A 243,467-nucleotide genomic window follows, 5' to 3' on the forward strand; every position below is an offset into this window, starting at 1 on the left:
TAATAAATCAAAGTGTTTCACATAATCCATCTGTCTTCCTCCTGACTTTATTAGGAAAGGGATGGTGAATAAGACCAAAAATACTATAATGACTTTGTATCCCTCCATGGTGCATCCACACCTTGAGTACTGCGTTCAGTTCTGGTCGCCGTATCTCAAAAAAGATATAGCAGAATTAGAAAAGGCTCAAAGAAGAGTGACCAAAATGATAAAGGGGATGAAACTCCTCTTATATGAGGAAAGGCTAAAGAGGTTAGGGCTCTTCAGCTTGGAAAAGAGATGGATGAGGGGAGATATGATTGAGATCTACAAAATCCTGAGTGGTGTAGAATGAATAGAAGTAAATCGATTTTTTATTCATTCCAAAAGTACAAAGACTAGGGGAGACTCAAGGAAGTTACATGGAAATACTTTAAAAACAAATAGGAGGAAATATTTTTTCACTCAACAAATAGTTAAGCTATTGCCAGAGGATGCGGTAACATTGGTTAGCGTATCTGGGTTTACAAAAGGTTTGGACGAATTCCTGGAGGAAAATTCCATAGTCTGCTATTGAGAGAGACATGGGAAGCAACTGTTTGCCCTTGGATTTGTAGTATGGAGTGTTGCCACTATTTGGGTTTCTGCGAGGTACTTGTGACCTGGTTTGGTCACTGTTTGGAAAACAGGATACTAGGCTAGATGGACCATTGGTCTGACCCAGTATGGATACTCTTATGCTTTTATGTTCTTACGTTCACCTATCTTTGTATGCAAATTTATAGAATTGCCCTTATAGTACCTACTTTTATGGCAACATACTTATAGATGTTCCCGGGGTAGACAGTGGATAGTGTGGGGGTAGGATTGACACACATATTTTACAAATATGCATATAGGTGCTGATTCTAACTGGCAGATATATACATGAAATTAAACCTACACCAGAACAGATATAATTTTGTGAGAGAGATTTTTGGGAGGCAATTTTGCATAGGCACATAAGCATATATAGTACTTTTATGAAATAGGTGCAACATGTGCCTGGATCACTTACCTGCTTATTTTCGAATGAGAAGGCTGGCATCTTCCGACACAAATCAGTGATCTCTAACGCCGGCAAACTCTAAGGCCGGTCCAAATGTTGAGATTTGGCTGGCCCCAACCATATTATCGAAATGAAAGATGGCCGCCATCTTGTTTCGATTATACGGTTGGGTATGCCGCTTTCCGGGGCCGGCCTTAAAGATGGCTGCCCATATAGATGACCGTCCCCGTTCGATTATGGCCCTCTTAGACACCCTGATATAAAATTACCCTCATGGAGGTAATTTTATGACAACTTCTCTAGATTGGGAGGCTAAGTAGGCACCTACTTTGTGAATAATTAATACATTCTATAAACTTATTACGCATGCAAATATCAGCATAATCAAAGAGAACTCAGAACTGGAGACCCCACACAGCTGTGTTTCAGCATCAAAGCAAATGTCAGGAGTCAAACATTCTGATTGTGAATTTCAACACATTAATAGCAAAAATGTATATGCTAATGCCTTAAAAAGTCCAACAGCATTTACACTTGCTATTTATGTGTTGAAACACAGAAAATAGGAATGCATAACTCCTGACACAGGCTTTGATGCTGAAAAACGGCCATGTTGAGTCTGTCTTCTCTAGCTGTGTGTTCTCTTTTGATGCATAGACTGTTTCCTTTTTACACTTGTTGACAAAATAAATTGAAGTCTTGACATTCAGCGAACTCTTTGGTCTTGTTTTGACCTCGCTTACCATTGACAGATTTCCACTTGTGAGGATCTTGTTCTCTTTTTTACCTCCAAAGGTTAGAATAATGGCATATACATAAATATGTGGGCAAATATACTTACAAATGCCAAAAGTCCACCTAAGTAGGCATTCAAATGGTTGGAGCCTGGGTGGCACTCTCACTTACACACATATAATAAGGTTTACTATGACAAAATAAGGAAAATGGTTAAATGGAGAAAGGATCAGCCACAAAGTTAGGACTTTAAATCAGGAATGGATGTTGTTTAAGAATATCATCTTGGAAGCCCAGATCAGATGTATTCCACATGTTAACAAATGTGGTAAGAAGAGCAAACGACAGCCAGCATGGTTAAAAGATGAAGTGAAAGAGGTTATTAGGGCCAAAAGAATATCCTTCAAAGAATGGAAAAAGGATCCAAATGAAAAAATAAGAAGCAACATAAGCACTGTCAAGCTAGATGCAAAGCACTGATAAAGAAGGCTAAAAGAAAATATGAAAAAAAAAAAACTGTGGAGACAAAACTGATAGTAATATCTTGTCCAGGTACATCTGAAGCAGAAAACATGTGAGGGAATATGGTATCATTAGATCATGAAGGAGCAAAAGGGGCACTCAAGGAGGACAAGGCCATAGCGGAAAGATTGAATGAATTCTTTGCTTCGGTCTTTATGAAAGAAGATGTAAGAGATCTACCTGTACCAGAAATGGTTCAAGGGCACTGATGCGTAAGAACGGAAAGAAATCTCGGTGAACCTGGAAGAAAAACTGACCCAAATTGATATGTTAAAGAATGATAAATCACCAGGACTGGATGGCTTACATCCCTGGGTATTTAAAAAACTCAAACATTAAATTTCACCCAAATGGCAGATGAAATTTAATCTGGACAAATGCAAAGTGATGCACATTGGAAAGAATAATCTGAATCATAGTTACCTGATGATAGTGTCCACCTTAGAAGTCAGCACTCAAGAAAAAGATCTAGGTGTCATTGTAGACAATACACTGAAATCTTATGCCCAGTGTGCACCGGTGCCCAAAAAAACAAACAGGATTCTAGGAATTATTAGCAAAAGGTTGCAAATTAAGACCAAGAATATTATAATGCTTCTGTATTGCACCATGGTGTGACCTCACCTTGAGTATTGCGTTCAATTCTGGTCACCGTATCTAAAAAAAGATATAGCAGGATTAGAAAAGGTTCAAAGAAGAGCGACCAAAATGATAAAGGTGATGGAAGTCCTCCCATATGAAGAAAGGCTAAATAGGTTAGGGCTCTTCAGCTTGGAAAAGAGACAGCTGAGGGGCGATATGATTGAGGTCTACAAAATCCTGAGTGATGTAGAATGGGTAAAAGTGAATAAATTTTTCACTCTTTAAAAGACCAAAGGACATGCTATGAAATTACATGGAAATATTTTTAAATCAAATAGGAGGAAATATTTTTTGTCTCTCAAAGAATAACTAAGGTCTAGAGCTCATTGCAGGAGGATGTGGTAATAGTGGTTAGCATATCTGGGTTTTAAAAAGTTTGGGACAAGTTCCTAGCTACAGAAATGCTAAATAGTAGTAGTAGTAGTAGTAGAGGAAAGGTCTATAGTCTGTTATTGAGATGGACATGGGGGAAGCCACTGCTTGCCCTGGGATTGGTAGAATGGAATGTTGCTACTATTTGGGTTTCTGCCAGGTACTTGTGACCTGGATTAGCCGCTACTGGAAGCAGGATACTGGGCTAGAGGGACCACTGGTCTGACCTAGTATGGCTATTCTTATGTTCTTATGTTTTTCTTGTATCTCGGCCATTTAGGGAAAGGCATTTATACCACTCTATGAATGGCAGAGCTGCCTAGTTACCCATTCCAGGAGGGAGACTTTTTGGCTGGTCCTGGTTTTAAACTTACATGCCAAAGCATTGTAGTATTTGTAGTCCATGATTCGATCCATTGAAATCAGAGCTGCAGGTCCCATAATGCACCAGGATGAGGTTGGCAGAAATCCAGGCTCGGCCAAAAAGTCTCTCTCTCTCCTGGAATGGGTAACTTGGCAGCTCTGGACTGGGTAGTGCTCGTTGCTAAGTTATATCCATATATCTAATCTATTGCTCTAGTATTCTTTAAAGGAAAGTAGGCACTGACTTTCCTTTGTAGAATAGGTATCACATACTTCATTGCTCTGCTCATGCTATACCTTCTGACCTGCATTGGCCACTGTTAGAAACAGAATACTGGGCTAGATGGACCATCGGTCTGAGCCAGTATGGCTATTCTTATGTTGTACCTACATCCTGCTCAAGTACAGGTATACACTTTCTTGTCATACCATGGATTTTACATATGACCTCCTTGGTGTGATTTTATGAATCCTTTTATTCATATAAAACAGCTTTATGCAGAAAAAAATCCTTTATAAAATTACCACCCTAAAAGGATATCTGTCACATATTTATATTGGTTACATTTGTACCCCATGCTCTTCCCACTCATGGCCAGCTCAATGCGGCTTACATGAGGCAATGGAGGGTTAAGTGACTTGCCCAGAGTCACAAGGAGCTGCCTTTGCCTGAAGTGGGAATTGAACTCAGTTCCTCAGGACCAAAGTCCACCACTCTAACCACTAGGCCACTCCTCCACTCCACAGCTGGTAAGAAACAGCAAAAATCAATTAGCTTAGAGAAACAACTGCACATTTTTATAATTCATTATCACCACAACAAGAAATGCATTGTTTTCTTGTACCATTCTCTTTGATGTGGTGTATGATGCCATGGAGCATCTTTACCAGCTCTGTGTCTAGCCATAACACTGTAGAACATCAATAAGGTGTTGGCCTGAAGTGTATTGTAGTTTTCTTAAAATATTTGGATTGGTATTCTGCAGAACGAATGACAGAAAGCTGTGGTGTTTCTTTTATAAACGACTCATGTATAAAAATTGTTCTATGTTGTTCTATAGCCAAGGTTCAAAAAGTACAATTGTACAAAATGAAGTATATGTAATAGGAGGTCCACATTTAAAGGGGTTGGCCAACTTCCCTAGTAGCCTGAAGAAACACTGGCAGCTGAAATTTTCCCTATTTAGTAGGATATATTTTGTGTGAGCAACCGTGGTAATTATGTCCATTTAACTTTAGACCAGATATTCAGGCAAACAAGATTTTGGGCTGATTATCTGGATAAAATTAACTGCCCTACATTATGCTCTTCACTTTACCCAGATATGGTGGACTGGATGTTGGCCTTTAGGTAGTTTATTTTTGCCAGGTGGTGAATTTCATGGAATGTCATTCCTAAAACTGGACATGTGTGGTTTAACAACAGGAAAACCTTGCTAACAGTATAAGGGAGAAACGGAGTGCATGAGGTGGGGACTTTTATTTTAATAAAGTCATTTTCATGCATACGTGGTATGTTACAAAAGTAAACGTTTGGGCATGATGGCATGCTGCCAGTAAGCATGCAGAGGTGCAGAGTTTAGGCAAAGTGCAAGCAGAGCTCAGAAGTACATGCATAGATTATATAAATGTGTGTGTAAATGAGTATATTTCATAATCTAGGTGCAGACATTGAAACCTGCTTTCAAGCAGCTAAATATATCTGAGCTTGTAATGTAGTTGTGTTTTCTGCTGCTTACACTAGTATTTTATACAGACATACGGGTACTTGTGGGGCTCATTTTCAAAGCATGTAGACGTCTCAAAATAGACAAAAAAAAAAAGTCCATCTGCCAAAAACATCTAGATTGTGATGTTGGAAAGGCAAAATTTGGATGCCCTACACTGCAGTTTGTCCAAATAGCAAGGATGTATGTTGTGGGCATATGTTGGGCGGGACTAGGGAGGTCCCAAAATTAGGACGTCCAACAGTGATAATCGAATGGGAAGAAATGGCCAAGTCTAAAAGAAGAATGTTTTTATTTAGACCTGTTCAGTCACACCCAGGGTACAATAGAGGGCTCTGATTGAGCAGCTGACCCCTGGAGGAATTAAGGCAAGACCACTCATGAATCCCCCAGTGGTTGCTGTCCCCTCCCTCTCCCCTGAAAGTGAAACCAAAAGGAATACCAGGGTCTATCATAGCATCAGGTATTATGGGCGTTCTGAAGAAAGCCAAAAAGCAAGTCTGAGGAGTAGCCTAGTGGTCAGTGCAGTGAACTATAAACCAAGTTCAATTCCCACTTCAATATTTTTCTCCTTTATATTGTGAGTCCTCCAGAAATAGACATATGCCTACTGTACCCAGGGGCATAGCCAGACAACAGATTTTGGGTGAGCCTAGGCAAGAAGTGGGTGGGCACCAAGTGTTCTCCCCCACCACCACCACCACAAAAATATATCAGCTGGCAAGAAAACACTTCTTTCCACCTTGGCTTACCATCAGGGGAAGTCTTCAGCTGATAGAGCTTGGGATCTCCACCAGCTACCACTAAACGTGTGCTACTGTTGGGTGGGCCTGAGCCCTACGTGGGTGGGCCCTGGCCCATCCAGGCCCACCTGTGGCTACGCCACTGACTGTACCTAAATATTTATGACACCTGCAAGCCTGAAGGCTATTGAGGTGGTGTTCAGTCAGGTACAGCAGGTATTTCACTGTTCATGGAGGGCTCAGTATTTAAAATAAAAGAATTGTAGGGGGATATGAATCTGGGAGCCCTGGTTTACAGTCCACTGCACTGATCACTTGGTTATCCCTCTGCTCTGCAAGGATGTCTACGTGACCATTTTTGGAAAAATGCTGCCAAACAGTTGTTTGGCATTCATAATTTGGATGTTTCAGTTTGTAAAATGGCTGTTCATTTTGGACGTTCTCATGTATTTTTGAACGGGGAATCTCCAAAGTATTTCCTGTTCAAAAATGGCTATGAGATGAATGGGTTTTTTGGATGTTATGAACAGGATGTCCCAATTCTGACTGGAATGTCCTTTCGAAAATGCCATTCCATGTGTCTTTATAAAATAGCACCTAAGCAAGCCTTCTTAAGGGGCTCTTTGGCCCTTTTACAAAGGGTTTGGTGCCAGGCAAACCCAATGGCACACAGACATTTGGAAAGCTTGACCCCTGGCCAGGAAAGATTTGGAAAGCTTGACTACCACAGGAACCCGGCAGTTCCTACCCCCAGCGCACACTATTTCTGTTACTACAAAAATAGTTTTAAAAAGGCAGAGCTGCCATGATTTGGGTTTCTGCCAGGTACAGATCCATCAAGACCATTTGTCAATGAGTGTCTATCCCTGAAGCTATGGCTTTGTTTCTTTGAAAATGAATGTGAGCAGGTTGATGTAAGGTGTAAGCGTCTTGCCCCCTGCGCCAGTCTTCGGCCTGTTTTAGTTTGAGAGCCTTTTATTTTCTAGAGGTATTGAGCAGAAGCGTGATGCCTCTTAAACTCCCAACCACCTCCAGATCAAAGTAGATTCTGCTTAGGATATTTTCATACATGGCTTCATAGGGTGGTGCACATTTCAACACTAACACTGTGTTGTAAAAAGAGGTTGTTTTTTTTTTTTAAGTCTTCGGTGCTGTGGGTGGGGCTGACTATGTAAGGGGTATGGGGAGGAGACATATGGATAGTTATATGCTGCATCTCTCTATGTACAAGAGCTTTGGAGTTTACCAGCTTTTCCTTTCTGTCGTCAGGGATGGAGAGGGGGAGGGGCTGCCGTTGCACAAAACTTCTTAGGTTAACACTGTTAGAACACAGCAATCCCTGTATAAAGCATTGTTCTGTTACTATTTTTGGTTGTAAAAAGAAAAAAATGTTCCCAGTCAATTAAAAAAAAAACCCTAAAGCTGCTATACATTAAATTCATGGGATGGAGAAGGAGGGATGCTGGGGTAGTTTGCAGGTCTAATGCCCAATGTTGATCTCATAGATGTGGGGAATATATGTCTCTGTTTCTGTCCTGCTATAGTCTGCCCAAATCATGCTCCCTTGCCAGATAGACACATTGGCAATTTACACATTTATATCCTGCCTGGTAATAAATGTTTTTTATAGCTAGACATTTATGTGCCAGATTTCAAAATCTAAGACATCCTTTTACTAAGCTGCATAAGCGTCTATGCGCGCCCAACATGCGCCAAAATAGAGTTACCACCCAACTACCGTGTGGCTCTTGCGGAAATTTCATTTTTGGCATGTGTCCGATACATGCGTCTGAAAAATATCTTTTATTTTCGGGCGCATAGCTCATTACCGCCCGGTTACCATGTGAGTCTTTACCGCTAGGTCATTTTGTCGCATGTCCATTTTCGGCAGAAATTTTAAAAAGGCCTTTTTACAGGTGTGCTAAAAATGGATCGGCGTGCACCCAAAACCTGTGCCTACACTACCGCAAGCCATTTTTCAGTGCGCCTTTGTAAAAGGACCCCTAAATCGCAAATGGGGTTTCTAAAACAAGCACCATAGTCCTTGTTCCTTAAACAATCTTTTCTCATCACTGAATTAGTAGGTGCCCAAATTTATGTTTGACAGAGAAGCCAGTGCAAGCACCACCCACCATCTATTAGGTTTAGAAGTATCTAGCTAGCTTGTTCCATTTCCCCTGAGGCAGATGCAGTGGCGTAGGAAGGGGGGGGGGGCGGTGGGGCGGTCCGCCCCGGGTGCACGCCGCTGGGGGGTGTCGGCGCCTCGCTGGTTCCTTGCTCTCTCTGCCCCAGAACAGGTTACTTCCTGTTCCGGGGCAGAGCGAGCAGGGAACCAGCGAGGCGCCGACACCCCCCCAGCGGCATGCTCTCGGCGGATTGGCCCGCACACCCGCCCCTCACCGCCTTCCAGGTATGTTCTCGCGGGCGGGCGGGGGGGTGTTGCGCTACGGAGGGGGGAGGGTGCGTCGTGCTGCACCTGGGGGGGGGGTGCGCAGCGGCGACCCGCCCCGGGTGTCAGCTGCCCTCGTGACGCCACTGGGCAGATGCAAATCTTTTTGACCACAGTTCTGTATTGAGTCACACCAATAATCAAGTATCAGGGACAGATTTTTCCCCTTTATATCATAAAATAAAAAGTTATTTAGACTAGTCTGGACAATATTCATCTCTCTCCCACCTTCAAATTTCACAGAATAGAGAGCTTATTTCTAGGAAGGGGAACGGAAAAGGGGACATCACGTACCAAACATATTTTGGGGGAAGGCAAACTTATTTTGTGGTAACTTCTCTCTGACAGTAATGCAATAACTCACTGTACTTCAGGAAAATATACCGACTATTTTATATTTAGTAAACCATTAGTGTAAGAAGAAGGGCTTCCAAATACACCAAGTGAATTTCATTGCATGCATGTTTAGGGCAAAGATGAAATTGAATGTGTTTCCAGCTTTTGCTTGAGGGTCAGCCAAAATCAGCCCACTGTATAACAACATTTAAAAAGGCTTTTATTTAAATTCTTCTCATATAAAGAGTTGCCAGAGTAAACAATGCCTTAGACTAGGGAAAATCTAAAGCACATGCTTCTTTGACATCTTTTGTTTAACTTGCCTTATGTACCAAAATGGAGGTCATGATTTTACAAGCACATCTGCTATAAGAAGATGTTAATGAATAAACTAAATAAAATGTAATTCTATTAAGATAGTGTCTATGATGATTGCCATGGAAGTCCAGAAATGTTATGAAACAAAAAAGTGAGGAGAATGAATGGGGATACCAAGAAAATTGTTTATTCCCATAAAAAAATGACCCGACACGGCCGTGTTTCGGCCCAAAGGCCTGCCTCAGGGGTCTTTATAACCTCAGGTAGTCTGATGTGAAACGTGCACTCTGAGAAAAATAGTGTAGCAGAACCCTCTTGGGTCTCCTCTCCTCTGAAAATTTTTTTTAATATTAACCAGGAACTAGCCTGTTATACTCCTCTCGTAAGAGCCGTTTGCGATTACAAAAATGTTTTCACCTTTTCCTTAGCTTCTTCATATCGCCTGACAATGAGCAGGTTAAGAATTATTGAAGGTAGGAGCTGGTTCAATGACCCACTTGCAGAGCTTTGTGTTGCTAATAAGATCTAGGTTTGATTCCCAAGCCCAGCTTCTACCAACCAAGGGTAAAGATGATGCAAAGCCACTGTGCACAGCCCCTGGAGTAGGGCATCTGAGCCACTACCCAACTGTGACTCTATTGGGCTCATTTTCAAAAGAGGACACCCATATTTCGACATAAATCGGAAGATGGACGTCCTTCTCCCAGGGTCGTCCAAATCAGTATAATCGAAAGCCGATTTTGGACGTCCCCAACTGCTCTCCGTTGCAGGGACTGCCAAAGTTCAAGGGGGTGTGTCAGAGGCGTAGCGAAGGCGGAACTTGGGCGTGCCTAACAATTGAACATCCTTGACCCATAATGAATTCTCTGTAAACCTAGAGGATGTAATGGGGCAGTTCTACAAAAGGAAGAATTTGCGGTGCTGTAGAAAGCAAGGTCCCACGTGTCTCCCATGGTAGTTTATGAGCGAGGGCCTAGCAGAGGTGTACAGGAGGGAGGGTGCAAGACTGTGCTGCAGAGCTATAGTGGATGGGAGAGGAGAGATGGAGAGAGAGAGAGAGAAAGAGAGAGAGAGAAAAAGAGAGAGAGAGAGAGAGAGAAAGAAATTAGGCAAGACTGGATGGGTGAGAAGGGAGAGAGAGAGAGAGAGAGAGAGATGGGGCAGTACTGGATAAAAGGGAGAGAGACAGAGACTATGGGCTAGGGGGAGAGAGAAATTGGGCAAGGCTGGATAAGTGGGGATGGAGAGAGAAACGAGGAAAGACTGGATGGGAGAGGAGGGAGAGAGAGTGACCAAGATGGGGTGATATTAGATAAAGGTGGGGGGACAGAGACTAGGGGCTGGGGAGAATGAGTGAAATTGGGCAAGACTGGATGGGTGGTGACATAGGAGTTAACTTTTCAAAATGATTGGGGATGCTAAACCCAATAGAAATTACCCCTCCCTGGACACAAATGATTTGCTCAATATTAGGGGTACTCAAGCACCCACAGAGCTAGAATAGATCAGTGTTGGAGTTGGAAATAGTGGAAGACATAAAGAAGACAGAAGAAAAAAATGACACAAGGACAGAAGACTCTTGGAAAGAGAATTAAAAGAAGACAGGAAAGCAGTAACCAGAGACTGGGACCAACACAATTAGAAAAATTAAATGGCCAGACAGCAACGGTAGAAAAATAATTTTATTTTTAATTTAGGATGAAGTAATTTGGTAGCTGTGTTAGTCCACTTAAAATGTTAATAAAGAAAAGAAAAAAAATAAGGTGATACCTTTATATTTGACTATATACTACTACTACTACTACTACTACTTAACATTTCTAAAGCGCTACTAGGGTTACGCAGCGCTGTACAATTTAACATGGAAAGACAGTCCCTGCTCGAAGAGCTTACAATCTAAAAGACAAATGTACAGTTAATCTGAAAGGTCAGACAGATTGGGGCAACCTATATGTTCGAAAGGTTAGGTTCCGAAAGCAGCATTGAAGAGGTGAGCTTTAAGCAAGGATTTGAAGATGGGTAGAGAGGGGGCTTGGCGTAGGGATTCAGGAAGACTGTTCCAGGCATAGGGTGAGGCAAGGCAAAATGAGCGGAGCCTGGAATTGGCAGTGGTGGAGAAGGGTACTGAGAGGAGCGATTTGTCGTGTGAGCGGAGGTTACGGGCAGGAACGTAGGGGGAGATGAGGGTAGAGAGGTAGTGAGGAGCAGCAGACCGGGTGCATTTGTAAGTAAGGAGGAGAAGCTTGAATTGGATGCGGTATCTGATCGGAAGCCAGTGAAGTGACTTGAGGAGAGGGGTGATATGAGTATATCGGTTCTGGTGGAATATAAGACATGCGGCAGAGTTCTGAATGGATTGAAGGGGGGATAGATGGCTGAGTGGGAGGCCAGTGAGGAGCAAGTTGCAGTAGTCGAGGCGAGAGGTAATGAGAGCGTGGACGAGAGTTCGGGTGGTGTGCTCAGTGAGGAAAGGGCGAATTTTGTTGATGTTGAAAAGGAAGAAGCGACAGGTTTTGGCAGTCTGCTGGATATGAGCAGAGAAGGAGAGGGAGGAGTCGAAGATGACCCCGAGGTTGCGGGCAGATGAGACGGGGAGGATGAGGGTGCCATCAACTGAGATAGAGAGTGGGGGAAGAGGAGAAGTGGGCTTAGGTGGAAAGATGAGGAGCTCGGTCTTGGACATGTTCAGCTTCAGGTGGCGGTTGGACATCCAGGCTGCAATGTCAGATAGGCAGGCAGATACCTTGGCCTGGGTCTCTGAGGTGATGTCTGGTGTGGAGAGATAGAGCTGGGTGTCATCAGCGTAGAGATGATACTGGAAGCCATGAGATGAGATCAGTGAGCCTAGGGAAGAGGTGTAGATAGAGAAGAGAAGGGGTCCAAGGACAGATCCCTGGGGAACACCAACAGATAGCGGGATGGGAGTGAAGGAAGATCCATGAGAGCGCACCCTGAATGTGCGGTGGGAGAGATAGGAGGAGAACCAGGAGAGGACAGAGCCCTGGAACCCAAATGAGGCCAGAGTGGCGAGAAGTAGATCGTGATTGACAGTGTCAAAAGCGGCAGAGAGATCGAGGAGGATGAGGATGGAGTAGTGGCCTCTAGATTTGGCCAGGAGCAGGTCATTGCAGACTTTAGAGAGTGCTGTTTCTGTCGAGTGGAGAGGGCGGAAGCTGGATTGGAGTAGGTCGAGGATGGCATGAGAGGAGAGAAAATCAAGACAGCGGCTATGAACGGCGCGTTCAAGTATTTTGGAGAGGAAGGGTAGGAGAGAGATGGGGCGATAGTTGGAGGGGCAGGTAGGGTCAAGTGATGGTTTTTTGAGGAGAGGTGTGACTAGGGCGTGCTTGAAGGTATCAGGGACAGTTGCAGTGGAGAGAGAGAGGTTAAGGATGCGACAGATGGAGGGGTTGACAGTATGGGCGATGGTGTTAAGTAGGTTGGTGGAGATGGGATCAGAAGAACAGGTGGTGCATTTCGAGGAGGAAAGAAGGCGGGAGGTTTCATCCTCAGTGATCTCTGGAAAGGAGAAGGAGGCCTGGGTTGGTTGGTTGAGGGAGAGGGTTAATGGGTGAAGAGGGGGGGTGGGGGTGATGGCTTGGTAGTGAACTCAAGGTTGATCTTTTGCACTTTGTCGTGGAAGTAATCAGCCAGTGATTGAGGAGAGAGTGAGGGGGAGTGGGAGCGGGGGGTACCTTGAGGAGAGAGTTAAAAGTGGCGAAGAGACGACGGGGGTTGGAGCTGAGAGAATTGGTCAATTGGGTGTAATAGTCCTGTTTTGCAAGGAATAGGGAGGAGTGGAAGGAGGATAGCATGAATTTATAGTGAAGGAAGTCTGGATGAGTACGAGATTTCCTCCAGAGGCGTTCAGCAGATCGTGTGCAGGAGCGAAGGTAGCGGATGCAAGGGGTCAGCCAAGGCTGGGGATTAGTACGCTTTGTGGGACGGGTGGTGGAAGGTGCGAGGGTGTCAAGGGCAGAGGAGAGAGCGGCATTGTAAGCGGAGCCGCTTTGTCGACAGTCTCGGAGGACATGATGGATGGGAGGAGATTAGAGATACTAGCAGATAAGGTGAGGGGGTCAATGGCCTGGAGATTCCTGGATGTGGTGGTTAAGGTTGGGCGGGGCGGAGGAGGGGGGTGGAGAAGTGTGAATGTGATCAGGTGGTGGTCGGAGAGAGGAAGAGCTGAAGCTTGGAAATTGGAGGGTGAGCCGGATGAGGAGAGGACGAGGTCAAGACAATGGCCGTCACGGTGAGTAGGGGTGGTAGAGCACAGCTGGAGGTTGAAGGAGGATGTTAGGGTGAGGAACTTAGAAGCGAGAGGGTCAGATGGGTCATCAGCATGTATATTGAAGTCTCCGAGAATGAGAGACGGAGATGAGGGTTCAAGAAAAACAGAGAGCCAAGCATCGAAGTCGGTAAGGAAGGAAGAGAAGGATTTATTAGGGGGGCGGTAGATGACTGCCACTCTGAGTGGTAGCGGGTAGAATAGCCGTATGGAGTGGGCTTCAAAGGATGAGAAACAGTGAGACTGCGGTAGGAGGAGGGGTTGGAAACTACAGGAGGGCGAGAGTAGTAACCCAACACCTCCACCGCGGCCAACTGGGCGGGGAGTGTGAGAGAAGAGGTAACCACCATGGCAAAGGGCTGCGGCTGAGGTAGAGTCGTCCGGGGAGATCCAGGTTTCGGTTAGGGCGAGCAGTTGAAGGGAGTGGGAGATGAAGAGATCATGGGTGAAGGGCAGTTTGTTGCAAACTGAGTGGGCATTCCACAAGGTGCAAGAGAAGGGGAGGGAGGAAGGGGGGAGTAGGGGAATAGAGACGAGATTGGAGACGTCTCGGGATCGTCCGCATGGATAGTATGGGGACAGATGAGGGGGGCCTGGATTAGGGTTAATGTCTCCCACGGATAGCAGGAGGAGGAGCAAGAGAGAGCGGAGGAGGGAGGGGGAGGACGGGCGACGAAGGCGACGAAGACGGGTGCACTTAGGAGGAATGGGGATGGGTTAATAGCAGGAAGAAAGTGTTGAAGGTTGAGAGCTAGGATGGAAGAGGGGGACAAGAGGGATGGTGAGGTGGTGAGGGATGGGGGTGAGAAGGGTATTGCCGTGGTGGGCCAGGCGGGAGGGCAACGAGTTCCAATGGTGGACAGTGGGGGTGGGGAGGAGAAGAGATTAGGAAGGGACAGGGCAAGGAAGAGAATGTGGATAGAAGCCATACGTAGTGACTGAGGTGTAGCAGGTGACTGTGTGGTGACTAAGGTGTTAAGCAGATAGAGTGGAGAGCTGGATTGGGGGTTTGGAATTGATGGTGAGTAGTTAACAAGCTAGCAGCAGGCAGGCAGGTAGGTCAATGGATGAGAGGCTCGCAGGCAGGCAGGCTCACAGGTAAGTCAATGGTTGACAAGGTAGCAGCAGGCAGGCAGGCAGGTAACAGCAGGTAAGTCAATGGTTGACAAGGTAGCAGCAGGCAGGCAGGTTGACAAGGTAGCAGCAGGCAGGCAGGTAACAGCAGGCAGGCAGATGAGAGGCTTGCAGCGGGTCAGGCGGACTGGAGCACACTGGAGCAGATGAGATGGAGCAGGCAGGCAGGGCAGGTGTACCGGAGCAAGTAGGCCGGAGCAGATGGAATGGAGCAAACAGGGAGGAGCTGGAACAGGTGGACTGGAACACTGCAGCAAGCATGGGAGGATGGATCGGTGGACTGGGACGAGCTTGGAGCAGTCGGATCAGGCGGACTGGAACACACTAGAGCATGTGGTCTGGAACAGCAGGCTGGAGCAGATGGACTGGAACGAGCAGGGGGAAGCCGGATCATGCAGACTGGAACGAGCTTAGAGCAGGCGGATCAGGCAGATTGGAGCACACAAGAGCATTTGGATCGGAACAAGCAGGCTGGCGCTGATGGACTGGAACGAGCAGGGGGGAAGCTGGATCGGCGGACTGGAACAAGCTGGGATCAGGCGGACCGGAACACGCCGGGATCAGGTGGACAGGAACACGCTAGGACCATGCGGACTGGAACAAGCAGACTGGAACACGCTGGGATCAGGCGGACTGGACTGGAGAGGCTGTGACCAGGCGGACAGGAACGCGCTGGGACCAGGCGGGCTGGAACACGCTGGGATCAGACGGACTGGAACACGCTGGGGCATCTGGACTGGAACAAGCAGACTAGAACACGCCGGGGCATCTGGACTGGAACAAGCAGGCTGGAGCAGACGAACCGGAACAGGCAGGGGGGTAAGCTGGAGCCGCCGGTCTGGAGCGAGCAGGCAAGCAGGCAGAGAGAAGCTGGCACGGGAAAGCTGGAGCAGCTGGGCTGGTCTCAGAGTGACCGAGCAGGGTTTCCCTCAACGCAGCAGAGCAACCAGGCCGCCTGGGGAAGATCGCCTCGCTGTGCGCTACCGCCAACTGCCCCAGGCCGTGCCACGGGGCGGAAGGGGCAGCGAGGGCGTTGGACTGGTGGGCCCGGGACCACAGGCCGCAGGCGAACTCCTTCTGATTCTACCTGGGTCACCCGGAACTCCCAGCCGACACGGTCCCGGGCAATTCCTGCTGGGGAGCGCGACGGCCGAGGGCGGGCTCTCAGACCAGGGGAATTGGGCTTGTGGGCTGCTGACAATGTGAGAGACCGTCTCACCTGGGCCCTCACACTCTGCCTCTCTCCTCCCGCTCAGTTGCAGCGATCGGCACTCACCCTGGGTGAGCGAGTCAGTGCTGGAGCAGTCAGCGGGTCCGCGGATGTGCCGCGCTGCTCTGCCCTCCGCTCTCGCTCCTGCACGGCTGCCGGCTCCGCTCCTCAGCGAATCCGCTCCAGTGCAGTCGGCGGGTCTGTGGATGTGTCACGCCGCTCCGCTCTGGCTTGGTCGCCGGCTCCGCTCCCCAGCGGCTGGGCCAGAGCCACCAGGGTCCACGTGGCTGCAGACTCGCCCCCCGGGCCACCCTGGGCCTCCGGGCTCGTTCGGATCGGCCCAGGTAAGCTGCGGCTTGAATCCAGCTCGCCACAGACCATTTCGCAGCGCAGGATGGTCCAGGCAGATCGAACTCAGGAGCTCTCAATCAGAGCTCCTTACCTGTCGGCCATCTTGGCTTTCATATACACTTTTTTACTAACTTTCAGAAACCAAAACCTACTTCTTCAGGTTGGGACAGTATACTGCTAGAATAGCAGGGGCAGCAAAATGCTTTTTTGTTTAGGGGTTGCCCAAGCTCTGCCCCCATCCCTTGCATGCTATCCTAGTTCCCTTCTATAGCATCTGACATATCTCTCCTTCCCTCTTCCTTTTCAATCTCCTCTCCCCCCCCCCCCCCCCCCCCCCCCCCATGGTGTCAAGCATTTCTCTCCTTCCCTACTCCCTTCCTCCAGCTTATCCAGCATCTCTCTCCTTCCCTCCCTATGAACTCCTCATAGTCTACAGCATCTCTCCTTCTCCCATGGTCTCTATCACCTCTCCCCTTCTCCTTCAGCATATCTCCTTCCATTCTCCTGCCCCCTGCCTGTACATTCCAACATTCCACCCCCAGGGTCTCCAGCATCTTTCTTCCTCCCTCCCTCTCAATCCTCCCCATGTTCTATAGCATCTCTACCCCTTCCCATGGTCTCTAGCATCTTTCTCCTTCCCTCCCCTCCTCTCTTCAGCATCTCTCTCCTTCCCTTACCTTCAGCATCTCTCTTCTTCCCTTCTCACCTTGTCTGTGGTGTCCAGCATCCCATGCTCTCCATAGTCTTCAGCTTCTCTCTCCTTCCCTCTCTCTCAACCTTCCATGGTTTCCTACATCGCTCTCCTTCCCTACCCTTCTACTCCCCTCCTGTCTTCACCATCTTTCCTTCCCTCCCCCTTCAGCATCTATCTTCTTCACTTCCCCCTCCACCTGTGATGTCCAAATTCCACCCTCTTTCCCTTCTCCCCCCTTTGCCTGTACTGACCAACATTCCACCCCTAAGATCTCCAACATCTCTCTCCTTCCCTCCCTCCCTCTCAACCCCCATGGTGTCCAGAATCTCTCTGCTTCCCTGCCCTCCCCCTCCTCTGTTCAGCATCTGTCCCTTTTTCCTGCTCTCCCCCTCCTCTCTTCAGAATCTGTTTCCTTCCCTCCCCCCCCCTCTGCCTTTGTCCATTATTCAACCCCCTATGGTGTTCAACATTTCACCACCTCCATGGTCTCCAGCATCTCTCTCCTTTCCTCCATATAAACCCCTCATGGTGTTCAGCATCTCTCCCTTCTCTTCTCCTCCCCTCCCTCCCTGTCCTCTTCTCATCATATCTCTCCTTCACTTCTCACCCCTCTGCCTACTGTGTCCATCATTCAAACACCTCCCCTCATCTTCAGCATTTCTCCTCCCTGCTGTGTGCATGAGGTATTTATTCTCTCACCATCCTCCCCTGGGATGGCAACTCTATAAGCTATGTTGGAGATTCACATGGCCAGCCCAATGCAGGGTCCTCAGATGCTCAAGGCCTGTCAGATCCCACCCCCTCTGAACTTCCTATTTTGGAGGGAATGAAAGCCAGCCAGCCAGGCTTCAGTATGTGCAGATGCAAGGTTAAAGAAGCAAGATAAGAGAAGAAAGGCCTCATGCGGAAAGAGGAAGGGTAGCAAACTTTTAGGGGTGCCCTGGCACCTGTGGCTCCCCCTTTTCTGAGGCTTATGTGTAACAGTAAGCTTGTCCTGACTTAAGGAAGGAGGGTTTTGCCTCCAAAAACTAGTCAAAAATGTAATATTAGTCCAGTAAAAATGTATCACTTATTTTCTGGTTTTGTTTTCTTAATTTTTAATGTAACAATTGGAATATGTAAATGTTTGCTGTCTTTATATTTTGCATAGTACAAAGGGACATGCTACTGTTTCTTTGGTTTTGCACTTGTAATCACTGCTGCTTCAGTTTTGTATTGGTGACTTTACCATATACCATTAGTTGAAGTCTAATCGGCCGCTCACCTCAAGTCACTAACAGTTCTAAATAACAGTGTACATTAAATGAACCACATTCTCTTGATTAAAAAAACAAGAGAAGGAAGAAACTAAAAGGATTATGAGTGAAGAACCAGACAGATGTTACAACATTAAATGGGTGTTCAGATGTTACAACATTAAATGGGAATTTCAAATTAAACAAATCGATAAGTTCCTTGAACAACTTCACTTTCAGTTCTTCAAAAATCATTTGTTTCTTTTACAGGTGCACCTAAATATTCCTGACAACAATTAAGTGATGAACCAGCATATCAGATAAATATTACTTTCCAAACAATTTCTCTTAAATTAGTAACTTTCTCTTAAAGAAATGCCTTTTCCCTAGAGACTCTTTGTGTCCAATTTTTGTCTTTCAAACCCCTTACCAAGTAAGTGAGTATGTCACTATTATATGTCTGTGTCCTTTCTTTCTTTCTCAGGTGTACGTGTGCACTTACCTGTAGAAACTTTAGTCTCTCTTTTTCTTGCTTGGACGGTCCAAGCTTCACGCCTGCTCCGGTGTAGACTCTGGAATCATGACCTAGTAAACTTTAATAAATCAAAAAGAGTCTATCTTCCTGAGTTAATTCAGTTTACCCTGGCTGTGAGGAATGAGAATACTAGGGACGGCTAACTGTTAAAAGATAATTAATTAAGGTCTTGAACTCAGACACCTAACTGGTCACTTTGTCCCTGGGCTAAGTATGGCACCGGTATTTTTTGGTTCACTTTCTCATACATATAACATCCTATATCTACTCATGCCTTGCCTTATTACTAGGCCAGCACATGCATTGTAGGCTCAACACTCAGGCCCTATAGGTCCAACTTCAAAGCTATTATACTAGGGAAAATCACTTTTAAAATAAATCCCTTTTTCCTGGGACCTCACTCCCAACCTCTAAATAGAGCTTCTGTCACTATTCCAATCATTCTCACACTCTCATGCATCACTTCCCCAAAGTGTCAATGCAGAAAACTATTTTTCTTAGAACAAAAATCACTTCTAGGGTAAAAGGGCAGGGAAGGGAAATGGGACTTGATATACTGCCTTTCTTAGGTTTTTGCAACTATATTCAAAGCAGTTTACATATATTCAGATACTTATTTTGTACCAGGGGCAATATAGGTTTAAGTGACTTGCCCAGAGTCACAAGAAGCTACAGTGGGAATCAAACTCAGTTCCCCAGGATCAAAGTACACTGCACTAACCACTAGGCTACTCCTCCACTCGCAGATCTCCCTTAACTCCCAGGGTCAAAAATAATAACTTTGGAATCAGCTAACAGCTTTCCAGCCTAAAAACTTTCTCTGACTCACAGAGCTCTCTTACATGCATCCAGCTTCTCTGAAAACTTAAAGCCCTTCTGACTCTGAGTACAGTCTGTGCAGCTGTTGCTAGGGGTGACAGTGACTCTGAGTCACCAGCTGACCTCTGGTGGCCAATCAAATCCCAGTATACAAAACTTTACAGTGAGACAGGTAAGTTTCCTGGAGACCTGCAGAGCAAAGTTGCCAGGTGGGCGATTTTCCCGCCCAATTGGGCGGTTTTCCGCGACCCGCTGCGGAAAATGTTTGTCCGCTGCGGGTCGCGGTTTTTTGGGCTATTTTGGGGGGTTTTGTGCTGTTTTTGTGTGGTTTTTTGGGCCATGGGGCGGGGGAGGGGCTAATGACATTTTGGGCGGGGTTTGATGATGTTTTGGGAGGGGTTGATGACGGAGGAGGCGGGGTTGATGGCAGAGGAGGCAGGGTTGATGATGGCAGGGGTGGAGCTGATGATGGTGGGGGTGGAGCTGATGACGGTGGGGGTGGGGGTGATGACGGCGGGGGCGGGGTTGATGACGGCGGGGGCGGGGGTGTGAACTTTTTGGGCGGGTTTGGGGACTGGGTAATTGGCAACACTGCTGCAGAGCTTGCCTATCCCTCTCTATTGAAAATGTGATAGTGAGTCACCCCCCAAACACACACACACATACACACTGGCAGAACAGTAGGTAGAGGACTCCCGCTGAGCTCAGGGGGGGGGCACAGTGCCTCAAGGCATCAAAAAACAAGTTAAGCAAAGATAGGAATCTAACAATCTTTGTTTATAAACTGGTCCCAACTGTGGGCATGTTAACAGACCAAAAAATTGGGTACAAATATATATGTCTTAAAGAAGTATAAAAATGTAACACAGCCACCTACTTACTCAGGCCTAGGAGAGGCAGAGCTACCTACCCCCAGTCACTGTACTGTATAACACACAGCTCTGCCCTCAGTCCCTCAGGCCCATCAAGTTCAAGACATCCTGGAATCCCTGTGTTATTTCCTGATATATGATTTTTGGGTTGCTGAACTTGATGGGTACCTAGGTACCCATTTGGTCCAATAAGGAGACAGAGTACTCAGGTTGGGTCACCAAGCACTGTAGGGGTTCCCCAGCCTGCCAATCTACTTCCTTCTCCTCCACAAAAACAAAAGCTAGGACCTCCTCCCTGTTCTCGGCCGCTCTTCCGCTTCCTTCTGCTCCTGCCCAGTTAAATAGCACTCTGTGCAGGTCATGAGCAAATATTCAGTGGCAGTTTTTCAGCAGCACTATCCAGTTATCTGCTCTGACCACTGTGACATTCTTCATATAGTGTCAGGGCAGTCTGTGGATGGAGTTGGGACAGACCCAGAAGTTATCCATTCATCGCTAATATTCAGTGCTGGTGTCTGTATAACTATCTGGGCAAACAGGACCACAGAAATAACAATCTTAACTTGCCTGAATAGTTATAGGAGAACAGGCATGGGTGTAGTTTGACTGTTTCATTTGGGGGGTGTGGCTTGGTACATTAGCATATTCATTTGCATACATACATCTCATAAACATTCATTATGGTTATTTAAAAAACCAACACACACACATGCACTAGACTAACATAGACAGACCCTCACATGATACAAAATAAGGGCCCACAAAAGCTAAAATAGAGATTCCCTCAAGAAAGTCAGATGCTTTAAGCAGTGCAAACACTGGTAAAAGAGAAACAGAAATGTATTTTTCCTGCACTCTGCAAAATACATAAATAGACAAAAATGTACCGTTCACAAACCAGGCACATCTTAGTTCTTAAAAAGCATTACATTAAAATGTTTTCTTTTCTACGTTTGTTGACTGAGCATTTTATTTTTCCACTTTTCCATGTGTCAGTCATCTCCTAAATTCTTTTCCAGGTTAGCTTTTCCATTTCTTCTCTCTCCTCTTGTTGTCTTTCTTTCCTTCTCTACATATCTTACATTTTATGTTTTTTTTCACACTTTTCTTTCACCCTTTAGTCTTTAGTCTCCATTTCACTTCTCATCTACCTCATCCCCTTCTCCCATATCCCTTCCCCAGTACTCCCATCCCTTTTCAATGCCTCTCATCCTCTCTCCAGTCTTCCAGGTCATTGGCATTATGTCTCAACCTTTCCTCACATCATCCACTTTTTTTGTCCTTCTTCTCTTATCCCTCATTTCACATCCTCATTGATTATCCCAACCCATTAATATACCCCCAACATATGTAAACCTGCCAAGTATTCACTAGCCCTCAAATTCCCACTCCATCTCTCTGATCCATAATTCTCTGCTCTGTTCCTCTTCCTCTCCCCATCATCCTCACCTCCTAGCCCCTTCCATCTTTTGCTCTGTTCCCCTCCCCTCTACCCATGCCCCCCAGTCCCATCCATCTCCTGCTCCTCCCCCTAGCCTCATCTATCTCCTGCTTCTTCCCCCCACACCCCCTAGCCTCATCCATCTCCTGCTTCTACCCCCCCCCCACACACACACACTCAGTATGTTCTAGTGTTCCCCTCCCCCCTCTCCTCCCCCTCTCCTCCCCCCTCCCAGTGTGATCCAGTGTCGGCCTCCCGCCCTCTCCTCTCCCCTACCCCTCCTCCGGTCTGCAGTCTTCAAGTTGTCCGGACCAGTTCAGGGCCACATGCAGCATTAGTGATGTAAGCACGCTGTCTTCAGCCTGCCCGGAAGCTCTCTCCTGTTCCCACGTAGGCAGGATGTTGCAGAGAGAAGGCTTCCTGGGCAGGCTGAAGGCAGCGTGCTTACATCACTAATGCTGCCGCAGGGGCGTATCTGCGTGGGGCCTCAGGGGCCTGGGCCCCCGCAGATTTCGCCCTGGACCCCCCTACCGCTGCCAACCCTCCCCCTCCGTTGCTCGCCTACCTTCGCTGGCGGGGGACCCCAACCCCCGCCAGCCGAGGTCCGCGTCCTCCTGCCCCTGCCGGCTGCCTTTAAAGAATTCCGTCAGCTGGCAGGGGACCCCCAACCCCCGCCAGCCAAGCAGAGGTCCTTTCATTTTTCCACCGAAGCTGGCGCTGACGAAAGTTTCTTTTGAGTCTGACGTCGCTGCACGTTGTACGTGCAGGACGTCAGAATCAGAAACAGCTTCATTCTGTTTCTGAGTCTGACGTCCTGCACGTACAACATGCAGCGACGTCAGACTCAAAAGAAACTTTCGTCGGCGCCAGCTTCGGTGGAAAAATGAAAGGACCTCGGCTTGGCTGGCGGGGGTTGGGGGTCCCCCGCCAGCTGACGGAATTCTTTAAAGGCAGCCGGCAGGGGCAGGAGGACGCGGACCTCGGCTGGCGGGGGTTGGGGTCCCCCGCCAGCGAAGGTAGGCGAGCAACGGAGGGGGAGGGTTGGCAATGGCAGCGGCGGGGGGAGGGGGATCGGCAATGGCGGCGGCGGCGGGGGGGGGGGGCTATAATGTGCCTCCTCACTCTGGCCCTGGCCCCCCCTACCGCCGCAGTTCAGATACGCCCCTGTAAGCAGCTGCCGGTGGCCCTGTACCAGTCCGGACACCTTGAAGACTGCAGACCGGAGGAGGGTATGGGAGAGGAGGAGAGGAGAGGATGGAAAAGGGAGTGCTATTAGGTTCTGGGCATGGAAGGGGGTGGAAGGAGAGAGGGAGATACAGCACCACTCAGGTCAGGAGATGGCAAGCTGTTTGGGGGGGGGGCACTGCCCCCTTCCCCCCCCCCCAAACTATGTCCATGAGAACAGGGACTATATGGATTGCTTCCAGCATTTGCAAAAGTCCCAGATAGTGTCAGTACCTGGATTAGAACCAGCACAGAATATCAGGGACCAGTTCAGCCTGCAGCACTCAGCAGTTTAAAAAAAAAAACAAAAAAACCTCTGCCTGCCAAAGACTGAATATTGACAAGTCAGTGCATTTTCTTTCTTAGATTTATGTCCATCCTGCTTTAGGTGCAAATCTGTCAGTGTTTTTCTCATGCCAAGCTTGGGAAGGGAGAAAATAGCATACTCAAAATCACTTGTAGTTTTAAATTTATTCCAAGGGAAATACTTTGTTTTGAGAATGCGTCACCAGAAGTAGAAATGTCAGAAATAAAGATTCCATAAGAAATACATTGTTTGACATCTTTCTTTCTCTTCCACACTCCCCATGGACGACAACAGCATTGTTTTTTCCTAATCATGAAATGTGGATTCTCTCAGTAATGACACACGCAACCCACTTATATTTGATACTGATTCTTTACAACAGCTTCCAATTCCCACTGTACCTTTCATTTGACTTTCATCCACCTCTATAAATCAGTGACATGGCTCTGTATCTCTCGTCATTACTTATATTTTCACACAGGGTTAAATTGTAAAACTCCAACAATACAAAGCATTGCCATAGCTTGCCTAATAAGCCTATTTTTGCTTTGCCAAAACCACTTGGCCTTGGCACCTCTTCTTAAAAGATTGTCTCTTATTCAGCAATTCAGAGAATCATTTGTAATCTCAACCATTCTGAATAGCCCTACTGGGCTTCGTTCCTCAAGTCTGTGTTTTGAATTTACACCACAATTATTTTTTTTTTCAAATTTTGTTTAATACATCTATGTGGCAGAGATGGGGAAACCAATTGCACTTTCAACAAACAACACATGGGCAAAGGAAAACAGAGACACATAAGCCATTGGCAGAGGTTGTAATAATAATAATAGTTTATTTAAATTACACACTATGTTATTCCACCTGTGTTCAAAACATGGTAAGGCATAAAAACAAAGAGCATAATTTATATTGTTGTATGTATTAAGGGATTTGCTATACCACTCTTTTTGGAATACAAGTGAAAGAAGTGTATACCAGCTAAAGCAATCTAGGGAATGAATTGTATCCACGGAAGGAGGAGAAAAACAAGGAAGAAATTGAGAACAGAAAGAAAAGGGAGTTGGCAGGAAGAAGGAAAAAAGGAACCAGAGCTAATAGACCATATAGCAGCAGCATCATTCAGCTGTGACTTAACCCCACTGGAACTTTTCCTCGGGATCAGCTAAAGTGAAACAAATGTGTCTTCTGGGCCCTCTTAAACATTATAAAATTGGACTTTTGAGGTAGGAATAGTGGGAGCACATTCCACAGGCTTGGTGGTCATGGGTGATGACTTTGCTATACTACCTTTCTGTGGTACAACCAAGATGGTTTTACATATTGGGTGGAATTCAGTAAGTGGCATCCAAAGTTAGGCACCGGGAAGATCTGCGCTAAGCCAGGATTCTATAGGGTGCACTCCATGCAGAGCTCCTTAATAGAACACTAGCTTAGCGGGGATTTCGCACCTAACTTTGGGTGCCAGCATTTACTCGTGCTGAAACCTGGTGTAAATGCTGGTGACTAATTTATGTCAATTGGACACATATTTTATAGTGTTCTATAACAAGACGCATAACTTCTGGGAACGCCCACCGATCCACCCATGTACCTCCCATAGCCACGCCTCTTTGGCGTTGCATGCTATAAAATTTAGGTGCGGATGTTATAGAATAGCACCTAGGACAGATGAAAGTGTAACTCTAAATTGCTCCAATTAATGATGTCTCATTAGCTACTTACTCTGCCCTAGGTCCCAAATTTAGGCTCCCTATATAGAATCTGAGGGATTATGAACAGGCACTTTCTCTGTCCCTAGGTAGCTCACAAGTTCTGTTTTTTTTTCTTAATACTTGGAGTAATTAAGGGTTAGGTGATTTACCCAGGGATCACAAGGAAGCTGCAATGGGAATTGAACCCAACTCTGCTGGATTTCAGCCTACTGCACTAGCCATTATGCTACTCCTCCACACTGAGAGAGGAAAAAAAGGCTCAGTGGAAAGTAATATCTAGTCTAGCTGTGACCAACGGCCCTATAAAGTAATTTTACTTCTGTAACTGTAAGGATCTGCTAGGGACATATGGAATCATGAGATCATTAAAATAGTGCAAGAAACCCACATAGAAGGCTCTATGACCTGGAATTAATATTTTAAAATTTACCCAATAGTTGACTGGGAACCAATGTGCATTTTTAAGAAATGGTATGACAAGAGTCATATTTACATGAACAGAAAACCAATTTCACTGCTGTGTTCTGGACTAGTTGAAGACAAAGAGACATGAGGGGTAGACCACTGCAGAGTGAATTATAGAGCATCAATTATAGAGAGAATTATAGAGAGACATGAGGGTTAGACCAGTATAGAATGCTAAATCACAAATATAAAAAGCAGTGAAAGTGGTGATAGAAGGGCGGATGGCTCAGATAAATCACAGAGCCACAAAGCAAGACTTCACCGCAGCCTAATTTGAGATGTAATTGATAGCTGATGGGTAAAAATGCAGCCCAAGATTTTTAATGAGGATTCTAGGGGTAGAATATGGCTCAAAATCATCAGAGAAAGAGATGGGTCCAGTGCCTGAAATGTGATCCACATCACCTTGGATTTTAATGGGTTTAATTTTAGATACAGTGTCTCAAGCCAAGAAGAAATCGCTGGTAAGATGCATTGAAAGAAGTAAGATCTACATGTAAAATATCATGAACAGAACATACGGGTGCACTAAAAGAAACTGAGCCACCAATAAAAAGACTTAAGCTAAATCTAAATAATACAAACAAAACAACATATACTAGTATTTAAATATTTTCAGTCCTGTTTGTAGTAAAAGGTCATCTTTACATAAAAATTAAGGGGTAGATATTTAGCCGGCGGCGCTCAGTATTTTGTGCACCGTCACTGGCTTTATCCCTGGAAATTTGATGCCGGTGCATGTTCATGCTCTACCATTGAATTTCTGGGTATATGCAGGCAGTGAAAACATGGCCGGTTAAGTGCAATATTAATCACTTAAGCAGCTATAGTGAACCACATAAAGATAGGACTGTGTTTTATGTGATCCTATTTATGCAGTTACAGTAGGCGCTACTTTTCCGTTTTAAAGCTGTTGCAGGAAAGATTACTTTCTCTTTTCCAATTTAGCCTTGAGAAAAGGGGAACATGCAGTACCATTGGCCAGATGCTTTCAAAGGTTGGTGTTCCGAGCTCTGATTGAGTCCGGACTTCAAATCTAGCCTGGAAGTTCTGGATCTTTCTTTAATCTCAGAGTGGGGGTACAAAGGAGAAACATCTCTGTCCTGAGATCCTGTTCAAGGTTTGTGAACAGTTAAGCTCCTGAATTCCCCAGTTGCTACCCAGGTAGTAACAAGTGTTAGATATTTTTAATTTTGGTCCTTGTTTTGGTTATCTGTTATTGCTTGCTGTACTTTTGCATCTGGGTTTTTCAAATGTTCGACTTTTACATGATAATAAACCTAGAGTTTATTAGTTCTGCTGTCCTGGACTGACTAAGAATCCTGGTTTGTGTTTTTTTGGGGTCTGTGTGTGCTTTCTAGGAACTGTGGGACCATCTGGAGTGTGGCCCCCAGTGTCCTAGAAATCACCAGAGAATAACCTCACAGTGGGAGACTAGCCCATAGGCAAGCGGGAACCAGTCAGTGGGGAGAAAGTTCTAGTATAGAGCATGTGCCCAGGTACAGGCAGGTCTGAGCAGTGTTGGGGACAGACCATTCAGGTAGCTGCAAGGTTAACCCCAGGCAGGTGCTAGGTATTTTGTGACACTATCAGGCTTATTTTCGAAAGAGAAGGGCACCCATCTTTCGACACAAACCGGGAGATGGGCGTCGTTCTCCCAGGGTCGCCCAAATTGGCATAATCAAAAGCTGATTTTGGGCGTCCTCAACTGCTTTCCGTCGAGGGGATGACCAAAGTTCATGGGGGCGTGTCGGGAGTGCAGCAAAGACAGGACTGGGACGTGCCTAACACATGGGCATCCTCGACCGATAATGGAAAAAAGAAGGGTGTCCCTGACGAGCACTTAGGCGACTATACTTGGTCCTTTTTTTGTTATGACCAAGCCTCAAAAAGGTGCCAAACTGACCAGATGACCACCGGAGGGAATCGGGGATGACCTCCCCTCACTCCCCCAGTGGTCACTAACTCCCTCCCACCCTCAAATAAACCTTTTAAAAATATTTTTGCCAGCCTCTATGCCAACCTCAAATGTCATACCCAGCTCCATCACAGCAGTATGCAGGTCCCTGGAGCAGTTTTAGTGGGTACTGCAGTGCACTTCAGGCAGGTGGACCCAGGCCCACCCCCCCTATCTGTTACACTTGTGGTGGTAAATGTGAGCCCTCCAAAACCCCCCACAAACCCACTGTACCCACATGTAGGTGCCCCCCTTCACCCCTTAGGGCTATGGTAGTGGTGTACAGTTGTGGGTAGTGGGTTTCGGGGGGGTTGGGGAGCTCAGCTTACAAGGTAAGGGAGCTATTCCCCTGGGAGCAATTTATGAAGTCCACTGCAGTGCCCCCTAGGGTGCCCAGTTGGTGTCTTGGCACGTCAGGGGGACCAGTGCACTACAACTGCTGGCTCCTCCCATGACCAAATAGCTTGCATTTGGTCATTTCTGAGATGGGCGTCCTTGGTTTCCATTATCGCCGAAAATCGGGGACAACCATCTCTAAGGATGACCATCTCTAAGGTTGACCTAAATTGCGTGATTTGGGCATCCCCGACCGTATTATCGAAACGAAAGATGGACGCTCATCTTGTTTCGATAATATGGGTTTCCCCGCCCCTTCACAGGGATGTCCTATGAGGACGTCCTCAGGAAAACTTGAACGCCCCTTTCGATTATACCCCTCCACGTTACTATGTTTCAGAAAAGCCTTGGATTACCATACTAAAAAGAGACGTTTTTACTTTTCAAGCCTCCATCCAAGAGAAACCATATACACGCAGAGGTGTCTTGACCACAGTTATTAGTCTATGCAATCCACTGGGATTTGGGGCTCCAGATAGCATTTAAGGAAGATCCTTTCCCAAATTACTGATCAGTGGGATATCCCACTGCCACCAGAAATGCGACAAGAATGGGAGAAATGGAAATATTCTCTAAAGACTCTTGAATAACTGCACAGCCAGTGGTGTACTAGAGCAAGCTTGCACCGCCGGTGCTCATGAGAGCTGTTTGTTAAGTTTCTAAGAATTTTGGGAGCTGGTTGTTAAAGTAGGCCCCTATAGCTACTTTAACTGGCTCCCAAAATTTGGACTTGGGCACCTTCCTGAACTCCCTTTTACTTTGAGGGCAAGGATGCCAAGCCCTGCCAACCAAATAAATAGATTGCTGCTGCTCCCTGCTAATTGTTTCCAGCTCTGAGCAGCATGCCGGGACTTTCCTATAGAACATAACTGCAAGGGGAGTGTACACCTAGGAGGTGCATGGGCAGGACATGTGTGTATCTCCCACTTTCATGCATAACATACTACTGTAAGTTACCCCCATTCTTGTCATAATTACAAACCTACATTTATAAAAGACCTAGGTGTCATTGTAGACAATAGGCTAAAATCTTCTGCCCAGTGTGCAACGGCTAAAAAAGAAAATAGGATGCTAGAGATTATTAGGAAAGAGATGCAAAATAAGACCAAAAATATTATAATGCCTCTGTGTTATTCCATGGTGCGACCTCACCTTGAGTATTGTGCTCAGTTCTGGTCACCGTATCTCAAAAAAGATATAGCGGAATTAGAAAAGGTTCAAGGACGAGCAACCACAATCATAGAGGGGATGGAACTGCTCCCATATGAGGAAAGGCTAAAGAAGTTAGGACTCTTCAGCTTGCAAAAGAGACAGCTGAGTGGGCATATGATTGAGATCTACAGAATCCTGAGTGGAGTGGAACAGGTGGAGGTAAAACGGTTTTTCTCTCATTCAAAAAGTACAAAGACCAGGGGCCACTCAATGACATTGCATGGAAATATTTTTAAAACAAATAGGAGGAAATATTTTTTCACTCAAATAGTTAAGCTCTGGAACTCGTTGCCAGTGGATGTGGTATCGGTAGTTAATGTATCTGGGTTTAAAGAAGGTTTAGACAAGTTCCTGGAGGAAAAGTCCATAGCCTGTTATTGAGATGGACATTGGGGATGCCACTGCTTGCCCTGGGATTGGTTGCATGGAATGGTGCTACTAATTGTATTTCTGCCAGTTACTTTTGACCTGGATTGGCCACTGCTGGAAGCAGAATACTGGGCTGGATGGATCATTGGTCTGATCCAGTACGGTTGTTCTTAAATATACAGGTCTATGTCTGGTATAATTATAGATATTTAAATTTAAGGTGCGCTGATGCTAATGTGAAACCCCTTTGCCTGGGGTCTGAGTGGGCTAGAGCCCCCGCGAAGGGCAGACTCCGTCGGACCCTCACTCATTTGGCATGCGGTGCCTCCACCTGGGGAAAGAAGTGTTAGTAGGTGGGATGATCCTCTTCTCCCCCAGGAACTTGAAAGTTTAAGGTCCAATTCTCTGTGAAAAACAAGGCTGATAGTTAAGATAGGCTGCCTGTGGGGAGACAGGTTACACCTTTTAATCCAAATGACCACTCCACAGTCAGCAGCTTAAAATGAAGTTTATTCTTCAGCTTGAAATTGCAGGAACATTTCAACTGCATAAACTATCAATTAGTGCAATCTTTAAATAAGTTGTTCTTCGGATATTCCCTTCCCTGGGGGAACTCCTGTATTCTCCTTCCTTAAGATATATTTTACAAGGTACTTTGACTCCTTTCTGTATCCCACATCCACACCCTTGTGGTCTGACCTCCACCTAGGCCTAGGGTGACCTTTGCGTTGGCTCACCCTGACTATGAGATGGGCCCTCCCTGGCTCCTATCCCGCACTCTTGGGCTGGGTCTCTCCACTGCCCACCCAGAGCTCTCCTTGATAGTTACTGTTTTTTCTTAGCAGCAACTTTCCTTGTCCTTAGCCAATGGATTCACTTCTTTTCAATGGAATCCCTTCTGTCCTTCTTTGAGTCACCTGGCAGGGGTTTGCAGACAACCAAAGACCAGTGACCAAACTGAACTGTCCCTCCAAAAAGGGCAACAACTCTTTTTTATTAACACTAACTCCACCTCCCCTGTCACTCTTCCTTTCAGTGCACTTTCTTTCTACATTTTATTTCAAAACTACTCCCCTTAGGCCTTTAAGCTTCCTTCCACCCGGGGACCTCACAGTCACTCCCCCAGTGACTATTTACAGGGACTTACTCTGCTAGTAATCCTACTACTACTACTACAACTAATTATCATTTCTATAGCACTACCAGACGTATGCAGCACTGTACACTTGAACATAAAGAGACAGTCCCTGCCTGAAAGAACTTACAATATAATCAGGACAGACAAACAGGACAAATAAGAGATAAGAGAATTACTAAGGTGGGAATGATAAAACAGACATGGGTACTGAACAAGTGAAAAAGGGTTAGGAGTTAAAAGCAGAATCAAAAAGGTGGGCTTTTAGCCTAGATTTGAAGACAGCCAGAGATAGAGCTTGACATACTGGCTCAGGAAGTCTATACCAGGCATATGGTACAGCAAGATAACAGGAATGGAGTCTGGAGTTAGCAGTGGAGAAGGGTACAGATAAGAGAGATTTACCCAATGAATGGAGTTCCCGGGGAGGAGTGTAGGAAGAGATAAGAGTGGAGAGGTAATGATGAGCTGCAGAGTGAATGCACTTGTAAGTCAATAAGAGGAATTTGAACAGTATGCGGAAAAGGATAAGGAGCTAATGAAGTGACTTCAGGAGAAGGCTAATATGAGCATAGCGACACTGGCAGAAAATAAGTTGTGCAACAGAATTTTGAACAGATTGAAGAGGAGAAAGATGGCTTCATGGGAGACCTGTGAGAAGCAAGTTGCAATAGTCTAAATGAGAGAGAGGTGATAAGAGTATGGATAAGGGTTTTGGTAGTGTGGTCTGAAAGGAAAGGGCAAATTTTGGTGAAATTATAGAGAAAGAAATGACATGTTTTAGCAGTTGAATATGTGCAGAGAAGGAGAGAGAAGAATCAAAGATGACCTCAAGGTTACGAGCTGATGAGACAGGGAGGATGATAGTGTTATCCACAGTTATAGGGAGTTATAGGGAATGGGGGAAGAGGAGAGGTTGGTTTAGAGGAAAGATAAGAAGCTCAGTCTTGGTCTTGTTTAGTTGCAGATGGTGGTGAGACATCCAGGCAGCAATGTCAGACAGGCAGGCTGATACCTGGGCCTGGGTTCCTGCTGGGAGTCATCAGCATAAAGATGATATTAAAAACCATGGGATGAGATCAGAGCACCAAGGGAGGAAGTATAGATGGAGAAAAGAAAAGGTCCCAAGACAGAGCCCTGAGGTACACCAATGGATAGTGGAACAGAAATGGAGGAGGATCCACCAGAGTGTGATGGGAGAGAGAAGAAGAAAACCAGGAAAGAACAGAGCCCTGAAGAACAGTGAATCAAGGAGTAGGCAGTGATCAACAGTGTCAAAAGCAGCAGATAGATCGAGAAGGAGAGGATAGAATAGAGACCTTTGGATCTGGCCAGGTACAGGTCATTGGAGACTTTGCAAATGCTCTTTCAGTTGAATGAAGAGGGCAAAAGCCAGACTGAAGTGGATCAAGAATAGCTTGAGATGAAAGAAAGTCAAGACAATGGCAGTGAACAGCACATTCAAGTGTCTTGAACAGGAAAGGGAGGAGGGAGATGGGGTGATAGTTGGAAGTACTGGTAAGGTCCAAAGAAGGTTTTTTTGAGGAGTGGTGCAACTAAAGCATGTTTGAAGGCATCAGGAACAGTCACAGTGGAAAAAGAAATATTAAGCACATAACAAATAGAAGGGATGACAGTAGAAGAGATAGTGCAAAGTAGATGGGTGGGAATAGGATCAGAGAAACAGGTAGTTAGTTTTGAGGAGGAAAGAAAATGTGCAGTTTCCTCTTCAGTGATTTTAGAAAAGGAAGAAAAGGAGGCTGGGGTTGAAGGAGGTTTGAGAGAATGAACTGAAGGAAGGAGAGGTGGAGGTGACTTTGATACCTTGTGAACCTTATCATGAAAGTACTCAGCTAGAGTTTGGGAAGAAAGTGAAGGGAGAGTTGGAGGTGAAGGTACTTTGAGGAGAGAGTTCATGTGGCAAAGAGACGTTGAGGGTTTGAGCCAAGAGAGTTTGTCAACTGGATGTAGTAACCCCATTTGGCAAGTGAAAGAGCAGACTGGAAGGAAGTCAGCTAGAATATGAAATGTATGAAGTCAGCATGGGCATGGGATTTCAGCCACAGGCGTTTCCAACTTTATAGGGGATTACACTAATTTACACTAGTATTCTGTAATACAGGCCTGACTAATCTCTTTTTATTGGGGGTCACAGTCTATATTTTGTTACATTTGGAGGGTAAACCATATGTCTGCATGTGTGTTTGTACACACTCATGCTCTCTATTTCTATCTCTCTTATGTGAACCCCCCCCCCCCCCAGGCTTCACCCAGTCTCTTTCTCTCTCTCCCATGTACCCCCTCACAGCCTTCATCCAATTTCTCTCTCATGTTCCCCCCAGCCTTCATCTAGTCTCTTTCTCTCTCTCCCATATACTCCCCCCACAATCTTCACCAAGTTTTTTCCCTCACCTGGCTTCAGCAAAAGAAGAAACCGCAGAATTCCTGCATCCCTGGCATGACTCAGCTCCCTGCAAGCTTGAGCTGTTCGGTGCCAGAAGTTCAGGTCCATCTTGTGGTTTCAAGTCTTGTGAGACATGAAACCAAGAGCCAGCCTGAACATCTGGCACTGCGTGGCTCAAGCTTTCAGAGAGAGAAGTTGCAAAAGGGAAGATTCTGAGAATTGCTGAACTTCTGTGGGCCAGAAAGAATCACTTTGGCAGGCGGGGTTCTGGTCCGCCGGCCATAGGTTGGACAAACCTGTTGTAAAAAAAATCTGAGTGACCAGATGCTGTCATAGATTAGGTGCTCCCCACTTTGCATTAACATAACTAAAAGAAGGCACCCACTTGTGGAAGTGCCACTTTGGTACCTGCAGTCTGGATTTCAATGGGTAGAATCAGGTCTATAAATCACACACTGATTTGGGTTGTAAATTCAAAACCAAGATTGAACAAATAGTCTCCTATTTGTGCAGACAGGTTGCATTCTATAACAACAAGCAAAGAGTCTAGACCCAAGACCCATCCATTTCATGTCCATAGCCACACCTACTTTTCAACTATGTGACTTAGAATTTACACGCAGCATGTTATAGAATACATTTAGACAGTTCTTTGTGTAAATTCTAATTAATGACAATTAGTGTAAATAATTGCTTGTTAATTGACAATTATCAGCAATGATTGGCTTGTTAACCAGTTAGGTTAGGTTCATTGTTATGGAATATGCTTCGATTTCTATGCAGAAATCTCAGCACGATATATAGAATCTGGGGATTTACCCATTGTGACTTTTGCACAAATCTTATGGTCTTTAATTTGTCTAACTTTTAATATTATGTGTAGTTCATCACAACTTTTTAGAAGCCCTTTGCATATGCATGAATATATTTGCATGTTTAGTGGAAGTTAAAGAAGGCCTCAGGTTATCAAAGCAGTAATTTTAACATTAGTTCTTCAACTAGCTTTTTGCATGCACATCTTGTAGTCAAATCCATTAGTAAGTTATACTGATAAACACCTGGAGTCCATCAAAAACAAAGAGATTCTTATTCTGTGGGCACAAAAAGCTTGCTGAACTCTCCAAATAGAAAAAAAAACTGTAGAAAATAGAATTTGAACAGGAATACTTTCTTATGATGTGCCAGCATAAGTGTGATCAAAGGCTAATTCAAATAAACAGCAATTGGGTACCAGCACAGAAAGGATTTTTAGACCTTTAAATAATCAGAAACAAACCAGAGAAATGCTAACACCACCTTTGGAATTCCAAGTAGCGTTTTTCTCTCTTTTAAATGTGCTTCAATTTTAGGAAAAAATGTGAAAACCCACTGCATTACGTTTATATTCCTAAAGGTAATTTATCTCATGCAGTAGACCTTGCACGTTCTCGCAAGCAATGTGCCATTTGGAGCCAAAACCCCCATCCAATTTCCTAACCTCAGGATTTGAAGAGCTAGACCACTTACTGGCCTATTATTCAATTTTACTTGGCTGCACTACAGCGTTTACTAGAGCAGATTAACCATTTCCAGGACTTGGCTTCTTCTTATTGGAAACATCCCGCAGTAAACTCAGTCGGTTTGATACTATGTCAATGTCTGTTCCCACCCCCCCCAAAAATTGTAAGTTCCTAAATTTTTCATCATAACCCTGTTTTGTTAAAGAAGCTAAGCAGAAAGCAGAGGTCCCACTATCTGATGTTTACTGTTATGTTCAGTTCTTCCAATGTATTTATTTCAGTGTATTTAAATCATGATTAGAACTGAGGCATACAAAGGCACAAGTTTGAAAAGAGTACAATGAGTTGACAGAATAAACCCAGTGATCAAAATCCTGCATCTGTGCTTGAGTTATCAGTTATTTGCAGTACTGTAGCTGGATTTTAATTCAGCATACAGTATGCTGAGGGGTACATTATTAAATTACCTGTGGTCTGTCATACCCCTCACATTATTTTTAGCAATGGTGCCTACCGTACTAATGAAAGCAAAATATGCAGATGGTATTGCCCCTCCCCCATGTGCTCCCACAAATTTGTAGCTGCTTTTTGTTTAGATAATTTTAAGGCAAAATAATTTGCATAGTCGCCTCCCTGTTATAACTCCATCCCATGAATACCAACAAATTTACTTTGTTAAAAGTGTACAATTTCTTGGCACAGATGTTTACTTTTACCCATGTAGATGATGGACAGTATACAAACACTGATCTCTGCAGGTCAAATAACATTTTTCCCATGGAAATGCCTTTAATTATTGAGTTCTGCAAGAAGTTTGTGCATGTATACAAAAGGTATGGTCAATAAATAAAGAGAATTGAAGTATAGCATCAAAGCAGTAACAATTCATCTTATTTATTGACTCCAACTCGTATCGATTACAGGGTACACAAGGAATGCAAATACAGTGGAATTTTTTACACTTCACTCTTTCTGAAACATCTGGCAAATTGGGCAACATTATAATAATGGATGATTTCAGGGAGCACTAAGGAGGTAAAATTCTTCGATGAAATAAATGACAACTTCTTGGAGCAACTGGTCCAAGAACCAACAAGAGGGGAAACTATTTTAAATCTAGTCATTAGTGGAATGCAGGGCGTGGTACGAGAGGTAACAATGTTGGATCCTCTGGGAAACGGTGATCATAAACATGATCAAATATGAGATGGTATCTGGAGTGAAGTCACTAAGGAAATCTACTGTAGCAACATTTCATTTTCGAAAGGGCAAATATGACAAAATGAAACCTTCTGCCCAGTGTGTGGCAGCAATCAAAAAAGTAAACAGGTTGCTAGGAATTATTAGGAAAAAATGCAAAATAAAACCAAGAATATTATAATGCCTCTGTGTCGCTCCATGATACAACCTCGCCTTGAGTAGTATGTTCATTTCTGGTCGCCATATCTCAAAAAAGTTACAGCAGAATTAGAAAAGGTTCACAGAAAAGTGACCAAAATAATAAAGGGAATGGAACTTCTCCCAAATGAGGAAAGGCTAAAGAAGGTAGGGCTCTTCAGCTTGGAAAATAGCTGAAGGGGGGGGGGGGATATGATTGAGGTCTATAAAATCCTGAGTGGTGTAGAGCGGGTAGAAGTGAATCGATTTTTCTCTCTTTCAAAAAGTACAAAGACCATGGGACATGCCATAAAAGTACATGGAAATACTTTTAAAACATATAGGAGGAAATATGTTTTCACTCAAAGAATAGTTAAGCTCTGGAACTCGCTGCTGGAGGATGTGGTAACAGTAGTTAGTGTATCTGGGTTTAAAAAAAGGTTTGGACAAGTTCTTAGAGGAATGTTACTGAGAATGATATGGGGGAAGCCACTGCTTGCCCTGGGATTGGTAGCATGGAAGGTTGCTACTAATTGAGTTTCTACCAGGTACTTGTGATCTGGATTGGCCACTGTTGGAAACAGGATACTGGGTTAGATGGACCATTGATCTGGCCCAATATGGCTATTCTTTATTCTTATGTTAAAAAGCTAAAAGGGTTGGCCGCAAACGTTAGGACTTTAAATCAGGCATGGAAGCACAGACCAGATGTATTCCACGTATTAACAAAGTTGGAAAGAAGAGCAAACGACAGCCAACATAGTTAAAAAGTGAAGTGAAAGAAGCTATTAGAGCCAAAAGAGCATCCTTCAAATAATGGAAACAGAATCTGAATGAAGAAAATAAGAAGCAACATAAGCACTGTAAAGTTAGATGCAAAGCATTGATTAAAAAAAAAAGGCTACAAGAGAATATGAAGAGAAATTTGCCGCAGAGTGATCATTTTAGATCTAGTCCTTGGTGGAATACAGGGCATAGTATGAGAGGTAATTGTCTTGGATCCGCTGGGAAACAGTGATCATAACATGATCAAGTTTGAGGTACTATCTAGAGTGAAGCCAAAAAGGATATCTACTGTAGCAACATTAAATATTTGAAAGGGTGACTATGATAAAATATGGAAAGCTAGTAAAAAAGGCCCGTTTCTGTTTGAAAGGTTTTCCTCTGAGTGTGTATGTTTGAGAGAGTGTATGTGAGAGTAACTGTGTGAGAGAGGCTTCTGTTCCTGCTGCTGTGCATTCCCAGTGTTTTGCTGATTCACTGCTCCCTGTAACGTGGGTCCGCCCCTCTCCCTTCTACTGGCCAATCTGGTGTGGGTTGTGTGACATCACTATTATCTACTACATGAGGGACACCACCTCCAGCAGAAACAATTGTTCCAGGCAGACTCAGAATGTTGGAGATGAGAATTATTATATAGGATGGTTGGAAAGAAACTAAAAGGTTTGGCTGCAAAGGTTAGGACATTAAATCAGGCATGGAGTTGTTTAAAAATACCATCTTGGAAGCCAAGACCAGGTGCATTCAACGCATTTACAAAGGTGGAAAGAAGGCTAAAAGAGAATATGAAGAGAAACTTGTCGCAGAGGCAAAAACTTACAGAAACAACTTTTTCAGTTACATCAGAGGTCAAAAGCCTGCATGAAACCATTAGATCATGAAGGAGCAAATGGGCACTCAGAGAGGGCAAGGTTATAGTGGAAAGACTGAATAAATTGCTTTGGTCTTTACAGAGGAAGATGTAATAGATCTACCTGTACCGGAAATGGTTTTCAAGGGTGATGATATGAAGGAACTGAAATAAATCTCGGTGAACCTGGAAGACGTACTGAGCCAAATCAAAAAATTAAAGAGTAGTAAATCACCTGGACTGGATGGCATGCATCCATGAGTACTGAAAGAACTCAAACATGAAATTGCTGATCTAGTAATCTGTAACCTGTTGTTAAAATCGTCCATAGTATCTAAAGATTGGAGAGTGGCTAATATAATATCAATTTAAAAAGGATTCCAGGGATGATCTAAAATTTATAGACTATAAACCTGATGTCAGTGCTGGGTAAAATAGTGGAAATTATTATAAGGAATAAAATTAACGAACACTTAGATAAACATGATTTCAATAAAGAGAAGCATTGCCTCACCAATTTGCTTAATTTCTTTGAAGATGTGAATAAACATGTGGATAAAGTTGTACCAGTTGATGTAGTGTATATAAATTTTCAGAAAGCTTTTAACAAAGTTCCTCATGAGAGACTCCTGAGAAAATGGGATAGGTGGCAATGTTCTCTTGTGGATTAGGAATTGGTTATTGGACAGAAAACAGAAGGTAGGGTTAAATGGCCATTTCTCTCAATGGAGGAGGGTGAATAGTGGAGTGCCGCAAGGATCTGTACTGGGACCGGTGCTATTTAACATATTTATAAACCATATGGAAATCGGAACAACAAGTGAGGTGATTAAATTTGCAGATGATACATAACTATTTAAGGTTGTTAAAACACATGCGGACTGAAAAATTTAGCCTTGTAATAACAACCCTGGGCCTGGTACTTTTGGCAGAGGTTGTAGGGGATTATATATATGTTTTTGTAAGAGGCCAATTTCCTACCTATGTACTCGCTTATGTCTAGGGGGCGTGGCCTCTGCCCAACATTAGCTGCATGGAAAATAACGGACAGACCAATGGAATATATTAGTTTATTTATACAGTGTTATATACAAAAATATAGAAAACTCTTATCAGCTTATAGCATCAGCAATTCCTGATTGCACACACAATGATACCCAAAAATATAGAGAATAACTATGATTATCCTATGGCTAAAATCTGTAATGACAGATAAACACAATACCAAGATCCTAATGATTACCACACAAATCTTATACTAGGCTAACAGCAACTAGAGATCATAAATCCTGACGTCACACATCTGATGGGTCCGAGCACAGACTAATTATCTAACCCAGCCTGAAGGAAGTAAACTATGATCTCACCGTCCCGGTTTCCAGATCAGATTCCTTCCAATGCCTCAGCCGAAGGTCTCAGCGAGGTCCCACAAGCTCAGGTGATGCACTTGTCTTGATCAGCCACATATGATACAGACTCAGTATAGATCCTGTAGACAGCTGTAACCTGGGGAGAAGCTTTGCCAGGTATTATCAGTAAGTCTCTTAGGAAAATCAGGTGCTTGCAGAAATGCAAGTGTTATCTTCTTCTTTGCTTCTGTTCTTCTTCTTAGTTCTTCAGCCACTAACTCTTGTCTGTTTCTGTTCCCGCTTCTCAGACCACTCATGTTTCAGGGAGCCAATCAGAAATAATCCCATCATGTACTCCCAACATCTGTATGAAGCCTCCTTTGTCCGTCTTATCTCGTACTCTCTCTCCCTCTCTCCCAAGGACATGCATTCTCTCCCGATACAGAGTGACCTTGGAGGTGGTGCAGGCTTCAGTAAATCTACAAGCTGGAATGCTGACTTCTGCACAGTTGGTAGTCAGACATATAGGTGAAAGGTTGCAGCGTCCATTTTGGCTGTAAAGGTGCTCTCATGTGCACACAGGGTGGGTGAGATCACAGCAAATACTCCTACAGATTCCCCCCCTTGGAGATGGAAATTACTACAAAGGAGTAAAGGCCTTCTCCAACCTAACTACAAAAATAAGCCAGACAGTTCAGTCAGGATTCAGGTACAAACTTCATGGTCAAAACTACAAAAAGTTTCAAAGTAAATCTCAACTAATGCAAACTAACACTCTTCAAACAGTTCAATTAAGCAAAATAATGTTCACAAGGAAATTAAAAATGCTAATACAGCAAAATACTGAATAATAGAACCTGCATGTGCAGTTAGTTAAAAAGTCTTAACACATGAAATTAATCAAACAAATCATGAACCATAATCACATAGATCATGAAAATCACATCATGCAAAGCAAAGCATAATAGTACAGAAAAGTGAAACGGAATAAATTGTTGGCAAAACTCTGGTTAGAGGTAACTACATAAAGTCTTGCAATCTCATCGCCGTAGGTGACAAAGTGTTTACGCGATAGCGTAAATGACGAAGGTCTCTCCAAAACACTACAGCACACAGGAGCATGATGACCCACGAGATGGTCAAAAGTGGGATGACAACGTGAGTGGACATGTGGAACTGGGTGACATCAGATGAACGACGTTTGTAATCTGCAACCTCGAGAGTCTCATGGTCAACAGATAATTCAACAGTGTGAGAGTCTTTGGACTGTAAAAATGGTATAAGGTCCATAGCAAAGTCAATAGGATGTCCACGAAATACATCAAGCACTTCCAATTCAGAAACAACCGGGTCTGTGTCAAGATAAAACAGGGAAACTCCTCCTACATGGGCAACAGCATACTTGGGTACAGCGATCACACAAACATTGCAAGGAAGAGTGTAACGGTTGATTACATCATGCTTCTGAAAGGTGACAGTAAGTTCAGTACTAGGTGTGCTAACTAACCATACCGTATCCAGTACAGCTACAGTGGTATCAGAAAAATCGTCATATTTTGATACGGTAACCTTACACTTCTCTTGGACATTCTCTGTGGACAATCCACAAAGAGCTTCTGTTGTGTCTTTCAGGAAAGGTTTACCAGGGCATAGCCAATTAACATCTTTAGTTTTGTGGCAAAGGTCTAAGTTAGGGACCAAATAATGTTGCGGAGCATCCTGTTGGTAAGCAACATACTTAGGTGTATCAACATTAAGGTACAAATTCTCATGCCAGGTACCTACATTTACAACTTGTTTAAGCTGGTATACATTCTCAGGCATAATAAATGGCAAATTAAGGATGAAGGCAATTTCCATACGCTCCATATCCAAATAAAGGGGAAGGGCAGTACCTAAATGAAATGCAATTTGAATTTGAACCGGTTCAATAGACAAACGGGTAACTTTGGCAAAGGCATCTTTAACAACCTCAGATGGTATTAGGTACGTAGGTATCTGTCCCTGCATTAGCTTACTAACACTAGTATCTACTTCCCTAAATAAATCCTGAATAAGGTCCTTAACAGGTTGTATAAACACACGGTCTTCATTCATGGTACCTTTAATTGTCAACAAATCAGCTGTGTTAGCACTAATTTTATGTGTATGTAAATTCACAAGAGTGACCGTATCAGCAATAGTTTTACCCTGGGCAACAAGTTGGCTCTGTTGGACTACCAACTTGGTCTCAATGGCTTTCAAGTCTGCTTGGATGGCATGTATATTGGCCTGCAGCTTTTGGACAGAAACTACGTTGGCAACAGACATGGAAATACCAAAAAGTGAACCAATGGCCGAAAAAATCAAACCACCGGCAAGACCCAGAAAACGCTTAGATCTGGACCTGGAATTATAAGGTTGCATAGGTTGTACCATGACTTTGTCCAGTTGATGCAAAATGTTCTTCACTTGTGCACGGGCATTTTGCATATAATTGAAAAACCAGGCATGGGTAACAGCAGGCAGAGATAAGTTACTCATATTGAAATGTTTCAGTAGTACATGCATTGGGTCAAGGGACACAACTACTTTCTGTGGAACAATCTGGGACTGGGTAATCAGGAAGCCAGGGGTATCTTGCAGAACAACTCCAGACATGGGACCAGGTTCGATCATCTTGGACCACGATCCCAGCAGCACGGAGATCAAGAACACGATCATCAGGGTTCTTTTCTGCATCTGCAAGGTACAAAGAAAACAGACTATGCTGTTGGGGTGTTAGTACAGTTCGTTTCATCAACACATACGTCTGGAACCAAATGACTGGGATGACGTGGTCTCAACTGATTGATGTGGACCCATTTAAGGGTGTCTTCACCCTTAGTATTTTTCTTGAGGCAAATTTGGTAAGCCACAGGGGAAGCTTTTTCCACTATTGGGAATGGACCACGCCAACTAGGCAGAAACTTCCTTTCTTTAACCTTGTTTCTGGCAAAATTGAAGTAGAATACCTTGTCGCCAATTTGGTATTCTTTAGAGGTAGTCCCTTGATCATAATAGGCTTTTCTACCTCTAGCGCTACTTTCCAAGTTTTTCTGAGCAAAGGCAAAGGCACTTTGCAAATGCTTACGCAAATGGGTGACATATTCGTGAGTGGAGGTAGCACTGGACAAGTTCACATCATTAGTCCTGTACAACAAATGAATTGGTAATGTCATTTCCCTACCTGTCATCATCTCAAAAGGAGACACTCCGGTGGAACGGTGGGGTGTGGAACGAATCGCCATAAGGACCAATGGTAGGACAATGTCCCAATTCTTACCTGAGGATGACACATACTTCTTCAGAATGGTCACGATGGTGCGATTAGCTCTTTCCACCTGTCCCGAAGATTGAGGTCGGTAAGCTATGTGCAACTTACTCTTTACTCCAAGCATCTTCCACATCTGTTGAATCACCTCTGCCGTGAACTGAGAACCTTGGTCTGAATCCACTCGCATAGGCAAACCCCACCGGCTGAACACATGATTCAGTAGTAAGGTAGCCGTGGTTTCTGCCGTGCAGTTGGGTGCAGGCAGACACTCCACCCACTTGGTGAACATGCAGGTGACAGTAAGCAAGTACTTGTTACCACGAGTGGATCGAACTACAGGACCAACCCAATCAATCTGGATATCCGACCAGGGCATGGTGATACCCTTCTTCCTAAGTGGTGCTCGGTGAGATGGTGAAGATGGCTGGAAACGACAACAGGTCAAACACCCTCGCGTGTACAACTGTACATCCTGTCGCATGTGAGGCCAATAAGCTACTTGCTTTAGGGTCTCATAGGTGATATTCTCCCCTCGATGTCCAGCACATGGTTCGTCATGGGCATGTTGCAACATAATGCCTCGATATTCTTTAGGCACCACCCATTGCTCAATGCCATGCTTACTCGTCCGAATAAGCAGGTCTTTGTGAAGTTTGAACTTCTCTCGGGAGGCATAGAGGATCCTCATTTCCTCATCTTGCTTGTCTTTTTCCGTCAGGGGACAGTCTTGCGGATTCCATATGGACTCATAAAATCTACCGATCACCGGGTCGGTTTTCTGTGCCATGACAAGATCAAAGGATGGGACTTCCCTGCACCACTGGACCACCGGCGTGTCGTTGGACTGCTTCGCCTGTCGTCGGGTGACTGCATGGACAGCCGCAGTCTCCACATCTGGGGGTCGCCATAATTCTCCTGTAAGCGCACCCTCCTTGGCCAGGTGATCGGCCAAGTCGTTTCCCAGCTTGTCGGGACTGTCAACTTTTGCATGACCCTTGACCTTCTTCCAATAGATGGTCATGTCATGGTCCTTTACCAGTTGATCTAAAATCTGGATCAAGTTTCCATGATGTACTGGTTTTCCTTTGGAATTTAACATATTTTTCTGCTTCCAGATGGGCAAATGGGACACAAAATTCTGTCTCACATAGTCCGAATCCGTACATATGACCAACTGTCGGACTCCTTTCTGAATTGCAGACTGTACCGCCACCAGAGCTGCCACAATCTCAGCGTACTGATTAGTTCGCGAGCCCAAGCTGTGCTTCAGGGTCTCTTCAAGATTGGTTGGATCCCATACCACTCCTACTCCTGCAACCAATTCCTTGACTGTATCACGACGGTAAGCACAACCATCTACATAGACCTTAGGCATGGTAGCACAAGTCTGTTCATCATACAGATGGTGTCGATGAGGTTCTTTCTCTAGCGGGGGAACATCTGCTTCGGGAATACCTGCAATGGAATTCTGTTCGGCACAATCATGTAGGTCAGCCATACCTTGGGCTACTGCGTTACGATGTTTCTGAGCATACCTTACCTCCAGAGGCCAGCCTTGAAGAGCCAATGTCCAGGAGACTATTTTGCTGTTTGACACTCGACCGGTCTTAATTCGGTCACTACCCAAGAAACTGATGGGCTGGTGGCAAGTCTCCACGATTAGCTTCTCACCTTGGATGTAACTTCTGAAGTGTTGCAAAGCCCAAACGGTAGACAGGAGTGCTTTCTCACAGTCGGAATACTTCCTCTCCACATCCGTTAGTCCTTTACTGGCATACGCCACTACCCTCTTATCCGTGTCATACTTCTGATATAGGACAGCACTCATAGAGTGTTGGGAATATCCCAAGTCCACGTAGAACTCACGACCTCCCTCGGGGTATGCGAGGCATGGGAAGCAGCTAAGCTTATCTTTCAGCTCCTGCATAGCAGATTTCTGTTCTGGCCCCCAGACCCAAGGTGTATCTTTCTTCAACAACTTGACCAATGGTCGGGTGATCTCCGCATACTCATCTATGAACTGTCTGGAGTAGTTGCAAATTCCTAGAAAGGAACGAAGTTCAGTGATATTGGTGGGCTGTTTCAACTGTTGTAAAGACTGCACTCGCTTCTTCTGGGGTCGCAGACCCTCAGCAGAAATTTCATACCCTAAGTAATTCAGTGATTTCCTGCACCATTGTCCTTTGGCAAGAGTCAGTTTAGCTCCAGCATCTGCCAACTGCGTGAAGACATGCTCAATCTCCTCCAGGTGTTCCTGAAAGGTAGGACTCTTGATCAGAATGTCATCCACATAGACCACTGTTCCTCGAGCTTCAGCATCTGGTAGGGCTTTGTGTAGGAAAATGTTGAATTCAGCAGGTGAATTGAGAAACCCAAAGGGTGTCCTGTTCCACGTATACTGCTTCTTCCCAAACGTAAAAGCCAGTTTATGCTGATCGTGGGGATGGACTGGTACTGTCCAAAACCCTGATGCCAAATCCAGGCTGGTGAAATACTTAGCCCCCCTGATGGTTGCAAGGTTCTGATCCAGTGGAGCCATAGGCCACCGGGACAAGGGTACTCGCTTGTTCAACTGACGGTAATCCAGAGCGATTCTCCAGCTGTTATTCTTTTTCAAGATGGGCCACAGAGGGGAGTTGTACGTGCTGTTGCATTGTCTGATGATACCCCTGGTCTCCAAAGTGTTGAGAATCTCTTGTACAGACTCATAGGAAGCCAATGGAATCTTATACTGACGCACAAAGACAGGCTTGCTACCAGGTTCCGTAGGCACTCTGGTGACATGTAGGTTCGTAAGTCCACAGTCATACGAATCTACAGCAAAAAGGTCCTTGTAATTGTACAACAACTGAGTCAACTTCCTCTTCTCTGTGTGAGTAGTACAAGCATCAGCCTGTTCCACTTGCTCTTTCACCATAGCATCAAACTCTGAGAAAGGTTGGTTGGATGAAATTTCCACCTGTTCTTCAATGTCCTCCTGCAAGGTTGAGGTTTCCACAGAATTCACCCGTCGAGGCTTCTGAGGTACAGACATTTCCCTGGACAGAAATAAGAAGTCATCTTCCACCTGTACCTGAGCACACGTCGCATCATAGGGCCAAACAAACTCGAGAGATATGAGGCCCCTGGGAGAGGTAAACCAACTGTCAGTCTCCCCCCCCTGGCAGGTGTCCCAAGAAGAAGGCAGCCTGCCAAGGATAGGCAAACTTACCTCGACATCATGGAAGGACTGGCCAACCAGAAAGCCAAAAGAATCTCCAGCCGATAGCTCAACTTCAGCAGACTGTGGATTGGTGACCAACAGGTATAAGGTGGTACCGGTGATCTCCAAACATGGCAGAACACCAATTGTCAATCCAAGGTCTCGAAAGTGGGCATGTGGGTTAAAGAACACTACATCATCCAGCAGACGTTGTCCTTGAGCGAGGCGAAGCTTGAGGGAAAAATCCCGAACTCTTCCTGGAATGGTTACATCCTTGTCACAGACTACCTCACAGACCTGGGGAATGGTCTGTCCAGACTTCAAACAAACAGCCGTAGGTTCAAGTTCCACTGGGTTGTTCTGCATTCTACTCCACAGGACAAGATTCACCAGGTCCACATAAACTCCCAGTCGTACAAGGCAATCTGACCCCAAACATAAGGGTTCCCTCAAGCCCCGGACAATAGAGAAGTGGTGAGTGAATGTCTTCTTTCCCACAGTCAAGGGAAGGCCACATATTCCGTCAAGCGGCTTGGAGCCTTGTCCCGGTACCTGTACCGAAGTAGAGGAACATCTGCTGAAGGGAAGTTGTACAGACTTACGAATTTGGCTGTACAAAGAGTCACTGATGTAGGAGAGATCACTAGTGAACAGTAAAGTAGCTTGAAGCAATTGGGTGTTAGCCACTTGAACTGGTATGGTGAATTCATCGCCTTTCTGGGTGATGACAGTCACCTTGCAAGGATGAGCAAAATCAGGAGCAGAGATAGGAGATGAGATTTCAAGTGATGCTGAGTCCTGTGAAACAATCTCTAGTTGGTCCGCTTGTTGCACCAGCTCTTCATGCTTCTGACCCCCTTTTGGTGCATCTGTCAAAGGAGGCTCCCGCATGGGCGGATCCGCGGAACACCGGAGATCAGTCCGCAGGGGAGTGTCATGTAGCTCCACAGAGTTGGCATCACTGACTGTACGCCAGTATCTCCCTCGCACATATTTAAGGGGTCGAGTGACTTTAGACCAGATCGTTTCCTCGTCATAATCCAAAACAGGCCGAAATCTCTTCAAAAGGTCATTTCCAATCAGAAATTCTTCACCCTCACTGGTAGTGATGATGGCTGGGTGCCTGACGGTCATCTGTCCAAGCTGTAAAGATAGCCAAACCTGTCCCACAGTTCCAATACTTTGATTGCCATAGGCCACCAGTGACAAGTCGCACGGTGTGACATGCAGCACATCCTGACCCCCCCCTAGAGATGCCTCTAGTTTCTGAAACAGGTCCTGGGTGACCAAAGTCACCTCTGAGGCTGTATCCAGGAGACCTTCACAGGAAAGTACTTGTTGAATTAACAACTCCACGGTATATCTGTAACCTTTAGATATAAGCTTACCTAGAAAATACCTGACTTCCTGGGATGAGTCTTTTGAAAGAGGCCCTTCCGGGTTCGAGGGCTGAGACGCAGCATGGTTCACGGGGGACTCCTCACTGATGGGCGACAACGCATCCACGTGGACAGTGGGGACGCTTGCGGTAACAGGTTTTGTGGCCACGTCTAGTCATGCTTGTTCTTCCTCCGAAGAGGATGGCTGTTCCACCTCAACAGATTTAACACTCAGCCCCGGAGGGGTCGGCGGTCTAGAAGACTGGTCCTTCTGCTTCTGGAATTTGACCTTTTTATGAGATGGAGGTGTCTTAGGTACATTGCTAGACTCCGCGATTGAACATCTTGCCATCAATTGGTCCAGCTGAGCTTGCATAGCGCGGATCTTCTCTGCATTCCACTTCTTCTGATTAAACCGCTTCTTTTTAGGTTGTTGCTGTCCCTCCTGTGCAATAGGGGGCGCTGCATCCCGCGGCAGGGCCTGAGAGCCCGGCGGCGTAGTTGGTCTCGGCGCTTTGTTTTCCAGAGAAAGCGTGGAAGTGACCGCACAAACGGCGGGTGGTATCACCCTGTTGCGACTCTTGGACGCCGGTTTCAGAGTCTCTGCGATGGGCTTGGCGCGGCAGATTTCAAAAATTCCTTCAGCCTGCTTGAGAAGGCTGGAATAGGGTTCTGCGTTTTTTCCTGCCAAGGGAATCTTTATCGGATCAGGCAGACCCTGTATAAAAAGTTCCCTGAAATCACCAAATTCAAGATCTTTAGAATCGGGCGGGACCCCCCCTTGGTAAAATGCACGCTTCAAGCGATGGGCCCACTCCCGCGGACTCTCCTCCGGCTTACAACTAATAGTATACGCTGCACGCTTAGCTTCCAGAGAGTTGGCAAAGAGACCGTAGCGCTTCGCTAAGGCTTGCTCCACTGACCGTAAATCAGGGTTATCGGACATGATCAAATCTAGAACTTCATGGCACTCGGTACTAAAGGTCCATTTGAGGAGGGCTCTGATATCATTCTCAGAAGAGACGTGCATGGTTTGCAGGAGTTCATGCACTGCCTTAAGATGGGTTTCTATGGATACCAAGGCAGACTCTTTAAAAGGCGCTATTACGGTGCGTAGCATCTTTATAACATATGCCTGCCTCTCCATAGACATTCCTTTCTTGGGTTCCGGCTTGACATGCCGCTGATCACTACCAGGTGTAGAGAACCTCGGGGCAGGTGCGTTGCTAAAACTGGGTGTATCTGCCGAAGGCTGAGGCCCTGAGCTAGGCACCTGACCAAGTGAGCTGATGATTTCAGCAGGCAGTCCCTGGGCCCGTGCCTCCAATGGGTGTGGCACTGTCTCGGGTCTGCTGCTTCGGTCACCAGCCACTATGGGGCTGAATTGTACAGAGGGGCGGGAAAGAGCCGGAGCCATGCCCCCAGTGGGTGTGTTTAACTCGGGTCCCTCCCGGCTCACGTAACGGTTCATTTCGGGAGCTGGGCTTGGGTGACCCACAGCAAAACTGTCGGGGAATTCTAAGGTATACGGCACTTCTTCCTGCGCCATGTGCGTAAGCTCTTGCTGCATTGTGGAAATCTTTACAGTGCACTCATCTAATGCTTTAGACAATGAATCTCTGTCCTTCACTGCACATTCTAATTGTAGTGAGACTGTCTCCTGCTTTTCTTTTACCTCCGCTAACTCTAGCTTGGCTGCGTGCCAATCTTGAAACACAGACACAGATTGTTCTTGAGTGGCCACTAGCTCCCTGCGCAACTCACTCTGAACACCTTCTGAGACCTGTTTTAGCTCCCGATTTAATGTCTGCAACTTATCTGTTTCCCTAATCTGGTTGTGTAATGCATCAGTCAAACGAGAAAATTTCTCCTGCAACGAATCAAAAGACTCGAGGTACTGGGCAATTTCTTGCTTTAATGTGGAATTAAGTGCTTCACAATCAGTTAGGTCACACTGCAAAGTTTTACACTTATCGTACAGTGTCTGGCACTCCGTACAAATCTCTTCAGAGGAGTCAGGTGGGGCGGGGCTTACATTGGTCCCTGCTAAAGCAGATCTGGCAGTGTCTAAATCAACTCGTAATGCAGCTAACTCACTGTCTCGCTCCTGGACAGTTTCCCTAGTCTGGGACAAATCTAACTGCAACTCTGCTATGCGATCTGTTAGAGGTACAGATATCTGTCTTATCTCATTCATCAAAGAGTCCTTGACTGCCAAAAGAGACACGCCCAGTTCACAAAGCATCCATTGTGACAAATGCTGTTTCTCTTTTATAATTGTATTTAAAACCGTAGCATATGCTTCTGAGCTATTCGGTGACCTGCTACCAAATAAAGCACGTACAGACTCTATTGTAGGAGGAGCTGGTTTCGCCTTACTATGAGAGAGCGGCAGTAATATCTTAAGCACGCCCCTCTCCTGTTCACTCAGAAGAATTTCAGGCAATGTGCCAACAGTGCCGGTCGCCATGTTAAAGACTAAACACACCCTGTTCCTTCCTTACAGAGTTAGAGAAACCGTTTTTTCTTTTGGAGCTCAGAGTAATAAATCTGTCAACCAATTACAGCAATAAAACACAGCTGTATAAACAAAAGTCTGTCGTTTTAGCTAGGGTGGAACTGCAGTTCGTGCAAAAAAAAAACAGAGAGTTAAAACAGCTTTCTGAAAAGCCCCAGAAACAGTTTTAAATTCTGCTCCCTTCCTGCACTAACCATCCCGGACGAGCCCCCAATTTGTAGGGGATTATATATATGTTTTTGTAAGAGGCCAATTTCCTACCTATGTACTCGCTTATGTCTAGGGGGTGTGGCCTCTGCCCAACATTAGCTGCATGGAAAATAACGGACAGACCAATGGAATATATTAGTTTATTTATACAGCGTTATATACAAAAATATAGAAAACTCTTATCAGCTTATAGCATCAGCAATTCCTGATTGCACACACAATGATACCCAAAAATATAGAGAATAACTATGATTATCCTATGGCTAAAATCTGTAATGACAGATAAACACAATACCAAGATCCTAATGATTACCACACAAATCTTATACTAGGCTAACAGCAACTAGAGATCATAAATCCTGACGTCACACATCTGATGGGTCCGAGCACAGACTAATTATCTAACCCAGCCTGAAGGAAGTAAACTATGATCTCACCGTCCCGGTTTCCAGATCAGATTCCTTCCAATGCCTCAGCCGAAGGTCTCAGCGAGGTCCCACAAGCTCAGGTGATGCACTTGTCTTGATCAGCCACATATGATACAGACTCAGTATAGATCCTGTAGACAGCTGTAACCTGGGGAGAAGCTTTGCCAGGTATTATCAGTAAGTCTCTTAGGAAAATCAGGTGCTTGCAGAAATGCAAGTGTTATCTTCTTCTTTGCTTCTGTTCTTCTTCTTAGTTCTTCAGCCACTAACTCTTGTCTGTTTCTGTTCCCGCTTCTCAGACCACTCATGTTTCAGGGAGCCAATCAGAAATAATCCCATCATGTACTCCCAACATCTGTATGAAGCCTCCTTTGTCCGTCTTATCTCGTACTCTCTCTCCCTCTCTCCCAAGGACATGCATTCTCTCCCGATACAGAGTGACCTTGGAGGTGGTGCAGGCTTCAGTAAATCTATTACAAGCTGGAATGCTGACTTCTGCACAGTTGGTAGTCAGACATATAGGTGAAAGGTTGCAGCGTCCATTTTGGCTGTAAAGGTGCTCTCATGTGCACACAGGGTGGGTGAGATCACAGCAAATACTCCTACAAGGTTCCTCCAAGCCTATGTACTCTTTCAATTCTAAGAGTGCCCAAATGATTGTTCTACAGAAACTCCGTTGTGAGCCATTTCTCTAGAAATCCAATGATCCTTCCTTCACAGACTCAGGCAAGTCTACAAACCAGAAATTGTTTCATCTTCATCTGTTTTCTAGATCATCTAGTTTAGAATCATAGGTAGCAATCATCTTTTGCAATCTTTCCAGCTCCTCCTGTTCAGCCTTCATGGAGCCTTCTGTCCCATACCCTGGATTACAGTTCTGTCACCCGCTTGAGTCAGAAACGGACTGAGCAAGATTGCCAAGTTGCTGTTTCGGAGGGATCAATCTGGCACCCAACACATCTACCGCAATATCTTTTATTTGGAAGAGTAACTCAGCATTCACCTCTCTGGTCTCCGAGTCACTGACCGCCATCTTTGCATCAGCAGAAGAATTTATAAGCCACACTTTATCCTTCTCCTTGTTTCCAGCTTTGGCAGGGATCTCCTTCACCATTCTGCTCAAGAATATGTCTATAAAGCACAATATGTCTAGACAGATGTCATACGGGGCAAGAATCACTCTGATGCTAGTCCTTAAGAATGGTAGTGTATGGGAGTGGGAGCTGAGCAAAAATGCTGCTTTCATTGCAACATAACCTCCAAAATTATATCTTTTTTTGACCAGATGGTTTCTTCCTGTTTCTTTGTACCCAAGTCAATCACTGTTAGGCTGGGATCTGGCTCTATGAGCCTTCACTTGCAATTATATGGAACTTTTCACCTATTTTATGTCCCCACCTCCAACAAAGCTAATCTAAATTGATAGTCTTGGGTTGAGAATCATGCATAAGAAAAAAAATTCTATAACATGGTGCCAAAATGCAGGTACCACAATGAGGTGTGCTTAGTGCCAATTCTATAATGGCTTCAAAGTTTGCCTATGCCTTTAAAAAATACCAGTCAAAACTGTGTGGGTTCGGTGTGTTGAAATTTAGGCATGCCTATATTTAAAAGGGGAATGGCTGGCATAAATTGGTGTGCCTAATTTTGTAAGTACTCTATAAGTTGTTTGTGTTGCTTGGTGGCATGTCCTTGGCCTGTCCATGCTCTGCCCCCTTGTAGTTATGTGCTATGGGACTTGGCATGTGTGTTTTAGAATAGTGCCTACCACATGTGTGTAACTAACAATTATTGGTGCCTCTGATGTGTGTAAGTGCCATTATTCTATAGATTATGTGTGTACTTGGCATCTAGCACTAGACACCAAGTTAGTGAATCAGTGAGTAGGTCTCCATCTAGGGCCACATAATCATGGGCTACCAAGTATCAAGCAATGGCCATGACTCCTTCCCCCTATGTGGGAGAGAGGGCATGACTTGGCCTTCTACATGCCAGTGTCAGTACTTGCCATCTGGGTCAATGGACATGCCCTACATGTGTACAGCACCCAACAGGCACAGTACACTTGCTATTATAATATATAGTGATTTGTTATTATAATATACAGTGATTTTCAGAGGATAGAAACCTTCAAATACTTTGAAATGTAACTGCCAAGTCTATAATTATTTGTATTCAAAGCAGGTCAAAAAGATCCAGACCAGATAAATATAGTGAACTGTCTAGCCAAAAATTATCTGGATTTAACCTAGTATAGCCATAAATGGCTCAAATGTATCTGATCCCAGTTTGACTGTGATTATCCATAATCCTCCCTTTTATGTTCCTTTGATTGAATAAATTGTTGGAAATGGTATGTATCCTGAGTTCTGTCTTCTAACTCTTTTCAAGCAACAGACACTGAGTGATTACAGATTAGAGCAGAGCAGACTTTACGCAAGATGCAAGCTTCTACCACCAGAGCAATTAATCTGTAGCTACAGCTCAGCATTAAGCACAGTGCTTTCAAAGCTTTCAGGTACCATCGTATCAGGAATAGTTGTGTATTTTGCATGAGTTTGTTTTTTTTTTTTTTTTAATGAAAGTGTACTAACATAAAACAAAAAATGTCTTTACTCCAGGTTGCTCCCATCTGGAAAGTGAATGTTCTCAAGCACAGAATTCACACATGGCAGCACATATAATCACATTAGTTCTCTTTCCCCTTTCAAGAGACATTTATCAGCAGTGACAGTACTAGAAAGAATTAAGCAGCAATGTCCAGTGTGCGATTCACAACCATGCACATCTGTGTGTGTTTCTGCATAGGGGGGAGGTTGGGTATCAATTTCCATTTGCACAAGATAATACAGATTAGTCCCATGGCATTATTATCTCAGGTAGGAGATCCCACTACAGTGAAGTGGATGAGCTCAATATGTTTTCCTCTTCTTCTACCTCTTTTTCTACAGAAATCAACAGGATATTTTTAGAGGCTTTCTAGTATTGATTTTTAGTTACCCATAATTATGTGTTTGACTAACTGAATACAGAACCTGAACCTGAATATTTTTCTCTCACTGTTTCTTGTGAGCCTGACAGGCCTATTTTCAAAAGAGAAGGGCGCCCAAATTTCGACACAAATCACAAGATGGGCATCCTTCTCACAGGGTCGCCCAAATTGGCATAATCAAAAGCCGATTTTGGGCGTCCTCAACTGCTTTCCGTCACAGGGATGACCAAAGTTCACAGGGGCGTGTCGGAAGCGTAGCAAAGGCGGGACTGGGGCGTACCTAACACAAGGGCATCCTCGACTCATAATGGAAAAAAGAAGGGCGTCCCTGACGAAGACTTGGACGACTTTACCTGGTCCTTTTTTTCTTACGACCAAGCCACAAAAATGTGACCTAAATGACCAGATGACCACCAGAGGGAATCAGGTATGACCTCCCCTCACTCCCCCAGTGGTCACTAACCCCCTCCCACCCTCAAAACAAATTAAAAAATATTTTTTCCAGCCTCTATGCCAGCCTCAAATATCATACCCAGCTCCATGACAGCAGTATGCAGGTCCCTGGAAAAATTTTAGTGGGTGCAGTGCACTTCAGGCAGGCGGACCTAGGCCCATACCCCCTCCCCCATCTGTTACACTTGTGGTGGTAAATGTGAGACCTTCAAAACCCACCAGAAACCTACTGTACCCACATGTAGGTGCCCCCCTTCACTCATAAGGGCTATGGTAGTGGTGTACAGTTGTGGGGAGTGGGTTTTGAGGGGCTCAGCACACAAGGTAAGGGAGCTATGCACCTGGGAGCAATTTCTGAAGTCCACTGTGATGCCCCCTAGAGTGCCCGGTTGGTGTCTTGGCATGTCAGGGGGACCAGTGCACTACGAATGCTGGTTTGTCCCATGACCAAATGGCTTGCATTTGGTCGTTTCTGAGATGGGTGTCCTCGGTTTCCATTATTGCCAAAAATCGGGGACGACCATTTCTAAGGACGGCCATCTCTAGGGTCGGCCTAAATTTCACGATTTGGGCATCCCCAACTGTATTATCAAAACAAAAGATGGACGCCCATCTGTTTCAATAATACGGGTTTCCCCGCCCCTTCGCTGGGACGTCCTGCGAGGACGTCCTCAGGAAAACCTGGGCGCCCCTTTCGATTATGCCCCTCTTGGCGTCTCTTTCCTATTAATACATGGAGTTCCTTTCCATTTTTTTAGTTTGCTTTTATGTTTATGTTTTTAATTATGTAAATCACTTTGACTTGCACTGCAAATTAAGTGGTATATCAAGTATAATAAACAATAAACAAAAAAAAATGAACTGATTTCCACAATGATAGCTCAACTGAACAATTCAAAATAGTGGACAACATAAGCCAGCCCAATATAACTCGTTAAGAAAATATTTAATTGTCAAAAGTGTCTCAAAAACAAATGTTTTTGAAATTTTTTATTGTCACTTTAATGCTAATAGGATGAAAAAAGGCCTCAGCAGTCAAAGATTATTGCTATGGAATGAGGTTATATTTGATGTGACACTCCCAATTTCATTTCTAGAATTCACAGCACCTCATAACTAGGACCAATCATTGGCCAAAAACCTCCAAATGTTTTGTAAGAATATCCACTTCAATGCTTTACTCAAAGATAAACAGTCTATGATGTTCATGACATTTCTGCCTCTAAAAACTTGAATCACACAGCAAAAAAAGAAGGACTTAATTTAGCTTCTTCAGGGGAAACTTTAATATTTCATATGCACGAATAAATACTATGTTAGTGGCAGACAAGACCAGTGTAAACTAAAAAGAATAATAAACAGACTTACTTAAGTGCTTCAAACCAAACACACAGCTTGCTGGCTGGAAAAAATGTCTTAAATTTTTTTTTTTAGAGTGGGAGGGGGTTGGTGACCATTGGGGGAATAAGGGGAGGTCATCCTCGATTCCCTCCGGTGGTCATCTGGTCAGTTTGGGCACCTTTTTGAGGCTTGGTCGTGTAAATAAATGGACCAAGTAAAGTCGACCAAATGCTCATCAGAGACGCCCTTCTTTTTTCCATTATCAGCCGAGGACGCCCATCTTTTAAGCACGCCCCAGTCCTGGCTTCGCTACACCTCCGACATGCCCCCAAGAACTTTGGTCGTCCCCACGATGGACTGCAGTTGAGGACGCCCAAAATCGCCTTTTGATTATGCCGATTTGGGCGACCCTGAGAGAAGGACACCCATCTCCCGATTTGCGTCGAAAGCTGGGCGCCCTTCTCTTTCGAAAATAAGCCTGATAGTGACCATTTTCCTCCATTGAACCCCACCTAATCACCCACAACAGCTCATATAACCCAATCTTGCCTTAAAACATTTCCAGAACCCAAGTGTCATGCTTAATAATACTCAATTAAAAGTTGCCCTACCTCACTTTAATCCCACCTACCTTGAATCTTTTCAGTCATTGCCTTGCTGCCTTAACAGAAAACCTCCTGTCCTGTTGTTTGTTTTGTTTTGTTTCGGGTTTTTTTAATCTGTGGCTTATCTGGCTTGATTGGATTGCAAGCGCCAAGGAGTAGTGTTTATGCTGTGTCTTATACAAATCTGTGTATGGCTAGTATGCACTAGACAAACAACAATTAATCTAGTCCATGAATAATTCAAGTATAACTTTACTCTCTTTTTTAGGCTTGGTGTGGCTATGAATATTCAGACACATGCTAAATACTTCACAATGTATGTTTGCACTGTTACACGGTAGGATGGAAGAGAAATGTTGCATGTTGGAGAAGAGAGGAAAACTTCATAAAGACTACAAACAGTTACTATGGTGTAGGGATTGTTTTGATCCACTAGATAGGGTTTTAAAAAAGTGTGGGCTAGAGAATGATACTTGAACAACAGCAAGCATTAGTACATGTAGGGTTTTACACTTGAGTGTTTCACAGTCTTGCATATTACAAGCAAAATAGCTTGGTTTGGTTTGACACCATTAATCATTACGAATAGAGTTGTCAGATTTGTTATAGTATTTGTAACACAGATCCCAATTGTCTGCAATGAAACTCTCACTAAGGGGCCCTTTTACCAAGCTGCGAGTAAAAGGGCCCTTCGCTGGCAGCGGGGGCCATTTTTCCTGCATGTCAGGGCCCTTTTTACTGCAGCGGGTAAAAAAGCCCCAGCACACATGGCCATGCGGTAAGATGGCGGTGAGGTGGCGATAAGGGCTCCCACATTAACCAGGCGGTAACCAGGCAGCTTGCGGTGATGCCTGATTACTGCTGGGTTACCACCTCGTAAGCCAATTCTGGGGGTTTTCTTTTTCCCCCGGAAATGGTACGTGCTCGGAGTGGGACTACTGCCAGCAGCCACATTGGGCCAGCAGTAGTCCCAAACGACCCCTAAACATTTTCGCATGTGCCTCCATAAAATTCATACATGCATACTAAAATGCCACTTAATAATCAATGCAATAAATTTTACCAAGTACATGCCACAAACCACCCTCAAACATGTATGCACAAATTCAGTATTAGCGTGGATGTTGCCCTACCCCCCAAAAAAAGCACAAAATCTCCCATACTAACTAGCCCAAAGTGAAAGGACCAGCTAGTGTTAGCACAGGGAATTTCTTCTACCCCTCACTCCTCCATCAAGGTTGTTCTCCTGAAAGGTCTAACCCTGCACATGCATAACCCCTGCCACATATCAAAATCATCCTCAGGTCCCCACCACACATCAAAGCATGACTTTCCTCCAATTTTTTCCTGTACATCAAAATAAACCCCTCCTATCCCTCCAAACTGTCTTGTTACCATTCTGAAGGGTCCTATATCCAGATTGTCATTTGTATAAGGGCTGTGTGATAAACACAGGACTACCCTAGCCTGAGGAGGCCGCCAGAGGGTGCTGTCCCAGGGAAAAGTCTGGAAAATGCCCTGATCTGGTCATTAGAGGGAGCCAAAAGGGGTATGTCCAAGTAATGACCTGAAGGGACAGCTAGGAGGTGCTCATGGTATAGGACCTGCCTTTCCCTGAAGAAGCCACCAGGGGGAGCTCTCAGAGTAGGTGAGGGAAAGGTGGAGAGAGTTCTGGGCCTGGACCTTTCTGGAGCCAGGGAGAGGAGCCTAAAGAGGTAGGGAGGATTATTAGCTACCCTATAAAGAGCACCCTCCAAAAAGAGAAAGGAGGAGAGGAGATGGGGACTGGGAAAGCCTGCTGAAGGAGATCACATGGAAGCTGTGAGAGAAGGATACCTCTAAAAACCAAGAAGGTACTTACCTGGCTATGGATATGGTAGTAATGGAACTGTGTATTATTGGAAGTTGAATGATATGCTGGAAAGAAGTTGTTCCCTACAAGACTGGAGCAGGGTGCTAATAAAGTGGATTTGCATCTGGTGTATCCAATTTGCATATTTGTGAAAGCTGAGAAACCAGGATTCTATTCCCAGGGAAGGTGTCAAGGGGCACATCAGGTGTACCAGAAAGGTGATCTGTTCCCTGAGGATATATCTGAGAAGGATTCTAAGAAGGGATGATAAAGAAGGCATAGTCACCCTGAGTGAAAGAGGAGCCCCAAACATTGAGACTAGGATTATAGGGTGCCATAGAAGAGACTTGTCTCTGGGCCTCTCTCAGAGGCAAAGCACTAGTGAGCTCTGGTTGTGGGCTTGTGATGCTAGACAGGAGCCACAAGAGGGACCTCAGCACATGAGAGTATTTTCTAGGGGATTACAGCTGTGAGAGTCTTCCTCATGACACTGCTGATGAACTTTAAAGTACAGAAGTCTCATAAGGTGGCCAGAGAGAAAGATGTGAGCCCAGATCAACACTCAAACCTTTATTTTGCAAACTGACTTGACAAAGCTGTGTTTCAGCACTGTGCCTCTATCAGGGGTCCTCAGAAACTATGAAAACTTGGCATGAAACAGCTATATGTGGTGATTATGTATAAAGCCAGTATGTCACATATGGAGGATCCAAACATTTAAAAATGTTTCAAAAGCAAATGCTTCATGTCAAATACTGCTGTGCCTGAGACATCAAACAAAGAACTCTGAAGGACACCACTAGGTCTCACTGAAGGGATAGATGGGGAACATCTGAGGGATAGATGGGGAAAATCTGGCCTACAGTGGGGGAAATAAGTATTTGATCCCTTGCTGATTTTGTAAGTTTGCCCACTGACAAAGACATGAGCAGCCCATAATTGAAGGGTAGGTTATTGGTAACAGTGAGAGATAGCACATCACAAATTAAATCCGGAAAATCACATTGTGGAAAGTATATGAATTTATTTGCATTCTGCAGAGGGAAATAAGTATTTAATCCCTCTGGCAAACAAGACCTAATACTTGGTGGCAAAACCCTTGTTGGCAAGCACAGCGGTCAGACGTCTTCTGTAGTTGATGATGAGGTTTGCACACATGACAGGAGGAATTTTGGTCCACTCCTCTTTGCAGATCATCTCTAAATCATTAAGAGTTCTGGGCTGTCGCTTGGCAACTCGCAGCTTCAGCTCCCTCCATAAGTTTTCAATGGGATTAAGGTCTGGTGACTGGCTAGGCCACTCCATGACCCTAATGTGCTTCTTCCTGAGCCACTCCTTTGTTGCCTTGGCTGTATGTTTTGGGTCATTGTCGTGCTGGAAGACCCAGCCACGACCCATTTTTAAGGCCCTGGCGGAGGGAAGGAGGTTGTCACTCAGAATTGTACGGTACATGGCCCCATCCATTCTCCCATTGATGCGGAAGTAGTCCTGTGCCCTTAGCAGAGAAACACCCCCAAAACATAACATTTCCACCTCCATGCTTGACAGTGGGGACAGTGTTCTTTGGGTCATAGGCAGCATTTCTCTTCCTCCAAACACGGCGAGTTGAGTTCATGCCAAAGAGCTCAATTTTTGTCTCATCTGACCACAGCACCTTCTCCCAATCACTCTCGGCATCATCCAGGTGTTCACTGGCAAACTTCAGACGGGCCGTCACATGTGCCTTCCGGAGCAGGGGGACCTTGCGGGCACTGCAGGATTGCAATCCGTTATGTCGTAATGTGTTACCAATGGTTTTCGTGGTGACAGTGGTCCCAGCTGCCTTGAGATCATTGACAAGTTCCCCCCTTGTAGTTGTAGGCTGATTTCTAACCTTCCTCATGATCAAGGATACCCCACGAGGTGAGATTTTGCGTGGAGCCCCAGATCTTTGTCGATTGACAGTCATTTTGTACTTCTTCCATTTTCTTACTATGGCACCAACAGTTGTCTCCTTCTCGCCCAGCGTCTTACTGATGGTTTTGTAGCCCATTCCAGCCTTGTGCAGGTGTATGATCTTGTCCCTGACATCCTTAGACAGCTCCTTGCTCTTGGCCATTTTGTAGAGGTTAGAGTCTGACTGATTCACTGAGTCTGTGGACAGGTGTCTTTCATACAGGTGACCATTGCCGACAGCTGTCTGTCATGCAGGTAACGAGTTGATTTGGAGCATCTACCTGGTCTGTAGGGGCCAGATCTCTTACTGGTTGGTGGGGGATCAAATACTTATTTCCCTCTGCAGAATGCAAATAAATTCATATACTTTCCACAATGTGATTTTCCGGATTTAATTTGTGATGTGCTATCTCTCACTGTTACCAATAACCTACCCTTCAATTATGGGCTGCTCATGTCTTTGTCAGTGGGCAAACTTACAAAATCAGCAAGGGATCAAATACTTATTTCCCCCCACTGTACATGAGGGTGCTTTGATGTACTGAAAAATGCTTGGAGTGCTCATTGATTTTTGATGGAACATTTTGAATATAAATAGATTGATGATAGAGGTGGAGGAGCAAGCTTGATGGAGAATTTGTGAAGGAAAATATTTCTTATGCTAGTTGACTCACTCCAGATGAGTTAACATGCGGTTCTTCTATTTGGCTCCATTCCTATATAATTCACTTCCTGTTCACCTTCGTGCTGAACTTTCTTACCCTACATTTTAAAATAGGACGCAAAACTCACCTGTTTTCTCACGCTTTCCAAGTTAGGTTGATTCTTGGGGCTTTCTTTGGCAGCGAGAAGACTCCTTTCTACTCTACTCTTATCTTCTTGACTCCTTTTCTCTTTCCTATTTTATAATTTTTTAGTTCCTTTCAAAATTTTCTTTTGCTTATTGTGTAAACCAGTTTGTTCCCTATTTGAAAGGCAGTATGTTAAGTGCCAAAATAAACATAAACATAAAAATTAAACAATTCATTCGTTAATGATATATTGATGTGACATGGTGTATGAACTGGAGTGGAGGAGACTTATCCTTGATACAGTCTATGATGAAATATGAATTGGATGTTAGCCTCCACACTTGCTTGGAATGAGAATGATCTCCTACAATCTGAGATGAATACAATTTGTTTATGTTTTATATATTTCAAGAATTAAAAGAAGTTAGAAAATGTTTGTGTTATAAATTTGGACTGATGTTGAAGTTGGTGCTGGATGCCTAGTTAAAAGTTACCCTAACCAAGGGGTGCAAGATGGTGTCCTAGAGAAAGACTTTGGTATCATTGCTCAGTTTACCTGTGTCATGCCCAAGAAACACCATGGGAAAGTCAGTGCCCCAGCTGCATCTCGGGCTCTTATCTTTACACCCAGGTTGTTGCACACCACTATGGAGTTGTTTAGGGTCTAGCCATTGACCTGGGGTCCATTTAGAGCATGGGAAATCAAAGCATTGCCTTCACTGCTCCAGGACAGCAGCATTTCACTGTCCCCCCTCCCCCTCCCAAGGTGTGAAAGCCATCAGGAAACCCAGGCGGACAATGGGAGATGAATACTGCAGCAATTGCGGTGCATATGGATGACATCAAGCTCACTGCTGTGCAGGGCTTGGCTGGTTCTGCTGCAGAAGCAGCAGCAACAGCAGCTGAGGTACAGTGTGGCAAGCAAACGAGACACTAGAATGGTGACTAAGGCTTCAAGAATTGTACAGGGTATAATGGTTTCTCAGACCATTTCATCAACTATTTTTTTCTCTCATAAGGCCTGCCGTTTTCACTCTTGAAGAGATATGGAAAGTTATTGTTGCATTGGATCAATCCATAACTACACGTATGGCTGCAGATAATATTAGGTTTAATAATCTGGAGTGATGAATGGATGCACAAGAGTCTCAATTGACTGTAGTGCAAAATTCTATTCAAACTTTGGAATCTGGCAGTAAATCCCTTGAAAATTTGCCAGACTCTCTGGTTAAGAGAAATACTCACCTTAAAGGTAAATATGAAAATTTGGAAAATATAATTTGTAGAAGAAATCTTCATTTGATAAACTTTCCAACTATATCTGGGATTTCTGCCCAAGAGGTGTTCAAGCATTGTATGTTGGAAATTCTAGAGTTTTTTATTTGCTCTCTCTTAAGAAAAAATCTGGTGGAAAGGGGGGTGGATGTTTTGTCCCCTTTCTTGCAGGATAGCTTATGACTTTGACTTTGGACTATGATAGGGATTGATTACTTAAAATTTGCTTCAGATATTGTAATTCTACATTTAATACTTTAAAGAATCAAGTTTCACCCACCGGAAGTTCGTTCCCTCCCTCCCTCCTCCCATCAAGTTCCAGGCTCCCTCCCTCTGAATTTTAAAAGTCATCTATTTTACCTCGTCGGGGTTAGGGCAGCAGCAGCGGTAAAAAGCATATAGGCTCGGCTCCATGCTTAGTTGTATTCCCTCCTCCCTCATTTCCTGTTTCCGCAAGGGCGGGACCAGAGCTGAGAGGCAGAGAAGGGAAAACAACTAAGCACCAAGCAGAGCCTATATGCTTTTAACCGCTGCTGCCGCCCTAACCCCGACGAGGTAAGATAGATGACTTTTAAAATTCGGAGGGAGGGGGCCTGGAACTCGAAGGGAGGGGGGACCCTGGAACTGGGAGGGACGGGGGAGACCCTGGAACTGGGAGGGGGACCCTGGAACTCGGAAGGGGGACTCTGGAACTCAGAGGGAAGGGGGAGGGGAGGGAGGGAGGGGGGCCTGGAACTCGAAGGGAGGGAGAGGGGCCTGGAACTCGGAGGGAGGTGGAGGGGGGACAAGGGAGGGGGGAGGGAATGCACCACCTGTAAAAAAATAAAATTCAGCACCCCCAATCATTTTGAAAAGTTGGCTCCTATACCTTTCATTTGATTATGGCAACTGGTCACAGATCACCTGTTTGGTCAGCAGAGTCTCAGCCATTGTTTTCTTATTGTAATTATGGAGGTTTCTTAAGTAGTTTGTATTCTCTCTGTGGTATTTGCTATTCTAAACAAGTTGCTTTGCTTGAAATATATGTTCGATTTCAATTTTTGAAAATTACCCTAACCTAAGCTGCACCTCTGAAAGTCTAACATAATAAAAATTAGTTTTTGGAGGGACAGTAATTATATGTATATATATATATATATATATATATATATATATATATATATAATCTCCCAGTTATAATTAAATATTTTGATTAGAGTTTTTGAGTCATGTTCAGGTCCACTCAATGCCCTATATGCCTACTGACTCACTCTGGGATGGGTGATAGTAGGTGACATCTGCCTTAACAGACTGAGGAGACTAACCAGCTTATTTTCGAAAGAGAAAGACGCCCATATTTCGACCCAAATCGGGAGATGGGCGCCTTTCTTTCATGGGCGCCCAAATCGATATAATTGAAAGCCGATTTTGGGCGTCTCCAACTGCAGTCTGTCGCGGGAACGGACAAAGTTGACGGGGCATGTCGGAGGTGTGGTGAAAATGGGACTGGGGCATTTTTATTGGCCGAGGACAGATGGGTGCACTTGACCGATAATGGAAAAAAGAAGGGCGCCAAAAACGAGAATTTGGGTCACTTTTTTTGGACCCTTTTTTTTCATGAACAAATCCCCCAAAAGTGCCCCAACTGCCCAGATGACCACCGGAGGGAATCAGGGATGACCTCCACTGACTCCCAGTGGTCACTAACCCCCTCCCACCAAAAAAAAAGAACTTTAAAAACTTTTTTTCCAGCCTGTATGCCAGCCTCAAATGTCATACCCAGCTCCATCACAGCAGTATGCAGGTCCCTGGAGCAGTTGTTAGTGGGTGCAGTGGACTTCAGGCAGGTGGACCCAGGCCCATCCCCCCTACCCGTTACACTTGTGCTGCTAAATGGGAGCGCTCCAAACCGCCCCCAAAACCCACTGTACCCACATCTAGGTGCCCCCTTCATCCATAAGTGCTATGGTAATGGTGTAGAGTTGTGGGGAGTGGGTTTTGGGGGGATTTGGGGGGCTCAGCACCCAAGGTAAGAGAGCTATGGACTTGGGAGGTATTTTAATTTTTTTTAATTGTTACAAGTGCTCCCTAGGGTGCCCGGTTGGAGTCCTGGCATGTGAGGGCGACCAGTGCACTATGAATCTTGGCCCCTCCCATGACCAAATGCCTTGGATTTGTTCGTTTTTGAGCTGGGTGCCTTCAGTTTCCATTATCGCTGAAAACCGATACCGCCCAGTTCAAATCCGTCCAAATGCGATGCATTTACCCAGCACAAACTGTATTATCGAAACAAAAGATGGACGCCCATCTTTTTCAAAAATACGGTCTGGCCCGCCCCTTCGAGGACCCATCCTCGGAAATAAACGCCCATGGAGATGGGCGTTTGCGTTCGATTATGCCCCTCCACGTGTAGATGTCTACAAAATGTACATCTTGGAAAATGGGCATACTACCTTATTCAAGCCTTATCATAACCATCTGCATTTGAAAGAGGTTTACAGATTAGGAAAACTTGACCCCAGACCATCTATCAGAACAGCTCTCCACCAGATTTAGGAGAACATCAGGGGAATTCAGTGTTCCATGTCAGCAAGGATGATGACAAAATGACTTTCAGTGGAAGACACCAGGGGCGTAGCCAGACCTCGCCGGGAGGGGGGTCCAGAGCCTGAGGTGGGGGGGCACTGTTTAGCTGCCCCCCAAGCCACTGCCGCCACATTGGATCCCCCTGCTGGCCTGCCGACGATCCCCTTGAACCCCCCTCCCGCCACCAACCCTCCCCCGCCTTCGCTGCCCACCCCGCCGCCGCATCAGATACCTTGTTTGCTGGCGGGGGTCCCCGAACCCCGCCAGCCGAAGAGAGTGTTCTTCAGCGCCGGAGTAGCGCCTTCATTCAACTAAGTTCCTGGTGTGATCAGCTGTTTCTGATGCCTTATGTCCTGCACGGGGCTACATGCACAGTGCAGGACGTAAGGCATCAGAAACAGCTGATCATACCAGGAACTTAGTTGAACGAAGGCGCTACTCTGGCGCTGAAGAAGACTCTCTTCAGCTGGCGGGGTTCGGGACCCCTGCCAGCAAACAAGGTATCTGATGCGGCAGCGGGGTGGGCGGCGACAGTGGGGGAGGGTTGGTGGCGGGAGGGGGGTTCAAGGGGATTGTCGGAAGGGGGCCAGGGCCTAATCTACGGGGACCCAGGCCCCCTTGGGCCCCATGTAGCTACACCACTGGAAGACACAGAGTTCTTGATAATTATGGATAGGGAATTTTACAAAGATGAGTCAAACAGCTGGGTGGCTTCTCTACCACTTCGGATGCCCAGATCACGAATACCTAACAGAGAGCCTCACCCCACCCCCATCCACTCACTCACTCAGCCCATCTGCTACTTGTCATCCTCATCCACTCATTCATCTCTTCTGCCTCTGATAAATCCCCATCAACTCACTCCAGCACTCATAACTCCTGCTCACTCAGTCTGCTCCTCCTCTATTCATAACTTCTCATACACTCAGCCAGTGGCGTTCCTAGCATGGATGGCACCCGGGGCGGATTGCCGATGCGCCCCCCCCCCCCCCCCCGGGTGCAGCGCGCCCTCCCCCCCCCCCTGTGAAATGACACCTTCCCCCCTCCCCGGCAAAATGACACCCTCCCCCTGGTGCACACCGCTGGGGGGGGGGGTGCCACGGCGTGTGCCTGTGGGCTCCAACTTCGCGAACTTCGCTCGTTCGCTGCAGCTCCCTCTGCCCCGGAACAGGAAGTAACCTGTTCCGGGGCAGAGGGAGCATGGAAATGAACGACACTGACCGGCGCGTGGCACCCCCCAGCGGCATGCACCCGAGGGGGGGTTCTTTAGCCGGGGTGGGGGGGTGTCCCTTCGCCGGGGGGCGCTGCATCCGGGGGCAAGGCGCATCAGCGATCCGCCCCGGGTGTCAGCGCCCCTCGGAACGCCACTGGTGAGCCCCCATCTATTCAGTCTCTCACACATACACCCCAACTACACACTCTTGAGCAGTGCTTAAAGCATGCCCTTTGCAACTAGTTTAAACTGAAAAACTCCATATTTTTCTTTCTCCCTTAGCATAAGTATGAAATGTGATATTTAACATAACTTCATCTCCATGACTATATAAATCAGTGGCGTAGCCAAGGGTGGGCCCAGGTGGGCCCAGGCCCACCCACTTTGAGCTCAGGCCCACTCAGTAGCAGCGCACCTATGATGTGGCTGGCAGGAATCCCAAGCCCCACCAGCCGAAAACTCTCAACAACTGCATACCTTGTAAATAGCAGATCTTCACCTGCAGCGAGCAGCAACTGATACATGCTGTGGGGCCAACATGAGCAGTGTATACTAGTTGCTGCTCACTGCTAATGAAAATCTACTATTTAAAAGGTATGCAGGGGGAGGGGGATGTTTCAGAGACCATATGGCATGCAGGTGAGAGAGGGCGAAACCATATCACTTGTGGGACAAGGCGGAGTTCTTTGGCCCACCCATCTTGGGCCCAGGCCCACCCAAAATTGGGTGTCTGGCTACGCCCCCGATATAAATGCAGTGAAAATATAAATAAAAATACTATCTGTGGAGTGTAACTAATCTTCATCATGCAATAATACTTCTTACACTCTTTCCTTTATTTCCATCTCTCAGGGGCCTTTTACTAACAATTACTGCATGTGGATCTGCCACGGGACTCATTTTGTTCCTATGAGCCCTGCTGCAAATAACATGCACTAATTGTTAAAGGCCTCCTCAGGTTCTCAATCTGTCTCATTCTTCTTCCAGTTGTAAAGCTCTGCTTATATTCATCCTTCTGGGCATCTGCAGTTATCTCCTTTTTCTTTTTTTTTTTTTCTCTGCAGGTCTCAAGCACGTTTTTTCTCTTTTGAACCATCTTTGCAACAAAAATAGTTGAGGGATTTCTCATACTGCAAACTTAAAAGATATATGTTCTCCTTTTTTTTGCAACATAAATGGATGTCATTCGTGGAACTGGTTTGTTCTTGGGCACAATTTTTACATTATACAGTACAAAATGTCAAATTCTGCTTAATTGTTTAAAGTTCTTACATTGCTTGCAATTTTTGTGGTAAACATCTGAATGGATCCATGCTCTGTTTTCAAAGACTAATTTGTTGGATTTTACCAGTCTTCTGTAGCATAAGTACTGATTGCATAGGAAAACTCTGTTGTTACTTTGTAGGGTTTACTCAAACAAAGCTATGCATGGAATGCTGACCAGACTTACAGAAGAATGATTTTGCCCATTCTTTGTTGATATATAGCTAAAAATGAATATGTAGTAAGTGGACTATTTGTTCTTCCTTGTTTGACCAAGGTAAGAAGTGTGTGATATAGCTCAGCAGTTTTCCCAATGGTATCACAGGTCCTGGGGTCTCTTGCACTGATAATGGTGGCATCTGCTCCCCACCACCATATCCACCACCACCACTTGCCTTTGTTTAAAATGAGCACCAACAATGTTTTTTTTTTAATTTATTTTTTTATTGATTTTGAATGAATAATACAGAAAAACAATAACAGAACAGATATGTATCAAAGATGTATTAAGGTACTAAACAACATTTAAAACAATGAAGGTGTTAAGTGTCAAATAATCATCTAATAATTTCCACTTATGTAATCGAGATGTTATACCTGAGGAATTAAAAGTTATGGATTGTTTATATTTTTTATACAATAAAGTCCAATTCCACCACATGTATATGTTGATTACTGAGTTGTCTTTCCAATGAGATATTATCAGTTTTAATACTACTGTGAGGAGAAAATCCAGCAGTGATTTAGCATGATAAGTACATAAGCATTGCCATACTGTGACAGAATGAAGGTCCATCAAGCCCAGCATCCTGTTTCTAACAGTGGCCAATCCAGGTCACAAATACCTGGCAAGGTCCCCCCAAAAAATACAAAACATTTTATGCTGCTTATCCCAGAAATAGTGGATTTTCCCCAAGTCCAATTTAATAATGGTCTATGGACTTTTCCTTTAGGAAGCCATCCAAACCTTTTTTTAAACTCTGCTAACCTAACTGCCTTTACCATATTTTCTGGCAACGAATTCCAGAGTTTAATTACACGTTGAGTGAAGAAACATTTTCTCTGATTCATTTTAAATTTACTACTTTGTAGCTTCATCGCATGCCCCCTAGTCCTATTTTTGGAAAGCATAAACAGATGCTTCATGTCTACCCGTTCCACTCCACTCATTATTTTATAGACCTATATCATATCTCCCTTCAGCTGCCTTTTCTCCAAGCTGAAGAGCCCCAGCCGCTTTAGCCTTTCCTCATAGGAAAGTCATTCCATCCCCTTTATCATTTTTCGTCGCCCTTCTCTGCACCTTTTCTAATTCCATTATATCTTTTTTGAGATGCGGCAACCATAATTGAACACAATATTCGAGATGTGGTTGCACCATTGAGCGATACAAAGGCATTATAATGTCCTCATTTTTGTTTTCCATTCCTTTCCTAATAATACCTAACATTCCATTTGCTTTCTTAGCCGCCACAGCACACTGAGCAGAAGGTTTCAACGTATCATCAATGACAACACCTAGATCCCTTTGTCAGTCGGTGACTCCTAACGTGGAACCTTGCATGATGTAGCTATAATTCGGGTTCCTCTTTCCCACATGCATCACTTTGCACTTGCTCACATTAAATGTCATCTGCCATTTACACGCCCAGTCTCGTAAGGTCCTCTTGTAATTTTTCACAATCATCCTGCAATTTAACTACTTTGAATAACTTTGTGTTGTCAGCAAATTTAATTACCTCACTAGTTACTCCCATCTCTAGGTCATTTATTAATATGTTTAAAAGCAGCGGTCCCAGCACAGACCACTATCTACCCTTCTCCATTGAGAATACTGACCATTTAACCCTACACTCTGTTTTCTATCTTTTAACCAGTTTTTAATCCACAATAGGTCACTACCTCCTATCCCATGACTTTCCAATTTCCTCTGGAGTCTTTCATGAGGTACTTTGTCAAACACCTTCTGAAAATCCAGATACACAATATCAACTGGCTCACCTTATCCACATGTTTGTTCTCTCCTTCAAAGAAATGTAATAGATTGGTGAGGCAAGATTTCCCTTCACTAAATCCATGTTTGCTTTGTCTCATTAATCCATGCTTTTGAATATGCTCTATAATTTTGTTCTTTATAATAGTCTCTACCATTTGTCCGGCACCGACGTAAGACTCACCAGTCTATAATTTCTCGGATCTCCCCTGGAACCTTTTTTAAAAATTGGCGTTACATTGGCCACCCTACAATCTTCCGGTACCATACTCAATTTTAAGGATAAATTACATATTACTAACAATAGTTCCACAAGTTCATTTTTCAATTTTATCAGTACTCTGGGATGAATGCCATCCGGTCCAGGAGATTTGCTACTCTTCAATTTGTCAAATTGCCCCATTACATCCTCTAGGTCTATAGAGATTTCAATCAGTTTCTCAGATTTGTCAGCTTTGAATACCAAATCTGGCACCGGAATCTCTCCCAAATCTTCCTCAGTGAAGACTGAAGTAAAGAATTCATTTAATCTCTCCGCTATGGCTTTGTCTTCCCCGATCACCCCTTTTACCCCTCAGTCATCTAGCAGTCCAACCGATTCTTTTGCTGGTTTCCCGATTTTAATATACGTAAAAATTTTACCATGTCTTTTTGCCTCCAACGCAATCTTTTTTTCAAAGTCCCTCTTTGTCTTCCTTATCAGCGCTTTGCATTTGGCTTGACATTCCTTATGCTGTTTCTTATATTATTTTCAGTCGGTTCCTTCTTCCATTTTCTGAAGGATTTTCTTTTAGCTCTAATAGCTTCCTTCACCTCACTTTTTAACCATGCCGGCTGTCATTTGGTCTTCCATCCTCCTTTTTTAATATGCGGAATATATTTGGCCTGGGCTTCCAGGATGGTGTTTTAGAACAACATCCATGCCTGATCTAAATTTGTGACCCTCGAAGCTGCTCCTCTAAGTTTTTTTCTCACTGTCTTTCTCATTTTATCATAGTCTCCTTTTTTAAAGTTAAATGCTAACATATTGGATTTCCTGTATATACTTACTTCAATACTAATATCAAATTTGATCATATTATGATCAAGTGGCCCCAGCACCATTACCTCCCACACCAGATCATGTGCTCCACTAAGGATTAGTTGTAGAATTTTTCCTTCTCTCGCCGGCTCCTTAAAGCATTCCTTGATTTCATCAAAGGAATTTTAACTCCCTAGCATGCCCCAATGTTACATTTACCCAGTCAATATCGGGGTAATTGAAATCACCCATTATTATTGTTTTTCCCAGTTTGTTAGCCTCCCTAATTTCTACATTTCTACATCCATCTGTTCATCCTGGCCAAGCGGACGGTAGTACACTCCTATCACTATCCTTTTCCCCTTTACACATGGAATTTCAATCAAAAAGGTTAGAAGAGATGTCCACAATATATGTTTCAGGAAGAGTGGTGTTTGAAAGTGAAGTATGTCTTGAATCTTGGACCATAAATCAGACCAAAAAATTTGTAAATTGAGGCATTCAGAAATGAGATGCATTAAAGTGCCCAAATGAGCTTTACGGGACCACCATAAATCTGATTTGCTAGAGCCAGCTAATTTGCATTTTCTCAGAGTCCACATAACTCTATGATGTAGAAAATACATTGATTGAATTAAGAAAGCAGATGGAGGCTCTCTTCCATATCCCTTTCCTAAACATGTTGGGTACTGAGACAAGAATGAGTGAAAGAGACCTGAAGGTTTTATAAAAACTTTAAAAAAAAAAAAGTAATAACAGAGGCATGATAGGAAATAGCACAATGACCATGAATGAAACATTTACATTTTTTGTGAGATTAGAATAAGGTGAAGTGACTTAGATTTGATAGCAAGCTGTAGTTGCAACCAGTGTAAAAATTGAGATCCTAGAAGATTGTAATCATTTTGGAGTTGTGCAAATGTTTTAAAATGCCCATTAATTAATAGTTGACTGGATACCAGATGCTGCAGTTTTGCCAAATGATCCAGTAGTGAATTGATTTCTGGAGAATTTGTGATAGTTCTATTGTTCCATAAAACTACATCCTCTTTAGTATTAGAGGATTTTGGTAAGGACTTGGATAAGCATTAAAAGGCCCTTCTGGTTGCTATAACAGATGTTGAGGAGATATTTATAATGAAGTCCTTAGGAGGAGTATTGGCTAATATTGTCAATGAGTACGGTTTGTTCAAACTATTTTCAATTTTGAGCCAAGTGGGAGTATCTAATTTGTGTTCGGTATTGTATCAATGATATCCTTTAAGGAGAATGTAGGAGTTGTGATAAAGAGCAAAATAGAGGAAATTGATTCCTCCGTTAATGTTTGGTAGTTTAAGACTTCTACATATACCAGGGGAACAATTCTTATGCACAGAGTGCTATATCTTTAAATATCCAATAAAATTGCACTCTGACAGCTCAAACAATGTTCTCACTTTATTGTTACGAAACACTTATCCCCACATTAGTCCCCGGGATTGTCTCAAGATCGCATTAATGAATTATTAGGGGGAGATAGATTGTTCACGGATGCACAGCAGTCGAATGCTTGTGGTTGGGATGAGGTGATGAGAACACTTAAAACGCTGGTTAGGACTGAGTTGCATTCGGCTGCTTTAATTGAATATCTTCATGTTCAACGAGTCCCACGGGGACTCCGAATGAATAAGGAACCCAGGTTTCTGGGTAACGACAATTATGTGGCCAAATGGAATTCAGTCATTACCCAATGCTCGTTGGACCTCATGTTGCTCACTATTGACGCATGCACAACGAAATTAAAACACACCAGGATGATTTGCAGCAGAAACTTGACAGCATTAGAGTAGTTCAGGACAAACAAATATTTGAAAAGGAATATAATGAGCATAAAAGGAAAATTGATCAATATCGCACAGAACAGAGAGCTCTTAAAGTGGCTAAATACAAAAGGGACGAATATGATTACACCAAAGGGTATGTTTTTAATTGGATGGATAAGCATGGGAGGGGAAGAAGGATGAGACCAGGGGGTTGTAAGGTTAATTTTAAAATGTCTTCGAGTGAGTCCTCGGGGAAAGATGAAGGTAGAAGGGATAAGACGCATTATAGAAATAATGAAACAGTGGTCAACAAAACCCAGGAGTGAGATAGTATATTGCCCAGATCTCTTTTACGGATCACCGAGGAGGGGGCATCAGAAGCCAAAGCGGAGACAATCAAGTCAATTGTCAAATCAAAGAAAACGAAAAAAAAAAACGGTAATGTAATAAATATTTCCTTGATTCGATTAACATCTGAACAAGATGAGGTATTGAACAAGGGGCTTTCGTTTATCCCGTTCAATCATTATGACCCTTTTGCTACACATCAAGGTCTATTTAGATTTTTCCGTGAGCTTAAACTTTGCTTATTTTTTGGCAGTATAGAATCTGGCAATAATGATGAGCTTAAGTGGCCTCGCACAGGATATAGGATATAAATCTAAATGGGTTCCCCCCGGTCCCACTGATCCCTCCATAGCAGCTTCCAAAAATTAGTCTTGTGCGAATTGCAAGGTATTGAAAGGCATAATACATCGACTGGCAATAATTTGTCTAACAGCAAACGGAATTGCATTCGCCAATTGTCTAATAATAAACAACTCACTATCCTAAGGGCTGATAAAGGAGGATCCACCATAGTAATGGACACGCACAAGTATTTATCGGAGAGGTTGCGCCAAGTACAACAGATTCAATATTATGAATGTATAATTGAAAACCCCACGCAACATCTTAAAGGGATTATTAATAAATTGGTGGAGAAGGCTGTATTGGATGGTGTTTTGACATTGAAGGAACAACGGTTTCTTTGCCATCCATATCCTAAAACCCATATATATATTTTGTGCCTAAGGTCCATAAATCTACGGTGGACCCTCCAAGCCATCCCATTGTGTCCACTAGAGACTCTGTCCTGGAGCCGCTGTCTATATATATGGATAATACTTTGAAAAAATATGTTACTCAGGCCAAATCCTATGTGCAGGATTCCACTCAATTTGTTGAATTGCTAGAAGCATGGGATCACCATGCGATTGATCACCATGAGTTTTATATGGTGGGGCTGAATGTCATTGCCCTTTACACTAACTTGCCACATAAAGAGGTGATTCAAGTGGCATCTGAATATCTAGGTAAGGCAGGGTATCCTGATACTAAACTCACTGTCATGAGTCAGTTGTTAACTCTGGTGATTATGGAGAACTATTTTGAATTCCAAAATAAATTTTACAAACAGAAGTGCGGTGTAGCGATGGGGGCTACTGTAGCGCCCTCCCTCGCCTGTCTTTATATGACAAAATTTGAGCAGATGCATGTGTATGCCTCTCCACACTTCAATCAAGTGAAGTTATGGAAGAGGTACATTGATGACATCATAATGTTCTGGCACCGATCTGAGAGCAGTCTAGGTACTTTCTTGGATGGCCTTAACAGTGCTGATCCTCATATTAAATTTACCTCACGGGTGGAAAAAAAGGTAATTGATTTTTTGGATATTCGTATTAACATGATAGATAATGGAGCATTTGAAACCACGATTTTTAGGAAGCCGACGGACAGGAATACCCTTCTTCATTACTCTATTCATCATCATCAAGCATTACGTAAGGGTATTCCTGTCGGTCAGTTCCTTAGATTGAGGCGGTTATGCTCTACAAAAGATGAATTTAAGAAACAAGCTGGTGATATGATGGATCGTTTCATGCACAGAGGCTATCCAAGAAAGGTATAAAGCAGGTGTATGGGAGAGCGCTGCATGCCAATCGAGCATGGCTGTTCTCTTCAAATCGGAAAGAAGAAAGAAAATCTATAGCTTGCATGCTTCCGTTCTCGCAAAAAGCACCTCTAGTGGGGCACCTCATCCACAAGTATTGGCATGTGCTGTCTGTGCATCCGGTGTTCAATCAGCATCCGAAAATAGCTTACCGCCGGAATGCCGATCGAGTGTTCATGGGTATGATGGTAGTCATGCGCCTTGTGGCAGCTGAAGTTATTGCAAATATTCAGCTAATGTCAAATGGATTGCTATCCCTGGATCCACACGTAAGTTTTATTTTAAATATCACACTACATGCAAAAGTGAGAGAGTGGTGTACTGTGTGTTTTGTCCGTGTGGTCTTTATTACATTGGACACACTAAGAGACAACTAAGGAATAGATTAGCGGAACATACCAGTAATATAAGACTTGGTAAGAAGGAGGCACCATTGGTAGCCCACTGGATTGAACTGGGTCATTCCTTAACTGATCTTCAATGTGTGGTGTTAACCCAGGTAGAGTTTCCCCACAGAGGAGGCAATATCAGTGCACTTTTGTTCAATATGGAACAGCGTCTCCTTTTTGAAGGGGGTACTGTGGCTCCAGGGGGGCTCAACTTAGAGGTTGAATGGCTATAGGAGCGTTTATAATGGAGGGGAGGAGTTAGCAGGATATTTAATTTACATGCGTGCGCACAGCTGATATTGAGGCTGCCGGCAGCGTAGGGGATGCCCAGCTTAGAAAGGAGCCCTGAGGGTAAGCAGCCATAACAGTTTATAAAACATTTTCAATCATAGATAAGAGAATACATAACTATGAGATTGTGGTATTAGATGAAAATTGAGGAGTATTGTGTTAATGTTGTAGGGGTTGAGATTAAGTTCCTCCTGATGAAGGTTTGCCGAAATGCAGTCACGCATTGAGGAACAGTTTGAATAAAGCCCACGGCCTGCCATATATATGGATGGGAACTACAGAATGTTTTCCTCAACCAAGGAACAGAGCCAGCCTGATTGAAAATTGAAATCTTCACGGACTAAAAGCGTTTAAAATGCCCACATCCCCGTGCGGATTGTTTATACAGCCTGAACATTTGGATAAAGCTGTTTGGTGGATTACAGTTTGTGCACATGATACAGTGGTGTGAGTTGACTCAAGACCACACTGACAAGATGAACTAATAACGAGTGATTGCCACTGTTGAAAATAATGGAATATGTTTAACCATGTGTTTATTATGATATAGATCCGCTAGGGGGGTGTATAAAGATCATAAAAGTATTAGATAAAAGTAGATGAATGTAAGCTGGTAAGTATGTGCAGAGGTAGGGGGAGCAGTGTCTGAGTATTTTATGTGTGTGTTTGTAATGTGGGGATAAGTGTTTCGTAACAATAAAGTGAGAACATTGTTTGAGCTGTCAGAGTGCAATTTTATTGGATAGTTTAATACTTCTGCCAGAAACCTTAGGAGGCTTGGAGTTTCAAATTTATTAAGAACTTTCTATCCTGCCTAGCAGAGCAAACTATCTAGGCGGCATACAGGCTAAAATGAGAGAAAATGACGTACATACCTTACATGAAACTGAGTAGAACTACAATATTGATAGGAAAGGATATGAAACAAAATGAAAGAGTAAGGTGTCGAGCTTTGAAAGAAGAATGAGAGAATGGAATCAGAAGCACACTAAGCAAATACTTGATTCTGGGAGCCCATCAGGCTTATTTTCGAAAGAGAAGGGCGCCCATCTTTCAACACAAATCGGGAGATGAGCGTCCTTCTCTTAGGGTCGCCCAAATCAGCATAATCAAAAAGCGATTTTGGGCATCCCCAAGTGCTTCCCGTTGCGGGGACGACCAAAGTTCCCGGGGGCGTGTTGGAGGCATGGCAAAGGCGGGACTGGGGCATGCCTAACAGATGGGCACCCTCAAGTGATAATGGAAAAAAGAAGGGTGTCCCTGACGAACACTTGGCCGACTTTACTTGGTCCTTTTTTTTTTATGACCAAGCCACAAAAATGTGCCCTAAATGACCAGATGACCACCGGAGGGAATCGGGGATGACCTCCCCTTACTCCCCCAGTAGTCACTAACCACCTCCCACCCCGAAAACTTTTGTCTTTTAGAGTATTGGTGAAGGATGTCCTTTGCTATGCCTCTGTCCCTGCAATGACAGCTGAGGATGTCCAAAGTGTGGATGTTTCTGTGAGAAGGATGTCCATGCCTTTGCTATGCCTCTGACACCCCCTTTATTTATTTGGATCACAAGTAACAGCAGTGGGATTTGAACCGGCCACCTCTAGCTAGGCCACTCCTCCACTTCCTTGAAATTTGGCTGTCCCTGGGGGGGGGGGGGGGGGAACGAAGACTAGGGGACACTCGAGGAAATTACATGGAAATACTTTTAAAACAAATAGGAGGAAGTATTTTTTCACTCAATGAATAGTTAAGCTGTGGAACTCTTTGCTGCAGCATTTAGCGTATCTGGGTTTAAAAAATGTTTGGACAGATTCCTGGAGGAAAAGTCCATAGTCTGCTATTGAGACAGACATGGGAAGCATCTGCTTGCTCTGGGATTTGTAGCATGGAGTGTTGCCATAAGAAATAGGCAGACAGCTAATCGGCTGGGGAAAGCCCCTATGATATAATCTGGGATGGGGCTTTCAGCAAGGAGGAAATTCCCAAGCAAAATCATCTAGGGCAGAGGGAAGGCAAGTAAGCTGCAGGAGGAAGGTAGAGCCAGCACCAGAGCACTGCAAAGAAAAGAAGGGGGGGGGGGGGGATAGTGGATCCAGCCTGTACTGCAGGGGAAAGGAAAGAGTACACCAGCCCAGGTTTAAATCACACTTTGGGGTCCTTTTATTAAGCTGCAGTAAGCACTAGTGTGTGCTGACTGCAGTGCATCCCACAGTAATTTTTGGAATTGGTGCGCACTTCTCATGTGCTAAAAAATAGATTTTATTTTGTAGTGTGGGGACGTTTTTAGACGCAGAGAGTAGGCGTGCCCTGCGCTAATCAGTTAGCATGTGAGCATTGGCGTGCGCTGACAGATTAGCACAGGATTAGCATGGGAGCCTCTACTGCCTTTTCCATTGTCTGAAAAAATTGACCCATGGACCCCAAATTTGGGTGTCTGGCTACACCCCTGATTGGAATAACAAAAGAGAGGTTGATATGGATGAGTTTTGAAGACCACACGCTTTGTTCTTCAGAGAACTGACATTTCACATCTGAAGAAAGCTCCTAGCTCATGTTCTACCACATCTTTTGTGATAGCCCAAGAATTAGTTTCAGAACTACAAAGGATCCAGCTTTCTCCACGACCAATATAGATACTAGAAATTTATACTTTCCAACTGCTAGGGTAAGAAAGGATAAAATTATATTTGAGGGGGAAACAGGCTCTGAGGAAAGGAATTATGATTTCCATCTCTTTGCATTCCCTCTGTCTATTCCCAAAAGACTTCACTCCAGAATGCTTGATGTCGGCTTCCCCTCCTAAACACATGCCTTCAAACAGAACAAGGGAATAGAGGGCTTCTGTCCTGTGAAAAACTGGTAGTTGATGGATGAAACTGCATGAAATATTATAGTAGCTGTAAGCTGTACAAAAAAAAAAAAACTTGCTTTTGTGTTTGCTGAACTTGAAATTAATGTTTCCCAGTAAATCTGAACTAATGAAAAATTATTTGTTTTGCCTCATAAGGGTCCTTTTACCAAGCCATGCTAAAACGTTGTCAGCCCATGGGTTTTCCACGCACTGTAGCCATTTTTAGTGTAGCAGTAAAATGGCCATGCTCTAATTACTCAGGGCCTCTTTTACTAAGCTGCGTAGGCGCCTACACACACGCAATGCACGCCAAAATGGACTTACCACCCAACTACTGCGTGGCTCTTGCGCATCTGAAAAACAATTTTTATTTTCGGACGTGCGCCAAGTGGCATCTGACGCACGTAGGTCCTTACCGCCCAAGTTCTTTACCACTAGGTCAGTGGCTGGCGGTAAGATCTGAGACCCAAAATGGACTAATATCAGTGCACTAACTGAATGGCAATTGCACACCCATTCTGTGCTCCTAACACTCCCCCTCCAATTTTTTTTTGAATACTGCACAGTTAGCATATGCAAACGGGAAAACAAATGCAATATACTTTATCACATCCTTCATTAGGCCTTTTCCCACGTTAAGTGTACGTTAGTGCTTAACATGGAGGAGTGGCCAAGTGGTTAGAGCACCGCTCTTGCAATCCAGAGGTGGCCAGTTCAAAACCCCGCTGCTGCTCCTTGTGATCTTGGGCAAGTCACTTAACCCTCCATTGCCTCAGGTACAAACGTAAATTGTGAGGCCTTCTGGGACAGAGAAATATCCAGTGTACCTGAATGTAACTCACCTTGAGCTACTACTGAAAAAGGTGTGAGCAAAATCCAAATAAATAATAAAAGGTCCTGTTAATGAAGGATAATGATGAGATGCTTAATTCAAGGCTGCTGAGTGGGGGGGGGGGGGGGGGGGGCAAAATTCCCCAGGCCTGGTGTGCAAAGGGGGGGGGGGGCAGTGCCAGCAAGCCTCATCCTGCTGCCAGCCTTCAGGTCTGTCTCTGTCCTTCTTTTGTGTGCCAGGACCCGGATGATTTTATTAGCATGATAACCCGGACGTTAATGCAATCATCCGGGTCTCGGCATGCAGGAGAAGACAAAATGAGGGAGAAACAGTCAGACACAGGAAGGTAAGGGAGTGGGCGGGGATGGTAGCCGGGGCCCAAATGTGTGTGTGGGGGCCATGCGGCGTGGTGGCCCATGTGGGGGAGCAGTCAGCTGGCAGTCCTGCTCTGGGCCCGGCTATGTTTCTCAGCGGCCCTGGCTTCATGATCTCATGTGTCACAGGGATATTCTGGAAACCTGTCCTACTACTACTATTACTTAACATTTCTAAAGCGCTACTAGGGTTACGCAGCGCTGTACAATTTAACAAAGAGAGACAGTCCCTGCTCAAAGAGCTTACAATCTAATAGACAAGTGAACGGTCGGTCCGATAGGGGCAGTCAAATTGGGGCAGTCTGGATTCACTGAACGGTAAGGGTTAGGTGCTGAACGCAGCACTGAAGAGGTGGGCTTTAAGCAAAGACTTGAAGACGGGCAGGGAGGGGGCTTGGCCTAAGGGCTCAGGAAGGTTGTTCCAAGCATAGGGTGAGGCGAGGCAGAATAAGCGGAGCCTGGAGTTGGCGATGGTGGAGAAGGGTACTGAGAGGAGGGATTTATCCTGTGAACGGAGGTTATGGGCGGGAACGTAAGGGGAGTTGAGGGTAGAAAGATAGTGAGGGGCAGCAGACTGAGTGCATTTGTAGGTAAGAAGGAGAAGCTTGAATTGAATGCGGTATCTGATCGGAAGCCAGTGAAGTGACCAGAGGAGAGGGGTGATATGAGTATATCGGTTCTGGCAGAATATGAGACGTGCAGCAGAGTTCTGAACAGATTGAAGGGGGGATAGATGGCTAAGTGGGAGGCCGGTGAGGAGTAAGTTGCAGTAGTCCAGGCGAGAGGTAATGAGAGCGTGGACGAGAGTTCGGGTGGTGTGTTCAGAGAGGAAAGGGCGAATTTTGCTGATGTTAAAGACTCTTGAGGATTGAATGTGTGCACCCCTGATTTAGGCTCTGATATATTAATCTTTTCTCTTATTCCATGTATATGCTGTAATACATTGAAAGGATGATTTGTTTCATCTGATTTGCTAAAACTATTTTGAAACCAAATTGAGCAGCTTTGTCTTTATCTTTATACTTTATGCAACAGTGGTTTTAATATAGGGGACTCATGAGTAAAGTGATTGTACCCAATACACAAAAGTAAAACCCAAGCTCTACAGTTTCCAGCAGAGAGATGTGGGGAACATTCCTCACAATTGCAAGTGTGCTTGAAAATGGTCTCTTTAGAGTTATAAATAAAACCTTTACAGGAAGCCTCTCTATAACAAGATATGCTTTCTCTCTGCCTGAAGAAACAACAATGCTAATCATATGCAGATATTTTACACCAAACCCACACATCCTAGACATAGGAGAAGTGGAAGGACAGTGGTTCAAGCTGAAAGGAGCTATAAATATGGCAACAGATCTTTATAGAAGGCAAGTAAACAAAAGCATAAGAAAAAAAAATAAACAAATCTGGTTCTCCAAACAAGTGAATGAAAAAAGAAAAAAGAGGCAGCTTTCAAGAAGTACAGAAAAAAAAAATCAAGACGCTTAACACAGAAAAGATTACTGGCTAACACTCACAGAAACAAAGAGAGAAATATAGCTAACAAAAGCACAGGCAGAAGAAAAAAATGGCTAGAGAGATGTAAAGCGAGGTAACAAGACTTTTAAGATATGTTGGGGAAAGAAGGAAGATTAGAAATGCAATTGTAAGACTGAAGGTTTCTGAGGTTTACTATATGGAGAGTGATAAGGAAAAAGCAAAACAAATACCTCTGTTCTGTGTAAACAGAAGAAAATCCTGGAAGAGGACTATGGTTGGCTAGCAAGGGAATACATGGAAATAGAGTTGATATTGCACTGTTCACAGAAGAATGTGTTTATGAATTACCTGGAAAAACTAAAAATGGACAAAACCATGGGTTCACATAGGATACATCCCAAGATATTGAGGGAACTTAGAAAGATCCTGGTGGGTCCTCTTAAAGATTTATTTCATAGATCCTTTGAAACTAGAGAAGTTCCAAGGGATTGGGGACAAACAGATGTGGTCCCTCTTCACAAAAGTACGGACAGAGAAGTGAGAAATTACAGTTTAGTAAGCCTCACTCCAGCGACTTGAAAACTAATGAGATGTTGCTGAAAGAAAACATAGAGGGGCATTTTTGAAAGAAATGACCAAGTTACGATTTGGACGTCTTTGCAAAATGTCAAAATCCAGGGGCAGGGAAACCCGTATCTTCAAAAAAAGATGGATGTCCATCTTTTGTTTCGAAAATGCCATCAGACATCCAAATCCTTAAATTTGGATGTCCCTAGATTTGAACATCCTTAGATCTGGAAGTTTCTAACTTTCGGCGATTTTCAAAACCAAAGACGTCCATGTGAAAAACGTCCAAATGCAAACCATTTGGACATGGGAGGAACCAGCATTTGTAGTGCACTGGTCTCCCTGACATGCCAGGACACCAACCGGGCACCCAAAGGGGCACTGCAGTGGACTTTATAAATTGCTCCCAGGAACATAGCTCCCTTACCTTGTGTGCTGAGCCCCCCAACCCCCCCAAACGCACAACTGTACACCACTACCATAGCCCTTACGGGTGAAGGGGGCACCTATATATGGGTATAGTAGGTTTGTGGTGGGTTTTGTAGAGAGGTGTGGTAGCCGTGTTAGTCCACTCTTTAAGGTTATCAATAGAAATCAAACAAAATAAAACATGGAAAAGAAAATAAGATGATACCTTTTTTATTGTACATAACTTAATACATTTCTTGATTAGCTTTCGAAGGTTGCCCTTCTTCGTCAGATCGGAAATAAGCAAATGTGGTAGCTGATAGTATATATAAGTGAAACATCTCAATGACAGTCTTGCATTCAGGGAGGGGGAAGGGTGGGAAGGGTGGGTAGGAGGTATGATGGGTTTTGGAGAGCTCGCTGCTTCCTCCACAAATGTAACAGGTAGGGGGGATATGGGCCTGTGTTTGTCTGAAGTGCACTGCAGTACCCACTAAAACAGCTCCAGGGACCTGTATTCGCTGTTATGGACCTGAGTATGACATCTGAGGCTGGAAAGAAATATTGTTAAAGATGGTTTTTGAGGGTGGGAGGGGGTTAGTGACCACTGGGGGAGTAACGGGAGGTCATCCCCGATTCCCTCTGGTGGTCATCTGGTCATTTCGGGCACCTTTTTGTGCCTTATTCGTAAAAAAAAACAAGTCCGGGTGAAAACGTCCACGTCAGGGACGCCCTTGCTTTTTTCGATTATGGGTCAAAGATGTCCAAGTGTTAGGCACGCCCATGTCCCGCCTTCGATATGCCTCTGACATGCCCCCTTGAAATTTGGACGTCCTTGCGACAGACTGCAGTTGGAGACGTCCAAAATCGGGTTTCGATTATACCGATTTGAACATCTCTGTGAGAAGGACGTCCATCTTCCGTTTTATGTTTTATGTTGAAAGATGGACGTCCTTCTCTTTCAAAAATGAGCCTGAAAGTGAGCTTCCTAGACTCCAATGGCTTGCAAAGGAAATTTTGCCAAACGAATCTGATTTATTTTATAACTGGGTGACTGGAGAATTGAATCAAGGACATGCACTAGATGTAGCCTACTTGGATTTCAGCAAAGCATTTGATATGGTTCCTCAAAAAAAACTCATGAATAACTTGAGTTAGGACCTAATATGGTGAACTAGAATGGAAACTGGTTGACTGACCAGACAACAGAGGGTAGTGGAAAATGGAATCAGCTTGGAGGAAAAACAGTGATTAGTGGATTGCCTTAAGGATTGGTAGTGGGGCTGGTTCTATGTTATATATTTTTGAGCAGAATTGCCGAAGGGTTAGAAGGAAAAAGTTTGCCTTTCTGTGGATGACATGAAGATTGGCAAGAGAGTGGCCATCCCAGAGGGAGTAAACAATATGAGAAGTGATCTCTAAAACTGAGAAGAATGGTCTGTCTAGTAGTTAAGTTTCAGAGTGATGCAATTGGCCACATTTTAGTAAAAGGGCCCCAAGTTGTTTAGAGTTAGCAACATTGTTGGATTGTTGCTTATAATCATGTGGCATGAACATGACTATGCTGAGAACAAAATACAAAGCCACTCTTCCAAGACTGCCTTTATGTGATTGGCATTGTGTCAAATTGCCGACTGCCCTTTTTGTGATACCAATGAAGTGCAACCTACACAAAGTGGCAGGTGTGCCTCGGGCCACCTTGATGGGCAGCCTAGATGGACTGTACAGGTCTTTATCTGCTGTCATTGACTATGTTACCACGTAAGTCAATTAGGTCATGTGATACCATTTAATTTTGTTCCCCTGCACAGCACCTCATACCTGAGAGGGATTAGAGGAGAAGCAATTTGTTTCAGATTTACTTTGTCAAATCAGCTGCTGATAGCTCCAGACCACCCTAATCTAGTAAAGAAAATGAAGCTTTCTGTTGACAGGGTATTTCTAAGGAATTTCATTGCTTATTTTGGAACAATCAAGAATTGATAAATCTAGGAAGCCACATTCTGTTTTATTTTAGAAAAGCTGTTGAGTTTTCATGTTCTCTGGAACCAATGAAAGTAAAATTCAAACCTTGCTTATTGCAAGTGTGAAAAAAGCGTCAGCTCCCATGCACTGTGCATAACATGAGCGATTTTTAAAAGTTTATTGTATTTAAAGCAATACGTCCAGAAAAGGGATTTTATTAAATTGTATGGCCATATATGCACATATAAGTACTTGTGCTGACAAGAAGCTAGATACTTTTTTATTCTTATACTTAGGATTCAGTTAACTCCTTTTCAATAATAGCTGAAGGTGAGTTATATTCAGGTACAGTAAGCATTTCCCTTCTCCCAGAGGGCTCACAATCTAATTACTGATGCAATGGAGGGTTAAGAAGACTTTCACTATGCCGTGTTAAACACTAATGCATGCTTAATGCAGGAAAAATGGACTAACACAGGATGCTCTTAACAGTTCTGCATTAGTTTTGCCATTTGCACATGCTAAATGCACAGTATTTATGTATTTATTCATTTTTGGAGGGGGGCAGAGAATGGGCGTGGAAGTGCTATGCAGCTAGTACACTGACATCACTGGCACACTGACTGATTAGCGCATCCATAAAGCAGAAACACTTAGCGCATCCTAAATAGGAGGTAGTAAGTGCTCTCGTGTTACTTTTTTTAAATGGCTGCGTGCTGTGCTAGTGTTAACATTATTGCGTGGCCAGAAACTCAACAAATAGAAAAATGCCTGTTTTTCGGCCATTCTGGAAATGGGCTTAGCACCCGGGTAGGTTCTGCGTTACGATCGCTAAGCCCATTGACTAGCGCAGCTTAGTAAAGGACCCTTAAGTGACTCACCCAAGATCATAAGGAGCAGCAGTCAGATTTGAATTTGGCTTCCCTGTTTATCAGCCTGGCACTCCAATCGGTAGGCTACTCTTCCACCCCCCAGGTGTACTTGTGCAGGTGTCCCCAGGAATATAGTTATGAAGAGCAGGGATGGAGTTGCGACCTATGCATGCAGAGAGCAGGGGCGTAGCCAGACAACAGATTTTGGGTGGGCCTAGTCAAAAAGTGAGTGGGCACCAAATGTTCTCCCCCCTCCCCCACCACCACCAAAAAAATATATCAGCTGGCGGGAAACTGCTTCTTTCCACCTTGGCAGTCTGCAGCAGGCATGCACTGAAAACTGAGCATGTGTAGGTGCCGGTATCATGGAGAGTAGCATTTTCGTTACCATCAGGGGGAAGTCTTCAGCTGGCAGAGCTTAGGATCCCAACCAGCTACCACTAAACGTGTGCTACTGTTGGGTGGGCCTGAGCCCTAAGTGGGTGGGCCCTGGCCCACTCAGGCCCACCTGTGGCTATGCCACTGGCAGAGAGTACAGGCAACATTTACACCTACCATGAATCAGGTATAGATTTCTGCCTGAGAATGTGTACACCACTAGGGTTAGTTCTGGGTGATTATTTTGGCGCTTATGTTGCTTTTATAAACTAGGTTTAAAATAGGTACCACGTTGTGCGTTCCACAAAGGAGCTCTGTTATTAAATTACTCCCAACAAAGGCAGATTTAGAAGCCATTTCAATGCATTTATCCATGGAAATGGGCTTTTATAAATGATATGCTAGACAAAGTACATGTGTGGTGTCATTTTCAGGGGAATTCTGTATATAGTGCCAAATGTTAGGCAGTACTCCAAATTTTTGGTGTGGGCAGATATGGCAGATTTGCATGAAAACACACATGTGCCCATTTATAGCATAGTGCCTAAGGGGCTCTGTTAGTAAGCCGTGGTAGGGCTAACGCGTGGGTAGCGAGTGCTAAATGGACCCTACTGTAGGGGTTACACGGGCACCTTGTGGTAGTTTTGAAGTTGGAGCATGCTGATTCCCACAGTAGAAAATAATTGTCTACCGCAGGGGCATTCCCAGCGGTAATTGGCAGCGTGGCCACATTGCTGCGTGCTTCCTGATTACCGCAGGAGTAGCACATGAGCCCTTAGCACCAAGTAAATAAGTGGCATCAAGGGTTCAGGCAATAAATAGCCATGTGTTACTTTTCAGTTTAGCTCACGGCTATTTACTACCCCATTTTAAAAAAAGGCCTTTTTTCCCAGCCACGGTAAAAAATGGTCCAGTGTGTGCCAATTTCATATGCTCACACTAGCGCAAGCTACTGTTTACCAAAGCTTAGTAATAGGGCCCCTAAGAGTTTCTGTGTAGATCTGCACAAGGGGCATGGGCGAGTCAGGGGTGATCCCTTAAAATGTGCACAATGTTATTGAACAGTGTGACTCTGCCCTCAACTTGCACGCTGGAATTTACACCTGGTTTCAGTTGGTGTAACTCCTCGTGCCCAAAGTTGAGCATGGATCTCGGCATTACATGTGATTCTATAAAGGGGACCCATCCCAGAACGCTCAGTTTAGAATACTGGTCAGTGCAGATTTTTTTTTTTCCAGCACTGAATTTTGAGCACCGTTCACTGAATCCAGCCCTTTGTGCATACTTTTATCTGCTGGTTGTAGTAGTGTAGAATGAGTAGAAGTAAACTGATTTTTTACTCATTCCAAAAGTACAAAGACTAGGGGACACTCGAGGTAGTTACATGGAAATACTTTTAAAACAAATTGGAAAATATATTTTTTCACTCAACGAATACTTAAGCTCTGGATGTGGTAACAGTGATTAACGTATCTGGGTTCAAAAAAGGTTTGGAGAAATTCCTGGAGGAAAAGTCTATAGTCTGCTATTGAGACAGACATGGGAAGCAACTGCTTGCCCTGGGAGTTGTGGTATGGAGTGTTGCCAAAATTTGGGTTTCTGGAAGGTACTTGTGACCTGGCTTGGCCACTGTTTGGAAAATAGGATACTGGGCTAGATGGACCATTGGTCTGACCCAGTATGGCTACTCTTATGTTCTTATATAAGGCAGGGTAGGAAACTATGCCTATAATTTAGCATTTTCAAAGGTATTTGTATTTTTTAAGTGTTGAGTGAATTCTCAACAAGGTGCCAAATAAATTGGCACAAAAAATAGTACTACTCTAGTTAGGCACAGTTTAAAGAATAGCGCTTACACCTGGGAATTGCACCTAACTTTAGGAATGGCCATTTGCACCAACTAAAACCTGGTACAAATACCAGTGTGTAAATTTAGGGATGGATGCCCTTATTCTCTAACTACATGCGTAGCTTAAAGGAGCGCCTTCGATCTGCCCATGACTTTCATTTCCACACCCCCTTTTTTGACTTGCACATAAAATTTAGACGTGGATCTCACACCTAAATTTACACAAGTACATTTCAATTAAATCTAATTAGTGTCAATTGCTTGTTAAGCCAATCACTGACACTAATTAGCAAGGCTTCGTTCTGTTTCTGACGTCCTGCACGTTGTACGTGCAGGACATCAGACTCACAGAAACAGAACGAAGCCTTGCAGATCAGCCAGCAATGCGGCCGCTGGCTGATCTGCAAGGCCTTGTTCTGTTTCTGTGAGTCTGACGTCCTGCACGTTGTACGTGCAGGACGTCAGACTCACAGAAATAGAACGAATCCTTGCAGATCAGCCTTGCAGATCAGCCAGCAACGCGGTCGCTGGCTGATCTGCAAGGCTTTGTTCTGTTTCTGTTAGTCTGACGTCCTGCACGTACAATGTGCAGGATGTCAGAAACAGAATGAAGCCTTGCGCAGGAAGAAGAGAACCTTGGCTAGCGGGGATTGGGGTCCCCCGCCAGCAAAGGTAGCCCACAGCGGTGGCGGGGGATGGAGGGTTGGTGGAGGGAGGGGGTTGAGTGGGTCGTCGGCAGGGGGGTCCAGGGCCAAATCTATGGGGGCCCAGGCCCCACGTAGCTATGCCACTGATATAAGGGTGTGCTAATGCCGCTTTTTATCGCTATGTCTGTAATGAACGTGTAAACAATAGCACCTATTTTATATAATTACCCTCTTAATTCCAAATTCAACAACAATCATGTAAGTGTTCTTGATGTTGTAAAAAAAGAAAATCCAGGGCAAACCCTAGTAAAATATTCATGATCTGAAATACCACCACATCCAGGTCAAAAACAATGTTTAATATAAAAGACCACTAGGTTGGTCATTTTCAAAGCACAAAGACTTACAACATTGCGTAGTAACATATGTAACTTTGTAAGGCTATGTGCTTTGAAAATCAGCTTATATGGGTTTTTATTTCCTTCCTGTATTTGTATTTGTCCTTATACAATAGCAATATTACATGTAAGTGGATGCAACTGGTATACTTATACATAACAGCAAGTTTCATAAGTGAATGTAACACACACTTTCCCTTTTAAAATCACCACTTACATGTTTCTAGGCACATGTGCACATGGAAATATATTGGTATATCTCTCTGCCTTTTGAAAAGTATGCGTAAACTCTAAATTCTGCCCAGCTCCACCCCTGGAATGCCCATTTAAAAGAACATTTAACGGTATGCACAGAATTGCTGACAACCCATGCTTTTTATACATGTATCCAATGGCCTATTCTAGAAATTGCTCTTTCCAAGTGTAAAAACCTTGTTTTACATGTAGACAAATTTTCTAACATGACCGCCTTCATGATTAGCTTTCAGCACCTAACAACACCTTCTTCAGATCAGAACAGAAGGAGCAAAAGATGACATTATAGTCTGAAGAGGAAATGGGGGGAGGGGGAAGGTTGATGGGTGATCATATGCCTCATAATGCATTAGAAAGCCTAGATCTTTCTTTGATCATTTTCACTTCTGAAGTCTTACATCTTTGGCTTATTTGAAGTTTTCCTTTGCATCTACCGATTATAAGGTCACTTGATTCAGTGGTTTGGTCCCAGAAGAATGACGACTAACCTTGGTTGTAAATATAAAGCTGATATTTGACTGAAGGCTGCAGAGTGCAAAGTCCCCTTTCTAAAATGACTGAAAGGCTCACAGTGGAAAAAGAGTCTGAAGCACACCTGACCCTATTCTGCCAAGGGAGTCAGTGCAGGTGCTGACTGTGTCCCGAGATATTTCAGTAAATCCATCTTTAATGAAGGAGCCGATGGATGGTGTGTGTATATTTTTCTAAAACTTTTCTGCAAAAGGTAAAACTGTTAACTCCATTCCTCTGTTCGCTCTTGGGAAATATAAGTAATGTGGCCTCTCATTGTTCCGGTCAATTCTACCATTTACTAAAAAGTAGCCTAATAGCGAAGGCCTCAGGAAAACACAGAGGGTGTCTTTTACAAAGGCGTGCTAGCGTTTTTAGCGCTCGCTAAATGCTAGAGATGGGTATGATTCCTACTGTGGGTGTTTGGGGTTAATGTTTTATTTCCCTGCCCCCCACTGGAAGGGAAAGAAGGGGTGCTGGAACGGCCCCTCCCCCCAAGCAGTTGTGTTGGAGGGTACAGTAACTGAGCCCTGACCTGAAACAGCTGCCACACCTGCTGGTGGGCCGACCCAACCAGGCACCCTAGTCCAGCTCATGTTGCAAGTCTCAGCAGTGGCGTTCCTAGTCTGGCTGACTCTCTGAGTCCGCTCGTTCCCTGGCTGCTGCTCCCTCTGCCCCGGAACAGGAAGTAACCTGTTCCGTGCAGAGGGAGCAGCAGGGAGGGAATGAGCGGACTCGGAGCCAACAGGCGTGCGGCACCCCCCAGCGGTGTGCACCAGGGGCGGACCGCCCCCCCCCCCCGGTACGCCACTGAGTCTCAGCCATACACAGAGACTTGAAGCAGGAACTGGTGGTCAGCATAAGGGTGCACTAAGGTCACTTTTTACTGCTGTTTGGTTAAAGAGCACCTATGTTTTTTCCTTTTGTTATTTTTTTTGTGTGTGATTCTTATATTAACGGGTCCCTTAACCAAGCTGTGGTAAAAGGGGGCCTTGCACTGGCATCAGCATGTGTTTTTGATGTGTACTGAGGCCCCCCCTTTTACTTCAGCAGGTAAAAGGCTGTCTTTTTTTTTTTTTTTTAAGAAATGGCCATGCGGCAAGTGAACCACTTGCTGTGTGGCCACTTCAGGTGGGGAGCACTTAGTGCCTGATACTGACAGAAATAAAAATATTTATGTAGCACCAGAAGTGGCATGCGCTGGGGGTAGGAACTGTTGGAATGTAATTGTATTTTACATGCATTGCCTGTCACCTATTATTTCTCTGTGATTACTCTGTGACCTCTGATGTGAATTACTTAGAGAGGTCACACAGCTATGCAACTTCCTGTGGGGGCTGATGCAGCACATGCAGCACATGGAGCACATGGAGCTCATGATCTCTCCTAACCTGAGAGGATCTATGGTGGTGTGAGCATCCATTACCATCTAAGCACATGGAAGGAGCTGATAATACAAATGTATAGTAATATGTATATATAAGCCTGTCTGATTATAATCTAACTACAAACTGTGAGTAAACAGATGTTTTGTTACTTCAACTTTAAAGTGACTCAGCAGTGAATTATTCAGGGGTGAATGAGAGAGAGATGAAGAAAGAAATTAACATTTCTAAAGCTGAAGCTGTGTGTACTAAAATCTGCTAATTATTTACTACAAATAATCCAACAAAAGGGTTATGGGCCCAGGGCCAGGAATTGAAAAAGAAGAGAAATATTACCAGGCAGAAAAAAAGGCCACATTTTTCTCTTAAGTTTTAAAGGAAAGATTCAGTCTGTCTCTCTCTCCCCCCACACAGCAGACAGAAGGCTAAGAAAATGGCTGAGGGAAGAAATTCACCATTTTTCTATTCTCTCAAGGTGCCTAAGTTAACTGAGTTTAATTATCAGCAGTGGGAACTAAGATTCATATGTCTCCTTCGAGCAAAAAGATTAAATATATGCTTAGACCAAGACAGAACAGCTGAAAATATGGCTGAATGGGACAATGCAAACTATTATGTGAAGTGCATGCTTTTGGAAGCTCTCTCAGAGAAACAAGCCATATTAGTGGAGGGAAAAGATACACCAAAGGACATTTTATATAAACTGAGAACTATGTATGCAACTACATATGCAAAGCAGCAACCAATTTGGTTGGCAGAGTTGAATGAAACCAAATTAAGGGATAAAAGTAAATGTAATGATCACATTATGCATCTTATGTCTTCATTTCAAAAGTTAGAACTTTCTGGAATTCCCATGTGTGATGCATTGAAAAGAGCATTTCTTTTTACCTCACTATCAAAGAAGTTTGATGTTTTTAGGTCTGTAAATGAGGCCATTGAAGGGCAATCTTTTGAACAGGCAACATCAAAACTAAGGCAGGAATGCATAATAAATGATTCTGAGGAGATGTGTTCTCAAAGCAAGTCAGAGAGAAATGAAACAAATTTCTTGGCAAAGAACAGAGGAAGGCGGAGCTATGGGAAAACTCCACCCAAGGGCAAGCTGATTTGCTACTCATGTGGAAAGGAGGGACATGTATCTAAATGGTGTAAGGAAACACAAAACACTCCCTCTAGCTCACCTAAGCCAATGGAACTAAAGAATTTCAAACCAGGAAATGTATGAAGGACAAAGATAAACACAAGGGCTTTCTAATGGCAGAAAAATCTTTGACTATGGTAAATAATAATTCAAATGAAAGTACTTGGATTTTGGATTCAGGGAGCACATGCCATTTAACCAATTGTAAAGATTTCTTTCAGGAAATGTGTCCAGAAGAAGGAATTCTTCAAACTGCAAACGCAGGGACTGCTAAGATCCAAGCAAAAGGGATTGGATTCTTAAAATGCAAAGTGTCTAATGAAGTTAAAGAAATTCCTGTAAGTGATGTCTTGTATATTCCCCAAGCAGTTTGCAATATGCTTAGTGTATCTACATTAGATAAGAAGGGATTTGTGATTCATTTTGAAAACAGTAAGTGCACAATCTCTAAAAATGATGAAGTGTATGCTGAAGCTTTTATGCATAATGATGTTTATAAACTGAGCATTTCAGGTGAAGCCTCACATATGGCGCAAGTAAGGAAGAATGATGGTAAATGTAGTCTGGAAATCTGGCACCGCCGCCTGGGACATCGTGATTCTAAGGTGATCCAGGATCTTTACAGTAAGCAACTGGCCACCGGCATTCAGATAAGTGCAGATGCTGGTAAAATGGAGAAATGCATAGACTGTGTTACTCAAAAAGGTGTAAGACCCTCATTTCCTGCATACACAGGAAATAGGAGTAATAAAGTACTGGACTTAATACACAGTGACTTATGTGGACCGTTTAATATCCCATCATTGGGAAATAACAGATTTGTGCTAATATTCTTGGATGATTTCTCTAGATATTGTGTGGCCTATTTGCTGAAAGAAAAAAGTCAAGTCACAGACATGCTGAAGAAATACGTAGCCATGGTGAGCAATAAATTTGAAAGAAAACCAAAGGTTCTTCAGACCGACAATGGTGGTGAGTTCACTTCACAAAGCGTGCGCACATTTCTAGAACAAGAAGGCATTCAGCATATCACAACAGTAGCTTATACACCAGAACAAAATTCTGTTGCAGAGAGAAAATTTAGGTCACTTGTGGAAATGACCAGATGTATGCTGTCAGATAGCAATCTCCCTAAAAGACTATGGGGGGAAGCCATTCTCACAGCAGTGTACCTACAAAACAGAATGCCAACTAAAGGCGCTGAGCGCACACCACATGAGACATGGCATGGTAGGAAGCCAAACCTGTCACACATAAGAACATTTGGAAGTACAGCATATGCTCATATACCAAAGCAAAGAAGGCATAAGCTGGATTCCACAACAGAAAGGGGCATTTTAGTTGGCTATGCTCCAGGACACAAAGGATATAGAATTTTGAATCTGAAAACTGGCATTGTTGGCATAAGACATGTTACATATTTTGATGAAAACAAAAGGGTTGATAAAGGCTGGATTATCCCAGATGAGCCTTATCATCCAGAATATGAAACTAGAACCATAATAGACATGCCAGTGTATATAAATGCCATACCAAGGCAGATGTCTGAAAGCAACTCACCTGTATCTAATGAGGAACAGGCAGAGGAAGCAGACACAGAAAGGATCATTGAAGAAGACAGTACAGTTGGAGAAGGGGAATCAATTGGAGAAGAACTCTCAGATTTAGAGGATGCGGAAAGGTCAGACCAACCTGTTGTCAGACGCTCATCCAGGGAAAAAAAAGGTGTTCCAACCCCAAGACTGTCTTACCTAACAAAGTCAGCAGAAGCTCAAGAGCCCTTAACATGGGATGAGATTGAGAAAATGCCAGCAGAAGAAGCTGCTGAATGGCATAAAGCTGCACAAGAAGAAATTGATGCATTGGATAAAAATACTTGGATTCTTACAAAATTACCTCCTGGCAAGAAAGCTATAGGATGCAAATGGGTATTCAAGTTAAAAAGGAATGCACAAGGAAAAGTGGAAAGGTATAAAGCCAGATTAGTGGCAAAGGGATATCTTCAAAAATATGGAGAAGATTTTGATGAAGTGTTTGCACCTGTAGTGAAACACACGACAATAAGAACACTTCTGAGCATTGCAGTCTCAAAAGGCATGCAAGTCAACCACATTGATGTGAAAACAGCGTTTCTTCATGGAGATATAACTGAAGACTTGTACATGGAACAACCAACAGGTTTCATAAATACAAAACAAAGACAGCTAGTGTGTAAATTAAACAAAGGTCTTTATGGATTAAAGCAAAGTGCAAAATGTTGGAATGAAAAATTGCATGAAATATTGACAAATTTAGGATTTAAGCAAGGTGAAGCAGATAAATGTTTGTACACTAGGTGCACAAATGGACAATATGCATACATTTTAGCTTTTGTTGATGATCTGCTCATTGCAAGCAAAAGTGAGCAAGAGTACAAGGACATTGTAAAATATTTAAACCTCAATGTTGAGATAAAAGAACTGGGTAATGTGTCATACTATCTTGGTATAGAAATTGAGAAACAAAATGATGGTTCTTATCTTCTAAGCCAGAAGCAGAAAATAAATGAGCTTATTGAAAGTTTAGGTATGCAAGATGCCCAAGTTGTAAGCACTCCCATGATCACTGATTTTCTGAAGGATGAAACAGTAAGAGAACCTTTACCAGATAACATCCAATATAGATCAGCCATAGGTAAGCTTTTATATCTAGCTACCACATACAGGGCTGATATAGCAAATGCAGTAGGAATTTTGAGCAGAAGGGTCAGCTCACCTACCAAATCAGATTGGACTGCAGTTAAAAGGATGGTAAGGTATTTAAAGGGTACCATTGATTGTAAATTAAAGATTTCAGCCAATAGTAATCCAAAACTAATATGTTACTGTGATTCAGATTGGGCAGGGGATCATTCTGATTATAAATCCACAAGTGGATATGTGTTTATGTATGGAAATGTACAAATTTCATGGGCCAGTCATAAACAAAGTATTGTGAGTCTGTCTTCTACAGAAGCTGAATACGTGGCCGCATCGGAAGCGTGCAGAGAACTGATGTGGATTGAAAAACTTTTGCTGGATTTTGGAATAGCTGAAAAGAGACCAATCCAGATAATGGAAGATAATCAGAGCTGCATCCGACTGTCACAGAATGACAAGGTTCAGTCACGCACCAAGCACATCGCAACGAAATACCACAACGTGCGAGAGTTGGTGAAAGAAGGGGTCATCAGTCTACACTATTGTCACACCAGTGAGATGACAGCTGACATCATGACCAAACCGTTACCCAGAGAACATTTTGTGAATCTGCGTATAAAGCTTGGACTTTGTATGAATAAATAATTGCATGACAGTTATGCATGAGAAGGGTTTGTTGGAATGTAATTGTATTTTACATGCATTGCCTGTCACCTATTATTTCTCTGTGATTACTCTGTGACCTCTGATGTGAATTACTTAGAGAGGTCACACAGCTATGCAACTTCCTGTGGGGGCTGATGCAGCACATGCAGCACATGGAGCTCATGATCTCTCCTAACCTGAGAGGATCTATGGTGGTGTGAGCATCCATTACCATCTAAGCACATGGAAGGAGCTGATAATACAAATGTATAGTAATATGTATATATAAGCCTGTCTGATTATAATCTAACTACAAACTGTGAGTAAACAGATGTTTTGTTACTTCAACTTTAAAGTGACTCAGCAGTGAATTATTCAGGGGTGAATGAGAGAGAGATGAAGAAAGAAATTAACATTTCTAAAGCTGAAGCTGTGTGTACTAAAATCTGCTAATTATTTACTACAAATAATCCAACAGGAACTACCACAGGGCTGCTGCGGTAGCCCAGCAGTAGTTCCAGATTAGCGAGTGGTAAGCACACGTTGGGCTTACTGCCCCTTCATAAAAGACCCTCTAAATTTTCCTCATAGGATGTGATTTGTTTTTTATGAATACATCTTTTTCACCAATTTTATTATATTTTGAGTGTTTACAATTGTTTCTCTCTCTCTCTCTCTCTCTCTGTCTTTGTATTTCCATGTAGAGACAATACTGGCAGTTTCCTCTAGGGGTGGGGGGGGGATCTATAAACCATCATAAGTACAACTACAGCAAGCTGCTGACACAGTGTAAAGCAATATGTTAATCCACCCCTAAGTATGGCTTGCAAGGACCATTGTGTGTGATGGATGATCAGTCAGCTGTTGAAGGGAGTTGGGATGCACCCATGTGTCAGGCTTCTCCTTAATTCTAAGGCAGGAGCATCTTGTTGAGATTCATTCCAAACAGGACTCAAAATTGGGAGAAAGAGCCAAGGCAAAAAGAAACTAAAAGACAAAAATATTTCTGAACTGCGAGCATTAAAATAAATTAGGAGAAATATATGTATTTCTCCTATACATATATGCCAACACACACAGAAGGTGTCCTCTCCACAGGAGAAACGCAAAGCAAAAGAAACAGTGGATCCAAAAAAGTCCTCTCTCACGTGGTGTCTTCTTAAACAAGGTCTTTATTTGAAATCAATAACACAACAACCCGACACGAATCGTGTTTCGGCCGTAACGGCTTGCGTCAGGGGTCTATTGGTTTTCAATATAAAAAAAATGAACATGTAGATCAAATAATCAAGCATTTAGCACTCTGCTGAGATTATATCTCTCCAAAACAAGGGAGGCAGAATCTGTGGATATAGGCTTTACCAGTCGCTGTAACACCTGCAGTACTGGCCTCTGCAGCATTCTTTCAATCTTTCACTTGCTTGTGTTTAGCCACAGTACCTGAGATCGCCCACCAATACCACAGAGCGTTCCGTCTCCGATGCCCCGTCTCCTATAACACAGCACAGCAGCACTTCTCTCTCTCTGAGGTATATGTATCCCGCCTTTTCGGAAACAGGAAGTGCTTCTGTGCTGTGTTAGAGGAGACGGGGCATCGGAGACGGAACGCTCTGTGGTATTGGTGGGCGATCTCAGGTACTGTGGCTACCCACAAGCAAGTGAAAGATTGAAAGAATGCTGCAGAGGCCAGTACTGCAGGTATTACAGCGACTGGTAAAGCCTATATCCACAGATTCTGCCTCCCTTGTTTTGGAGAGATATAATCGCAGCAGAGTGCTAAATGCTTGATTATTTGATCTACATGTTCATTTTTTATATTGAAAACCAATAGACCCCTGACGCAAGCCGTTACGGCCGAAACACGATTCGTGTCGGGTTGTTGTGTTATTGATTTCAAATAAAGACCTTGTTTAAGAAGACACCACGTGAGAGAGGACTTATTTGGATCCACTGTTTCTTTTCCTATACATATATTACATCCAAAATCTAATTTATTGCTCTTGGGAGCAACATACTATATCTATCCAGTTGCCTTCCAGTACGCATATGTAACTGGATGGATATAATATGTTCCTCCCAAGAGCAATAAATTAGACTTTGAGTCAGTTTGTTCTGTTTCCATCCCACAACCTATGTGACTCCCCCCAAAAGACTCAATTATACAACTAATAGTTCAGTTTTCAAACCAAATGTGCGCTTTGGTTAAGAAACTCTGTAATGCAATACAAAACTAATAAAGCTGCTTTTCTGCTGAGTGGCACAAAAATAAGAGCAGAATTTTATAAAATGGCGCCCAAGTTGCTAAGGAATATATATATTCTAAAAGTATGTAAGATGACACTTACAGGCCATCTTGAGCAGAATTTACAATGCATTGCCTTGTTATTTTACCCCTGAAGCAGCACTAAGCGAAATAGAAGGCTGTTTTGAGTGAGCAATCTGATGGTTTTCTCCCCAATTTGAATTATTTTGAGTCTTTACGATTGTCATGGACTCAGGAGAAGTGAGTCCTTGGACCATAGCTGGGAACCGGCTAGCTGCAGGTGAGTCACTCAGGCTAGGTATAGTACTAGGCAAAGAACTAGGCAAGGCTTGGCAAAAGACAAGGCAGACAGGACTTGAACTGGAGACAAGGCAGGTAGGGCTTGGCTGAAGACAAGGCAGGCTGGGCTAGGCAGGATCAGGCAGAGATGGCTAGACAGGGCTGGACAGACAAGGCTAGGCAAGACAAGGCAGACAAGGCTAGAACTGGACAAGGCAGGACTGAAGCTGAAGACATGGCAGGCAAGGCAGGAACTTGGAGACAAGGCAAGGCTGAAACTTGAATGCTAGCACACGTTAGTAAACAGGGCCCTAGAGGGCCCTTTTACAAAGCCACAGAGTCACAGCAGCCAAGGCAGGAACTGGGAGACAAGGCAAGGCTGGAACTCAGAGACACAGCATGCAAGGCTGGAATTTGGAGACACGGCACGCAAGGCTGGAACTTGAAGACACACAGGGCAAGGCTAGATGAGACACAGCTCCTGGAAACCTGTTATGAAGGCCCTGGATCCAAGTCGGGAGGCTCCTTAAATGTTACTAAGCAGAAAGTGGTGCTCCCTGCAGGGTCCTCTGGTGTCTCTGCCACAGGAGTACAAAATGACGTCTTTGGTGTGTGAACATGCCCTAAGGAGCCAGAGCCAACCAGCAAATGGAGCCGTGACACAGGAATGGACTGCCACCAGAAGGAGCACCGAGGAGCAGTAGGTATGCCGGGGTGTTGGAGCAGGGGACACAGATGGAGCCATGACAATGATCTAGTCATTATAACTAGTGACTTGCTGGTTGCTTCCTTCCTGACACATTCTTTGTAAGTCAGTGCCTATGGCCTGTTGTTTTGATGCTTAGTACTTACTGTTGTTAAAAGAAATGTTACAGTTTCCAAAATGATATTTAAGAACAGGGGAATTGCTCATAGCATGTGGTCGCAGCATGTGCTGTATTTCTAGGTTTTAAGATATATTCTGATTTTTATTCTCCACCAATTACATATAAGGTAATAAGATTTACAATTGCAAGAATAAAGGGGAATTAAATATTATCTCTGTTGAATTACATTAACCTGCACTGCAAGTTTTAAAAACATGTACTCAGAACATGGCACTAAGTTTTAAAAGCGACCATGTGCTATCAGTATATCTTTAAAAGGTACCATGCGCTCAGAACACAAAAAGACCATATATTTAGCTGCAGAAAAGGTTTATTTATAATACAGATAATGTAATAATGTTGCAAGCAAGAGGTAGCCTTTTAAAAGGATCTTGGTACAGGAGAAATTTGCTTAAACAAGATAACAGGTTCAAATCATGTTAACTTACAAGCCTTTGTTGCAGAGTTGCTTGAGCTGGGAGAGAAAGAGTCTTTAGGAAGATTTCTGTTAGTCAGCTGAGTGATGAGCAGCAGGAGGCAGAGACAACAGAAGGCCAGACATCCTGGCAGCAGGCAGTGGTGGGAGAAAAGAGAGTCTGAGTCTGAGGGGAGCAGCTCCTACTTTTATACTGTTAGTTTTCAGAGAAACATGATCGCATGTCCTGAGCATTTGCTTCCTGGTTACACTGAGTCCTGGGTAATTGCAAAGCATTATGGTCTTAGGGTCCACTGAGTTGTGGGTAATTTGCAAAGGATCATGGTCTTAGGGTGCACTGGGTAATATAGTTCATAGAGGAACATGACCACATGCTGTAAGCCTTTGGCGTCTTGTTGTCTGAGGTAGCCAGCAAATGGCCTGGCCTTCTGTTTATGCTTTACTCTGAGACCTTTTGTCTTTAATAGGTGTAGGTTCACACCTCTCCAGTCATTCTGTCTGTTGGTGTCTTTGATCTTTGTTGTGTTGATCAGCCAGGCTTTTGATCAGTCCTTTCAGGTGGGAGGGGGGGGGAGAGGAAGTTTATATCTCTTTGAAGCAATACCTTTTGTCTTTGTCAGAGTTTGTTTGAGAATAGTCTTTTGTAAAGGGGGAGGAAGGGGGAGATGAAATCCAGGCTAGCTGATCTGCTGCTGTCTCAATAAGTCTTTAAAGCTGTATTTTTTAATATTGGTATATATTTGTATCTGATCCAGCACAATCAATAATTCTGCTACATATTTAATTCTGACAATTAAACTCATATCATGTTACATTATGAATCTTGTGACGTATGTTGCTGGTACATCTAAGATAGGCCCGAAGTGGATATAAGTTTGTGACATGTAAAATCAAGTCAGTTATGCAATATACAAAATAGGATACAGATAAGAGGAAAACATATTACACCTGACATAACTAAGTTAGTAGTTACACTGTCTTCTCCTTTTTTGGTATTTTTGTGTCTGACTTACTGGTATGTTCCATTTGCATGTGCAAATTTACACAATACTAGCACTTTCACAGATAAGTGTACATGAATGAAGCCCAGACACAGGAATGGTTAAGGAGAGTGTAATACCCTATTAGGTTGGGATGACTTAGAGAGTAAGTCCCTGTAGAGAGTGACTGGGGGGAGGAAGCCCAGCCCAAGGGAAGTAGTTTTGGAATAAAATGCAGAGAGATAGTGCCCTGAAACGAGTGACAGGGCTTAAGAGATCAGGAAGAGATAAAGAGGAGTGTTTGCCCTTTAGGGGGGGGTCCTTGGTTGGCTGATGGTCCCCTGCCACTGACCTGGATGAGTAAAGGGGAATCCCAAATAGGAGAAATAAAAGAGGAGTTGTGGCTCAGCAAAGCGACAACTGGGAAAGAAAAGTCAGGAGAGCTACGAGTGGGCAGTGGAGAGACCCAGCTTGGGAGCATGGGATTGGAGCCAGGGAGCGCCCAGTCTGTAAAAGGTTTAAAATAGTCCTGCTGAAAAGTCTCTCTATATATAAATACAAGGAAGGAGAGCACAGGAATTCCCTTGGGGAAATACCAGAAGGAATGTGGTTTTAAAAGACTTGCCTGAAATATTGGAAAATTGCTCCTGGTTAATGTTCCTGAGTTTTCAGAATTGAAGAATACACTGTTTGAATTTGTATGAACTGCTGACATGTGTGTTAAAACAGCAAACCTGTGGGGCTCATTTTCAAAAGAAAAGCTTTTTAAAAGTGGCGTAAAGCAGCATTTGGACGTTTTGCTTGTCCACTTCTACCCTAGCTGAGATAACCTTTTATCATCTCTCTGACCTCATGTGTAACTTTAAGTCACCTTCAGGCTTATTTTCAAAAGAGAAGGGCGCCCATCTTTCGACACAAATCGGGAGATGGGTGTCCTTCTCTCAGGATCGCCCAAATCAGCATAATCGAAAGCTGATTTTGGGCGTCCTCAACTGCTTCCCGTCACGGGGACAACCAAAGTTCACGGGGGCGTGTCGGCACCGTAACGTGATTAAGAGATGGGCGTCCTCGGCCGATAATGGAAAAAAGAAGGGCGTCCCTGACGAGCACTTGGCCGATTTTATTTGGTCCATTTTTTCTTGTGACTAAGCCGTAAAAAGGTGCCTAAACTGACCAGATGACCACCGGAGGGTATCGTAGATAACCTCCCCTTACTCCCCCAGTGGTCACCAACCCCCTCCCACCCTAGAAAAAAAAACTTAATTTTTTTTTTGCCAGCCTCCATGACAGGAGTATGCAGGTCCCTGGAGCAATTTTAGTGGGTGCAGTGCAGGCGGACCCAGGCCCATCCCCCCCACCTGTTACACTTGTGGTGGTAAATGTGAGCCCTCCAAAAAACCCACTGTACCCACATGTAGTTGCCCCCTTCACCCCTTAGGGTTATGGTAGTGGTGTACAGTTGTAGTGAGTGGGTATTTGGGGGGGGGGGGGGTTGGGGGGGCTCAGCACACAAGGTAGCTATGCACCTGGGAGCAATTTGTGAAATCCACTGCAGTGCCCCCTAGGGTGCCCGGTTGGTGTCCTGACATGTCAGGGGGACTAGTGCACTACGAATTCTGGCTCCTCCCACGACTAAAGGGCTTGGACTCGTCGTTTTTGAAATGGGCCTCCTCGGTTTCCATTATGGTTGAAAACCGGGGACGACCAGCTCTAAGGTCGACCATCTGAACATTTAGGTCGACCATCTCTTAGTTCGACCTAAATGTTGAGATTTGGGTGTCCCCAACCGTATTATTGAAACAAAAGATGGACGCCCATCTTGTTTCGATAATACAGGTTTCCCCGCTCCTTTGCGGGGCAGTCATGAGAGGACGCCCTCATGAAAACTTGGGCGCCCTTCGATTATGCCCCTCCTTATTTTCTAACTCCTCTTCCTCTCTTACTTATCTATATGCTCCTTCTTTGCTTATACCCTACACTGTCTATTAAAATGTTCTATTACATATTGTGTTGACATTGTAAGTAGTATACTATTCACACTACCTTGCTCCTTGCATGTGAATCCTTTTGTTTACACACTCTATATTGTTGTGTTTATAATATGGACCTCAGAAGTTCCCAGCCTGGCTGTTCTATGCAGAACACCATTTGCACTCGATTTTCATAAGTGCGCACAAGCTGCTTTATGGAGGTAATTTTATCAACGGTCCAATTTTTTATATATATGAGTGTTTTCAGGCTCAGAAAGTTTCTCGTCTATTGGAAAAAAACTCCCCCTCTAGTGGGAGAAAAACCAAAGACGTCTTATCCCTGAATTTTAGTATTTCACATTGCATTGAGCAAGATAGTTTATAGCAATCGATTCTGTCTTTCACGTATTCAAATCTATTGCAGTAATTGGACCTGACGTTACTGGCCCACACCTTTTACACAATCATTCCTTGATCTATCACAGCTCCCTCTCTATCAAGTCTGTCGTAAATTTCCCTACTAGTGCATCTCCTAATGCCCAATTCTGTACATCCAAATTGCCAGCATTCAATTCTTTTGAAATCCTTTTCTTAAAAAGAACTGCATGTACTTAGCTTAATGGTCGGTAAACGGATCTCCTGTTGTTTTCTTGGGGCTTTCAGCAGACTTTGATATTACTGCTGTCATACTCCGTTCTGATCACTGCTGTGGCCATGTCCTCAACTGCAACTTATATTCTTTTCTTCACTTCCTCCTTCAACAAGAATGTCTCGTTTTGCTGTTCACTTTCTCAAGGTAACACCATGAAAGTATACTTTGCCTTATTTTCTATCCCTTTTCTAATCATTCCTAGCATTCTGTTTGCTTTTTTGGCCACTACTGCACATTGGGCAGAAGATTTCAGTGTATTGTCCACAATGAGACCTAGATCTTTTTCTTGGATGCTAACTCCCAAGGTGGAACCCAGCATCATGTAACTATGATTTGTATTCTTCATCCCAATGTGCATCACTTTGCATTTGTGCACACTAAATTTCATCTGCCGTTTGGATACCCAGTCTTCCATCTTCTTAAGGTCTTTCTGCAATTGTTCACGATCCATATGTGTTGTATCAACTTTAAATAGTTTTGTGTCATCTGCAAATTAAAACATCTCACTCAGTTTTCCCACTATTCACCCTCCACCAGTGAGAAAAATGTCCGCTTAGCAACAGAGAAACATAGAAAAAGGAAGGCAGATGAAGGCCATATGGTCTATCCAGCTAGTCCGTCCATGCCATCTACTCTCCATTCACTCTGTTAGAGATCCTATTTACTTGACCCAAGTATTCTTGAATTCAGATACTGATTTTGTCTCTATCACCTCTACCAGGGGGCTGTTTCACAAATTCACCACCGGTGTATGGATCTCTAGTAGTTTGATCTGTTGAGTTTCCCCAGTAGGAGATATGTTGATTTTTCTAGGACTTGGTGCAATATTTGTAGTGTTGCCTTTTGACAGGTAGGGTTGTTGCAGTTTGAATCATGAAAGTTAGTACTATTTTGGGATGGTGTTTGCTCAGTTCCGAGTGTCTTTTTTTGCAGGGTTCTGAGTTGCTTCACAAAGAAGGGCATAATCAAAAGGGACACCCAAGTTTTGCTGAGGATGTCCTCGCAAAACATCCCGGTGGAGGGGCGGGGAAACCTGTATTATCAAAACAAGATGGACGTCCATCTTTCGTTTCGATAATACGGTCGGGGACGCAAAAACCTTGACATTTAGGTCGTCCTTAGAGATGGTCATCCCTAGACTTGGTTGTTTCTGATTTTCGGCGATAATGGAAACCAAGGACGCCCATCTCAGAAATGACCAAATGTGAGCCCTTTGGTCATGGGAGGAGCCAACATTTGTAGTTCACTGGTCCCCCTGACATGTCAGGACACCAACCGGGCACCCTAGGGGGCACTGCAGTGGATTCACAAATTGATCCCTGGTACATAGCTCCCTTACCTTGTGTGCTGAGCCCCCCAAACCCCCCTAAAACCCACTACCCATAACTGTACACCAGTACCATAGCCCTTACAGGTGAAGGGGGGCACCTATATGTGGGTACAGTGGGTTTGTGGTGGGTTTTGGAGGGCTCACATTTACCACCACAAGTGTAACAGGTGTGGGGGGGAAGCACCTGGGTCCGCCTGCCTGAAGTGCACTGCACCCACTGAAACTGCTCCAGGGACCTGCATACTGCTGTAATGGACGTGAGTATGACATCTGAGGCCGGCACATAATATTTTGAAAGATGTTTTTTGAGGGCGGGAGGGGGTTAGTGACCACTGGGGGAGGTGATCCCCGATTCCCTCCGTGGTCATCTGGACAGTTCGGGCACCTTTTTGTGCCTTGGTCGTAAGAAAAACAGGACCAGGTAAAGTCGTCCAAGTGCTTGTCAGGGATGCCCTTTTTTCCCATTATGGGTCGAGGACGCCCATGTGTTAGGCACGTCCAAGTCCCGCCTTTGCTAAACCTCCGACACACCCCTGTGAACTTTGGTCGTCCCCACGGCAGAAAGCAGTTGGGAACGCACAAAATCGGCTTTCGATTATGCCGATTTGGGAGACCCTGTGAGAAGGATGCCCATCTTACGATTTATCTCGAAGGATGGGCATCCTTCTCTTTCTAAAATGAGCCTGATAATGTTTCCAGTGGAAAATGAGTATGTTCCTAAGATCTAGCATTTTAATATTTATATATATTTGTATGCTGAATTATGTCCTAGCTGCATTATTGGGGAATGCGGAGTGGTTTACAGAACTGGGAGTGATGGTGTTATACTGAGATTCTGTCCCACCCTCTATAGCAATGCTTTTCAGTCCAGTCCTTGAAGCACATCCAGCTAGTCAGATTTTCAGTATATCTTCAATGAATATGCATGAGATAGATTTGCATACATTGCCTCCCCCCCCCCCCCCCCCCCCCCTTGTTATGAAAATCAATCTCTTGCATATTCATTGTGAATATCCTGAGAACTAGACTGGGTTGAGAACTACAGCTCTATAATTTCTGGATTTCATTCCCATATGGAAGAATTCATTGAATGGTGCAATCAAGTAATGCTTGTTCCCTGTGGTACTGAAATTGGATAAAGTGATTTCTAAGGCCTTTGGGATTTATAGTATCTTTTATAGCTGATTTAAAGGGGAAGGGAGGGGTGTGATGTGCAGAAATGTCACTTTGACTTGCCTCCTCCAATACATGGGTTGCCACCCCTGTGACCTCCACAAATACTTTTGTCTAGTGACGCCACTGCTTGTCCCCCCATTTTACCATACTGGCTATTTTTTCTTCCATTTCCATCAACATTTCCATTGGCACTTCTACCCTGCAAGATCCCACAAGAGCTCACTGTTTTCAATAAGATAAAAGTACAAGGCATTCCTTGCGAGCTATAAAATTTGAAATACATTCTGGTACTTATTAAATAATTGGAAAATATATGTTTTAAGAGCTTTCTTAAACCATTTAATCTGAGGTAAAGAGTTCCACCATTTCACAGACTGAAAGAAAAACAGACCATCAAAAACAGTTCTATAAATAACTCCTCTAGGATTAGGATATTGCAGTAAAAAGCCAATCGATCCAATTAAGTGCCATGATATTATGAAAGGATCACAAGATCCCATAAATAATATGGGAGGCAAAACAATTTAATATAGAAAAAGTAATCATACACAATTTAAGCACACTCGTGCCCTCACAGACAACCAGTGCAATATTCATAAGAGTGAGGCAGCTGATTCATAATGGGAAAACATGCTAATCAATCTAGCTGCTATGTTTTGAAGTGTCTGGAGTTTTTTCCATAAGCCTTCTGACAGACCTACTAATACTACATTACAGTAGTCTATTTGAGGCAAAATCAATGACTGTGCCAAAAGTCTGAAAGCATTCAAATTTAAATTAGATCTAAGTCTCCTCACTCTTTTCATATTATAAAATCCATTAAGATTTGATTCGCATGGGGTTCAAAAGACAAATATTCACTGTAGCAGTCTGCCTGGCACTGGCCTTGTTCTAAAATTTCTGAAGTTGTCAGAGCCCCTCAATAGCTCCACCCCAGCCCATCCAAATCTATTCAACCTTGATCAGGGCACAGACCATGAAAGTTGACCCAGCACTGGTTTTCCAACCTAATCTTCTAATCTTCTTGGATCCGATCCTTCTAAATAGGATTCCTTTGTGTTTGTCCCATGCATTTTTTAATTCCATTACAGTTTTCATCTCTACCATCTTCCATGGGAGGGCATTCCAAGTATCTATCACCCTCTCAGTGAAAAACATTATTCCTGAGTCTGCCCCCTTTCAACCTCAATTCATACCCTCTTGTTCTATCACTTCCCTTCTCTGGAAAAAGTTTGTTTGTGGATTAATACCTTTCAAATATTTGAACCTCTGTATCATATCACTCCTGTTTCTCCTTTCAACTAGGGTATACATGTTTATGTCAGTAAGTCTCTCCACATATATCTTACAGTGTAAACCCCCTACCATTTTAGTCACTTCTCTCTGAACCACTTCAAATCTTTTTACATCCTTAGCGTGATAAGTCCTCCAAAACTGAACACAAGTGGGGCCTCACCAATGACTTGTACAGGGGCATCAACACCTCCTTTCTTCTGCTGGTTATACCCCTCTCTACACAGCCTAGCATCCTTCTGGCCGCGGCCACCGCCTTGTCGCACTATTTCTAAGACCATACTCAATCCTATTATTAATTTCTGATAGAGAATTTGAAAATAGAATCACCACTGTAATGTCATATGCTTATATATGCGTGTTAAAACCCTTTTCATCAAAGAGGAGAGCTGAGACATCAATACATTAAAAGTAATGGGAGAAAGTGGGGATCCTTCAGGAACTCCACAATCTATAATCCAGGAGGGAGAAAAATCCTTTTTCTTTACCTTATAAGATCGAAACTTGAGAAACCCTTCCATCTAAGAACACCACCATCTAATCCATAAAAATTCAACAATGATAACAAAATGTCATGATCTACCAAATCAAAAGTAGCAGACATATCAACAATCTGTTACTCCTACTTATTTCTCTTTCAGCATAGGTCAATAGAGACAATAATGGTTTCAATACTAAAAAATGTTCTAAAACCTGACTGAGAGTTCAACAGAATACTATAATTTTCTGTTTTCTAGTCATTAACCAGTTCCTAATCCACAACAGGACATTGCCTACTACCCCATGGCTTTTTAATTTTCTCAGGAGTCTCTTTTATTTTATTTTTTTATTTATTTATTTAGAACATTTATATCCCACATATTCCCAACATAGCAGGCTCTATGTGGCTAACAATATTTATAGAAAGAACATCATACAAAGGTAAGGGCGGAACAGAGAACAAGGAACATCTTGAGGGGGAAAACAACAGGGGAAACAAATGAGGGACGGCAAAATTGTCAAAACATTTCTGAAAATGAAGATATACTACATCAACTGGCTTACCTTTATTCACATGTTTATTCACACATTCAAAGAAAAGAAGCAAATTGGTGAGGCAGACTTTGCTTAGTTAAATCCACGTTGACTCTGTCCCATTAAACTATGTCTATGTGTTCAGTAAATTTATTCTTTATAGTAGTTTTCACTATTTTGCTCAGCACTGATCTCAAGCTCACCGGTCTATAGTTTCCCGGATCACCCCTGAAACCTTTTTTAAAAATCGGTGTTACATTGCCCACCCTCCAATCTTCAGGTACTATGGACAATTCTAATGTTTGACTTCTTTCAGTACCCCAAAGTGTATATCATTTGGTCCAGGTGATTTAGTACTCTTTGTCGATTTGGCTCAGTCCATCTTCTAGATTCACAGAAATTTCTTTCAGTTCCTCCACATCATCACCCTTGAAAACCATTTCTGGTACAGGTATATCTCCTTAGTAGAATTAAAAAGATATCTAATTGGTACCAGATCCACATACTGTATGTTAAATACATGTTCTCCAGTGTTAATGAAATTGCTTCTAGGTAAGGTATTACATTCTATGTTGATAATGGTTGATGACTATTTAGTGAAGGTGAGGAAACTACATGCTTTTTTCATTTGGTGATTAAGCCACTTTTGAACTAAAGAATTTTTGATGTGACATTGGAGGTCATTTTAGAAAAGTTGCATGGCATTTTCAAGTGTAACATGGCACCCTCTGGGGGGTACACTTGCCTCTGTACTCAGGTACAACCATTGTCAGTCTGGGCCTCGTTAGAGCTCAATTTTGGGAGGATAGCTGTCAAGAGGGCTTTGTCTGTACCCTTACACCTGCAATCTAGTTATAGGCCATTCTCTATGGTTCTAGCTAGTCCCTATTCCCCATAAAGGCTACTCCTCTGCCCTAATAGATATCCAGTCTCTAAAGTATTCTATAAAAATGCACATTATTATTCAACACCAGCAAAAGACATTAACAAGGTTCTTTCTGTTCCCTTTCCAAATGTAGGTTCCAATCAGTCGTGATCACACAATGTATTACTGTTCTATATAATAAACATAATGCACTCTTCTTCATTCAACAATACAACTATCTTTTCCTTCAAGACAAAACAACTGTGGTTCATGCTCCTCCTCTACTTCTTTATGGTTTTCCACTAGAAAGAACAAAACATTTTCTACTCCCCAGTCATTTTCCTTATGGGTTTCTATGCAAAATAAATAAATAAAAACTCCTCAAATAAAAATGGTTTCAAAGAAATGTCCTGTCTTCCCATTTTGTTGGTGTTGTATAGAACTATCTTCTTAAAGACTGACTCTCAAAACTTTTCTTCCTGTGCACTCTTACATCACATGGGGTCCGACCTCCAGTTGTTAAAACACATGCAGACTGTGAAAAATTGCAGGAATACCTTAGGAAATTGGAAGACTGGGCATCCAAATGGCAGATGAAATTTAAAGTGGACAAATGCAAAGTGATGCACATTGGGAAGAATAATCCAAATAATAGGTACCTAATTCTAGGGTCTACCTTAAGAGTGAGCATTCCCAAAAAAAAGATCTAGGTGTCATTGTAGACAATATGCTTAAATCTTCATACCCAGTGTGGGGCGGCTGCCAAAAAAGCAAACAAGATGCTTGGAATTATTAGGAAATGGATGGAAAATAAGAACAAGAATATTATAATGCTTTTGTATCACTCTATGGTGCAGCCTCACCTTGAGCATTATATTCAATTTTGGTTGCTGTTTCTCAAAAAAGATATAGCAGAATTAGAAAAGGTTCAAAGAAGAGCGACCAGAATGATTAAGGGGATAGAACGCCTCTCATACGAGGAAAGGCTAAAGAGGTTAGGACTATTCAACTTGGAAAAGAGAATGCTGAGGGGGATATGATTGAGGCCTACAAAATCCTGAGTGGTGTAGAATGGGGAAAAGTGAATCAATTGTTTACACTTTTAAAAAGTACAAAGACTAGGTGACACTCAGTAAAGTTACATGGAAATACTTTTAAAATAAATAAGAAGAAATAATTTTTTCATTTAAACTCTGGAACTCGTTGCCACAGGATATGGTAACAGTAGTTGGTGTATCTGAGTTTAAAAAAAGGTTTGGACAATTTCCTGGAGGGAAGTCCAAAGTCTGCTATTGAGATAGACATGGAGAAAGCCACTGCTTGCCCTGGGATTGGTAGCATGGAATATTGCTACTATTTGGATTTCTGCCAGATACTTGTGACCTGGCTTGGCCACTATTGGAAGCAGAATATTGGGCTAGATAGACCATTGGTCTGACCTGGTTTTTCTATTCTTATCTTCTAATGTTCTTACACTTAGAAGACCATCTTCCTGTCATCTCTCATTAAGGCTTCCTTCTCCGGACAAACAGTTATGTCTCTTGTATTGCTAAAGGGCTTGCTCCTATTTCAGCATCCCTTTCTCCCATACAGACAGCATACTTCTTAGGAGATTGACTTATTGTCACCTCTCCCTTATTTTTTATTTCACCATAAAGTCTACATCATACTTTCCAGACCTTTCCTTCCGAGACTTACTTCTTCCTGACTTTCCCCCAGGGCTCCTGCTAATGCTGGAAGTACAATCCCCAGGAAAAGAGCAGTATAAGGTAAATACATGTCCTAGCTTTTCTCCCTTTGTTCTGAGAGACACTGCTCATCCTTGGGTGTAAAGCCAAGTGCTCTAATCGTTCTGCATTGCAAAATTTAAGAGCAGGGCAAAACATTTTGAGAGTTCTGTAGAGGGGTAGTTTAGTGGTTAGAGCACTAGGCTTGGTGTCCTTGAGTGCCTTGTTCAAGTTTCTCTCAGAGCAGTGCAAAATATTTAGCATTCAGATTTAAAAATAATAATAAAAACAACCTTTACTCATCCAGCACTTCACAGAAACAGAACAAGATACATACACCATTAGCATCAAATCATAAAAAGGGCAATTGAAATAAAAAGAATATTGTAACACCGAAATATATGACAACTCTAGCTCACATTTCTATATTGAGCCAGAGACACTGTGCGCTTTGTAAAATGGCAGGCACAGACATTTTACAGCCCTAAAGGTTTTGAATTATTTAGGGTCTTTTTCGCCCCCACCCCAAATTACCAGCCAAAACCAATTTGCAGAGATAAAAGACCCAAGGCTACGTATGAGAAAGCAATAGAATTTATTCCTTATAGGAAAAACCATTCTTGTATTATTACTTGCCAATGCAGATACAATTGATTAGTTTCTCATGGGAGAGCAGCCCTGCTTGCACAAAGGTACTGGCTGTGACTGTCTCCATTGAAGTAGGAAGTACACTCATTTTTATATGTCCATTCAGGATACAGGTAATATGACAGTAATTACACCTTATTGGATCTATGGTAATGTAATGTTTAATATTTCTTAGAATTCTACTGTACGTGCTTGGCTGTTTTTAGCATTACTTAGAAAGCTTGGTCATCTCCCTGTGAGACCACTCAGTTCTGCACTCTGACCGTATCTTCTTGGGTGTAACTGACTCTGCCCTGTTATTGAAGTTTTTTGCACCCTAGCCCCTTCCTCGTTTTGCTGCATGAGGGTGGCACAACAGCTCATGAGTTCTACTGTAACTCTAAAGTTCAGATTAGAGGTACAGGCCTGTAAGCTTCTCTGTCATTTTTAGATCCTGAACCAAAGTCAGGCCTTGACCCAAAGCTCATGGCTGTAATGATAATAGACAGTTTAGAGCTGCCATCAATTTCAGAAACTTGGATGTACCAAATAACAATGTTTACAGACCTCCCATCTAGATGTTTTTATAAGGCATATTTAAATGTCATGCTTCCCATTTTAGAATATCTGGCAGAAGCTGCATGGGAAACGTTTGCACTGGCTCCAAAGCAGCAGTTCTTGTCCCACAAGGGAAACCTCACCTCAGATGGTACAAGGGGTTGTGGGTAGAATGATGAACATGCTGAGAACCAGACAAGATCACAGAAGGGACCCGCTACACTCCAGAAGGGAGGGGCAAGGGAAGGGGACAGGTGAGGGCAAGCATTTGGCATGGTATTGGAAGGGTGAGGAAGACAGCAGGTGTGGGGCGAAAGGGCTCAGATGACAAATCTGAGTGGATAGAAATTATAATTAGAGTCACAGATTCTCTCCAGTTCTATCACAGTCAGCACCAATGCAAACAGTTGCAGGGATATGCTGAGGCAGCACTTATTCATGATTTAAAGGTAAGTCCAAACATGTATCTTGCATTGCCTGTCCATCAATGTGCTATCCAGAAATAGAAACATTCCACAACCCATGCCACCCTAATGCACTTCTACTGGCCCTAGGCATTTTAGTGGCTTATAGTTTTGTCCTGCTCTTTTGTAAAATATTGGCTTACTAGTAAAAAAGGCCCGTTTCGGAGAAAACTGAAACGGGTGCTAGCAAGGTTTTTCTGGGTGTGTGCCCCCCCCCCCCCCGAGGTCACACCAGCCACTGATGCACCGTGGCCCCCCCAAGGTGGCAGCAGCCAGTGCACCACCGTCCACCCCCCCAAACAGGTCGCCGGCGCTTCCACCCCCCCCCCCCCCCCCGTGTCCTACATCAGCTGAGCGCCGCTTCCCTCCCGTCTCCGTCAAATAGAGAAACACAATTTAAAAAGTTAACCTGCGAAAATGGTTTAACGAAGGAATCAGAACCCCGCAGCCAGCCATGGGTTGTGAGCTGTGCATCTGCTCCTCCTCTTAGTGTTGACGTCAGTGCCCCTGGACTGGAGGTGTACCCCGTAGCGACGTGAGAGGAGGACTTGAGGGGGGGTTAAGGGTGAGGGGCGGTGATTGGGGGGCTGTTGCGTCGTACTGTTGGGAAGTTGGAAGGGGTGAGGGGCGGGGACTTTGGGGGTGTGTGGGCGTCTGGCTCACTGATTCCTTCGTTCCGTCCCTCCCTCCCTCGGACGTTCAGGCTGGCTGCCTGCTTGCTTGCCTGCCTGCTTCCCTCCCTTCCTTCACTCTCACGGGTGTGCTTTTTGTTTGGTCGAGTGTATGTGCTCCGCCCTCGACGTCACACATTTGATGCGAGGGCGAGGCACAGACATGGTGAGTTGGATGGCTTCACCACCATGAACTTACGAACCGGTGTGTGATTGCCTGCAGTGATGTCAGTGTCCTCAGAACGTTGAGGGAGCGTTTTATTATAGTAGATATTTGGCCACAAAATCGTATAAGTGCCAGGATTTGGATGTTTAAACCACAAACAGCAAGTGACCACCAATATATATAGAGGAGATACGATAGGGGCATTTAAATACCTCTGTGGAATAAATGCATAGGAAGCTTGTCTCTTTCAATTGAAAGCAAGATCTGGAATGAAGGGGCATAGGATGAAAGTGAAAGGGAACAGACTCAGCATTAATGAAATACTTCTTCACAAGAAGGGTGGTGGATGCATGAAACCTCCCAGAGGTGGTGATGGAGATGAGTACAATATTTGAATTCAAGAAAGCATCAGACAAGCACAGAGGATCTCTAAAGGAGAGAACATGATAGTAGATATTTGTAGTTGGCATGGAACAGCATAGGCTGACTGGTCTTTATCTGTTGACATTTTCTGGGGCCCTTTTACGAAGGTGCATAGGCGCCTACGCACATCCGATGAATGTCCGTTTGGAACTACTGCCCAGCTACCGTGTGCCCTAGGTGGTAATTCCATTTTTTACATGCATCCGATATGCATGGCTGAAAATATTTTTTTATTTTCTACCACTTGGCACTAACTGAGCGGTTATTGGTAGTGTATGCACGCTGGCAATTACCGCCCGGTTAACACATGAGACCTTACCACTAAGTAAATTGGTGGCGGTAAGGTCTCAGGCCTAAAATGGATGCGGGCTGATTTTTATTTTGCCGCACGTCCATTTTCAGCTAAAAAAAAAAAAAAGGCCTTTTTTTGCAGGTGCGCTGAAAAACGGACCTGCATGCATCCAATACACGTGTCTACACCAGCACAGGCCATTTTTCAGCACACCTTAGTAAAAGGACCCCTCTGTTTTTTCTATTGCAAGGTCTACACTTTGTTATTACTGCTTTCAGTCAGCACAGGACAGAATAATCAAATTGTATGCCTTTCTTTTACTTCCACTTGCCGCTTGTTCATTCTGTTCAATTTTGGTGACAGCAGAGATAAAAATTTCATTGAGCCTGCCATGAGTGGGAAAGCGCGGGGTACAATGTAACAAAAAAAAAAAATTCACAGCTGAGCAATAAAGCTTTTGCTTTGCATACACATCTCTCTAAGTCCCAAAAATTCAAACCATCTGACCCATTTGTGTTTTACAAAGGAAAGGACTCTGACACTGAAAATCTGCCTAAAATTCAAATATACAAAGGCCTGGACTGGTTACTTTTCACATTTGTTTCCTCTTTTATCAGCTTGATGGGATCACTTTGACATCTGCTACAATAACAGAACTTCAGCCAGGCCTCTTCTTAACTGGTGCAATGCTGCCACCTCCTGTTAAAGAAAGGAAAACAAGTTTGTAGCACAGAAAGATGATTAGTTACATCTCAAGCTCCAGGTGGCTTACAATAGATCATATAAACACAACGTAAAATAAAACAAACAATGTCTGTAGAGATCCCATAGAAAGTCATCCATATCATCACTGTCATACTCCATTTAAATCCTTGACTCACTAAATCACAAAATAGAACACAAAGAGGCCGGTATCCAAAGCGATTTAAGGGGGTAAGAGAGGCTCCTACCTGTTTAAAATTGCTTGTCGCTGCCTACCCCCGATATTCAGTGGCACTAAAGTGGGCAGTGCCGCTGAATATCGACTCTGACCGCTGCCAAAAGGGGCAGGTCAGGGGTGGTATGGAGGGTGGCATTATGGAGAAGCCCAGGATTATGTGAGTGCTGGTAATATTCAGTGCCAGCACCCGCATAGCTAAGCATCCAAATTTAGAACAGTTCCAAAGCTGTCCTAACTTTGGCCAGCCTAGCAATGCAGGTTCTGGCATTGAATATCGGGCCAGGGCCCACATAACTTTATATTGGTTTGTTTTTTTGTAAAAAAAAAAAAAAAAACTCCTCCCCCCTGACAATGGCCCTATTTCCTTTTCCCCTCCCCAAAGCCCATGCAAGAAATACCCATGGAGGGTCCCCGACCCCACCCCACTCCCAGAGCCAACCAGGTAGGTCCTCCCTGGGGTCTACCTGTAGCCCTGGTGGTCTGTGCTGGGACCTGGGGGTGATTGTTTCCGAAGGCCAAGCAGGTAGAAAAGACGATGGTCAAAGCCAGAAAGATGCCTAGTGCATAAGGAGAGGGAAAATCAGCAGGACAAAAAAAAGGTGATAGTGCCCTTGTATAAGTCTCTGGTGAGGCCTCATTTGGTGCACTGCATGCAATTCTGGAGACTGCACCTACGGAAAGATATAAACAGGATGGAGTTGGTCCAGAGGGTGGCTACCAAATTGGTAAATGGTCTCTGTCATAAAACATATAGGGATAGTCTTATGGACCTCAACACGTATATGCTGGAAGAGAGGCAGGAGAGAAGGGATATAATAGAGACGTTTAAATACCTCAGTGCTGTTAACGTACAGGAGGTAAGCCTTTTCCAAATGAAGGAAAAAAAACTCTGGAATGAGAGGGCATGGAATGAAGTTAAAAGGAAATGGGCTTAGGAGGAATCTGAGAAAATACTATTTCACAGAAAGGGTGGTGGATGCATGGAATAACCTCCTGGTGGAGTTTGTGGAGACATGGACTGTATCAAAACTTAAGAAAGCGTGGGACAGGCATGTGGGATCCCTTAGGAAAAGGAGTAGCTAGTGCTTACTGAGGAAGGGCAGACTGCATGGGCCATTTGGCCCTTATCTGCCGTCATGATTCTCTGTTTCTAGATCTGATCAGGTGTGCCATGACCTGATCTCTGTTCTTACTATTTCCAGACATCAGTAGTGACTCTTAAACACATTGGATGTTATACAAATATCGAATAGAGTGCACCCCTACAGATCAAATGAGTGTTGAACTTTTGAAAGAAATGTGTCAGAGGCTACTGGCAAATGTACAGCAGCTAGAGTCTCTTGCAGATCTTTCTCCATCTGTTCTTATTTTTTACTTCTGTGTAAGGGGAATCTTGGCGATCTGGAGCAACAATGGATAAGGATCAGCACTTTGGTTTGGCCCACCTTTGCTGTCAACAACATAGAGCAGTTTTGGGTATCTGTAGCCAATCATACAGATGCCTCAGAAGATTGTGTTTTCCATGAGCTGGGACATTTTGCACTCTGTCTGTTAGCTTTACCTTTCAGCAATGCTGCTGTTGAAAGAACTTTTCTCTCAGATGAGCCTCATCAAGACAAAATTGACAAACAGGATGCAACAAGAAGCCCTGTTTTGTATTTGCTGTTACATGAGGTGCAAAGGAATATGCTGCAAAGAGTTTGCTCCGACAGTTGAGATGCTGTGACAGCAAATTCAACAATGACATTTATGCAAGAGATGATAATGAGGATGACTCAATACCTGAGGAATATTTTGCAGCAAGCTGACACAGCAAAGCTCCACCCCAAGGGCTCTTTTCAGAGCCACCCCAAAGGCTCCTTTCAGAACCAGTTCCAGTATCCACTCTTCCACTTCCAAACTCAGAAAAGTTCCGGTGTCTACCACTTCCATGGGCGTAGACTTGGGGGGGGGGGGCGAGGGGGGCATTGCCCCCACAAACTCTTCTTACCGGAAGTCGTGGGTGCGCCAGTAGTAAAAGCACCAAACAGGCAGCTCGACTCCATCCTTCGCTTCCTGCCCTCTCAGCGTCCCGCCTTCCTCTGATGTCATTTCCTTTCGGGCGGAACGCTAAGGGCAGGGAAGCGAAGGACGGAGTCGGTGCTTCCTGTTTGGTGCTTTTACTACCGCGTCAGTTCGGAGTTCGCCACTCTGCTCTTCACGCCAGTGAGCGCCAGGCCAGCCAGTCCACACAACAAGGAAGGAAGAAGGGGAAGGCGCCGCGAAGCCATCTGGTAAATGTTTCCTTTCCACTCCACCCCCGTGCAGCCAGCCGTCGCTGTTCACTCAAAGTCAAAACAGCAAGCAAACCTGTGAGCTGCTGCTGCATGCCTGCATCCACCACGTTGTAGTTCTTTATTGTTGGTCCATCTTAGTAACACTGTTTTTGTTGGGTGGGTAGGTAGGCTAGGCAGTGCCTTACAAGGTGGAGGGAGGGGGAGGGGGCAAAGGGAAACGGGAAAGGGGTAGTTGGAATCAGTCTTTAGAGTTTTTATATAGCTGTTTTAAACAATGATTTAGGAATAAGAAGACGGAGACCCTCACAACACACCAGTCAATATTTTTAATCAATCTAGAGCTAATCCTATTATAGCACAGAAAATGGTTTGGCTTGTAACAGTTCTTGCCCTGACTGATAAATATGGGTTATATCTTTCCCATGGGCTTGTACATTGATCACTGAAGGTGTCAAGTATTGCAGTGATGCTTCTCGTGTTAACCAACCCTTGTTAGCTGGGTACGGAGGAAAGAAGGAAGGGAGGGAGAAAGAGCTGGCTTGATATCTCATACCTATTCATTATGGTTATTCCCCCCAAAACCCAGCTCTTTTTCCCTTCCTTCCTTCATATTAGCATATTCATTTGTGTATGTATATATATATATATATATGCAAATTAATATGCTCATATGCTCCACCCCATCCTTTGCCCCCCCCCCCCCCAAATGAAACAGTCAAACTACGCCCATGACCACTTCTATCCACACAGTAAGTTCCAGTCTCCACCTTTCAGAGCCACCAAACCAAAGGATCCAGCCTCAGGAAGATCCAGCATCCAGGTCCAGCCTCAGCAATTCCATCCAGAATCTAGTTCTAGCCTCAGAAAAATCCAGCATCTAGGTCCAGCCTAACCAAGTTCCATCCAGAATCCAGTTCCAGCCTCACTTCATCCCCAGGCCCTGATCCGCCAACCAGGCCTGCCCCCAAAGGTTCTTTTCAGAGCCACCCCAAAGGCTAATTTCAGTGCCAGTTCCAGCCTCAAGAAGATCCAGCATCCAGGTTCAGCCTCAGCAAGTTCCTTCCAGAATCCAGTTCCAGCCTCACTTCATCCCCAGGCCCTGGTCTGCTAGCCAGGCCTGCCTCTAAAGCCTCTTTTTAGAGTCAGTTCCAGCATCAGCAAGATCCAGCATCCAGGTCCAGCCTCAGCAAATTCCGTCCAGAATCAAATTCCAGTCTCACTTCATCCCCATGCACTGGTCCACCAGCCAGGCCTGCCCCTAAACAGTGGTGTTCCTATGTTGGCTGCCACCCTGGGTGCATCACACCCCCCTCCCCCATGAATCACAACACCCACCCCCCGGTGCATCACCACCACCCCCCCCAAGCACACCGCTCTTACCTCTTGGGGGGTGCAAGAAGCAGTTGTGCAGCTGTCGGCTCTGCCAGTTCTCTGCCCCACAACAGGAAGTATTGTCAGAGGGAGCAAGGGACTGGCATAGCTGACAGCCACATGGCTGCTCCTTGTACCCCTTGCAGCGTGCACCCGATGCAGACTGCCCCCACCGCCCCGCCCTTGGTACGCCACTGCCCCCAAAGGCTCTTTTCAGAGCCAGTTCCAGCATCAGCAAGTTCTGGCATCCAGATCCAGCCTCTCTTCATCACCAGGCTCTGGTCTGCCTATGTCTCTTACTGCCTACTAGTTCCAGTCCCAGCAAGTTCCTGTTCCATCCTGACTGTTCATGTTTCTGTTTCAGCATTCCTGTTACTATTTCATCCTGACATTTTTCCTGTTTGTATTTTAGCATTCCTCCTGTTCCTGGGCAGGGCAGGGCAGGCCAAGGAACTGGAATGCTCACTGAAGCAAGCTGCAGTTTTCCTCTTCCTGTGCATGATTCTGCATTCCTGTTCCTTGGCCTGCCTTGGTCAGTCTTCCTGGCCCTGTTTCAGCATTCCATCCTGTATCCTGTTCCTGGGCCTGTTCCAGTGTTCCACCCTTTATCCTGTTCCTGGGTCTGCCTCACCTCAGCATTCCTGTTGGGATTTTGATATTTAAGGTAAGTGCTTATACAAGTTTAATTATGAAAACAAAAAATCAAAATAACTATCATAGAAGTTTAGGGTTCATGATTTTAAAAATTGAGATGGGTATTCATGTAGGTTTAACCAGCTATATCTTGAATGGAAGATCCCTCCCCCCCCCCCCCCCCCCCCCCCCCTGCTATTTTTGGTGTCAAAAGTGTTAAGCTAGTTTTGGGCACAAATTTGGGCTGTAAAATTTTAGGCCACTTCATACCTACCAAGTCTCCATCATTCAGCGGGAGACTCCTGCTTTGGCAAGTCATCTCCTGCACTCCTGCCAAGACAGGAAAGTCTCCCGCTGAGACATACTATGCCAATCCACTGCCATTGCTTCTGCCGCTGCTTCTCTCTTGATGAGCAACCTTCAGACATGCGCTGTTGGCTCTACGGGTCTTGATGTCAGCGGGGGCAGAGGACGGTAGAGCTGACAGCGCATGCCTGAAGGCTGCTGTGGCCCTGCGCTTGTTTTTCTTGTTTTGCCGAGGCCGCTGCAGCGACATCAGGAGAAACAGCAGCAGCCAGGAAACATGGGGTACTGGGTTGAAAGGGAGGCAGGTGATAAATGGAGAGAGTAGAAGGAAGAAAAAGAAAGAAGGGTGGGGACGCTGGACAGAAGAGTGGTACAGAGAGAGAGAGATATGGAAAGAGAGAAAAAGAGAGACAATGGATGGAATGGTAGGAAAAAGGGAAGGTGCTTTATGGAAGGACAGAGAAAGAGGAGACACTGGATGGAAGGATGCAGAGAGAAAGCGGGGAGATGCTGGATGGAAAGGTGGAGAGGATAGAGTTAGTGAAAGACTGGAGAATAAGGTGAAGGGGCTTGGGGAGAAAAGTGAGGAAAAGATGAAAAGCCAGAGGTAGATGAAGTAAAAAGAGGGAAATCAAAGAATGAATAGTAAGAATGAATTAAATCTGGACAGAGAGAGAAGCAGAAAAACAAATTGAAGAAAAGGGAGAGAAAATGAAAAATGGACAGGAAATCCTGGCAAGAGAGTTAAGAGAAGAAGGAAAGCAGAATCAAGAGACTGGGACCAACACAATTAGAAAAAGTAAATGTCCAGACAACAAAGGTACAGAAAATAATTTTATTTTTAATTTAGGATAAAGTAATGTGGTAACTGTGTTAATAAAGGTTAATAAATGAAAATAAAACAAAATAGAAAATAAAGGTGATACCGTCACGGATTTAAAAACATTTTTGATTGGCCTTCAGAGACCAGCACTTGCTTCCTCAAGTCAGGAGAAGATACTATAACAGTATTATACTGTCCTGACCTGAAGCAGGAGATTTTGGCCTCTGAAAGCTAACTGAAAAGGGTATTAGGCTAGTAAATATTTGTTGAAATGGCCATGGGATTGAGATGTGCCGGGGGTGGAACCATGTAGAGTGGGTGGGGCCAGGGCAGAATGGGGTGGAGCTGGGGGCGTGTACTGAAATCTCCCTCTCAAAAATTGGGACAAAAATTGGGACCCCTTGGCAGCTCTGACAGACACTTAATGGCAACCCTGCATCACTCCATAGAACATGAAGAAGGAAGGAAGGAAGGAAGGAAGGAAGGAAGGAGAAAGTGTGCATATGCAAATCAAGGAGGTTTAATGACAGGAGCTAGCATGATGTCAAACAGCTGGAGCGACCCCCTCCTGCCACCATATTGGCCAGAACAAAACTATTGCTATCGCTACTGAAAATAATAACAAACTTATGAGGTTTTATTCAACCTCCTAGGTTTTGCATTTTCTCTGTTAGGAGGAGAAGGATTATATTCAAAATGTATGTGTCAGTGCACCAGAGCTTGCTTTATTTGTAATGCTGTATTGTGGATTTCAGTGCTGCCCTATTTGCCTTTATTTTCTTTTATAACAATAAAGATATTTCTATATAAAAAGAAAAAAAAAATAAAGGCATTTAGCGCAGCACTGAAATCCATAATACAGCATCACAGATAACAAAGCAAGCTCCAGAGTGACAAATACATTTTGAATATAACCCTCCCCCCTTGAAAACTTCCCAACCAACCAACCCCCCCCCCCCCCCCCCCCCCCGGTTCCCTCCTACCAGACAGAATGCAAAACCAAGGTTTACTAAGACCTCATTAAGTTTGCAATTGTTTTCAGTAGCGATAGCAACTGCTTTCCTCTGGCCAGTATGCAAGCAAGCAAGATAAAGCAACAAAGCCTGAGCTGACACTCCCAAGGCAAACAAGGTGAAGAAAGCAAACCTGAACCGATGCTCCCAAGGCAGAAGACTCAGCGGCCCTGCACAGTACCCAAGGGCCAGGAACAGCCCACGCAGACCCCTCCACGCTACAAGCACCACTCCCTCATCCAGAGGTACCTCAAGACGTGGCCTCAGCCACTGCACCTGCAGCACTCCATCATCCTGCCCACACAGTCCCAAGCACAGCACAAAGCCACTCGCTGCATACAGCGACCAAGGACTCACGGTGGGCAACTGGAATCTCAGCTGAGGCAAGGGAGGCTCTTGACTCACAGGCTTGGCTTCACTGGATCTAAGCAAAGGTGAAAGCTGTAGGCAGAGCTTTTACTCCTCAGGACTACCAAGCTTGAAAGTAGGCTTCACAGGAACACAGCATTAGGAGAAAGCTGTAGCAAAGCTTTACCTCTCAGGTTTACCAGGCCTGAAGACAGACTTCCAATGGAACACAGCATAAGGAGAAGCTGTAGGCCAAGAAGGAGGCTTCACAGAAACACAGCATTAGGAGAAAGCTGTAGCAAAGCTTTACCTCTCAGGACTACTAGGCTTGAAGGCAGACTTCCACTGGAACACAGCATAAGGGATGTAGGCAAAGCTTCAGGCCACAGCCTCTTAAAGAAACAGAGTTGGAACCAGCAGAGCCCCAGTTAGGCCTAGCCGTTCTCATCAAGGATAATTGACAGAACACTGAGCACACTCAGAAGCCAGCTTAAGAAGTGCTCAGTGCTGATGACATCACCAGCTTGGCCTCCACCACTCTACAGTGACCCCACAGGTCACTGACTGGAACTACAGGTAATTTTAGTAGGTTAAGGAGGAACAGAACACAGACAAGCAAGGCATGGATGTCGGCAATGACAACATCCGTTGACAATCATATTCCAGGGAAGGATAATCAGTGGAAGGCTGTACGGGCTAAACCTTCAGGGGGTGCTTCTCCTTGGATTCACTCGTTTACACTTTAAAGCTTATCTGTTCTATTATCACAGGAAGAGATATACTCTGAATCAATTTGTAAAAGAAATTTCTTTTTAAAAAACTTTTATTTTAGACACCAATCAGACAGAGCCAATTACATTGCAGTTTCATAAAATATATATTCTGTAACAAGAAATTGGGTCTCTTTATTCCTATGAGGGGAACTAAAGCAAAAGTACAGCAAGTCACTGATTAGCTTTACTAAAGTTCACAGCTTCTCTTTCTTCAGCCCAGTTTTTATACCCTTCTTTCTTTCACTTCTAGCTGTATAGGTGCAAAGCTCCACATCTGCTGACTCTCCCCCACGTTCCTGGTTTATACTGAATCTGCAGTTAATTACTTACTTATACACCCTACCCCCCTTTTCTTGTTTGTTTACTTTCTCAGTTTCATTCTTTCAGAAATGCTAGTTTCACATTCCATTCTTATCTCTGAGCTGCATGTTATACCCTAGAGTCTATAGTCCTCCTTTCTGGTATTCTGCTGATGCCTTCACTTGCTATCAGTTTTCCCCATCAGGCTGCTATTGTTATCACACAAACTCTGCTTCACTCAGGAGTTAATGAGAAGCTATTGGATTTTGTTGGCTGTGAAGCGACTGTTACATTTATTTGTTTATTTAATTGCCTTTTTGATGTGCTGACATCTCAAAATATGAACTGTCGAGGTTCTAAGGCTCCATTGCAATTTATTTATTTACTACATTTGGACCCCGCGCTTTCCCACACATGGCAGGCTCAATGCGGCTTACATAGTAACATTAAAAAGAAATACAAGTCGTAAGGAAAAATATCCAATTAGTAACAAACGCAATATTCTGAAAGATGGTCTCCATCTCTGTTTCAGCTATGGGCAGGCATGATAAGCATGTATTAATTATTAGTTCACATCTAATTGATTTTCCATCATTACTATCATAACCAGCATCAGTTCCTAACCAATAGGTTCATCAGGAAAACTTTGGTTTAGAAAGCAAAAGCAAAGAGAATTTATCTCTGTAAACTGCCTGACACCCTTAAGTGTCACTGCTGCCCTTCTTATGATGAGGCCATACCAATGCGCATTATCCTGAACAGCATATTCACATTGTTGTTTCTAATGGCATCTCTGCAAGCTGTGATAACTTGGGTCTTGGGTTTTCCAACTCGTAGGCGCCCTGCTCTCTGTATGGCCTGATTTACCTCCTTCAGATTGCCAAGTAGCTCACTGTGATTATTACAACAAATTTTATAGCCATTTATTAAATCTTTGTTAAGGTCATTCAGCTCCATGTATCGTTTCTTCATGTTCTTCATGTCCCTCAACAGCCTGGCATCTTCGGCTTGTACAAGCATGCTACGGATCAGATTGGATCGATCAGCCATGTCTGCAGTAAGCTTCTGGTGCACAGAATGATATTCATCCACCTTCAACAGGACTTTGCGAAGTCTTTCAAAGTACGTTGGAAAGTCTGCCTCAACCTGCAGATCCTCAATTGCCAAAAAAGAGGCCAGAGACTGGATAATATCCCCTGCAAGGTCCATATCATCAGTATTCACAGAAATCTCTCCACTGGCTTTCATTTTCATGCTGAGTAGTCCTGCACCTCGCAGGGAAGTAAAACAGATCTGAAAAGGGGCATTTTGGATCTCGGTTTCTCCCAGTAACAGAAAGTTCTGGTTTAGCCACATGACAACCCTCTGCACCCGCTCACTGATGGTAAATTTAACAAAGCTCTTTGGTTCCAGAGCTGATCCAGGCCTGCAAAAGGCATACATTGAAAAGCGGGGTAGCTGCCGGGTCAACTCAAACACATGAAACTGTGTGCTGCCTTTGTAACCCACAAAGGCTTTGATATGGAGATCCACTGGAACATCTTTTGGAGGAAGGATGGGAACTCTAATGCGAGTGGAGAGGTTCTGAAGACTGGGATGAATGACGTGGCTTTCACCTTCAAAAATTCCTTCGGCAAATATTAAGACTGCTCGAATAATGGAATCATTTGATGTAGAAATAGTAAGCTCCACATGACAGGATTGTGTGTCAGAGCCCAAATTAACAGAAAGAGTTGTCTGGAGCTGAGTGTTCGCAGGAATAACTCCCATTTGGCAATCTACCTCACTCATCTGACCATTCAGTTCAACCTTTGTATTCTCCTCATAGTTTCGTAGCTCCAGCAGCAGGTTTTGCTTCTTTTGACTAAGCTCCCGAACAAGCTCCTGCTCCACACTAGTGTCCATCATATTTCCCTTCATCTCCTGGCTGGAAGGCAGATATCCTCGTACTTCACCATCCACTGAACAGCAAATTAACTGAGGGTTTCCATCCATTCTGTAATCACCTTCCACCACTCCTGCAATAGAGGAAGTGAAATTGTCCTTAAAGATGACTTCCCCAGTTCGATCGCTGCGTGCATCAATCTTTCCATTGGACCAGCCAGTGATAAGCTCCCGTACTCCATCAGAGTTGAGGTCAAACGCATGTATGCTTGTTGCATAATTTTTAGATTTAATCCTCCAGTAGCGCACTGTTCTGTCATACACACCAACAGTACCATTGGAAAGGGCATAACCAAATCGATTGCCATTCATTGGACAAAGTGTTGTGATTGTCTCTGTCTCTGTCATTTCAGTTACAATCTCATCTTCTTTAAAGACCCTGATGTCAAAATCCTCTGACCCAACAAGAAGCTCTTTTTTTCCATCACCATCAAAGTCACACAAAGCTAACGATCGAACTATGTCTCCAGTAACCGTCCAGAAAAGATCATTTCCTTTATGATCGAAGCCTTGCAAGGCACAGTTTCCACCAATAATTGCCAATGGAGATGAGATATCTCCAAGATTTCCAAGTACAGTGGCATTTGCTCCATCTGCAATCTCTTTGTAGAACAAGTCTGAGTTGTTGAACACATCATAAGCCAGCAGGTTAGTCTGTGTTCCCACTACCAGGGAATCACAACCAAGCTGAGGATTGAGCACACCTGATGTCAGACAGCTAACAGTCTGGTTAATGTTCAGAAGAGATACATCAGAATCTTGATTGCTCTGCATCATGCGAAGTGCACTCTCACGTTGGCCACGGGAATAAGGATTATGAATGAAAACCTTGCCAATCTGTGTGGCTGCTGTAAGGCAGGGGTGTACACCATCGTATTTCCCCACTGCCACCATGCGTGGGTTGATTTTATGATTAAGTTTCAGCGTAAAAACTGGTACAAGCATGGTCACTTTCGTTTCCACGGCAGCGGCAACCTATGATGTAATCGAGGTGACCCACAACTTAGGTGTTACAGTCTTTTACTGTGATGAGATATAATAACAAAAAAAAGGCTCCCGTTCTCTTATAGGCTTTATTTGCGTGCTCTCTTCTCCGACAACAGACAAATTATTCTGCAAGACAAAAAGCAAACACAGCTGATAGTAAGTCCATTTTACACACTGCATGGTCATATATAAGGTTATATATAATGTCTTTCAAAACTGAATTCCAGGGGTTTAAAATAAGTTTTGGATGTTAATGAATTCTATTAGTCTGTTTCACTGTATTTCCAGTTTTTGCATAGTATAAGTCATCACAAGAACAAAACGTAAGAAAATCACTGGACTGCATTAGGGCTTCTAGCCCTTTTAGGGCCCTGTTTACTAAGCTGCGTTAAAGGCCCATTGGCGTCTTTAACGCGTGTTAACAATGTACACGCGTTAGCTGTGTATGCGCCTACAATATCCCTATAGGCACCTACAGGGTTAACGCGCACGCTAATTGGCGCGTTAAAAATGCTAACACGCCTTAGTAAACAGGGCCCTTAGTTATGTTTAAATAAAAGAGATCTGCCATGAAACAAGATATTTATTTTTATTTTGACTTATAAAACCACTTGCCCCTGAAACATGTTCAAAAATAGAATAATCCATTTGTATATCTAAAAGGTAAACTTCTACAAAACAGATGAAGATGTAATTCCATCCATGTGCCCCAATGAAAGGACAGTTTAATTCTGCTTCCATTTAATTTCAAAACATTCCATCATATTTATAACATCAGGTTTACCAAGGCAGATTACAACAGCAGTCAACGTAAACACATCAGGAAACAGGATATTCACACTGTAATTTGTCCATCTGTATTGTATAGAACAGTGCTGGAAAATGAGAACAAAATACAGAGTTTTATAAGTGCTGTTTCTACTAGGTACAATAATTTTTAAAGCTGTTTTAGTGATATTCGTTATTTCGTCATATATATATCTAGATATTGGGAAGTTTTCAAATAAATTAAAAAGCTGTCCAATAAGTTTAAAAAAGAGGTTTGTCCTCCACCTTTTAAGATGCAGTCCCTTATTTCTAATAATCTTTTGCTATTGTTTTTAATGCTGTATGCTAGTGTTTTGGAAAACAGCGGCAAGCTTAGCTCCGCCTACTGGCTTCAGCTGTTAAAGTGGCCTGTCTATTAAACCTCCTCGGCCGCGAGACAGGCTCATGCTGCTGTGTTGTATCATCAAACCTCCTTGGCGCATAGCGATGGGCGTAAGCTAAGACCCCCAAAAAAGAATCTCGCACGGTGAAGTTGATTTTGCATGAGTACTAAAGCGATCGTACTGAATTTTAAAGTTGACCCCTGAAAGTGACGTTATCACAAGCGTCGTTTTTTTTAGTTTTTAACTTAAAGGCTTGTTATTTCGTTTCTAGTATGTTTTATCACGAAATCTACACTGGTACGACGTATTTGGAAAGCAACGTTCGGCGTTCTGTCATATTCCCATCTACAACGTACAACTGTACCTTCGTGTGCGGTTCAGTATCGCACTGGATCTGAGCCTGGTTGCTGTTGTCGGTGAAAAGCAATCAGGCATTTTCAATGGTAGCCTCCAATACGTCGCGCCGTCGTAGGGAAGCCCCGAGGCACGTCTGCCTACAAATAGGTGACGTCAGCAAGCTGCGTCCTTCTTTCCGCGCGGACTCCGAAGAAGTTCAGGTGAGTGCTGTGTGAAATCCGTTGCCATCCGGTCTGTGATGGTTGTCTATGCTATTTGTTTGCTCTACTTAATCATCCTTTCTGTTCTCTCTATGTCTTTTTTTCCAGCACCGGGTGCGAGACATCCGCCGATCATCCAAAGATGACCGAGGAAGGGTGAGTCCGAGGGCCCGGGACGACGCTTACTTGCTTGCTCTGTGAGCAGGGCATGAAGGTCTGGAGGGGGAAGGGAGCGAGCAAATAGGTTCGGCGTTCTTCGTGGGTTCGTAGGAAGCGACTCTGGTCACGGGCAGTGTTTAGATTTTGAAACTGGTTTATTTCATCCGTATGTGGGTGCACGCTAAGAGCCGCTTCCCGTACAAAACGTCCGTTACTTGTAGTTAGAAAAATGCTGAGGTGAGTGACGGCAATGAGTCTTGGCATACAGTGGAAGGAAATCTGTAAATGTTGAGATAAGTAACAGTATAGCTGTGAAATATATTTTGGTGGTATGTATTGAACTGAGGAGTAGTTTGGTGAAGGAAAGGGAGGGCAAGTATATTGGCTAGATCTTATGGTAGCACTGTTCTGAGTTTAGGGTTCCTTTTATTAGTTACACATATGAAATTAATCAACAGCTTAAGCTCTACCTGTAAAGAGGAGTGGGGACAAACTGATCACAAGAACTTAGAAATGGGAGGGAGGAGAGGTGGAAATGCAACTAGTTGGCTGCTGATAAGGTGTGCTAAAACACCTTAAAGGGTTATTCCATATGCAATTTTTGAACGCCCTGAAATAATATAGTTCATAGACACAAGATGGTCACAAGCAAATTGAGTGAAAGAGGGAAAACCCCCATTTCAGGGGGGAAAAAAAACACCTAGTAATTATTTGAAACTGTGATGTGCACCTTATGACCTTTTAATTAATCTTTCAGTTGTTGGAATTACTGTATAGACTCAACTATAAGTTGAGAAACTTGTGCTTTGTCTTGCACCCCATGATGCTAAGAAATTTAACCCCCCCCCCAATCTCTTTCTCTGTTTACATCCTTCCACCAGCAACACTTAAGTTTCATTATGAAGGGATGTTTTTCTCAGCAGCACCACCTGATCCATGTTTCAGATTGCTTGCTAATGCTGTAACACCAATCACCGTATTGTTTGTATCCAAATTCAATTTATTATTTTTCGTGTTGTCCTAGTATATTTGTGACTTCTTTCAGGCAGTGCTAGATGGGATTGCTGTGCTGGCAAAGTGGGGGAGGGGGAATGTGGTCTGAATGGAGAGGGGGAAAAACAGAGAAGGGGAGAGCACAGTAATCCAGAGGGAGCAGGTTAAAATTTAAAAAAAAAATCTGTGGTTTCATTTTCAGCAGGGATAAAAGTGCAAGCTGTCTGAGAAACTGTGGTCGTAGGAAACGTGCTTTGATGGGGGGGGGGGAGTAAATAGACAATTATAGTGGCTGTGTGTGGGGGGAGCAGCAGAGAGGGCATTTCTAGGTCTGTATGTGTTTGTTGAATCTGTGTGGTGGAGTTTGAATGAAGCAGGGAAGAGTGTGTGTGTGTCAGGGAGAAAGACCTATTGTCTGGGGAGGATGGTCAAATTTGGTTTTGTGTGTGGCCTCAACTTATACATGGGTCACACCGATTTTGATCACTTTTAGTCCCAAGACTTTCCTCCACTTATAGTCGAGCATATATGGTAACCTATTTGGCACCAGCATAGAGTATTTTATAAGGAACTTATATAATATCCTGGAGCTGTGTATTTGCTTATTTATTTATTGGGATTTATTAACCATGTTTATGAAGAGATTCACCGAAGGCGGTGTACCATAGGTACAGTTTAACATAAAACTTACAATTTTAACAGTATACCAAGAATAAACATAAATACAATAAATGAGGTAAACTTGAAAAAAGTAGATTGAAACCTAATAGAACTACCATGAAACAGTATCAAAAATATACACATTTAACACTGGAATTCAAATACCAGAGATATAATACTAATGATACACCTAATAAGCATGAATTCGAATATTCATCTGAAATAGATATGATGCTAAATAATTTCTACAAATTGACTTTAGTATAGCTGAGGGACCAAGAGCAGATATATGATGGGAGCAAGATGTGTGATAGTCAGTTGGGATAATTTGATGGTTATCTAAACTCAAGGCAAGTTCGTTATATAGTTGAGCAAGAGATGAGGAACTGATCAGTTAGTGTGTGTGTAGCAAGCTAGTCCAGTTGCAGAATCAGTGTATAGTCAGTCACCCTATATATCAAAGGCTTCGGAGAAGAGCCAGGCTTTACTGCTTCCTGAAGTAGAGGTAGTACTGAAACGTTAAGAAATTAATAACCTAAACTTAGGCTTGTTGCTTTGTGTGTCTTGTTCTGGGTATTCAGAAGCCCTAGATTTGTTTTTGGGGTTTTTTTTAATATGCACACTACATTTTATGGTTTTGCTACCTCTTGGGTAGGTGCCCTGATACGAACTGTACTGGGGGGAAAAACTGCACTGGTTGAATGATGACTTTTTCAAAAGTCGGATACCCCTTCACTCAAATTATGAGTGATAACCTTACTCTGACAACCTGAAGTAGCAGCTGGTGTCTAGCAAGACCAGCAACTAAAAACTGTTACTTGTAGGATTAGTTTGAGGAGCACAGGATTGTTTATATGTTGTCTTTAACTTGTATAGCATTGCTGCTGGAGGTGTAATGGATGTTAACACCGCCCTGCAAGAAGTGCTTAAGACCGCACTCATCCATGATGGCTTAGCTCGTGGTATCAGAGAAGCTGCCAAAGCCTTGGACAAGTAAGTCTCTATAATTTTCATATTTTTAATTAATGTTCTGTCACATCCAAATTGATCTGCATGCTTTTGTGCTGTTTGTTTATATATTAAGTGGACTGTATGGTATCGCATCGAAGAATGACTTAAAGTCTATGTTACTTCGGGGCAGGGTCCATCAGTGGAGACTGAGGCATGAAGGAAGCCAGACATTTCCAAAGGCTGAGCCAAAAAGGAACTGTCTGTTCTCCTACCAGACTTCAACGTATAGGCGTTACGGACCAGCAGAATGAACTGGGGGGGAGGGGGGGTCAGAAGACCCCAGAGCAGCTGACATCTGTAGAAAGATCTTTGAATCAGTGTTGGGTAAAAGCCATCGCAGTGCTGCTCCCAAATTGTGCTGCTGTAAAATGGCTGCCAGATCACTTTCAGCCCCATGAGGAGAATGAGCCCATGTCTCTTCCACATGTGAAACTTGAGGCCTCCCGAACACCGCACCCCCTGCCAATGGAAAGCCTGCACTGCCCTGATGCTTTCCGATTCCACAGGGAGCAGTGTTTAACAACTTCAGCAGCCATTTCAAAGAAAACGGAAGTAAAACTGCAACTGACCTGAAGTTGAAAGAAAATTTAAAGATACTCGCCCCAGGAGAGCCTGCTTTTGAGAGTCCTGCTTGTTGAATTCTGCCCCCTCCCCTTTTTCAGTGAGGAAGGAGAATGGAGAAGGGTACCAGGTGTACCCCCTAAAGCTGGCATCACTCAGCTGTGCACCCCAAAGCTCTACTGCACTGGAAACCCAGAACAGGAGCCACCATCAGATGAGACCAGGAGCTTGTGAGAGACTGTCTATCTGCCTGCTGGAGATAGAGAACATTGACTGACCAAGGAGCATTCCATCCTAGAAGACAGTTCAGTTGAGCACTCTCCACCTGCTGGTAGATGGTCACAACCCACGTCTCTGGATTCATCTGTTGCTGGCTATGGAACAGGCTTTTGTGAGTCTTCACAGGGTCCAGCTACCAACATGAATCTGCTTCAGTCACTGTTGGAAGTCAGTCACCTGAAAAATATAAAATATTTAACACTGTTTTGCTTCCAAGAAGGCTCATGCCTGATGTTCTAGAACAGGGGTGATCAACGTATTTTTTTTTTTTTTTTGTTACATTTGTACCCCGCGCTTTCCCACTCATGGCAGGCTCAATGCGTCTTACATATATATAGGTACTTATTTGTACCTGGGGCAATGGAGGGTTAAGTGACTTGCCCAGAGTCACAAGGAGCTGCCTGTGCCTGAAGTGGGAATCGAACTCAGTTTCCCAGGACCAGAGTCCACCACCCTAACCACTAGGCCACTCCTCCACTCTTCAGTCCTTGAGGTCCACAATCCAGTCAAGTTTCAGGATTTGCCCAGTGAGTATGCATGAGATCTATTTGCACGCAATAGAGGCATTGCATGCAAATAGATATCATGCATATTCATTGGGGAAATCTTGAAAACCTGGGTGGCAGCCCTTGAGGACCAAGGGGTGTGCAACCTTTATACATAGAGCTCCATAGACCACCTGTGATGTAATGAATGAACAGGGTTTTTTTTTTTGTTTGTTTTTAAAAAAAAAAAACGATGAAAACTAGCTGCTAGAGTGAGTATTCTGAAAATATTTGTGAAATACAGTATTTCAAATGCCAAAACTAGTTAATGATTTCTATGTATACAAACCACGTAAAATTCAGTGGCGGGCTGCCTCTAATGCAGTTATTCTGTGTGTGTTTCTTTTTGTGTATTTTTGGAAAGAGTAAACAAGCGATTCATGTCTACCTATTCGATTCCAGTCAGTATACTATCACATCTCTTCTCAGCTGAGGAGCCTTAGCTGCTTTAGTCTTTCCTCTTAGGGAAGTCGTCCATCCCATTTATCATTTTTGTTGCCCTTCTCTGTATCTTGTTTAGTTTCATTATCTTTTTTTGAGATACGGTGACTAGAATTGCACACAGTATTTGAGGTGCAATCGCACCATGGAGGTATACAAAGGCATTATAACATTCTCATTTTTATTTTCCATTCCTTTCCTAATTCCTAACATTCTATTTGCTTTCTTAGCCACTGTTGCATGCTGAGCAGGGGGTTTCAACATATCAAAAATGACACCTAGATCCTTTTCCTGGATGATGATTCCCAATGTGGAACCTTGTATCACATAGCTATAGTTTGGGCTCCTGTTTCCCCACATGCATCACTTTGCACTTGCTCACTTTAAACGTCATCTGCCATTTGAATGGTCTCATAAGGTCTTTAATCTAGCCATTCTCACTGAGCGGGAGTTTTTGCTTGAGAAGGGTGGGTCTTCGGGTGGTGGGGTTACCAGGAAAAGGGGCTGGCTGATCGTTTATGCATTGCAAGTTGCTATCCAGTGTTTTCAGGAAACCACCTCACTGTTTTCCATACTACTCTCCAGCTGATTTATGCCAATACTTCTGTTCAGCTCTTCTACAGGTTTGCGTCACATGTGCCTTTGTGACTCTCTTGCATGTCTGTTTAAAATATTAAGTGTTTCAGTTCCAGGTGCTTTCAGACTGTGCTGAATAGTGAAACATGCTGTAATAAACCCATAGTTTATTGGGATTTATTTACTGCCTTTTTGAAAGAATTCACTCAAGGCAGTGTTTACAATTTTGTAAAATGAATAGTGTTTAGAAACACTCCGAGTAGAGAAAGCATGTGTAGATTACAGTATAAACTGTAAACGTATGCTCATTGTAGAAATATCTAATAGCTGGGTGCCCTGTTTACTAAGCTACACTGTAGACGTTCAAATGTTTTAGCGCGCGCTGATAGACACCCATAGGAATGTAATGGGTATCTCTGTCAGTGTGCGCTAAAAAGTTTGCACGCCTACGGTGCGGCTTAGTAAACAGGGCCTGCATTATTCCATTTGATTTTTGTGGGCATAACTAACTAAAATAAGTCAAACACATTAAGGCTCTGTCAATAAGATAATCATGCTGAATTTATTCAATTTCAGGCGCCAAGCCCACCTTTGTGTTCTTGCTTCCAACTGCGATGAACCCATGTATGTGAAGCTGGTTGAGGCATTGTGTGCAGAACATCAGATCAACCTGATCAAGGTGTGTAGTGGCGGGTGTCCAAGGTTCATGCATACACACCCTGCTACAATAAGTGTGGTTTTTTTCCCAACTATATTGTGGTAGCTTATTTCATTCTAGGCTGTATGTTGCCTTCAGCCTGGCTGATTTGAGTCGGGGGAATTTGATAAGGTGCCATTTCTCCTTTCCTTATGGCCTGTTCTGGTGTAAATATGGAGAAATGCCATGCTAAGTTACACTTCCTTTTTAGAATGAGTGGAGGAGTGGCCTAGTGGTTAGGGTGGTGGACTTTGGTCCTGGGGAACTGCCGCATTGAGCCTGCCATGAGTGGGAAAGCGCGGGGTACAAATGTAACAAAAAAAATAAATAAATGTGGAGAAATGCCATTCTAAGTTACACTTCCTTTTTAGAATGGTTTGGATGTGTAAGATAAGAACCACAAAAGGTACACTAGCGCACCACAACATTTGAGTTGATGTACAAAGCAAAATATCAGATTAACTGTTATTTTATAATGGCAACAAGTCTATAATGTGCTTCATACGCTGTTGGGTATGAACAAAGAACTATAAATGACTTATTTTAACAATTTAATGTTCAGTATGTTAAAACATTTCATTTCTTGATCTTTAAGATTGAAGTTTTCAAAACTTGTTTATCGATTTGACATTTTGATTGTTTTAAAGTGCAAAAGTTAAAAAGGCCTTTGCTGTACATGATGATGATTTGGCTCCCTCTACTGATAACTGTGAGGAGAATTGCCAAAATGTTACCCAATATTTCTGATGGTACAGCTGCATTCTGGTTGTTTCTCTACAAAACTCAGCCTGATAGTTTAATCCTGATAGTTTAACCCTTCATTCTATTAACAGGTTGATGACAACAAGAAATTGGGTGAGTGGGTAGGCCTCTGCAAAATCGACAGAGAGGGCAAACCCCGAAAAGTAGTTGGCTGTAGTTGTGTGGTTGTCAAGGTAAGCTCTTTGTTCTTTTTTTTTTTTTCATTTGTTCTTAATTTTGTCAAGGCCATTCCATGGGTAGGTCCCCATATTTTCTTGGCAGTCGCATTATACATTTTATCACTGTTGAAGTGAGGTATTAAGGGAATGCATTGGGGTATCTTATATGGAGATATGGGTTTGCCCCTTACAGCCTTCCATGAAGGCTTTGGTTTAACCTCCATGGAGTGACCATGGAAAAAACTCAACCTTCAGTGAGCATGAGAAGGCCAGATTAATGACTTGTCTAATTCACACAGCTACCAAACCACACAGCTGGCAATATCTGGAATGGGACTTGGTTTTTGGAATCAGAGAAGGAAAGCAAACTGGCTTGAAATGGCCTAGCATTGTTGGTAGAGAACAGTGTTGGCACATTCTAGGTACATTTTGGGACTGATAGAGCATTGGTATGGCAGGGTTTGAAACCTCAGACATAATGGATGCTTATCTACCCAAAATGGAAGAGAAGCAATTGATGCAGATGGGTAGGAATGTATGTAGAAAAAGACTGAAAAGAGCTTGGATTTCAAAAGGCTAATGTGGGCAACACTCAATAGTCTCTATGAAATCATAACTGTCAAAAGCCAGTGGAATGGTAGCTGCAGAGCTAATATTGTTCTGCAGATATTAAGGAAAAAGCTGGCAAAAGCAAAGCCACCGTACGAGCCTTACTGCCTTAGAATGACACTAAGGTTCCTGGAAATGGCTACATTGTTTTTCATCATATTTAAATCTGATTTTGTAAATATCTACTTGTCAGGTTTCATTGGGGGTCTTGTTTTGACTTTATGGTATTTTCTTTTAGCTCGCACTTATTTTGTGGCCCAATTGGATGTGCATAATTTCTCTCTTTAAAAATATGTGAAATTAGTTTATATGACTTGAAGGTGGCACATAGTGCAATTTCCAAGAAATTGCTACTAATTTGTCAGATTGTATACTGCTTCTGTTATGTATTGTATGGTGTAAAAGCTGCCCTGAAAATATTTGGTTTGTACAGTGCATAATGAACTTGTTGCAATGTACCATAAAACTGACATTTCTTAAACTGTTGCCTACTCCATGATCAGCTATGTTTTATTCTTGTAGGACTATGGCAAAGAGTCTCAGGCCAAAGATGTCATCGAAGAATACTTTAAGTGCAAGAAATGAATAAATGGAAAATAAAGATTAATGAGCTTAATGTCTCTCTCTTTATTACCCCCATGGGGGGGTGTATGTTTCTATTTATTTATACAAGCCTCTTAGCTCACTTTTAGTTCCTTTAGGGCCTTGTTTACTAAGCCGCGTTGTAGGCGCGCAAATGTTTTAGGGCGTACTAAAAATTAGCACGTGCTAATGCTAGACACCCATAGGAATATAATGGGTGTCCCTATTGTTGCATGCTAAAAAGTGTGGTTTACTAAACAGGGCCCTTAAAGTAATGCATAGTTTTTTAAAAGGTTGAGTGATTTTCTTACAGTGGTAGATCTGGGTTTTTTTTCCGGTTAGACTTGTAGTCATGGTGGAAAGGAAGCAGATGGAGAAAATAAAGCTGTATGGCATTTTTAGTATACTTTGACCTGTGCAAGTACACTAAATATAGATTTGCATTATAAGCTTTGTCCAGACAAAACAAAGGAGAGCAAGATTCTCACAGATCACTGATAGGGTTGCAGTGAGGTTTGAAAGAACCGAATTATATATAATACTTATTCTTAAAGAATGTTGGGTAACAGTCCATTTAGTGAGATGATGTGGTTAGCCCAATGTTCTACAACAGCACAATTATGTTATACATTTTTATATCCATGGTTTACTAAATTTCACCTTTTTATTTAACATTGTAAAAATGATTCAGTTCCTTGTAATACACAAATTTTTGTTAAATGAAATCTTTAGTATAGAAAATGTTTCTGGCCTTTTTAACATATGCAATCGTAATTGTGCTGTTTAGAACACTGGATTTCTGACACAGGTGTTCATGCCAGAAGACATCTGTGTTGAGTCCTGCTTCTTCAGTGGTGTGTTCATATTGATAAATGGACTTTGTTTCCCAACATTGTTTATGAATAAGTGGAAGTATTTTATATAATTTTTGAACTCTGGTTCTCTATATTTTTCTAACCTCACTGCATCCCTACTAAGAGCTTTATCTATGTATACTGCCACTTTATACTAGAAGTAGGAAAAACCTAGTGTAAAACAGCTCTAGTAGAAATGCTACGTGTGATGGGGATAGAGTAATCAGTTCTTAGTTATAGGAAATGACATAAAACTATTTACAGCTTCTCTGATGTAGTCCTCTGGAGGAGTTACCAAATGTGATAGCACTATAAACTCAGATAAGGAGATATAGTTATCTTCTTACCTTCCCTTCCATGTATTATAGGTTCTGTGTTCATATTCATCTAGTTTATAACGCAAAAGGGGCATATATAGTTTAAGAGTAAAGGCTTGCTTGGAAAAGGGCAGAACTTTACTTGTTAATGCTAAGTGAAGTGTAAGAAAAAATACTGCTTGAAGAAAATAAAATGGAACATGTAGAAGACAACAATTGCTATACTGGGTTAGAGCAAAAGTCCATCTAGCCCAATATTCTGTTTCCAACAGTGGCCAGTTTGCAGGTTGCAATTACCTGGCAGAATCCCAAGAAGTAGAAAGACATGATAAGCAGGTGCATAATTGTTTTCACAAAGCTTGAGTCACTGCAAGGTGACCAAGTGAGAATGGAGGCAGAATTATAAAATGGAGGACAGAGAGGTCTTGCAGAAGAGGTAGATTTGGTGTAAACCTTTGATTGAGGATTTGGTCCTGATGTAAGGTAAGTGCTCTTCTTACCACCTTTCTTAATGCTAGCCGTTGAGCCCGTGAAAACGGGCTACTTTTGGAATGGGGGGTTCCGAGCCCCCCGCCCCGGAGTCGCTGCCCCTCCACCTGGCCCGAGCAGCACTGTAAACTTGCAGCAGCAGGCACATCAGCAAAGCTGCCGTCGGGGCGGGCTTCCTTCTCTGCCTGTGTCCCGCCTTCATGTGACGTAACGTTGGCGAGGGCGGGACAAAGGCAAAGAAGGACGGCAAATTTGCTGATGTGCCTGCTGCTGCGTGGTGATGTAAGTTCACAGGGCTCGGGCCAGATGGAGGGGCGGCGGTTCCGACGTCTGCAGCATGCCAGTAGAGCCCCTGTATTGAAGCAGGGGCGGGGCAGAGAGGGAAGTCTCTACTGTGCATTTCCGAGTGAGTACGGTCACTCGCTGTTTATATGTTTGATATGGAATGTATGTGGTTGGGCTTCGAAGATGGTAAGTCCTAACCTTTGTGGCTAATCCTTTTAGTTTATTTTTTTAACTAGTTTCCTCATTTTGTCAGTCGCCCTCTTGAAAATCAAATGTTGCTACAGTAGATTTCCTTAGTGACTTCACTCTGATACGAGTTCAAATTTGATCATATTATGATCACTTTCACAGAGGATCCAACACCATTACCTCTTGTGCTGTGCCCTGCATTCCACTAAGGACTATATCGGAAATAGCTTCCCCTCTTCTGAGTTCTTGGACCAATTGCTCTGAGAAGCAGTTGTTTATTGCATTTAGGAATTTTACCTCCCTAGCACTCCCTAATGGAACACTTACCCAGTCAATGTTGGGGGTAAATGAAATCACCCATTATTATAATGTTGCCCAATTTGCTAGCTTTCCTAATTTCTGTAAGCATTTATCTGTCTGTTTGTTCTGTCCTGGCGCATTGTATTACAGCCTACCTTCATGTGTGGAATTTCTATCCATAATGGTTCCACACGGCTGTCTCATGTAGAATGTTTAAAATTACAACACACATTTTGCTGTGAAAGATTTCAGATCAAGAATCTGCTTGTGATAATGTCTTGTGTCTTTACAGTTTAATGTACAACATAAAAAGTTTAAAAAGTAAATTTGGTGCTGGGCATGGTATGCAACTTTACTAACTTTAATTACTTAAGACTGGCACCATTCTTCTCCGCCCCCCCCCCCCCCCCCCCCCCCCCCCCCCCGCAACCACTACTACTACTACTACTAAACATTTCTAGAGCGCTACTAGGGTTATGCAGCGCTGTACAAATTAACAAGGAAGGACGGTCCCTGCTGAAAGGAGCTTACAATCTAAAGGATGAAATGTCAAGTTGGGGCAGTCTAGATTTCCTGAGTAGAGGTGTAGTGGTTAGGTGCCGAAGGTGACATTGAAGAGGTGGGTTTTGAGCAATGATTTGAAGATGGGCAGGGAGGGGGCCTGGCGTAAGGGCTCAGGGAGTTTGTTCCACGCATGGGGTGAGGTGAGGCAGAAAGGGCGGAGCTTGGAGTTGGCGGTTGTGGAGAAGGGTACTGAAATGAGGGTTGAGAGGTAAGGAGGGGCTGCAGATTGAGTGCATTTGTAGGTTAGTAGCAGAAGCTTGAACTGTATGTGGTACCTGATTGGAAGCCAGTGGGGTGATATATCGGTCCAGGTGGAAGATAAGACGTGCAGCAGAGTTCTGAAGGGGGGATAGATGGCTAAGTGGGAGGCCAGTGAGGAGTAGGTTGCAGTAGTCAAGGCGAGAGGTAATGAGAGAGTGGATGAGAGTTTGGGTGGTGTGCTCAGAGAGGAAAGGGTGAATTTTGCTAATGTTATAGAGGAAGAAGCGACAGGTCTTGGCTATCTGTTGGATATGCGCAGAGAAGGAGAGGGAGGAGTTGAAGATGACACAGAGGTTGCGGGCAGATGAGACTGGGACGATGAGGGTGTTATCAACTGAGAGAGAGTGGAGGGAGAGAAGTGGGTTTGGGTGGGAAGACAAGAAGTTCGGTCTTCGTCATGTTCAGTTTCAGGTGGCAGTTGGACATCCAGGCAGCAATGTCGGATAAGAAGGCCGATACTTTGGCCTGGGTTTCCGCAGTGATGTCTGGTGTGGAGAGAAAGCTGGGTATCGTCAGCATACAGATGATAGTGGAAGCCATGAGAGGAGATCAGGGAGCCCAGGGAAGAGGTGTAGATTGAAAAAAAGGGGTCCAAGGACAGATCCCTGAGGGACTCCAACAGAGAGCGGGATAGGGGTGGAGGACGAACCATGAGAGTGAACTCTGAAGGTACGATGGGAGAGATTGTAAGCTCTTTGAGCAGGGACTGTCTCTCTTTGTTAAATTGTACAGCGCTGCGTAACCCTAGTAGGGCTCTAGAAATGTTTAGTAGTAGTAGATAAGAGGATAATCAGGAGAGGACGGAGCCCTGGAACCCAAAAGAGGACAGTGTGTTGAAAAGTAGGTTGTAATTGACTGTGTCATAAGCGGCGGATAGGTCGATGAGGATGGAGTAATGACCTTTGGATTTGGTCATTGCAGACTTAGTGCCGTTTCTGTCGAGTGTAGTGGGCAAAAGCCAGATTGAAGCGGATCGAGGATGGCATGAGGAGAGAAAATCAAGGCAACGGCTGTGAGCGTACAAGTAATTTGGAGAGGGACCCTTAATATTGAATAGGTTTCTTCAGCGTGGCTATCCCAAAACAATAATACGTAGGTTGTATAAGGGAGCGTATAATGCTCATAGGGATTGGTTATTTCAACCCAGACAATAGCAACTAGATTTTGATCCAATCGGCATACTTCCTTATCCTCAACAAGTGCCTATATATGTCAATTGTATGGAAATATTGGCAAGGGTGCATACACATCTTACATCTACTTCTAAGTTTGCATATACAAAAGGAAAAAAAATTGCAGAATTACTGACAAAAAGTAGGAGAGCGTCTCAAGTCCCTTTAGTTTCTCTGTCTGAAAGAGGACATTATAAATGCAATAAGTGTATATTTTATGAGAATGCTAGGCGAACAAACAGTGGATCCAATAAAAGTCCTCAAACAATGAGTGTCTTCCTGAACAAGATCTTTATTCAAATCTGCACAAATGACCCGACACGTGACGTGTTTCGGCCGTAAAGGCCTGCGTCGGGGGTCTAGTAGTGTCTGATGCAAAATAATGCCTTGTTGGTCAGATGAATAATAGCACATATACTGCTAACCGAGATATTGTATGCGGTGAAACGCTATGCTACTCTGGCATAGTCTGCTAGGTAACGTGTCGGGTCATTTGTGCAGATTTGAATAAAGACCTTGTTCAGGAAGACACTCGTGAGAGGACTTTTATTGGATCCACTGTTTGTTTGCCTGTCTTTTGTTCTCCTGTGGAGAGATCACCTTCTGTGGGTGTTTGCTTCATGAGAATGCTAGGGACACGAAGGGACCCTTTTACCAAACGGCAGCAAAAGAAGCCCTGTGGTGGTGTCCCCTTTTATCACTGCCAGTTAAAGGCTTTTTTTTTCTTTTTGGAAATGGTCATGTGGTAAGTTAAACACTTGCTGTGTGGCCATTTCCTGAGGGAGCCCTTACCGCTTCCTATTTAGGAGGCAGTAAGGGCTCCAAGGTTAACAGGGCAGCATGCGGCACTGCCCAATTACTGCTGGGCACACCCCCTGTGCAAAAAAAAAAAAAAAATACAAGAGTATTTTCTAGCACCCTACTTGGTGCACGTCAGAAGCAGGAACTACAGTGGTAGTGCCAATTTGGCGCACAGTAAGCCTACCACTTCTTCATAAAAAGGCCCTAAATTAGTTATACAGCTTCAGACAGGTAAGAGGGGAGATTTACGTGGAGGGGCATTTTCAATATAACTAAGTCCAACTTTGGACATTTTGCTAAAAACGTCCAAAATTCAAGTGGGGAATATAGCTGTTTTCAAAACAGAAAAACCTCTTATCGTTGGTTTTTTTTTTAATGGCTATTTGCTAGATGTTTTTGTGCTCTCTGCATTTAACTTTTTGGTCCATTTAAAAAAAAAAAAAACAGTCCAACTGAAAAACACAAAATCAAGCCATTGGGATGTACGAGGAGCCAACATTCTTAGTACACTGGCCACACAGACATCTCAGGAAAGCAATGGGGCACCCTGGGGGGGGGGCACTGTAGTGGTTTTCAAATAAGTGCTCCCAGGTACACATCTCACCATTGATCCCTTGTCTGCTGAGCCCCCCAAAACCCATTACCTCAAACTGTACACCACTACAGTAGCCCTTATGAGTGAAGGGGGCACCTATATGTGGGTACAGTGAGTTTTGGAGGACTCACAGTTTCCACCACAAGTGTAACAGGTAAGAGGAGGTATGGACCTGGATCCATCTGTGCAGTGCACTGCACTGCACTCACCACTCGACCACTCCAGGGACCTGCATGCTGCTCTAATGAACCTGAGTATAACATCTGAGGCTGGCATACAGGCTGGAAAGTAATGCTTTTAATCCCATTTTTTTTTTTTGGGGGGGGGGGGGGGTGAAAGTTAGTGACCATTGGAGGAGTAAGTGGAGGTCATCCCTGATTCCCTCCAGTGGTCATTTGGGGCACTTTTTGTGGCTTATCTATATTAATAAATCCCACCTTGAACATTCTGAAGCTCAGTCCAAGGCAGAGAAGCACAAAAATCCTGTAGTCTTCATAGGCTAGGACCAGTCACCCTCACTCATAGGGCCCTCAGCCACGCCCCATCTGTACATAAAACGCTACCTCAACATTCTGAAGACAACCTGCTGAAGCCATCTGCAAAATCCCTAAACAGTTCGTAAGTTCATGGTGGTGAAGCCATCCAATTCACCATGTCTCTCTGCCCCGCCCTCAAGGGCGGAACACAGAGAGTAAAGGGATTCATAAAGGCACCCCTACCAACTGGCAACCCCCTCCAACAAACAACGACCCAGGCAGGGGGAGTGTTTCCGTACTCCTCCCCCTGCCTAGGAATCGCTACAGACTGCTGGCAAACTCCCCAACCACATGACCACAAAAGCCATCCGCAACCCCCCCACACACACACACACAAACACATACACACACATAAACACACAAACACACACACATAAACACACACATACACACAAACGCAAACACACACACAAACACATACACAAACACACACACACACATGCAAACACTCACACGTAAACACACACACATGCAAACACACACACGCAAACACACACACACACAAACAGCCTCGACGGTGCACCTCTAAGTGCCCCCCCGCCGCATCGCCACAACAACCCGTGCAACGGGGCAACAGAAAGCCCCTTCCCTCCTCGCCGCATCACCCAACCCCTCCCCCGCCGCTTCACCAAGCCCCTCCCCCCCCACATCGACCGTCTCGCCACCTGCGACCGCTAATACAAACTCTGTCCGGCGGCTGCTGCTGCTTCTATTCAGCAGCAGCAGCCCGTACATAAAGAAAACAAACAAACAAAAATACAACCTCCTAAAACGCACCTCCGTGGAGAACCATCTCACATTGGCTGACGTCTCTGCAGCCGCTCCTCCTCTCCCCTCAACGTCAGTGCCCCTGCCGGAAGACCCCGGAGAAACGCCGAGACGTCAGAGGGGAGAGGAGGAGCGCATGCTGAGACTTCTGCCAATGTGAGATGCTTCTCAACTGAGGTGCGTTTTAGGAGGATTTTTTTTTGTTTGTTTTCTTTATGTACGGGCTGCTGCTGCTGAATAGCAGAAGCAGCAGCCGCCGGACACAGTTTGTATTAGCGGTTGCGGGTGGCAAGGGGGTTGATGAGGAGGGAGGGGCTTGGTGATGTGCCACGGTGGGGGGGGGTCGGGTGATGCGCGAAGGGGGGAAGGGGGGGGACAAGGAGCTTTCTTTGGGTGCTGCGCCGGCTGGGGGGGGCAGTGGGGGTCTCGCTGGACATGGGTGGCTGGAAGGAAGCAGGGGGAGGGGAGGGTCGCTGCACATGGGTGGCTGCAGGGGGGGCAGGGAACAGGGAGATAGGGATGGGGCTCCACACACCACATGGGTGCCTGCAAGGGGGACAGGGGATACAGGACGGACACTGCAGGGCGAGCAGGGGGACAGAAGGGTTGGTGGTCATCAGGGGGGACAGGTGGGTCGATGGACATGGCTGGCCACAGGGGAGGAACAGGGAAAAAGGAAAGGAGTGTCCTCAGACATGGGTGGCTGCACAGGAGAGGAGGGTCGCTGGACATGGGTAGCTGCAGGGGGGCAGGAGGACAGAAGGGTCGCTGGACATGGCTGGCTGCAGGGGGGACAGGGGAGAGAGGAGGGACGCTGCACATGCGTGCCTGCAGGGGGACAGGAGGGATGCTGAGGGGGGGCCTGAGACCACATGGGTGGCTGCAGGGGGAGCAGGGGAGACAGGAAGGACGCAGCAGGGGGAGAGGAGGGTTGATGGGCATGGGTGGCTGCAGGGGGATGCTGGACATTGGTGGCTGCAGGGGAACACGGGGAGAGGAGGGTCGCTGCACATGCCTGGCTGCAAGGGGGCAGGGGAGAGGGAGGGGGTGAGGGGGTTCCTCACACCACACACGCACTCATTCTCTGTCTGCCACATACACTCTCACTCACACACTCACTGTCTTTGTCCCTCTCTCTCACACAGTGTCACACAGAAACACAAACACTGTCTCTCACACACTCTCTCTCTCGCACAAACACATACACTCTGTCTCTCTCTCACATTCTCTCTCTGACACACATGCTCCATCTCTCACACACACTCTTTCTGAAACATACACTCCAAGGAAAACCTTGCTAGCGCCCGTTTCATTTCTAACAGAAACGGGCCTTTTTTACTAGTTCATTAATAAAACAGGTCTAGACCAAAACCTCCAAATTACAACCCTGGATGTTTGTCTTTTGTTCCATTATGACAGAAAAACATCCTTTAGGAATGTCCAGATCCCGCCCTTTACATGCCCCTGACACACACCCTTTGTGATTTGAACACACTTCTGACAGACTTCATAGAAAAATGTCTAAAAATTGGCTTTGAAAACGTGGAAAAACGTCCAATTGCAGATTTATGCCACCTTTTGGACGAGTAAAATCTAAATAAATAAACACTGTTATGAGGCATAAAGTACATGTTTACATTCACATCTGTTCTCAAGCAGGTGTTATTGGTGCTGGATTTCCACTAGTATTTTGTAAAGTACATAGGTGCCTTCCTGCTCACTTAACCTAGGAGTTGTGTTATAAAATTAAACACATTGGAGGGAATTCAGTAAATGGCACTCAAAAAAATTATCACTAGGTGGGATTCTATAAAGGGCATGCTGAAGAAATATGTTAGCCTTGCTAGCCCTTGCTCTCAGTAAAATACATAAGTACATAAGTAATGCCATACTGGGAAAGGACCAAGGGTCCATCGAGCCCAGCATCTTGTCCACGACAGCGGCCAATCCAGGCCAAGGGCACCTGGCAAGCTTCCCAAACGTACAAACATTCTATACATGTTATTCCTGGGATTTTGGATTTTTCCAAGTCCGTTTAGTAGCGGTTTATGGCCTTGGCCTTTAGGAAACCATCCAACCCCTTTTTAAACTCTGCTAAGGCCAATGGCTCATAATAAGAGCTAGGCTTCTTAAAATCAAAATAATCTCTGATACAAAAGAGAGCTAGCTTGTAAAAATCAGAGATCACCTTTGACACAGTTACATTTCACTGTAGCAAGTGCTGAACTGGCAAGGGAGGGGGCATTTGCTCTGGGACTGGCACCTGCAAGACGTCATGAGCAAGAGTTGCTATGGTTGTATAGAGATAGTACTGGGTCAGCTGCACCCCGGGTGAGAACATCCAAAGGAAGGGGCTACGGGAAAGTTTGGGGGAAATGCAAAGTCATCTAACAAGATGCGCTCTGAGCATATCTTGTTGATACTTAGAGTTTGAGAATATGTGAAGTCATTTTGATCAAACTGATAAGGGCCAAGAACCCTGGTGACAAAGCTGGGGTCCATTGAAATGAATAGAGCCAAAATTGTATATAAGCAGCAGTCTGAGGGGTATTAGATCAGTGAGTGAAGGACAAGGGAGAAAGGAGGCTACAAGAGAAGACTCCAGAAGGCCAGAGAGAGAGGACGTGTCATATAATGCTGTTCCACCATATGACTGCCTGAACTGCTTGTACTATCCTTGGTAAAATATCAATGTCAAACTATATTTCTTGTCCTACTGAATACTGGGCTCCTTTCTAAATGGGGAGGTTGCTACTGCCTGCCGGTGTAAGCCTGTCATGAGCAGATTCGAGGTTGGGGTGATTAAGTACCTAGAGGGATAGATAATTCTGTCCAGGATAGTAGAGAGAGCCCCTGGCTTCCGCTGCCCAAACGGGCGAGGCAGATCTAATAATTTACAATGTGTGCTTTATAGAATCATGTTTAGGCACAGATTCATGCCTAACTGTTGGACACAGGATTTACACTGGCGTTTCCTGGGAAATTAACTTAGTGCAAAAAACATCACTACTAACTAGAAGTATAATTACAGCACCGAGCTGAACTGTTTTCCACATTGTCTCATGAAATCTTAAGAGGTCTCAGTCCTTTCAGTTGTACTGAATTAACACCCTTCTTCAGTTAACCCTCATACTGCCATTTTAGTTTTACCTACTCATGGCTTCACCGTTTTTAACTCCATCTCTCTTTCGTTTTACTTGCTCAGATTAGGAGCTCTAAGGCAGGGATGAGCAACCATGGTCCTTGAGGGCCATAACCCAGTTGGATTTTTAAGATTTACACAATGAATATGCATGAGATTGATTTGCATATATCCTCATGCATATATTGTGGAAATCTAAAAGCCTTGCCTGGATTGTGGCCCTCGAGGACTGAAGTTTCCCACCCCTGCCCTAAGGAACAGGAGCTATTACAGAGATTATAGTCTTGAATAGATTTGCTACATCTAATTTGTCATCCCAGGTATTCATCAGTGACTGGACTATATCTTCATATAGTTTTACAACCTTAACATTATAATAAGTACATACATAAGTATTGCCATACTGGGAAAGACCAAAGGTCCATCAAGCCCAGCATTCTGTTTCCAATAGTGGCCAATCCAGGTCACAAATACCTGGCAAGATCCAAAAAAAGTACAAAACATTTTATACTGCATATCCCAGAAACAGAGGATTTTTCCTAAAGGAAAAGTCCATAGACCATTATTAAATGGACTTGGGGAAAATCCACAATTTCTGGGATAAGCAGTATAAAATGTTTTGTACATATTTGGGATCTTGCCGGGTATTTGTGACCTGGATTGACCACTGTTGGAAACAGGATGCTGGGCTCGATGGACCTTTGGTCTTTCCCAGTATGGCAATACTTATGTACTTAAGTGATTCAGAACTGGACCACCTGTAACACACTCATGGCTGAGTGGCCAAGGTGATGTTAATCTTACTAGTGGAGTTATTTTGTATCTTTATTTTCAGAAAGCTTTTGACGAAGTTCCTCATAAGAGATTCCTCAGAAAAAATTTAAAAATCATGAGATAGGAGGCAAACACGTCTTCTGTGGATTAGGAATTGGTTATTGGACAGAAAACAGAGAGTAGGGTTAAATGGTCATTTTTCTCAATGGAGGAGAGTGAATAGTGTCGCAAGGATCTGTACTGGGAACGGCGCTATTTAACTATTTATAAATGATCTGGAAATCAGAACGACAAGTAAGGTGATTATATTTTCAGATGACACAAAAATATTCAAAGTTGTCAAAACACAAGCAGACTGTGAAAAAATGCGGGAAGACCTTAGGAAACTGGAAGACTGGGCATCCAAATGGCAGATGAAATTTAATGTGGACAAATGCAAAATGATGCACATTAGGAAGAATAATCCGAATCATAGTTACTTGATGCTAGGGTCCACCTTAGGAGTAAGCACCCAAGAAAAAGATCTAGGTGTCATTGCAGACAATACGCTGAAATATTCTGCCCAGTGTGCAGCAGCAGCCAAAAAAGCAAACAGGATGCTAGGACTTATTAGGAAAGGAATGCAAAATAAGACCAAGAATATTTATAATGCCTCTGTATTGTTCCATGCTGTGACCTCAGCTTAAATATTGTATTCAATTTTGGTCACCCTAACTCAGAAAAGATATTGCGGAATTAGAAAAAATTCAAGAAGAGCGACCAAAATGATAAAGGGGATGGAACTTCTCCTATATGAGGAAAGACTAAAGAGGTTAGGGCTCTTCAGCTTGTAAAAGAAATGTCTGAGGGGGATATGATTGAGGTCTACAAAATCCTAAATGGATTAGAATGAGTAGAAGTGAATCGATTTTTCATTCAAAAAGTACAAAGATCAGGGGACACAATGAAATTACATAGAAATACTTTTAAAACAAATAGGAGGAAATATTTTTTTCCCTCAAAGAATAGTTAAGCTCTGGAACTGGTTGCCAGAGGATGTAATAACAGCGGTTAGCAGCATATCTGGGTTTCCTGGAGGAAAAGTCCATAATCTGTTATTAAGATAGACATGAGGAAAGCCACTGCTTGTACTGGGATTGATAGCATAGAATGTTGCTACTATTTGAGTTTCTGCCAGGTATTTGTGACCTGGATGGCCACTGTTGGAAACAGGATACTGGGCTAGATGGACCATTGGTCTGACCCAGTATGGCTATTCTTATGTTCAGAATGCTGCAGCATGAGTATTGATAGAGATTCGGTGTAATAAGCATATGATACCAATTTTTTCCTCTTTACACTGGCTTCCAGTTTAATGGAGAGTCACATTTAAAGTGGCAATTCTTATCCATAAAACCTTATGTAATGAAGCACACTTATAATCATTTGTACAGCTCTAAAAACATACCCAGCTTCTTTGGTTATTGAGATCATCTGGATAGAATCTGTTGGACATCGCTTTCACTCCATTGGTGTGTCTTACTGAGACCTGTGCTTGGGTTTTCTCAGCAGGTCCTATTTCCTGAAATTCCCTCCCAGAAAAACTGAGAGCAAAATCCCATTCTGCAACCTTCAGAAAGAGCCTCAAAATGATTGTATTCAGGTGTTCAACGTGTTCAGTGTCTACATTTGATGGAGCTTAATTTTTAAGGTATTGACCCTGCAATTACATTTTATGAACTAAGTTTTTTTGTTTTTTTTTTTTACCCAAACTGCACTAGCGATTTCCACGTGGCAGTGCTGATGAAGCCCATTTAAAGTGAATGGGCTTTGTTGGCTTTACTACACCAGGAATTGCTAGCACAGTTTGGTAAAAGAGGCCCTAAGTCCCTGATGGTGAACCTATGACACGCGTGTCAGCACTGACACGCGTAGCCATTTTGGATGACACGTGGGTTGAAAGCCAGCAGCAAATAGAACCCAGCCTACCTGCTCTTACTGCCAGGGCCGGTCTTAGGCAGGGGCGACAGGGGCGTTGGTGGTCTTATCGCAGCTTCAGAACCCCCCTCTGAGTCAGAACCCCTGCTTCACCCCACCTCGCAACCAGCAGTCCTCTTCGTCAGAATCATCCAATTAGGAGTGCCCTTTTAGGCGCCAGACAGGCTCCCTACAACCAATCACAGCTCACTGCAGTTGTAGCTCAGCCAGGTGAAAAAACTGTCTGAGGCTCGAGGCAATTGTGATTAAATGTCGAACCTGAGTGCTGAGTTGTGAGTAACCCAGGCAGCTGCTGCTCTCTTCAGACAAATAAAGTCGGGTCAGCGGCCGCTTTCTTCCTCTCTGTGATCCTGTTGCAGCCTTAGCTCAGCTGTGCTTGGACACTGACTGCTGCTCCTGCTCCACACTTGTTTGGGAAGTTCCTAAAAATACCGGTCCAGCTAAGAAATCACTTTTCATTGCTTTTATAATGCTCCTTTCACTACTTGTTTGTAGCAATTCGTTATGAGAGAGGGAAAACAAAAAGGGAGAATAAGTCATGGGTGCCGTTTCCCGCCATTAGAAATAGCGGCAGGTAAGTTAAATAATTAGTTTTTGGTTTATTAAATACAGTTATATATTACAATTATACATTTTTGTTATTTAAACTATAAATATCGCAAAATTATGGTTTTTTTCTCGAAGTGACACACCACCCGAGTTATGCTCGGTTTTTTGGCGAATTTTGACACACCAAGCTCAAAAGGTTGCCCATCACTGCCCTAAGTCATGGTTTGTTTTTGTATGGCTTTTATTGTTTTAAATGTATTTTTTTATCTTATGTTATAACCATTATTACATATGTGAATTATTAAACACCTAGCATTGTAGTCAGTGTAGATTACAAACTTTTAAAATAAATGCATATAATAACCAATTTGTCCCTAAAAAGTACTGTATTCACCTAGTAGTGCTATATAAATAAGAATAATAAATAAGAATAATAAAGTAAGAGATTTGTTTTCTAGAGATTGTCACTATAGTGGAAATTCTATAAATTGGTGTCAAGATTTAGGTGCCCCATTGCCATGTCCTTAGCACTAATTCTATAATGGTATCTTGGTGCCAAGATTCCATTATGCAATATTTTTCATAAGTAGGCATTGGCATGCTGTTATGTCCCCTACCTCAATGCAAGCGGTGTCCTCTGGCTGCGCAGGGTCCCGTCGACACACACACTTGACTGGCACAGCCCTGAGCCATGTGTGCGTAGTTCTTCTCTGGCTGCAGGCTCCTTGATTGCTTTGCTTCCACCCACCTGGGTCTGCTCTTCCTCTGTCTGGCTTCCCTTGCTACTCTCCTATTGGTCTTCCGGTTCCTCCTTCCCCTGCTCTTGTCCTATGGCTGTGCCCCTTCTCCCTGCTGATGTCAGATGCCAGCACTTTATCAGCTGAGCTCTCCCTAGACTCCTTGCTTCGGCTTCTACTTTGGTAGGTGTTACTTGCTCAGTAGTGTGCTTCTCCTCTACTTTGTTCTTCGTTGCTGACCCTGCCTTTACCTGGATTACTCTCTTGTCTGCTGCCTGCCTACTGACTCTGCCTGTACCTGGATTACTCTTGTGTCTGCTGCATGCCTACTGACTCTGCCTATACCTGGATTACTCTTGTGTCTGCTGCCTGCCTACTGACCTTGCCTGTACCTGGATTACTCTTGTGTCTGCTGCCTGCCTACTGACCATGCCTGTACCTGGATTACTCTCGTGTCTGCTGCCTGCCTACTGACTCTGCCTGTACCTGGATTACTCTTGTGTCTGCTGCCTGCCTCCTGACCTTGCCTGTACCTGGATTACTCTCTTGACCTGCTGCCTGCCTACTGACTCTGCCTGTACCTGGATCACTCTCTTGCCTGCTGCCTGTCTGGCTATCACGTTCATCACCCTGCTTCCTGCTCCATCTCATAAGCCCTGCAGGCCACCCGCACCTAGGGGCTCAACCTCTGGGGAACGGCAGTCAGCGCAGGTGAAACCCGGGGTTGTCCGGCCACCAAGCAGAACCTGGTCCAAGTACCGGGCTCGGCAGCACTCTACTTGGTACAAGAACTCACAGATCTGACACATGCCTATAGTTAGGTGCCAACAGTTATAGCCCCACACCCTGGAATGCACTCCCTGAAAGGCTTCACTTAACACAAGACTATCTCTACTTCAGGAAGCAGGTGAAAGCTTGGCTCTTCAAGCAGGCCTTTAATGGAAGAAGTAACTGACTTCCTAGTCACACACACACACACACACAAGGAGTGACACTGGCAGCACATACTATAGCTGGACATGTTTATCCACTCCTACTCAAGCTAAGATAATATTCAAGCACCTTTATGATCTCATTTGCAACTTTCTTTAAATTAGTACCTTATTTTTTTTACTCAGTCTTATCTATCTATATGTTTTATCTTTGCTTACACCTTATGCTCAGTGGCGTAGCCAGAAGTCAATTTTTGGGTGGGCCAAAGGTTGGATGGGTGGGCACTAGACAGTGGTTTGCTGGTAAATGTTTAACAACAGGCTCTCTCCCCGGTCCACCTCTGCGCCCCCCCACCTCCCCTCAAATTTGCAGAGCTGGCTATAGCCGGGGAGAGAGCCTGTGTGGGGGGGGAGGCAATGCATTACTCTCGCCAGGAAAAATAAAATTAAATGATCCCAGGTTCCAATCTAATTCATGTTTAATGTGGGATAAAATGCCATAAATAAGTAAAAAAATAAATATAAACTTTTAATGTTGAGCACCTGATTCTCAAAGTGGACATATTCCAAACACTATAATGAAAATAAAATGATTTTTTCTACCTTTGTCTGGTGACTTTGTTTTTCTTATCATGCTGGCCCAGTATCTGATTCTGCTGCTATCTGTCCTCTTAACTCCGTTTCCAGGGCTTCCTTTCCATTTATTTCTTTACTTTCCTCCTTTCTTCTTCATTTCTTGCTCTACATCCGTAAGTAAAAGCTGGGTCCTCCGCAGACTTGACTGTCCAGTGGATCCAGCTTCTGCCTATTTTCTCCATCCATGTACAGTTTTTCCTTTCTCTTCCTTTTCCCTCATATCATCTCCTTCCTCTCTCTTCCCTCCCCTCCATCCATGTCAGCATTTCTTCTTTCTCCCTTCCCCGCCATCCATGTGCATCTCCTTCCTGTCTTCCCTTCCTTCACCTCCATCCATGTCCAACAATTCTCTCCCTGCCTTCCCCTCCATCCACCCATGTCCAGCAACCCTCCTCTCTCCATTTCCCTCCCCTCCATCCATGTCCAGCAACTCTCCTCTCCCCTGCCATCCCCTCTATCCACCCATGTCCAGCAACTCCCCTGCCCTCCCTCCATCCATCTATCCATCCATGTCCAGCAATTTCTCCTCTCTCCCCTTTGACCATCTCCCTCTCATTCCCTCTCCAGCACTCCCATTCCCCCCTCTGTCTCTCCCTTACCCAGTCTCCTAAATTCCTCCCCCATCTTTCACCCACTTCATTAGTCCCCCATTCCCCATACTCTGTACTCACCATCCCTCCCAGACCCATCCTTCCCTCTGTTCACCAACCCTCCCAGTCCCATCCTTCCATCTGCTTACCAACAATAAAGAATGACAACGTGGATGCAGGCAGCAGCTCGGGTTGCTTGCTGTGTTTTGAGTGAACGGCGACGGCTGCGCGGGGGAGTAGAAACAGAGATTTTGTAAATGGCTTCCTTCCTTCTCTACTCGCAGCGGCGAACTGGCAGCGGCAGCAGTAAAAGCATACAGCAGCCAGACTCCTCGACTCCGTCCTTCGCTTTCCTGCCCTGCCCTTTCAGCGTCCCGCCCGCGTCCCGCCGGAAAGGAAATGACATCAGAGGAAGGCGGGACGCTGAGAGGGCAGGGCAGGGAAGCGAAGGACGGAGTCGAGGAGCCTGGCTGCTTTATGCTTTTACTGCTGCCGCCGCCAGTTCGCCGCTGCGAGTCTAGAGAGATCATCATCAGCTGAGCCAGAGCGGGTGCCGTTTCTGCCCTGGACCCGTGGTCGCTAAGCTGCTGCAGTGTGTGTGCGCTTCGGTGGGCGGGCCTAAGGTGAAATTGGGTGGGCCTGGGCCCACCCAGGCCCACCCGTAGCTACGCCCCTGCTTATGCTATTAAAATATTTTATCATGTATTGTGTTGACTTTGTAGTACAGCATACTATGCTGTTTTTTGTATTATAATTTGAATATTTTTACTGCTATCATTGTCTGTTGTTTATGTTTGACATATTTTTACTATATACTGCCTTGAGTGAATTCCTTCAAAAAGACTGTAAATAATTTATCCTAATGAATAAATAAATAAAAAAACAAGTCAATGGGAATAAGAACTCTTGATGCCTAAGGTGGGAAGTTATCAATGTGGGCTACCATTAAGATGTGTTATTTTACTGTTAACCCGGGTTATTAGTAACTAGGTCTCATTTCATAAAATGGCACTTGTACTACAATAGTAAAATAACCCTTCTTTAGCCCTCACTGATAATTTCCCCTCTAATGGCCCTACTAAGCCGTGTTATAGGTGCGTTAGCATCTTTAATGCATGTTAACCATGTACGCACATTAAGCGTGTATGCGCCTACAATATCCCTATCAAACTCATTTTCGAAAGAGAAGGACGCCCATCTTTCGACACAAATCAGAAGATGGGCGTCCTTCTCACAGGGTCATCCAAATAGGTATAATCGAAAGCCGATTTTGGGCGTCCCCAACTGCCAAATCGGTATAATCGAAAGCCGATTTTGGGCGTCCCCAACTGCTTTCTGTCGCAGGGATGACCAAAGTTCATGGGGGCGTGTTGGAGGCATAGTGAAGGCGGGACTTGAGCATGCCTAACACATGGACATCCTCGACCCATAATGGAAAAAAAAAAAAAGGTCTTCCCTGACGAGCACATGGATGACTTTACCTGGTCCTGTTTTTTTACGACCAAGGCACAAAAAGGAGCCCAAACTGACAAGATGACCACCAGAGAGAATCAGGGATGACCTCCAGCCTCTATGCCAGCCTCAAATGTCATATTCAGGTCCATCACAGCAGTTTGCAGGTCCCTGGAGCAGTTTTAGTGGGTGCAGTGCACTTCAGGCAGGCGGACCGAGGCCCACCCCCACCTGTTACACTTATGGCCTTTATGGTAGGTTTATGGTGGGTTTTGGAGAGTTCACACTTTTCACCACAACAGTTAGAGTGGGATATGGACCTGGGTTCCCTTCTCTACAGTGCACTGTGCTGACCACTGGGCTACTCCAGGGACCTGCTTGCTGCTCTAACGGGACTGGTCATAACATCAGAAGCTGTCGTACAGGCTGATATGTACTGTTTCTTTCACGTCTTTGGGGGGGAGGGGAGAGGGATCAGTGACTGCTGGGGGAGGGGGGGTCATGCCTTAATCCATCAAGTGGTCATCTTGTCATTTAGGACACCTTTTTGTGACTTAGTCATGATTGAATCAGGTCTATACCAAATGTCTAACTTTTAGCCCAGGATGTTTTTGCTTTATTCCATTATGGCAGAAAAATGTCCAAGCTCTGGGAATGCCCAAATTGCATCCCTGATGCGCCCCCTTGTGATTTCGACACACTACAGATGAACTACATGGAAAAAAAATTAAAATAGGTTTTGAAAATAGCAATTTGGACATTTTGGCAAAAAAAAAGTCTACCTGCCTCTTTGTGCTGCTTTTTGGATGTTTTTCTGTTTCGAAAGTGAGTCCCTTTGTCTCACAGGGCAGACTTTAGTTTGGTGTCCATCTAATTATATGGACATCCAACTAAAACATGCCCACCTTCACTTGCATCCAGCCTTTGTTTCTAGGACAATCCAAAATGAAATGATTTGTATTCATGTTCAGTCTCTTCATGTAAGTGTGTGTGTGTGTCTTTGTACTTCCCTTTGAGTGTGTGTGTGTCCAGGGGTAAATATTATGTCTTTCTACTTCCCTTTGAGTGCAATATATTAATATCCATCCAATAAATGAATTTAAATAGGATGCATTAGTATCTGACCCAGTTATTCCACATCTTCCTGAATTAGCTGAGAAACAAAGAAATATACTATAGTTATTCAAGAGAGCCTCTGTAGAAGCTATGAAAAGTTTCCTTAATAGTTACTATTATAATTACTCTTTGTACCACTTTACTAGTAACATGACTTTCTTGTGACCAGGGCACACTGCTCAGCACATTCTTTACAATCTGTCTTTTCACAGACTGCTAGTTTTCTTTCACGTTCATGACTGATTCCAGTAACTTATTTCCTCTTTTCTCATGCTGTCACCTTGCAAATAAACTCAAATGAGACATGGAGTTGCACTTTAGAAAGGACGTCCAACTCAGTATGTCACAAACAGACACCCATCTCACATGTATTTTAGAACAGGACACAGCCTGCTCTAAAATACATGTGAGATGGATGTCAATGTGCTGGAAATATCCAGCATGAACATCCATTTTACAAACTGAAATGTCCAAACAATGAACGGGAAAACAAGGGGCACAGATGTCTATGTGGCAGCATAGGAGCATCCATCTTATAAAATAGCCACACAGACATACATGTAGAGGGGTAGCCTAATGGTTAGAGCACTATACGGAGAGCCAAGGGATCCAAGTTCAAATCCCCACTTCAGGTCTTTTATATATACAGGTTGAGGCAAAAACAAAAACTAAGTAACCCCCTAGGGTTTTTTGCTGTTTTCTCAGCAACCGTTTGGAATTTAAACATGAAATTATACAGCTTTATTTGTTGTTACTATCTATGTTTATGTGCCAAGTGGAATGAGATTATATTTAAACACAGCAAAGGTAACAGACTTTTTAGCGTGACCATCCAGCAATTTTTGCACATTCAAAAACGTTTGCACTATAAAAGTGCCATTACTATAAAAAAAAAACAAACAACAACCTGAGGTACAAGCTTACCGTTAATGATGTCACAGTCGTGTACATTTTTGTAAACTGAATCTGAATAATTTGTATTTGATAATATGATCATTTACAGATAATTTCTTTAAAAGTGTTTCAGATTGGAACGGCAGTCATGGGCAAGGTGTCAGTAGTGGACAAAATGAGAATCCAGATACTACGTGAACAAGATTTCAGAACAAAGGCAATAGTGGCTACATATCATCCCAAGAACTGGAAGCTCAGCAGCGTGAATAAACTTTGTTGGCATGTTGATCAAATGGGCTCTGCGATGGAACGTGAGACCAGCAGTGACTGGCCGAAATCTGCACGCTCAGAGACAAACACCGCACATATTTAGGAGCTGATTTGTTCCCAGGAAGGTGAGAGCAGCCAACACTTAGGCACCCGTGAGATTGCTGCAGAGCTTGACATCAGCAACAGTTCTGTCCATCTCACTGCCTGTCATCGTGTACCAGTACAAGTCATCAACAATGCCAAGAAACAGAAGTGAATGGAATGCGCTGTGGCTCTGCTTCTTTGGCTCAAAGTTTGTGATATGAAACATGTGTTCTTCACCAATGAGAAAAACTTCTATCTGAACCCCTGTCAGTAACCAAAACAACAGAGTCTGGTGAGTGGGAAGAAAGCTGACATCAAGCCAACTCTTGGCTTGATTCAGCACGAAAAGTTTGCGCAGCACATGATGTCTCGGCTGATGAGTGTTTTGGTGGCAAGGGATTACTGCACTTTGTGGATGAGAAAGCTAAAACTGACTGCATATTACATTGGCCATCTTCTTAGTGGTGTTCCTAGCCTGTTTGCCACCTGGGGCAGGTCACCACTGTGCCCCCTGGTGCGTCACCCCCGAAGCGTATCACACATCTCCAGTGCATCACCCCCAACCCGAGGCACATCGCACACCCTCGGCGCATCACCCCACAAAGCACATCACACTCCCCCAAAGCACATCACCCTGATGAAGCGCATCACCCCCCGAAGCATTTCACCCCCCCCCCCCCAGAAGTGCATCACCAGACCTTTACACCCAGCAAGGGGGTGTATGAAGCAGGCAAGCAGCAGTCGGCTCTTCTGGTCCCCTGTCCCAGAACAGGAAGTAACATTAGAGGGGGCAGGGAACTGCAGAGCTGACAGCCACGCACCTGCTCCACGCACCCTTTTGCTGCCTGCACCTGGGGCAGACCGCCCGCCCTTGGTACACTACTGCATCTTCTTCCTAATCTCATCGAGGACTGCAATTGACTGCTGCCCACCAGATTCACCTTCAAGCTAGATGGTGCGTCAGCACACACAGCATGATTCGCATAGGACTGGCTCCAAGCCAACTGTCCAGATTTTATTAAAAGGACCAGTGGCCTCCAAATTCGCAGGACCTAAATCCCTTGGATTACCCTGTCTGGGGAGCAATGTTGAAGGCCTATCATAAGCTCCACCCAAAGCTGCAAACAATCACCAAACTCAAGGTAGTCCCTGAATGATTTTCAGAGAACTGTGTTTGTGAGGAGCTGGCTAAACTAAAGGTGGACAAAGCAATGGGGCCGGATGGCATATATCCGAGGGTACTGAAGGAACTTAGGGAAGTTCTAGCAACTCCGCTGGCTGACTTTTTCAATGCTTCTCTAGAATCGGGAATGGTCTCGGAGGACTGGAGAAGAGCAGATGTGGTTAGGGTTACCATATGGCTCCAGAAAAAGGAGGACAGATTGAGCCAGTCTGGGTTTTACTTCCATTGCTTTCAATGGAAGCAAAACCCGGACTGGATCAATGTGTCCTCTTTCTCCTGGAGCCATATGGTAACCCTAGATGTGGCTCCACTCCACAAAAGCAGAAGTAAGGAGGGGGTTGGGAAGTCTGACTTCTGTGGTAAGCAAATTAATGGAAACGCTTTTAAAATGGAGGATACTAAAATTTTTGGAATCCAATGTATTACAGGACCCGAAGCAGCATAGTTCCGCTAGAGGCTGGTCTTGTCAGATAAATCTGATTAATTTCTTTGACTGGGTGTTGGATCGAGGGAGACAGGTAGATGTGGTGTATTTAGATTTTAGCAAAGCCTTTGACACAGTTTGGTATAGACCAGTGGTTTCCAAACCTGGTCCTAGAGGCACCCCAGCCAGTTAGGTTTTCAGAATATCCACAATGAATATTCATGAGAGGCAGTGTATGCACCTGGACATTTTTCAGTCATAATTAAGCAAAACAAAAATGTGCATGACTAAAACTAAGACATTTTGAGCTAGACCTGAAAGAATAAGCCACAAAAAGTGCCCTAAATGACCAGATAACCACTCAAGCAATAAAGGAATGACCCCTCTTACTCCCCCAGTGGTCACTGGCCCCCTTCCACCCCCCAAGATGTAAAATAAACAGTACATATCAATCAGCCTCTATGACAGCCTCAGATATTATAGCCAGTCCTATTAGAGCAGCAAGAAGATCCCTGGAGTAGCCTAGTGGTCAGTGCAGTGCACTGTTGAGATGGGGACCCAGGCACATAATCCACCCTAACTGTTACATTTGTAGTGGAAAGTGTCATCCCCCCAAAATCCACCAAGAACCTACTGTACCCACATATAAGTGATACCTGCAGCCAGTAGGACTATTGTAGTGGTGTACAGTTGGGTACAGTAGGTTTTTGATGAGTTTTGAAGACCTGACTATACAATACAAGGGAGCAACGTTAAGATGTGTACCTAGGACCTTTTATGTGAAGTCCACTACAGTGCCCCCTAGGGTGCCCCACTGCTCTTCTCGGATGTTTATGTGGCCAGTCTACAAAGAATGTTGGCTCCTCCAACATCCCAATGGCTTGATTTTGTGCATTTTTCACTTCTATTTATTTTTTTAATGGACCACAAAGATAAATGCACAGAGCACAAAAACATCTAGCAAATAGCCATAAAAAAAAACCAGACATTTTTCTGTTTCGAAATTTGCCATATTCCCCACTTGAATTTTGGATGTTTTGAGCAAAACATCCAAAGTTGGACTTAGATGTCATATCGAAAATACCCCTCTTTATATAATTAGGGTTTGGATGTCCATACAATATGGACATCAAAATGTCAGTTTTCAGAAGTCCTAAACAAGAACAGAGCTTCTAAAATAACCACCATACCTTAATTGTTTTAGAAATGTTTAAGAAGCAACTGCCACAGCACCCTTTGGGGAAAGAGTCTTGGTCATCATCAATGGGAACATCTGGCTGCTCAATTTGGATCCCTGGGGCATGGCTGTCAGCATCAGGACCACTGCTGCAATGATTAGGCTAGGAACAATTGGAGGGTGGGGCTATAAACATAAACAGGAAAATGAAGTTACCAATGATGGCTCATGTTGTCAGAATCTAGAATCTGAACAGAGATTCCAAATTCACCAGAAGTTTTTAAATGCCAGGTCTCCTTTAGCACAGGTTAAATAACAAGCTTATAATCATCTCTTGGGTTCTTCAGGATAGTCAGCAAACAGGTACTCATAACCAGGTCTAGTTTCAGGGTCAGCAAATCCATGTGGAATAATTGGGTCACATTCCATGTACCGCAATGCCAATGAAAATTGAAGTATAATTTTTGATTACTATGGTATTAGGTTTGTTATGTTCCAAATGTCAGCCCACTTGAATTCAAAAGTCCCATAAAATCTTGACTTTTTCATTTTCTCTTTTTCTACATGGTGTTTATACCAGTATTTGTTGACTCTAAAGTCATACTTCTTGTACAAGCATTGTGGCTACCCTGTCATGACGTTGTTTGTAGTCAGTTTAGACACGTTTGCTACATTCATTTAGCAAGTGATCAATAGTTTCATCTTCTTCATTACATAGTCTACATTTGTTATTAGTAAAAAAAAAAAAAAACTATACAGAACATGAAACTACCATTGAAATGTATCTGGAAAGCGATGACCACAAATGCTCGCAGTCTAAGCAACAAAGTTCATGATCTACAAGCCCTGATGGTAGAGGCAAATTTAGGTGTAGTTGCTATCATGGAGACATGGTTCAATGACTCCCATGAAAGGGACGCAAACATACCAGGCTATAATCTATTTAGAAAGGATAGAGATGGTAGAAAAGGTGGATGAGTAGCTCTGTATGTCAGAAACAATATTAAAGCAACTGAAATGAGGGGATCTGGAGAAAGGAAGAAGCAATATGGATTGCCTTGAAAAGAGAAGATGGAACCTCTATCCATATGTGTGTTGTCTACAGATCTCCGATACAATCGGAGCAGCTTGATAAAGATCTGGTTGCAGATTTCCAAAAGTTGGGAAAGAAAAGAGAAGTGCTGTTACTGGGTGATTTCAACTTGCCAGATGCAGAATCGGAAAGAAGTAGAGAGATAGTGGATGCCCTTCAAAGTGCTCTGCTCAGACAAATGATGATGGATCCAACGAGGGAAGGAGCAACTCTGAATCTGGTGCTCACAAATGGGGAAAGTGTGTCTAATGTCAGAGTAGGTGCCCACCTGGGCAGTAGTGATCATAAGCTAGAGCAGAGGGCAGCCACTCAAAACAAGTTCTAGATTTCAAACATATTGACTTTAACAAAGAAAGAGCTGATGGGAAGGAAAGGCAGAGAAGTGGAAAGACAGTGGTCCAGGCTGAAAGGAGCTATTAAAACAGTTACTGACATGCGTAAGGAGAGTAGATAAAAGCAAGAAGAAAAGGAAAATGATATGGAGGCATACTTTCAAAGCACTTTGGGAGGCTAAGTTCCATAGGTTTCTATGGAACTTTGGGAGGCTAAGTGCTTTGAAAATGAGCCTCATAGTTCTCTAAACAAATGGCTGAGAAAATACAAAGAGGTGGTGTTCATGAAATACAGGAAAACTCAAAAAAAGGAACACAGAAAAGTATACCAGGAGAACTGAAAGAAGCCAATAGGAAGATACATCTAGCAAAAGCAGAAGCGGAAGAGCAAATGTCTAGAAATGCAAGGAATGGAGACAAAATGTTTTCAGGTATATTAATGAAAGAAGGAAGGAAGGAAGGCTAGAAATGGAATTGTGAGACTGAAAGATGGTGTGGACAGCAATGTGTAGAGCGATGAAGAAAAAGCGAACATGCTAAACAAGTACTTTTCTCGGTATCAGGTGAGTTCCCACCCAGACAGTTCCCATCCACCAATTCCCCCCGAGACAATTACCACCTAGGACAATTCTCCCCGGGACAATTCCCACTTAAGAGGGACAATTCCCACCAAGGATTTTTCCCCCCGGTCAAATCCTAAAAATCGCTGTAGCGCCCTCCATCTTTAGGGCCAGGACCAGTCACAAATAGCCGTCAGCTTCATTGAATCCATGCGGAAACCCTGATCTGAGATTATGTATCCTAGGAAGGGTAGTTCTGAGCACTCAAATATGCATTTCTCTAGCTTGGCATATAGGTGATTCTGTCTCAGACGATGTAGTACCATCTTCACCTGCTGTCAATATTGGTCCAATGAGCGAAAGAATATCAAGATATCATCGAGGTAGACAAGGATGCATTTGTATAGAAGGTCCCGGAAGATGTCATTGATGATGCGCTGGAATACTGCAGGGGCATTGGCAAGATCAAATGGCATGACGAGGTACTCATAGTGCCCATCCTGGGTATTGAATACCATCTTCCACTCATTCCCCTCTTTGATCCGGATCAGGTTGTAAGCACCTCACAGATTCAATTTGGTAAAAATACAGGCCTCCTGTTCCTGATGGTTACTGTGTTTAAGCCCCTATAATCAATACAGGGGCGCAACCCCCATCCTTTTTCCCACCAATGAAAAACCCTGCTCTGGCAGGAGATGTGGATGGGCGAATAAAATCCTGTTGGAGATTATCTTTGATATGTGGTCATGGCATCAGTCTCAGGATGCCCCTTGGAGGCATCTTCCCAGGTATCAGATTGATAGGGTAGTCGTTGGGTCGGTGAAGCGGCAGGATCTTTGCTCACTGTTTAGAAAAACATCCGCATTGCCTTGGTAGGGTCTGGGAAGACCTGGTTGGGTATCCACCTGACAGGTGGTTAGTGGGAGGACTGGGGTCACCTCAATCATGCAGCAGTGCTGGCAGGGTTGATTCCAAGCTTCGAGCTCTCCCAAAACCTAGTTGATTCGGGGATTGTGTGTTTGCAGCCAGGGAAGGTCCAATATGATGGGGTTCACTGCATATTGCAGGACATATAACAAGATGCTGTGACAGAACAGTGGGTTTTTAAGCCTGTGATAATTGTTTTGATATTTTCCTGGAATATATTTCTCTAGTTTGGCCAGCAGGTGGTGCATGTTATGTTTTAAGCTGTTGCAGAAAAGCGAATGATTCCTCCCTTTAGTTTAAGCACAGAGAAGAAGTGCCTGCAGTGGTGTGGCCAGCTATTTTCAAATGTCGTTGTTCTGGGCTCTGATTGGCCTGGAGTTTGAAGTCACCCAGGAGTTACTAGTTTTGTCTTCAGTTTGAGCCAGAGAGAGAGAGAGATCTGTGTCGAGTCTGCAATAAAGTTTTCCAGTTTGACCTAGTAGTCCCAGTCTCTGGAGTCATTGGTCCAGAGACTGGGACTACTAGGTCAAACTGGAAAACTTTATTACAGACTCGACACATCTGTATTTCGGCCACAGGCCTGCCTCAGGAGTCTCTGTAGTATATGTACAGGTATGATATCACTGAATAACGGGGGGTCTTTAAAAAGACCTTGGGACTTGAAACCGGCATCGCATGTGAACGTAGCTCTATCCACGAGGCAGGCCTGTGGCTGAAACACAGATCTGTGTCGAGTCTGTACTAAAGTTTTCCAGTTTGACCCAGTCTCTGGAGTCATTGGTCCACTTCATACTTTTCTTTTCTGTTTGTTGGTTGCATGGGATTTTGTTGTTCATCCACCCTGGTGGATTTCCTATCCCCAACTGCTTGAATGTTACCATATATGGAAGAGATAGAAATAGGCTGAGGCAGGTCCTGAATGGGAATGTGATAGTGTAGGACCAAGCCTGCAGTAATGAAATTACCCCCTTTCCCGGAATCAATGAATACCATTGAGGACAGTTCTGGATTGCCCTTGATAGCGGCCAGGACCAGCAGTTAAGAGTGGGGAATTTGGCTGGAAAAACCTACCCCTGCTTCCCCGGCCAGGGCTAGGTTTGCGAGTTTCCTGGCTACTGGGGGCACAGGCGGGCATAGTGGCCGTTCCCACTGCAATATAGGCAGAGATGCAGACTTCTTCTTTGCTGTTTTATGGGGTCTGCCAGGCTTAACAAGTCAATCTGCCCAGTTCTGCATGTTCAGCAGATACTGTAGTCTTGGGCGCCGAAGGTTTAAGCTGGAAAGTAGGGGCCAGGCAAAAAGCCCTGCAACTGGCCTGATGTTCCTGGGCCCATTCCCAGAAATGTATGTCCACTTTTGTGCAGAGTAGGATGAGTTCGTCAAGAATCATGGGAAGGTTGTGCCCCACCATGATCTGTGGGGAGAGACCTTGCCAAAATATGACAACCAGGCTCTCATTGTTCCATTGTAATTCAGCTGCCGAGGTTCGGAAGTGGATGGAATAATCACCCAAAGTCTGCTGCCCTTGTCTTAATCACAACAATTCTGAGGCTGCTGAGGACACCTTTACATAGGTAGAGTAGTAATTTGTTAAAACTCGTAATCAGTGTGTCATTTGGAGGGGCTGACTACAGGGACATGAATTTGGTTGAAACCTGGGAGCATTTAAAATCTTTTTGTGTGTGTGTGTGTGTTCCCCCGCCCCCCCCCCCATGCCTAGATCAAAAGAGAAAGATGGTTTGTGGGAACTTGCTCCTTTTGCTTTGTGGAATGCAGTGCTATATTATAAAAATGCACTTAATATTACTTATTTCTACTATTTAAAAGACAGATATTAAATAATGAGGACAGAGCTACCTTCATACAGAAATCCAGTCAGTCTAAACGTACCATTTCCAGTTCTGTGATATATATTTATTTCTTCTTCAAGTCAGTTTTCAACAACATTTTCTCAGTTATTACTCAAGTGTGAACACAATTATTCTATCTCACTGTATTTCCAGTTTTGACACAATGTAAATCACCAGGGCTTTTTGCCTGGCCCCTACTTTCCAGCTTAAACCTTCGGCGCCCAAGACTACAGTATCTGCTGAACATGCAGAACCGTGCCGATTGACTTTTTAAGCTTGCCAGGTGCCCTTGGCCTGGATTGGCCACTGTTGTGGACAAGATGCTGGGCTCAATGGACCCTTGGTCTTTTCCCAGTATGGCATTATTTATGTACAAGGACAAAATATAAGAAAACCAATGGACTGCATTTGGATCCACTGTTTGTTTGCTTGTCTTTGTTCTCCTGTGGAGAGATCACCTTCTGTGGGTGTTTGCTTAGGAGCTTATAGCCCATTTAGTTATGTTTAAACAAATGAGAGATCCTTATGAAAGAAAATATTTACTTTTATCATTTTGACTTATGAAAACCACTTATTATTATTATTATTAGCATTTGTATAGTGCTACCAGACGCACGCAGTGCTGAACACCTGATACAAAGAGACAGTCCCTGCTCAAAAGAGCTTACAATGTAAATAATACAGACAGACAAGACAGTTACGGGTGAGGGAGTAATAGGAGCTAAAAAGCAGCAGTGAAAAGGTGGGTTTTCAGCATAGATTTGAAAACAGGTAGAGATGGAGCTAGACGTATAGGTCTAGGAAGTCTATTCCAGGCATAAGGTGCCACGAAAGAAAAGGAGCAAAGCCTGGAGTTAGCAATGGAGGAGAAGGGGGACAACAAGCGAGATTTGTCCAGTGAGCGGAGTCACGGGGAGGAATGTAGGGAGAGATGAGAGTGGAGAGGTAATGGGGGGCTGCAGAGTGGATGCATTTAAAGGTCAGTACGAGAAGTTTAAATTGAATGTGGAAGCGGACAGGGAGCCAGTGAAGTGACTTGAGGAGTGGGCTAGTGTGGGTATAACGATTCTGGCGGAAAATAAGTCATGCCACAGAATTTTAAACAGATTGGAGAGGAGAGAGATGGCTGAGCGGAAGACCAGTGAGAAGTAAATTGCAATAGTCCAAGCGAGAGGTGATAAGGGTGTGGATAAGGGTTCTGGCAGCGTATTCAGAAAGGAAGGGGCAAATTTTGCTAATATTGTAGATAAAGAAACGACAGGTTTTGGCGATCTGTTGAATATGCGCAGAGAAGGAGAGAGAGGAATCAAAGATGACTCCAAGGTTACGAGCTGAGGAGACAGGGTGGATGTGAGAGCCATTAACAGAGATAGAGAAAGGGGGAAGAGGGGAGGTGGGTTTAGGGGGAAAAATGAGAAGTTCAGTTTTGGACATGTTGAGCTTTAGATGGCGTTGAGACATCCAAGCAGCAATGTCGGACAAGCAGGCTGAGGTTTTGTCCTGGATTTTGTCCCTAAAACATGCTCAAAACAGAATAATCCATTTGTACAAAAGAGATGAAGAGAAGATGTAATTCCATGTGCCCCAATGAAAGGGGAGTTTAATTTTACTTTCAATCTTTATAACACCAGGCTTGCCAAGGTAGATTACAACAACAGTTAAGATGAACCCATCAGTAAAAGGATATCCTCACTGAAATTTGGCATGCATTATTGTATTATATAGAACAGTGTAGAAAAATGAGCACAAAATACAGCCTTTATTAGTGTTGTTTCCAACAGGTACAATAATTTTTGAAGCTGTTTTAGTGATATTCAGTTTTGATTTCAAGATATTTATATCTACATATGGGATGCTTTCATATAAATTAAAAAACTGTCAAATACTCAAATAAGTGAGAAAAAAATCTTTTATCCTCCACTTTTAAGGCACTGCCTATCCAACTGGAACTGCTTTTGACTTTTTACAGATGAATCACCATATGCAGTCCCTTATTTCTAACTAGTAAAAAAGGCCCGTTTCTGACACAAATGAAACGGGCGCTAGCAAGGTTTTCCTTGGAGTGTGTATGTTTGGGAGAGTGTATGTGAGAGTGACTGTTTGAGAGTCAGAGTGAAAGTGTGAGTGTGTGAGAGAGAGTCTGGGTGTGAGTGTGTTTGTGAGAGAGTGTGTGTGAGAATGAGAGTGTGTGCAAGTCTGTATGTGAGACACAGTGTGAGAGAGTGTGTGTGTGTGGGCAAGAGAGAGAGTGTGTGTGTGAGACACAGATTCTCTGTGAGAGTGAGTGTATGACACCAAGCGAGTGTGTGTGTGAGCCGTGCCCTCCCAATCCATGGCCATCTGTCCCCTGCCCCCTCCATTCATCCTTTTCCAGCAATTCCCCTCTGTCCCTGAGTCGTGCCCTCCCAATCCATGGCCATCCATGTTTGTCTGTCACCTGCCCCCTCCATTCATCCCTATCCAGCATTTCCCCTCTCTGCCTGAGGCCTGCCCTGCAATCCATATCCATCCATGCCCATCTGTGCCCTCCATTCATCCCTATGCAGCAATTCCCCTCTCCCTGAGTCCTGCCCTTCCAATCCATGCCCATCCATGCTCCTCTGTCACCTGGCCCCTCCATTTTTCCCTATCCAGCATTTCCCCTCTCTGCCTGAGGCCTGCTCTGCAATCCATATCCATCCATGCCCATCTGTCCCCTCCATTCATCCCTATCCAGCAATTCCCCTCTCCCTGAGTCCTGCCCTTCCAATCCATGCCCATCCATGCTGATCTGTCACCTGGCCCCTCCATTTTTTCCTATCCAGCATTTCCCCTCTCTGCCTGAGGCCTGCTGTGCAATCCATATCCATCCATGCCCATCTGTCCCCTCCATTCATCCCTATCCAGCAATTCCCCTCTCCCTGAGTCCTGCCCTTCCAATCCATGCCCATCCATGCTCCTCTGTCACCTGGCCCCTCCATTTTTCCCTATCCTGCATTTCCCCTCTATGCCTGAGGCCTGCTGTGCAATCCATATCCATCCATGCCCATCTGTCCCATCCATTCATCCCTATCCAGCAATTCCCCTCTCCCTGTGTCCTGCCCCTTCCAATCCATGCCCATCCATGCTCATCTGTCACCTGGCCCCTCCATTTTTCCCTATCCAGCAATTTCCCTCTCTCCCTGAGTCCTGCCCTCCCAATCCATGCCCCTCTTTCCCCTGCCCCCTCCATTCATCCATTTCTAGTAATTCCCCTCTCTCCCTGTGCCCTGCCCTCCTAATCCATACCCATCCATGCTCCTCTGTCCCCTGCCGCCTCCATTCATCCTTTTCCAGCAATTCCCCTCTGTCCCTGAGTCGTGCCCTCCCAATCCATGCCCATCCATGCTCCTCTGTCCCCTGCCGCCTCCATTCATCCTTTTCCTTGCCCTTCCATGACCCCCCCCCCGCATCCATGCTACTCTCTCTCCCATGTCCCAGCCTGGCCCGCCCTCTTTCCCCCCCCCCCCCCCTTCGCATCCATGCCTCGCATCCATGCCCCCCCTTCGCATCCATGCATCCCCCCCCCCCCCCCCGTTCGCATCCATGCTTCCTTTTTTTTTTTTCTTCTTCGTTTTAACTTTACCTCCGTGGCGGTTCGTGCAGCGAAGCGTCAGGGAAGGAGGCGGCGCTCCCGACGTCTAGCTTTACGTCGGGAGCGCCGCCTCCTTCCCTGACGCTTCGCTTCCCGATTTGTTTGGTTTGAGGCGAGGGCGGGGCAGAGACGGCTGGCTGGCTTGAAGGCTTCACTGGGAGTGACGTCAGATGGCTTCAAGGCTTCAAGGCTTCAGCTTGAAGCTTCCGGCTTCAAACTTCCGGCTTCACAGAACGTTGTCTTCAGAACGTTCACGGTGCGTTTTATTATATTAGATAATCTTTTTACTATTGCTTTCAATAGCATTTGCTATTGTTTTGGGTGTACTTGAAATCCCGCCTACTGCCAGCAAGCTACACCTACTGGCTTCAACCCATATAATAGGCTAGATAGCCTGGTGCCCTCTCCTGTTCTCAGTTTAACCTCCTGAGTCCTATAATGTTTCAGAATGGGCTGGTCAGAAATCCAGGAACGTCCCACAATCTCCAGCATGGAAATGGGTAACTTGGCATCTCAAACAGGCAGAGCATTCACAACCTTCCCCCCTCCTCCACCCTAGTCCTCTATTCAGCTGTAGTTTAAACCAACCTCATTTTCTCTCAGCCCAGCCTAGTACCAGTCACAAAGCCACCCACTGTCAGCCAGAGTAGTGTCAACTGTAATTGGTTTCAGGCTATCACTAATGAATACGCATGAAGACTTTTGCATGCACTGCCTCCGTTGTACGCAAATAACATCTCATGCATATTCATTAGGGATATCCTGAAAAGTGGTCTTTCTTATGATGTATGTTCGGTGCAGGCAGGTTCCAGCTGGAGAGCAAAAATGAAAGAAATCAATCAAACCTTCAGAAGCTGTAAAGAGCTGAGAAGCTCCAGATCATAGTTTGAGGGCTGTGTGTCTTTAAATCTCAGCGCTGCTAGAAGGATTGTGCAAGTTCAGACAGAAGCTCCCGCCTCTCAGAGTTGCAGCGGCGGCAGTGTGATGGGAAGCCAGGAGGGCACCGGCCAGGATCCAGGGAGCGGGATCTTAGGTAGGGGAGAGGGACTGGTAGTCCTTTCAACCATATTACAACTGGTTTAAACTTTGTTTAGACTGGAGCCTGTGCTGTTTGCGAGATGAAGTTTCTTGCTGTCCCAGGGTAGATTGTGTGTGTGTGGTGGGGGAGGGGGGTCCGGGTAAAAGACGGATCCCTGTTTGGTGCAGAGTTTCAGGAGAGTCAGACGTGTGGGATGATTGATGTTAATTGTATATGTGTGCCTGTGGCTTGCGCCTAAAATGCAGAAGTAAACCCTATTCCTCAACAGTAGTCGGCTCAAGTGGATAATTCATGTTTTGCTCAGGGATGACAGACCTGCCCTCCAACGTCCCAAAGGAGACCCGCCCCCAAAGTTGGTCTGTTAATTGATTTTACAACTTGCAGTAATGCCGACAGAACTTCCCAGGGGCGGACTGAGGGTGGTCTGGGGCACATATCTATTGAGGGCAGTTTCCAAAAAGTAGGCCATTTGTCCATGTACCATGTGAGTAAAGCTGTGTATATGTATAACAACTTTCTTTGAGTTTGTGGCTGTCAGGATTTATTTTTGCATTGACTGCAGCTGCTACTTCTACTACTTACCATTTCTATAGTGCTACAATTATAGTTCAGTGACCTGGTCCACTAAATGAAGTTTGGGAGCTAGCTACTACTGTAGGGTGTGTAGATTCCACATTTCAAAAATATCCTCTGTTCTTCAACTAGGGTTCAACGACGGGCAAGGCCACTGTTAGCAATTACGGGGCCCTGTACAGACCAATTTGGTGGGGCCCCCACCTTGCCCTGCACCGCCTAGCCCCAATCCCTATTGACAAGATGGGATTGTTTATTTTTTGTATTTCTGAAATTTCAAATATAGGCAAATCAGGTAAAACTTGTACAGAAAAGCTAAGAACGATGTTATCATAGGAAACCTACTGTAGTGGACTTGAATTGAAAATTTCTGGTTATTTTCATTGCTTAATGCTAGGGGGGGGGGGGGGGGGGGGTTCCAAATCTCATAATAGAGGAGAGTAAAGGAAAAATATTAATTAACTAAGAAAACATCCAGGAATGTGGGCAGAGTACTTTAAAATTTCTCCATTACTGCAACACCAGAGATCACTTAGGGGGCCTTTTACTAAGGCTCACTCACGTTTTTAGTGCGTGCTAAATGTTAGACTCCCATAGGAATGCATTGGTGTCTCTAACATTTAGCGCACACCCAATTTTAGTTCTTTAGTTTGATTCCCACTACATCTCCTTGTGACTCTCGGCAAGTCACTTAACTATCCATTGCCCCAGGTACAAAATAAGTGCCTGTATGAAAGGCGTTATATCAAGTCCCATTCCCCCCCCCCCCCCCTCCGTACTTAGCAACCAAAAAAGATGTCATAGTAACATAGTAGGTGATGGCAGAAAAAGACCTGCACGGTCCATCCAGTCTGCCCAACAAGATAAACTCATATGTGCTATTTTTTATGTATACCTGACCTTGATTTGTATCTACCATTTTCAGGGCACAGACTGTAGAAGTCTGCCCAACCACTAGCCCTGCCTCCCAACCACCAGTGCTGCCACCCAATCTCTGCTAAGCTTCTGAGGATCCATTCCTTCTGAACAGGATTCCTTTATGTTTATCCCACACATTTTTGAATTCTGTTACCGTTTTCATCTCCACCATCTCCTGCGGGAGGGCATTCCAAGTTAGTTGCTGTTGAGACTTGGAAGGAGGAGGAAGTGCTGCCAGAGGCTCTGCATGCTTCCAGGGGGAAGGGAGTGAGGCCTAGCTCCTTCCCCAGAAATGAGGAAGGTCCCTGGGGAGCGGTCCTCAGGAAAGCCCCAGGCCAGGGGGTCTCCTGGGGCCAGGGACCAGAAGGCCAGGAGAAGTAGTTCCCTCTCTGGCAGGGCTCCAGAGAGGAGGGAAAGGAGCCCTGTGGATCGAAGAGTGCAGGCTTCCATGGGAGGAACCCAGACCGGTACCCCCCTCACAGTGGCACGCCATCTAGCAGGTGAGGGGGGGAGAGAGCTGGGGGAGGCCCCAGAGAACAGCAGATCGGAGGAGAGAGAGGAGAGAGCAGAGGTAATGGAGATCTGCCGGGAGGCCCTACCGGTGTCAGAGGAGGAGGACAGTGACTCCTCAGAGGAGGAAGATTTCACAGACTATAGTCAGGATCCAGAGGACCCGACCAGTGGCCTGATTCAAATGGTGAGAAAAATAAAAAGCACAGAAAAAGAGGTGGTGGAGTTGGGGAAACGGGTTAAAATGGCAAAAGCCCTGTGCAAACTAGCCCCAGTGGAGCACCGCAAGACTTATACAAAGGAGGTAACCCGTTTACTCAAGCTTCTTCAAAAGAAAGAACATTTGCTGGGGGCATTGAAAAAGGGCCCTGGGAACCCTCTGAGAGAAGTTTACATCAACAGAGAAAGAATGGCCTTGGGGGGAAAAGCCCTGACAACCTTCAAACAGTCACAACAGCAAACAGAGAAGGAGAGTAGGAGCTCAGACCTTGGACCCCAGAACACCCAGGGGCCAGAGGAGCTTCCTGGGCCCAGTACCCAAAAGACATTACAGTATATGCAGTACCTTGCTAGTCAGTCTCTGGCAGCTTCTGAAGCAAGCAGGACTGGAGGTGGGGCTGGAGAGGCATGCTCGTTAAGGGAACCTGAGGTTGGAAAAACTGAACAGGAAAAAAGTTTTAAAACCCAGACTTTTCATCTTGTAGAAACAGGGGCTGGAAGTTCAGGAGAGAGACTCTTTTCTACACCAGTGGAAGCAGAACTGAAGAACTTACTTGAGCAAGAAGCAAGAGGTCAGCAGAGGCAGTTGCAGCCACAGGTTTTGTGCCCATTGCCTGCAGCAGGAGTTGAGAGCAGCAAACAAACACTGACTCCATTGCAGCTGGGGAGGCCCCGCCCACGCAGCACTGAGGGGCTGGAGGTCACGGCCAGGCAGGCTGCAGCACTGCCAAAGACTGAGAATGGTGAGGTTTTAGCAGAGGAAAACCTGGTGACAGAGAGTGCTGCAGCTGGACAAACAGCAGGTGAAAAGGAGGGGTTCTCGATAAAGAAAGCACTGGAGGATCAAGAGTGTTTGCAACAAACCAGCCTGGCAGCAGAGGCTCCAGCCAATCGGGCTGTGGGAGCAGGAAAGACTGCAGAACAGCTACAAAGGCTGGCAGGGGAAATAGCTGCAGCGCCAGAAGATTCCCCATGTGTGAGAGGGCAGGCACTTCTGGAGTGTGGGAAGCCTCATCCGCTTGGCGAAACAGCGGGGCTGGAGGATCCGAAGGAGCAGAACGTTGGAGGAAAAAGGGACCCGGTCCAGAGAGCAGGTTTTGGGCGGGAGGGAGGGGTGCTTGCCTTGCCATGCGCACCAGAAGTAAACTTAACTGGTGGTACTAGGGATTCTGATTCCGGCCAGGCAGCGGGGTGGTTGGCTCTGGGGGGAGGGGTTGATTCGACGGGAGGGGGGCAGGGGCACTGGGAGGGGACCAGTTATATAGGGGAACCTGCTCTCAAAGTTCCTATGGACCAAATCGATAGGGAGACAGGCAGGGTTTCTGTTGCAGGAGGCATTGAACTGATGGACACTGTGACTACAGGGGATACGAGTGCTCGGGGGGTGAGGGGTGCAGGGGACCAAGGTTTGCTGGTTGAAGGGGTACAAGGCATGTTGGGGGGAGGGATAGGGAGGGAGGGGAGGGAGGCTGAGAAACGGGGAAGGCAAGAGAAGGAGGATATGGTGCATCAGGAGCGGGGGGGTCCCCGCGCTGCAGAAGGGGGGGGGACGGTGGGGTGGGGGTCCGTCCTTTGCGGCGGTGGTGGGTGGAGGAGGTGGGCGCAGGGGAACTAGGGGGGTAGGGGGCAGCGGGGAAGGATGGGGAGGGGGGTGGGGGGGGAGGCCAGGTTCCCAAAAGGAGGAATGTGGTACAATTGAGATGGGTGGGGGAGGGGGGGATGCCAAGCAGGGATGCGGTCCTGAGATTGGTCCTTGGTCTAGGATTCCTCCCAGAGGACCTCTATGCCTGTATTCATCCAGTGAATATACCAGAATACGATGTCAGCTTTCTAACCCAGCGAGGCATGGAGGTCTTCTGGGAGAGATACGAAGGGGTACGGGGGAGAGGGGACTGGAAGAACTACCGGGCCGTACCGATCAGCAGACCCGACCTGGTGCAGGTAACCCTTCTTGTTCGAAATGAGTCTCTATCAGGGGCGGACCTGGCCTTCTGGCTACAACGGTACGCAGAATTGCGTACCCCCTTGTCCAAACTCCCGGACCCCAGTAGGGTGTGGGCTGGAGGTTGGGGTGCGCAGGTTAGGCTGAGGCAGGCAGGGCATGTCACCCAGCACATTCCCTCCTCGGCGTTCATCGGCAGGGATCGGATTCTCTGCTTTTATAAGGGGCAGCCACGGCAGTGTCACAAGTGCGGGTCGTTTAGACATTTTAGTATGTCATGCCCGGTTGTGCAGTGTGGAAAGTGCGGGTCTAAGGAGCATCCCACGGAGTCCTGTATGTCTATTCGGTGCAACTTGTGTGGGGGTCTGGGGCATGCATTTCGAGCCTGCCCTTGGGCCTCCCATAATGGGGGTGAGGAGGAGATAGATAGGGATAGTTCAGGTCAGGGGGAGGGGGGAGGGGAAGCAGACCATGATCAGGTTCCCGGGGCGGGAGGGAAAGGGTCCAGGGAAGGACAGGGACAGGTAGAGGGGGGGGGGCTTGGGGGAGGGTCGGAAGCGGCAGGAAGGGGAGGATGAGGGCTGGACGCGGGTGTCCAAGAAACAGCGGAGAGGAAAGGGGGGAAGCGGGGTGGGAATGGGGATAGAAGTAGGGAATAGATTCAGGGGTTTGGAAGAGGAGGGAGGGGTTGAGGAACTGGCTGGTGAGGAGGTAGAGGATGGGGGTAGCCGGCAGGACGGGTTGGGAGGTAGGGGAGAAGGAGTGAGGGGAACAGCGGGTAAGAGGAAAGAGAAACGGGGGGGGGAGGGTTTTGAGGGACAAAGAGGGGGGAAGGGTAGGGGGGGAGGTGGGTGGATCGGGGGAGGTGACGGCTGATGCAGGGAGGGCGGGAGAGGAAAGGAAGGTAAGAAAGGATGTAGTAATGCAGGCCCGTGAGGGGAGGGAGGAAGGGTCGGAGGCGGGATTGATGGGAAGGGTGGAAGAAGAGGAGGTAGTAGGGGTGGAAGAGGGAGGAGAGGAGGGGGGCAGGTCGCTTGATGATCCCCAGGGAGGGAGGGAGGTGGGTGAAGACAAAAAGAAGATAGGGAGGAAGAAAGCAAGGGTGGGGGAAGGGATGTTTAAGCTAGGGGTCCGGGATTGGGCGGAGGAGGAAGAAGAAGAGGGTGGAGGGGAAGGGACCACGGATGATGGTGTGGAGAGAAGGGAAGGCAGCCAGGAAGGCGGGGGGTGTGGTAGCGAGGACTGATGGCGGGACTGCTATTGGTGTTCGCCACACTTAATGTGGCTAGTGTCGCCTCCCAGAGGGCAAGAAGCTTGGCATTTGATGGCCTCTCTGCTGTGGAGGCGGACTGTTTCCTCCTCCAGGAGACCCGGTTGCAGACGCTAGAGGACATCCGGCGGGCAAAGAGGGCCTGGAGATGGGGACCCTCTATTTGGGGTCTGGCCGGGGAGAGGTATGGGGGGATAGGCGTCCTCTTTAAAACCAATAAAGTAGAGATTCAGAGGGTGGTGGAGCTGGGTATTGGTAGGTGTTTGGTGTTGGACGTAATATTGCGGGGGGTGGCCTTGCGGGTGATTAATGTGTATGGACCGCAAAGCAAACAGGGAAGGTCTGCATTGTTCAACAAAATTAAGCCTTACCTATACACTTCAAGGCAGTTGGTGTGGGGAGGAGACTTCAACACTATCTTACGGAAAGAGGATAGTGGGGGGGCGGGCACCACAAGTACGTTATGATGGGGTTCGACTAGCGGGGATTATGAAAGGAGCAAGGCTGGTGGATGTACATATTGCACTTGGTGGTGGGAATCAGGGTTTCACCTTTTCACGGGGCACCTGTAGGAGCAGAATTGACCGGTTTCTAGTTCGGGAAGGGGCATGTAGGCAGGCACCTAGGGTGGTGGAAGTAGATTTCTCTGACCACAGGATGGTGATGATAGAGTTGGGGGGAGGGGGGGCGTGCAAGCTAGGGAAAGGGTTGTGGAGATTGAATCTCAAATGGTTGAAGGAGGGGGTGTTGCACCAGGAGTACCTGGAATTCCTAGCAGACCAGGTGTCCATTCAGGGTGTCTTCCCTTCCCTCAGGGACTGGTGGGAAGTACTGAAACACCGCACCAGAGGGTTTTTTCTCCGTCAGGCAAGGCGGGAGGGAAGGGAGGCCACCCGGTTGGGGATCGCCCTGAGAAAGCGACGGGATAATCTAATTTCCCGGGGGGGGGAGGAGGGAGGATATTGAGGTACTGCAGCAGGAGGTTGAAAGAGTACAGTACAACCGCTACTCTTCCCTCGTCTACGAGCGGGACTTCGGGAAGCTGCTTGGTCCGGACCCGTATGACTGCTGCAAGGAACGAAGGGAGAGGAGGGTGGTGGTGGGGTTTAGGGATGAGGGGGGGGTGCTCCAAGAATCCAGGGAAGGTATTTTGCGGGTGGTGGGGACGCATTTTGGCGGGTTTTCTCGGACCTACAGTTGGGGACAGAGGCCATGGGAAGATATATTGAGGGGACCCCGGGGGTGGGTAACTGGGGGCCCCATCTTCAGGTCTTAACGCAGCCGTGGACGCTGGGTGAGGTGGAGGAGGCCATTGGGGCCTTGCGGCGCAGAACAGCGCCGGGGCCGGATGGACTTCCGGCGGAGTTTTACCAACGGTTCAGGGACCAGCTGGCGCCGCTCTTGCTGGAACTCTGGGAGGAGGCGCGAACAGGAGGATCCTTGCCAGAGTCTATGGGAGGATCAGCATTGGTCCTCCTTAGCAAAGGCAAGGATCCTCAAGACGTGGCGAACTGGCGACCAATAGCACTATTGAACAGCGACCGGAAGATCTTCGCCCACATGCTTCATGCTCGCATGAGGAAGGTCTCCGGTGAAGTGCTAGCAGTCCCGCAGAGGTGTGGGGTCCCAGGAAGGGGGGTGCTGGAGGCAGTAGCCTGGGTGAGGGAGGGCTTGGAACATAGCCGGGTGGGAGATGGTAGGTTGGTCGTGGCCTTGGACCAGGACAAGGCTTTCGACCGAGTGCAGTGGGAGTTCTTGTGGAAGGTCCTGGATCACTATGGCTTCCCGGGGGAGTGGATCGCACAACTGCAACTGTTGTATGCTGGGGTGCGATTTTTTCCCCTGGTGAATGGATGGAGGGGGGCGGAGGTGGGGGTCACGGCAGGGGTACGGCAGGGGTGCCCATTGAGCCCCCTGCTGTACGCTTTTGCCATAGATCCCCTGGTGCGGAGGCTGGGAGGGGGGGGGGTGGGAGGGCTCAGAGGGGTAGAGGTTGGCAAAGGGAACGTATTGAGAGTCATCGCTTATGCAGACGATGTCACCGTTTGGGTGGCAGACCAGAGGGAGGGGAGGATGCTGCGGGAGACCCTTGAAGAATATTCCAAGGCATCGGGGTCACGGGTAAACCTGGGTAAGTGTACTAGCTTGTGGGTGGGTCCAGAGGAACGGCGATTTAACCTAGGGGGCGGGTTTCCTGCAGGGATTGAAAGAATGCGGGTGTTGGGAGTGTATTTTGGGGGGGGGGGGATTACGGGCGGGAGAGTTGGGAGCAAAAGATATCGGAGGCAAGGGAAAAGGTGGATCGTTGGAAGGGGTGGCGGATGTCCATGGCAGACAGGGTCCGGTTGTTGAAGACCCAGATAGTCCCCATGTTTCTCTTCTTGAGTTACATCTGCCTTTTGCCGGAATGCTGTTTCACTTCATTGTACAGCGTGTTTTTTCAACTTTTGTGGGGCAACAGGATGAACCCGGTAAAACGCAATATTACTTACCGGTCACGGGAGGAAGGGGGGGTGGGGATGGTAAACCCTGTCCTGCTATTCTCCTCCCTGTTCATCCAGTTTAACCTTGGGCGGGGGGGAGGGCCGGAGGCCCCAGGGTGGGCACAAAGTGTTGTGCAGTGGTGGGAGGGATTTTGGGGCCCTTGGTGGGGAGGGGGGAAGGTGGGGAGGTTGCGGAAGGGTTTCCCGGAGGGGGTAGGCTACTACAAATCCTTAGTAAAGCTGGTCCGGTTGTGGGACATTACATGGGAGGAAATAAGGGCGGGGCAGAGGGAGAGCTGGGTGGAGCGGGTTCGCTCCCAGCATTTCTCATCTCCCCTGACTCTTAGGGATGCTCCAGGGCCCGTGCTGAGGCAGGGCCTGCGCTTTATTTCATCTAGACGACTCCCGAACAAGTACAGGGACATTGCCTGGCTGTCCCTTCACGGTAAATTATATGTTAGGGCAAATATGCACCGAAGCATGCAGGACCGAAACTGCCCGAGGGGGGAGTGTGCTGGTCAGCTGGAGACGATGGACCACTTCCTTATGGTGTGTCCATTCTCCAGAGCAGTTTGTGGAAGAGTGGCCGCCTTGTTGGCCATCCCCAGCTTCACGTCCTACACCTATGCAGACTGGGTGTACGGGAGGCAGCAGGGGACGGGGCGGCTGGAGCCAGGTACCGCCTTCCTCATATCAGTCATTATCAGGTACTGCCTGTGGGTGGCTCGATGCGGGGTGTCTATGCGCCAGGAGTGCAGGTCGGCTGAGCAGGTTTCCTGGGACATTGTCCGAGCCGTCCAGGAATTGGCACGCTGGGAAAAGGTGGAGGGGGGGGGTACATAATTTTGGGGTTTGGTGGAAGCATGTCCGCTTGAAGTTGATTTGAATGTATGGTGTGGGGGGGATTTGGGGGGGACGGGTTTTATCGGGTTTGTATTTTTTGTATAAAAGTGTAGTGGGGCTGGTTTTACAACGGCATGATGTAATGTCTTGAATATTGGTTTTTTCCGTTTTATTTAATAAAGGAATTCTCCAAGTATCCACCACTCTGTCCGTTAAAAAATACTTCCTGACATTTTTCTTGAGTCTGCCCCCCTTAACCTCATTTCATGTCCTGTAGTTCTACTGCCTTCCCGTCTCCGGAACAGGTTCATTTGCGGATTAATGCCTTTCAAATAGTTGAACGTCTGTATCATATCACCCCTGTTTCTCCTTTCCTCCAGGGTATACATGTTCCGGTCAGCAAGTCTCTGTTCATACGTTTTCTAACGCAAATCCCATACCATTTTTGTAGCTTTTCTTTGCACCGCTTCAATTTTTTGTTTTTACGTCCTCAGCAAGATACGGCCTCCAAAACTGAACACAATACTCCAGGTGGAGCCTCACCAACGACTTGTACAGGGGCATGAACACCTCCTTTCTTCTGCTGGTCACACCTCTCTTTATACTGCCAAGCAACCTTCTGGCTATGGCCACTGCCTTGTCACACTGTTTCATTGCCTTCAGATCCTCAGATACTATCACCCCAAGATCCCTCTCCCCGTCTGTACATATCAGACTCTCACCGCCTAACACATACGTCTCCTGTGGATTTCTACTTCCTAAGTGCATCACTTTGCATTTCTTTGCATTGAATTTTAATTGCCAAACCTTAGACCATTCTTCTAGCTTCTGCAGATCTTTTTTCACGCTTTCCATTCCCTCCGGGCTGTCCACTCTGTTACAAATCTTGGTATCATCTGCAAAAAAGGCAAACTTTACCTTGGGTCATTCCATGCCAAGTGGTCTGAAATTAAAAAAAGTTCCCACCATCATGTTTTCCAATTTTGTTCAAATTTTATCTGTTGCGCGAGTCAGGTGTTAAACGAAGTTTCCCAAAATTTGAGGTCATAACTGCAATAGTTGCAGATCTAGACCCCTTTTCTGAAAGGTTGTCAGTCCATGAGCGCGCAACATTTACCAAAATGCCATTTTTGGGGTCTAATAAAATCCAAACACATATTTATAAGAGTGGCTAAAAATTCAAATCCTGTACAGTTTTTGATGCTAATTCTGATGAAATACATTTTAACATTATGGATGCAAAATCCAGTCAAACAAGTTGACTCAAAGTGTGCATCAAAATTGGTCACGACTCATCGGAACATATTTGGACCAATATTCAGACCGCAACAACTTCCATGCAAACAAAGATACGGACTTGAAATTTTGAACAAGCATTATGCTTGTGCTGGACATAATACTGCCAGATTTGCAACTAACCAGCATATATAACCGCCCTGCAGGATCAATTCAAAGTTGGCACTGTCAGCGCAAATGGTAAAATGTACCAAAGTTCAAAGCCAATTATTTAAAAAGTCTGCTTGAATCAGCTTGTGAACAGTATCATCTGAAAGAGAAAATTGTGCTCTACAACACTGATGTGTTTTTGTTTTGCAATGCCACCGTTAAGTAGCCATTTACTCAGGTCAAAGTATGTTATATTTTGTGTGCGCGATGTATTGCGTTGGTCCATGATGGCTGACTCGTGCAACAGATAAAATTTGAACAAAATTGGAGACATGATGGTGGGAAGGTTTAGACCACTTGGCATGGAATGACCCCCTTCTAACCTTTCGGCAATGTCACTCACAAATATATTGAACAGAATAGGCCCCAGCACCAATCCCTGAGGCACTCCACTACTCACCTTTCCCTCATCCGAGTAAATTCCATTTACCACCACCCTCTGGTGTCTGTCTGTCAACCATTTCCTAATCCAGTTCACCATATTGGGTCCTATCTTCAGCCTGTCAAGTTTATTCAAGAGCCTCCTGTGGGGAACCGTGTCAAAAGCTTTGCTGAAATCTAAGTAGATTACATCTATAGCACATTCCTGATTCAATTCTCCGGTCACCAAGTCAAAGAATTAAATGAGACTCGTTTGGCACGATTTACCTTTGGTAAAACCATGTTGTCTCGGTTCTTGCAACTTATTGGTTTCCAGGAAATTCACTATCCTTTCCTTCAGCATCGCTTCCATTACTTTTCTAATAACCGAAGTGAGAATTACCGGCCTGTAGTTTCCAGCTTCTTCACTATCACCACTTTTGTGAAGAGGGATCACATCCACTGTTCTCCAATCCCACGGAACCTCTCCCGTCTTCAAGGATTTATTAAACAAATCTTTAAAAGGACCCGCCAGAACCTCTCTGAGCTCCCTCAATATCCTGGGGTGGATCCCATCCCGTCCCATGGCTTTCTCTACCTTTAGATTTTTAAGTTGTTTATACACTCGCGTCCGTGAATGGTGCTATATCTGCTCCATTCTAATATGTACTTTTGCCAATCAATCGTGGTCCTTCTCCAGGATTTTCTTTAGTGAAAACAGAACAAAAGTATTTGTTTAGCAAATTTGCTTTTCCTTCATCATTATCCACATAGCGGTTCGCAGCATCTTTCAGTCTCTCCATTCAATTTTTAGTCTTCCTTCTTTCACTAATATACCTGAAGAAATTTTTGTTGCCCCTCTTTACATTTCTAGCCATTTGTTCTTGCGCTTTCGCCAGACGTCTCTCTCTCTTGGTTCAAAACTCTGCTGCCCGTCTCATCTTCCACCAGGGTCGCTTTACTCATACTACCCCTCTCCTCAAGACCCTTCACTGGCTCCCTATCCGTTTTCGCATCCTGTTCAAACTTCTTCTACTAACCTATAAATGTATTCACTCTGCTGCTCCCCAGTATCTCTCCACACTCGTCCTTCCCTACACCCCTTCCCGTGCACTCCGCTCCATGGATAAATCCTTCTTATCTGTTCATTTCTCCACTACTGCCAACTCCAGACTTCGCTGCACCCTACGCCTGGAATAAACTTCCTGAGCCCCTACGTCTTGCCCCATCCTTGGCCACCTTTAAATCTAGACTGAAAGCCCACCTCTTTAACATTGCTTTTGACTCGTAACCACTCGCCTCCACCTACCCTCCTCTCTTCCTTCCCGTTCACATTGATTTGATTTATTTTATTTATTTTTTGTCTATTAGATTGTAAGCTCTTTGAGCAGGGACTGTCTTTCTTCTATGTTTGTGCAGTGCTGCGTATGCCTTGTAGCGCTATAGAAATGCTAAATAGTAGTAGTAGTAGTTCTTTCAGTTTTATCCGGTATTCCTCTCTGTGTTCCTTTTCTTGAGTTTTTCTGTATTTCATGAACGCCAACTCTTTAGCCTTTATTTTCTCAGCCACTTGCTTGGAGAACCATATCGGTTTCCTTTTTCTCTTGCTCTTATTGACTCTCCTTACATAAAGGTTTGTGGCCATATTTATAGCTTCTTTCAGCCTGGACCACTGCCCTTCCACTTCTCGTATGTTCCCCCAGCCCATCAGCTCCTTCCTCAGGTATTCCCCCATTTTACTAAAGTCAGCATGCTTGAAATCCAGGACTTTGAGTTTTGAGTGGCTGCCCTCTACTTCAGCTGCTATATCAAACCAAACTGTTTTATGGTCACTGCTGCCCAGGTGGGCACCCGCTCGGACATTTGACACACTATCCCCATTTGTGAGCACCAGATCCAGCGTCGCTCCCTCTCTCGTGGGTTCCATCACCATTTGTCTGAGTTGAGCACTTTGAAAAGCATCCACGATCTCTCTACTTCTTTCCGATTCCACAGATGGAACTTTCCAATGCACATCTGGCAGATTGAAATCTCCTAGCAACAGCACCTCTCTTTTCTTTCCCAACTTATGGATATCTGTGACCAGATCTTTATCTAGTTCCTCCGATTGTGTCGGAGGTCTGTAGACAACACCCATGTGGACAGAGGTTCCATCATCTCTTTTTAAGGTGATCCATATCGCTTCTTCCTTTCCCCAGGCCCCTGTCATTTTAGTCGCTGCGATATCACTTCTCACATACAGAGCTACTCCTCCACATTTACGACCATCTCTATCCTTCCTAAATAGATTATAGCCTGGTAAGAATCATTGAGCAATGTCTCAGTGATTGCAACAACGTCCAAGTCTGCCTCTAACATGAGGGCTTGTAGGTCATGAACTTTGTTGCTTAGACTGTGAGCATTTGTGGTCATCACTTTCCATTTTTGTCTTCTCTTTAGTTTTTTGTTTAGTCTCACTTTCTGCTGTGTTGATAAAAAGTGATTTATTAAGATTGTTGTTGTCATTGCTTTTTTTTCTACTGTCACATCTTGTCTTTAGCTTTAGCTGGGGGTGATCACTTGAAGTGACCATATGCCACCCCCACCATGTCAGATGCATAGGTTCCTAAAAATAACTGCAGCAATCTTTCAGGAGGTATTTTGCTAATCCAATACATAAACTACCTCCAATATAATTCAAATGTACCATAGATTTCACAGTGCCACTTACTGAATAAGAATTTGAACCAGTAAGATTTAAGCACCCACCTCCTCATCGGCATTTGGTATAAATTTTTGTTGTTTTTTGGTTTTTTTTGTTCTGTGCTGGCTGACTTGAAGCAAGCCTTTCAGTTTTGCTGGTTGCCTCGTTCTATTCGTTATTTTGGGGTTAATGTCTCAATGGATTTATCTCGGTTTCCAAGCAATGCCAATAAATGTTCCCCTTTATTTAATTTATTTTTTTTGTTACATTTGTACCCCGCGCTTTCCCACTCATGGCAGGCTCAATGCAGCTTACATGGGGCAATGGAGGGTTAAGTGACTTGCCCAGAGTCACAAGGAGCTGCCTGTTCCTGAAGTGGGAATTGAACTCAGTTCCTCAGGACCAAAGTCCACCACCCTAACCACTAGGCCACTCCTTTAGACTTTCGAGACCACAGAATCATCTCTACATGTGTCACAAACCTTACCTGAGAGCTGGTCTGAATGGGGAGCGCCGGACTGGAAGTGGGGCAGTTGTCTCCTCACGTCGGGGTGGGCACAGTGCATGTGGCTCTTTCCCATTGCTTAACCTCCCTTCCTGTCTGCTGTGGCTTACCCTTGTGAGGGCACTTCCCTCTCTGACGTTGGACGCCGTTAGCTCTTTAAGCCAGCTCAGTCTTTCTCTCGGGACCTCAGCTACAACTTTGGTTTTCTTCTGGATCCTCGGTCTACCGTTGCCTGAGCTGTCTTCTGCTTGCCGCCTGTCTGGACCTGGACCTTGACGCTGTCTTCTGCTTGCCACCTGCCTGTCTCTCCCGTTGCCACCTCTTGGGTCTCCCTGTCCATTCCTGTTCTGGTACTTCAGCGCCCCTAACCTTCCAAGTCCTGTCGGCCACCCAGGGGCTGAACCGCTGGGGAGCGGCAGTCACCACAGGTGAAGCACTGGGCTTGCTGACTTCTGCTCCTGGAACAGAACTCGATCCCCAGTCCAGGGCATCACTGCTTCAGGGACAGCACAAGGACTCTCTGGACGTGACAGCATGTGGACATGGTCTCTGTGGGAATAAGTTGTATAAAAGAGCACTTATGTGGCATGTCCAAAAATGTGCCTTTATAAAATAGGAACCCAGCACTATCCCTAATGATGATCAAATTTTCGCGTATAAATTTACACCTGTTCTGAAAGAGTGCAAATTCGTCAATTATGTATATAAACACATTATATAAAATAAACATGCACATTGTACCTTTCTCTCCTCTGCCCCCTGGAACATCTGAATATAGTGCACATTATAAGTTTATGCCATCTTCTTAGTACGTATACACATGTGGTGAAATACACACAGAAAATGGCTCTTACAGTGGTGTGTAAAACAGCACGTGGAGAGCTGTATAAAGTTACCCGCTAAGTGTTTCTTAGCCATATGATATTCTGCATAGCAGGGTGTAGCTACGGGTGAGCCCAGGCTCACTCAATCTCAGCTCAGGCCCACCCAGTCTCTCTGACCTGCCAGTTGGTGCCTTTCTTCTTAGGCGCCTGTTAGGCTGAACAGCAGCATGTAGAAGCCTCCAGCGGTAGTAAGCAAACAGAAGAACTCCCTCCTGTTTTTTAAATTCTTGCTGCAGCGCTTGGGGAAATTGGATGTCTGGCACTGGGAATGCTCTGGTACGTGGCTGTATTTGCCTCTATCATCAAGGCTGCTACTGCATGCTGGTTGCTGTAATCTGCCCCCAGGCCCACGCACACAGCGCCTGCCCCTAGGCGTGCGGCCTGCGTGTACAGTGCCTGCCCCCCACCCCCCTGTGTGGCTCGTGCACACCGGTCTGTCATGGCTCGGGTCTCCCCTGTACTAGGCAGACACAGCATGTGAGCCCTGAGCAGTGAGTTCTTAGAACCTGGACTCGCATATGCACACTCAGTGGGGGTAGTAGACTTATAGGTGGGGGTGGGTTTCCGTGTGGGGGTAGGGCATTCCTGTTTTTTAGGGGGGAGGGGGGTTGGAGGAAAAGGGTAGGGCTGATGCTAGACTACAAGGATGGATGGGGAGGGGGGTTAGGTCAGATTCCAGGCTTTAGGGATGGATGGAGGTGGGGTAGGAAGGGAAGGATAGGGCTGACTCTGGGATGGTTTGGAGGGAAGGGTAGGGCCGATGCTAGGCTACAGAGATGGAGTAATGGGGGTGGTTAGGGAAGGGTAGGGCTGATGCTGGGCTAGAAAGGTGGAGTGCTAGGGTGTAGGGAAGGGTAAGGCTACAGGACAGTTTCAAATTTTTGGTCTCTATTCTGGAATTCATGAGGATTGATATGTGTTTTGCATGTGATCCAGATAAATTCTTCTGACATGTGGTTTGTGTGGGGATCTACGAGTCTGACTTGTCTGGTTTTTCCAACAGGATACATACTGCTGTTGTGTATATTCGCTGCTGCCTTTAAAGATACTGTTATTGATATTTGAGTGTTCAGAATTGGTAGTAAGGTTTGCAGCATAGGTTCTGAGTATGTATGTGGTTTATGTTGATGTATCACAGCTGTTGGGTAGACTGTTTATTAAAAATCTGTTAAGTGCACTTTAAAGCATTATTTAGGAGTAGCCCAAGAAACACTACATATATATACACATAGTGCCCACCCAAAATGTCGGATCTGGCTTCGGCACTACTGCATAACATTTGCTTTTTTTGCTTCAGTAGTGTGTTCCTTCTTGCCTTTCTTCCATATGGACAATGTGTGTGGAGTAATCTTGAAATTGCTGAACAGTCAGCATTTTCCCAAGAGTCCTCTGTAGCTCTTAGATTACTTCAGAAGATCTCTATGATCTTCCTCAGCAGTTTTCCTTTGGAAGCACAGCCTGATTTTAGACAGTGTCTTGGTAGCGCCAAACTGTTTCCCCTTTTAAAATGGTCCTGAAAGACAAACACATTCTTATAGCATTCCCCCAATCTGTACCTTTGGAATAACTTTATTCAGGAGTTCTAATGATGTCTCTGTGTTTGATACCTTTTAGACCTTTTTGCTTCAAATTTACTTCATACAACAGAAACAGCTTTATTCTTCATCTGAAACTATTCTAATCTGCTCTCAGTTACTGTGATGGGACACTTATTGGCCTCGTTAAGGCAATCTTTGGAAATAGTGTTAATTTTTTGCTGTGACGTATGAAGATTTCTTCAATCGATACTTTGGTTTCTTATTCTGAATATTTCTACAATTGTGCTTTCATACCGAAACGGTAAACTACTTGAATGCATTTTTAAGTTTATAATTTTACACAGATGAGTATGAAAAATCTGCAAGGGTGTGAAGCTATTACAGTATACTAACAAGGCTTCTGTAGTCTTACTAGGAATGAACCTATCACTGTTATTTTCTTTATTTTAGTGAGATAAAGGGGCATCTGAGTGAATATTAACAAGTGGGACTGGTACTATTTAACATATTTGTAAAAGATATGGAAATGGGAATGACAAGTGAGGTGATCAAATTTGCAGATAATGTTTAAACGCATGTGGTCTGTGAAATACTGCAGAAAGACCTTAGAAAATTGGAAGACGGGGCATCCAAATGGTGGATGAAATTTAATGTGGACAAATGCAAGGTGATGCACATTGTAAAGAATAATCCAAATCATAGTTACCTGATGCTAGGGTCCATCTTGGGGGGTTCAGCGCTTAAGAAAAAGATCTGGGTGTCATTGTAGATAATATGCTGAAATCTTTTGCTCAGTGTGCGATGGCCAAAAAAGCAAATAGGATGCTAGGAATTATTAGGCAAGGGCTTACCGAAAACACTATAATGCCTTTATATCACTCCATGTTGCGTCTGCACCTTGAGTATCATGTTTAGTTCTGGTCACCGTACCTCAAAAAACATAGCGGAATTAGAAAAGGTTCAAAGAAGAGTGACCAAAATGATAAAGGGGATGGAACTCCTCTCGTATGAGGCAAGGCTAAAGAGGTTAGGGCACTTCAGCTTGGAAAAGAGACGGATGAGGGGAGATATGATTGAGGTCTGCAAAATCCTGAGTGGTGTAGAACGAGTAGAAGTAAATCAATTTTTACTTGTTCCAAAAGTGACTAGGGGCCACTTGAGGAAGTTACAGAAATATTTTTTCACTCAATGAAGAGTTAAGCTCTGGAACTCTTTGCCAGAGGAGGTGGTAGCAGCTGTTAGCGTATCTGGGTTTAGAAAAGGTTTGGACAAATTCCTGGAGGAAAGTCCATAGTCTTCTACTGAGGCAGACATGGGAAGCAACTGCTTGCCCTGGGATTTATAGTATGGAGTGTTGCCACAATTTGGGTTTCTGCCAAGTACTTGCGACCTGGCTTGGCCACTGTTTGGAAAACAGGATACTAGGCTAGATGGACCATTGGTCCCACCCAGTATGGCTACTCTTATGTTCTTATGTAATCACAAAAACCTGCCATAACCACAGCTGGCATCCTTCTTATGTATGATTCTGAGCAGTAACTGGCAATAGTTTCTTCAATGCCAGAGAAGTGATGGAATAATGATTCTCGGCTGAGCCCTGCCATTCTTGAAGGCCAAACCTGCCTAACCTCACAGTTCCACGTGACTTAGTTTTATCTGCCCTGTTGCTCCCATTAAGTTAAGAGAGCAACCACAAGCATACAATTACCCCAGCATCTGACCTTTTACCCTTTTAATTGTGCCTCCCAAGGATGTGAGCACTGGATGTGAACCGTATCCATCTGGAAAGCAAAAAAGGCTGCATGTGGAAGAGAGACACTTCTGATCCAGCAGGTTGTGGAATTCGAAGAGGCACCTATACATCATGTGTCCAGCCATCTTTTGCTAGTGGGGCCTGGAAAATTTCCCTTGCCATTGCCACTTAATAATGGGAGAAGGGAAAGGGGATAGAACTTCTCTGTAAACCAGGTACAGCCAGTGCAACAAACAGCAGAATCAAGAAACAGGACCTTTGTGGTCTGACTGGTCTGCAAGCTGTAGTTTGAAGACCCGGCTTAGTAAACAGGGCCCTAAATGAGAGCAAATTTGAAGGAAAAAAAAGTTCACTTTAGTAACTTAGTTACTGAAGTCCAACTAGGTACAGTAGTTGCTTGAGTTCCAACAAAACACTTTATACAGTACCCTGACCTACAAAGTCTGTGCCAACCACAGGAATAACATAGCATATAATACAACTCTAATGGGTTAAAAAAATTGTACAAAGTTCTGTTCAGAAAACTAGCTCATATATATCCGCATAAAATATTGTTACAAAAAATGCTAAGTAAATAACTAAAGGGTATTATATCTCTGGTATTTGAATTCCAGTGCTGTTAAATGTGTATATTTTTGATACTGTTTCATAGTAGTTAGGTTTCAGTGTACTGTTTTCAAGTTTACTTCTTTTATTGTATTTATATTTATTCTTGGTTATGCTGTTAACAAAATTGTAAGCTTTATGTTAAACTGTACCTGCTGTACACCACCTTGGGTGAATCTCTTCATAAAGGTGGTTAATAAATCCCAGTCCCAATAAATATTCAAAGCAATTTAACCAGCCAGAAATGGCTCCTGGCCAGTTAACTGTGATTTAACTGCTACTTTTCAGTGGCACTTAATCAGCTAAAAATAACTGATTAGCGCCAAACTAAAAACCTGCTGTTCTGGGGGCACAGTCTGCACTTCGCTGGTTAGATACCGATATTCAGCTCTGGAAACCCGAAAGTTCAATGCTGGTGCCAGGACATGGCTGAGCATTGAATTTCCAGGTTTAACACTGGCAGCGATCAGCAAAACGCTGGTTGCCCCCGGCTGAATATCAGGCCCTAAGACTTCAAAAGTTTTCAGAATTTCAAATAGTTTGCTTCACTTCTGATATTAGGTAGAGAATTCCATAAAATGGAGTGGAATGGGTAGACGTGAATCGCTTGTTTACTCTTTGCAAAAATACTAGGGGGCACACAATGATGCTACAAAGTAGTAAATTTAAAACTAATCAGAGAGAATTTTTCTTCACTTAACATGTAATTAAACTCTGGAATTCACTGCCTGCGAATTTAGTAAAAGTGGTTAGCTTAGCAGGGTTTAAAAAAGGTTTGGATGGCTTCCTAAAGAAGAGTCCATAGACTATTAAAATGGACATGGGGAAAATTCACTGCATAAGCAGGATAAGCAGCATAAAATATTGTACTGTTTTGGGATCTTGCCAGGTACTTGTGACTTGGATCGGCCACTGTTGGTAACAGGAATCAGAGCTTGATGGACCTTGGGTCTGTCCCATTATGGCAATATACTTATGTAGAACTAGCAATATTTAAAAGCATTTTTCTACGAGGCAAAATCAAACTAGTCTGAAACTGAAGGTAATTAACGCTCAGATGAGTTAGTTGATCTAGATACTAGATTAGTCTTAATGTTCAGTAAAGATGTTAACATACTGTGGACGTTCCTCATACATCAACTTAAATGCCAAACAATTTTATACTCGATCCAGGCTTATACTGATAACCAATGCAAGGATTTTAATAATAGGATCACTCTAGCAAACTATTTTTTTCTAACAAAATGATTATGGTAGCAGAATTCTGAAGCAACTGTAATCTTGCTAGTAATGTTTTGTAGTACTAAGATAGTTACGGTAATCCATGTGAGACATTATGAACGAACGAAACAGTTTCTGCAGACTATCTAGATTATGTCCTGATCTGCTACAAAAAAACTGTTGTTTTTGAAATATGCTGAACACCAAGTTATGAACATGAACTTTACCCTCAAATGTTGAATCTATGCGTATTCCCAAACTATATGCAGGTGTTGCCCAGCTAGATAAATATCTGTTCCTTTTGACTTTTGCAATCTATTTTAAAACTTCAATTAAAAATGAAAAAGGAAACAAAAAAGACATTGGCAGCCACTGGAGCAATTTCTTTTTGACCTTCAGTCCAAAGGAGAGGAGTTTTTTCCAGTGGTAATTGGTGTGATTTTATGGAGGAATAAAGGCATGGCCTAGACTGAAAAATATCAACTTTTAGATGGAGTATATTAAAGAAGCATTGGCAGATTTGGGAATATCTGAATTAAATCAATGGACCAAATAAAGGTTGCCCTTTTACTAAGGTGTGTTAGGCCTAACGTGGGCCTACTGCACAGTAAAAGGACACTACCGTATGATGCGCCAACGTGTCCAGCGGTAGAACGTGCTGATGGCCAAGCTACTTCCCCTTAAAAAAAAATTATTTTTTATTTTTTTGCTGTAGGAGGCGTGCCTGGGGGGGCAGAGAGTTGGCGTGCCTGTGCTAACCGATTAGTGTAGGATCTGTTACAGCCTCCTAAATAGGTGATGGTAAGGGCTTCCAGTGGTAATGGCCATGTGCTAATGGGGAAATTAGCATGTGACCATTACAAAAAAATAAACTGAATGAGTCCAATTTACTGCTGCGCTAAAAGTGGCCACAGTGCACGGAAAACCGACATGCTGACAGCAGCGCCAGGCACTTTTTAGCGTGGCTTAGTAAAAGGACTCCAAAAGGAGCTATTTGTAAGGGTAACGAGTGTGCAGATGCAGGATGTCAAAATGTGTCTTCCTTTCAGTAACATAAGGAACATTTCTGGGTCTCTGCTCTACAGTAGTTCTACTTCAAAGGTAATAAGGGGCTGGGCTAGTTTGACAGACCCTGGTGGTAGGTGGTCTTCAAAATTGGAAGTACTCTTCTTTATTGGCCATACCAGACTAATGCCCCTCTTCCCCCTCCCCGCCCCCACCAGAACATGGAGGTTGTATGAGAGAGAAGTTGGTGGTCCTTATTTTGTAAGGCTTGATCTATGGATAGCTCTCGGATAGGACATAAAGATGGTAATCTGTAGAGGAATTCTATATTCTTGGGTAGTTGTAGCCCCCCCCCCCCCCCCCCAAAAAAAAAAAAAAAGCTTCCTGATATGTCCAAAGCTGGAGATCGGATCTCCTCAGACTGAGATTTCCACCTTTTAAAAGTAAAGGTTTTATATTCTGTTCCTGGTGAAAAGGATAAGGAGTTGGTTCACTTAAGGGGGTTGTCTGTAAAACCATATATAATATATATATTTTTTTAGAGGGAAGTACAGTATTCAGGGACCTTCATGGTAGAAAGAATTGAGTCTCTTAATCTTTCTTTTTTTGTATTAGTCTGTCTCTTTCTACACAGTGGCTCCATGATTATTCTCTTGTTCATGCAGTGGCTCCATAATAATTCTCTATTATGTGTAGTAAGCCCTATTCAGGGGAATGGTGACGTTCTGCGGGTAAGAGTATGAAGAAGAAAGAGGATTTGAACGTTCCTGTGTGGGATCTAACTGCTCTTCAATGGGTTAATGGCTAGTGAAGCTTGAATGATGGAGGTAAGGGATACTAGGAGAGATCCTTTGGTTAGTTCTTCCATATTGCCTGATTGGAGCTAGTTCAATACAAGGCTACATTGTTTCAGCCATGTTTCTCTGGAGCTCCTGTACAGAGTGGCAGATGCAACAAACTTGAACTTGTTGTGCAGGTTCATCCTCTCCAAGGGGGGTAACAGTCTTTTGAAGATACCGTGGAACTTTTAGAACCAAAATTCAGAGGCCGGCAGGATGTACTTGTGGGAGGTCCTTCTTCAAATACTGGTGATCCAAATTGAGAGGCAATAAGAAATAGCATTCAGGCAGTTCATTCCCTTCCATGGGAAGGTAGTGCTGGACAGAGGGTTTGACTGGGGTGGACTCCTTGTTGCAAACAGCTGTGTCTTTACTGTGTTCCTTACAGAAACACTCGGAGTTGTTGGACACTACTTCGGGGGGAACTTCACATTGCTCTCGCTGTAGATTTTCGGAAAATATTAGATAGTAATGAGTGACATGATTTTGGTCTCTCGAGGGCTCTGATGCTACTTGTTCTTCAGGTCCGCATGCAGAATGGTAGACCCCCCTTCCTTCCTGAGAATGGTTCTATTCTGCAGGTCCTAGGTTCCAAGACAGTGGACCTGTATGTTGGTGCCTCTCCACCACTTCAGCAGTTTTTTAGTTGAGTGCTTCAGTAGCTTATCTGCTGGTTTTGGCCAGAACTAGGAAGAAAGAAGTGCCAAGGGAACAAGTGGGGAAAGCATGTGGAGGAGCGTGATTCATGGAATTCTTTCCAACCTCATTGTTTGCATTTGTGTGTTGGGGCAGATTTGGTGAGTGGGGTAGTCTTTGGGTATGGGGACAATTAGTGAGTTGGCAGGCCATTTGGGCAGCTTTTAGGGGTGGTGAGACAGTTGTGGAGAGGGTAATTTTAGGGCTGTGGGGGGGGGGGGGGGTAGAGTAGAGTATAGGGAGAGAGGTTGAAATGAGTTCTAACTACCTAGTTTTTCTGTATGTAATAAAAATGCATTGGATCTCTTTTTTTTTCTTTCTTTCTTTCTTTGGGGGGGTGGTGCTTATTTCTCTGGACAATTTTCAAACTTTGTCTTTTTATTTGTTTTTCTCACGTGCTAAGTTTATCCCATTCCGTTAAACTTTTTTTTTTTTTAGTTTTTTGCACCCCCTCCATGACAGACGGACGAGCGTTCTTCACACCTTTTGTATCATTCTTTCCATCTTCAGTTGGGTTGGAAAGAATGAGAGTACAGACAAGGAGAATATGTGCAGAAGAGGAGCCTTTAAACAGAGGAACTGGTGATAGCAGGGAAAGGGAGCCTACCATTCCTTCTGTGAAGATGAAGAAAGTATAAAGTGAGAGGGATCATGTTACCTTGGTGCATTCTTTACTTCATGGTAGAAGAGTTGGTTTGGGAATACTTTGGCTGCTGTTGTCTTCATCTGAAAGGAGATCAGGTAGTGCAACTGAAATAATCTCCAAGACAGACCCTCGATGGTAAAGAGGGGCTGAGAAGGGAGTTTTGTGGTATCTTGGTATCCAGGGTATGTTGCACTGACAGTTCGAGTGCACCTCCACTATTGTGTGCAATTCTGGTCACCACATCTCCAAAACGATATAGTGGAAATAGAAAAGTTACAGAGAAGGGCAACCAAAATGATAGAGGATGATAACAACCTTTCTATGAGGAAAGGCTAAAGAGGTCAGGGCTCTTGAGCTTGGAGAAGAGACAGCTGAGGGGAGATATGATAGAGGTCTATAAAATCATGGGTAGATGTACTTTGCAAAGAGTAAAGAAGCGATTCACAAGGACTAGGGGACATGTAGTAAAGCTATTTAGTATTTTAAAACAAATCAGAAAATACTTCTTCATTCAACATGTAATTTAATCTTTGGGATTTGTTGCCAGAGAATGTGGTAAAAACAATTAGCAGAGCAGGATTTAAAAAAAAAAAAGTTTGGGCAAGTTAATAAAAGAAAAGTCCACAAACCATTATTAAGATGGAATTGGGAAAACCCATTACTTGTTCTAGAATAAGCAGCATGAAATCATTTTTACTGTTTTGGGATTCTCAAATACTTTTGACCTTGATTGGCCACTGTTTTGAAACAAGATACCTGGGCTTGATGGGTGTTTTTAATCTGTCCCAGTATGGCGATTATGTCATTTCTCCTAGGGGACAAATGACCTGGCCCACAATATCAAGTTTACAGCACAGAGAGCGTTCCAGAAGCTTGGGGAGGGACTGAAATCTTTGGTTCGGACTGTGGCTTTTTTTGAAGTAATTCCTACATGGGGAAAGGGAGAGGAAAGACTACGCAAAACAGTGGAATTCAATAAATGGCTTGAGTCTTGGTGTAAAGAAGGTTTAGATACATAGGAGCATGGGGTAATATATGGAAAAATAACAGGCTGTACTGTAATGATGGGCACATGGAAAGCAATGAGCACAAATGCTCGTAGTCTAAGTAAAAAGGTTCAAGACTTGCAAACCCTGATGTTTGAAGAAAACTTGAATATTGTTGCTATTACAGAGACATGGTTCAACGATTCCTATGAATGGGATGTGACCAAACCGGGCTATAATCTTTTTAGGAAGGATAGAGAGGGCCAAAGAGGTGGAGGAGTGACGCTGTATGTGAGAGACAATATCAGAGCGGCTGAAATGTGGGGAACCTGGGGAAAGGAAGACGCTTTATGGATAGTCCTGGAAAGAGAAGACAGAACCTGTATCCACACGGGGGTTAGCTACAGACCCTCCGGCACAAACAGAGAAGCTAGACAAGGATCTGATAGAAGATATTCAAAAGATTGGTGGGAGATTTCAGTTTGTCCGACGTGGATTGGAGCGTCCCATCTGCAGAATCGAAAAGAAGTAGGGAGATTGTGGATGCCTGTCAAAGTGCCTTGCACAGACAAATGGTGACGGAACCCATGAGGGAAGAGTTGATGCTGGATCTAGTGCTCATGAATAGAGGCAGTGTTTCCAATATTCGGGCGAATGCCCATCTATGCAATAGTGATCATCACACAATATGGTTTGATATAAGGGCGAAGGTGGATGCACAAAACTCAAAGTACTGGATTTCAGACTTACTGATTTTGATAAAATGGGTGACTACCTGAAGAAGGAGCTGTTAGCGTGGGAAGGCATATGAGCTGTGGAAAATCAGTGGTCAAAGCTAAAGTCTCTATAAATATGGCAACTGATCTTTATGTAAGGAAACTAAACAAAAACAAGAGAAGCAGGAAGCCTATATGGTTCTCCAAACAAGTAGCTGAAAAATAAGAGCAAAAGAGGCTTTGTTCAAGAAATACAAATGAACGCAACAAGAGGATCACGGAAAAGATTATCAAATTAAACTCACAGAAGCGAAGAGAGAAATATGGCTAGCGCAAGCGAAAGAAAAATTGGCTAAAGATGTAAAGAGAGGTGACTACTTTTTTCAGATATATTGGAGAAAGGAGAAAAGATAGGAATGGAATTGCAAGACTGAATGAGAATGGCTATGTGGAGAAAGGCAATGTGCTAAACAATTACTTCTTTTCAGTGTTCATGGAGGAAACTCCTGGAGATGGACCGTGGTTGGCTGCCAAGGGAACATCTGGGAATGGAGTGAATACTGTGCCATTTATAGAAGAGTTTATAAACGGCTGGAGAATCTGAAAGTGGACAACACTATGAGGCCGGATGGGATACATCCCTGGATACTGAAGGAGCTCAGAGAGGTCCAGGCAGGGCCTCTTAAAGATTTATTTAATAGATCTTTAGAGATGGGAAAGGTTCCGTGGGATTGGAGATGAGCAGATGTGATCCCTCTTCACAAATGTGGAGACGGGGAAGAAGTGGGAAACTACAGACCCGTAAGTCTCACGTCGGTGGTAGAAAAATTAATGGAGTCTCTGCTGAAAGAAAGGACAGTTAACTTTCTAGAAGCCAGTGGGTTACAGGACCCGAGACAGCATGGCTTTACCAAAGGAAAATCCTGCCAAACGAATCTTATTGACTTCTTTGACTGAGTGACTAAAGAACTGGATGAAGGACATATGCTAAATATAATCTACTTGGATTTCAGCAAAGCCTTTTCTACGGTCCCCCACAGAAGACTTATGAATAAGCTGAAAGGGTTGAACTTAGGTCTGAAAGTGGTGAACTGGATAGGAAACTGGTTGACCGACAGGTGGCAGAGGGTGGTGGTAAATGGAATCCGCTCAGAAGAAAGGAAGGTGCCTATTCTGTTTAATATATTTGTGGGAGATATTGCTGAAGGGTTGGAAGGAAAGTTTTGCTTTGCGGATGACACGAAAATAGCCAATAGAGTGGATACTCTGGAGGGAGTAGAAACAATGAGAAGGGGTCTCCAAATGTTAGAAGAATGGGCGAGGGTCTGGCAGTTAAAATTTAATACTTTACTTTCTCTGGGGTAGATAATCGTTCTGGTTTCTCTTTTACTTACATATTAAAGCTAGATGAAACCGTTTACTTCCTTTTTTTCTTTTTTATTGTTCTCTTTTCTATTATTATCTTCCTTTTTGAGAACAGAGCAAGAATTAAGAGAACGGAGGAAGATTGAAAGATTATTCACGCTATCATGAGTACAATTACACATTTAGTAGCAACTCCGGAGGCACAACTACATTTCCACCCTCACCAGCGTGAAGGAAGACCAGCTAAAGATGTAAAAAGACTGGAAGCGGTGCAAAGAAAAGCTAAAAATAATGGTATGGGATTTGCATTGCAAACCATACGAGGAGAGACTTGCCGACCTGAACATACCATGGAGGCAAGGAGAAACATAGGTGACATGATACAGACGTTCAAATATTTGAAAGGTATTAATCCGCAAACAAACCTTTTCTGGAGATGGGAAGGTGGTAGAACTAGAGGACATGAATTGAGGTTGAAGGGGACAGACTCAGGAGTAATGTCAGGAAGTATTTTTTCACAGAGAGGGTGGTTCATACATGGAATGCCCTCCCACGGGAGGTGGTGGAGATGAAAATGGTAATGGAATTCAAACATCCATGGGATTAACACAAAGGAATCCTGTTTAGAAGGAATGGATCCACGGAATCTTAGCGGAGATTGGGTGGCAACACCGATAATTGAAAAGCAAAACCAGTGCTGGGCAGACTTCTACAATCTACGCCCTGATCGTGACTGAATAGATATGGACGGGCTTGATTGTAAATTTTAATGGGCTTCAACATTAGCTTCAGAATTTTTAGTATAAGAAGAGTGCTGGGCAGACTTCTATGGTATGTGCCCTGAGAATGGCAAGGACAAATCAAACTCTGGTATGCATATAAAGTATCACATATCATGTAAAATGAGTTTATCTTGTTGGGCAGACTAGATGGACCGTTCAGGTCTTTATTTGCCGTCAATTACTATGTTACTATGTGTGTTCAAACTGAGGTGAAACATGTTTTAATTAGACCTTTTGTTTAAGCATTCCACTCAATTTCTTTACATCCAATAACTTACTGACCAGTTTCAAATCTAAAGTTTTAGAAAAAAAAATGGTGCATTTCCAACTTTTTTTTTTTTTTTTCTTGAGAAGGCCAACGTTCTTCACCCATGCCAGACGGTTTTCCACCCCAGCCGTTGTAGAATCCCTTTTACAGGGAAGGATGAATGAGCTGTTTGCATTGATATGTTACTCGGCATTTTATTTGATTAGTGAAGCTTTCTGAACTTGGTATTGCAGGTACAGTTCTCTCAGGGTTTTCCATTTATCTCTTTGGGTGTTCTAATGCCAACCATCTGGGATCTTGTTGTTCATAGACTTTCATTTTTGCATTGGCCCCTTTCTGTTGTTTTTAATCTTTTTTTTTCTTTTTTTTTTTTTTGGTCTTTACTTGCAGCACTAGTATAAAGTTTAGGGTTAAGTGGATATTTCTTTTCTGATGATTTGCAGAGTCTTTACACAATGACCAGAGCTCTCCAGATCTACTGTTTTTAATGCAGCCTTAATAAAGCAAATAGTTCAAAGGCTTTCTCCTTAATAGTTGTAAATCATTCTAAATATAAAGCGCTATTGATATCTTGATGCTCTCCGCTTCCTCAACTTTCTCCAATTTATTTCTGGTATTCCAGTTCCAGTCATTCCAGTTCCTCTTCTCAAGTTTTAGATTTTAAGATTGATAGTCTTCTCACTTTAGACCTTCATATATCGTCTGTTAAGTCTTGTAATTTTGCACTTCATCAGATTCACACTGAGAAACCATATTTTAACCATTCAGATTTCAAAAAATTTAGCTTTTGGTTTGGTATGAACTAAGCTTAGCTACTCTAATTGTATATAGCATGGCCCGAATGAGTACATCATTCATCTTTTGCAAAACATTCAAAATACAGCAATTTTTTTTTTTCTTTCTGGCTGGAAATGTTATCCTATATAATAAAACTCACCCTCAACGTTCTGAGGACACTGACGTCACTGTCAGGTCCTCCGGGCACTTCCTTCCGGTTCGAAGCCTTCGTGGTGGTGAAGCCACCAAAAACACTGTGTTGGGGCCCCGCCCTCGCATCAAACGTTATGACATCGAGGGCAGAGCAATGGCGTCAGTGGCTTCACAACCAACGAAACAGCAGATTGAAGGTGGCGTGCCGACGACCGCAACAATGGCGGACAGTGCCTTCAGAACGCCTAAGGGGTGAGTAGGGAGGGGGGGAGGTTCGGAAGGAAACCGTGCTAGTGCCCGTTTCATTTCCGCAAGAAACGGGCATGTTTTACTAGTAAGCATATAATGCCAGCTCAATTTTTTTTCGGTATTCTGCTATATCTTTCTGATATGCTTCTTCCTTCCTCTTCTAATCCCTAGATTGTTGTTGTTTTTTTTAAATACACTATCGCCAGTCAAGACTACGCTCTTCAAAGAGCACTTTTCTCCTTACCCTTCTCTGACTGACCCAGTGTCAAGGAAAAAAATGTATCTGGGGCCAAGTCTTGTAGACAGCAGAAACACCCTTGGGAGTAGATGGTGTAGGATATTTGAGGCGAAAATGGTTTAAATTGAAAACAAAAGTCCATAATACTCCACTCAAAAAAAAATGTGAAAGGAAGTAGACTAGACTAGAAATATGTCCTCTGCTGTTTTAGATGTCAACTCAGTGGGCTCCTCATGAAATAAGACGTAAAACCTGCATAGAGATGGAATTGTGAGCTGTAAAAAGCTTCCATATGGACTCGTTTGGCATTTCCTGAGTATATAAATTCCTTGTCCTCTATTCTGAGCTGAGGAAGGGGTTGTTGACTTTTCCTTGGACTAAATCTTTTGGGAGTCTTTACTAACTTTTTTTGGGGTGCATTCAAGCAGACTAACATATTAACATGTGAGAAGAAAGTTACTTGCCAGTTCTCTAAACTGGGTCCAGTGCAGCTCTAATATGAACAGATTTATGGTCCAAAACTCTGAACTAAGAGAGTATTTATATACAGTGTACATATATATTTTTATCTTTTAAGATGATGAGACGGCAGAAGTTCTCTTGGAGGAATCCAGAAAACTTTCCAGAGACCAGATTTTTACTCTTATATCAACAGCGTCAATCAACTTTAGTTCGATGATTTGTTACTCTATACTGGGGCCATTTTTCCCACAAGAGGTAATTGATCGATTTGCTTTTATTCATTATTGATGTTCTTTCATTTTGTCATGCCCCTATAATCACTTTATTTATTGCATTTTTGCCTTTTGTCATTTGACCTTTTCTAGGCTGTGAAAAAGGGTGTCAGCAATACTGTCATTGGATTGATTTTTGGCTGCTTCGCTTTATTCAATTTCCTAACTTCATTGATTTTGGGAAACTATGTAAGTATGTGTAGACTTTCTTTAATTATGATATTTTATGCCAAAATAAATCTGTATTTAAATGCTCATAACTTTTTCAGTCTCCTGACTTACAAATTTGGAGATTGATATTCAGTGGGACATCTAGGTAGGAATGACCAAGTCCATTCACAAACCCTGATATACAGTGCCAGCTGAATATCTGAGTATAAAAAGCCTGTGAAGGCTGGCATTAGAAATTTGACTTATTTATAAAAATTATGTCAAGGCGGGTTTACAATATAAGATAAAATCAGTCTAAAAAAGAAAAAAAACTGGAAGAAGACACAAGAGGAAGGGATGTAAAATAACACAACAATAATTAACCAGTAAACAATGCAAGTTACAATAAACAGAGGCACAACAAAGAAAAAACAAAAGACCTACTTGCCTCCCAGGGATGCTACCCCCACCAATAATCAACTATTATTTATTTGGATTTTGCTCACACCTTTTTCAGTAGTAGCACAAGTTACATTCAGATACACTGGGTATTTCTCTGTCCTGGAGGGCTCACAGTCTAATTTTGTACTTGAGGCAATGGAGGGTTAAGTGACTTGCCCAAGATCACAAGGAGCAGCAGTGGGATTTGAACCAGCCACCTCTGGATGTCAAGACTGGTGCTCTAACCACTAGGCCACTCCAGTCCAGTAGCAATCAAAACATTGCCTAAACAACCATGCTTTTATCATTTTTTTTTTTTAATCTCCAAACTAATCTCCAGCCTCAGATCTAGCAACAAGGAGTTCAGAGAGATGGAGCTACTATACTAAAAATTACATTTTCTCCTTACTCCTCTTGTAATCTTTATGCAGAAGTTGAATGTAGTTCTTGTAGAATTCAGATGGCCATCAGGTCTTTGCCATTATTTCCAAATTCCTCCATTCAGTCAATGTTTGACGTAGCACATGTGAAAAGCCAGGGTGTGTTGAAGAGCTGCTGTGCTCTGACTCGAGATTGATACATGCAGAGTATTTGGTAATGAGTAATGCATTTGATATACCTCCTTTCTGTGGTACAATCAAAGTGTTTTACATATTATATACAGGTACTTTGCTGCAACTGCAGCCCTTGGAACTCAAATTATCATTTTTTTTAAAGACCTCTAATTCCACTACTTAATATTTCTATAGTACTAACTAAATGTTGCAGAAGAGACAGTCATTGTTCAATAGTGCTTACAATCTTAACACATGCACACACACATACAGGATAAATAAGAGACTTCAAGAAATGTATTACAGTCAACATAGTTAAAATGTAATATCTTTGGATGGAGCCAAGGCTAAAAATTACTTGGTCTTTCTCCAATTTCAAATAGTTTCTTATGAAGCAGCTTCAAGCTCTGTCCTCATTGTGTTTGATTGCCTGTCTGCTTATGAATTTGTCAAATCCATGTCTGTTTCTCCTTCAGTTCCAAATTAGTATAGCTTTTAAAAATTTTCACACTGTGAAGAGAAGCTTTATTTGATTATAGTTTGAAACACTGTGGCCTTCTGTTTAAGTTTATCAATTTGATATACTGCCTCTTGTGAAGCACAAATTGAGTTGATTTACATACGACTATACAGGTACTTGCAATGTCCCTGATGGGCTCACAATCTAAGTATATTGTACCTGGGACAATGGAGGGCTAAAGGGCCCTTTTTACCATGCTGGGGAAAAAAGGGTATGCCAGGACCCTTTTTACTGCAGCGGGTAAAAAAAGCCCCCAGCACACATGTGACGGGGAGCCCTTACCCCAATCCTCTGAGGTGCCGATGAGGGCTCCTGCGATACCCTGGCTGTAATTGGGTAGTGTGCGGCGATGCCAGGTTACTGCCGTGCAAGCCATTTCCTTAGGGTTTTCTTTATTCCCCAGAAATGGCGCATGCTGGCGAGACTATCGCTGACAGCCGCATTGGGCTGGCAGTAGTCCTGAAAGAGCGAGCGGTAAGCCCGCATTGGGCTTACTGCCGCTCTGTAAAGGGCCCCTAAGTGACTTGCCCAGGGTCACACGGAGCTGCAGAGGGAATTGGACCTGGTCCCTCAGGATCTAATTCACTACCGACTGTCAGGCAGCTGTGGGAGTCAAACCTGGTTCCCAGGGTCCACAAACCGCTGCACTAACTAATAGGCCACTCCTCTACACTTATTTTGCTCAGCAGTCTGGAGTATATTCATCTTGTGCAGTTTGATTTTCTTGGCTTGCAAAAAGCATAGTTTGATCGTATTGGAGGATGCAATCTCTGTAGAACAGAATGAAACATCTTTAAATTTCACTTAAATATATGGTGAGTACTCAAGTTGTCCTTTTTAAAGGTGAAATAAGACTAGTATGTTTTTTTTTTTTCTAGTTGTGTGTGCTATCAAAACATCTATGTTCTAATAACAGAGGACTACACTCTTGGTACATTTTTACTTTAAATACTGCTGAAAGTCACTGAAAAATAATTGTGTTAACTTGTTTGCAGCTGGTTCAGATTGGAGCAAAATTCATGTTTGTGACGGGAATGTTTGTATCCGGATGTGCTACAATTATTTTTGGGTAAGTTTTTTTTTTTTTTTTTTTTAACTTTTAGGGCCCTGTTTACTAAGGTGCGTTAGCGTTTTTAAGGCGCCTACAATTAGCACGCGCACTAACCATGTAGGCGCCTATAGGGATCTTGTAGGCGCGTATACCGTTAACGCATGTTAAAAATGTTAACGCGCCTATAACGCGGCTTAGTAAACAGGGCCCCTTGATGAGCTATTGCATATCTGGAGGCTGTGTTTCTTGTAGAAACATTACTTGTGCTTTCATCTTTTTAAATACCATACAAACCTTTTATCTTTTTATTGGGTGCCTAAGAACCTTGCACATTCCAAGAGATAAAATTATTATCATGTTTAAAGGTGTGAGCCATTATATGAGTAAATGCTGAGATATAGAAAACCAGGGCTAGTGTTGCAGTGTGTCTTATAAAATATTTTCCATGCTATATTAGTCAAGGAGCAATAGTAAAGAAGGTATGTGATGCAAATGGTCTATAAATATATCCAGCTTCTGTATTTAAAAAAGGATAGTAACTATGGCTCTTTAAGAGCAAAAGAAAGGCACCAGGAGCAATAAGCTCAGCCTTCCGATTGATAGATGGGTGCATGTGAAAAACAGGAGTGAACTGCAGGCAACAGAGTTCCTCCATGCATTTTTAAAAAAAAACTTGTAACTCAATATTGGTGTCTTAACAGCTAATGATATAGTGTTGCATAGAGTATATATTCAAAGTTCATGGGGTATGTTTACTAAGGCGTGTTAGCGTTTTGAATGTGCCTTTAAAGTTAAGGCGTGTTAAAAGCTAACGCACCTATACATTCCTTTTGGGCGCATTAGCGTTTTAACGTGCATCAACCATTAACACGCCTATAATACATCTTTAGTAAACATTTCCCTAAGGTAGTAACAGCAAGAAGATTATTTTGCAGTAAACAGGGCAAAACAGGGAAATAGTTTAACAGCATTATTATGGCAATAATGTTACTTATAGTAATTATCAAGCAGTTAGCATAATAATAAAGGCATTCATTATGTGCATTTCAGCAACAGACTTCACAATGGAGAATAGTATGACAAAAGGTTTTTTTTATGTAGATAGAATGCAAGGCCAACAGTCCTCAGCAGGCAACATAGAGTATTGAGGCATGTCTTTTTGAGGAGAAAAGTATATACCTTGATCTTAACCAGCCATACCTTCTGAGTCTCTTTTATCCAGGAAGGCTTGTAAGGATTCAGGAGAGTCAAAAACACGGATGGTATTGTTTAAAGTGATGATCATTCTCACTGGATATTGCTGCCCGGATCTCCTTCCTTTATCTTTAAGCCGTGCTCTCAAGGCCAGAAACTGCTTTCTTTTCTGTGCAGTAGTTTTAGACAAATCAGGCATGATGTTGATCTTCCTTCCTTCATATATTATCGAAGGAATTGATCTTGCTGTGGTGAGTATTGGAAATGCCTGTGGATATCGAAGCAGCTTTGCTATTATAGGACGTGGAGATTTTGCATTTGATTTAATCTTCCTGGAGATCTGTGTGCACGCTCAAATTCCAGTTTGATATCACGCGGCAAATGCAAAATTTTGGGAAGCTGTGTGCTTAAAAACACAAGTAAATCCAAACCCTCGGCATGTTCTGGTAAGCCCAGAATTCTTATGTTTTTTTTCCTGCTCCTGTTAGTGAGTTTTTCTAAGGAGAGGAGCTTGTCTGCTGTTTGTATATGATGGCATAGATCAGTGGCAGTTTGTTCCGAGTATGTTTCTACATCTTCTAATCGTGTTTGAAATTCAGAAACAAATTGTAAGTGCTGATCAGTCATTTTTGAGGCTGCAAGTAGTCTCGAAATGCTTTGTGGTGAGTTCGTGCAGTGCTTTCTATTCCTCCATAAACACTTCTGAGGAGTGCGTGGCAGACCTGTAGAACGCCATTTTTTCAGGGAAGGCAAATCACATTTTGTTCTTTTTGCTCCTGTGGAAGAGGATGAGCAGCTTCTTGCTTATGCGCCTTGTTAGAAGACATGTTCACAAATATTAATGTGAACTTTGAATATGAAAACATTGTGCCAAAGACACCAAAATACTTGATTTTAATAAGGCCTGGGAGAGAGCTCCGTGACCTACACGTCCATCTCATCTGAGGTCCTCTAGCGCCCCCTCCCCACTTTATTTTTTAAATATCCTTATTGTGTATGTATCAATTATAAATATAGTAGTGTCAAATTTTTCACTTGTACCAAAGTTCACACAGCACTGTCCAGAGTAGATGTTAAATACATAGATATTCTATACTCCAATAGAGCTATATTTTGCCTAACATAGGTGACATCAGGGAGAACAATAACAACAGTGCAACATAACATTCAAACAGTGTTGTTCAAAGTAATGAAAGTAAAAATGCTATTGCTTAATATATTTTTTGAGTAAAATGTAAATTTACCACAACTACAGTGAAAGCAACTATTTCGTTTTTTTTTTTTCCTCCCAACAACTTTATTGCTCTAAACTTCAACCTACCTGCCTTTAGTTAAACTAAATTTTGAAAATGACTATTACTGATGAAAATATGCTTGTGAATCATTAATTAAACTCTGGCATTCGTTGCCAGAGATTATGGTAAAAGCGGTTACCTTAGCAGGGTTTAAAAAAGATTTAGGTGATTTACTAAAAGTCCATAAGCCATTGTTAAGATGGACTTGGGGAAAATCCACTTCTTATTTCTAGGATAAGCAGCATAAAATCGGTTTTACTGTTCTGGGATCTTGCCAGATACTTGTGACCTGTATTGGCCACTGTTGGAAACAGGATGCTGGGTTTGATGGACCTTCGGTCTGTCCCAGTGTGGCAATGCTTATGTTCTTATGTAACATAGTAACATAGTAAATGACGGCAGAAAAAGACCAGCACGGTCCATCCAGTCTGCCCAACAAGACAAACTCATATGTGCTACTTTTTGTGTATACCCTACTTTGATTTGTACCTGTCTTTTCCAGGGCACAGACCGTATAAGTCTGACCAGCACTATCCCCGCCTCCCAACCACCAGCCCCGCCTCCCAACCACCAGCCCCGCCTCCCAACCACCAGCTCTGGCACAGACCGTATAAGTCTGCCCAGCACTATCCTTGCCTCCCACCACCGGCTGGCTCTGCCACCCAATCTCGGCTAAGCTCCTTAGGATCCATTCCTTCTGAACAGGATTCCTTTATGTTTATCCCACGCGTGTTTGAATTCTGTTACCGTTTTCATTTCCACCACCTCCCGCGGGAGGGCATTCCAGCACAGATAAAAAAAAAGTGTTTCAACAACTGCACTAGCAGGAAGTGCAGTGGATTGTTTAGCCTGATAAAAAAGTTCCTTCAAATCAGGCCAGGCGCAGTATTACTGATGTCTTCTGATTGTGTCTGCAACTATTGTTCAAGGGACTCTGTCTGAAACACCTGACTTTTGTATAGCAAAGAATACTTATCATCATCATCTGCACTAGAAGTAGTGCTGTCTAATTCATCACTTGCATCTTTATCTTTGTCATCATAGTCTAATCTAATAGTCGCTCTATACCACATCTACCCTATGTAATAGAGCTTGTGGTGATTAACAAGCAAGAAAGAAGAAAGTAAAGTGAGAAGTTCAATCTTAAACGAACAAAAACTCGAGCATCATAAGATTTCTGAAATAAGAAAGCCTTTAAATTCCTACAAAATAAGAGATGAATCGCTATTTTGAACAACTTTGGAAAAGAGTCTAATGCCTCTGTCTTTCCATGTTGCAACCTCACTTTGAGTATTGCGTTCAGTTCTGGTCGCCATATCTAAAAAAAGAGATATAACAGAAAAGGTTCAAAGAAGAGTGACCAAAATGATAAAGGGGATAGAAAACCTGTTATGAAGTGAAAGGCTAAAGATGTTAGGGTCTTCAGCTTGGAAAAGAGACAGCGGGAGATATGACTGAAGTCTACAAAATCCTGAGTGATGTAGAACTGGTAAAAGTGACTCAATTTTTCACTCTTTCAAAAAGTACAAAGACCAGGGGACACTCAATCAGATTACATGGAAATACTTTTTAAATAAATAAGGAGGAAATATTTTTTTACTCAAAGAATAGTTAAGCTTTGGAACTCATTGCTAGAGGATGTGGTAATGGCGGTTAGCTTTTCTGGGTTTGAAAAAGGTTTGGACAAGTTCCTGGAGGAAAAGTCCATAGTCTGCTATTGAGACTGACATGGGGGGAAGCCACTGCTTGCCCTGAGATTGGTAGCATGGAATGTTGCTACTATTTGAGTTTCTGCCAGGTACTTGTGACCTGGATTGGCCATTGTTGGGAGCAGGATACTGAGCTCTATGCAATCTGCCAAAAGGGCGTGGATCTGCAGAGTGATTCGAAAATACTGGTGCCTTGATGCTCATAGCACTTTGAGCTGTGATGCCAGTATGCACCAGCCTCAGCTTGGTGTTTGATGTATTGGTCCCTCGTTATCGATGAGGATGAATTCTTCAATTCTTTTGGGCAGGACTTGGATGATGGCCTGTATCGATGCTCGATGTCGATGGTGATTGAAGCACTCTTGATGCCAATGAATCCCCAGTGTCTGTTGCATTTCATGGACCTATGGAGACCAATAGTTTCTGATGACAAAATCAATGAACTGGACTTATCTGCACCAAAAAGGCAATTGCATTGCTTCTTATCAGCCACAAATCCCTCTTTTGGACATCTTTGAACACAGTTTATAGGCGCCAGTATCTGTTGGGGAAATGGTTCTGTTGGCATTAGGTGTATGTAAGGCCTCTATTTAGCCAAACACAAGAAAATAATGGGAAATTTAAAAACTAACTAGAGGTGCTAACAGGAAAAATCAACACACTGCAGTGACAGGACTCGAAGAAAACTTACAAGCTTGAAACTATTCACACAAAAAATATCTTGATCTGAGCTCCAGTGACATGCAGGTGACTTGCTCTGTGGAAGAGCAAAGATTGAAGCAGTCCTGCATGAAAGCATCAGGCAGGAAGCATCACATATGTGTGGCGACTCCACTTATAGGCTTGTGGAAATTCTAAGCTGGAGCAGTGTTTGTTTTCTGCGCCAAGCTCCGTCATCTTATACTGCATGTTTTTATGAGAACTTATCTTGTGATCACAAACCTATGCAAATATGATATTCTTGGTTCTCCATCACAAAAATTATAGCAGGACCAGAATAGTTGAGAGGAATGATAAAAGGGATGGAACAGCTTCTTTATAAAGAGAGGCTAAACGGATTAGGACTATTCAATTTAGCAAAGACAACTGAGGGGTGTATATGTTAGAGGCTAATAAAGTCACAAGTGGGGTGGAATAGTTAAATGGGGAGTGGTGGTTGTTGCCATTAATACAGAGGGCACTCAGTGAAACTAACAACCAGCTGACTGAAAGCCTATAAAGTATTTTTTTTATGCTGTACAAAAGTAAGCTGTGGAATCTGTTGCTGGAGGCTAAGGCTAATATGATTAACAAAGCAGAGCTCAAAAGAGGTTTGGAGAAGTTCCTAGAGTAGAATCCATTAAAAATAATAGGTAGACTTTGGAAAGCCATTGCATTATCCCTGGAAATCTGTACGAAATGGGTCTGCTTTTTGGGATATGTTGGGTACTTGTGACCTCGATTGACCCTGCTGGACCCAGTAGATCTTAGTCTGTCGCAGTGTGGCTTATGTTTTAAAATGGTATAGACATGTACTACTACTAGACGTACGCAGCGCTGTACACAGTATACACAAGTACTTTCTCTGTCCTTAAGGGGCTCACATTCTAAGTTGGTTTTTTTTTGTACCTGGGGCAATAGAGAGTTAAGTGACTTGCCCAAGGTCACAAGGAGCTGCAGTGGGAATCAAACCTAGGTTGCCAGGATCAAAGCCCGCTACACTAACCATCAGGCTGCTCCTCCGGTTTTGAGATCTAAAGGGCCAATGTGGACTGTTCTTAAGACTTCTTGTTTTACCACTAGTTCAGGCTGTTTTAGCACAGAGCCCATTTTATGCAATGAGTCCTAGTTACTAACAACTGGGGTTAACAGTAAAATAACAGCCCACGTTGATAGCTTTCCCGCTTCGAATGATTTTCAATCTTTTCTCTACTTGTGGTTTACAGATGTAAAATTTTACCTACACATGCTTCTGGCTTTTGTCTTTCAGTATGTTGGATAAAGCGCCTAAAGGACCCATATTTATAGCCCTCTGCTTTATAGTGAGGTCAGTGGACGCTATAGGATTTGGAGCTGCAATGACTGCATCGTTCTCTATTCTTGCAAAGACTTTCCCCAACAATGTAGCTACAGTACTGGTATGTAAATTTGATGTCTGTGAAGCATAATATTCTGAAGCAGCATTGGTAGGCATTCAGTTGTATTTTTAAAGAAACCTTTTTGCACTTTGTTACTTTAAAAAGATATCCAGAGTGAAGGAGGGTTATGGGGCTGGTCTCCTGCTGCAAGCTGTCAGGAACGGACAGGGAAATGCTTAGAGTAGGGGAATTGTGGCCAACATCAGTACATGTGGTCCCTTACCTGAGGCCAATACTTCAAATGTCTACTTAGGTGTCCTTTCCCAAAGATCCTGTGAGGGAACTTGGTTCCAGCCTTCAGCATGGAGCTGGACTGGGAGACCAGCATGTCAGGTTTGCACCAATGTTTGTCACAGACCATGCAACCCCAGCTTTCCCTCAGACCAGATATCCGTTGGCAGCATTGGTATAGGATAATGGACAGATTGTGAATCCCCAGGGGACAGATGGCTACAGAGTGCAGTGGTGATGTAGGTGGGCAGTTTGCCCCATAGCGTGACCCACAATGCTGTTTCTGTGACCTGCTTTGTAGTAGCTACAGTTACCTAGACATGAGAATACAATTTCCTTTCTTCAAAACCTTCCCTTAATACCTGGAGGGACACTGGCTGAGCTCATGGCTGTAGGGCATCTGGATGTGAGGCCTTTCCCGAGGTGAGGCCAGATTTTGCCCTGCCAGGTCCTGGGGGAAGGTTGGCCTTTCAGTTGGTGAGGAACTGGCCCAGGAATCTGTCAGAAACCTGTGCATGTACCGGCCTCATTCACTGCACATGTCTCTCAGACATTTGTCTTGACCATCTCCTCACTAACTGAGGGACCAGCCTCCCCCAGAACCTGGCAGGGCAATATCTGGCTTCATGAGTCAGCTCAGGAGTGGTCCCACTCCCAGATGCCCTAGAGCCATGTTCTGGGAGAAGGGAGTGGAAAGGAAGACTGCAGTCCATTGTGGTTCCCTCCCCCACCCCCCCCCCCCCCCCCACCTTGGGGAACCTAGGTACCAGCTTCTGTAGACCTTACACCTCTAAATGCTGTGGTGGGCAATCTTAGTTCCACCTTTATCACTGGCTGTGGCAGGCCCTAAGACGTTTGCATACATCATATGTATACCTGATCTTGATTTATCCTTGCCATTTTTAGAGCATAGACTGTAGACATCTGCCTGACACTGGCCTTGTTCTACAATTTCTGAAGTTGTTGTCAAAGCCACTGAAAAATTCCACTCAAGCCCATCCAAATCTATTCAGCCTTGATCAGAGCACATACCATAGAAGTCTGCCCAGCACTGGCTTTTGTACCTAATCTCCTCCTCCCTGTAGGACTTCCCTGATGACATCACTTTACAGTTGTGAACTGATTGGATCTGAACTTCCTGGTGTCCCCCTCCACAGAGAGGAGCTAAACCAATTGGACAGCATCAGCCTGGGATGTCCCGCCCACTCATTACTGGAGGGGGACACCAGGAAGTGGATCCAATCAGCTCACAGCTGTAAAGTGATGTCATCAGGAAAGTCCTACAGGGAGGAGGAGTTGGGACAGCAGCCAGCCAATGAGAGTCCATCTTCAGGGAGATGGGTGTTCTAGGATGTCAGCCAGCCAATAGAAGGAAGCAGCAGGAATGGCTGGGGGTGGAACCAAGCCCTGATGCAACAACCCGCTGCGGGTTGCGGTTTTTTTGGGCTGCTTTTTTTTTTTGCCGGGTGTTTTTTTTTTTCTCTGCCGGCTGCGGTTTTTTGCCCCACGGGGGCGTGGTCATTGATGTTGGGGGAGTGGTTAATGACGGGGGTGGGGCTGTGACATCGGGGATGTGGTGGTGACAGGGCGGGGCTAGTGACAGCGGGGGCGGAGCTGATGGAGGGGCTGGGGTTGATGACGGCAGGGGCGGGGGTGTGAAATTTTGGGCGGGTTTTGGAACTAGTTAATTGGCAACACTGCCTGATGCTGCTGATTCTTCACAGAAGAGTGGAGAGCAGCAGAGCGAGGTTTTTCACACTTTCCCAGCAGCTGGAGTCAGGGAGCTGCAATTACAGGTATGCCCATCCAAAAAAAAGCGCTTTTGTGTCTGCCAAAAAAAAAAAGGGTAAATCTACTGCTATCATAGATGTAGCTTTTCTGCGTGTATGAGAGCCATCTGTAGCATGCGCAGAGCAGCCACGCATAGCGATTGACTGTTCTGCGCATGTTCAGCTCACCGACTTGCTTCCCCCATATCGCATGCAAATGAGCTGGGTCGCAAAAGCAACGAGCAGCTCATTTGCATGCGATTTTCTTAGTGACTCCCTCTGTGTTTCTAAATCGGTAAATTTTTACCGTTTTGGAAACGCAGACGGATCCTTAACGGGACCTTTGTGCATCTGGCTCAGAATCTCTTATAAAATTGCCCAGTGTGTTTAGAGGTGTGAAGTATATGTATCATGCTATTTTGTGCATACTTGTTCCTGTTGTGAGGTGTGTGTGTTGGGGGGGGGGGGGGGGGGGGTAATTCTGGAAGTGGGATTGGATACTACATAATTTTGGATTTCTAAAAGTACATGTTCTTTTAATTTAAAAATGTATATTCACAAATTACAAGGCAATTTTTCCTAGAATTCTCTGTGTGTGAATAGATGTACTTTTTAGTTTGGAAAACTGTACAAACTCCTCTGGAGCGACAAGTACCTTTTGACCAAGGCAGGTGACCTATAAAGTTACTCCAAAGATGTCTTGTACCTCTCAAGTTACATGTGACAGCAAAGCAAGAATAATTGCTCATTTTAAAATTTGTCTTTCAGGGAAGTCTAGAAATTTTTACTGGACTGGGTCTTGTCCTGGGTCCGCCAGTAGGTGGTTTTTTGTACCAGTCTTTCGGTTATGAGATCCCTTTCATTGCAGTAGGATGTGTAGTACTGCTAATGGTGCCTCTGAATATCTGGATTTTACCAAGATACGGTAAGTTTTTGCTATCTTATCTCTTTTTTTTTTGTTTGTTTTTGTGTTTTGTTTTGTGCTTTTAAGCCTCTGAGGGGAGAATTCATCAAGGTGAAGTAAAAGTTCACCCTTTACCGCACCTTGATGCCCTGTGGAATTTAGCAACCTGTGGGATCCCAGTACTGCAGGTTGCCCATTGGTTAAGGTACTAGCACTGTGAATCTGAGCAGGCATCCCTCACTGCTAGATTAACAGCTGCTTAAAGTGCTGCCTTTTGATTGCTTTGATTTTCTGACTGGGAGTGAAGTTTGGATTTCTTCAGCTGGCAGGGCTTGGGGAACCCTATCAGTTCAGCTAGTTTTTAATTTTGTGTGGGGAGTAGGGAGAGGCAAAGAAATAAGGAACCTATTCCCCTGCGTGCTGGGTTATGTTGCTAGTATGTGACAATTTTGACCCAAAGTGTAAACCCAAAAATACTACCTTTTTTTTCCAAGAACAAATGCATTATTCTTAACAAAGTAAGATGATTGTGTAACAGCATAATGAGGTCTGTACAAGGTTTGTAAAATTGTATGAACATCTTTTTACAGATTCACTGCCCGGAAAGGACTCATTCTGGAAACTTTTTACTCTACCAAAGGTTGTATTTCTGTGCCTTGTCATCTTTTCTCTTAGCTCTTGTTTGGGCTTTCTGGATCCTACAATGTCGCTCTTTGTAGTGAAAATGGTAAGTAGTATGTAAAATAAAACTCATCTATTTTTCCTTTTGACTTCTTACATCCATGGGTTGGGGTTTGGAGGGCTCACACTTTCTATCACAAGTGTAACAGCGTGGGTAAGGGACTGGGTCCCCCTTCTCTACAGTGCGCTGCACCAATTACTAGGCTACTCAGGGACCTGCTTCCTGCTCTAATAGGACTGACCATACCATCTGAAGCTGTTTAGGAGGCTGGTATGTACTGTTCCTTTCACACCTATTGGGGGTGGGATGAGATCAACCACTGGGGGAGTAAGGGGGAGGGGTTCATGTGGTTATTTAGGGCACCTTTTTGTGACTTAGTTGTGATTGAAACAGCTGCAGAATAAAACGTCTTACTGTTTAGTCCTGGACATTTTTGCTTTGTTCTGTTATGGCAGAAAAACGTCCAAGTTTTGGGAATGCCCAAATTACGCCTCCGACATGCCCCCTTGTGATTTGGATGCACTGCAGGTGAACTGCATAGAAAAACATCCGAAAAATAGGTTTTAAAAATAGTGATTTGGACATTTTGGCAAACCCCCCCCCCCCCTTCCTTCTGCCGCTTTATGCCGCTTTTTAGATGTTTTCTCTGTTTCAAAAATGAGTCCTTAACCTCTTTTATATATTTTAATTCTGATTAAAAATATGTTTAGAAAATAGGAGCTTGAATTCCTAAATATTAATCAGAGCAAATAATGTAAATGTGTTGTACTTGATTGCTAAGAAATATTCTAACCCTTTTTGCATTTATATTTGCAGTTTAAACTACCTATTGGTTATGTAGGTCTGGTATTTTTGGGTTTAGCCTTGTCCTATTCACTCTCTTCACCACTCTTGGGCATTATAAGTGATAAAAAACCAGTAAGTATCACTCCTGCTAAACTTACTTTAAACTGAGCATAGTTAAAATCCAAGTGTAATGGTGGTTTATGTGGTGGGATAACCTTTACCATTACCTAGGTATGATGGGTTTAAGCGTCATATTCCTTTTCTGAGGTGTACATGAATATCATTTTTTTTATAATAAATAACCAAGGCACATCAAATTATAATTGAATTTCTGGAACTATGGTCTTATTCTTAATTCATCCTATTTTTATTTCTATTTTTGAATTTCAATAGAAATTGTTTATCAATAAGGGGGTGAAAACCCTCACTGTCCCACTACTAATTTAAATTATAGCAACTTAGGGCCCTGTTTACTAAGCCGCGTTATAAGCACGCTAAAGATTAGTGCGCGCTAAATGCTTGAGACACCCATAGGAATATATGGGGGTGTCTAGCATTTAGCATGCGCTAAAAACACTAGTACACCTCAGTAAACAGGGCCCTTTTTATTTAATTTTCCTAACACTTGATAATACTTTTGAGATAACATAAATGTAAGAGTTAATTTTAGAAGACTTAAAGGGGTAATTAAAGTGAGTTAAAAATTAGGCTTTTATCGCACCTTAATCTACCATAGGGGTGACTAAATTGTGCTAGCTCAGAGGCCTAGACTTGTATCGGAAGAAGATTTTGATTTAGCAGATTAGGAATGAAAGTAATTACAAGTGTAAAATACACACACAGACACCAAAAAAAAGGAGAGAAAAAAACCAACAAAAAATTAACACACAAAAGCGCATTGCAGTTTGAATGAGACCACAATTGGGGATCAAGTTTACAAAGAGTAACACAGACCATTCTCAGACAATAGGGAAAAAGACAGCCAGTCGTACGTAAATTACTGTGAGAAAATCTAGATCCCTTTCTTGGTCCGTGACTCCTAACGTGGAACCTTGCATGATGTAGCTATAATTTGGGTTCCTCTTTCCCATATGCATCACTTTGCACTTGCTCATATTAAATGTCATCTGCCATTTAGACACCCAGAGGCATATTTTCAAAGCTCTTAGCCTTCCAAAGTTCCATAGAGACCTATGGAACTTTGGAAGGCTAAGTGCTTTGAAAATATGCCTGATAGTCTCCCAGTAATGTAAGGTCCTCTTGTAATTTCTCACAATCCTCCCGCGATTTAACGACTTTGAATAACTTTGTGTCTTCAGCAAATTTAATTACCTCACTAGTTACTCCCATCTCTAGCCATTTATAAATATGTTAAAAAGCTACGGTCCCAGCACAGACCCCTGGGGAACCCCACTAACTACCCTTCTCCATTGAGAATAGTGACCATTTAACCCTACTCTCTGTTTTCTATCTTTTAACCAGTTTTTAATCCACAATAGAACACTACCTCCTATCCCATGACTCGCCAATTTCCTCTGGAGTCTTTCATGAGGTACTTTGTCAAACGCCTTCTGAAAATCCAGATACACAATATCAACCGGTTCACCTTTATCCACATGTTTGTTCACCCCTTCAAAGAAATGTAGTAGATTGGTGAGGGAAGATTTCCCTTCACTAAATCCATGTTGACTTTGTCTCATTAATCCATGCTTCCATATCATCAAGCTGATCAATCCATAGACTGGTGGGTTGTGTCCATCTACCAGCAGGTGGAGATAGAGAGCAAACTTTTGCCTCCCTATATGTGGTCATGTGCTGCCGGAAACTCCTCAGTATGTTCTCTATCTCAGCAGGTGGTGGTCACACACAGCAGCAGCTCTGGCTAGGCCTCCAAGCCTAATTTTTAGGTTTTGTTGAGTGCCTGGGGTTGAGGGCTCTTTTGAGCAAGTGCAAACCTGGTGGTGCCAGGTCCCTCCTTTTCTCCCCCCTCCCGCTGGCTCCGTTAAAAAAAAAAAAAAAAAAAAAAATTTTGAACGTCTTTAAAGGCGTTTATCTCGACGTTTATTTAAGCGTCTATTGCAGCTACTCACTGGGACACCAGGTCGTTACAACTCGGAGCGGACAGCAGGTAATTTTTACCTTTTTATAGCGGGCAGGGGGTTCCCCGATTCTTCTCCTCGTGGCATATGGCGTCGGAGGGCGAGGGCGCAAAGGGTCGCTCCCCGGGTCGCTTGAACGCTTCTAGAGGGGATGCGGGGGTCTTAAAGCCTGATTCGCCCTTGTTGGGTGACAGTTTCGTGACCGATGAATGTCCCGGTCCTTCCTCCGGCGTGGCGGTTTTTCCCGCCATAAACGCCCATCCCCCGCTCCTCGCCTCCGCCATCTTGGCCGGCCACGCGGCTCGGTCGGCTTCTTCTTGGGCCGCCCTTGAGGTTGGAGACATTAATGCCATAAACGCCCTTAATTTGGGCGACGGCACAGAAGCGGCTAAAGTTAAGAGCCGTTCTTCCCGCGCGGCTCCTTCGCGGAGTTTCGCGCCGGACGCCATTTTGGATGCGCAGCATGTCTCTCCCCCGCTATTGAGAGCGCCGGTTGAGGGTGCGTCTAGGGCTGTTGCCCAGGCTGCGGAAGTGCACAGTCTGGGGGGTTTCTCCCCCGAGTTTGTTTTGCTGCTGCATCAGGCCTTCCTCATGCACAACGCTGCCCCTGCTCCCTCGTCTGGTAAAGAGGTTGAGGTTCCCAGAGGTAAACGCCCTCGGGTTGATTCCCAGGCCTTGGAGGAATTTGTCTCCTCCGATGTAGATGAGGGCAGAGTGTCTGAGGTCTCCCAACGGTCCTTTGCGGATTCCTTGGAGGAGACGGATCCCCGCTCGGATAGAGCGGATGACCCCTCTGCAGCGCGGCTTTTTAGCCCAGAGGATTTGCCCAACCTGTTGTTACAGGCCATGGACACTTTGAAGATTTCCTCTCCGGAGGACGTCTCTCCCTCAGCCCCTGTTGGCTCTGCCATTATGCTGGGGACGAAGCGCCCGCCTAGAACCTTCCACGTGCATGATGCCATGCACACCTTAATTTCGGCTCAATGGGATGTCCCAGAAGCGAGCCTTAAAGTGGCTAGGGCTATGTCCCGCCTCTATCCTTTGGCTGTCAGTGAACGTGAGGCCTATCGGTGGCCTACCGTGGATTCTTTAATCACTGCTGTGACTAAGAAAACGGCGTTGCCGGTGGAAGGTGGCACAGCCCTAAAGGACGCCCAAGACAGAAGATTGGAGGCGGCCTTAAGGTCGTCCTTTGAGGCGGCTGCTTTAAATTTGCAGGCCTCAGTTTGCGGCTCCTATGTGGCCAGGGCGTGCCTGACTATGGTACAGCGGGCTTCCCCCTTGAGGGCTGATTGACCGGCCCTGGAATCGGGCTTGGCCTATTTGGCAGACTTGCTGTATGATGTCTTGAGAGCCTCAGCTAAAGGCATGGCTCAGACAGTCTCTGCGCGGTGGTGGCTTTGGCTGAAACATTGGTCTGCTGACCACGCCTCTAAATCCCGCCTGGCTAGATTGCCTTTTAAAGGCAAGCTGCTCTTTGGGGTCGAGCTGGACAAAATCGTGACCGATCTCGGCACGTCTAAGGGCAAGAAGTTACCAGAGGTCAGGGCTCGGGCTAGTGCTCGTCCCGGTACCTCCAGAGGACGGTTTCAGGAAGCCCGTCGGTACCGCCCGGGCAGGTCGGTTTTTTCTGCCCCCTCTTCCTTTAAGAGGAATTTCTCCCCCAAGCAGCATTCCTTTCGCAGAGACCGCCGTCCCGGAGGTGCTCCCTCCGGTCCTCCCCCAGGGTCTCGTACCCAATGACGGGGTCTTGGTCCACGCCCCAGTGCAGATTGGAGGACGGCTGTCCTCGTTTCTGGGCGAGTGGACCACAATAACTTCAGACGCGTGGGTGCTGGAAGTCATCAGAGACGGCTACAAACTAGAGTTCTGCCGACCCTTAAAAGACGGGTTTGTACTCTCTCCCTGCAAGTCTCCGGTCAAAGCTGTGGCAGTGCAGCAGACCTTGGACAATCTGATCCGCCTGGGCGCGGTCGTTCCGGTGCCAGAAAGTCAGCTTGGCAAGGGACGTTACTCCATTTACTTTGTGGTACCAAAGAAAGGAGGTTCTGTCCGGCCTATCCTCGACCTCAAAGGGGTCAATCGGGCCTTGAAAGTGCGGCACTTTCGCATGGAGACTCTCCGCTCTGTTATAGCGGCAGTGAAGGCAGGAGAGTTCCTGGCATCCTTGGACATCAAGGAAGCGTACCTGCATATTCCCATCTGGCCTCCTCATCAACGCTTTCTGCGTTTTGCAGTCCTGGGACGACACTTCCAGTTCAGAGCCCTCCCTTTCGGGTTGGCTACTGCTCCGCGGACCTTTTCCAAAGTAATGGTGGTCATCGCGGCCTTCCTACGAAAGGAAGGGGTACAAGTCCATCCTTATCTGGACGACTGGTTGATCCGAGCCCCCTCTTATGCAGAGTGCGGCAAAGCTGTGGACCGGGTAGTTGCTCTTTTGAGCTCCCTGGGATGGATCATCAACTGGGAGAAGAGCCAGCTGCGCCCGACTCAGTCCCTGGAGTACCTGGGAGTTCGATTCGACACCCAAGTGGGCAGAGTGTTCCTGCCAGACAATCGGATTGTCAAACTTCAGGCTCAGGTGGACCAGTTCCTAGTAGCCTCTCCCCTTCGGGCTTGGGACTATGTGCAGCTGTTGGGCTCTATGACGGCCACGATGGAAGTTGTGCCCTGGGCCAGGGCTCATATGAGACCGCTTCAACACTCTTTGCTGCAGCGCTGGACTCCGATGTCGGAGGATTATGCTGTGTGCCTTCCCTTGGACCCAGCAGTGCGCAAGGCGCTGAGCTGGTGGATGCAGACAGACAAGTTGTCTGCGGGAATGCCTCTGGTGACCCCAGAGTGGATTGTCGTCACGACGGACGCCTCGTTGTCGGGCTGGGGAGCCCACTGCTTGGGAAGGACAGCGCAGGGGCTCTGGTCTCCTGCAGAGGCAAAGTGGTCTATCAACCTCCTGGAACTCAGAGCCATTCGGTTGGCGCTTTTGGAGTTCATCCCGGTACTGGTGTTGAAGCCTGTATGGGTCCTGTCGGACAATGCCACGGCTGTGGCCTATGTCAACCGCCAGGGAGGTACCAAGAGCGCCCCTCTAGCCAAGGAGGCTATGAATCTTTGCCAGTGGGCGGAAGTGAACCTGGAGCAGCTTTCAGCGGCCCACATTGCCGGAGTCATGAATGTCAAGGCGGACTTTCTCAGTCGCCATACCTTGGAGCCCGGAGAGTGGCAGCTATCTGCTCAGGCGTTCTTGGACATCACGAAGCGCTGGGGCCAGCCGAGCCTAGATCTGATGGCGTCATCGGCCAATTGCCAAGTGCCGCGCTTTTTCAGCAGAGGACGGGACCCTCGATCCCTGGGAGTAGATGCTCTTCTCCAACAGTGGCCGACACAAGAGCTTCTCTATGTGTTCCCGCCCTGGCCCATGTTGGGCAGGGTGCTAGACCGGGTGGCAAAGCATCCCGGCAGGGTAATCCTGGTGGGTCCGGATTGGCCCAGGCGTCCCTGGTATGCGGACTTGATCAGGCTCTCAGTCGACGATCCTCTGCGGCTGCCAGTGGAGCAGGGCCTATTACATCAGGGTCCCGTGGTGATGGAGGATCCCTCCCCCTTTGGTCTTACGGCCTGGCTATTGAGCGGCAGCGTCTGAGGAAGAAGGGCTTCTCAGACAAGGTCATCGCCACTATGCTGAGAGCGAGGAAGCGCTCTACTTCTACTGCTTACGCCAGGGTTTGGCGTATCTTTGCAGCGTGGTGTGAAGCAGGCTCACTTTCTCCCTTCACTGCTCCAATTTCTTCAGTGTTGGCGTTCCTGCAAGAAGGTCTGGAAAAAGGCCTGTCGCTCAGTTCCCTTAAAGTCCAGGTAGCGGCTCTGGCTTGCTTCAGGGGCCGCCTGAAGGGTGCTTCCCTGGCTTCGCAGCCAGATGTGGTGCGCTTTCTCAAGGGAGTTAATCACCTGCGCCCTCCTCTGCACTCAGTGGTGCCTGCGTGGAATCTCAATCTGGTACTAAGAGCATTGCAGAAGCCGCCTTTTGAACCCTTGTCGAGGGCATCTCTGAAAGACCTGACGTTGAAAGCAGTCTTTTTGGTGGCTATCACTTCAGCCAGAAGAGTTTCCGAGCTCCAGGCGCTCTCATGTCGAGAGCCTTTTCTGCAGTTCACTGAGGCAGGAGTGACTATTCGCACAGTGCCTTCCTTCCTGCCCAAGATTGTTTCTCGCTTCCATGTGAATCAGCAGCTCTGTCTCCCTTCCTTTCGTAGGGAGGACTACCCAGAGGAGTACTCTGCTCTTAAATATCTGGATGTGAGACGAGTCATCATCAGATACTTGGAAGTGACCAATGATTTCCGGAAATCGGATCATCTGTTTGTCCTGTTTGCAGGTCCTCGTAAGGGTCTGCAGGCTGCTAAGCCTACAGTGGCAAGATGGGTCAAGGAAGCCATTGCAGCGGCTTATGTGGCCGCGGGGAAGGTGCCGCCTATCCAGCTGAAGGCTCACTCCACTAGAGCTCAGGCGGCCTCGATGGCAGAGGCCGGATCCGTCTCCTTGGAAGAGCTATGCAAGGCGGCAACTTGGGCTTCGGCTCATACATTCTCCAAGCATTACCGTTTGACTGTGGCTGCACGGGCGGAGGCCCGGTTTGGAGCTTCAGTGTTGAGGTCAGGGATTTCAATGTCCCGCCCTGGGTGAGTACTGCTTCGGTACATCCCACCAGTCTATGGATTGATCAGCTTGATGATATGGAAGGTAAAATTATGTATAATCATACCTGATAATTTTCTTTCCATTAATCATAGCTGATCAATCCATAGCCCCTCCCAGATATCTGTACTGTTTTTATTCTGGTTGCATTTCAGGTTCAAGTTTAGTCTTCAGTTTCTTCAGAAAGACTTCGTGTTCAAGTTTTTTCACTTGGATTCTTCAAGAGTTAAGACGAGTTTGTGTTACAGTGAGCTGCTGCATTCCTCTCCCCTCCGTTTTACGGGGCTGGATTGAGACTTAAAATTCTGCCGGCACTCCCTCCCGCTTCGTGCGGCTGTAGGGCAGCTTTGTACCCCTCCCGCTTCGGCGGTGTTAGGGTCAGTCAGCTCCTCCCGCGGTTGCGGTTGCAGGATAAGCCAGATCCCCCCGCATCGGCGGGTGTGGTGTCCCTCCCCCGCTCCGCGGGGATGAGCTGGACGGATTCCCCTCCCCCACTTGTGTGGGGATGAGCTGGGTTAATTCCCCTCCCCCGTTTCGGCGGTGGTGAGCTGGGCAGAGTGTCCCTTCGTGGGTGTAATTCTCTAAGTGCTGAGTCCTGCGGATGGAGCTTTGATATCGACATACTGAGGAGTTTCCGGCAGCACATGACCACATATAGGGAGGCAAAAGTTTGCTCTCTATCTCCACCTGCTGGTAGATGGACACAACCCACCAGTCTATGGATTGATCAGCTATGATTAATGGAAAGAAAATTATCAGGTATGATTATACATAATTTTACCTTTTCAATATGCTCTGTAATTTTGTTCTTAATAATAGTCTCTACCATTTTGCCCGGCACCGACGTCAGACTCACCGGTTTATAATTTCCTGGATCTCCTCTGGAACCTTTTTTAAAAAATCGGCATTACATTGGCCACCCTCCAATCTTCCGATACCACGCTCAATTTTAAGGATAAATTACGTATTACTAACAATAGCTCCGCAAGTTCATTTTTCAGTTCTATCAGTACTCTGGGATAATTACTATCCGGTCCAGGAGATTTGCTACTCTTCAGTTTGTAGAACTGCCCCATTACATCCTCCAGGTTTACAGAGAATTCATTAAGTTTCTCCGACTCGTCAGCTTCAAATACCATTTCCGGCGCCAATATCCCGCCCAAATCTTCCTCTGTGAAAATTAGTGTGTGAGTGTATGTTGGAGTATTGATATGGTTCAAGGACAGTCAATCGTGGACTTTGCTCATGGGTCCAAGGTCGTAGGCTCCAATTGCAACTTGGACAATCCTGCAAGTGTCAGATCTTCTATTCTCAGGTCTTCCCTTTCGTTTCCTCTATGACCTTGGTAGAGACCTGTCCCGTAAGGAGTAAGGATCCTATCCTCTGATTTGGCACTTTGTCCACCCTTGGCAGTATAGTGTTTTCTTTGTCTGGCCTGCTTTCCGATTCGGTTGGGGAGATGTGCTACATTTGATTAGCGGCTAGGGTTCTTGTATCTTTTTCTGCACTTCTTCTGAGGCCTGTCCCACTATGATTTCACTTCGCTACCTTCGTTAGGATGATGGGGGCTCCTCTCCTCTTTCTATATGACATGCAGACTCAACTTTAATGGAACACTGTAATATTACAGGAGTCTTCAAATACATTCAAGATATTTCCACATCTGTTGGCTTCATATATACATTGCTTTCTTAACTGGGAGCAGTCAGTTGTCCGTAAACCAGATATATGCCCCAGCACTGTCAGATATATAGTATCTGCTTTACAGAGGCCGCTTTCTCCTTGTTCTGAGTGCTGGAAACTTGCTCTCCCAATGTACAAAGGAGCAAAGGACTTGAAGCAGGTGAAGAGCTCAGAAGGCAGCACACATTCAAATATCTGGGCGTGTCTATCATTTAGCACACACATATTTAACGTACACGCTAAAAATGCTAGCGCGCCTTTGTAAAAGGGGCTGTGAATGTTCAACAATGATTTGCAAAAGTTTGTTTGATGTGAGCCTCCTCTACTAAGATGCACCAAGGTCTGGCAGTTACTGTATGTGATAATTGCCAAAATTAATGCATGGTAATCAAAACATCTACACTGGGAGCATTGCCATCATTTTGCTGTGCTGTTAACGTGGAGAAAAAGTAGCTTCCATGCATTAACTGCACTGTAGATAACACACAGTGCAGTTAGCTACAGTTAATCATAGTGATAACTGTGCTGTATTCAGTATCATTAATGTGGAAGCTGTTATTGTGTGTTAACTGTAAAGTACAGTCCTCACCCTTTTCACACTCTATGTTGCCTGTTTAACATTGCAGTTTAACAGCATGCAATAATTCCTGTATTAATCTTTTTGATGTACAATAATTCTTGTCTTAAGCAACTTACACAACTTAGTGCCATTCAGGTGGCATATATTTTTTTAACTTTATTTATTGATTTTAAAGCAACATAATATTTATAAAAACATATAACAGCATATAGTGAAGAAAAAAAAACAAAAAAAAAACAGGTGGCATATTTAATATGAGCAATTTTAGTGCACATTTGACTCTCTGAATTTTGACACATTTTTATATATCTGCATTGCAAAGAGTAGCAAATTATATTGATGACAAACACTAGAAAAATAGTTTAATATATTGAGGGTTTCAGAGATTTTTTTTTTTTTGGGGGGGGGGGGGGGTTGGTCCCTGACCTTGTTTCTTACAATATTTGTTATAAGAATAATAAATCTCTATTATTTTACTCTGGTTTTAATAGAACCTCAGAAAATGGTTGCTGGTCATTGGGAATCTGGGAACAGCTATATGTTTTTTCCTCCTCGGACCTGCCCCTATCTTTCATATCAAAAGGTATTATGATTATTTTCAGAGACTTTTTATTCTTTTGAACCCAACCGACACTGGAAACACTGCAAAAATTGAAGGGAATAGGATAAGAATGGGGAAACCCTGGTTAAAAAGGCACATTGAGTTTGATAATGGACCAGATCAGATTGGAGTTTGTAGAAATCAGCCCTCTAAAAAGTGGTCCAGTTCATTTCTGTGGGAGAAGGAAGTCCTTTCTTCTGTAGCATAGAAACTAATATACAATGAAACATAGCAGTTAAAGAATTCCTCCTTACAAACTTTCTTTTCCTGTTTGTTAATCTCTCAATCCCAAACTTCCCCCACCCCAGAATACTACTCACCACACAGACTGTTCCTACCCCTAAAAACCTATCCCTTCACAACTGCCCCACTACCCTGCAAATTATCCACACCGCCAAAATCTCCCCCTCTCCAACAACTGTACTACCATGCCACAAACTGCCCCTACTTACCCCCCATCCCGCACACTGTCCTCCATCCCCTGCTAGGCCTCCCCCCCTCACACACAACACATGCAGAGCACACACAGAACACACAACAGAGGTATCCTGGGGGATTCCTGCATAACATCACTGCAGAATTTGCGCAGAATTCTGTACTTGCTTTGTAGATTTCTGCAAAGCTCCTGGCATCGGCTGTGTTCTCCCCCTCCCCCACAGAGATTGCACCAGGAGGAGGAGGAGGAAGCGAGCCACTGCACATTGGGTCACTTCCTCCTCCTATGCCGCTTTAGACCCAACTGTATATGTGAGCTGCACAGGCCTCCATAGAGCCCTGTGGTTCACATAGATGGGTCTAAGCAAGCAGAGAAAGAGGAAGTGACCCAATGTATAGCATTTCACCACCTCCTTCTCCTCTTCCTTTTCCTCTTGCCACTCTTTCTCTGTGGGAGAGGGGAAGAGAACCGCTGGTGCCGGCTGAGTGTGCCAGTTTGAATACTCTGGTTCTAATGCCTGGACTCTGTGCAATATGGTTTGTTGGGTACATACTTGGTAGTTTTTATTCTTGTAAACACTGAAAAATCAGAGGGTGGTAGATACCTGGAATTTCCTCCCGCGGGAGATGGTAGAGATGAAAACGGTAATAGAATTCAAAAATGCATGGATCCTGTTTAGAAGGATAGGATCCAAAGAAGCTTAGCAGAGATTAGGTAGCAAAGCCGGTGCTAGGTAGACTTCTACAGTCTGTGCCCTGATCAATACTGAATAGATTTGGATGGGTTGGAGTGGAGCTATTGAGGGGCTTTGAGAACAACTTCAGAAATTTTAGAACAAGGCCAGTGCCTGGCAGACTTCTATGGGCTATGCCCTAAAAATGGCAAGGAGAAATCAAGATCAGGTATGCATATGATGTATCACTTCATACCATATGTAATGAGTTTCTTATTGGGCAGACTGGATGGACCATACAGGTCTTTATCTGCCATCATCTGCTATGTATGTTACTATATTATCTCTTCTGTGGAAAGAGGTGGGCTTGGCATATACATTAAGCACTTGGGGAGGGGGGGGGAGTGTTTCCTTTTAAACTTTTGAGGGATATGTCGGTATTGTAGTTATGTAGTAGGGATGGGAGAAACATTTATTCTAAATTACATGCATATGTACCAGTTCTTACAGCACATACCAAGGAGGTATAATAAGACAGGAGCCGGCACAACGTTACAAGGCTGAAGCAGATTCCCCCCCCCCCCCCCCCCCCCCCCCATCTTCTTGGTACTTCTAAAACAAACTATCAGCTGCTGCATCCACGTTGTCATTGTTCATTGTTATTTTATCTCAGTTATAGTTAGAAACATGCTGACTTGTGCAGTATACAAATGTATACGGAGGAAGTATCACACTGGAATAACCTTTTATCGGTTAGAGTAGTGATTTGTTCTAAATCATAATCTGTGTGTCATTTCGAGGGGCTGGCATTGTATTGGTTCTGAGATTTTTTTTCACCTAGTATGGGCCACCAAAACAGACATCATGTTATGAGAATCAGTGGCTCAACAATCACAGTTTTTATTTTTAACTACAAAGGGGTTTTTTAAACGTTAATTAGGTTGAAACCTGGGAGCATTTAAGATACTTTTTTTTTTTTGTCCTGTACATAGATCAAAAGAGAAAGATGGTATGTGGGAATATACATCTTTTGTTTTGTAGAATGCAGTGGTATATTATAAAAATTAACTTTATTTTTTATTACTACTGTTTAAAAGAGGTATTGTATAATGAGAGAAGAGCTACCTTCATGTAGCAATCCAGAGCTGATCTAAATATACCAGTTCTGTTGTATATATTTATTTCTTCTTAGTCTGGATGTAAATGCAAGCAGCACACTATTAGCCACCAAGTTCATATAAAGTTAATTCTCCGAGGACAAGCAGGCTGCTTGTTCTCACGACTGGGTGACGTCCGCGGCAGCCCCCACCAACCGGAAAAAAGGCTTCGCGGGACGGTCGGGACGCAGGGCACGCCCACCGCGCATGCGCGGCCGTCTTCCCGCCCGTGCGCGACCGCTCCCGCCAGTTCCTTTTTTTCCGCGCCTGGAGAGAGTCGTGCTTTGCCGCTCTCTCTACTTCAGCCGCCGGATTCTTGCGATCGCGTATACGCGGATCGCGCTTCGTTAATTTAAATTTATTTCCTTTTTTTCTCTCTTCAAAAAAAAAAAAAAAAAGAAAAGAGAGACCCTGCGCGTGTGGAGCACGCGCTCCCCTTCTTTTCCCTCGCTTCCAGCGGGGACGCTGCGTGGCGGCCTAGTGGCCGCACGGTCGTTTTCTTTTTTCGTGGTGTGATTTTAGCCACCATTGACGATTTTGACTTCGCCGACGCGATTTTTCCGTCGATGTCCTCAAAGGTCCCGAGTGGATTTAAAAAGTGTGGTCGCTGCGGCCGGCCGATCTCGCAGACCGACACCCACGCTTGGTGCCTCCAGTGCCTCGGGCCGGAGCACAATCTCAAGTCGTGTTCTTTGTGTCTCGGTCTCCGGAAACGGACTCAGGTTGCGAGGCAAGTTCTGCGGGACCGTCTTTTTGGAACTTGCGCCGGCCCCTCGACGTCGACCTCGACGGCATCGGTATCGACGCCCGGCCCTTCGGTACCGGTATCGATGCCAGAGACATCGGCACCGATGGCAGCGACCCCAGGAGAACAGGTCCCGTCGCCCGCCGGTCCTCCGGTGAGAGTGGGGGTGAGAGGCCGCGTGGGCAGTCGGCCCCGGTCACGCCCTCAGCTCGTGGCCCACGGGACCGAACCCTGTCTGACCCGGTACCTCGAGACCGAGGGGGATCGACCTCCTCCTCCTCCATGCCCTCCGGCGCCGGTGACGTGCATCGGAAGAAGGATAAGAAGCGTCGTCACCGGTCGCCTTCGGTGCATCCCGAAGAGGAGGCGACGCCGAAGCGTCATCATCGTGAGGAGAGGTCTCCGTCGGTTGTGGAGGTACCGACGCGTCGGGGTTCCGGCACCTCGGTGCCGTCTCCTGGCCCCCAGCAGCTTCCGGCACCGACACCCTTGCCGGCCCCACCGCCTTTCCCGGCAGCGGGCCTGGACGAGTGCCTCAGAGCCATCCTTCCGGGGATCCTGGAAGGGCTGATGCGCCAGGCGGTGCCGGCGCCGGGGGTGCTTGCGCCCCCGGCGCCGATGACTGTGGCGCCGGCGAGCTCTAGCCCGGCGCCGGGGCTGTCGACACCGCCGCCGCTTGCGGTGCCGGTCTCGACCGCCACGCAGGTGGAGTCCCCGTCGACGTCGATGGAGGGAGCTCCGTCCCCGCCGGCGCGGGAGTCCACCGCTCGACGACACCGAGACCTCGGTGCCTCGACGTCGAGCCGGGCCCGGTACCGGACTCAGCTACATGAGCTAATGTCCGATACCGAGGATGAGGACTCGTGGGGGGAAGAGGAGGACCCGAGATATTTCTCCTCAGAGGAGTCTACAGGCCTTCCCTCGGACCCCACGCCTTCACCGGAGAGGAAGCTCTCACCTCCTGAGAGTCTCTCCTTTGCCTCCTTTGTGCGGGATATGTCTATTAGCATTCCCTTCCCCGTGGTCTCTGTGGAAGAGCCGAGGGCCGAGATGCTCGAGGTCCTCGACTATCCATCACCACCTAGAGAATCCTCCACGGTGCCGCTGCACAATGTCCTGAAGGAGACGCTGCTCCGGAACTGGGTGAGACCGTTAACTAACCCCACCATTCCCAAGAAAGCAGAGTCCCAGTACAGGATCCACTCTGACCCAGAGCTCATGCGGCCCCAATTGCCCCATGATTCAGCGGTCGTGGATTCTGCTCTCAAGAGGGTACGGAGTTCGAGGGATACCGCCTCGGCGCCCCCGGGGCGGGAGTCTCGCACTCTGGACTCGTTTGGGAGGAAGGCCTACCAATCCTCCATGCTCGTGACCCGCATCCAATCATACCTGCTCTATATGAGCATTCACATGCGGACCTATGTGCAACAACTGGCGGACCTGGTCGAGAAGCTCCCGCCGGAGCAGTCCAGGCCTTATCAGGAGGTGGTCAGGCAGCTGAAGGCGTGCAGAAAGTTCCTGTCCAGGGGTATTTTTGACACCTGTGACGTGGCATCTCGTGCTGCGGCCCAAGGTATAGTGATGCGCAGGCTCTCATGGCTGCGCGCCTCTGACCTGGACAACCGCACCCAGCAGAGACTGGCTGACGTCCCTTGCCGGGGGGATAATATTTTCGGTGAGAAGGTCGAGCAGATGGTGGACCAACTGCATCAGCGGGAAACCGCTCTCGACAAGCTCTCCCACCGGGCGCCTTCAGCATCCACCTCCACAGGTGGACGTTTTTCCCGGGCCCGGCAGGCTGCACCCTATTCTTTTGCGAAGCGTAGGTACAACCAGCCGGCCCGAAGGCCTCGTCAGGCACAGGGACAGCCCCAGCGCGCTCGTTCTCGTCAACAGCGTGCGCCTAAGCAGCCCCCTGCGCCTCCACAGCAAAAGCCGGGGACGGGCTTTTGACTGGATCCATGGGAACATAGCCGCCCTACAAGTGTCCGTACCGGACGATCTGCTGGTCGGAGGGAGGTTAAAATTTTTTCACCAAAGGTGGCCTCTCATAACCTCCGACCAGTGGGTTCTCCAACTAGTGCGGTGCGGATACGCCCTGAATTTGGCCTCCCTGCCTCCAAATTGTCCTCCGGGAGCTCAGTCTTTCAGCTCCCATCACAAGCAGGTACTTGCAGAGGAACTCTCCGCCCTTCTCAGCGCCAATGCGGTCGAGCCCGTACCACCCAGGCAGGAAGGGCGGGGATTCTATTCCAGGTACTTCCTTGTGGAAAAGAAAACAGGGGGGATGCGTCCCATCCTAGACCTGAGAGGCCTGAACAAATTCCTGGTCAAAGAAAAGTTCAGGATGCTTTCCTTGGGCACCCTTCTGCCAATGATTCAGAAAAACGATTGGCTATGTTCCCTGGATTTAAAGGACGCATATACTCACATACCGATACTGCCAGCTCACAGACAGTATCTCAGATTCCGCCTGGGCGCACGCCACTTTCAGTATTGTGTGCTGCCCTTTGGGCTCGCCTCTGCCCCACGAGTGTTTACAAAGTGTCTCGTGGTGGTAGCGGCCTACCTACGCAAGCTGGGAGTGCACGTGTTCCCATATCTCGACGATTGGCTGGTCAAGAACACCTCGGAGGCAGGAGCCCTCCGGTCCATGCAGTGCACTATTCAACTTCTGGAGCTGCTGGGGTTTGTGATAAATTACCCAAAGTCCCATCTCCAGCCAACTCAATCTCTGGAATTCATAGGAGCGCTGCTGAATTCCCAGACGGCTCAGGCCTACCTTCCCGAAGCGAGGGCCACCAACCTCTTGGCCCTGGCTTCGCAGACCAGAGCGTCCCAGCAGATCACAGCTCGGCAGATGTTGAGACTTCTGGGTCATATGGCCTCCACAGTTCATGTGACTCCCATGGCTCGTCTTCACATGAGATCTGCTCAATGGACCCTAGCTTCCCAGTGGTTCCAAGCCACCGGGAATCTAGAAGATGTCATCCGCCTCTCCACCAGTTGCCGCACTTCACTGCTCTGGTGGACCATACGGACCAATTTGACCCTGGGACGTCCATTCCAAATTCCGCAGCCCGCGAAAGTGCTGACGACGGATGCATCTCGCCTGGGGTGGGGAGCCCATGTCGATGGGCTTCACACCCAGGGTCTGTGGTCCCTCCAGGAAAAGGATCTGCAGATCAACCTCCTGGAGCTCCGAGCGATCTGGAACGCACTGAAGGCTTTCAGAGATCGGCTGTCCTGCCAAATTATCCAAATTCGGACAGACAATCAGGTTGCAATGTATTACGTCAACAAGCAGGGGGGCACCGGATCTCGCCCCCTGTGCCAGGAGGCCGTCGGGATGTGGCGTTGGGCGTGTCGGTTCGGCATGCTTCTCCAAGCCACGTACCTGGCAGGCGTAAACAACAGTCTGGCCGACAGACTGAGCAGAGTCATGCAACCGCACGAGTGGTCGCTCCATGCCAGAGTGGTACGCAAGATCTTCCGAGCGTGGGGCACCCCCTCGGTGGACCTTTTCGCCTCTCAGACCAACCACAAGCTGCCTCTGTTCTGTTCCAGACTTCAGGCACACGGCAGGCTAGCGTCAGATGCCTTTCTCCTTCATTGGGGGACCGGCCTCCTGTATGCTTATCCTCCCATACCTTTGGTGGGGAAGACCTTACTGAAGCTCAAGCAAGACCGCGGCACCATGATTCTGATAGCGCCCTTTTGGCCCCGTCAGATCTGGTTCCCTCTTCTTCTGGAGTTGTCCTCAGAAGAACCGTGGAGATTGGAGTGTTTTCCGACTCTCATTTCGCAGAACGACGGAGCGTTGCTGCACCCCAACCTTCAGTCTCTGGCTCTCACGGCCTGGATGTTGAGGGCGTAGACTTCACTGCGTTGGGTCTGTCTAAGGGTGTCTCCCGGGTCTTACTTGCCTCTAGGAAGGATTCCACTAAAAAGAGTTACTTTTTCAAGTGGAGGAGGTTTGTCGTGTGGTGTGAGAGCAAGGCCCTAGAACCTCGTTCTTGCCCTGCACAGAACCCGCTTGAATACCTTCTGCACTTATCAGAGTCTGGCCTTAAGACCAACTCAGTAAGGAATCACCTTAGTGCGATTAGTGCTTACCATTATCGTGTGGAAGGTAAAGCCATCTCTGCAGAGCCTTTAGTCGTTCGATTCATGAGAGGCTTGCTTTTGTCAAAGCCCCCTATCAAGCCTCCTACTGTGTCATGGGATCTCAACGTCGTCCTCACCCAGCTGATGAAACCTCCTTTTGAGCCACTGAATACCTGCCATCTGAAGTACTTGACCTGGAAGGTCATTTTCTTGGTGGCAGTTACTTCAGCTCGTAGGGTCAGTGAGCTTCAAGCCCTAGTAGCTCATGCTCCATATACCAAATTTCATCACAACAGAGTAGTGCTCCGCACCCACCCAAAGTTCCTGCCGAAGGTGGTGTCGGAGTTCCATCTTAACCAGTCAATTGTCTTGCCAACATTCTTCCCCAGGCCGCATACCCGCCCTGCTGAACGTCAGTTGCACACATTGGACTGCAAGAGAGCATTGGCCTTCTACTTGGAGCGGACACAGCCCCACAGACAGTCCGCCCAATTGTTTGTTTCTTTCGACCCTAACAGGCTAGGGGTCGCTGTCGGGAAACGCACCATCTCCAATTGGCTAGCAGATTGCATTTCCTTCACTTACGCCCAGGCTGGGCTGGCTCTTGAGGGTCATGTCACGGCTCATAGTGTTAGAGCCATGGCAGCGTCAGTGGCCCACTTGAAGTCAGCCACTATTGAAGAGATTTGCAAGGCTGCGACGTGGTCATCTGTCCACACATTCACATCACATTACTGCCTCCAGCAGGATACCTGACGCGACAGTCGGTTCGGGCAGTCGGTGCTGCAGAATCTGTTTGGGGTGTAAATCCAACTCCACCCTCCAGGACCCGAATTTATTCTGGTCAGGCTGCACTCTCAGTTAGTTGTTCTTCGTAGGTCAATTTCTGTTGTACCCTCGCCGTTGCGGGGTTCAATTGACCTGGGTTCTTGTTTTGAGTGAGCCTGAGAGCTAGGGATACCCCAGTCGTGAGAACAAGCAGCCTGCTTGTCCTCGGAGAAAGGGTATGATACATACCTGTAGCAGTTGTTCTCCGAGGACAGCAGGCTGATTGTTCTCACCTACCCTCCCTCCTCCCCTTTGGAGTTGTGTGTTTCATCTTTTGCTAGTTATTCAACTGGCGGGAGCGGTCGCGCACGGGCGGGAAGACGGCCGCGCATGCGCGGTGGGCGTGCCCTGCGTCCCGACCGTCCCGCGAAGCCTTTTTTCCGGTTGGTGGGGGCTGCCGCGGACGTCACCCAGTCGTGAGAACAATCAGCCTGCTGTCCTCGGAGAACAACTGCTACAGGTATGTATCATACCCTTTATTTTCAGTTGAAAATAAATCTGTTGGCTGCCTGCTATGGTCATTGCAGACCATCCAAAACACAGCAGCAACATTGATATTCAAAAAGTTGAAATGTGAGCAACCCCACTACTCATAATGCTAGATTAGCTCCCGATCAAGGCCAGACTGTTTTTCAAAACCAGCATTTGCATTTCTTGGTGAATCATCTTCAAAATACTGTTTGGCATGTCACCAGATTACATGGTAGACATGATCAAACTATCACCAAGAAATGCAAACCTAGGAACCAGAGGTTACCTACTACTTCAACTGCACAAACGTACTATACAAGTCCACTTACATGGCAGGATTTAGCTGCCTAGGATCAAAATGGTGGAACTCTATTCCCATAGTCATAGGACCCCCAGGTTCAACGAAAATGTGAAACAATTAAAATCTAGAACCAGACAACTCGAACGAGCTTTAGCTGCCTAGGATCAAAATGGTGGAACTCGATTCCCATAGTCATAGGACCCCATGGTTCAACGAAAATGTGAAACAATTAAAATCTAGATCCAGACAACTCGAACGAGCTTTAGCTGCCTAGGATCAAAATGGTGGAACTCGATTCCCATAGTCATAGGACCCCATGGTTCAACGAAAATGTGAAACAATTAAAATCTAGAACCGGACAACTCGAATGAGCCTGGAGAAAAAACAAAAACGATCAAAATCTAAACACTTGGAAAGAATCACATAGAAAATACAAATATGAAATAAAAAAATCCAAACAGAACTACTATAATGAATAACTAGGTTCTGACTACAAAGACATGAAAAAGTTATACAAGCTATTGGATAAATTACTAGACACAAAACCAGTGTCCTCAACAAAATCAGGAATTCCAACAGCAGACAATCTTGCTAACTACTTCAAAGGCAAAATTGTCGATCTACGCAAAAATATGTCGCAGGACTACACCAACCTTGATACCTTCCTTAATGAGCTAGACCCACACTCAGAAGAATACCCAGCCAACCGAACTTGGACAAATTTCGCCCAGATCACACAAGAAACAATAGCACTAGCAACCAATAAGATCTCTACAGCCTACTTCAATTGGACACCTGTCCCAATTATCTAATGAACCCCCCCCCCCCCCCCCCCACTCAATTCATCACTGAACTTACCTCCCACCTCAATTTCTTGTTCCAGCATGGCATATTCCCCAAAGACAAAGGTAATATACTACTCACACCATTACCAAAAGACACCAAAAAGAAAACTAATGATATCACCAACTACCGACCTGTGGCATCCATCCCACTTACAACCAAACTGATGGAAAGCATTGTAGCTAAACAACTTACTGAATATATCAACAATTTCTCAATCCTTCATGATTCACAGTCGGGCTTCAGATCTCTCCACAGTACGGAAACCATCCTGGTAACTCTTCTAGCCAAGTTCAAAAAGGAAATCACATTAGGTAAAAACATACTCCTCTTGCAATTCAACTTGTCAAGTGCATTCGATATGGTTGACCACTATATACTATTAAGAATACTCGACAAGATAGGTATAGGAGGTGAATATACTTGATCCATTTATCAAGGGTTTCCTAACCACGAGATCTCATCAAGTAAAAGCAAACTCAAACATATCACCATCATGGAGTACCGATTGCGGGGTACCCCAGGGTTCACCTCTCTCACCCATATTATTTAATCTGATGATGATCCCCCTTGCTCATGCCCTATACAAGCATAATCTTAATCCTTTTCTGTATGCAGATGATGTCACCATTTACACACCGTTCAACTCTAATCAAACAGAAATCACTGTTGCAATAAAGACTAGTTTAAGCTTAATGGATGCCTGGGCATCAGCATTCAAACTCAAACTCAACAAGGAAAAAACTCAGTGCCTTATTCTCTATTCTCACCACAAAATAAACCTCCCTTCATCTATAAAAACCCCGGAACATACTCTCCCAATATCGGGCAAACTGAAGATCCTTGGAATTACTGTTGACACCAACCTAACCCTGGAGCCAAGCCTTTGCCACCACGAAGAAAATGTTCCATGCAATGTGGAAACTCAAACGGATCAAACAATTCTTCCCAAGGGAAACTTTCTGTAACATAATTCAAACAATGGGACTATCACATGTTGACTACTGTAACACCATATATGCGGGATGGAAAGAACAGATCTTAAGGAAATTCCAGACCGCACAGAACACGGCAGCTAGACTCATTTTCGGAAAGACAAGATTCGAAAGTGCTAAACCCCTACGTGAAATACTGCACTGGCTACCAATCAAGGAACGAATAGCCTTCAAAATTTGCACTCTGGTCCACAAAATAATCCATGGTCTGGCCCCAACCTACATGACCGAACTTATCGACTTAACCTCATCGAATCATCAAGAATGTTTCTAAACCTGCATTACTAAAATACAAATCAACATATGCATCCAGCTTTTCCTACATTTGCACCCAGTTCTGGAACACTTTACCTAGAAACATTAGAACTGTGAACACCCATCTAAAATTTTGAAAAGACCTCAAGATTCACCTGTTCCGGAAAGCCTACCCAGCAGACCCGAACTACTTCATGAACAATGCATCACATCTTTCAGTCTAAGAAATGAACAATACCCCTTCCACATTGGGATTACTTTTCTCTATATGCTACTATATATTTGTCCCAGAGTTGTATTCTCTTTTTCGGAACCTTATCAGCTTCCTTGCACCTACTGTTACTCTATTTTCTACTCTGTATATATTCCCAGAGTTGGTACTCTCCCGTCCGGAACCTGTAAGCCACATTGAGCCTACTGCTATGTGGGAGTATGTGGGATACAAATGTAATAAGTTAAATAAATACGAAAGAAACATCACAAACTACCTCCAGTTCAGAAAAGACCTATCTCAGGAAATTGTATGAGTAAAATATATACTAGAACAACAATATACAACTCTAAATCTAACTGTAATGCATCTTTTTATGAATACTTAGGAGAAAGTTTTGCTTTCACTACCTCCACTGCATGCAGATCTATCTTATGAATATTCATTGTGGATATACTGAAAACCTGAGTGGCTGAGGTGCCTCCAGTTAAACCCAAAGGCGAAACCTAAGGGTGTTTGAACAATTATATATATATATATATATATATATATATATATATATATATATATATATATATATATATTTAATTATGGTTACATTTGTACCCCGTGCTTTCCCACTCATGGCAGGCTCAATGCGGCTTACATGTTGTATACAGGTACTTATTTGTACCTGGGGCAATGGAGGGTTAAGTGACTTGCCCAGAGTCACAAGGAGCTGCCTGTGCCTGAAGTGGGAATTGAACTCAGTTCCTCAGTTCCCCAGGACCAAAGTCCACCACCCTAACCACTAGGCCACATGTGTTTTCTGACTTTATTTGTTTTCAACTGCTTTGGGTCCTACAGATCTGTACATCATCTGTCTAGAATTTTGGAAGATAGAAAAGAGGAAATTTAAAAAAAAAGTAATTTTTGGATGTACTCTGTTGAAGTTGTTTGTTTTTGCAATGTGTGTATTTATGCCTGTTCTGGTGTGTGCTTGTGGTAATAATAACTATCTATACTTATGGCTATGATTTCTGAACATGCGGTATCATTAAAGGACAGACTTTTAAATGCCCAGTTGGGTATATATGCTAATCTGAACTTTATTAAATGTTTCAGACATATCCATCAACTTGCTCCCATGATGATGTCGTATTTTCAAATGTAAGCCACATTGAATCAGAGTTTGCTTGGGATAATATGGGATATAAATGTAAAAAAAAAAAAAATCTTTTATCCTCCACCTTTATCCAACTGCTTGGTGATGGCACAAGGAAAGCAAGTTTGATCCATTGAAGACTAACTCAAAATAAGCTGTTCCTTAGCTGGACTCTAGTAAAACGCAACCATACCATGCCTTTGTGATTGTTTTGCTAAGAAGTTAAGCAATTAACTGGCTTTCTTGAAAGGATTATATAACCTTTGGATGCATAACTAGGAGCATGAACGCACACCATTTATGCAATATCACAATTCCTCATGTAGAAAAACAGAAACAACCTTTCAGGGTGGATAGTGTTCACAATGAGCTCCTTTTATTATCATCCAGAAAGAGGAGAGAGAATTTTCAGTTTTGGCACAGTATAAGCCATCATAAGAACAAAATGTCAGAAAACGAATGGACTGCATTAACACATAAGTCATAAGCGTTTGCTATTGTTTTTATATAGAAATATCTTTTATTGTCATCATAAGCAAGAATAAAGGCATATAGCGCAGCACTGAAATCCACAATACAGCACTGAAAATAACACAGCAAGCTCTGAAGTACTGACAAATATTTTGAATATAACCCTCACCCCTTCACAGACTTCTCAAACTCCCCTTACATCCCCCCCTCCTAACAGAGAGAATTCAAAACCAAGGAGGTTTTAGTTAAACAATATACATCTCACAAGTTTGCTATTGTTTTGGACTACTCAGTATGGCAGCAAACTCCACCCTCTGGCTTCAGCCCAAATAATGGGCCAGATAAGCTCATGCCATCTCCTGTCATTAAACCTCCTTGGCATATAAACACGGGGGGGGGGGGGGAATAGAGCAAGGTGAGTGTCTTGAGGAGGTGGGGGGGAGTAGGAGCAGACAGAGCAAGCCGAGTGTGCCATAGGGAGGGAGGAAGGGGGGCAGAGAGATGACTGTGCCATGGGGAGGGTGGGTGGGGACATAGCTGAGAATGTGGCATGAGAGGGTGGGGGAATTAGGCTTGAGGATTGTCTTGGGAAGGGTGGGGGAGAGAATGAAAGGTGGAGTTGTAGGGAAGGTAGAATGAGTGTTAGGGGTATTTCATCCTAGAGAATACAAGGGGTAGAATTAGAGGTCTTGCTGGAAGTTAGGAGAGAGAACTGCATTTGTAGTGAGAGATGGAACTGTGGAGGCCGGAGCTTGAGGGAATTTCAGGCCTTATGATAGGGGAAATTCTGTGCCAAAACATTAACAATAATGCTGAATTTTTAAATTGTGGGCAGAATTTTAAAAAATTTGCACAGAATTCCCCCAGGAGTAGCACATACACTAAAAATAATTTCCTGGCAATAATGTGGATATTATAATAGTATAAGAACTTCCAATTTTCAAACACTTCCAATATCTCCCAATAATTTTTTTAATTATAGGTAAAGAAAGGACCTATAATAGGAGGGAGGGACAACCTGGGAGTCACCATCCCAAATGATGTGGTGACTGCCTTGAATCTAGATCCCTGGGTGTGTCTGCGGTATTACAGCCAACAAATGTGATGGCATCAGACTTAGAGATGTGAATGTGAGAAGAGAGAAGCATTAACTATGTAATGACAGCGTGAAGTTGTTCCTGCAAATATGATGGAAGATTCTCCAATGAAGCTGGTCAGGCGAAATGGTCGCCTGTTGGTATCTTCTTAAAGATAAGTGTCATGTTGATGCATCGTTGAAGTTAATGTCAGTAAGGAAGAAATGATGATTTCAATGAAAATATTAAAGAATAAAAAAATGAAAAATAGAAGATCAAAACTTTAAAGGGTGATTCAATATGTTTTTTGGATCTTGGATCAGTGATTGAAGTTTAGCTCATGATATAAAAAAGGCCACATTATGACATGGCAACATTATCATGTAGCATTTTCTGAGGTCCTTTTTTAACTTGTAATAATAAAATAAAATGTTGGGGTGATACTAGAAGTGTTTGAAAATTGGAAGTTCTTATACTATTATAGTTGACACAATTGTAAACAGAAGAACTTTGGAACTATAGCCATTTAAGTATGCGTATAATGTGGATATTTCATTTTCTTTATTTCTACTGTGAAGCTTTTTGACTGACTTGTACTGCTTTTTTATTGGTTGCTATGAGTACTACCAGTTAATATCTGTTTTAATGGTGAGGCTAGATTAAGGCATTTTCAAACTAGGCATTCATATCCAGGAGGTAGAAGGATGCCTCAATCTGCAGTTCTCCAATTCCCACCATGCCTGTTTCCAGGATAATTAGCAACAGAGACTGGGAGTAGGATCCAGTCAGTGGAACGGCAGTGAGGTCAGAGTACGGACGTCTGCCGTAGTTGTAGAAAAAGAAGTGGGCAATGGCGTCTCCAGACAGAAATATTTGGGGTGGCAACAGGGGGCGAGTCAAAGTGACGTTTCTGCACATCGCGCCCTCCACATCACAGCCTCTTCCTCCGTGTTGCTAGGTTATTATTATTAGCTACATTTTGTGGGATACAATATGCTGTAATGGTGATCACCATTTCCAGACTGAGAATTGCAGAATGTTGTTGAGTTTCAAGAACAGAAAATATAATACCATTTAGAAGAAAATAGATATACAATTCGTTTCAATTATTTAAGAACAAGGGTAGTGTATAATGTCTATTAGATTGTAAGCTCTTTGAGCAGGGACTGTCTTTCTTCTATGTTTGTGCAGCGCTGCGTACGCCTTGTAGCGCTATAGAAATGCTAAATAGTAGTAGTAGTAGTATAATGACAGTATGATAAAGAAACCAATACAAAGAGTTCAGTATTAACTTGTTCTAGTAAAAGATTTGATGTCAGTTCATTTGAGAAGGGTCCTTATGATAGGTATCCTTAAACAAGTTGGTCTTTAGTACTTTCCGGAAGGCTGCCAAGTCATGCGTTGTTTTTATGGCTCTTGGTAATGAATTCCATAGGTTCCACATTAGGCGTCACTACCAGGAAAAAGATCTAGGTATCGTCATGGTCAATACATTGAAATCTTTGCTCAGTATGCGATAGCAGCCAAAAAAAGCAAACAGAATGTTAGGAATTATTAGGAAAAGAAAAGAGCAAAACAAAGAATATCAACATTGTAACGCCCGTGTGGTTTGACTGCACCTTGAATATTGTGTGCAGTTCTGGTTGCTGCATCTCAGAAAGATATAGTGGAATAAAATAAAAGTGCAGAGAAGGGCAACTAAAATTAAAGGGATGGAACCCCTCTCCTCAAGTCACTTATTGGTTGTGTATCAGTTTCCATATGCACTTAAAACTCCTGTTATTGACTTACTAAGGAGCTGCAGAATGAATGCACTTGTATGTTCTCTTACCTGTCCCTGCACCCTTCCCTGGGAGCTCCTTTCATGAGGTAAGTTACCCTCACTGTACCCTTCTCTTCCATTACCAACTCCAGACTCCATTCTGAACAGACATTGTAAAATTGACCAAGCTTACAATACCAGCATATTTAATCTTTTTATACTTTTGTCCTAATCTGTGTGTAGAGTGCAGCTGCCAGTGGAATTCAGGCAGAGAAGAGTTATCTACATTTTCAGGAGCTAGGCAAGACTTGACTGTTTTATGTGCTTTTGATGGGTCCCAGTAGAGGGCTACTATTACTTTATTGTGGTATGGTTTTATTTTGTTGTATATTGTTTGTATGTTATAGAAGGGTAGATAAGCAGGTTTGAATAAATATTGAGGAAGGGGGATTTTAAGACGGCCAGTTTACATGCATAAATGACTTCTGAGAATGTTCCTTCCCATGTTCTTGTACTTAAAAGCATTTCTGTGATTTTGATTTTACAGTCAGCTGTGGTTGTTTGTGTTAATTCTGGTCTTGAATGGATTGTGCCTTGGGTTGTCTTCAATCCCAATCTTCCCAGAAATGCTCGAATGTACTTAGTAAGTAATGTTGTCTATTTTGTTTTATTGTTAAGATATTGATCTGTTCTACACTCTTTTTACAAACAAATGATCTTTAACACAGTAAGAGACCTACATGGGAATGGGGTTTGCAAGAATCCCGCGGAACCCGCGGGGTTCCTGCAGGGATGGAAGCAGTTCTGCGGGGTTCCCGTGGGGATGGAAGCAGTTTCTGTGGGGTTCCTGTGAGGATGGAAACAATTCCTGCGGGGTTCCCATGGAAGTGTAAGCTACACCTGCGCCAGCCTCTCATGTACCAAGTTCTTTGAGTGCTGTCTCCTCTTCCTCCTTGCTTTAACAGCACAAATGCGGACAGTCTTCCATTAAGGAAGTGGTAGAGACACAAATGATGACGGAATTCAAAAAGGTGTGGGATAACACAGAGGATCTCTAATTAGAAAATGGAAGTTATAAAAAACCTAAACTTAAATGGCTGCATGTGTGTGGATATGTTGAGTGACGCTTAAATGGCAACTCTGGCTATGAATAACTAGGGCCGATACCAGGCAGACTTGTATGGTCTGTGTCTAATATATGGCAATCTGGTTTAGGGTGGACTGGAAAGAGCATAGACAGCAACTCGTGTCTGGAACATGAGGGCAGTGCTGGACTGACTTTTACGGTCTGTGTCCCACAAATAAGACAAATTAACTGGAGTGGGCTTCAATGGCAGCTCCAGCAGTTGGAACATAATGATAGGGCCAGATAGACTTCTATGGTCTATGTCCCAGAAACACCAAAGAAAGAACATAGTCAAGTATATAATATCACACTCATTGATTTAATCATGAATAGATCATGAGTGTGACTATTGGGCAGACTGAATGGACCGCTCAGGTCTTTATTTGCCATCACTTACTATGTTTCTATTAATCCTCTTTGCTCCTGGGCTGATGCACAGACCTCAGCATCAAAGGTCACCTGACCTACTGGCGCGTGCATTGGGCGACCTCTCAGCACACAGTGCCAGTGAATCAGAGGCAAATCTTGCATGTGTGCACCAGAGTGTTCCAAATACCAACTTCCGTTCCTTCCTTGCCTGCAGTTCTGTGGCTCAAATCCAGAGAGAGACTGAGAGAGCTGACCAGAATGGGTCTTGCAGGGATGGGTTAAATTCTTGCGGGGACGGATTGTGACTGGTTAAATTCTTGTGGGGATGGGTAAGATTCCAGTAAGGACGTGCGGGGATGGGTAAGATTTCTGTCCTCGGAAGAGGGGAACAAGATGGCGGTCAGAGAGGAAGTGGATCTCTGAGCTCCCGATCTCTGCTAAAGTTGGCGCTGTAGTGAACTTTCTACCCGATAACATCATGGGGAAAAGAAAGGGGAAAGCGGTGAAACCAACCTCCTCTGGTCCCGTTAATTCCACTCCCCGCCAACAGACGCTTGAGAATTGTGGAATTCAGAGACTGGAGTTGCAGACGCCCACGATGGTCAGTCTCGATGTTTCTTCGTCGAACTACAGCATGGAAGGCGTCTCGCTGAGTTCGCCTTCATTCACTGCCCCTCCTCGACCCGGAACTTCTTTTGCAGTCGGAGAACAGCTAGAAGAGCGGACCGAAGTGCCTAGCTCCCAAGCTGTGTCAGGAGGTCCCGCTGCAAATGTGCCCTTAGAAGCGACTCCCATCGTGAAAGATGGGGGAAACCCCACCTCTGCTAAGGCTTCGAGGGACGTATCCGGAGAAGTTCGGGGAGTAGTTAAACCAGCAGTGATAACTTTAGAGAATCTCTGGGATGTCATGCAGAGCATGAACAAGAACCTGATCCAGGTAATTGATATTCTAAGAGAAGATTTATCAGCTAAATCTATGCAAACCCTGACAGCCTCTCAAGCTCAAAAAAATAAGGAGAACATTGAAAATATGGATGGGGAATTAAAATCTTTACAAAATCTTACGAGTTTAATAATTAAAGATAAAGAAACTCTAGTAAAAAGAGTTGAGTATCTTGATAATCAGACCAGGAAGAACAACCTGAGATTTCTTAATTTTCCTAAAGCACCTTTAATACCACCTATAGATATGCTTAAGAAATATTTTGAAGAAATCCTAAAAATTCCTAAAGAAAGTTTCCCTCTTGTTGTTAAGACTCAATATATATTTGGGAAATCTTCTAAACCAGAACGCTTACCTGAATTGAATGTAACAGCTTTTCTAGAAGACTCTCTTGAGACAATTACACAAAGATTGACTTTATTAGTTACTTTTGCTTTTGAAGTTGACAGGAATAATATATTCCGCTTATATTTCAAGAATATGCAAGCCAGTTTTTTGGGGGGTAAAATTCAGATTTACCCGGATCTTACTAGAGATACGCAACGGAGAAGGCGAGAGTTTTTGGCTCTTAAACCGAGGACTCTCGCCTTAGGAGGGACTTATACCTTGAAGTATCCATGTAGATGCCTGGTAATAATTAGTAATGTTACTTATGTTTTTCTCGACCCCCAAAAAATGGCTGAATTTATAATTGCAAAGGAAAAGGGAACTGTCCAGCCCTGAATGGCCCCAATGGCATGCTGGTTGTACCATTTTGTGGATGTCTAATACTCATCTCTCTGAGTGATTGTAAGAAGGAAATGTATTTTCTTTTCCTTGTTTTTCCTTAAGGTTTTGTTTTCCTATATCTTGTTCCTCCAAATTATGGTGGTCAATATGTATATGTTTTTGTTTCCTGTTTATTAATCCTAATAATGGAGAGATTTATCTCTGTTTGTAATAATATCTTTAATCCTGCATTTATATTAATATGAATGTAATTTGTTGAAAAGCATAAATAAAATATATATAAAAAAAAAGATTTCTGTCCTCGTGCAACTCTTAACAGTAACACCCCTGTTACAAAGCTGTGCGGCAATGCCGACACAGCCCATTCACTTTAAATGGGCTGTGTTGGCATTGCTGCAGCCGGTAGCGTGCCTTTGTAAACAGGGGTAAATGAGGGAAAAGAAACTATTTTGGCTTTAGCTCGCAGAAAATTCGATTCAGGTACACTAGACATTTTCCTGTTCTGGAGGGTTTATGATCTCTGGGACCCTTTTACCAAAGTGTTCTGAAATCTGGAATTAATGCGGGATTTTAGCACGCACTAAGCCTAGATTTAACATGGCACTTTTTAAAGGCATTTTCTATTTTTTTGAATTTCAGGTCAGGCATTAATGTTTGTGTTAGGATATAGTGCCTGTGAAAGGTTAACACACAAGCCCTTAGGAGGCAGTAAGGGCTCCTGTTTTAAACTCCTTGTAAGCCAGTTGGTGTGCGCAGAACGCTTCTACACCCATGGCTCACCCCCTTCAAAACATGTTTTAAAAAATAACTAATGCATGATTTAGCGCATGCAAACAAGGAAACATACAGCAACAAGTCAGTTATTTATTTCCTGTGCCAAGCATGTGTTGGAGCTTAATGCCCTGTAGTAAAAGGGCCTCTGAGTTTGTACCTGTGGCAGTGGAGGTTAAGCAATTTGCCAAAGATCACAAGGTTCTTCATATTGTAAAAATATTATTTGCCCTTGTACTGTATATTCTATACCATCTTTTGAGTGTCATTTCTGTATGATGATTCCATATTTTAAAAACTACAACTGTCACTTCATTTCATTAGTGTATTTGAGGTAGAAGCTTTTAACTGTGCTTTTTTTTTTTTTTTTTTTTTTTTTGAACAATGAATTTTGTTGACGTGCATTAACAGCAAAAATGGATTTGAAGAAGGTTTGAGTACCTTGGGTCTAATATCTGGACTCTTCGGTGCAATGTGGTCTGTTGGGTACGTACTTGGTAGTCTTATTCTTGTAAACTCTGTAAAATTGGTTTTATTTAATTTATCGAAAGAGGTGGGCTTGGCATATACATTAAGTAAACACTCTGTAAAAAGAGTGCCTCCTGCCTTGGAGGAAATATATTTTTCTGTGGGAATTTTCAGGCGCCGTATATAGAATCTAGCTTATGACACCTACACCGCATAATAAGATGAACTAACAGATCTTAAAATAGTGCCACAAACCACTTAGCGATTAACCTGGTGGTCAGGGTATCCAAGCACACTCAAAATGAACAACCCGCCCAAATTGCCAGCAAAATATGAGTACTATTAAGAATCATATTGAGAATTTTTGCATAAAAATCGATTACACAATAGCACCCTCTAGCGTAGTTGAGGGGTAGCCTTACCCGAGCAGTGCAAACTGCAATATAAAGGCAAAAAGTGCATCTCCAGTAAAAGTGGCAAACCGTCCTCGAAAAAAATACACCGTTTATTGGCAAATGATGTGACATATCCACTTATGAATATACAATTTGTGACATCACAGGCCTTACTTATGCATGAGGTGAGCAACTGCCAATCAGCACTAAGCTGAGTGGAGGTACTATAAAGCTAAGCACTGTCCCAAAAAGATAAACTAAAAAACAAACAAAACGATGTAGTCCACTCATAATCATATCAGTTTCTACAAAGTCTGTGAACAAAAAAGTGACCGGTTCAAATATAAAATTTTCCATGGATTCCAAAAAGCCTAACCTCCCTGTTTACTAAAGCTTAGCTCGCGTTATCTGCAGCAGGGCCCATTTTATTCCTATGGGTCCTGCTGCAGATAACTCGAGCAAAGCTTTAGTAAACAACCCCCTGAATCTTTAATATAAATTAAATATTGTGATAACAACTTTAGTGGGGAAGGTCTTGAGTTACCTAGCTAGTGCACTATGATTAGCACATGCTACCTGGATAAGAGTTAACGTGAGAACATATGGAAACATAGAAATATGACAGCAGATAAAGGCCAAATGGCCCATCCAGTCTTCCCATCGACAGCATCCACTATCTCCTCCTCTCCTTAAGGTACCATACGTCTGTCCCATGCTTTCTTGAATTCAGACAGACTTTCTATCCACCATCTCCACCAGGAGGCTATTCCATGCATCCACCACTCTTTCTGTAAAAAAGTATTTCCTTAAATTACTCCTGAGCCTATAACCTTTTCATCCTATGTCCTCTCATTCTTGTGTGTGTGTAGAGAGAGAAAATAATTTTTTTTCACTTGCCCTTTTTCTTATTCTTTTTTAGATCATTTGTTGGGCCTACACTTGGTGGATTCTTAAATGAGAAGCTTCAGTTTGAGTGGGCTGCAGCCATACAAGGACTGTTCGTACTAATCATTGTAAGTCAGTCACTAGGACTAATGTGATATTCCTGTGGGAGAATACATGATCTAAATGAGATGTTTCCAATAGTAACTCGAGATATTCTCTTCTAGGGACTGATGGTTTGTGCATTCTATATTGTGGAGACCATGCAGGCAAGGAGGTAAGACACTGGTCATTTTTCTGCTTCCACATAAATAAGAGCCTAAACTATTAATTAAGCCTGACATAGGAAATGCTGTATAGAAGCCTTTCAGTGCACACATTTATACCAGTAGGTATTCACAGGATCTGAGGCAGAGGATAGAAGAATGATATCTGACCACCCTGTGAGTGTGACATGGGCTTTATAAATGGCTAGTGTAGGAAAACTTGTTTTGTTTTCTGCAATCTCAGAATCACAGCTTCTTCTGTTCATTTTTGTAGAGCTTCTAGACAGATGTGGAGATATAATCCGTTGTAAATATATTGTGTGCTATTTGAGGAAATTGTTTTGACACAAACTTCATTTACACTAATTCAAACACATTTTCTTTCTTTCTTTCTTTCTTTCTTATCTGCCACAAATTTATTTTTTCCTCTTACTATTTCACAGATCTCGTTTGCAGAATATTGACAATACAGACGACGAACGAACTCTGCTGCTAAATGCCAGAAAGGAGGACACGTGAAAATTGGTGATCTGGAATATTGTTGTAGTTGGTATGAAGATAAAATTGTGACCATTAAGCATGGCACAAAAGTTTTAAAACTAACAATGTAACCGAGAAGAATCCACATGCCAAGGAAGCTAGAAATTAAATGGTGTATTTGCAAAAAAAAAAAAAAGAGACAGTATTCAGTTTAAAAGAGGGCATTATGATATATATAAACAGATTTTAGTGATGTAATGTGTCAGGTACAGACATTGCTTTAACTGTAGTCCAGCAGTATCCATTTGTTTTTCATTTTGTGTTTGCAGTCCACATTTATTTCTAGAAAAAGTTTTGAAAACCTTTTTTTTTTTTTTTTTTTAATTCCTCAGAGTACTTGAGAGATTTTCCATACCCATGCTCCCCTCAACATCATACTAGAACTCTTTAAGCAATATTTTAGAAATGTACTGGGGTATTTTTCCAGTATTAAATTAATCCTTTTTGAAAAGTACAGAAAATGTCTGTGTGATTAATCATGTTGCTGTGGTGTGTGTATGTGTGTACCTTTCAGAAAAGTTCTGACAGCTGATGATACCCGTCTGCTGTTTATATTTGCCATATCCCTTTCGGAGATTTTTAGAAGAGAGGGAGCAGAAAAAAATTAAACCAGTTAATGTTTGTCATCTAATATCTTTGGGCCCTGTTTACAAAGGTGCGCTAGTGTTTTTAGTGCGTGTTAATGCTACAAGAATATATGGTTGTCTGTAGCAGTAGCGAGCGCTAAAAATTCTACAGTGCAGCTTAGTAAACAGGGCCCTTTATTTGCTATAGTAAATTGGGACTAACTTTTAGAACACGGGGAAAGCGTTTTAGAAATCACAGGGCTTGGTTTTAAATTTCATTTAGACAATGAAATCATAAGTACAGAATGAGAACCTCTCTGCATAAAGTAAATAAGAAAATCAAATATGGAAACCTTAGGCATGCTGAAATCCTTGCATGGAGTTTGTGCTCATCCGTTTACAGCAAAGTGTAAAATAGAAGTCTCCACTGCCATTCAGTGCAAGGGTAAGGGTGCTTTAGTTTAGAAGGGCAGCACAGAATGAGCAGTACTATATGCTGGGCTTCTTCTGAATTTAGTGTTATTAAACTTGTATTTAAAAAAAAATGAAACGGCATTGCTGCAGCCGTCTAGTTTTAATGATACCCATATTTGCATTGAATTAATCAGCATGACAACTAATACAGGGGTTCCACTTACCAAGGACCAGAAACTGGCGCAACCAGAATATGGAAAGAACTTCTTTCTTAAACAAATTGTCTTCCAAACATTTGTTAAAAATCTGAAAACTAGTCGTCTGTGTGTGTGTGTGTGGCTTTACGGGATACCTGACTAATGAAATGCAGTGTTCTGTGTTTGTAATCTGTAACACATTCTTGCATCAGGCCGGCTGCTGCTATGGTCCCTAGTTGATGACATGGGACCTGCTTAGAATAACATTAAGTATTTTCTTGTGGATTTTTCTTGTTTATAGCATCCTGTTGAAATGTCACACCACTCGCTCATTGGGTAAGGCTTTCCTGCTTGTTTTTGAAAGGATAATATTAATATCCTACATGCTGATGACCTCTGGCATCCGTTTTGTGTGTTATAAAGAGTGTGCACTTTATTTCTTGACCTATTTTGCACTTCAAAGGGAGGGAGGAGGAGGAGGAGAGAGAACATGTTGCATCTGTTCTTTTGGAATGTAAAAGAATTTGTAGAGGTTGCTCTATTTGTTTCATATAACTAATGGTGTTCACTTTTTGACTGATTGCGTTGTTATTTTGAAATAAAAAAAAAATGACCACAGTTTTTCATGCTGTAGAAATATGACAGACAACTAACTGCTCACACCAAATTGCACTCACAACTTCAGTACCAGCAATTGAATCTTCAGTAATCCAAATGTTACGCTGGAGCTAACAAAATTGACATGAACCCCTCTATAAAGACCGCAGCAGTGCTACTCAATGAGCATTGATTAGCCTCATTAAGATTTAGGCACTATATTTGTCACAGGTCTTTTTCTTGAAATATCTAATATAATAATTTGCACCTCCAACGTTCTGAAGCTGACTCCGTGGCAGTGTCGCAGTGAAGCCATGTAGTGTTCGTAATCGTACTCGCTCTCAGTGCCCCGCCCTCAGAGGGCAGGGAAAGCTGCATGGTAATGCGACGTCAGAAGGAACCCTCCATCCACCCATGCCCAGCGACTCTCCTCTCTCCCCTCCCTCCATCCGCCCATGTCCAGTGACTCTCCTCTCTGCCCTGCGCCCCCCTCCAGCCACCCAGGTTGTCCAGCGAATTCTTCGGGGCAGGCAGGAAAGATCCCCAGTCTTGCCTGCCAGCTGCTGGCGCTGACCCTCCCCCGCTGCCGGATCGCTCTTCAAAATGGCCGCCGAGACTTACAAGGGCAGCCTCCAAGACTTCAGCAGAAGTCTCGGCGGCCATTTTGAAAAGTGATCCGGCAGCGGGGGAGGGTCAGCACCGGCAGTGGGCAGGCAAGACTGGGGATTTTTCCTGCCTGCCGCGAAGAATTCGCTGGACAACCTGGGTGGCTGGAGGGGGGGCAGGGGAGAGAGGAGGGTTGCTGGACATGGGTGGCTGGAGGGGGTTGCAGGGGAGAGAGGAGAGTCGCTGGATATGGGTGGCTGGAGGAGAGGGGCAGGGGAGAGAGGATGGGGGCAGGGGAGAGACGAGGGTCACTGGACATGGGTGGCTGGAGGGGGGGGGCAGGGGGAGAGGAGGGTTGCTCAGCGGGGGGAGGATCAGCACCGGCAGCGGGCAGGCAAGACTGGGGATCTGTCCTGCCTGCCCTGAATAATTCGCTGGACAACCAGGGACTGGGTGGTTGCTTTCTTCAGGTGCTCGGGGGAGGGGGGAGGACAGCCGGCTTGCCCTCAAGAACAACCGGCTTGAACCCGGCATCCAGATCCGCAACTTGAGTGCCTCCTTACACGACGGGCTGGCCTTTTGTGCCCTGCTCCACCGCCCCCGACCTGACCTCATGTGAGTACCGACCGAGAAAGGGAAGGGGAATCGCTGTAAGAGTGAACCCCACACGGGAAAGTGGGTGAGGCTCTGCTGGCTCGGGGTAGGGCTGTGGCACCTCTGCTCTGACAGACTCCATCTTCCCCCCCCTCCCCCCCGAATACTGACGAAGTTCTGAGACGTGAGGAGGGGGAGAGGGTCCTGAGAGGAGAGAGAGGTAGGAGGGGAGGGGGCCCTGAGAGGGGGTCGTAAAACGAGAGAGAGGGGGAAGGGGGTTGGGGAGGGATGAGGAGGAGGGGGGAGGAGGGAGGAGGCCAGGGGAGAATGCAGAGTTTGATGCACATGTAGGGGGGAGGGCAACGGCCAGAGGAGAATTGCTGCACCACGATGGATGGATGGAGGGGGCAGGGGAGAGATGCTGCACATGGATGCAGCACAGAAGACGTTTGCTACATATGGATGAATGCAGGGGAGAGAGCATAATTGGTGCACACGGGACACACACTACACTCTCTCACTCACAGAGACAGACACATACATTCTGTCTCTCTCAATCAATCACACACTCTCTCTCTCTGACACACACTCTTTCTCTCTCACACATACTCACTCTCTGACACATAGAGGGGCGAAATAGGTCGCCGGCGATCTATTTTGGTGGCGGCGCAACAGCTGGCCGGAACCGTATTTTTGAAAAAGATGGCCGTCCATCTTTTTTTTCGATAATACGGTTTAGCCCGGCCACATGCCAGAGTTCACCGGGTTTGAGATTGCCAGTTTTGTTTTTCAGCGATAATGGAAAAAACTGCCGGCCATCTCAAACCCAGCGAAATCCAAGGCATTTGGTCATGGGAGGAGCCAGCATTTGTAGTGCACTGGTCCCCCTGACATGCCAGGACACCAACCGGGCACCCTAGGGGGCACTTCTAAAAATGTTCAAAAAATACACAAATAGCTCCCAGGTGCATAGCTCCCTTCCCTTGGGTGCTGAGCCCCCCAAACCCACTCCCCACAACTCTACACCATTACCATAGCCCTTATGGGTGTAGGGTGGCACCTACATGTGGGTACAGTGGGTGTTGGGGGAGGGGGTTTGGAGGGCTCAACACTTAGCACCACAAGTGTAACAGGTGGGGGGGGGGGGGGATGGACCGGGGTCTGCCTGCCTGCCTGCCTGAACTTAAGTGCACTGCACGCATTAAAAACTGCTCCAGGGACTTCCATACTGCTGTCAGGGAGCTGGGTATGACATTTGAGGCTGGCATAGAGGCTGGCAAAAAAAGTGTTTGATTTTAATTTTTTTTAGTGTGGGAGGGGGTTGGTGACCACTGGGGGAGTACGGGGAGGTTATCCCCCATTCCTTCCGGTGG

General features: G+C 44.5%; 3 protein-coding genes, 1 long non-coding RNA gene and 3 other non-coding genes across 7 annotated transcripts; 5 read left to right on the top strand and 2 right to left on the bottom strand.

Moving 5' to 3' along the window:
- Positions 1–119,465: 119,465 nt before the first annotated feature.
- On the bottom strand, positions 119,466–124,257 carry BBS2 (Bardet-Biedl syndrome 2). The gene is made up of 2 exons (XM_030198464.1): positions 124,180–124,257; positions 119,466–122,790 (listed from the first exon to the last, which is right to left on the bottom strand). Exon 2 carries the CDS (start codon positions 122,620–122,622, stop codon positions 120,457–120,459), a length of 2,166 nt encoding a protein of 721 aa, XP_030054324.1. The 5' UTR covers positions 122,623–122,790; positions 124,180–124,257; the 3' UTR covers positions 119,466–120,456.
- Positions 124,258–124,310: 53 nt separating this feature from the next.
- Positions 124,311–132,439, top strand: RPS12 (ribosomal protein S12). The gene is made up of 6 exons (XM_030198465.1): positions 124,311–124,372; positions 124,481–124,528; positions 127,061–127,177; positions 130,174–130,276; positions 131,128–131,229; positions 132,346–132,439. Exons 2-6 carry the CDS (start codon positions 124,515–124,517, stop codon positions 132,406–132,408), a joined length of 399 nt encoding a protein of 132 aa, XP_030054325.1. The 5' UTR covers positions 124,311–124,372; positions 124,481–124,514; the 3' UTR covers positions 132,409–132,439.
- Positions 126,880–126,954, top strand: LOC115467434. The gene has a single exon (XR_003941726.1). It is a non-coding gene; the product is annotated as a small nucleolar RNA SNORD101 (small nucleolar RNA).
- LOC115467456 lies at positions 130,964–131,050 on the top strand. The gene has a single exon (XR_003941746.1). It is a non-coding gene; the product is annotated as a small nucleolar RNA SNORD100 (small nucleolar RNA).
- LOC115467447 lies at positions 131,838–131,970 on the top strand. The gene has a single exon (XR_003941739.1). It is a non-coding gene; the product is annotated as a small nucleolar RNA SNORA33 (small nucleolar RNA).
- Positions 132,440–140,895: 8,456 nt separating the features above from the next.
- On the bottom strand, positions 140,896–151,036 carry LOC115465095. Its single transcript, XR_003941322.1, has 3 exons — positions 150,919–151,036; positions 150,291–150,293; positions 140,896–140,908 (listed from the first exon to the last, which is right to left on the bottom strand). It is a non-coding gene; the product is annotated as an uncharacterized LOC115465095 (long non-coding RNA).
- A 13,614-nt stretch (positions 151,037–164,650) lies between these two features.
- On the top strand, positions 164,651–240,101 carry SLC18B1 (solute carrier family 18 member B1). The gene is made up of 14 exons (XM_030198467.1): positions 164,651–164,881; positions 193,939–194,078; positions 194,189–194,284; positions 196,756–196,829; positions 202,979–203,126; positions 205,895–206,051; positions 206,621–206,757; positions 207,529–207,630; positions 217,047–217,138; positions 233,179–233,274; positions 236,981–237,055; positions 238,352–238,445; positions 238,542–238,591; positions 239,024–240,101. The coding sequence occupies exons 1-14, from the start codon at positions 164,833–164,835 to the stop codon at positions 239,097–239,099; spliced, it is 1,386 nt and encodes a 461-aa protein (XP_030054327.1). The 5' UTR covers positions 164,651–164,832; the 3' UTR covers positions 239,100–240,101.
- Positions 240,102–243,467: the final 3,366 nt, after the last annotated feature.

This window comes from Microcaecilia unicolor, chromosome 3 (assembly GCF_901765095.1).
Source record: "Microcaecilia unicolor chromosome 3, aMicUni1.1, whole genome shotgun sequence".
Classification (NCBI taxonomy): domain Eukaryota; kingdom Metazoa; phylum Chordata; class Amphibia; order Gymnophiona; family Siphonopidae; genus Microcaecilia; species Microcaecilia unicolor.

What these genes read in the sequence shown, in the direction of transcription:
- BBS2 (XM_030198464.1), bottom strand. Translation starts at nt 122,622, where the DNA reads ATGCTTGTACCAGTTTTTACGCTGAAACTTAATCATAAAATCAACCCA.
- SLC18B1 (XM_030198467.1), top strand. Translation starts at nt 164,833, where the DNA reads ATGGGAAGCCAGGAGGGCACCGGCCAGGATCCAGGGAGCGGGATCTTA. An exon ending in TGTGCTACAATTATTTTTGG is followed by an intron (nt 196,830 to 202,978) that starts GTAAGTTTTTTT and finishes TTTGTCTTTCAG; the next exon opens with TATGTTGGATAAAGCGCCTA. An exon ending in GGTGCAATGTGGTCTGTTGG is followed by an intron (nt 237,056 to 238,351) that starts GTACGTACTTGG and finishes ATTCTTTTTTAG; the next exon opens with ATCATTTGTTGGGCCTACAC.
- RPS12 (XM_030198465.1), top strand. An exon ending in GCTGCCAAAGCCTTGGACAA is followed by an intron (nt 127,178 to 130,173) that starts GTAAGTCTCTAT and finishes ATTCAATTTCAG; the next exon opens with GCGCCAAGCCCACCTTTGTG. An exon ending in ATCAGATCAACCTGATCAAG is followed by an intron (nt 130,277 to 131,127) that starts GTGTGTAGTGGC and finishes TTCTATTAACAG; the next exon opens with GTTGATGACAACAAGAAATT.